Source organism: Falco cherrug, chromosome Z (assembly GCF_023634085.1).
Source record: "Falco cherrug isolate bFalChe1 chromosome Z, bFalChe1.pri, whole genome shotgun sequence".
NCBI classification, from domain to species: Eukaryota; Metazoa; Chordata; class Aves; order Falconiformes; family Falconidae; genus Falco; species Falco cherrug.
In genome coordinates, this window is record NC_073720.1 from 19,564,109 (window position 1) to 19,852,466 (window position 288,358).

The 288,358-nt window shown below is 41.1% G+C and overlaps 7 protein-coding genes and 1 long non-coding RNA gene across 20 annotated transcripts; 3 read left to right on the forward strand and 5 right to left on the reverse strand.

Annotated features, from left to right (window-relative positions):
* Positions 1–11,482: 11,482 nt before the first annotated feature.
* On the reverse strand, positions 11,483–14,388 carry MCIDAS (multiciliate differentiation and DNA synthesis associated cell cycle protein). The gene is made up of 4 exons (XM_055699317.1): positions 14,187–14,388; positions 12,742–12,968; positions 12,496–12,606; positions 11,483–11,965 (listed from the first exon to the last, which is right to left on the reverse strand). Exons 1-4 carry the CDS (start codon positions 14,386–14,388, stop codon positions 11,483–11,485), a joined length of 1,023 nt encoding a protein of 340 aa, XP_055555292.1.
* A 1,493-nt stretch (positions 14,389–15,881) lies between these two features.
* On the reverse strand, positions 15,882–17,383 carry CCNO (cyclin O). Its single transcript, XM_055699319.1, has 4 exons — positions 17,152–17,383; positions 16,830–16,969; positions 16,569–16,754; positions 15,882–16,397 (listed from the first exon to the last, which is right to left on the reverse strand). The coding sequence occupies exons 1-4, from the start codon at positions 17,381–17,383 to the stop codon at positions 15,912–15,914; spliced, it is 1,044 nt and encodes a 347-aa protein (XP_055555294.1). The 3' UTR covers positions 15,882–15,911.
* Positions 17,384–17,981: 598 nt separating this feature from the next.
* On the reverse strand, positions 17,982–47,637 carry DHX29 (DExH-box helicase 29). Of its 4 annotated transcripts, none has more exons than XM_055699664.1 (27): positions 47,406–47,637; positions 46,153–46,226; positions 45,223–45,336; positions 44,081–44,210; positions 43,555–43,697; positions 42,796–42,921; positions 42,226–42,352; positions 41,778–41,939; positions 41,034–41,199; positions 39,836–39,959; positions 38,814–39,410; positions 37,992–38,135; positions 37,723–37,899; positions 36,976–37,116; positions 35,322–35,466; positions 34,982–35,102; positions 33,998–34,082; positions 33,293–33,381; positions 32,578–32,706; positions 31,670–31,745; positions 30,791–31,015; positions 29,769–29,905; positions 29,047–29,140; positions 28,043–28,345; positions 26,574–26,705; positions 20,962–21,058; positions 17,982–20,213 (listed from the first exon to the last, which is right to left on the reverse strand). In XM_055699664.1, exons 1-27 carry the CDS (start codon positions 47,593–47,595, stop codon positions 20,158–20,160), a joined length of 4,104 nt encoding a protein of 1,367 aa, XP_055555639.1. In that variant the 5' UTR covers positions 47,596–47,637; the 3' UTR covers positions 17,982–20,157. The 4 variants fall into 4 exon arrangements, 3 of the variants coding, with proteins under 3 accessions (XP_055555639.1, XP_055555640.1, XP_027660377.1); XR_008730344.1 differs by having other exon boundaries at positions 20,173–20,213; positions 26,574–26,626; XM_055699665.1 differs by lacking the exon at positions 30,791–31,015.
* A 162-nt stretch (positions 47,638–47,799) lies between these two features.
* Positions 47,800–97,208, forward strand: MTREX (Mtr4 exosome RNA helicase). Its single transcript, XM_005438675.4, has 27 exons — positions 47,800–48,162; positions 48,546–48,677; positions 50,283–50,349; positions 53,104–53,166; positions 53,706–53,818; positions 54,642–54,816; positions 55,786–55,876; positions 56,230–56,354; positions 57,244–57,342; positions 58,104–58,206; positions 58,328–58,459; positions 59,632–59,711; positions 61,116–61,226; positions 62,271–62,372; positions 63,821–63,946; positions 79,365–79,515; positions 81,526–81,698; positions 81,970–82,038; positions 86,139–86,267; positions 87,362–87,472; positions 87,801–87,989; positions 89,123–89,286; positions 90,553–90,658; positions 91,853–91,909; positions 92,306–92,468; positions 96,513–96,617; positions 96,957–97,208. The coding sequence occupies exons 1-27, from the start codon at positions 48,044–48,046 to the stop codon at positions 97,007–97,009; spliced, it is 3,108 nt and encodes a 1,035-aa protein (XP_005438732.1). The 5' UTR covers positions 47,800–48,043; the 3' UTR covers positions 97,010–97,208.
* PLPP1 (phospholipid phosphatase 1) lies at positions 97,079–165,014 on the reverse strand. Of its 2 annotated transcripts, none has more exons than XM_055699666.1 (6): positions 164,722–165,014; positions 146,593–146,747; positions 130,422–130,702; positions 112,452–112,509; positions 99,761–99,937; positions 97,079–97,536 (listed from the first exon to the last, which is right to left on the reverse strand). In XM_055699666.1, the coding sequence occupies exons 1-6, from the start codon at positions 164,777–164,779 to the stop codon at positions 97,411–97,413; spliced, it is 855 nt and encodes a 284-aa protein (XP_055555641.1). In that variant the 5' UTR covers positions 164,780–165,014; the 3' UTR covers positions 97,079–97,410. The 2 variants fall into 2 exon arrangements, with proteins under 2 accessions (XP_055555641.1, XP_055555642.1); XM_055699667.1 differs by lacking the exon at positions 146,593–146,747 and adding an exon at positions 134,025–134,176 and having other exon boundaries at positions 164,722–165,012.
* A 22,007-nt stretch (positions 165,015–187,021) lies between these two features.
* SLC38A9 (solute carrier family 38 member 9) lies at positions 187,022–241,088 on the reverse strand. Of its 9 annotated transcripts, XM_055699153.1 has the most exons (18): positions 241,038–241,088; positions 240,802–240,934; positions 236,047–236,097; positions 231,538–231,688; positions 223,535–223,667; positions 222,830–222,951; positions 222,619–222,682; positions 222,417–222,510; positions 221,293–221,463; positions 218,616–218,675; positions 217,222–217,338; positions 216,191–216,388; positions 213,192–213,299; positions 207,310–207,416; positions 199,015–199,128; positions 197,571–197,719; positions 189,615–189,704; positions 187,022–187,894 (listed from the first exon to the last, which is right to left on the reverse strand). In XM_055699153.1, exons 4-18 carry the CDS (start codon positions 231,639–231,641, stop codon positions 187,729–187,731), a joined length of 1,797 nt encoding a protein of 598 aa, XP_055555128.1. In that variant the 5' UTR covers positions 231,642–231,688; positions 236,047–236,097; positions 240,802–240,934; positions 241,038–241,088; the 3' UTR covers positions 187,022–187,728. The 9 variants fall into 9 exon arrangements, with proteins under 9 accessions (XP_055555128.1, XP_055555127.1, XP_055555125.1 ...); XM_055699152.1 differs by having other exon boundaries at positions 240,802–241,074; XM_055699150.1 differs by lacking the exons at positions 240,802–240,934; positions 241,038–241,088 and adding an exon at positions 240,113–240,297.
* A 4,768-nt stretch (positions 241,089–245,856) lies between these two features.
* LOC129734719 (uncharacterized) lies at positions 245,857–247,647 on the forward strand. The gene is made up of 3 exons (XR_008730237.1): positions 245,857–245,951; positions 246,061–246,134; positions 247,573–247,647. It is a non-coding gene; the product is annotated as an uncharacterized LOC129734719 (long non-coding RNA).
* A 3,707-nt stretch (positions 247,648–251,354) lies between these two features.
* On the forward strand, positions 251,355–279,459 carry DDX4 (DEAD-box helicase 4). The gene is made up of 12 exons (XM_055699159.1): positions 251,355–251,927; positions 254,155–254,238; positions 262,208–262,350; positions 263,387–263,539; positions 264,727–264,881; positions 266,929–267,058; positions 268,100–268,266; positions 271,352–271,497; positions 272,204–272,303; positions 274,105–274,375; positions 274,530–274,616; positions 276,676–279,459. Exons 1-12 carry the CDS (start codon positions 251,822–251,824, stop codon positions 276,754–276,756), a joined length of 1,623 nt encoding a protein of 540 aa, XP_055555134.1. The 5' UTR covers positions 251,355–251,821; the 3' UTR covers positions 276,757–279,459.
* The last annotated feature ends 8,899 nt before the right edge of the window (positions 279,460–288,358 follow it).

Sequence of the window (288,358 nt, forward strand, 5' to 3'; positions counted from 1 at the left end):
ATTTTTTTAGTGATAGCGTAAAGTCACCTGTCTGGTATTTTTCCTTCAGAAAATTATTCTTTTAAAAATGTGGTTTATTATTCACAGTGCTATGAACCCAAAGGTCACTGCTAACAAATCTGGAGTATAGCACAACAGAAATCTAAAAAAAGAAAAAAACTGCAAGGGATTCCTTAAAAATACCTTTATTTTTTTACTAGAGAACTGAACATAACTATGAACATAAATGCATTTTTCTGGAAGAGTTCAGTGATTTGAATTAAGTTTTTGATGTGCAGATCCTGACCAACTTCTAAAGCCTTTTCAACAAGAAATTTGCTACAAAACCTACAGTTTGTCTTGCAGCATGCTTCCTTTCCTGCTTTTCTCCCATATATGCCTGTCCTTACTCCTAGCTCCAGTATCAGCTAGTTACAGTCCTCCCAGGGGCAGCATGAGTGCAGGGCACAGAGAAGAGACAATACATGGTTATGAAGAACAGCCTGGGCAGGTCACAAGAGATCGGGATGCTGTCTCTTATTTTGTCACAGACATATATAGTGGCCTATGCCAAATCACATTACATTTCTGTGCCCTAGCTTCCCAACAATACCCAGAGTATAAGGTGCTCCCTTTTATGTCACACTTACCTTTCTGGAATGAAGGAGCCTTCAGGCTACCTTATACGATGTGCACGTGCAGGGCACCATGGTCCCTGTGTGCTATTGTGGCACAGCTTGAAAGAATGGCGATTCCACTAGGTTAGAGAGGAAAAGTGTGTCTAGCAGGTCTCTGGCTATATGCCTCAGCACTATCACAAATGGGAGCTCACCTGATGTCTGGGACAATTCAGCTGACGCAAATCCCCAAGCAGTAACTATTAATCATTCACATTGCAAAGTGATGAAAAAAGGGCTGCGTTTTAAGGCACAAAACCAGCTGTAAACATCACTAAAGGAAGGCTTAAAACAGAGGACATTTCTACTATTCAAGGATACAGAAGAGAGAGTAATAATTAACAATTATTTGCATTAAATACCTGTAAATGTGGTCAACCAGAGTTGAGATTTCACAGCAATTCCTCCAAGGTATAGAGGCTCTCTGCTGAGTCAATGCGCCATCGGTGTCCGGGTCTGAAAACCAAAGCAGTCCACCCAGATGGATTAAGGGGGATCCTTGTTACAAGGACTAAAGCTGTTTGAAACTGTAAAGCATCAGCTGAGGTGAGCTTTGAGCAAATAGAAATATGAGATTCAATACAGGAGTCACTGCCTGAAATCCTGAGACCTATGCCGCAGAAGGGTCAGAGCATAAAATGTAGCCATCTTCTGTGTGCTGGGTGTCTGTCAGACTGTGACAAAGAGACTCACATGGAGGATGTCTGGGACATACCCTCACAGCCCATTGCAACAACAATTTACTGGGGAAAAAAAAAAAGGATAAGCAGCAAAATTCCCAGCTGCCCTATTTTAACAAGTGAGTTCCAATTTTAACTGCATTACCTGTACAATAAATCTGGAGACTACCAAATGGGAATGACCTTGAAGACACTAATTGTTTTTTTCTTAGCATTTTGTCGAAGAATATAAAGTAAATATTGAACATAAATAATCACTCGCTATCAGAGTTTGAACGGGTGCAAGGTGCGAGGCAGACTTTAAGATTGCTACTGATACACCTATGAAATAGTTGTGCCAAAGCAAACTACAGCCCCTTTTGACCTCATTAGCTTTATTTGTTCATTAAGACCATGTAATGCAAAATGTAAATAATGGCTGCTGAAAAGAAGTAAGTTAACATTTAGAGAAGATGAAGAGTGCTGCTGCTGTCTTACAAAGCTGACTGCAAAAAACTTGTCTTGTCCCTGAAGTTAGACATAGGGGTGATTTTCTTCAGAAGAACATTCAGGAAAGCAAGGGGAGAAAATGCAGCAAAATTCCATTGCTCTGCAATCACTGAACAGAAGAGCCAGAACCAACAGGAGTAGTTTAGTGTGCTGCTACAGCAGCATAGCCACGTTACGGTCTGGTCTCTACATGATTACCAAGCACCCAAGCCACCTCAGTCTCTGCCTGCCACCACCAGCTGCATCTAGCTTTGTGTGAATGGGAGCTATAGGAACCATGGGCTCCAAATATGGTAGTCAGGCCAATTAAAAAATACCGAATGTGTGCCTGTGTTTATGTACAAGTTGATTTGAATACTAAAGCAAGAGTATCTCTATCACAAACACTTGGAGAGTAGCTCAGATTCATTCTTTCTTTACGACCCATTGAAGAACCTCGGCAACGCCCACAAGAAAATGCCATGCTGACAGTCAGCCTTGGGTATTGCCTCTAGACCAGGGAACAAGCAATACTGCTGAACAGAAAAGGCTTTTGCAAGTTATAATTATACCAGAAGTCCTATGCCATTTCTAAATACCTCCATCCAGGTCCCTTTTGCCCTTGCCATTCTGAGATAGCCTAAAATTACTGATTTAATATGCAACTATTTCCTAAAAGGTAGTTCCTCTTTCTAGTTGTTTTTTTTTTTAATCGACCTGTACCTTGAGGTCTGCTGTCAGGTTTTTAACTAACATCTAAAGATTTTATCCAATGAAAAACCCATGTTCCCGGAATGAGGTTTATGTGGAACTGAGGTGCTTATATTCAAAACATGATCACTAAACCCTTCCGCTAACACCTCCCCTAAATAAAAGGTATTTTTCTGCTTCACCTCAAAGTGTCCCAGTTGTCTGCAGCTCTGCACTGCCACGTGTCCACAGCCACCCACCCCATGGCTCGGCACCAGGAGGGCAGGGAAAGGCAGAGGAAGCTTACTTATGAGCAAGAACAAGGCTCATGAACTGTCATTGCATCTGCTTTATTTCTGCTGGGGCTTGGCCAGGTCCCTTCACCCACTGCGTGGACCACACACCACCAGGCAGAGAAAATTACAGTGAACGCAAACCACAGACCAACATGTTCTTTGATCCATCACACCTGCACATGCCGGGGCCCTCCCCTGTGGTCTGTGGCACAGAACCTGCCCCAGGCACTGAGCATAAAGCCAGATCTGTTTGGACATGAGGTTTCCTAGTTGGTGGACTTCCAGCTTCTCCAGGGATCAGCTTCTGATGGAACAACCATGAAGCATAAGCATGCATCAAGGGGCCAGGCTTCATCCCCTGTGATCCCACCCAAGCCTGCCTGACAGAGGGGCAAAAGGCACTGGGAGCTGTTTCAAGTTACTGTTGCTGAAAGCAGTCATTGGGCAGCTTTAATCCGTGCAAGAGACTTGTGCAGGTTTCTATGAAGTTCTGGTATGAAAGTGGATGGATAAGTGTGAATTTAAAATACACATTTGCAGTTTAAAAGATACTTTTAAAGCACACCACTGTAGCTGTATGTTTATAGCATAACACTATGAACATACCATGCTGCATACCAAACACCTGTTCCTTTTACCAGTTATGTGTCTGTATGTCTGATGATGCTCCTGTAAGTCTCAGTAAGAAACATCCTGTTTGATAATCAGTTTTCAGCCTTTCCAATTAACAGGGATGAAAATTAAATAAACTTTTAAAAAGACATCTATGATAATTTTCTATTACTTTTAGAACACAACTCAAAATTAATCAAGGATACTTTTGGCACAGAAACACATAAGTAAAAACTCATCAGTGGAAGCTCTATAGGAGGTCAACTGCAAAGATGAGTAGATAAGCATGTTGTCTAAAACTCCCGAATTCTTGAACTCCGATTTGGTGATTAACTGTATGTGCACAGAGTTTAGGTCAAGCTGACCCTCCAGAGTTGTCGAGAATGATGAATGAAGGGATTCCTAATCAAGGCAGTCAGCCTTGGGAGAGATAAAACAAAGAACATCCTACCCTCCTGATGGAAGCCATGCACGCTCAGAGTATCTTGCTCACGTTAAACCCTGATTACTCAGCTCCTATGGTCTCTAGCCTTGCCCTGGAATCTACCGTCCCCATTATAATACTAAAAATCACACCCCCTAAGGGAAAGACCCAGGCCCACTAAAATCTCTTCCTCAGAGAGCATGGGTGGTAGTAAAGTAAGTTGGGTAATGGCTATGCAAATGTGTAGCCAATCATCTGTATCCACCTGCCCTCTGGGCAGGGAAAGCCTGGTAAGATTTTGTATATAAAGTTTGTAACTTTGTACTGCAGTATGCTAGCTGTGTTTGCTGGCACCCAGACTTGTGCAGCTCTGAAATAAAACAGTCTCCTCTCAGGGTGTGTAGACTGGCTTGTTGCACACCCGGAATGGACTCACGTTTCAGAGGCAACAGATGTGGCAACCCAAATGGGACTTGACTAAGAGCTTTGCCTACTTCGACTTGCTGCAGACAGTGGGGAGGCGGAACAGTTGGGCTCCAGGGCACACCGATCGGGGGTCTCCATCAATTCCTCTCCCTTGCTGGGCGATAAGCAACTTAAATGTGCAATGCTAAAATGGAAATATTGTATTGAATAAACTTGGTTTTGTACTGTATTGGATAAGTTGTTTGTTTGAATGTGCTTGTTTGGATTTGCTTGTTTGCATTTGATCTCTACATAAGGGGCTCCACCAGGATTGCAGTAGGTTATTGCCTAGTACACACGGACACAGTGAGCTGACAAACTCCAGCTGAGTGTATGCAGGCTTGGATAAAGAGATTTTTGTTACAAAACAATTATAAAATGGAAACTGGTTTCTCTACTGAAATATCAACCTGTACCCCTTTAAGGATGCGTCCTTGCACATTGGAGTAAGTTTGAACGACACCCCATGACAGAAGAAAAATTGAAACAAAGTTGTAGTCAGTGGTGGCCAACGTGTCAGTTGGAGGATGAGCAAAACAGGCCTGAAAAGAGAACTTTAAATTACAATACTACATTGCAATTAATGTTGTTCTGCAGGAGATTCAAAAAATGGGATAAAGTACCATATATTGCTTTGGTTTTCTCTCTGCATAATGACCACGAGATAAGAAAGAAATGTAAGCTACTGAATGCTGTTCCAAATTGAATGTATGTGCTAGCAGAAAATGGGAAAAGAAGTTGAAATGTTGTGTAGCAAATAAATAGGGGAAGGCTGTGTGAGGCTTCAAGAAAATTGACAGATTTGGATCCAGAGACTCCAAACATAGAATAATGTTTAATATGCTTTTTATTGGACAATCAACCCCTTATAAGAAATCACAGAAAGTAGATGGGGCTGAGGGGATGGCCATTTCTCAGTTGATTGAAGCTGCATCTAAAGTATATAATAGCAGAGGTGAAATAGAAAAGGAGAGGCAAAAAGAAAAATATAGCGACCAAGTTCACCAAGCTAACTTGCTGGCAGCTGTTATCGTGCAAGGAAACAGAGGTAAAGAAGGAAATTTTAGAAGCAGGGGTTGACAATGCGGTTCCACACTAGTTCCTATGGGAGACCCCACAGGGGCAAACCAATGTGCCTTATTGTAAGGAGGGACAGCGGGAAGCTCACTGTCCATTACTGAAAGGGCAGGCACAGACATCAACAAAAGGGGGGCCTTCCCCTGCAGCAGAATTCTTACAGCTAGAAAATTATGATACAGAATGAAGGGGGCTGGGGATGAGCTTAGGGGCATCCCCAGCAGATCCCCTGGTGCCAATAAAACTGGGGAATGAAACCACAGATTTCTTGGTAGACAGAGGAGCAACTTATTCTGTGGTAACTAGTTGTAAGGGGCTTCTCAGTAAATTTAACGTGCCTGCTGTCAGGGCTACTGGGGAGAGAAGAATAAGGCCATTTTTTAAACCAATGGAATGTCAAATTGGAGGTAAATCTTTAATACATGAGTTTTTATATATGCCAGAATGTTCTATACCCTTCTTAGGCCAGGATTGACTTAGCGAACTACAGGTCCAAATAACGCTTTTTGGATAATTCCATTCAGTTGCATATCCCACGGGAAAACATTTGGATGGTGCAAATATATCTGTGGAAGGGGAACAATGAGGTGAACTAGAAATCTCCTAAGAATTCCTGAATTATGTATTTCCATTGGTATGGGTGACTAAAGTACCAGGGAAAGCTAACACCATGCCAATGAAGGTAGAACTAAAACAAGTTTGGGTTCTACCCCAAACCAGTAAGAAAAATGAAAATGGAAGCAAAAATTGGATTAGAGACTTTGATTTGTACAATATGCTGTGGCTTCAGTGCTGGAACAACAAGGGCATAACTGGTTATCACCTCGTGGAATGATCCAGCACCGAGCAGTATTATAGAAACTGGATCATGTAGGTTTAAAGGTAACAACCTCTTTGAATCCTGCTACTTTGTTGCTGGCTTCTGATGATAGAAACTTAGAGCATGATTTTATATTAACTATTGAACAAGTCTTTTCCAGCAAGGCCAGATCTGAAGGATGTTCCACTGGACAATCCAGAGTGGAGTCTCCAGTCCCACCCTCAATGGAGAATGGCGATCCCAATACACAGTGGTACCTTTGGAGGATGTGATTGAATCACAGCCCTTGCCCATCAAATACTTCAGCACAAAAAGCTGAACTAATTGCCTTGACTAGAGCTTTGGAATTGTCACAGGATAAGAAAGCTAGTTTATATACTGACTCTAAATATGCCTTTGGAGGGTTACATGTTCATGGGGCAATACAGAAAGAAAGAGGACTTTTAACCTCACAAGGGTCAGCTATCAAGCATGGGTCAGAAATAGTGAAATTATTAGAAGCAGTACAGGAAGCTAAGGAGGTGGATATAATTCATTGTAAGGCTTACCCACCTGGACATGCTGAAGTCATATGAGGGAATTATAAGGCTGATGAAATAGCAAAGAGGGCGGCCAACAAAGCAATCATGGGACCCTTGGATTCCTCAAAACATAATGAGAACTGAAGTGCCCAAATACAATGAAAAGGAGAATGAAGTAGTCAAGATGCTAAAATCTGTGCGGACCTCAGACAGATGGTGGGTGACCTCTACTGGACAAGGTTTAGTAACAGCTCCCATGATGCAGACGTTGCTACAGCAGACACGCGAAGGAACTCACGGCAGCAGGTGCTATAACCACAAGCGTTAGAAGATATGCAACAGGGCCAGAGGTGCAAAGCTATGCTGACCAAATAGTAAAACAATATGTGATATGTCGTAAAAATAATTCTAAAGTGGAATTTAGACCTCCACCTGGAGATGTGAAGGAAGGGAATATTCCAGGAGAATATTAGCAGATTTGATTTTTTCTGAATTACCAAAATGCAGTAATTATAAATATCTTTTGGTATTGGTAGATACCTTTTCAGGATGGCCTGAAGTTTTTCTGTGCTGGACCAACTGAGCTAGAGAGGTAATCAAAAAAATTATTAAATGAGATTATACCAAGAGTTGAAGTTCCAAGTGAGATTTCATCAAACAGAGGCCCACATTTTATAGCAGAAGTAATACAGTTTCTGCCCTTTTAGGAATAAAATGAGATTTACATACAGCTTGGAGACCCCAGTCTAGTGGGAAAGTAGAAAGGATGAATAGATCTTTAAAGAAACAATTGGCTAAATCGTGTCAAGAAGCCCATTTAAAATAGATAGATATTTTACCTATCACTTTAATGAGCATCAAAATCACCCCAAAAGTTAGGGAAAAGGTGAGCCTGTCTGAAGTATTATATGCAAGACTTTACGCCACAAATTTTACAGGAAAGGAAGACCAAATGCATATTTCTGGTGATTGGGTGTTAACTGAATACATACTGCCTTTGGGAAAGACTCTTTCCTCATCGTACAGGTGTATTCAACAGGGAGCATCTGTACCATTGGACGTGCCAGTGCATCCTTTCTGACCTGGTGATGAAGTGTATCTCCAGACTTGGAAGGACGAGTCTTTGAAGGAATGGTGGAAAGGACCATATTTAGTATTACTGATAACTAATACTGCAGTAAAACTTAACAGAATTGATCCATGGATCCATTACACCAGGATTAAGAGGAGTCCTGAAGTAAAGTGGAAATCAGAGTAAGTGGCTCCTCTGAAAATAAAAATCAGGACATTTAATGAACTGTTCTTGGACTGAAATAAAGAACCTATATAGAATTGGATTGTATACTGGGTTTGTTTAATACTATGATTAATGCACTGTTTCTTTGTAGATACTTTTTTAAGTACATTTTACAGATGTATAGGATTTTGACTGTTAGGTGGTATCATAAATTCTCAAATTCGATGGTACTAGAGGAACCCATAGACTGAAAACAGACTCTTTATGATGATCCAGAAAACCATATAGATAGCCGGTAAGACCAGTTGTTGGGTACATACACGCTTCCTAGAACACTCAGATAAGGGGATTCCTATACTGGGAATACCCCTTTCCTGTTAACATATCCTGGAACCATTTTTGGGAAAATACTTCATATGAAAGAGATCCAAAGACAGACCTGTAAGAATCGAATGTGAATATTCCCAGAGTTGATCTGGGACCGTAGTGTATCCAACAGTGTAACCGTCCAAAAGGATTAGGAAAGGTTGATTGTATGAATGAAATCATCTTTGTAGGAAATCAGTCATGTACAAAAATTATAGCTGTAGGAACTGCATCAGGTCTTGATTATGTGGAGACAAAGCTCGAAAATCCCTGCCCTCTAACTGGAGAGGGACTTGTACTTCAGGTGCACTAGTCCCAAATATAAAGATTATTGAGAAATTAGAATTTCTGGATGCAGTCTTATGTGAAGGTGCATGAAAAAAGTATTGATTTGTTCCTTGTGGAACAAAATACTCGTTTCCACTCATTTGTCAGATGGTTTAATCCTACCATGGGTAGGAATCAGTGAATTAGAAAAAATCAATAGTAAACATATCAGCAGTATTAGAAGTAATTGAAAATTGGACTGTTAATGTTACATTAGCTTTACAAGAAGTTTCAGAAGCAGCCTTACAAAACTGCATGGCCTTCACAAGGTGAAGTTTGCACCATAATTAATACTAGTTGTTGCGTTTATGTGGATCAGTCTGGGAGCATTACTACTGATTTAGAAGAGATTTGGAAACATACTAAAATCTTGCATAAGATCCAGAAAGATGACACTTCTTACGGATTTCAGGAAGTTTGGAATTGGCTGACAACCTGGTTTCCTGATTTACATGTATGGATTAAGAAGTTAGATGTAATTATTGCACTCGTGATTGTTATATTTGCATGCTTGTACGTTACAGTGTATGCTGACGTGTTGTATCGCTACAAGTGAGAGGAGTTCAGAAAGAGTGGGACTTATTTGATATATGTGTATATATAAGTAAGTCCCAAAGGGGAGAATTGTTGTCTAAAACTCCCGAATTCTTGAACTCCGATTTGGTGATTAACTGTATGTGCACAGAGTTTAGGTCAAGCTGACCCTCCAGAGTTGTCGAGAATGATGAATGAAGGGATTCCTAATCAAGGCAGTCAGCCTTGGGAGAGATAAAACAAAGAACATCCTACCCTCCTGATGGAAGCCATGCACGCTCAGAGTATCTCGCTCACGTTAAACCCTGATTACTCAGCTCCTATGGTCTCTAGCCTTGCCCTGGAATCTACCGTCCCCATTATAATACTAAAAATCACACCCCCTAAGGGAAAGACCCAGGCCCACTAAAATCTCTTCCTCAGAGAGCATGGGTGGTAGTAAAGTAAGTTGGGTAATGGCTATGCAAATGTGTAGCCAATCATCTGTACCCACCTGCCCTCTGGGCAGGGAAAGCCTGGTAAGATTTTGTATATAATGTTTGTAACTTACTTTGCTGGCACCCAGATTTGTGCAACTCTAATAAAACAAGTTCTCCTCTCAGGGTGTAAGGTTGGCTTGTTGCACACCCGGAATGGACTCACATTTGAGAGGCAACACCTGTATCTGTAATTCTGAAAAGACTTGAAGTACCAGCAAGAACACCACTAGTGACAATCCAACAGGGTGATTATTATTGCATCCTAAGAGAAGTTTACAGTTTAAATGTGTCACTTTATTTCTGAGGAATTAATATGCTTATGAGCATTATAAAATTGTACACACTGTATGTTTTGTGTTTAACGCTAGGGAAGAACTATACAAACAGCCATTTGTTATCAGTTAATTCCCTGCTCAATTCAGTGCAGATCGTCAGGTTTTGTCTCTCCTGTCTGCTGCCAGACCAGAGCTTTCATACAGCATTTTGGTGAAGGTGGCAATGATCTTCTCACAAAGTATGAACATGTCTGGAGTCATCCCAAGGTTGAGCCCTTGGCATCCCAGACAGGGCTTCAGCACGCCCCCTGGCAGAAACCGTCCGCATTGGAGGCACAACGGACCACTGATACTGGAAGACCACTTTTGATGTCTCTGAGGAGCCACATAACTACACATCATGCTGGCAACAAGAACCGTTCTCCTTCCTAATGCAGTCTCAGCTTGCCAATAGAACAACACTATATGCGGGGTTGTGGCTCCCCAAAGAAATCTACTGAGATGACGACATGGTGCTGTCACTTTAACCGTCACACAAGCCTGTTATAGTTGGATTGTTGTTAATGTGCATGGACCTGTGCAAGAATTCTGGAAATTCTGAGTACTGAAAAGCAGAAAAACTGGTAACTTCACAGAGAGAAAACCTCTGTCCTGGGTGGAGCACAGTGCCTTCATTCACTCAGGTGCCACAGGAAAATAAATTTCAGGTACCATTTCACGTGTGCTGTCGGTGGTTCAGCTTTCGAAGCAGTGGGCACATCTGAAATTTATCCATTCAGAACAATTTAACGTTATTTACACTTCTCTTTACTTGAGATAATATCACTGAATGCTAACAGCAGCATGTTTTATCTTCAAAACCTATGCTTGAGCACATCAGGCAAAGTAAACTTTGTGTAGATGCTTGGCTTTCTGTTATCTTTGCTCTAGTGAAAGCAAAGATGCATACCTGATGCAAAAGACTGTGTTTATATTAAATGAGTACAAATAAATGGCAACTTTAAGCACTATTTAATCATCACACCGGGTGCAAATACACACCTACTGCACACATGATCGACACAAGTGCACTTTGTAAACATCGTGGATGCAAAACTCCGTGGTGGGGAAGGTGTACCGTGTTTAAACTGCTTGGGATGGCTGGGCTGCCCCTTTCCACACCAGCCCACCGCAGCCACTATCCCCCAAGTCACATTTTTCCCGCTCAGCTGAGTAAAATGTCCTGGTAAAACGGCATAAAAATCTCTAGATTCATTATATTCATTAGCAGACTACTGAGAGCGAGTTGCCGACTCGGAAACCACAGCAGCTCGATGCGGTGGCCGGGCCCGCGGCGTGCTGCCCCCGCTGCCCTCGATGCGGCGCGGCCGCCTCCGCCGCGCCCGCCCCTCCCCGCTCCGGCCTCCCGCGACGGGGGGGCGCAAACACCCGTTCTCACAGGGGGAAGGGGGATCGTGCGGCCGGGCCGGGGGCCCCGCCAGCCCCACGCCGCGGCGCGCCCCGCTCCGCCTCGCCCGGGACACGCGTGGCCGGGGCCGCGGCGGGCGCGGCCGCCTCAGCGCGGCACCCAGCGGAAGCGGTACCCGCCGGCGGCGGTGCGGAGGGTGAAGGCGTTGCCCTGCGGGAAGGCCAGGGTGCGGATGCCGCCCCCCTCCCCCAGCGCCGCCCGCAGGCTGCCGCCCCCCTCCAGCCCCCCGGGGCCCGCCGGTGGGGCGGCGCCGCCGGTGCGCAGCCCGCGGAAGGCGCCGTGCAAGCGCGGGGCCGGCCGCGGGCGCTTGGCCGTGGGGCTGGTCCCCGGGCTGCACCCACGGCCGTCCCCCGGGCTGGTCCCCAGGCTCCGCAGGGCAGCGCGGCACTGCTCCGACACCTGCCGCAGCATGGCGTCCACGCCCGCCGCCTCCTCCCACGGCTCCGGCCGCCCGCGCCCGCCCCACATCCTGGCGGCGGCGGGACCAGGAGGCGGAGGATGAAGAGGAGGTGGAGGATGAAGAGCAGGAGGAAGGGCCGCCCCGTCGGCGCGCTGCGGGAGCACCAGCGTCTGCCGGCGGGAGAGAGCACGACTTCCGCGGGCTGCACCACATCGCGCATCCCCGCATCGCCCTGCCCCGCACCGCCCAGCCCCGCACCGCACCAGCCCCACACCGCATCGCCCAGCTCCGCACTGCACCGCCCAGCCCTGCACCAGCCCCACACCGCACCAGCCCCAACCGCACCGCCCAGCCCCGCACTGCACCACCACTGTCCCGCGCTGCTCCTTCCCACACCTCACTCCCTGCCCCACACAGGCCTGCTGCGCAACACCCCGCCCCGCACTGTGACACACTGTCCCCCACTACCCTGCTCCATCCCGCGCTGCACACCCAGATCCACACTGCCCTGGCCCACACCATCCCACCCCACACCACCCCACCCTGTCCTGCACCCCCGCTCCCCCTGTGTCCCTGTCCCACCTCACGCTGCTCAGCCTCAACTCGCACCCTGCCCCCCACTGCACCCCCACACCACACTGTCCCCCAGGGACCAGCTGGGCTGTGGGGCAGCCAGGCCAGATGGGGTGGCAGCATTCACCTCAAGGATGGCAGCCAGCTGCCTGGCCTGGCTCGCCAGCTCCTTCAGCTGCACGTTGCTCTCCTGCAGCGTTGCCAGCTCCTCCTGCCTCTGTGTGAGGGTCTCCCGCAGCTGTGAAGGACAAGAAGGGATGAGGTGGTTGGGACAGAGCCACCATCCAGGGGCTGTGGGATGCCTCACACCACGGCCATGCAGCTGCCTCAACAGGAGAGAAATCCACCACAGGCCCCTGGGATGGGTCCCTACCTGGCTATTTGCCTCCAGGGCATCTCCCAGTGATTTCTGGTGCTGGCCTGCCAGGCCCCTCCAGCATGCCTTGGGGGAAGCCTTGGGGGAAAGCAGACGCTGTGGGGGCATCTGTGCCAGCATGCTGCTCTCCAGCTGTGGGGTGCAGGAGCCAAAGGCCACCTCCTCACCAAGTGAGAAATCAAAGTCAGTGCAGTCCAGTGGCAGTGGCAATAAGGTGGATGTGTCTGCAGGGAATAGCAACAGGTGTTAAGATAGAGGGAGGCTTTCATATCCTCCCTTCCCGCCCCCCCCTCCGCCCCCAACCCCAGCACACCATCCCAGTTCTGAGCATCCCCCCCCTGGTATGTCCTGACATGCTTTTTCTTCACTGTGGCAGCTGTGCACCCTGAATCTGTTTGGATTTAATTTCTGTCTCCCACGGGGGAAAGCTCAGTGCCAGCCCAGGTCCCTCTAAATGGGTGCACAGGGGACACACTGCCTTACAGACTGTCCCAGGACAGGGTGAGTGTGCATTGAGTGGGTATTCAAAAACAAACAAAAAAAAACCCCAAAGCAAAAAAAGAGGAGACCAAACACAGCATGACTGCTGATGTACACGCATAAGGGTGTTTAGCTTAAGTAAGGAAAAAATATCTACTTGCCAGATGCAAATTCATCAACAGCATCTCTGAACTCCTGGAAATCAAACTCCGGTCCACTCTGGAAGCAGGGACCCTGGGAGGGGTGAAGGAAATGTGCCAGCGAGCAGAGCCCAAGGCTCAGACCTGCCCGTGTGGCCCACTGTTGCCCACACCGCCCCAACACCTGTGCTCAGCACCCTTGCACAGCCCCAACACCCAGGGCATCTGTTCCCTGCCCTGCCCTTGCCACGAACCCATCTAACACGTGGGACAAGGTGATGTCCTCCACTATGCCCATTTCACAGATGGGAAGCCGGAGGCCAGGGGGGCTGCCAGCACCCAGCGGCTTGAGTGGGCCACCCCTGTGGGTACCTGTACCAGGGGTGGCCAAGCCTGCTCCAGCTGGGGCATTACCTGCTGCAGGGTCACAGGGTCGGCTGGGGTGGTGGGAAGGATGGGGACACAGGCTGCCAAATCCTGCCAGTCGATGGTGGTGAGCGCTGGGGACAGTGAGAGACCGCGGTGAGGTGCCCAGGCAGGGATGTGCATAGCCGGGGTAGGGAACGGGACTCGACAGCAAAATGGGAAGCACGGGGGTATGTGGGGCTGGGAATCAGGGTGGGGAGCGCCGGCGGGGACACAGCAGGGGGCATGGAGAGGGCGGCATGGCCGAGGGGACACGGTAAAGGGCACGGTGGCGGTGTCACGGCCGGGGGACGCAGGGCTGGGGAGCACGGTGTGGGGCACCAGGGGGGCGCGGTGGGAGACACGGGGAGGGGGACACGGCCCGGGGTCAGGGCTCTCCGCCGCCGACAGACTCACCGAGGGCGGGTGCGGCGGGGGCCGGCGGGGCGCCGCTACGGCGCGGGCGGGGCGGGGGCGCCCGGGGGCTCAGGGCGGCCGGAGGGGTCCCCGCCGTGCCCCCGCCAGGCCGGGCCGGCTTCTTGGCGAGGCTGGCGGGCGGACCCCGGACCCTGTTGGGGCAGATGCTGCCGAAGGCCCGGCGGCGCCCGCCCTGCTCCATTGCTGCCACGGTGCCACCGCCGCGGCCCCGGCCCCGGCCCCGGCCCCGGCCTCGGCGGGCGCCCTCCGCCCCGCGCCCAGCTCGGCGCCGCCCCGCGGGCAGGGGCGCGGGGGGCCGGGCCGGGCCGTGCCGTGCCGGGGGCTGCCCGCCCGCCTTCCCTCCGCCGCGCCGCGGCAGCCTCCCGCCGCCTCCCCGGGCCGCGCCGGCGGCTCCCGCGCCCGCCGAGCCCTTCCCCGCGCCCGCGGGGCCGGGGCGGGCCCAGGGGCTGCCCCGCCGGGAAACCCGAGCAGAGCCCGTCCCGTCCCGCCCCGCCCGCTGCCCGCCAGCCCGGCCGTGCCCGCCCGCCGGTCCCTGCCCGGCCGCGGGTGGCCTCAGCCTGCGGGCGGGGCTGCTGTTTGTGGGGGTGTTTGTTAGACGTGAGGGCTGGGGGCTTTGCAAATACAAGGCGGGGCAAGGGAGACACCAGCCCGCGGCATCCTGGCTTGCTGAGCCCCGCACCGGGAGAGGGTCCCCAGCGCTGCCGCGCCCAGCCCTGCCGAGCCCGGCGGCGGGGCCGGCGGAGGATGAACCGCCCCTCACCCACCCCCCGCCGCGGGTGCGTGGGGACCCCCCGCCGCAGCGGCCGGGCGGGTTCCGCTCGTTCCGCCCGCACACCTGAGCCGGGGCGCGCTCGGGGCGCAGCGCGGCGTGCGGGGTCCCCCCTCCCTGCTGCCCTGAAGGGCGAGCACCCCCGAGGGCACCCTCAGGTGTGCACATGCCCTCTTAACATCAGTTCGGTGCGCAGGCACGGAGGCAGTAACGTGAAGAAAATGGAATATTTTACACCATTACGACTGTTTTCCTCCCTTGAATGCTTCGTGTGGTACTACAGTGCCAGTTTAGGAGTATGCACCTGGATTATAGACCTGCTGGAAATACAGTGACTTCCTGTTTTATTAGTTAATGTTTTGTTTTCCTATACCCAAGTCACTGCATACAATACCCCCCCCCCCCCCCCCCCTAACCACGACCAAGCCAGCGCGTGTCAGTTTGAAAAGGGCGATCACATCGGGCATCATTATTTTGTCGCAGCTGGAGCTGACTGCTCGGGAACTCGCCCTGTGCCAATGTGTTTCCTCTCCCCGCTGGCTGCACACACCGCCAGCAAACAAACGAGTACAGGTAACAAGCAGAAACGAGTTTATTGAACGTCCACGTGGTCCTCCCACTGTTACCTTTATGGACCATCCTCCGAATAAATAATACAGTGCTTGCGATTCAGTATATTATTTACATGCTGGATTTAAAAAAACACAGCAGCAACGGGACACCGCAACTGACGTACAGCAACACCATGTGCAAAACGTGATCCCACGCTCTGAACTCCACCGGCGGTACCGCTTGGCGGGCGGGCTCCGCACCGGGGCCGCGGAGCGCGGCGGGCGGGCGCCAGGGAGCCGGAGGGCGCTCGGCGCCGGGGCAGACACGGCGGCGGCCAGAGGGGCAAGCGATCGGCGGTGTCGCCGTCGCCACCCCGCAGTGAGTCAGCGGCCGCTCCGCAGCCAGGGACACTTCTGGGCCACCTCCGGGGGCAGGAGGAGCGGCAGGGACTGCCCGTTCAGAGAGACCAGGAGCTGCAGCTCGTCCATGCAGTGCCGCAGGAGCTCCTCCGAGTAGCCGCTGACCCGCAGGTCCAGGGGGCTGCGGTGCCGCAGGAGCCGGTCGGCCAGCCCCAGGCTGCCGGCGGCCAGCAGGGACGGGGCGTACCTGGTGAAGGCGTAGTCGGCCAGGCTGAGCTCCGCCACCCCCCCCGCCAGACTCCTGGCGTCCGCCGCCTCCCCAGCGTCGGCGCCCCGCGCCTCCAGCCGCACCTGGCTGAAGTGCTCCAGGAAGAAGCTGACGGTGGGCGCCGCCAGGTCGAAGCCGAGGCGGTGCAGGACGATGCACTCCAGGTTGCGGAGCTGCTGGCGGGTGAAGGCGCCACAGCAGAGGGCGAGGAGCTCCTTCACGCTGGGAGGGTGCACCTCCACCTGCGAGGGGGGACGGGGGGCGGGCACGCTGCAGCCGGGGGGGCAGCGCGGGGGAGAGGGTGCGGAGCCCGGCCCGGCGGGGACTAAGCGGGCGCCGGAGCCGCCGCAGGTGGCCGAGGCGGAGCGCAGGGACGCCGGCGGCGGGGCAGCCGGGCTGCGGGGCCGCCCTACCTGCTTGCAGGCGATGAGCAGCGCCGTCACCCCCAGGAGCTGGAAGCAGTCGGCGGCCACGGGCGTGGTGGCAAGAAAGCGATCGAGGGTGTTGACGGCCAGGCAGAGGGCCTCGAACGAGAGGCCGAAGTGCCGGTGCACGGGGATGAGCCAGCTGACCAGTTTGCAGCGCGCCTCCGCCGTCACCTGCGGCACCGGGAACGGAGGTCAGGCGGGGCTGGCACCGGGCTGCCCTCGCCCGGCCCCCGCCGCCTCCCCCACCTGCGGCTGCCGGGCGAGCGGCTCCCGCGGCTGGAAGCGGCTCTCCAGCCCCTTGCGGGAGCGGTACCAGCTCTCCCCGTAGTCGCGGAAAGCCTGCAGCTCCTGCGGGCTCTCCCTCGCCGCCGCCGCCGCCGCCACCGCCGCCGGTTGCCGCCGCCGCCGCCGCCGAGGGCAGCGCCCCGGGGAGCCGGCGGGGCCCCGCCGCTGCGGAGTGCCGCCGCACAGCCCGCTGGCCGTCATCGCCGTGCCGGGGCGGCCGTGCCGGCGGGTATTTGAGCGGCGGGGCGGCCCCGGGGCATCACCGCCCGCCCCCCGGGCACACCGACCCCGCCCGCCGCCGCGGGGGGCTGGCCGGGCGCTGCCGGGAGCGCCGTCTCCAAAACAGACCCCGCAGCCCGGCCCCGAAGCCGCCCGAACGCCCGGCACTTCGCCAGCGCCGTCCGCCGGGGCAGCCGCAGGGCCGTGCCCGCTCGCTGGAAGGGCGGCCGCAAAGCCGGCCGCGACCGAGCCCCCCTCTCGCCGCTACTAAAATAAATCTCTCCCGCTCCGAGCATTTTAACTCCGAACTCGGTGAGATAAACAGCTACCGACTGCTCCACCTGGGTAATGCTTTAGTTTGAGGTCACCGGGAAACATACTGGGAATGCTGGAGCTCTCTGGGCAGCTGGAGTCTGGGTTCCACTTCCATCCACAGACTACCTACCAGAGCACTATTTCAAATCGCTGAAGGGAGGGAAATCAAGACCTTCCTGCACTGCGACCACAGGGTGACAGAAGTGGAGCTGAGGTCAGACATGACTGTTGTTAGCTGGTATGATTTAGCTGTATGATCCATTGATCAAGTCCGCTATAGATGTGGAAAGACTTGTAGAAGGAAAAAAGAAATCCTCTCCTGGGTCGGGCAATGGGGAGGATGCCATGGGAGAAAGAAAGCTCCAAGCAATTTACGACCCCAGCACTAAAAGACAGGAGGTGGGAATGCTGCAGCTTGAACGGCAGGAGCAAGAAATCCTGTGCAAGGAGAGGATAGAGACACCAGTATGACACACTGCCCTTAAAAAATACACCCTAAAGAGCCCTGTTGTGACTACAATGGGAAAGTTCCATGGATACCGGTCTGGAGTCTGACAAACGCTTTGAGAAAACACAACAGAGTTAACAGAAGTATTTATTAACTGGAACAAAAGAGAAAGTCCATCCACCTAAAAGAGCACAGGCACAAAAGCAGCTCACGCACGCTGCAGAAGCAGAAAGTCACTGTAGTCACCATTTTCTGTTTGTTTTAAATTTAAGATAACTGTACAGCAGTCTGATCAGTTTTAAAGAAAACTGTTGCTCACTCAAAAGAGTGTGCAGCTCCCCAGTTATTACAATAAATCCCCTTAATAACAACTGAAATAAGCTATCTCTTTAAAAGATTACAAAGCAGGACATGCTAGAGGAACGCAAAGAACGCCTCTGAATTTCGACATTACCAAACATAAATGGAACAAAACCCTCTCTGTTCACCATGGGTAAATAATGGAAAAGAATTCAAGGACAATTAACACTTTCACTAAGATTTAGCTATTCAAAACCAACAACTGTTAGATGTTGTTAGATGTTGAATTACTGACATGTGTTTCTAATTCATGTTTCCAAAGGATACGAATATAAGACCTCAACTAGAAAAAAAACCTAGGAAGTTGTCAAATGTGCATTCAAGCTTCATCTTCAAGGAACGTAGTCAGCAGGTTTTTATTTCTCTGCCTTCAACATGAAAGAATGTTTCTGGGAAGACAGAGTGCAAAACAGGTCTTGAGATCAGAATTTAACTGTTTAAATGCTTCCTTGCACATATGTTGTGTACTTTGGAGTTAAAAAAAAGAAGGAAAAAAAAGCACTTCCTGGCTCTTCTAGGAAATTAGGACTACCACTAGTTTATCACAATTCATAGAAGGGTAACTGATGTGATCAGTTTTCCTTCAGAGTTCTTCGCCGGTTAGGAGAACTTGCCTCTTCCAGAATTGAATGTAGGGTAACATGCACAACCTGGTTTACTTTCAGCTTATATTTCTCTCTTGGCAGAGCAGTACTAGTTCCACTATAATAATAAAACTGGATGGCTTTATGTATTTTGCATTTTCATGCCTTTTCCTCAGTGCCCTTTCTGTACACTATTAACCTCTATTAACTTCTGCTATAGGAAATCTTTTATTTTTCACATTAAACCAAAATTATCTTCCACACTATGCCCCTGTCTGTACGTTAGTGTTCCTATTTGACTGCAATTGTTTAAATAACAGACTCTCCCCCCACAAAAAATATTCCTCATTCTTGAAAGCTGAGTGATAATCTAAAATTTCACTTCATAATTGTCAATGGTGTGGGCACAGGTGGAATGTTAGAGCATCCCCTTCATTAAGTTATCTGGTTAAGGAATATTCAGTATAAAAGAAATAAGAAACAAAAGCAACACACAGACACACAAACATTGGTGAGCAAATGATAAGAGAGAATGCTGAAAACCAGAAGGCTTCAGCCACTGAAGAAGCTACTCTGGTTCAGCTCTGAAGAGGATCAACCTGAACTTTGATCAATAAAGGGGGAAAAACCATGATCACCATGATCATCATTTGAGGGGGCTCACAGGACTATGCAAAACTTAACGTATGAAAGGGACAGCAAAACTTATGACAACGCAGGGAGAGACAAGGGTCAGGGTGAACAGGTAGGAACAAGTCTAAGACGCAGAGGAGCTGCTGGGCAGCTGAGCACCTGTTCATGGCAGTCCATATGATCTTCTTAATGTAAACATACCAAAAAATGAAGACATCTATAAGATGCATTGCTTTAATACTATAAATTCATAGAAAAAAAATACCGTGTAGGAAGCCCACATAAGAAAACACTTGTCTTCTGTTTGCACACATCTAATGGAAGTCTTCTGTTTGCACACATCTAATGGAATTCTACTCAGCTGAGATTCAGCACCCAACCTTTAACCATTACTTACAGTCTGTACCACCCGTAATGGTATTATTAGTACATTAAGCAAAAAAAAAAAAAAAGGAATTGGCCACAGTCATTTTTACACTGAAAAGAAACTGCTTCCGCCCATCATTCCTACAATCAAATGGCACCAAGTGTATTGTAAAGGCTTAAACATAGTCAATGTTCACCCTTAAAATTGATACAGAGAAAGGTAAATTCTATGCAAAAATCATGCAGTCTTTCAACATCATGGCTGGTATCAACCATGCCAAGCATTTAAAAACTTTCAGTTAATGCTGGAGTGCGTATTTCCCCTGCCATTACTGAAGCTCTGGTCTGTTACCGATTTCTGGTTTCAGTTACCATTCTCTGTTTTTATCAGTTCTTTGATGATGTGTAAGACCTTGTCATCTAGGAAAGAAAACACACAGTGAGTGGAAGACAGCGAGCTTGAAAATTGATTCCCAAAACCCAAGAAAATCAGAAGACAAATCTAGCTGTCCACAACTTAAAATCTTAATGTTTTAGGCTATGCCAGACTCAGAGCAAGACAAGTGATTCCCTCTTGCAAAGCAAAAGGGCAAAAAGTATGTCCACAGTACATCATTGGAAACTTTACAGAATTACTCAATGAGCTGGTTGCAGCCATTTCAGTATGCCACAAAAAAGACTGAGAAAATGATGAGTTAACTACAGATAAATTAGCATATAGGAACTCCCTTTTTTCCTCCCCACCTACAACATTCTTCTGAACATCCAGTGCTCCTCTATCTCTCCTTTAGGGGCCAACAAGCAGTTTCCCATCATTAACCTAAACTGACAGACAACTGGCATAACACTTAAAAACTTCATCCGTGCCTGAGGTTCCTCACACACTTACTTCTGTTTTGAGATGCATACCTCACCATTATTACTACTACCTTAAACATTGTTATCAGGGATATCCTTGTAACAGCAGTTGTGCAGATCTTCGTACATCTGGGGTAAGCCACATAACGTGGGTAGGATTAGTAATGACTTTTTAGATGTGTCTCAAAATAACAGAATGATATTCAAGCCACACTAACCATACTGAGTGAGGATGCAGTGTACTAATGCTTCCTCAGATTTGCCACAAGGTCCACTTAAATAGTAACATCAGCAAGGCAGTAATAGTTACCTTCAAGTGACATTTTAGGATTTTCAAGCTTCTTCTTTAAAACAGACTCAATCAGAGCTCTTAGCTGCTTGAAAATTACTGCTATCTTTACAGGAGCCTATAAAGAACAGAGAAGACAAGCACTTGCATTACTTGGACATCTTGTAGCAAAACATAAGTTAAAAGATTACTTTACATATAAACAGAAGTTTATAACAAGATTCCTGCAAACTTTTGAGCATATGGATAGTGTACTCATGAAGTGACTGGGCTTACATTATGCCCTCTCATCTTTAGGCACCTGTTAATAGTATCAGTCTCTAAAGGACAGCACCTCAGAAGGTTAACTCAAGAATATGCTCCCACGCATCATGAACCACCAGCATATAGTGGAAGTATTAATTTACTAATATCCTACTTACTCAAATTGTTTTTTTCCAAGGTACAAAGTACCAATTAACTTGTATCTGAAATAAAGTAATCTACACATTTCCCTCTCAGGAGGTCTGCCTGGCCTTGAGAAAGCAACCACAAACCTCTCCTGTATCTCACCAGGAATTTGGTTATCTAAAGCTGAACCCTCTTGCCTTCCAGAAATCATTCATTTTATCCCTCCTTCCCTATTCCAGTCTATTTCATTTATATACTGCCCATAGCACAGTAAGCATAAAATGCAACATATTCTACTTAGCATCTCAGTAGAAAAAAAATAATTCTGAAATACACTACAAGATGTAATCGGCCTAGCAACTGCATGACCTATAGCCACCCAGGGACCATAAAAAAATTCTCCAACAAACCAACAAGGGAGCCGCTTTTTAAAATGGCATTATTTATGGTAACTAGTGAATTTAATTCAATGCTTGCTTGCTTGCATGAGTGAAATGCAAAAACCTAAAATGTTTTGTGGCTTATAGTCTTCCTTGAGAGTAACACAGGGCCTGCAGGAGCATTGTGACCAAGTAGCTGGCAGGCTAGCAAAAGCCCATGTTTGCCATTTAGCAGAATTTACAGAGGATTTTGGTATGTTACCAATTCCATCTGCAAGAATAGGTTAAATATAAATACTCAGTCTTCCCATTCCCACATAAAACCTTTTCACCTGGAACAAAAAAAACCCCAAAAAAACACCCAACATCAACCAAACAGATATTTTCCATTTGGATTTTTTTCTTTCCCAAACAGTTCTGTCTGTGCTATAAAGAAAATAAATACTATTTTAAAGATAAATATGTACTTACGTACATGACTAAGACTGTGGGAAAGGGTAATATAAAATAGCATGCTCATCTACTTTCAGTACCAGTTTTATAAAGCAAGGTTTGGTCTATACCCATTTCCAATACCTTTTCTGAAGAACACTGACATTTTTTCATGAAGAGAGAAGGTACTTACTTGTTAGAAGCTGCATATTACAAGCCTGTTCTTTTGAGCATGATTTGCTAAGTTTCCACTACATGTATATTAAATTACCCATAATTTCCTTTAATTCTCTCCTTCCTTTTTCTCTCATCTTCATCCCATGTATATAGTGTTCTGAATTAAGCTTGTACATCAGGTGTGTAATACAAAAGCCCATGGAACCACAAAAGGTAGTTATCACTCTGTCCTGTTTGGAATGGGATAGAGCTACTTTCCTTCTCAGTAGCTGGTACAACACTGTGTTTTGGATTTGACATGAGAATAATTGTTGGGGAATGGCTGGATGAGAAGGGTCACAGATCATTAGAGCATTTGTACGAGCAGAGCCGAATCTAACTGGTGTGCTATCAAGACTAGGCCTCAGCTGAGGTTGCCAGGTGTGCTGATAACTGCGGAGTTGCAGGGACACCGCGGCCTTAACAGGCTTCACAAACAATTCTAAGGAGGTATGTGCAGTAGAGATAAAGAAGTCACGTAAGCTAGCTCACTGCAAGTAGGAGGACCATGTAAATGACTAGGTAGTGATTCTAGCCAATCATAGACTGCTGAGTATGCATAATTAGATACACTGTATAAACAGGAGCTATTCGGGCTAATAAAGTGAATCATGCTTTATCACTCATATTGAGTTGGCTGCGTTCTATTCCCTGCCACTCGCAAGTGGCGCCCGAACAGGGACCTGATACAACTTTGCTTGGAGCGGCGGACACAGAGAAGCACCGGTAGCAGCGACCGGGGGGGCAAAGATCGACCGAACACTGATTGGCTTGGTGTGTCGACCAGAGAAGCCTGGACCATCCAAAAGGGGGTTCGCTGTCTGTGAGGGCTACTATAAAGGCTGCAACGTAAAAGGACTAATTAAACTGCCTTAATGAAGGAGCACAACAAAGGTGCCTTAATCAAGGAGCACCACGACGATGAGAGTGCCTTAATCAAGGAGCACCACCACAACGAGAGTGCCTTAATCATGGAGCAGAAAGGTATCAGCGACATGGATTTCAAGGTAGCCCTAGATCTTTTAAAATGCTTTTTAGAAAAGCAGGGTGTTGATTGCGTTAAGCAATTACCGGGTTTAATTGCATTAGGAAGGGGAAAGGGGTGCTTTCAGGACCACAACTCACTTTCTGATGTGGTAGAGTGGCAAAAATTAGGTGATAATTTACGGGATTTGATTATAGATGATGATAAGTCTGCAAAAAGTTAATGAGGCCATGGTGTGAGATAGTAAATAACATTAAAAGGTATCAATTAGAAAAGAACTTAGCCGCAGCAGCTGTGGAGCGGCTGGGGGGCACTGAACCTACAGCAGGTCTCTTAACTTTTGGGGAAAATCACATTCCTGTGCCTGCTACGGGTGCCCTATTCCAGTACACCCTAAGATAAAGGAAATAAATATAGAACCCCCTCCCATTCCCCCCCCGGCCCGATCTGACCACCTTAACGCAGACCCCCCCCCCCGGCTCCGGCCCTGCCCGCGCAGGATGGAAATGCCGAAAACCCAGATTCGGGTCCTGCTACGACAACGTTATCACTCACAGGCAATGAAGAAGGTGGAGGTGGTAAAAATCTAGGTTTCAGTGGTACAGTAATGACGCGCGACCCTCGCCGATTTTGGCAGGCTATAAGAGATGGGGCGTTAAGAGACTGGAACTGGGGTTTAGCAAAATTGATAGGCGGACCGCTCCTTATCTTCCTACACCTTCCAGCGATGCACTGCACGCATATCCTATTGTACTGGGAGATGCGGCTGCTGGTAATCCTCACGTTCATACACCATTTGCTTGGAAAGTAGTACAGGACTTGCAAAAAACTGCTCTGCAGTACAGGGTGACTGTGTTCTGTCACGCACAAAAGCTGTCTATACTCTACTGTATTATAGTGGTTGAAATGTATTTTGCTGTTAAAAAAATAAAAATATAATAAAAATAAAAATAAGGGAACTGTAGACTTAGGGAATTGTAGAATTGTACGGAACAACGGAACAGAGACAGTGGGTGGTTTTGACATTGATAATGTGCAGTTTTGGCCTTGCTTTGATGATGTGCAGCTGAGATCCTGCAGCAAAGGGTTAAATGACTTTAAGGGAGTATGAGAAGGAACTAGGATGAGACAGAAGCAAAGGAGGAATGTGATCTCACCTCTAGAAGATAAGGAAACAGCATGAACAGTAGAGAGTAGCCTATAGTGAACAGCGCTAAGGAAAGCATATGAATTTGCCTGATCACTCAAACTGTATTCATAAGAAACTTGCAGAGTTAGGAAAAAATGTACAGGCTATAAAGATTGAGAACGGGTTAACGGACTGGCTACAGAGTTTTGGAATTACTGGATGGTTAAAAGATTTGTTTCTGCACGGGTTAACAGTACTAATTGCCATTGTAATCTTTTTAATTATATTGATCTGTGTGTGGAATTGCTTTATGAGAATTATGAACAGAATAATAAGAGGGGTCTGGATTGCTCAAAAACAAAAAGGGGGATTTGTGGAATGGCTGGAAGACAACGGACATATTATGAGCAATCCAGACCAAGTAACTTTGTTGTAATAGCAGGCCGAGCAGGCCAAAGGTGTAACAAGCTGCAGCTGTTATGAAAGATATATGCAAGGCCAAGAGAGACAAAGAAACTGTATTCACAGAGAGATAAGAGAGTTGGACAGAAAGACGAGGAAAAAAACCACAAGAAAGCAGCATGCCTGCACAAGGGGGGAGCAGCGCGTGGGCACCACACCGGGACCAATCATAGGAGAGATCACAGGAGTGTGAACGCGTAGTTTTAACCTATCACCTTTTCAATAACAAAGCCTGCGTAGCGTGTGTATTTTTAGCTGGGGGTACAAATTGGTGTGAGTCTATTAATAAAGTGGCACTAACTCATTAGAAAAAAAAAACCAAAAAAAAGGGGAATTGAGGGAATGACCCCAGAGGCACGATTAGAGAAAGCATGTTACGTTTTGAACTTTCTGAAAATCTCTGCCGACCATGCGGTGCCTCCCACTGTGCGACATTTTGTGTCAACTGGTGACAAGCAACAAAAGCATGAAGGTGTCTTAGTACGCATGAAAGACCCTCGTACGGGGCATTGGTCGGGAACGCATGAATTGCTAACTTGGGGGAGAGGTTATGCTTGTGTTTCTACAGATGAAGGCCCGCGATGGATACCTGCTCGCTGTGCACGGCCTGAGCTTAGTGTGCCGGATCGTGGGAGCGCTGCTGCCACCAGTCAACCCAGCAACTAATGTGTGTCTCCCTACTGAACCAGTCCTTGTTTGGAGTGCCCTTCCTTGAAACTGACTTGCAGACCTTGTTGCAAAAGAGTGAATGTATGTGGGGAATGAAGAATCTTACTGAAAGTCTTGGTATTTGGCATAATTGATTACCTCTGTATAATGTTAACCCAAAAGAAGTTGATATTGTTTGCACTTTGAATGCTGATAGTTGTCTTTATGTAGACGCTAATGTAGTGAAAAGCTATGATGGGACCATGACACCCACATAAGTCAACACATGAACATGCTGATAAGCATAATGCATTTAAATGCAATGTAGCTTTGGATGAAGCATGTAATTATGTAGTTAGTTTACGGAACTGATGAGACCGTATTGCAGCGGTTCTTCTCTTATCCAGAGTAACAGCAGGGAAAGCATTAAAGAATTAAATCACCTTGTTTGTTAGGCAGTTAAGAGTGTGAGTCAAATTTGCCACCATTATATACAAAACAGATAATATATATACACAAATAATGTTGATAGCAACAACTGAAACATCAGTGTGTTAAGTAGTGTTTAACCTAAATCAAGGACTTTTCAAGTTTCCCGTGCTCTGTCAGTAAGGAGGTGCACAAGAAGCTGGGAGGGAGCAGAGCCAGGAGAGCAGACTTAAACTAGTTAGTCCAAGGTATATTCCATACCAAACAACATCATATAAACTGGGGGAAGAAGGAAGGAGAGGATGTTCAGAGGGATGGCATTTGTCTTCCCAAGTAACCATTACATGTGATGGAGCCCTGCTTTCCTGGGGATGGCTGAACACCTGCCTGCCGATGGGAAGTGGTGAGTGAATTCCTTGCTTTGCTAACCTTGTGGACCTTTTGCTTTACTCATTAAACTCTCCCGGTTCTCTGCCCCATCCCACTGGGGCAGGGGGTGAGCAAGCAGCTGGTGTGGTGCTTAGCTGCCAGCAACAGTTAAAACTACGACACATTAACACACCTGAAAATGGATCCAGCCATCAACTGTCAGGAGACGCTCCCGATGCTGCACTTCTATATCCCCACCAAAAAGTAAAATGGGAAAGGGGGATATTAAAGTAGTCTCTCTCAAATACACCTTAGCATACCTCACCTGCATGTAAATAAACACAAGCATTAAAAACACCACAAAAAAAACCCAAGCCACATAAACCCGAGAACACCAAATCTGATTGCCACTTTCAGAAGCAAAAAACACTCTTTTTTTCCTTTTAAGATCAATCAACAGAAGTCTTGTACACAGACTGACCAACAGCAATCTGCCTGCCCTAGACCACATAAAATACATCACCTCTAAGTGACAGGCTTATGTGCTATCAAGAACATAAAAGAACATAGAGCTAAAGCCATGATTTTCTTGTTAAAATTCAAACAGAAAGATAATGTTAGCCTAGTGCTGTTCAGAGAAGAAACAAAAAAACTAATAAAGCTACTGAAGTATAAGGTAGGTGAAACTCTTCTATTACACGTTTTTCTTAGCAGCAGCTGGTTTGTCAATTTATATCCACATATGCACATGCATACATGTGTAAGTGTGGGGACATGTGCAGACACAGAGTACACTATGGGCCTCAGCATATGCTACTTCTGGCTTTCAGGCCTCTCACAGATAAGAGATGGAATGGGATGGGAAGGGGCTGTCAGTGGGAAGAAATAAACAAAAACAGTGCATCTTCATACAGAAGTACAGGCTTTATTTTTTCCACTGTTCACAGAATAACTTACCTACTTTAGATGCTGTCCTGCCATTACACTACAAGGTTCTTGGGGGCAGGAAATATTTTCAAGTCCCCAAAAATTACTATTACTTCATTTGCATTAAGCCTAATGTAATTTCCTACTTCTTTACAATAAAGCTGGTCATTGAGCAACTGCTGTCAAGGTTTTGTTGTACCAGAAGTGTAACTTCATATAAACACCTGAATTTAGCAAATAGCTGATAAAATATTCAGTTGTGAGGAGGAAGAAAGTGGCAGGAGAAAAAAAAAGATGCAATTCACACAGGAAGTTCAGCAGTCAGTTACAGAATTGACTGTTACATTTTAAGTTACTACGGGGGATATGTGAGGCCTGTACCAAGTTTCAAAGCATTAGAGTCTGCTTAGAACAGTAAACCAAAGCACACTTTGAAGTGTTAATACACATATTACTGCTTAAAGTGATCATATTTAAATCAACAACACTGTACTGATAAATAGAATTAAACTCTCAGTTTCACCATGAAGAGATCTGTTCATCATGTTCAGCCTTAACTTTTTTCTTCAGCACTCAGTTGATTCATTTTTATGGACTTTAGGATCATTAGATACTAACAACTCTTAAGATGAACAAGAAGTTCAGATATATTTTACACTAACATATGTTATTTAATATTAGATGCGTAACTCTACCTTTACACAAACTATCAGCTAGATTCACTATTTCACTTACCTTCTCCTGGTATAGGAGCCATCCATATGTCTGTAAGTCTCGATTTACAGAGGAGGGATGCACCTGCGCTTTACCCTGAGCAGTTTCCACCATGCAAGCCAGCTTCTCCGTAACATCCACAGACTTTGTGTATATTATTTTTCCTACGTTGTCATACAGCCCTGCAGTCAACACAGCTTTAAGAAGAGCTATTTCATGGAGAGAAAGGGGTTGTGTGGCTCCACTTCCATCCCATCCACATTGTGTTGTAGGTGCTGTGAACCCTGCTGCTCTGACTACCCGTATGAGTTCTTGCTTCACATCCTGAAATTAGTAAGGTATTAGTAAAACTCTGAATTTAAGAAGGTACATACTCTACTCCGTCAGCAGACAATTCTCCTTTCCAAAGGAGAGCCTCTTATTATAAAACACACTTACTTTCTGCAAGGACTCTGGAATCCTGGCTGTTTCTATTAGAACAGTATTATCTGGAATGTAGGATTAGATATATGGTACTATATATGCACTGCAAATACTCTCACACCTGTCGTTAAAATAAAGACAGATTTGCACCAAAGATCCACTTTTGTGTAGAAGAGCTCAGGCACCCAAACTCAAATAGGAAGGACCAATTAAAAAATTTTCTCACCAAAAACACATGGCCGTTTACACACGTTTGTGGCTCATCTTTCAAACTAACTGTTAACCTCTCTGTTCTTCGACATAAAGAATAACACAAGTGAAGTACTCTAATTCATAAGTTTTGATTCTCTGGTGGAAGTAACAACCAGTTTCTTCAATGGCACTGACTGCAAAGATGTGTACTAACAAACTGTGCATATCAAAACTCAAATGCAGACAGAGCTACTTTGATTAAGGGTGTGCATTTTATCAGTCCCTAGCACTCCATTTGTTTTTGTCTAAACAGTAACTGTGATACATCACCTCTTTAAAAGGGCATGACATTTTCAGAAGGAAATTTTAACAAATAACTTTTGAGTGCAGAGCATAATTATTTGGTTTACCTCTACAGTTAACAGTGAAGTCCTATTAAGGAAATTTCTTCTGCAGTAAGTCATTTCAGCACGATACCCTCCTTCTTGTCGAGCCCTTTTCCACCTAAGGAAAAAGCCCTGTCTTACTACAGCAAAAAGAATCACATCAAGAGTATAAAAATGTAAGAGTGGTAGCAAGTTAAAAGGCAATACTGTCTTTTGATCAGCATTCTCCACTCAAAACTAGAAATCAGTGGTATTAATGAAGATGAATGTTGCTGGTGTAAGAGCACCCTGGAAAACATGCCTGTAACAAAGCTGATAGATACTAACAAAATATATGGTAATTTTCTCTCAAACATTACATGTCTGTCTGAACAGCTGAAAAAATTCAGGTGTTGTTTTTGAGATTTAGTGGCAATATTCTAAAAAGCGTATGTAATTTTATAATATATAGAATTGTATTTCCTCAAATACAAAATGCTCAGGTCAGCATATCACAAACACCAAAAAAATACTAGGATAAACAGACACAGTACACCTCTGTACACATACAAGCATGATTAAAAGGAGTTACAGAGTAAGTAAGCAAGCTACCTTTTTGTGTTAACAGTATTTGGCACTTAATATTCTGAAGAGAAAAACTTCCAAGTGCAAACGATTCAAGAGGAGATATTTATTAAAAATTCTTTACAGAACGGCATTACTTAAGTGTTACCTGCATCTAGCTATAAGCACAGGAGAATTATTACCCCAGATAAGCATTGTAGATTGTTATATGGTCTGAAACTGCCACTGCTAGAGATGATTTTGCAAGATCTGCTTCATCTTTTCGACCAATTGGTGTAGTAAATGGGGATTTTTCTGTCATAACAGCAGCCAGAGTTGCCTGCAATTAGTAAAGTACACATCACTTAGTGTTTTATTATAAGCTTACAGGTTTATCATACAAATGGCTTTATATTTTCTTTTCAGTAATATTTAATGATGCTTTATCTTCTACTAAGTCAAGGACAACTGTAAGAATTTCCTTACACATATTAAAGATATTGCTTATATAGTGCCTAAAAATTAAATCTAATACGGGTTGTTTTTTTTAATCTCAAAACTCACATGAAATGGTTTGCCAAATGAGAGAGCAACACCCAATATGATACAGTGAAGGTCAGATTAAACAACTACTTTAGATTATAACAGGAGATACTAAGAGAACTTGAAATTTAAAATTATTTGTTTTCAGCAACTACCATACCCATGCTTCCTCCTAATTTGCAGTAAATTAAATGGATTAAGTTAAAAGTGGAAAGTGTGCCACAGTCTTCATATAATAAGTTATAACATCGATTATTTGCAGTAACTTTACGTCAGCATGTTCTTGGCCCATGAACTGTGGGGTAATCCATACTGGTGTAACGCACATTAACAGGGCTTTTTCTGTAAGTGTCATACTCCTTAGGATCATAACAGACAAAACTGGGCACCACGTCTGACTATCTTGTGAACAGTACTTAAGAGTTCCAACCTAAAATGACGCTGTGATTCTAAAAAGACCTTTAATATTGAGTTCAACTGTAAAGAACACTTAAGATTGCTCCCCTCCATGATGTCCACATGCCTTCACCTTAAAATTAACATTTTAACTTCTTGCATTTTCCTTTCAAAATACCACATCGCAGAAGTCAGATTAATTGTAAAGAGTTAACCATTTCTGTGTTTTTAAATTTATACAGAGGTTTTTGTTGGTTTGTTTTTTTGTTTGGTTTTTTTTACTCACCACAGGATCCAAGCAGCCAAATATAGCACCAAATATGAGCATTTTGCCAATCTTTACATTGACAGGAAGGGCTGCGAGGTGCTGGCCCAATGGAGTCAGCTTGGGCTCATTTAACAGACAAGCCCCAATCTTCCTCAACAGGTTCATTGCATTACCAATTACTTGCTGCTGTGGTGGGTCTAATGCTTTGGAAAGAAAATCTTCAGGAGAGCCAAGATTGCATTTCTGTGGAGTAAATGGGCATATCATTCAATATAAAAATATATTGTAACAAATTCTATAGTAGCTACAAAGGAAATTGGAAAACTTCTTGCAATCAAAAGCCCACATTCCATCCCCTGTAAACCAGCCTCTTGGTTCCCAGAATGCAGATGCATTCCCACATTAGGTTAGCAGAACTTCATTGTTTGCAAGGGCTTCATATGGCACAACCACTGATCAGTGAAGCACGTTACCAATGGTCACAGATGAGCAGGAGACTCTCAAATCTGTTGAGATCAACTCAACCTGTCATATTTCCATGCATATCCTGCTCACTCAGGGTGGGGAGAGAGGGAATGGAATTGCTTCCTTAAGCAGAAATCGGTTTGAAGGCTATTTAACTAAGTTTGAATTGTTACTCTGAGGTAAACTGGAGTAAGCATAGTATGCTACTCCTACTCAGCAGTATGCTCTGGATTTTCCAACACACAGGTTCTGGGTTACCTGGTGGGAGAAGCCCCACTGACTACACTGGATCAGGGCTGTCCCAGCAAACTTTTTTAGCTAACAAGGTCAGTACTTTCAAAACCACACAATACTATGAAAATGTAATTCCTCCAAAGGCACGTGTAATATCTTTAGCTAACAAGGTCAGTAATTCTAAAACCAAACCCATACCATAATATGAAGGCATAATTCTTCCAAAGGCACACGCAGTATTTCTGGAACAGAATATTCCATGAAACTTTCAAACCTGCAAATCATAAAAAGGATAGAAACACAGATATTCAATTTAATCTTTGAATTCAACTTATAAACTCAGGTTTCACATGCTTGTTCTTCACAGATGTTCTTTTGAGGGGCAAGACAGGGAAGTGGCATGTGTTTTAATGCACGAGTAAACTGCTCATCCTTTGATTTAAGGTGTGTGGTGGTAGCTTGGAAAGCAAGGTTTTAGTGAAAGAGAGGGACAGGGCAGTAAGACCATGATTTTCAAAACAAATTAAAATGCAAAGCTCTTAAACTGAGGGTCTTGCATGTGGTTAAAATGCACACCCCATTCATTACTTCAAAATACTTTCACCTTAACTGTTTCTCAGCTGAAAGCTGCTTAAGACAAGCAGGAAAAAGTATGCAACTAATGCTGCAGCACTGCATAATTTGCTATTTCCTCCCATCTATTATCCAGAGATACCACATCAGAAACCTACAGATTTGTCTGATAAAATCTTCAAAGTTCAGGAGGTAAGGTCTCTGTATATTTGACGCAGCGGCAGATGCTGTTAGAAACCAATCTATAATTCCTTGGTGCTGCACTTCCCCTTTAATTATGAAATTTTTTTTTCAAAATATTATAGAGTTACTAAGAATAAAATTAACTTTAAGGTCGTGAAACAAGAGTATTATAACACTTTAGTCATATGATATTAAAACTTTGGGTGGTTAGTTGTTTTTTTGGTTTGGTTTTTTTTTTCTTTCCAGTTTGGAATTGTTAAAGTGAATTTCAACATGACTTCCTGTTTTTATGCAGAAAAAAAGATATAAGATGTTAATGTGACTTACAGATCTTGCCGAGTTTACAATACCTGTCTCTTGTGTACATTCGGAAGCAGAATCCATCCCTAACACGCCCAGCTCTTCCTTGTCGTTGCAGAGCACTAGCTTTACTAACAAAGGTCTCCTCCAGGGAACTCATCTGACTACTTTCGTGATACCTAAAAAATGGTAAAGCAATTTCCTTCAGATTTCAGAATTAAAGTTTTGATGTAAACTTAAAATACCAGCATATTGATAAAATATCTAAATAGTATTTATCTGAAAATATTAAAAATTAAGTATGTTTTGAAAACTAAGCATACCTGGGGGAAACTGTACATCATAGAACCTTGGATACAACTCAGTAATTAAAGTGTAAGAATTAGAAAATCAAAGATCTATTGTATTATTTCACCTCCCTGGCAATTCAGAGTTGTTCTTTCTAACACATCCTACAGGGCTTTCCACATTTAAGATGGACAAAAAGTAACTTCTAAAAACTGAGAGGATCTACTTTTTTTTTTAACCAGTACTTAATCATAATTCTCTGTATCTGTGAACAATTCCCCTTGTTCTTCACATCATTTGGCAATCCAAAGACTCATCCCAAACTTGAACCTAAACTGAAAGCTGTTCAATGAGCTCAGCACATTTTTTTCATCCAGAACTGTAGTTTGAGGACACTACAACGTTCTTGCAGTACTAACCGCCGAGTATTTACAGTAATCACAGGGCAACTGATTAAAAAATAAGATTTAAACTCACCTATTTTCTTTTGTTCTCCCAGTATCAATTACAAACACCACATCTGGTATTGTAATACCCGTCTCTGCTATATTGGTTGCCAAAACGATCTGAAAAGTAGTAACATAATATAAATAAAAGAATTTTGGAAAGTCTAACAGTTTTCATCCTTTTAATCAATATTGTAGACTAACTCTGGTTCAAGTTTTTACCCAGAAACGTTTCCTTAAATAATCTGACAAAGTATGACAAGCTACATGACTTGGAAAATAGTTTGGTCTTCCCCAACTACCGAGCACACAAAAGTTAAGTGAGAATTTCACATTCACTTTGTTCTATAATCCATCAAAGTTAGTAGCTAGTACCTGCCAAAATTTGTCAAGTTTTTGATTAGTTTGGCAGTAAGTTAAATACTGTTTTCCCAGGTAAGAGCTATAGTTACTGGTTAATAATAATTAAAATACAAGAAAGCCAATAGTTAAAGAAGCTCTTGGAAAAATACTATCTTTAAAAATTTGTCTGATTACTGTCAAAGTTTCCACAGCATGCTAGCTTCTATCTGTTACAGAGCACCAGAATAGAAGAATTGTTTCTCTGCAATGAGAAAATTCCAGGAATAACTGGTTCATGTGTAATTCTGTATGATTTAATTTTAAAACAATTCAGAGTCACATGCACAGAAAGTTTCTTCTTTTAATGAACTCTGCCTTTCTAAATACATCATACCTTTCTAATACCAATAGGAGGTATTGTGAATGCAGCTGCTTGGTCTTGAGTTGAAAGAACAGAATGCAAAGCTATCAACCTGTGCCTAGAACAAGAAGCGACACTAATCAATATACACTTATCAAAATAAGGATACTGTAAAAGCAATGAGACCAAAACAATGATAACAGTTTGGAGAAAGCAACCAGAATGTACACTGGAAAGAGTGAAAACTTTGTACGATTAGGCACAAAAAGTCTGCTTTGGTGTTTTATTACAATATCAAGAAAAGATAACATCATTAGTTTATAGGGCTGTTCCTCTATTTGGTAATAATGCAGGAAAAATACTGCTACTGCACAACTCTAGGTTAATTTACATTAATAGCATAGCAAAAAAGGGAACCAAGTGTCCATGAATCCGACTTCTTTTCATTGTGCTTTTAAGACAAAGACCATTACTGAAACTGCACAGAACCATAAACACATGCAACTCTCAGCCCAACTAAGAGGCCTTCAGAGATGAGACAGCCACAGAGATTTTACTTCCCTTCTCTTCTAGGCCTTGACATCTTAGTCCACCTATGAATCTTTAGAATTTGACTGCAAATGTTGTTCTTAGGCCATCATGTTGCTAATTGTCACTACAACACTATGCCATTTTTCTTGGTAGATTACTGTCTCTGGATCTCTCAGGAAGTAGTCACTTCCATGTAAACAGTAAGGCACAGAAAGCTGTATCCCAGATATAGCAGCTTCCATACTTTAAGAAGTAGACAAGAAGTGCTTTGTCATTAAATTTGTTGATAAATAAAACCAAAAGAAGAAAAAAAAGTTATTACTGTACCATTCCCAAGCACCTGTTGTTCTCGCTTGTATCCTTTTTAAATAGAACTACATGAGCACAAAGCTCAGAGGTATAACTCAATTTCCCTTTTCAAGAATAGCAGACCTTTAAACCCAACATACACGTTCATTAAACTATCACAGAAGGTATCTGCACTACCTGTCACGCAAGTTAAATCTTCTATCAGTTGAAATGAGATCATACAGCTGTTGGATATGGGCAAGGCCTGGTAAAAAGATCAGCACAGCACCCTCAACGTTCTTGAACTGAGGACTTCTATCTGGAAAGTTACAGTACAGGCACATATTAAGACATACGCATTTGCAAACAGCTTCACTTGACAACAGGAACTAATTCTGGCCCCTGCAGCAAGTGCTTTGTAGGGTGTTTCACATAAGAATGAAATCAAGTACTCCAGTAGAAGCACTGGAAAGTAAGTCCAAAGGACAGCTCCAAGTATATAAACAAGTATATAAAGTACTTGAGAAGTAGACTGTACCTAAGTATGCAAGCAACTCCAAAATAAGTTCAAGGTTGATCTTGTAAGGGTTCATGTAGACAATAGCCTGCTGCGTACGACTGCTATAGTTTCCATAGTAAGGAGCCAAATTCTTACTAGATCCAGACTGGATTGGGACATATTCCTAAACAAACGAAAAAAAAGCGCCAACACAAAAAGAGTAGGGAAAAAATTAAATAATTCTCAGTGTTTTAAAAGAAGTTAACTCAGCAAAAAGTCAATTTGTCATTCACTTCATATAGGCTTCTTAAAACAGAGTTTGAGATAGGAGACATTTAATTAACTTCCCACCAAAATCACTGTGAGATCAAATGACAGCTACCTACATAACCTGTGTATAGGCGCCTGTTACTATTAAACAAAATCTAAGACTGAAAAGGAAAGAATAAAAATTAGAAGTCTGTGCAAACAGTACCATACAGTCTGTTTTACAAATGAAAACAGTTCCCAGGTCCACATCGGACACCCAACTAGCATCAATTCAAAATGGGGTAAAAGGGTGGCTACTCTTCTTTCAAAACTATGTTGGGGTATAAGAAACCAGTCTCCACTTTCTCCTCTCCCTCACCTCAACCTTCTAGAATGATGACTGCAATGAAAGTTGAGTGAATTAGGTGGCAACTTCTGCAGTGTTTCGGAATGGGAAGAAAGAAGGAGGAAGGGACAGTTAGCAGAACATACAGACACGTAAATTGTTTATAAATACCCTACAGGTAAATACTTAGCATAAGGCTTCTATGTTAAGCAGCACTACTGTAAATTATTTCATTGTTAATCAATGCACTACAAAGAAGCTTGCCACCACATATCCTTCTGTACTGAAGGCTCAACAGAAACAAACCACAAAGATGGAGGAGCACTCAGGAGAGAGCTTAGGCTTCAACTAAAGGATGCTGTTGTGATGTATGGGGTAACTACCACTCTAGGGTTAAAAAAAAAATATAACGAAATCAGCAGAGCACATGACATCATATTGTTAAAAATATGCATCAGCATTTGGTCACACAAAAGCTAAATGGTCCTTCAAGATACTTTGAGAGAACAAGTCAGAGGGGACAGGTATCTCCAAAACATATACAGTTTAGATGAACAGTCCGAGTTGGCTAAAACCAGTTGGCATTCACGTACTGTTCTCTTCAAGAATTCTGATCCAGAAGCACATACAGCTGTCACTGCAGAGTACCTACAGGATTAACCACAGCTGTTAAACTAAAAAGCTCTACATAATCTCATGTCAATCATCTCATTTGGCAAGGCAAGTTGGAGGATCTTCAGAGTTTTTTAGCTAAGAAGGGTATGACCTTGCCTCTTCTGCTGTTAGGTTCACTACCTAGGAGAATTCTTTCCCTTGCTGCTGCTCAAAGATCTAGAGCTAGAAATCTGTACAAGACAACTCAACAACAAATACAGCAAAATCCAGACAGCTATAAAAGAGTTGCAGAGAAAGGTATGGGTGCAGTGTTAATAACTATTTGTTTTCCACTGTTGGAGGCCATCGTGCCTGTCCTACCATCTGACAGACTACTGGATACTATATAATCCAATCACATTTAATAAAAGGAACTAAAGTGGTAATTTAAAAAGAAAAATAAAATAAAGATTTCCAAGACAAAACTAGAAATGCCTATTTTACCTGATACTTCATAGTGCCTCCTCCTTTGCTAGTAACATTTACTGTTACTTCCTCCTCCTCCTCCAAGAACTTTTGACAATATTCTGAGTCTTTCTCCAGAACGTAGCCAGTTGCTTCAATTACATCTTCAACATGGAAAATCTTTAGTGAAAATTTACAGAAGAAATACAGGCATGTCAAAATTTCATCAGCACCTTTCTTGTTTTTTAAAGCTTTCACACAAAGCTGGACAGTGCATGCCCTTCTCTTTTAATGCTGTAATAGATCTTGCAAATTTCAACTTAGTCTTTCTTACAATTTCTTAAAACCTACACCTAGAGCTGCTATGAGTTTGTTAATGGGCCTCTCTCTCCACTTGATCACTAACATTATCTTTACCATAGCCTACACTAACATGCATGAGAAACACATATAAAAGTGTAATGGCAAAGTTGCAGCAGGGGTGGAGGGGACTTAAATGCTTTCCTTTCTACTAGGTTGAATATAGAAAAATGAAACTATCACTGACAGATTGATAACCAAATATATATCCATCAAAAAAACCAGCATGACGCTGTACTTCAAAGCACTGAAGCTATTTTATATTTTCAAAAAAGAGAAGGGTTACAAGTCCTTGAAATGCATTTAAGATATGTATTTTTGATAAGAAAAGAGTGATAAGAGGTGTATTTCCTAGAGACACTAACCAGGCAAACAGTGTATATATGCATATAAGTGTTTTGCATAATCAAAGGAACATTTGCCTACCTCAACAGGGTAACTCCTCCCCGAGATCCTTAAAATGGGACAGTGAGAGAAATAGCTGGAAAACTTCTCACTGTCTACAGTAGCACTCATTAAAATCAGATGCAAGTCTGAACGCTTATGCAAGATCTCCTTCAGAATAACTAGCAAGAAATCAGATTGGACACTTCTCTCATGTACCTAGAAATAAAAAAAAATCTATAGTAAGGCTTTAGTACAAGTCAAGGCCCAGAAAAAACTGTAATTTCTGCAAAATAGTCAGAGCTGATAACCTCATCTACAATAACATGAGATATACTTGAAAGATGACCATCTTCCTGAAGTTTCCGAAGCAGGACACCTGTTGTACAGTAGAGCAGTCTGGTGGCTTCTCCTGTTCTTGATTCCATACGAATTTGATATCCACATAGAGAATTCTTTAAAAGAGATATTAAAAATATAGGAATAACATAAAATAGTATATAAGCTAGAGATATTAAAAACTAAGCAAAATTTAATCACTGTTGGATTCGGTCACTGCACAAGTCCCTAATTAAATAGTATGGTGAATGACTACCACACTTTTTTCAGACGTGTACTTTCCTTTGTTAAGAAAGGAAAAATACACCAAAATCTACAAAGCTTCTCTAGAACTCTATTCTTCACAGTCCTCAAACAAAAGTATTTTTGCACAGACTGACGACCATAAAACATACAGGACCTTGGTTTTCTTCAAATAAAGTAACATGTTGGAAGGGGCCTCTCAAAGCAGGGTCTCACTCAGTATCAGACCAGGTTGCCTTATATCAGATGAGTTTTCTCCATCCCTAATGACAGAGATTCCAGAGTGTCTGGCCAGTCTGCTCCAATATTTGACCACCCCCATTATGAAACTCTTGCTCTTAACCACTCTGAAGATTTTAGACATTGTACATAGATATGCAGAGGTTCACTGGTGAAAATTAAGAAACAGCTAGCATAGCAAGTAGCCTTTTTCAAGGGAAAGTAACATCTAAATATTTGGTTGTGTAAGAAATGATGCTTTCACTTTGTACCAACAATCCAGCCCCCTGTATCTGATCAAGACTAGAAGAAGGAATTCAGACACATCTTACTTTTCCTCCTGGTCCGGATTCACAGCCTAGCTCTTCACAAACCCTGGTTGCCAGACTCACTGCCGAGATTCTTCGGGGTTGTGTACAAACAATGTTACATTTATTTGATCCTTCATTTAGCAACAAGTCTTCTAACAGGAAATGGGGCACCTGGGTACTCTTCCCACTGCCTGTTTCACCAGCCACAACAACTACTCTATGTTTTTTAAGAGTTTCTACAATTGAGTATCTGTGCTTAAACACAGGTAACTCCTGTCTCTCTTTCAGAAGCCTCTGGTATCTGGAGGAACTTTGCAGCTTTTTGAACAAAACCCTTGAAGGTTCCAAATTATCTGTGCCTGAGGTCTCAAGGGAGAGACTGCTGAAGTCCTCATCAGAAACTAAGTCTTCCCAGGAATCCTCAGGACCCTCAGATACTTTTGGCTGGTTTTCAGACTGCAGTTGCTGTTGTTGTTTGAGTTTGTTTAATAATCTAGCAATAAAGTTATCACGAGGTTTGTTCGTTTCTATCTTGTTTTCTTCTTCCTTTTTCTTTTCAATATCCCTCCATTCTAGCCAGACATCTCTGTAGGTAGGAGGCAGTAACTGATGAACTGACTTCAGGCAGAAAAAGCAGAAAAAAAAAATTACTTTATGTACTACTTAGTAGTATCACTGATTTTATTCATAAATGAATCTGAGTGGGAAGAAATGTAACAAAACATGAAATAGGGAGCTACTTCTACATACAGAAACTATGAAGACAGTAATACGTCAAAAATACATTGTCTTTATATACACTGTCAAAAAAGGATGTCTTGCATTCTTTACAACACTGCAATTTTACTATCAGAAAGTTTCCTCCCAGTGTGCTGCAACACATAGGCATAATTACAGATAAAAGCAAATGAACATATAATAGAAGCTAACAATTTAATGGGAAACAAATTCTAAACACAGTTTAATGAAGTAACTACAGATACAATGAACAAGTGCAGAAACACATTCCAAGCTAAGAACAGTAATGTTGGTGAAAATCTTACTTGTCCTTTGGTTAAATGGTAGAGTGCCAAAGTAGCAGCTAGATGTTGTGCTTGCATACTATCTTCTGTTACAATTGTAGGACACATTGCCATTACATCATCTGATGACTTCATAATCCTGACCCTTAAAGAGAAATTCATATAGGCATTTCTCGTAATTTTTGTTACCTATATAACACCACACCTGTTATGGTTTTTGTTTAAAACTTAAACAGTGAAACTCCAATAGAGAAAATAAGCTAAATAAACTTATAGCATTTTGTAAACAGAAACAGCAAACAAATTTTGACTGAATAGCAGAAAATCTCTAGCAGCAGATTCCAAAAGTGAGTTTGTGGGTGGTTGTTTCTTCTTCCCAGTCTTGAGCATTATCATTTTCTTCAAAGCAGAAGTAATTATACATATATAGATCACCATTAAGGTTAGTTGCTTTGGAAGAAGGACTAAATACTTGTTTGTGTGTGTCTAACTACCTAGCATAGATTGAGGTAACAGTTAATGACCTACTGAGATGGAAACAGATGTTTAACAGATTATGTCAGTCAGACCAGCAGCCAAGTTTCTCATATTCTTAGGGGGACAGTATATTACTAGCTTTTAATTCACAAGACAACAGCTTCTTTTAATTGGCTCTTTCAATAAGCATAACTCATTTGTAATGCCATGTCTACTTTATTTATATTTAATACTCTAATTCATACCACTATCTTACAGAGTCATTTTCTAGAATAAATTTAAAAGTCACAGATACTGCACTGTTTTGGTTACAAACTTACAGTAACTTTCATACAAATTTCTAACTTCCACTGTCTTTTAAACAATCCACAAAGGGTTTTCGGTATTCATATGCTTACAACCTGTGATTTAATATATTACTTTGAATGCAATTACCCTAAGTTAATTGTCCAAATTTATCTCACAAGCTTGCTTCAGAACCTTTCTTTCAGCAGTACAGAATCAAAAATCAATCATTCACTAGAACCTTATTTTTGTGTCCAGTCTAAGCATTACTTTTCAGAGCTACACAGAATGAAATACGTCCCTACTGGAATAAAAAAAAAACCAAAAACAAAACCCAAAACTGTTAAATGCATTATAGTCATAAAAATCTGGATCAACATGACAAGACAGAAGTAGTCAGCATTTTTATTTTTAAATGAACTAAAAGGAAAATAAAAAGTTTATAGGAAATACCTACCTACATTTCCAATATTTTCCAACTGGAACTTTTTCAAAAGAAGGATTTGGGCTTTTGGGAAAATTCTTCCTGCACCAGTCAATCAAAAATTGTTTTGGAGATTTACCAGTCCAGCTTCGAGCACTGTAATCAAAATTTCTTACATCTAGTGGTTCTTTCTTTTTCACTACAAGAGCAGAAAGACATTTTAAGTCTCCCCATATTTATTTTACATTCCTTGGATAGCAGAGAATGTTATTACCTTTCCTTCACAATGTATTTTTACTAAAGCACAGTATTTTCTGAAATGTTTTGCAGAAATACTTGTACTGATACATGACAGAATTTCCTGCTTTTCCCATAAACATACCTAGCAGGAAATTACAGTATTTTGTTTGCTGTCTTTGATAACCCAATGATTCAAGAACTTCCACTGGTTTGGTTATTAGTAACTGTTTGAAGGTTTACAATGAAAATAGTTTAAAGAGATGAGAGGGTGACAATGGAAACAGTAACTAGTCCTACAATTAAAAATAATAAAAATTTTAGACATGACAGTATGGCAAAAATAGTTTTCAACGTCACCTGCTAAAACAAATACAGATCCTTTAGAGACAACTTGGTTAGTGAAGTAGTCCCCCTGCCTCTCCCACAATCAGAGCTTGATGACTCAGCACTGCAGTGCAAGATAACCTAGAAAAACAAGAACTAATACTGGAAATTTGCGGTACACTTCAAGCTTGTACTGTATTATTTCCAACGCACCTTTCCCTTCCTTTGCAGCACCATCAGGTTTTTCAAGCAAGCTCAAATTCAAAGTGCTTTCTTGAGGCTGAGATGAAGGAGGTTTTTTCTTTTCTTTTTGTTGTTGGTTTGATACCTTTACAGCAGGATTAAATACTGGATGTTCTTCAAGTATTGCCATTTCTGTCACAGAGACAATACCATTTACACTTATCAACTGCTGAGCATTTATTCTTTAAAAAAAAGATCAATCATATTAACTCACACTGAGCACCCAAAACCAGAAACAGTGAAATGTTACTGACTTATTAGAATTTGATCCACATGTAAAGGGTAGATTCAGGAAAGCATGCAATTCACACAGTGGTGGAAAAATTTATTAAATCATTTCAATTTAACTCAGAGAGTTACTTGCCTAACAAATATGCAGGCCATGAAATAAAAACACAGATAATTTGCATAACTCTACCTTGCTGAATTCTTCTTATTTTCTCCTGCGCTACCTTCTGGCCTTGCTTGTCCTTGTCTTGCTTGGAGATGCTTGCTTGGTCTTTTGTTTCTGAAAGCTTGGCAGCCAGATGTACATACCTCTCATTCTATTTCAAACAGAATTATTAATTATGAGTGGAATATTGTATGCTTGTCAGTTGTAATGAAATTCATAATAAAGAAGTGGGTATTTTTTGTCCTCTACAACAAGCTTAAAAACTAGTTGTTCCTACTTTGTGTATGTAATTAATAGTCAAAACCTCTAGAATTTGACAGTCACTTTCTAATCTGAAATGCATTTCAAGAATTTTTGTTCCAGCACAATGCATTCAGTATATTGAACGCAATACAAAAAAAAAAAGTGAGAGAAAAAACAACTTTGGAAATGAGAACTTTTACTGTATTACAACTTCAGTAGCCTACAAATGTAAAATTAAAGTAACATAAAAGTAGTATTCAACCCCCAATTTTTAAGAAAAGAGATCCATCACTTGCAGATGTACCAGACTTAGTTTTTGAAATACTTCCATGAAACATTATTTTGTCTTACTGGGTCAAACTTTTCTTCATCTGTCTCTTTTACAGATTCATTCTTCTCTTCATCACTCTGTTGCTCAGCATATCGCAAAATCCATTCCTTCACACTAGTTTCTTTCTCCTTCTCCACATCACTCTCCTAGGAAGAGCAATGAAAATTAAAAGTAATTATAACAGTAAGTGAAAACAGCAATGCCTTTCTCTGTCAGCATTGAGGAACCGTTGCTTAAGATTATATATACATACATAAAACCTCCTAAGTTATATGACTTAAATAACACAAGAAACCATGGAGCAAACTTCTCCAACTGGCGTAAACATCTCATGATACACTTACATAGATCTTAACACCTGAACAATTCTAACTGCTGTAAGAAAAAAAAAACCCAAATACAATTTGCGAGAAATCTGTCCAGTTTCTAGGTTTAAGATTCAATAACCACAGAAATCAAACCACTGTAAGTACACAGGCAAACTTAAATCCATCCAAGTACGTAAGAAATGCCATTTGTAAATAAACAGAACAAACCCCTTCCAGCAGAAAATTAAGCTATGCTTTAACACAAAAATGAATTATCAAGAGCCTTCTAGACTCCATGTGAAAAAAAAGTTACCTCCAAATGACCATTCTACTGAGGTTAAAATAACATGGGTGACAGTTATTAAGCACAGCATATTTTCAGAAGTTTTTCATATCAGTGTTGTAAGTCAATGCAAACTCTGTATTTTTCTCTCTCCCCCCCAGTAAATACAAATTAATTTCTCAGATCACCTTAGTTGCAGAGACATTTTCTTTCCTTTTGTTATCTGCTAAGCGAGGTGGAGGTTCACGTTGTGACACAGGAGAACAAAATTTTGCTCTAGGTTTCTGTTGCTGTTCTTCAAACTGCTGGCTAAAACCTTCAGGCAAAGCATCTTCAAAATAAAAACCCCATGTCACAGAATAGGTCAATAATAATTACTGAAAATCTTTTTCAGTGTGTTGAGAGCCAACCAGAGGAACATATAAAGACAACATGCTTGAAATAAAATTAGGCTTCAGCATTTAGATAAGCCAGTATTTGCTTGGGACTTCCATAACACTCTATAAGTAGGAACAAGAGGTCTACAAAACTTTATACACTAAAAAAATACCCAAGAACCAGCCAGCAGCGCATCTAGGAGAGGAACACCATGATGACAACCAATCTTACTGAAACAATATATTTAATTACTCCTACAAAGCATTTCCATGCCAGAGTATGTCCTATTACTCTTTGGCAAAAAACAGTAAGTCAATTTTTCGCCACCATACTCACTGTCAGGAAGGTTTAAACAAAGCCAATCAAGTGCAGAGTGAAGATCACCACCATATAAAAGTGTATTTTTCATTGCTTCTTCAATGTGCTCAGTCTTAAAAGAAAATCTTTGTAAAGCCATGTATACATCCTATAAATAAAAAAAGTCAGAAAATACTAGGATTCAATCTAGCAAGGTAACATAGGCTTGTAAACTACTACTTCCCACATACCAGGTAACTGACATTAAATGGAGGTAAACAGCATATATTAACAGATCAGAAGGCTGAGTAGGAACTCCTGTTTTGCATACAGATCTTACAGTGTTTTTATTGTAAATATGTATGCATATGTATAAACAAATTACATCCCAGCCTTTATACAGAACATATTTATTTTCTAGTTAGAAAGATAAACCCAAAATTTTCTGGCTTTATGGAACTAAAAACGTAATACATTGTCCTGGTTTCAGCTGGGATAGAGTTAATTTTCTTCTTAGTAGCTAGTAGAGTGCTGTGTTTTGGCTGTGATGTGAGAACAACAGAATGTTCTCGCATCATAGCCAAAAATGTGTGTTCTCAAATGTGAGACACAGCCAGGACAGGTGACCCAAGCTAGGCAAAGAGGTATTCCATGCCATATGACGTCATGCTGAGTATATAAACTGGGGGAAGAAGGAGGAAAGGGGGGACATTTGGCATTATGGTGTTTTTCTTCCCAAGTAACCGTTACATGTGATGGATCCCAGCTTTCCTGGGAACAGCCAAACACCTGCCTGCCCACGGAAATTCCTTGCTTTGCTTTGCTTGCATGGGTGGCTTCTGCTTTACCCATTAAATTGAGTTTTACACTCCTTTCTGACCCTCTTTCCCATCCCTCTGGGTAAGGGGGCGTGAGCAATTGGCCGTGTGGGGCCTGGATGCTGGCTGGGGTTAAAACACAACATACATTCATATTAAGTTCTATTCCTCTATCCTGTCTGAAGACTCCAACTTTAGTTACTGAATGCATAAAGATGCATCTTTCATAATAAGTATACTTGTAAATTCCACTGGATTAGTCATTAATGCAACGGCTGGAAAGCATACTACACTGGTTTGTACTGCACAGACTAAATTTGTTCTAAATAAACAATGGTCAGAGAACAACACTTTAAACTCTACCTGTAGTTTTTTAGCAGTAAGTCTTCTGGAAATCATTCCTTTGTCATCATTTTGGGCTTTATGGTCATTGATTACATCGATAATCCTTTTCTCCAAATTACCATTTATCATTACCTGCACAGAGAAAATTAGTTGATACTAAGCAAAACATTACAAATTTTTGTGATATATCAATGCTTTTCATGGCTAAGGAAATAAGAATGCAGAAATATCTCTGCCATTCAAACCTCAGATTTTCCAGCTTTCTCTAAGTGCAGTAAACATTTCTTACAACAGGGACACTTTCTTCCTACTTCTGCAAGCTATATGTCTTTACTTGAAATGGAAGAATTCATTCCTTATTACAGAGAAGGCCCCTTTACATCCTGAAGGAAATTTACTATGTCAGGAGAAATACTGCAAGGAAATAATAAAAAAAACCCTACTAGAAAGAACAAGGCCTTTCTCCTCTGCTTACAAGAGCTGGTATAGAATGATCTGATCATCAAGATACAATCTGTCATACTCTGTCCTCCCTATCCAGCTTAAAAAAAATCATTTTAGTAAACTAGTAATTCTAGTATTTTCAACACTTCTAAAACACGAACCAAACTTTGGTAGTTACTGAGTTTGTAAAAAAAAAAACCCGGAATTCTTCTTCTGACAGGAAGAAGAATCCATATGCACAGCAGAAGCCCAAACTTAACTCTTAGTAGCCCTGCATGCAATACATCATTTAAAAAAATACAGACAACCTTCTACCCTGTTAGGTTACAGCTATTTCTCAGAGTTCACTCAAAACTCAAAACATAACCAGTTCAAGACACTCCACATCTAACACACAAACGTAGTTTACCCACAACATAATACTAAAGAAGAGCTATAAGAAATATTTACTATTAAATTATTACTAGGAAAACCAAAGTTGTTTTACCTAAAGAAGATACTCACCTTAAGAACAGATTTATCTAGATTTGCAGCAGCACTGGAATCTGTTGTTGAACTAAAACTGTAAGTTTTTGGACCTGCAAATTGCAAATAACCATCAATTACATAAGCAGAACACCAAGAACATTTTTTACAGTAGCTAAAGCAGACATAACATAGCCCAGGCTAGTGCAAACAAATACTAATTTGCCAGAAATATGCAGGTACCTAACAACAATAAGAATAATCAACCGTACAGACAGGCCCTTCCTGATCAAGGAACAGTGAAGAAGTATGTGATTCTTAGCAGACAAACTAAAAATCCCAAGTAGCACAGTAAGAGGAAATGGGATTGACGGCTCAGTTTCTCTTAACACTGAACAAGGAGTGTCAAACAGGGAACTTAATGGCAGGTTCAAAACAAGGAAAACTGTTGAGGTTTATTACTAATGCATAGCTACATAATGGAACTGTCTGCACTAAAGCTGTGGATATTGGACGCTTACTGAAGTCCAAGGGCAGAGATCACAGCTGTTTGTGTAGTCTGTGTTTGGGAGGGCATTTAAAAAACACTGCATTTGGCTCAGGAAGACCCTAAGCTACAGCTGGTGTTCCTTACAACAGTACATCTGGCAAAGCTGGTTCACTGAAACCAGACACCTCACGGTGCTGCAGAATACCAGTTCTACAGGCTGCACAGAACAGTCAACCCTCAGCTCATTCAACACTGCTGAAGTGCCTCCAGCCCTGGAACTGCTCTGGACTTCTTTCACGACACATGCAAAAAAACATTAACCCAAGTCTACCTTACGTTGGTTTTAAGCACATATGGAAGGAACACCAGCAGAAGCAGCTTACTTCTGGGAAAGTGCCACACCAACATTTTGTCCACAAGAACTGTCAGTACTCTAATGACAGGTTTTTTTAACTGATTCGACACTCCAATGCCAAGGCGGCTCGTCTGCTCAGAGACACCCGTGAAGGCCAGGCAGGCTACACCCAGGCCTGACCCAGGCCATGCCGGCGGGGTATGAGGGTCCCTTCCCGGCGGTCAGCAGCGCCCAGCCTTTCGCAGGCCTCTTCCCGCAGCGCCCGGCGCCCGGCCCCCGGCAGAGGCAGGCCGCACCCTCGGCGGCTCCCCAACGAAACTGCCCCTCCGTACGCTCCGGGCCAGCTGGGCACCGCTCTGCCGCCTGCGCCCCGCGCCTCTCCTCCCCGCGGCACGGCCGCCCCCCGGGCGCCCTGGCCGGGCCGCCTCACGCCGCGAGGCCCGGTACCTTGCTTGACACGCGGCTCCTTGGAAGCGGGCGGCGGCCGCGGCGCCACTCGGCTGCTCGCCTCCGCGGCGACGGCGGCTGCAGCGCCAGCCTCAGCAGCGGCTCGGGCTCGCGCCCGGGCAGCGGCGGTGGCGGCAGAGGCGGTGTGGGCCGCGCTGCCCGCCCGCTGCTTCTTGTTGCGGCCGCCCATGGCTACCCCGGTCCCAGCCTCGAAATCCGGGCACCACGGTTGGCACCGCCCGCCGCTCGCCATTGGCAGGTGCCATCCGCTTGGCACCGCCCTCCGTCTCCCATTGGTCAACGCATGAGGGAGACCGTCTCGCCGCCGCCGGGCCTCCTAGGCTTCGCGGAAAGCGGGTTCCGGGGCAAGGGCCACCGCCGGCCGCGGGGGGTTGTGGGAAGGCCTTGCGCGGGGCGGGCGTAGGCTGGCGGGAAGCACACGGTGCCTCAGCGCTGGTGCGGTGTGACCGGGAACGGGATCGGGCCCGGGCCCAGGCCGTGCGTGGGACTCCTGGTGCTCGGAGGTGGTGGGGAGCTGTGTTTCTCTTCGGCGTGCAGCGCCGGCGTAGGGGCGGAAAGGATCCGGCGGGGCAAGGGGAGGCTGTCCCGCGCCGGGCATTGTGGGACCGGTGGGGAAGATGGCGGACGCATTTGGAGATGAGCTCTTCAGCGTGTTTGAGGATGACTCGACCGCCGCCGCTGCCTCTGGGGCCAAGAAGAGCAAAACGGGCGCCACCGAGGGCGCCAGGAAACCGGGGTGAGGGCGCGGTGGCTGGCCGGGGGAGCAGGGCGGCGGGTCGCTCTGGCGTCTGAGGCTCGGGCCGCACTGATGGGTCCGGCTTCTGCCAGCTTGTTTGAGCTACTGAATCCTCTCGGGACCGGGGAGTCGGTGTAGCCTAAAGGGGCGCCCTGCCCTGGGATCCCGGGTCCGGGCGCTGTGGTCGATTGGGAAGCGTGGGGACCTTGAGGCATGCTCACCCGGGAAGTGGTTTGAAAACCCACAACGTTTTTCGTGGCTGAAGTTCTGTGGGTTATGCCCTGTATGTAGTGGGATCACTGTTGCCCGTATAACACCTGATTTTTTTTTCCCTGCAAATATATACGTAAAAGAGGCAATTTGTTGTGTACTTAACGTTGCAGAAAACGACTGGAGGAAAAATCTTCGGTAGCTGCGACAGGGAAGCCCAAAGGGGAGGCTGAGGTCTGTAGTACCGAAGATGTTGTTTTGGCAAAGAAGATAAAATTGGAGGATGTTGTATCAGAAGATGCTAAGTAAGTGCCTAGCTTAATATGTAAGGAAATAATTTCAAGACATTCTGGATAGCATTATGCCAGTTGTGAATAGAGTAGATGTAAGTAGGTTTGCAGTGTTTTCATCTAAAGATGAATTCACATATGAAATTGATTTTCCATTATTTATATAAGTGAGGATATACTGGTGGTACAGGTTCAGCAATAACAAACACTGGGTATGTTTAAAATATTATGGAAAGATAGGCAGCTGCGGTATGAAATGTTAATGTGTTTGTGGTTGCTGCATATGGATTGGTGGTCCTTGGTCAAAGCTATCATGTTGCTTTCAGGCATATAGCAAGGCATAAGCAGTAAGGCACATGGGAGGACGCAGGCTGGCTGTGTACCACGCCACTGAAAGACATAATTGGCTTGCAATACAGGAAGAAGAATTTGGCCAAGGAGACAGAAACAAGGCTTTTGGGGCATGTAAGGTTATAACTGCAGCATATTTGGATTCTTAAGTACAGACAGGGGGGTATGCTTGTGTATGTTGACACCTGAGGAGATAAGGCAGCTGAAGGGAAGCCAGAATGTCTGTGCTTTGGGACCTGCGTGTCTCTTGCTCTTTTCTTTTCAGAATTTCATGACAGGTATTATGAGGGGTTTTGGAAACAGATTGAAGGGACAATGCAGGCACTTTTTCAGATGAGTGTATCTTAAACTTCCAAGTTCCCAAGAATCTCTTATGTTGGTTCAGAAAATCATTAGGAATGTTCATGGAATGAAAGTTCATCCAGAGCTGCCAAATGCAGATGTGTACCTCCTAGCTCAAGATGTGGAAAACTTTAATACAAAAATATAAATTATGTTCTTGCTATGTTCTGACACTTTCTGTGGGTGATGTGTAATTGACTTCGGCCAGAATTCTGGTCTGGATTGTCATTTGGTCTTACATGGTAATTTTTCTTGAAGTTCATGGTAAGATTTTCTATGAGAATGTCATGAGACAACTTCTCAGAATACTGTAAACACAGGCTACCTGTATAGAAGTGAAACAGAGCCAGAGTCAACATTTTAAGTCTGTTTCTGTGTTAGTGGTCTCAGTAGAACATATACTTGCCCCCAGTACCTTACTAAGAATGTTAAAATTGTCAGAAAAATCCACTATTTTATGCAGTGAAAGGCTAGCCTCTTCTTGTTGCCATGAGAGAAGGGACTAGTAAGGAAAAGTGGGGGGTCCTGTCTTTAGGCAGCTGGTCAGGATGCTTCAGGCTGATGTTATTGGGTGGCCTGACTAGTAACAAGAATATGGGTCTCGAATTTTGCTTTGGTGTGTGTTGAGAAAAAGTCCACACTTAATCAGAAAACTTCAAATGCAATATAAGTGATGTTTTATGGTGCAAGTTTTAAGATGTTACAAATCCCAAAACAGGAGCTAACTCAAATTTACGTAGTAGCAAAATTTTAACTCTTACAAGTACTAGTCCTGGTATTAGCCTCTGTAAGCTGTTCATTTCATGTTTGTGCATCTTTTTTTTAACATTGCAGTTAAAGTAGAGGTGAAGTTCAACATTTTCACATTTTTAAAGAAAACAGGCTTTTTAAATACCTTTTTGGCAATCCTAACTCATGTGTTTTCAGTCTGGCAGACCTGATGCCTCAAGTAAAGGTGCAAGCTGTGGAAACTGTTGAAGGCTGTACACATGAGGTGAGTGCAGTGAAAATGCACATGAAAAGTATAGGTTTGCTTCTCAGAATCACAGAATGGCTGGTGTTGGAAGTGACCTCTGGAGACCATCTAGTCCAATCCCCTGCTAAAGCAGGGTCACCTAGAGCAGCTTGCATAGAATTGCAGCCAGGTGGGTTTTGAATATCTCCAAAGAAGGAGATACCGCAGCCTGTTCCAGCTCTGTCACCCTCAAAGAAAAGCAGTTTTTTCTTATGTTCAGATGGAACTTCTTGTGTTTCAATTTGTGCCCATTGACCCTTGTGTCGTTGGGCGCCACTGAAAAGAGGCTGGCCCCATCCTCTTGACACTCACCCTTAAGATTTTGTAGATGTTGATGAGATCCCCTCTCAGTCTTCTCCAGGCTAAACAGCCTTTCCTCATAGAATTCGTAGAATTATATGTTATTTCCAGCCTTTCCTCATAGAATGTGTAGAATCATATGTATTACTGGCAGTTGTTCATTGTGCTTGTACTTAGTCTATCATAGAATCGTTTAGGGTGGAAAAGACCTTTAAGATCATAGAGTCCAGCAGTAAACCTGACACTGTCAAGTCTCCCTAAACAGTGCCTCTAAGTGCCACATCTACACTGTGCCACATCCAGGGATGGTGACTCAGCCACCTCCCTGGGCAGCCTGTTCCAATGCTTGACAACCCTTTCAGTGAAGAAGTTTTTCCTAATATCCAGTGTAAACCTACCCTAGTGCAACTTGAAGCTGTTTCCTCTTGTCCTAGATTGTTACTTGGGAGAGGAGACTGACACCCACCTCACCACAAGCTCCTCTGAGGTAGTTGTGAGGAGTGATAAGGTCCCCTCTGAGCCTCCTTTTCTCCAGGCTAAACACCCCCAGTTCCCTCAGCTGCTCCTCATCAGACTTGTGCTCCAGACCCTTCACCAGCTTCACTGCCCGTCTCTGGACACGCTCCAGCACCTCTACATCCGTTTTGCAGTGAGGGGCCCAAAACTGAACACAGGATTCAAGGGGTGGCCTCACCGGTGCCCAGTGCAGGGGGACGATCATGTCACTTGTCCTGCTGGCCACACTGTCTCTGATACAAGCCAGGATGCTCTTGGCCTTCTTGGCCACCTGGTCACACTGCTGGCTTTTGCCCAGCGGGCTGTCGACCAGCCCCCCCAGGCCCTTTCCCCCCAGCTGCTCTGCCCCAAGCTCGTAGCATTGCATGGGGTTGTTGTGACTCAGGTACAAGACTTGACACTGGGCCTTGCTGAACCTCCTACAATTGCCTTTGGCCCATTGGTGCAGCCTGTCTAGATCCCTCTGTAGAGCCTTTCTACATGCTGATACGTTACTTCATATTGTATTTAAGATGGAACAGACTTGTGAAGAGTTTGAGATCTGTACCTGGCAGTAAGCATGCACAAAATGCACCTGAAAAATTAACAGTATCTCTTATCAGAAGTAGTTTGAATACTTGCAATAAAATGAGTCATTGTGAAAGACTCGATGATGTTGATAGGTTTCAATATTTGAAAGGTACCAAGCACATTGTGAGTACTGTTGTTGAGGAAAACCTACTGGCTATTAAAATAGGTCTGTGTTCATAGTGCGATCTAAGTGTGAAGTAGTGTGTTGAGATATTTAGCTATTCTGGTTCAAGAATGAAAGGCTTTCATGTAAGACCGACCACTGCTTAAAATTACGTTTTGGTAACAAGGGAAAAAAGATCTTTTATGTAAAAGCAAAATAATGAAAACTTCATTTTCAAATTGTGTTACTAGACATTAAATACAATTTTAAATATGAGAAATCAGAAATATTAGTGCTGTTTTTTTTAAAATCATCTTTCATCCAAAGATTATTATCAGAAGACATTTCTATGAGAATTAGATATGTAAATTTTAACTTCTTTGTACTTGTATGCTTGTTTTCTTTTCTGTGCTGTCTTCCAGAACTAGCTCAAGTTAATTAGGGTCGCATTCAAGGACCCTGTAGGATTAGAGCCAGGGGTCCTCAAACTTCTAACAGGGGCCGGCGCGCAGATGAAGTGGCAGGCAGTCATCTGCAGCTGCTTGGTTCCCCCCCCAACCCCCGGCGAGGGGGGGGCGGGGGGGTGTCTTGTAAATACCGGGGGCAGATTGAGGACCCTGGGGGACCGTATCGGGCCCGCGGGCCGTAGTTTGAGGACCCCTGGATTAGACCTTTGTAGTGAAGGAAATTCATTACTCTTGATGGTACAGGTTCTAAAGCCATGCATCTGTAGAATTGTTGTAATCTTGAGATGTCTGGTAGACATTTGCCATCACTTACTAACTGAAGAGAGCTTAAATACTTAGTATGATTGAATGTTAAATAATGGCCAGGAACAGGAACTTTACCTGTATAAATATGTTGTCTTTGGAAAGGGAGTGTTACCAATGTGAGCTGAGTAATTGCTTTTAATGTCCGTCGGCCAGAAGCCATGACTGTGTCTCGGCCTGAAGAGCTAGTGTTCCAAGGTAGGTGAAGTAGAAATATTTCACACAAGTCAGTAGGGAGTATCAGAGAAGGGAGAGAAGGAGCATTGTTGGGGCAGGAGAATAGGGATGTTGGCTGAAAAACTGAGAGGAAGGAAGGAAGCCTTGACACATGAGCTCACAGAAACAGGGTAATAGAAATTCAGATTAGTTTTCATGCACTTCCCATCTCTTGGCCCAGCTCTTCATAGCATGCCTTGACACTGGAGTGGACACTATGAATGCTACAACTGTTTTTATTTAAAATGTATTTTATAGGTTGCACTTCCAGCAGATGAAGACTTCACAGGTTTGAAGCCAAGAACTGGAAAAGCTGCAAAAGTATGATAGATTGCATTTCTTTTTCTTTTTGCATATGCTTTAGGCAGTAGATGATGGTAGAGGGGAAAATTATATACTTTATCAGTACATAAAGTATCTTGGAAAAGATTGTCATGAAAAGATGGCCTGTTGTAAGATAGTTGTTTCTGTATTGTAAATTTAGTAGAGTGAAATGGTGCAGTTGAATGGAGTGGATAGGCTGTTGTGATTTCAGTTCTATTCTACAGGGGTGGTGGCTTCAATTGTACCTTGTAGTTTCTCTTCCTAAATTAGTAAATCGGAGAAAATTCAGTCATCAGAGCAAGATTTTAATTTGATGTGGCAAGACATAAGCAAAGATCTTAGGAGTGGTATCAGATAAAATGATTTGAATGCAAAGTCATTGTAAAATACTGAGTTAAGATCAGCTGAAGTTAGAAATATCTATAGTATTTTATTTCTGCCTGTAATTTGAACACTACATCAGTCACAGAATTAATTAGATGTAGGTTACTGTTTGTGCTAAAATTATGTAATGCTTTTTCTTGCTTTCTTTTTAGGAGTATCCGTTTATTCTTGACGCCTTTCAGAGAGAAGCTATTCTTTGTGTTGATAATAACCAGTCTGTGTTAGTGTCGGCTCATACGTCAGCTGGTAAAACTGTTTGTGCAGAGTAAGTAGTTTTCTGACAAGCTCTCACAAGAGAATGGTGTGGTTTGTTGTGTCATTTTGTTGAACCATCAGTTGTTGTTGTGTCTCAGTTTCTTGATACAAAGTTTGGACCATTAGTATGTTAGAATGGAATTGACTACTCTTGAATATAAAAATTACTTCTTTCATATTCAGTGGATAGTGAAAGGCTTAATTCATGTTTAAGCTTACCTTTAGGCTTAAACAATCTTGTTTTATTAAGATATTCTATAGATTGAAAGTTAAGTTTTTGCAATACCATTTTGCGTTAATTCAGAAAAAATACCTTTGTTTTCTAGCTTCTGGCCTTAACTAATAAGGAGTTTCTTGTGTGTTTGCTTTGTCAGAAGTGCTGATTTGATTTAATTTGCAAATTTGTGTTTACTGGGCAGGAAATGTTTAAAAGATAGTATATGGTTTTTGTCAGGGTTTGATCTGACAGTGGAATGGCTTTGCTGACCTGAGGTGAGAAGTGAAATGTACTTGCAGGTTTATTAGAGCTTGTGTTCAGATAATAATAATTTGTCATAAGACAGTGATAATTTGATTTTTAGATTAAACTAGATGCGCTCTGATGTCCAAAAACTTCAGTTAACTTGTTGTCAATGATATGTCAATCTCCAAAGAGGCATACGTAGTTCAGGTGGCACTGAACTTAATAATCTAGATATGAGATGCTTCATATCGTTCCACTGGTGTTCTAAATTGCATATTTTATTTTATGTTTTTAAGCAGAGGATTAGAGGAAAGTAATATGCTCTGAATGTCTTCCTGACAACTTTAATATGTACAATGTTTCAATACAGGTATGCAATTGCCCTGGCTTTGAGGGAGAAACAGCGTGTGATATTTACAAGTCCAATTAAAGCTTTGAGTAATCAGAAGTACCGTGAGATGTATGAAGAATTTCAGGATGTTGGTTTGATGACTGGAGATGTCACTATTAATCCTACAGCTTCTTGTCTGGTAATGACAACAGAGGTAAGATCAGACGTTAATTCTTAATCTGTCTGTGTTTTCTTCTATTCTTTTTTGACTGAGAAGGTCTGATACTAAAAGATAAAAGTTACTGTTAGCCCAATTAGTATAGAAGATGTTACAGAGTTCATTATGCCTCTCTTTAATGTTTTAACTTTGGGTTATTGGAAAAAATATGTCAATCTCTGTAAATTCATGCTTTGGACTGTCAGTCAAGAACTTTCATTCTTACATGGAGAAAGGCATAACTTAATTTCCTGAATGCTCAAGACACTGAGTTTTCTTTGGTTAGATGTGAAGTACTGAAAGTCAGTCAGATTTACTGAATTTGTTCTAGGGAAACAAAATGAGGAGAGGGAAATCATTGAGTGGTAGTTGAATGGTTCATGCTAGACGCTAGTACTCCAGGAATATATAGCATTTACCTTAGGTAACAAAGTACCGTTGGCACGTTTTTGTCATATTTCTGTTGCAGATATCTGTCCAGCCATGATTTGGAATTTTTCTGTCTTGACCTCACAGGAGTATAGTCTTAAGGAGAAAACTGTGGTAGGGGAAGATTGGGTGGAGAGACAGGATGACTTGATTTCTGACAAAAGATTTCCTATTAATCACAGAGAGGTTATCTCTTAGGGTGAGGGAAGAAGGTGGCTTGGCAGAAGTAGATCTGTAGACCTGTAACAAATACGCTGCCACATGGAGGCTGGGAAGAAAACAGTGGTCTTTTTGTGCATATTCCTTCACTGTACTTGCAGGGAAACCAGTTCATCTCATATCATGAGATATGTTAGATTGGAATCAACTTGGAAAGCATCTCACAGCTGGTCTTTACATGCTTTTAAGTTTTTTTGCAAAATAAGCTTTCATATTGCATGTAAATGTGAACCAAAAATTCTGGCAGTTTCTTACATTTCGGTAACATATGACTTGTTATTTCATGTGATGGATCTTAGTCTTTCTTTCCTTTTCCAGATTTTGAGAAGTATGCTCTACAGAGGTTCTGAGGTTATGCGAGAGGTTGCGTGGGTTATTTTTGATGAAATTCACTATATGAGAGATCCAGGTATCCTAAATGTGTGATTTTTTTTTTTAAGAAATCTTTTTTTTCCTAAGAATATTTTTTTTTCTTATGAAGAATTAAGTCTTTATCCTTTCTGTTAAAATCAATCGTCTTTGTGCATAAATCATTCAGGATTTGTTTTCTACTGAATGTATATATGAGAGTTATTGTATATCACAGTCTGCATTTTGTTTGCCAAGGCAAAAGCCACTTTGAAGGCATTTGATATATCCCATTTGTGTAGGGGAGGATTTTTTTAGGTTCTGTTTTGTCTTTAAGCATGCTGTTCTTTGGCTTCAGAGCTGAAAAATAGGCTTTAATCATGTAAATTTCTTATGTGACTTTTCCATTTTCAGAACGCGGTGTGGTTTGGGAAGAGACAATTATTTTGCTCCCTGACAATGTTCATTATGTGTTCCTTTCTGCAACTATTCCAAATGCCCGTCAGTTTGCTGAATGGATCTGCCATCTTCACAAACAGGTAATGTTTGTGATGTGCTGTACCTCTATCCTTGTTGTCATGTGGCATAATACTGTCTCTTTGGTTTTGAGAATTGAGCTTCTGAGCATTTAGTCATCATCTTATTGCTTATAAATGATGGTATAGATCACTCCTGGTTTCTCCAGCTGTACTCCTTACTTTTGCATCTGTACTGGCTGTCAGTTCTAAATAGCAAGATTAAAGCTATTTCTTTAAAGTTTATTTTCCGCACTTACTCAGACACGAGCTTGATTTTAACAAACATGCTGAATGCTGAAACACAATGAATGTACGGTGATTTTTCAGAGGGCTGATAAGAGGTTATTTAGAGAATTTGTCTGAAGAGCTCTAAAAAGGCCATGTGGATAATATTTAATGATTTAAAGGAAGTGTTTGGTTTCTTTTTTTTTCTAAACAAGCTTTCTCCATGCATTAAAAACTTAAATGATTTCAAAAGTCGACTGTTTGCCTTTTTTAGGTGGTGTAAGAAATACTGCAGGCTTTTTTACAGAATAGAAATTAGCAGGTTTTCCTCTGGTTTTAGAAGATGCTATGATTTTGAGTCTGTGTAATAATATAGAAGGACATACTAACTATCCTTCCATTTTGTGATCACAAGAAATACTTTTTGTAGCCAACCTGTGTTCCTTTAAAGGATTTGCAAACTTTCATTTTCTTAAGCAGTGTCATTAGGACAAAATCAGTGTTCGTGAAAGAAACTTTTTTACCTTAGTTTCTGTGAGTTCTTACTTTCTGGCTTTTAGAAAGATCTATTTTAATAATAATGTATTGGATTTTCCATCAAGCATTTTTACAATACAATTAGAAACAATTTACAATACAATGAGAAACATTAACTATTTATGTGTATGCTGTTCTTCCTTTATAGCCTTGCCATGTGATTTACACTGACTATCGACCCACTCCACTGCAGCATTATATATTCCCAGCAGGAGGAGATGGACTCCATCTGGTTGTTGATGAAAATGTAAGGAATATTCAGGTTTTTGGAAAGATCATTTTCCTTGCATATCAGTCACGCATTTGATCTCTAGCCAGATTTGGATTGGCTGTACAAAGGATGTTTGTGTTCAAATGAGGTACAAATGGGCAACAGTGATCTCTAAATTGCTGTTAGATTTTTGGAGTCTTATAGAAGAGATTGGTTTTACTGTCTAATGTGGTGTAGTCAGCTGAGTAGTATTTTGCTGAGATACCTTAAGTGCCCTCATCCTTGCCTTGTTTTCCAAAGTCCGTGCTGCTTTTTGTAAATCTATGAAGTAGCCAATGTTTCTTTAACTGTTTCTCACTCAAAAGAAAATGTAGTAGTGTTTAAATTTTACTTCAGGTGAGGGGGCAAAATATTTTTGTAGTTTTAGGTGAAGTAAGATCTTGTTTAAAATTCATACTGGCTTGCACAGTAGCAGTAGCTAATGCCATAAACAGTACTGCACTTGAAGCTAGGTCTTTATTGGGCAGTGTAGTTTCCTGTAGACATTCCTAAAAGTTAGTTTTGCTATTGTGTCAGTTAGCAGGTCTACCATGGTTGATTATTTGGTGGTTAGAACAAAGAGCAGTAGCTTCAGAGCCACCAATGTAATTCTGAGCTGTGACATTGACCTAGTAAACTCAGCTGCTAGCTTCTGCCTGTAAATATAGGGTAATGGTACTGGCTATGCAAAGCACTAAGCATTTTTAAGTGAACTGTGTAAGAAGTAATTGCTTACAAAAGTTGTGTTTTGTATCTAGGGAGATTTCAGAGAAGATAATTTTAATACAGCAATGCAAGTACTTAGAGATGCAGGAGACCTAGCAAAAGGGGACCAGAGAGGCAGGAAAGGAGGAACAAAAGGTGAGTTTGAATCACATTCTAAAGTAATGTATAATACAACAAAGTTGTGCTTGTGTCTCAGTTATTCCATAAGATACTTTTTTCCTAAATTGACATTTAAATTAACATAATTTCTCTGCAGGTCCTTCAAATGTTTTTAAAATTGTGAAGATGATCATGGAAAGGAATTTCCAACCTGTCATTATTTTCAGCTTCAGTAAGAAAGACTGTGAAGCCTATGCACTTCAGATGACAAAGTTAGATTTCAATACAGGTACAGATAAATAAAAATACAGGTTTATTCACAATTGTGGTTTGATGTGAAATGTTATTCTGGTTAGTTACTTCTGTTTCTTTTGGGACTTTTTGTGTAAAAACAAATGAAAAATGTGCATTACATCATGCTAGTTTCAGTAGGAGAGTGTTGGTGCACAAAAAGTACTTGACCATCAAAATGTTGAATTGTTCCTCTATTTTAAACTTTATTTCTTTCTCAAAAATCCTCTTTCACTGTAATAATAGCCCAAGAGTTCCTGGAAAATTCTATCTGTAATGGGAGAAGACTGATCATAACAAATGTATTTCCCAGAATGTTCATGTTATGTCCATTAGAAAAAAGACTATTTTCTGGAAGTCAAAACAACTGTATAACAAACCACTAGACTGTTCTTTCTCAACTATCCAATCCAGTTTTCTTTGTTCCCTTCCTCCACCTTGTCCTCAAAAACCCAAAAGGTAAACAAAGAAGACTTTTTCATTTTGCATTAAGGCCAAGCTTGTAAAATAGATTTAATACATTGCTTCTCAGAAATGTTAAGAATTGTAACAAAAATAAGGGATTTGTTGTAAAGCAACTTAACATTTCATGTTTGTGAACTGTTCAGGGTTCTTGCTTCCTTACTTGCTCTGGTATTTGCACATTCTGGTTCAGTGTTGCAAAATAATGCAGCTGTTTCTGTCAGAAAATGTAAAGATTGGCAGAAGTGCAGAAATGCATTTTTATATTTTCTTCAATCATACCTTTGAATACATATTCTTCATACTTGTATTACTTAAGTAGAAAGAGTGTAAACTTCGGGAATCAACAGGGAGAAGGAGAAACCTCAGTATCTGTGCAGACAGGGAATAGTATGTAGAAGAGAAACAGGGAAGTTTACGAAATAAAAGTACATAAAACTCAGAAATCCCAAGCTTGGAAATAGCTGAAGTTTGGATTATTCTGCAAGGTTTGTTCTGTTTTCCCTGAGCATCTACTGCTGGTTACTGTTAGGCTCCTTCAGGCTTGCATTCAAGTCTTGATTCAATGTGGGTGGTTTTGTGCTGACTTCACTCTTCCACACTATTTTTATTGTAAACTTCTTGTAAATATTAGAATGTGGTAACACTTTATTTACATATGGTATTAGCCTTCTAGATTTTGTAATAACTTACAAATTGCCTTCTTAGATGAAGAAAAAAAGATGGTTGAAGAAGTGTTCAATAATGCAATTGATTGTCTCTCAGATGAAGATAAAAAGCTTCCTCAGGTGAGTGAGATTGAGTAGGTGTAGCTGCTGCTGTCCTGTTCTCTGCAACTTTTGAGCCTGTGGGTCTTTAATAGTGCGTACAGAAATCATAAACTGGATGTTCTTATTCATCTCCTTGGGTTTTAATATCTCTTTCATTGTTCCTTGGCATTGTGAATTAGGACTCAGTGATTACAATTCCTATCTGTGTGATTCCAGTGAATGACACATGCCAAAATTAACCATGGAGTTCCTACCTGTGTTTTATGTTCTTTCTAATAAAGTTTTTAAGTAAACATAAGGGCTTATAAAGAGGTATCTCTGGGTTAAAACTGTCTGGAAATAGTTCAAACGAGAGTGCAGTATGCAGTTTAGAAGTATTGACTGCTGAGCCTTTCAAATTGTTGAATTGATGTATCTGCATTCTAATTTATTGTATAATGACCACGCGCAGTGACTATCTTTACAGTGGGAAAATACAAGTTTCCAAATGGACAGGATATTATAGGATTCAGTAGTTTTGTAACAAATACTACAACTATTAACTTCTTCCCACTTTTTATTTATTTGTGTCCATAATTGCTTAGTGTAGTGATCTTTGTTGTGAGCATGGCAATTTGTCCATGAAAAAAACCCCAACCATTTAATTTTTGGCCTTGCCTACTCACTTCAGATTTCACATACTTGTTTTGTTTGTGAACTTGAAAAAAATCAATATATAAGGTGTTATGTGCTGTCTTTTTACAGTAAGTTTGTAACAGTGGCACTGTATCAAAGTAATCTGTTTTGGACTCTGTGGACCATGATAACTCAAAAGTGTATTCTCAGAAATAGGTTTGGGGTGGTAACGAAGTGTTAATAGATTGTTAGCGAGAATCTTTGTTTTGAAAGAAAAAAGCAGAGACAAAGCTAAATTTATATAGTTATTTGTTTGAAGTATTATGTTTTTAGAATTTAAGAGATAAATTCAGTCATTTACAGCCTGAATTGCATTGTATGGCATAGGTGCTGAATTACTGTCCTACAGCACATAGGAATAAATGAAATCAGTACAACTAAAATTGAAACAAAGTATCTCATTCATACCAGGATCACTATTTCCAAAACTGATTCTAAATGAGGCATTTTTTTTTAATAGAGACAGATTTAAATACTAACTGCATGTGTAAATTTGGGCATAGCTTCACAGTTGGCCTAAGCAAATTTAAGACTAGTCTGCTGAAAAGATTGGTCTCTGATTTACCCTTCATATCATTCCTAGTTCTAACTGGAAAATAATATTGGAGGAGTATTTATTGTATTTAAAATCGGGACGTAATGAATTATGTCAGCACTAAGGGCAGTGTTGAGGTTTTCTATAGAGATTTTAATTTTTAGTAACGAATATTAAAATTTGTTTACCGGTCTTTGTATGTTTATTCCCAGGTTGAGCACGTACTTCCTCTTCTGAAGCGAGGAATTGGTATCCATCATGGCGGTCTGCTTCCTATCTTAAAAGAAACCATAGAAATTCTTTTCTCTGAGGGCTTAATAAAGGTATGTATTTTATGTCCACATTTAGGTTTTTCTCTGTGTGAATCCACAGTCAGTAATCCTGAAAAACTGAGAAGTATGTCTTAGCTCAGAACGTACACTAGTATTATACTGGAGATCTTGACGACTCCTTGACTGAAAAAGGTGAAAGAGTCAGTACACATGGCAAACTGAAAAACGCTTTGTGTCTTGAATGCAGGAAGCATAAAGCTTAGTACTTATAAAAAAAATTGTTTTAACATTGTGTGGACCAGTAAGTAGGCAATTTCAAGAAGAGCTACAGATACATGAAGGGAAGTCCCCATTTTGTGGATCTGCGTACCTGGTTCTGCAAATGCACACAGCACCTCTGGAAGCATGTGGCTGTTCCAATGGCACAGATTTAATTCATGTAATTGATTTCAGCTCCCTTCCCTTGAAAAATGCAAATACTTGCATAAATGCCTCCACCTTTATCTGAAAAAACCCTAAAAAACAATTCTTGAACCTCATGTGGGGTTTTGTCTCCTCTATAAGGAGAAAGATGTGTTAGTGCACAATTACAGCTTTAGTTTTAAGTGTTCCAGGTTTTATTCTAAAGTATTAATATTTGCAGTATCTAACTTTTAATATTTTCTTCCACAATTTTATGATGTATTTTGCTCCTATAAACGACTGTAGACATTAACCAAGCTGCTTGTTGGTTGCCCTAATACACATACATTCAGAAAAATCTGACTTTAGATGAAAGTTCTGGGGGTTTGGGGGGAAATTTTTTGGAAATTAACAATTATTTTTCATTAATATAATTTGCACCCCTTGTGTTTTTCCTTTGAGTCTTTTACATGGTCCCATATAACTAGTTTTTACATTTTCCCAGAGGAAATAAGGGCAGGGGGAAAGAATGTTTCTGGTCCAGTTTTTAGCTATTGAATGCACGTATGTTCCCATGTTCACTGTATATAAGTAGTAAAATCTGGAGAGGTTTTGTGTAGCGATTTCTGACTATTTGCACATTTGCTTAAGAGCCTTTGGTTTTGCTTGCTTAACTTTAGTTTGTTTGTTTAGGCCTTATTTGCAACAGAGACTTTTGCTATGGGAATTAATATGCCAGCCAGGACTGTGCTATTTACGAGTGCCAGCAAATTTGACGGAAAAGATTTCCGATGGGTAAGTGAAAAACAGGTTCTGTTGAATAAATGAATTGCATTATTTAAACCTTACTAGCCTTAAATTTACTCTTGACTTACCCACTTCAATGTAGTAAATACATTTTTTTCTTTCAGAAATCTTTGTTCACTAATTCATTCATAATTAGCGTACAAATTCTTGAAGAGTATTCAGATTATGCATGAAATTATTTATTTTAATATATACAGCAAAAGGGTGTCAAACAGGTTAGCAGTAAACATTGGATTAGACTAAGACTTCTTTACAACTTGTCCAAAACTGTGAGACCCAGTTGTTTTCTTCTGTGTCAGAGGAGTGTGGGGAATAATTGGGCTCAGTATCATATCATAATGATGACTAAATTTTAGGTTTTGGCAGACTCAAGAAAAGAGATCATTTACCTCTGGAGAGTATTGATCTGTTACAGCAGACTATTTTGGGTAGCGCACAGAAAGACAGAAATGGGTGAAGGAGAGAGAGGTTGTTTGCTGGAAAGCAAATAGTTTTAAAGTTTTAAATGTTAAAACCAGCTATGTGAATCACATGTAAATGGTAATAAGGGTGTACAAGTCATCACAGCAAAACTTCATAGATGAGTGTCATGGTTCATCTTTCAGAGCCAGGAAAATTGAGATAAGCAGGATGAGTGACTTGACTTGTACATTGTGAGGTAAACATCTCTTCAGTCTTAGTTTAGGCTGTTCAGTTTCATGATTCATTCAGTCTGATTGCATGCCCTTAAGATGTATGTGAGAATGAGGTACCTTTGAGCTATCAGATATGTGGAACTCCTGCTTTAAAAATGATACAGCATGGTTGACTTAAGTAGTTTTTGAGATTTGACTTAAAGTGAAACTCAGGAAGTTGTGGGGAATGCAGGTTCCACAGATGACATGACCCCCTCTTTTATAACCTATGGAGACAAAGGGAGCCGGTTACAGCTGGCTTTTGTCCATGTCCCAGTTCTTTATAACCTCTTCAGTTTCATGGTTAGTAGGCATAAGAATACGGCAGCTCTTGCTAGGTATCAGTGTTTTAATGATACATTTGAATCGATCAAATGAAGTGATAGTATTATTTGAAGATGGTGAAGGTGCCTTGTGAGTATCTTGAAGATGTATAATCTCCACCATGCCCAGCAACCTTCCATCACATAAGACATTAGTAAAATGTGTTTTATGTTTATTAAAATGACGCACTGTGCTATGGAAATTATTGTAGCTATGGGAGCATTAGATAACTTCAGCTGCTGACATACATTTTTCATAGTCATGGATTTTTCCTAGTAGTTTAATAATCGGCTTATGAGTAATGAATTCAACATGTCAAAAGTTCATGTCTTAGTACACATCACGGTCATTTACTGTATAATTGTAAATAGCACTTTATATGTTCTTGCAATTTTTCTAATATTTGTTAATTTTTTTCTTTTTCTCATGTTATCCTAGATATCCTCAGGTGAATACATTCAAATGTCAGGTCGTGCAGGACGCCGAGGTATGGATGACAGAGGAATAGTAATTCTTATGGTGGATGAAAAAATGAGTCCAACAATTGGCAAGCAGCTTTTGAAGGTAGGAAAGAAGATGATTTTTTTTTTTATCCTCTCCACTAAGGTTATGCTTATTCGAGTAATGCAAAATTACCTATCTAGAAAAAAAAAAGTAGTTAGATCATGCAGGTGGGAGATGACAGCTCCTAAAACGAGTATGGGCTTTCACTGAATTCTCATTAAAGCAGGAGTTTCTGTTGTGAAACAAAATTAGAAGACTGTTATCATCCTTCTCTGTATAAAAGGGTTCTCAGGCAGGAGAGGTAGAATTATATCCTGTTTCCTAGTGATATCACTACCACTGCAGAGTTCTGTTTGTTTCTTGCTGACAGCAGTCAGTTCAGGGATATTGCTGAACTTGAAAAGGTTTGCTGAGCATTCACAAGAATTATTAAAGGCTTAGTTCTGTGGTGAAGTAAAACTTGGTTAATGTACTTTTCAGTGTAATAGACAAACTGGACAATGTTATGCAAAAAATAAGATAAATATGGTAAATAAGAAGAGTGAGATGGCTGTCAGTGAGCTAAAATTAACTATGGAGAAAATAATAGTGCTTATAGGAAACTTTGAGGTTTGGAAATAAAGAGGCTAAAAAAAAACACTCTTGCGGTTGAGATGGGCATTAGATAATAAGGCTTCCCCAAACTGTAATGGAAGGTGTTACAGATTATTACAGTAATACCCTCTTGCTTTAGAACTGGAATGTGAAGCATTGCACTCACTACACTTCTGTTTAAATTCCATGGCAAAAATAACCATAAGGAAGCATATATTCTGGTGTGCGTGTTGCCTAGCTTAGGTTGCTTATGTTAGTTGTGCACACACGTTAAAATTGAAAACTTGGAGGTGTTCTCTGCATGCTATTCAGGAGCTTGTAGCCTTGGTACAAGTAGCAGGTCATTTGTGTTAAAATGGCACTTATGGTACTGTTAAAGTTTGTTTAAATTGTGGGAATCGCCTGTTTTGCTGGTTGACTGGACACCAAGCGAAAAGGAAACAGCACAATGTGATAAAAGAGCAGTAGGAGCAAAGCATGAAATCATTACTGCAAAGCATTACAGAGTGAAGAAAAGGATACATCACCAGCTACCACCTTAACATCATCCAGGCCCACTTTGGCTGGGAAGCTCCGTTGCAGCCAGCGCCAGGAGTAACTGGGAAAATTCCTGTGCTGTGTGTCCACCTGTAGGTGAGGCTTCTGGCCCAGTCCTGGAGCTTGCCCACCTTTAAACTCAGTAAAAAAACCCTAATTGTTTACACACCTAGCTGTCGCAACACTCTCCAAACTAGCGGGCTGCAACAAGGTCTTTTACCATCTCATACCAACATACTCCTCATGCCAGTCCCTCTGCTGCCTTCTCCTAGTCTCTCCTCATCCAGGGTACGCTCTGTCTCTTCTCTCTGCTTCTTCCTCCTCTCCCTTCCTCAGCAGCTCTCTTCCTTGGCTGCCCAACCCCTTAACAGAACCAGCTACAGCTGTACCTGGTCTACATCAGCCAACCCACCGCTCCTGAAGCCAGCCCACAGCTGTGTATTATCAATGTTAATTAACCCAGCTTCATTCCTCTACAATTCCCGCCCCCCCTTTTTTTTGTCTTCTTAACATTTCATGCCTTATGTTTTTAACAATCATCACAACCTTTTTACAAATAAACTTTTCATACAGTCCAGGCAGCTTGTCCCTGAACTCTTTTTTTTCTTCTTAGCATTTCATGCCTTCTGTATTTAACAATCATCACAAGTTTTTCACAAATAAACTTCTCATGCAGTCCAGACAATTTGTCCCTGAACTTATACACATATCCCTTCTTCAATTTTATCTTGGGCTTTTCAGCTTCTGGGGGCTGATCATCTTTCTTCTCATCTTCTTTCTTGAAATCTGGGATTTTGTTTTCTTCAGAGTGGGATTCTGATGAACTTACTGCCTCGTCTTTTCACCTCTTGGGTCACACCGGACAGTAACCTGAATGAGCTTTCAACAGCAGATTTAGAATACAGCACTAATACATTACTCCATGTTCCAACAAGCTTCTCCGCATCTTGTGGTCACTCATTTTTTTTACAACTGGAGACACCTTCAATGAGCACGTAAACACCGGCAAGAATACCACCAGGCTCAGCAGCAATGGCGGGAGCTGCCCGCAGCACCGTGCTGCTCCCACGCCTTCCCCCGGCACAGCCATCATCGCTGTGTGGCCAGACCCGCTCAGGACCCACCACTGCTGTGGGCTGCTGCCATGTCTGGCCATGTACTCCACTGCTATTGCCCGTTACCCTCAGTCTCTTAACTCCACGGCAGTCAGGCTTCCTTCTCTTTGACCCCAACGGCTCATCTTTACTGGCATCTGATCCAGATCCCCAGGCTTTTCCTGCCTATGTCAACGTGATCTGGATCGCAGGCTATCCCCACCTGTCTCCGCTATGTTGGGCACCACCATCGCTGTTCAGAAGTTCAGACATCCCCCAGCACAGCCATCACTCAGTACACTCAGTCTCATAATCTGAAGGGCCTCACACGGGGCATCAGTTGTCACAGCACTCTCTAAACTAGCGGGCTGCAACAAGGCCTTTTACCATCTCATACCAACATACTCCTCATGCCAGTCCCTCTGCTGCCTTCTCCTAGTCTCTCCTCATCCTGGGCATGTGTTCTCTCTCTTCTCTCTGCTTCTGCCTTGTCTCTTCCTTGGCTGCCCAACCCCTTAACAGAACCAGCCACAGCTGCACCTGGTCTACATCAGCCGACCCACCGCCCCTGAAGCCAGCCCACAGCTGTATGTTATCGATGTTAATTAACCCAGCTTCATTCCTCTACAGCTAGCATATGTAAACTTTTAACTTTAGGCTAAGTGCAGGTGTGCACTATCTCATGATTTGTAAGGTTCACACATGACAGGGACATTGGCCAGACATCCGAGTATGGTGGAGTTACCGCCATGACACAGCTGCACACAGTATTTATTGTCTGGATGGTCCTGCTCATATCTTGCTGGTTCAGGGGGCTCAAGGCAAATACCACCTGCTCATTGAAGTTGTCCTTGAGCTGCCTGAGCTCCCTGTCCAAGTTAAGCGATCCCTAATTAAAGCCACAGACTTTTTCATAAGAAGTAGTCAATTTAATAAATTTTTACCACATTGCCTTAAGTCACAATCAGGGTATGTTAATAAAAAGTGTATTCGTTACCAAAAAAAATTGGATGCCAGTATTTCTCTATTTTGGGATGAAGAACGAAGGGAAACATATATATGCCTGCTGTTAGTTACACAGATGTGGATTTTTTCATGTGTGTCTTGCTCCGTCAGTGCTACCTGTTAATTCATAATAAATGTATACATTAAATTGCTGTTATACACAAGGAATGTTCACCTTATCAAAGTCAGAATTTTTGTGAATGCTGCATTATGGCTAACTAACCAGAAATCAGTAAAATAAGCAATTTCAAAAATACTGAAACTATTCATGTATGGGAGCATTAGGTTTTGAAATTATTTCTTAGTCTTGATTCAATTTCTGTTTTCTTAGTGGAGTGGACATTTATTTGTTTACATAAACAATGCATGGGTACATCTCTTGCGATGTATGAGTACTAAGTATTTTAACTGGATTTTTGTGAATTTTTAAGATTATGTAAAATGAGTTGTAATTTTGTGGCATAGTTCTTGAAATACTTTATACATTTGTACTTTCACAGCTGAAAAATTAAACATCAGGAGATATAAAATGAGAGAACACTCCTTATGTGTTTTTGGTTTTTTGTAACATTGTAACATGTAACAAGTAAACATTGATTTTGTTTACTTGTAATCTATAGTTTATAAAGAATATCCCCCAAAAGTTAATTTGTCTGAAATAATTGTAAATAGCTTAATAACAATTATGTTTCAATTATTTATGTTCAGACTTTTGACATTACTCTGTCAGCTCAACTGTTCAGAAATTGTTTTAAGTTCAGTAGTTTGAGAACTATAGAACTCAATCTGCCTGAATTAAGACAAAAAAAGAAATAGTAGATCACTTTTTTGATACTGTCTCTGGCCTTTTTAATCGATTTTAAGGAAATTGTAAAGAGTATTTCCTTTATTGAAACTACAAGCCCTTTGATTATTTTTTCCTCCTTTTGAATTATAGGAAACAAAAGGGGAAAATAATGGCAGCTTTTTTGCTCCCTGTATTATGTCTTGATTCTTCTCCACTGATCTAAATAATTTTATTCCATTAATTTTTCATGCTTTTATAATCTTTTAGAAGGTGAGCAGTACAACATGAAAAGTACTTCTTAATTTCCTTTTTAAATACAAAACACTTATAAGAAATTTCATGATGAAGCAGGCCAAGGATGTATACAGACTAACATTTCTTGAATATTCATATTTTGTATTCATTATTAAGTGTGTCTGACGGTTAGTAGTAAGATCGTGATCATGTCTTGTGGTAGTAGTTTGCTGCCACATGAAGTATTGTGGCTTAGCTGCAGGGTAAGCTAAAGATTTATAGGGAGTACTTCAGAAGAAATAAATTAGCCATATTGAGAATGATAGGACATTTACACAGGACATTTTTATCATAGCTCTTCAACCCCAATGATGTCTGATCCAAACCAGTTACTGAATACTAGAGCAAAACGTCTAGGAATAATGTTACCAGCTGCCTACCGCTGCGATTAGCGAACTAAGAGCTTTGAGTATGTTTCAGTATCAGCAGTATTGCTGCAGCTGTGCTGTTTGGCTATCAAACTGTGTCATTGCACCATTGTGTACAGTACTTCAACTGAAGTTCCAAGTTCAGGTCTTAGATGGAGTTCTTAAGAGGCATATTTGTAAATATTTCTTAAACTCAGTAACATGCATTTGTCTTCTGCAGCGTAACTAGGTTTTTTTTTTTTTATCCTTAGCACTTACTTATTTGACCACTGGATAGTTAGTAAACTGGTGACTTGCACAGATCTTTAAAGCTAAATGCTTACAACACTGTTGGATAGTGTTCTGATGACAGTAAATTACACTTTTACATTTGCATAATACTAAGAGGTATGTGATACGAAATTGTTATTTGTTTCCTTAATTAAAATCTTCAGCTATGGTAGGTTAGTTTAGATAGGAAGCAGAAAACTTCCCTTTGATGCTAAGTGGATGGCCTTTGAAACTGAGCAGCATTCCCTCTAGCTGGAATTTGACCATGTTACAAGCATGTATTCCTACAGAGTTATTGAACAGTGTTTCTCTGAAAGGCAAAAATCTTAAGCTAATTATGTTATGGAAGTGAATGTTGGTATAAGTAGAGAAAATATGCTAATGTAAGTGGGCTTTTGAGTGTATCAGTTCTTTGCGTCTACTTACTCCCTCACAGAAGTTAGATGGACTGAAAAAATAAAAGAAAATATTAATCTAGCCAGATAAAATACACAGTATTATGCTTTTCTTGTCATTTGCATATGGAAAATAAAGTGCACTGATGCCAAGCTGTAGGAGATACTCCACTAGCTACATCTGGCTTCTTGGCAGGGCCTTCACTTACGGAGTTGGCAGTATGGTGCTTATTTGCCCTGTATGCTGCTATTAGACGTCCATCTGGTCTTTTTGTATTTTATTTTGACTCTTAGGTTGTTTTATTGTACTAAATAATAAACAGGATAGCAATTCAGACAGTTTAATACTTATCTTCCTGCCTGCTTGCACGGCTCTCTCATATGACCACTGTGCAGTTTTTGGAAAGTTTCTTGATTTTGAAAGGGCAAATCATGGTTCCCTTATAATTGAGGCAGCATCATTAGTTAGGTTGTGCTTTAATCATCTGCTGTGTATCACATACGGCTGTTCCTTTCAGGCTCCGAGGTATAATGAAAATTCTAGTTACCGTGAAAAGCAGTATTTACATAAAAATAAATAAATTTATGCTGATCAGGAATAAATGTAAGATTATAAATGCTGAGGCAGTGATGAGAAGCTCCAATGCTACAAGAGGAAGCTTCTGGAACAGTAGCTATCTGATAAAATTGCTGGAATTTAGTACTTTTGCATAAGCATGGCTACCTGTCTCCAAGGGGAATTAATAATAAGCCTTGGGCGCCAGTGTAATTTTGTGTGGATTTCTAACACAGAAAGTGTAACAAGCAACTACAGCTCTTGCCTGGGTCATGAGAAATGCCTTAGTCACATAATACTATAAAAAACTGTGATAAATCAGAATTCAGGAAGACCGTTGGTTAATGTTTTATGCAGAAGTAGCTCACTTAATCTTTGACTGTGAGAATGCTTGTTCCTTTTTTTGGCTTGTCTAGTGTTGACTAGTAGGCCATGGGTCTGCTCCTATATTGGTCTTTCTGTGTTCTAAGGTAAATACAGGTGTCTATGCTCTTGAATTGGGTTGAAAAATAGTAAAACTTTAAAAATCACGTAATGTAAAAGTGTAGGTTCTATTTTAGTGCTTGGGGTTTGGGGCACTTTTTTTTGTTGTTGTTGTTAGGTAAATTTATGACAGTCCAAAACTGTTTAGTCTGTTACTCTTTAAAATACCCATATGCATTAACATCATATTCTTAAAATTATTTGTGTGGTTTTGTTCAAATGATCTCCTTTGACTAGTACATAGAAAACCTTTCCAGTGAATGGGCTTTTTTTTTTCAGATGGTAAGATTGATTCTGTTACATTGAGTTGTCATTTTGCTCTTACAAACTGTACTGAATTTTTACTGTATGATCATGCAAGGTTATTAGCTATGCGTCATGGAAGGCAAGAACAGGGAGCTGCTGACAATCTCTGTAACGAAGCTCAAGGTACAGTCAGATGCAGGCTAGACCATAGCAGTTGTTTAGTTCAGTGTTTGGCAGAATTGGAGCACAGGCTTTTGCAAGAGGATGTCCTGACACAGTAACTATGAGTAATGTTTTCTTGAGCAAAATGTGGTGGCCTGTATTGAAATTGGTATGGAATGATGATGCTTACTACTTCACTTCTATGATAAAGACTGCAAAATCTTTAGTACTGCTGGTTGTCCAGGTTGTACCCCTTTTAAAACTGCACTGTATGCAGATTTTACATTTACTTTTCCCCAAATGCTTTAAAGATGTTTCTAGAGAAGCAAACTGGTCTTTCAGTTTATTTCCGATTAACTTGTGAGCAAGTACTGACAGCTTTCCATTTAATCTTGTTGGGGACTACACACAAGACAGCAGGCAAGGTCTTCTAATGAGACTGTCTTTGGTGAGCCTTCAGCCCCTCTGCAAACATCAGCTTAACACACAAGTATGATTATAATATTGTACTTTGATTTCACTTAAAGCTTACTCATATGGAGAATAAAAAAATGCTTCAGGATTTGAGAAATTTGCTTAGTTAGTGAGAGAAATAGACTTCAGCTGGAGGTTGGCACTAACGGTTGTTGGAAAAGCCATTGGAAAATCTAAAGAAGTAGATTGTCACTAATGGTTTTGAGGATACTATAATGTTCTTTCTCATCTAAAGTTGTAACTTTAGCTGGTTCAGTGGGATTCTCATCTTCTTGGATACTTTTATTAAAATTCACATAAAAATAATTTTATATGTGAAATCTTTATTTTTATTGTAAACTGCCGAACTTTTCTTGTTCTTATGAAGCTGCAGAACTTTTCCAGGCTTCATTTTAGGAAATTACTTCACTTCTATCTTTAAAGTTAACAAGATTTTAACATGAAATTATGGAGACAATTCAGCTGGTCTAAGGGAAACAGATACTCAAATGCCGTCATGAACAGGGCCACAGTTTTCTGGATAATGATGCAAACCAACAGATGGAAGAGAACAGCAAATAGTTCTCGTGATGTTTGCAACCAAAATGTGGTAGGATGGGGTGCCATATGGCATGTAAAATAGTTAGTCACTCTTGAGCTTCACCTCAGGCTTTTCCAGAGCCAGTAGGACTGAGCCAACTGGTATTATTCATTATTTGTGGTTGTTGCTTGTTAATATCACAGGTTACTTGAAGTTTTATTAGGTCAGTCTGTGGAAAGCAATTTCCCTCCGACTGAGCGATTTTTCTGAAATTTTCTTCTGCTTTGCTAAACTCATCACTACAAATGTAAATGTATTTTAACTGATTAAGCTATATTTTTTGCTTTGCCTTCCTGTTCTTAAACCAAAAAAGGTAAGTGTGAGATGAACAGAAGACAAAGTTCTTTTTTGAATTTATTTTTATGTTCACTTTTTGTAGAGGTATATAGTCTTTGCTAGGGCACACATTTCCTTTAAGTTAAAATGTACCGCATATTTACTGAAATTATAAATTGTCACATCACTGACCTGATACCTGTAGTCACAAATCTGAAGCCAATGAGAGCTGCAGATCTCGGCTAGCTTCTGAGTACATATACAGATACCTTTTTTTTTTTTTCCATTTCAGCTTTCTTTGAATTTATACAACTTAAAAGGAGCAAAATTATTCTCTCAAATGTATTCTGCAAATGCAGTTATAGTGTTACCAGGCCAGCTCAGATCCAAAAGAATGATTGTACAGCACGGTGTTGAATGCATGTTAAATTACCTTTCCCCCCACTGTCCATTTGTGTTCTGTGCAGAGCAAGTCGTGTAGCAGTGCTATGGTCCCAGTTTGGGGAGGCCCAATTTTAAAATTTTTAAGTTAAAGTGTGACATTTGTGTTGTATAAAATATTTGTAGTTTAAAATACTTGCTTGAGAGTTTAAATACTGCTTTGTTAATTTGGGATGCCTTGGTACAGGTGTGTAGGATTTTTTGTATATTTTTCTGTGTTCAGTTCAGAAGGAAGACAGAGGCTTAGGAGAAGAACAGAACTTGGAGTTAGCAGCCTGAAGTAGAACTAAGGATAGTTACAATGGTAGGAGCTACTGTATTAGAGAGGGTAGATGACTGAAAAGTTCTGTCATTCAGAACTAACTTCAGCCAGTGGTAGTTGCGTGCAAGAGAAATCAAGATACATTTTTTTCCTTTTAAGTCTATTACTACAACTGGAGCCTTTGTGCAACCCAATCCTGAGGTATTTTCATTGGTAAAGCCTGCTAAAGCAGTCTTTGGTTACCCACAGTGGCTTCTGTTTGTGTTGGTGCAACTGTTTTTGGGGCAAAGCAGTGAGCCAGATTGGTAATAAATTTCTGCTTAAAATAGCTGCTTACTATAGTCTATTAAAAATAACCTTGCAGAAGGTGTTTTTACTGGTTTTGCAGTCAGGGTAATGCAGCTCAGGATAATCCTGTTATCATTGTAACTACTCAGTCTTTTTTGGTATTTCTGATAGAGACCTGATTATTCATGTGGTAACTGTATCATTGATATATGGAAAAAATTGTGCTGTTAATTAATATTTCACTGGAGGTATTCCTATGTCTTAAAGATGTATCAAGCAGCCACTTGCATTTTTATTTAATGAGGCGTTTCATGTAAATTTGTGATGGCAGCTGTCACAGACAGCTAAGTGTACATATTTCCCTCTAATGAGGAAAAAGGTGAGATACCTTTTGAGTATCATCAATGTATTCTGTTCTTTGCTGTTATCATAAAGCACTTCATTGTTTTCTCTTTTGGAAACTCATTCATTCAGCTTATTTCTGGAAACACTGATAAGCAAATGAAACTGTCAGTGAACCAAATGGCTTAAATATGTCCTGTAGTGTATCTGATTTGTGGCATTATGAAAGATACTTTATTGTTGCTTTGCAGGTTGTGTCTTTCTTTTTTGTTAGCCCATAAGGTCCCTGTTCAGTTTCAGACAGTATTTGCCATCTTGTGTTCCCTGTGAAAACTTTGTACATGTTTTCCATGACAGGCTGGAGAGCAGGAAAGTTATGTGCAAAATCTGTTCCCTCACTGCATGGGAACAGTTTTAAAAATGTAAATATTTTTCTCCCGCTGTAAGAGAAAACAGGGAGAGTAACCCTTACCAAATGTATGTCTTGCTCAACACAACATGCCATAATGCAGCAATGACAGCTCTCACATCTCTGGTTAGACAAGGCTTCCAAGTATTTATAGTAATAAAAAAAAGTGAAAAAACCCTGTGAATATCCATTCCAGGCACTGATCTTTGTCCTTCCCAATCTTTATATCTTTCTAGTTTATGTGGGCCAGAAATGGTAGGACTGGGAAATGCTGAATGCCCTGTTGGGTGATTTGCTTGTGATAAGGAGATACTCTATTCTGAAGTTCTTGGCAGTTAAACAGGGTACAATGTATAGCGGCTATAATTTTCACATAGTTCTTGACTAAATTATTTCTGTAGTGAATTGTTCATGATTATGTTCTTGATTTTTAACATTATCAGCTTAAACCAGTCATTCTTTTGCAATCCAAATCTTGGAAGACTTGAAAGGGCACTACTGGTAAATTTTCTTAAAATTTCTCCAGAAGTAATGTGGTTGCAAGTGCACTAAGTAGGCTATTAATTTCAGTTGATACATCAAAGCTGTTCTCATGTATCCAGGCACTTCTTATCCAGGGGGATAGAAAAGCTTGCAAAATCATCCTGTTTTTCTAAAAATACTCAGAAAAAAATACGTTGCTACTGTCTGTTGAAGATTCGGGGTGGCAGGACCACCCTCTTTGAAGGGGTGTGAAGGAGGATTACTGGCAGAAAGGAGGCCAGAGAGCTGGGATGGTACTTCTCCAACAGCAATAAAGCTGTGGGCACAACGTGTGTTTGAAAGTGACTTACTGATGTCTGTTCAAGGCAGCCTTTCTCATCAACTTTTGTTGCAGCTCAGATCAGTTAAGCTTTTGCCCCATTTTCTGCGTGAGTGGTTGGTAGTTCTTCCTCTCTCTAATATGGAGGTTTTCCTCTGGAGGCGAGGGAGAGGCTTCCCCAGAGACTGAGAACTTGGGACAGATGATTGCGTACCCTGGCTTGTTGAAGAAAAGATTAATGAATTATGAAGGGAGGATCTATGGTAGAGGGTGGGCTAAATGTCCCATACATGCTTCAGAATATTTTTAAGAAAGTAAGAATGAAAAAACAAGTCGATCTGGGAGCTGGTGGCACAGGGCATGAGTAGAGAAGGGGATTGCAAGAGGAGCAAACCATCATGGAAAAAATGTAAGTTAAACTGATTTGCCTATTACTATGTCTTAGCAGCAAGCAAAATCGAGGATAGTTGAGCACTTTATAGTGTGTAGGCTCTTTGAGAGGAAGTTAGGAAAGGAAGGCCCACCTTTTCCATTTTCTTCTCAGTAATGTAGCCCATGTTCTCTTCCCTCCTGTTTTCCCTTCCTTCAGCTGTATGTATCTGGCAGTTGTCTTTAGGTAACCATTAATTCCCTTTTCAATAATTATTGCAATCTTTATAATTTGCCAGAAGAGGCTGATTGTCTACTCATGTTTTCTGTATACACAGTATAGCAAAAATACATTGTTCTAATGTATTTTGCTACGAGGTTTCGTAATGCAGCAGCAAAATCCATACTTTGCTACTAGGTAAATGAAGCAAGGGCATCCAGGTGATTGCTGCCTGTTACATGCAAGTCTGTTGATAGCTTGGGATGGTTGGTAGAGACTAATGCATGCTGCAGAATTCACTGGCAGTGCTGAGGGTGTAGTACAGTAAAGCTACTGTAGTTATGCTTAATTTGGAGAAGTAACAGTTCCAGTTTTCAGAAAAAATAAGCTGCTTAGAACTTTTGATTTTGAATGTAGCCTTGCCTAGAGAACACTGAGAAAACAGAAATTTCCAAAACTTGGAGAAGCATGTGTTTATGAGATGAAGGAACAGGAAGAATTCACAATTTTTGCCAAAAAAATCATGTTTTAACTGCTTTGTCTTAATAGAATGATCTTACTTTCAAATTGTAAAATGCTGATCATGTGTTTAAAATAAAAATTGCCACATCAGCAACTGGCTGAAATGCTGCCTTTCAAATAATATCCTTTAAATAGCTAGAGGTTTTTTAGTTTGTTTTTAAATCACTAGTTCACAGTTGAGCTATACTGATTTTAAAAAAGCCTTTAAAGTGAATCTGCAGAAATTGTTTGGTCCTTCTTGGCATGTTCCGTGGATATATTATAGTAGTATAAAGTTCTTTCTTTTTTTTCTCCCTTTATGATAGCATTTAAGTGAGAATATGACACAATTTTGTTCTTTCAAATAGTTGATAATCTTGGAAGCATATAGCTGAGTGATGCCTTAAGGCTATGTAACCGTGTCAGGTATGGAAAGGGGTTCATAGTGGGATCAGAGCAGTCACAGCAGCATTTTGCCGTATCTCCCTCTGCTGGTCTGTAGATAGGCTGCTGGGTGTATTCCAGCTGCTTTATTTGATACCTGGCTATTGCAGTGGACGTTGCTGTAGGAAAGAGTCTGACCCACCATTAGCTGACACGGCCGTAATTGCTGTGCTCTTTGTCAGTAAATGCCATTTTTTGAATGGCATTCTCTGTTGTAGAGAAGGCAGCTTTTTAGGGAGTAGTAATTTCTGTTCCCTGTTTATTTAGAAAAATAGACAAGAGCTTGGGTATGTAATCCTTTTATCAGCTCTAAGGAAAAAAGCGGTGTTAAATGTTGGTTAGCGTCAGCAACTGAAGTTCTCTCATCTTTGCTGTATCAGACCAGAGACGTCTGTAGAAACTTGAGCTTTCCTCTGCACACTGCAGTTCAGCTGTTGGGTGTCATACTTGCTGACACATTTGTGTTAGTAGAAACCCATTTGTGGTAATTTCAGAACTGACGGTGTTACTTTAAATACACATGTCATTATCTTATTTAAAAGGTATTTCTGTTATGCGGTACATCACTTGAGGTGAAAACCTACATTTGTATTTATGATCTGCTCATAGATGTGAACTAGAATGACTGAATGAGTCTCTGGCTATGGAAAGCAAAACATGCTTTATCATGTATGATTTATCTTAAGCTTGTTTTACGTGTATTCATATTGATACTTTCTTGGTATAAGCATAAGATGAAGTCTTCTCTGTAAGAGTTGGGTTTTTTCTTGATATGAAATAATCATGCAGTGAATAGGTTCCTGGGATTTGTAAGGTAATCTCATAAGACTGTTTCTTATATAAAGCAAATTGGATTACATTCTTAAATCTGCTACATGTGAAGGCATCTTAGATTCAAATTGTCTCTTACTAAATCTGATGTCGGTGCATCTATGGATGTAGTATCAAAATCTGTGACAGCGCATTTAAAATTGAAGGGAAAAGGTATATATTATGGTAATGTAGCTTAGAATCCATTACACTTAGCTTGATCTAGGAGAGCACTTGAACTGAATTTCAGCATTTTGCGTATATAAACTAATAATCAGTTGTTTTTCTAGTGGCCTATGCTTTTTTTATATTATGCGTGATGAGGGAATATCTCAGCTACATATATTACTGTATAGCAAAAGGCAAAGAAATCAGTTGTAAGAGGATACAGAATAATTGTTAGTAAAGCAAATGTTGAGCTTAAAAGAAAGTGCAGAGAGCATGTTTCCCAGTGTCAGCCCTCTCTGAGCTGCTAAAATGTCTGATAGAATATGTTGAAATTTCAGCAGTCATATGGTTGCATGAAAAGTATGTCTTGAAACATGCTAATTTTCTTGTTATCTGTTTTAGTTGTTATTACTTTAAAATGTTTAACCATAACAATTTACTTCTAGGCCTTGTTGAAATGACACCACTTGTTCGCTAAATTTTATTTTAGGTATAGGTCACTTTAATCAGCAGCAAATACTAAACTGTTCCAAACCGCTGCACTTCATCTTCTTAAAATACGCTTTCAGATTAAATTTCATTTGTCATTTTACTCATCATCATGCAACTCTGCAGACTGCTGATCTTCAGTGTCTTCAGTGATCTAGTAATATTTTTAGCAGGCCTTGCTATTTTTCTATCCATGCCTTCTCTAGATTTCTATTAAGTCTAGACCTCTTTGAGTCTCCACTGGGAAACTTTATTTTGAAAAAAATACATTTTCTGCTTAGTAATTCACAAGATGTCAGTTTTAAAAAAATCCTTCAAAGACTTAATTACATTAGCTTGGTGGGGGTAGGGAGTGTGTTGTCATAAGCATTTCAGGAATCAAGGAGGTACAATAATCCGCATACTTGTTAACACTTTCAAAGAGCTCTGAAAGATTCGTGTGATCTACCTTGTTTTTTAAAAAAGTCTATTTATGCTGCTGTTCTGCTGTATTCTATCCACCTATCTGTTGCTTCTGGTTTCCACTGCTTTTGTGGCACAGAATTTGTAATTTTCTGCTTCATAACTCCTGGATTTCCCTTTGAATCCTTTCCGAAGAACTCTCAAACACCTGTTCCTTTTGTACCAGTGCTACTTTAGATGAAAGCTTATGCACTGCAGTTGGGCATTTTCATACTTCAGAAGTTTTGGGTCTCTGTCATCTGGCTGCAGCAACTTTTTATTTGGTTTATGAGGATGGCTGCCTGTGCTGACACTGAAGTTAGAGACAGTTACTCAAGTTTGCTCAGAGAGGCTGTAGTGTTGAGGTGTTCTGGATCTTCCCTAGACAGTTTTAACTGTTCTGTGTGTTCTTGGAATAGCTCCTTGTTTTAATGTGTATCAGTTAAACGTTTGCTTTTCTTATGGTAATGAGGTCTTCCTCTTGGGTAAGAACATAGTATCAGCCATGGTGTGTCAGGCCAAAGGTGCATCTACCTAGGCCAGTACCCTTTCTTTACAGAGGACAGTACTAGATGTTAGAAAATAAGAATGGGGAAAGAAGTTAGTGGTATGGTATTGCCCTACAGTGCTTTGCCAGCATCCTTTCTTCTTTGGTTTTTCAAAATACCTGTAAATACCAGCTTGTACAAAAACGGGAACTTCACAGAATCCCAGAATGGTTGAGGTTGTAAGGAACCTCTGGAGGTCATCTTGTCCAAGCTACCTGCTCAAGCAGGGTCATCTAGAGTAGGCTGCTGAGGACAGTGTCCAGATGGCTTTTGTGTATCTTAACAAGTGGAGAGTCCACAACCTCTCTTGGGCAAGAAATAAATTAATTCTATAATGAGGCTTTACATAAATTAAAGGAGTTGCAGACCACCTATTTTTGAACAGGCTTCCCAAGACACTGGTGTGATCAGTAAGTATTAAGAGAAAAAGGTGTGCAAATAAGTTCTTTCAGAGTGTTAAAATAATGGATTGCTTTAAATAGTTAAATAGCTTATTATTTTAAACTTCAGATAATGGAATCCAAATTATAATAGACTATAAGAAACATCCAAGTTTTTAATCTGAACTTTTCACTCCATATCAGATCTAATTTATAATATTGTAGTATAACTATAGATACAGTGAGACATAAATACTGTTACATGTTCAGCATAATAAAATTCCTTAGGATTTGATGAGACATGTACTATTAAATTCAAGACAAGTGGTACTACCCAGCAAAGCAGCTCCTCATATAAAACACTGCATCGTGGTTTATTTGATATGTTCTTATATGTTGCACTTAATATTTTTAACTGGATAGTGTTCTTGGATCTTTTTCAGGGTTCAGCTGATCCTTTAAACAGTGCATTCCACCTGACGTACAACATGGTATTGAACTTGCTTCGAGTAGAGGAAATTAATCCTGAATACATGTTAGAAAAATCCTTCTATCAGTTCCAACATTACAGAACTATTCCAGAAATAGTAGAAAGTGAGTATTACTGTGTTGTACTCATGAGAGTCAGTATGAAAGATGTTGCATTTGAGATTGGGTAGTTAAACTTCATTATGCTGGTAAGAGTTTTTATCTATGCAGTTCTTCTCTTCCCTGCCAACAGTTGCCACTGCACCTTTTGCTGTTAGGTTATAGTTTCAGTAAGAGTAGTTTCCTCCTGTTCTAGGACCTATATTGATATGCAGTGTCATTCTGTGAAGAGAACTTTCTTCTCTGAATCAGACAAGAATGGTTGTCACATTGCTAAACTGTAGGACAGGGGTCCTCAAACTATGGCCCGCGGGCCTGATACGGCCCCCCAGGGTCCTCAGTCCGGCCCCCGGTATTTACAGACCCCCCCCACTCCCCCCCCCTGCACCGGGGCTTGGGGGAGGAAACCAAGCAGCCGCAGATGACTGCCTGCCACTTCATCCACGCGCCGGCCCCCTGGTTAAAAAGTTTGAGGACCCCTGCTGTAGGACAAGAAGAAGGAAAAACAATTCTAAAAGGTGCAGGGAAAAGTTACTCCTTTTTGATATGCAGAACTTGGCTAAAAGAAATGTAACTTTAATATTGCATTGCCATCTCTAAAAAGAACTCATGCACACTTCATTCAAAGTAGTATAGGAAAAAATGCTTAATTAAAACACAAAGCATAATTCAGAGAGGACCGAGACATCATGTGCTCTTCACTGAGTAACTAAATGTTAAACCATGATCTTTAAATACTGTGTTTTCCTGAGCCAAAGTCAGTTTCCAAAGATCTCAGCCAGTGTTTGAGAGTGAGGCCTCTTTCAAAACTTAACCCAGAAGAATCTTAAGAACATGAGAGGCAACTACTTCCTTTGCCATTGATGAATGAGCAGTTCACCTGTTTGTTTGTTAAATGAATAGTAAGAGAGACACGGTGTGTGTGTGTCTGTGTAGCTTTGATAAATGTGCAGAGTATGTGTGTGATTCCCTTTGTAGAGTTTCTGTTAGTTGGCAGATGCAGTATTAAGATGGTAGTAGTCAAATATAGTAGGTATTTCCTGAAAACCAACCTGTTCCATTGCGCATGCCTAGCTCTTCAGTCTAGAATTCCAGCATTGCCATTTAAATAGAGAAATGGAGCAGGAGAACATTTTTCTTATTTCTTGGACATTTTTTATTTAGGCACCATACTGGGTGTTACAATTTTTTAATTGCTTCAACTGCAATTAAAAACACAAAGGAGAGAAACGGTTGTTTAGATCAAGGAGGAAATTATGCTGTGAGTATGGATTACTGTTTTTTTCTTCAAAAAGTTGACATCTAAAAATAGGGAGAAATTCCCTGAGCTGTCTCGCAAGTTCCAGTGAAGTGGGGTTTCTGAGTCACCCATATGCATTCAAATAGTATACAAGACAGTGAGTTGCTAGAGAGGAAAAAGAGATCTTTATAATGTGTCCTTTGTTTATGGTATTACTAGTGTTGAATGAATGAAGCATTTTGCTTATAATAAAAACTGATTTGCCTAAATAAGGTGTAAAAATGAAGGAAGAAAATACTGATTTCCAACTGATTAAATCAGAGCCTAAAACAGGTTAGGAAGAGCATCTTCCACCAACTTCTCTCTTATTGGAAGACGTCTTGTTAGAAGATGTCTTTGAGTAATCTCATTTTCATAGGAGGAGGCAGAAGAGTACTGGTAGGCAGTGAACACTCTCCTAAAAATAATTGCAAGTTTTTGTGGGACTTCTCTGCAACCCTAAATCAGAAATTCCTGGATTGGGGATCTAGCCTTCTCTGTTTTCTCAAGCTTGTTTATTATTAAAAAAAAAAAAAAAAAAAGCATTAATATTTATTTTCCTAGAAATAAAATGCACATTTATAGATTTCTAGCTTTCCAGAGAATGGATTATTGTCAATAGGAAATTAATGTGAAAAATGGTGACAAAACACTAGTTATATAGATCTGGAAGTGAAACATTGATTTCTAAATCTATGAAGTTATTAATTTCCATGACATTATACTTTGTATTATAGAAGTGAATAATTTGGAAGGACAGTACAACAAAATAGCAATTCCCAATGAGGAAAATGTGGTCATATACTACAAAATCCGACAGCAGCTTGCAAAACTGGGTAAAGAGATTGAAGAATATGTTCACAAACCAAAGTATTGCTTGCCCTTCCTACAGCCAGGAAGACTGGTAAAGGTAATTTGATTTTTCTTTTGTTTTGTTTTTATTTCACATCTCTACCTATCCTTGCAATCTGCAGGATTCATTTGTGTCTGCCACTTACCATCTTGAAAAATTACGTTGCATCACTCTAAGCAATACTTTTTAAATTTTGTTATGTTTCTGTGTTAAACATTCAAAAATTAATTAAAAGAAATGTGTTTGTTTTGAATATTAGTCCATTACTATGATCTGCTTGCTAGAATGTGATTATACATGGGTTATAATATCTTTGTAATATTTTTAGGTGAAGAATGAAGGTGATGACTTTGGATGGGGAGTGGTTGTTAATTTCTCTAAGAAATCGAATGTTAAGGTAAAATATACATTCTTTCTGTTAGAAAAATATATACCTTACCGCTTTTTTTGAAAATAAGATAGAATTTTCTTTGTAGTTTTCAAAGGCAAAAAAATTCCCTTTCACCCCAAATTTACAAAAAGCTCAAGCCTTCCTGAAATGAAAGTATAAAGGAAAAAACTGGAAGGTGGGACAAACCCTAAGTGTTGTGTTAATTTCTTAGCTTTTAGCGTATTTACAAAGATAATGCTTGCTTGTGTCTGGGATAAAAAAAAAGTGCACATGGCACTACAGTAATTTCCGAATACTTGGTCTGCCTGTGAGAAATCCCCAACAGTGCTACACTAAGCCATTCATGGGAAAGATACGTTTTCTACTCTCAGAAAATCTGTAGAAACTTAAGGGTTGACAGCATAGAAAGGCTGACATTTGGCACTATATAGACTATTATCTTAAACTGGGGAATTGTGTCTTGAGTCCTAAGCTTGTGCATGAGGCATGGGATTCCTTGTCCTCTGGGGTGTTGCTGTAGAGTTTAGGGTTGGAAACTTAAAATGCAAAGAGAGCAAAACAATAGCAATGGGTTCAGGGAAATGTGGAAAAAAATACAGAGGACAGTGATGCAATAGAAGCCAGATTTGGGTTTCCTTCCAAAAATCCATTTTTATAGTTGGTTTCCGCATAACCCCAGGGATGATGTTTTGGTCTCCATTTCAGAAATGTTTTGACAAGCAACTCAGCTGGCTAAACTAAAACCTAAGTTTAAAGTGTATTCTTCTGTGGTAGCATTTTTGCTGTAATTTTGGCAGGAGAGCATTAGCATTAATTACTAGGCCTAAATGAGAAGTTGTCTTCGTCAAGTTCTGGTGGCGCCTGTGCACTGTGGCACCTTTTGGTGCTTCTCTAATATATATTCATTAAAGAGGAAATGAGAAAAATGTGTGCATACAGAACTTATTAAAAAAGATTTTGTTCTGGTTTTCCATCTTCCTTTTGAAAGTCACATTTCTTCCTTTTTCAAGTTGGAAGACTGGATTGTGACTGCTATTGCTTAAACTTTTGCTTATAAATTGCTTTTTTCATAGGGCCACATGAGCATTAAAACAGATTTCCCCGTCACCCAAACTTTCTATGTAAAATTGCCAACTTCTTTGTCACTGGAGGCATTTCTTCTGTCTGTGTCATATTTTATCCGCATACCTATTTGCCTTCCCTATCTGGCTTGTCTCACTGTTGTATAAAGCCCTTAGGTTTAAACATTAGCTTTGAAATTACAGTCTGTTCTGCAGGAGATGGCTCTGGCTCCATGGCTCCAGCAGCACTTTTTTCATTAAGTCATTCTAGCAGCTGGGTTGAATTTTTCCTTCTGAGTTCTATGGAAAGAATGACAATAGGTGCTGAAAATTATGGAACAGACTTAAAGCTATGTAACTTAAAATCGGTATGGGAAGACTAGTTTCTATGAGCAGAGGCAAAACAAATGAAGAAGCTGTTATTTACCCATTTTAATGTGTCTATTCAATGTATTTTTGTCCTGGGATACAGATGCATTTCCCCATTAGTTTAATGTAGTAGTATACTTACTTAGTATTGGAAGTATATCGTTATTATGCCACATCTTTAAATCTTCATCCACTTCTAAGCTGTGACAGTTCTTTGGATTTGCTCTTAGAAATTATGTTGAATTCAGTCTATATTACTAGTTTCTCTTTAGTTGTAAATTCTTCACTGTGTCATAGTTTCTAATGAAGTCCTTTTTCTAGTACGGAAGATATGTAATGAAGATTGACATTCAGAGTTAAAGTATGTCTGTATTTCACTGAGTAATTCTCTTTATTAATTGCAATTGAAAGCAAAAGCATGAGTCATTGCCAGTTACGTTCATTGTTTATTTAGATGTTTTTCCAGCATAATTTCACACTGCAGTGTTCCACAAAATTGTGAATGCAAACAGTATTTTATCCTGAATTACAGTAGAGAGAATTTATTTCAAGTGGTACTGCTTGCTATATATTGTACATTATAATAGGCAGCAAAGTAACTGTTTGCTTTGGAATTCATTTTTGAGTAAGAAATTTTATTTCCACTAGATTGTGCCAGCAGTGTGCTAGTTTTATTGTGCTGTTTATAGTCCATATTGTCATCTGATCCTTGATTCTAGACATCAGATTTTTGTCTGTTAATGGTTGCTGGTATTAGAATTTCAGCTGCTGCAATTTGGCCTTTCCTATTTAGATTGCTATAATCCTTGTATGTTAAACTTAAATTCTCCTGCTTCTCTGTTCATGTTTGTTTATATTGTTTACTGCGTAAACATAAATTTTAGTGCTGTGTCATGGTCATTGAATTTTCCATGAGTCAGATGTTATTAATCTGGGAATCTGAATTTGTGATCTGTGCCATATTGCTTGATTTGCAGATATGATCAACTGTCTTACCTTGTTTTGTTTCCAGGCACATGAAGTAATAGATGTTTTGGGGCAAATCTAAAATCCTTGAAATATAACTAATCATGCAATATGATATGACAGAGATGTCTGTGACTAAATTTTTTACAGGGTGTTCTAGTCTTATTTTACTCTAGCATATAAAAACATGTGTTCCTGTTCAAGGGTTTAGTACCTAAAAGGTAGAAAACCCACTGAAGGAAACAGTACACATTCAAAAAGCAGTTCTAGATTAAGTCAGGTCTCAGCAATGTCTAAAAGCCATTGGTGTATGTAAATTTAAAGAGAGTAATATTAACAGCGAATGTTAATTGCATCTATACACCTGCTGTATTAATGGGTTTACAATACTGTTGCTTATAGAAATATTTTTTGTTCTCATTTTCTAGACATCTCCAGCTCTATTATCATCTGTAGCATATATGTGCAGCTGTGAGTTTAGTCTCTTCTTTGTTCAAGTCAGCATTATGCTTTCTGTGGCTTTGGCTGGGTACTGATTTGATGTATGTGGATATTACTTTAAAATTCTAATTCAGTGGTATGAGTCTTGCACATTGCTGTGAGTGCTTTCTGCAAATGTTGGATAGAATTCAGAGGAACAGTTCCTTCCCCAGCAAGTAATTGCATTTCTTGAATAATTATGTATACTGTAGAACAGGATAACCTTGTTTTTCTGTCTAGTTTATTGTGGCAATTTCTCATAGTGCTTCTGAGAATCTCTTGGAAATGCTAGCTGGTTCCACCCTGCTTTGCATGCAGTAAAAGAAAATAGTATGTTTTAGGTTTGTAATGAAAAATATTGCCCAGTAAAACTGAACTGGGTTAACACAGGATTTTGAAAAGACTGTTTTGTCTTTCTCATATTTGGAAGCAGAGAAGCTTGCACATACTGTTTTAAAAGTCTTGCCTGCAGTGTTAGGCCTATAACTTAGTTCTGTGCCAAGTTATAAAAAGATTTGCTTATAGTGGGAGTGTATTTGAGCAACCTTAGTGCCTATTGATCCAGTCAAGTAACTAATGTCAGGTTTTTTTAAAGCAGTGTATATTAAAGGTTATGGCTTTGTGAACAATAGTCTTTAACCACCATATCTGCATGTTTGTGTTCTTTAAATGAATGTCAGATGTTATGTTTGGGGTTTATAAAGATGTGGCCTGCAAGATGCAGCTTCCTGTTTGCTGGAGATACAAGCTGTTACGTTTGAAAGATTTTTCTATGGTTTTGTGAGGAAAAACTTGAACTTGCAAAACTGCAAATGAAAGAGATCCCCCAAATTTGGGGTTTTTTTGAAAAGCAGACAAAGTTCAGTACTGCTAGCATGATGCAAATATTTTGCATTACAGTAACAAAAGAGGTTGGCTTACTTTGAAAGAGCTACAGCTAGAAGAAAAGGCAGAAGCACCTGAAGCCACAAGTAGACTTCAGGCTACACTGTCAAGGGAGGATGGGGAAAGGGTAGTTTTTTTCAAGTGTTCTGTGTGAGGGATCTTTCAATCAATACTGATTCAGTAGTTTTTAGAATGTATTGCATCACTGAGCTCATGTTCTGTGAAGAGCAGTAGCTCGTTTCATACTTTTAGTATTGAATAAATCATGCTTTTTCCTTCCATTCTTGCTGGTATTTTAAAATAACTCTTATGGACCTGGACCTGTTTCTTCTGTGCCCCTAACAGCCAAATTCTGGTGAATTGGACCCATTATATATTGTTGAAGTGCTACTACACTGCAGCAAAGAGAGTTTGAAAAATTCTGCTACTGAGGCTGCAAAGCCAGCCAGACCTGATGAGAAAGGAGAGATGCAGGTTTGTTACACACGTTTATTATCAATAGTTTCTGATAAATGTTCTCAAAAATTCTATTTCCAAAGCATTTGCAGACTGTGGTAAAAGGGGTTAATGCATTAAGGAAGAGAAAGGAGCTGTACACCTAATTGTGCTTTCTTAAAACAGTTGCTGACTTCACCAAAGAGGAAATTTTCAAGTGTGAACAAAATACTTGAGTGAATTAATTACTGTAGAAGTACTTTGAAACTTACTGTTGTGTTATATTTTTCAAATCAGTAGATTAAAGACAATACCAGTCTTTTTTTAGAACTACAAAGTTGTAAAATTACTTACATATGTGATAAAATCCGTGGATAAACAAGTGTCTATACTTTTTTTTCTTGCTTGTACAAGAAATCCTCAAGTAATAAGCTTTAGCAAATGCTCTTTGAAGATACTTAGCAGTATCTTCTGTCTCTGGAAATGGAATTTTTTAAAATTTCTTTCTCTTTTTCAGACCCTTTCAGCTTTGTGAGGCTATCTCATTCTAAACTTAAGTTGAAATTTTTTGTGAGACCATTTGCATATTATTTAAATTTTTCAATTTGAAACCCTATATCAAGACAAACAATTGCAGTCTGCACATCGGAGACAGTTTTTAATTTGTCCACTTCTTCCCCCCCCAAGTCCATTTAAAGCTTGGGTTAGAGTATTGATTCTTCATGGTATCTTCATGGTTTTGAAACCTATGAATATGTATTTCTGATTTGATATTGTTTATTGTTAGCATTCCTAGTTAAGTATATGGCAATAATTTGGTTCGGATGGTAAGAGGTAGGTATTACAGCAGATAAATGGCAAAGTAATAGAAAAAATGAATATTTTTTTCCCCACATGTAGCTTTTCTCAAGATTTAACTGAATACAAAATTTTTCCATTTGGACAAACCTTGTTTTCTTCCTTATTAATACTTTTATCTCTTTACCCACATTTTCCTGCTTCCTGATACTCCTTTACCACTGCTATGTCTTTGTGCACTCAGTTGTCCTTTTCCTTTGTAAAGTTTTGCTATGAAACAGTAATAATAAATACATTTTTCACTGATTCATCAGTTACTGCACTCTCTTTGATAGGTTGTTCCTGTTTTGGTACATCTTCTCTCAGCTATCAGCAGTGTCCGACTCTACATACCGAAAGACCTGAGGCCCATTGACAACAGGCAAAGTGTGTTAAAATCTATACAAGTAAGTTCCACTAGGCTGTGTAAGCTCTCTGCTCTGGTAGTGAGGTACTCTTGAACCCAAGACAACTTGTTCTAAAGAGATTTGTCTAAAGTTTGTGTCACATCTTCAGCTTTATTCTTAAATGGGGCGGGAAGCCACAATATATGTCAGTTTGCTTCTCCTTGTCATTTTAAACTTGATTTTGAAAACTGCTGAAACATCACATAACAAACTTACACTACTGCCTTCTGTGTCTCTATAGTTGTGCCAGCTTACTTGTAAAAGTATAGTTTATTTTACTGCTACTGATCTTACAAAAAGAATATTTAATTTCTTTTTCTGCTTTTAGGAAGTACAGAAACGATTTCCTGATGGAGTACCATTACTAGACCCTATTGATGACATGGGCATCAAAGATCAAGGACTGAAAAAAGTAATCCAAAAAGTAGAGGCATTTGAGCATAGGATGTATTCACATCCTCTTCACAATGATCCCAACTTGGAAACTGTATACACACTTTGTGAAAAAAAAGCACAGGTAAAAAAACTAAAACAAAACACTGTACCTATATCTAGCTGAAGTGAGAGACAGTAGTAGTTCCTTTTAACTTGCTTTTCTTTTTATTTGCAAAGCCCAAATAATACTTCTTAAACTAATAAGCCCAGTTAATACTTTTTAAATACAGTAAAATTATTGAATCTCACTACAGACTGGCTGAGGTGGTGTTGTACCCTTTATATTGATAGATATATGAAGTATATCTGAAAATAAAACTCTTTTAAAGTAGTCATCAGGGATTGGAAGGTTACAGAGGTGCCACTAGAGTCTTTTTCACTAAATAGGCATAGCACAGTAATACAGTATAGGTGAAGTCTTCATAGATAATTGAAATTGATCATTTTTTAATAAGCTTGTGCAAAGCTCAGTTGAATTGATGGGGCTTATTGGCTTGGGCAGTGTACCAGACAAATCCTGGGGCTGCTGCTTTCTGAGCTGACGTCCAGCCTGGAAGCAATACACTTGTTTTATGTAATCATACCCTGCTAGACTGAAACTGGTTGTGCAGAGAACTAGCTCTCATGTTTCTGTGCTGCTCCAGAAAACAGGTTCTACAGGAGTCTCATCACAGAAGTGAGGTAGTTTTGGTATGGGCAGCACAAAGTTGCATGTGGACCCGATGGACCAAGCAGAATTCTGCAAGGGTGTCTGCACTATGCACCCTGCTGTCAGGATGTTGACAGTGACTGTGATAAACTCCAAGACAGTGCAGAAGCTCTAATAGCAGAAAGTAATGCCTTTGGGTTACATTTCAGTGAATAGTTGGTTAGCTGAGACTTGGTAAAGGTCTCAGAAGATGAGTGCTTATTTCTCAACCAAAGATTTCTTTTGTGGTTTTTTAATGTGGGCTGGTTGGAGTTATTTCCCCACTCTAGGTAAACTCCTTAACTTCCCAAACTTGCCAGAGTTTTCTATGGGTAACTGGAGCTGATTTTTTTTTTTTTAAAGAAATTTGTTTTAAACCTCCCTTTTAGTAGAGTTAGCTGAGTCAGTGTCAACCAGTATGTCCATATGCTGTCATTCTGAGGCCTTTATGTAAATTAAACATTATCTTGAAAACAGTTGCATCTGTTAAACCAGCAAAATGTAATTTCTCTCCTCTGACCCCTCAGATTGCTATGGATATTAAAGCAGCAAAGCGAGAACTGAAAAAAGCCAGAACTGTCTTACAAATGGATGAACTGAAATGCCGTAAGCGTGTTTTGAGAAGGCTGGGGTTTGCTACATCTTCAGATGTCATTGAGATGAAAGGACGGGTTGCTTGTGAAATCAGCAGGTAATTGGTTTCTGTGCAAAGCTATTATTGTCTTGAATACACACTTGATCGTCCTGGCTCAAATTAGTAGATCATATTTAAAGTTCTGAGACAGTTAGAAGAAAGGTTCTTCAGAGACTCTGTGATCAGTGTCATGAGGGAATATACTGATTGAAGCGGGAAAGACAGCAACTTAAGGACAGAATACAATATATTTTAAAACTAAAGCATGGACATGAAAATGGCTGTTTTCTTACCCAGTTTAGGCAATAGCGTATGTTTTCATTTAATACTGTACAGTACCTGAGAGGATGGTCTCAGTTTCTGTGGTTCCACTTCCCAGGACTCTGAGTACAGTTTCTCACAGGTGTGGGTGTAACAGTGACTGTCAGCAGTTACCGAGTCACTGACAAGTTTGCAATACTGCTTGATTGCTTCCATAGGTCTGTTGGAACAAATCTATGGAAGTGATGCATTTTACTGTAATACATTTAGCAGGTACATGTATATTAAAACATGCTGTAAAGATTCCGTGGAAACTCATGAATTGGACTTTAATACTTCTAGAGTGTAACTCAGATTTTCATAGAATTACGTATTTTTGAAAGTTACAGTGACTGCTGTACTCCTTGCCTTACAGATAGTTTGACAGATGCTACCTGTATTTGTTGTATATCTAGTTACTTTTTTCTCACTGCAAAATTTTATAGCAAATAGGGAAGCTCAGGATTTTATCAACTTTGTGACTTTCAGGAACTGTTTGCTGAGGAGTTACACTTTTCTTTGTAAAAAGATGGACTTTTTTTCCCACATTGTATGCATTTGCCTGATATGTCTTTATTTTACAAGCAAATTGAAGCAAGTTTGCTACGCTTTTCAGTATCTTGGAAATAATCCAGTTCAATCTTTTTTGAGCAGCAGCAATACTGATTTTAGTCCCTTTTCATAAGTTGCCTAACTCTAGTCCTTTTCAATCTACTGATGTCCTGTCTGATAAAACCTGACCAAAGCGACCATTAATACTAACTTTTATGAACTATCAGGAGAGATTCTTTGTAGTCCTGTAAGAGCTTTTAGTTTGTTTAAAATACTGTCTCACTCTGTTACGATTATCATCCCTCTTAAAAAGCTAATATATTAGAATTTGGTGTTCCCGTAAGAAAAATTAAGACGTTATTGTTTCTTACCTATATTGAGTTGCTTCACAAAATAGATTAATAGTACATAATTTTAAAATTACATTTCAGTAAGCTTCCCTAAGCTTCCTTCTCTTTCTCTTTATTTTAGTGCTGATGAACTACTCCTGACAGAAATGATGTTCAATGGTCTCTTCAATGACTTATCTGCAGAACAGGCAACTGCACTATTAAGCTGTTTTGTATTTCAAGAGAATGTAAGTTATTTCTTCAGTTCATGAATTCCAGATCTTCCTGTCTACAACAGTATTATTTATAACTCAGTTCCAGAAATCGGTCATAGCAGTACAAGCTATTACACACTTTTTATCTTTCCAAAGGTGTTTGACATGAATTCCCATTGAATTTGCCAAAAGCATTGCAGCTTCAGTGCTAAAATGTCTTTCCTCATGAATGACATACCAAAAGTTGTATGAAATTGCAGTCCTTGTACTGAATCTACCACTGTTTCCTCCTCATGCAATGAAGCAATATTAATAGATTCTCAGCATACATTCTTGTCTTTATGTATGTATACACACACACACACATCTGTATAATTTAAAATCTAGAATGATTATTTCAAAAAAGAGGCTTAACAGTCTCTGTTCCTGCACTCCAGGGTGAGGGTATCTTAAATTCTGAGACATGCCTGCCTGTGTTATGTTATTTGGACAGTACCCTTAACCTATTGATGGAAGTGGCAGTACCACATGGATATGATATCAAAAGCAGACCATATGTTATTAAAAGCAAAACCATGGACATTTAATATCAGATGCTGTCGTTTTTCCACCTACAACCTTTATAGAAGTTTAGCCTTGTCAGGAAAATACAGTAAAAATGAACTTCCATATGAAATACTACTGCAGACAGCTAGCAAGATGCATGACTTGGGTTGATTCTAAATGTGGAAAGCACATTAGCAGCAGATGCTAAGGAGTTTCTTTTGTTAGTAGACGGAATGCCAAGGTAAGCCTTTGCTAGTTAGAATATTGTGGTTCACTGAACAATAGCACATATAAACCACTTATGTTTAAGTTATTAAAAACACTTGCTTTTTATATTCTTCAAGAAAAGCTTCTAACAGTTAAAGCAATAAATGATCAGCATTTTGGCAGTTCAAAAGTATGGAAAACTAAATAGAGGGAATTTTGGAAGTATTCAGAAAGCAGGTGCTTTTTTTTCATACCATTGGCGTACTGTACAGAAAGATTTAATTTTCTGATTTAGTTTTTGGAGCAAGCACTTGGGGGAGTTCAGTAAATTTTAGTGTTTGGTAACAAGTTTGAGGAGTTTGGAATAACTTACAACAGCACTACCACACGCTGAATTTCTATTTTTGTATTTAATTTGGTGTAGAGCAAACGTGTGGGAGCGCATGAGATTATTTAAGATTATTTCTTTTTCAGTCCAGTGAAATGCCAAAACTGACAGAGCAGCTGGCAGGACCGCTTCGGCAAATGCAGGTAATCTGTGCATTAGAAATCTTTCTGAACTCAAGGTTAATATTAATGTGCGTACAGTGTGTAAGTGTAATAAGCGCACAGTGAAGACTTAATTTTGGATCATCAGTGAATTTGGCCTGGCACTGCATGTGGTTTTGCAGTGTGTAGTAATGGGTTATCTTGTTCGCAAGGAATCTTTGCCCTAATTCAGAACATGCATTTAAAAGCTTTCATAAGCTTGCTTGCTACAATGTAAGTAGTTAGCACAGGCTGCTACAATGTAAACAGTAGTTTAGTTTCTGATCTTGAATAATTTCACACTAAAAAGGAAACCTCATCCTAATAATATGGAAGTCTTTCTATTGGTTAAACAATCTGTTTAAGCATATTGTAAACTTAAAATATTTTATTTTAAAGGAGTGTGCAAGAAGAATTGCCAAGGTGTCAGCAGAAGCCAAACTGGAAATTGATGAAGAAAATTACTTAAATTCTTTCAGACCCAATCTAATGGATGTTGTGTATACATGGGCAAATGGAGCTAACTTTGCTCACATCTGCAAAATGACTGATGTCTTTGAAGGTATGTTAATCAGTTCTTCTTAAGGAGGTGTGAGACAGTAATTCTGTAACATGGAATGGTAATTCTGAATAGCCTTATAATAGATCACAAAATTCATTAACTCAAATGTATTCAAGTATCTGCATGGCTGAAGCTAAGCAGGGGACAAAATTGTTTACTGTGTAAAAAATTCATAGTTACACTGTTGATAATTTAGAATCTGTAGCAGACTTAAAGGGTATCTCTACATTTTAAGAACTTCCTATAAAACTCAGAAATCCGAAGTATTGCAACAGGAGGTAATGCTTACTTTTGCAGGTTAAAGGGGGAAACACCCTGTTGCAAATGCTTGCCATTTAGAAGTACAGCTCATGTGCTTGTCTTCATTACGGTTAAATGTTTTATTTACTTGGCAAATGGAAGGTTCCTCCTGCTATGTTAATGATGACAGAAGTGAGAGGTAACTAAGTCTGTTTCAGATGGTTCATCACAGCAGTGCAGTGCAGATATTTGGAAAGCCAAGATGTAACCTGTCATCTGCATTAATTTAGTTCCTAAAACTGGAGTATTAGAAACTGTCCCTTGAGGAAGAATACTTAGTTTTCATTATTTTAAAATTAGGATGACTTAAAGCCCAGATACTTCACAAAAAGACAAACCATTCACCTGAAGGTCAAACCAGAATGAAGAACCTAATTTCATCTTTTACTGGCTGTGTTAAAGTTGTGAAGAACAGCAGACTAGGTGCACCAGTCTTATGAGGCTGTGTGTAATGAGTGATTCTTGAAAATCCTTTTTCAGGTTGCTACTGTCACCATTGTTTTACCTCTCCAAATGCCGTTTTCTTGTCTGTATGTGCACAGTTGCAAATGGCACCCCTTAGAACCAAGGAATTCATGCATTTCTGTAATCCAATGCACAGACCCAGGAATTTTGTAAAGCAGGTTGCCTGCGAGCAACAGAAATCCTGGCAGTCTTTGATTCTGCATTCAGCAGATTCTTACTGTTGCAACGAATGTCTGAGCCTTTCATCTGATCTAGAGGTACCCTGAATAAGGGGAACACAAAAGGAGAAGCAATAGGTGGCCTATATTTTTATGTTGGCACATCTGACGATGTTGAGAATACATCAGGCAGCAATGTTTTCCATTTACCATATTTGGCCTTAGGCTAGTTGGTCAGCTTTGCCCTAGTCAACAGTGCTAGCTCCCTCAAAATTAGATCTTAGGGGCTATTTTGAGAAGTTCAGCTGTTGTGGCAGGGGTTGACGCATGACTTTTCCCTTAACTTTTAATAGGCTGGTTTTCTGTGCATTGTCCAAGAGGAAGGAAAGTACTTCAAACATCCACTGTCAGTTACGCTTACCTTAAATGCAGTGTGGTGTTGCTAAATCCCAGGGGAGTTTGCCCTGGTTAGCCAAGACATTATAGTGATTTCAAAGAAACTAAAAAACAATACACAAAAAAAACACCAACCACCCCCCCCGAAAACATCAAACACAAACAACGAAACACAGACCCAAACCCACAGCATCCTTATTTTGATCTTAAGTACAATTTTTCATTTTGGGTGGTGGTGCTGCCTGTTTTAGTTTTGGTAGAGGTTGTTACCATGAGGTATAGCATGATGGCTTATTAACGCTCTAAAAGGAGGTGTATTTTCCTCTTTGCCTTTTGGGCAATGTCAAATTAGCAGTCGTGAGTTGCAGCTGTTACATGGAGTCCCCCCTTCACTGTTTTGCACCAATTTTAGTAAGAACGCAGGAAATGGGCCAGCCATTAAGAGTGCATTGGAAGCCACCACTTTTTTTAAACTGGTTTTTCATCACTCCCCTCCCCACAACTTACTACAAGGGTGTTCTGAAAGACTGCTTTTCATGAGTGAGAGACTAATGTTTGGGTTTGTGCTGCTATCCAGGCTAACAGGCACTAGCAGAACTTTCCTAGACAGAAATCTTGTGTGTTGATGGCATGCTTCCACTCTCACAAGCTTTCAGATAGATGGTCTTCTGCTGTTTAATTGGTACGGATGGTCAAGTGTCTGAAACCCCTTTTGCTGCAGTTGTGAGTAGTGTGAAAGCTCATGGTCATGGTATGTAAATGGCTGCCTTTTCAGGTTGCGCAGCGAAAGCAAGTGTGCTTGCTACAGGTGGAGCAGTGTTGATTGGCTAATGAAATTGAGTTGTCATTAAGCTGAAATGTGTGTTGGGAAAACAGAGAAGCTTTATAAAGTTGTAGGGAAGAATGGTAAACTGAGCTAAGTATCCTACTAATCAACTCCGGATTGTTTTGTTTTGTGGAAGTAAGCATAGACAATAGCCATTTATTCCAAAAATGCAGGTTTTTTCATGCACAAAAGAAATATGTCTGCACCAGCCCCTGCTACGCTGCCTGTAAATGAGTACTCCCTGGAACAGTTGTCAGGGTTGGCCTTGAGCTGGGGCGTGCCACCACACGGTGTGGCCGTGCTCGGGGGAGCTGCTGGCAGTTCACTTGCTTTGGCTTTGCACTTTGTGTCCAAGAGACTGTGTATGGGGGTCTTATGTCATTGCAATAGGTTTTACAGACTGCTGTGTTTACACAAACTTCTTACTGTAGAAGGTGACATAGCCTACTGGTACCATATGAATGTTTTTATTTATTTTTAAGAGAGGTGTTATTTTACTTCTCACTTTCCCAACACCTTCGTAGAGTACACCTTCGTAGAGTATTTCCATTTGGACAGTTTTTACTACAGGTGGTATTATGCCTTGTCTAGAGCTAGTATTTCACTGAATCATAGAAAGGTCTAGTCCAAACTCCCCCTGTAGTGAGCGGGGACATGTTCAACTTGATCAGGTTGCTCAGAGCTCGGTCCAGCTGGACCTTGAGTGTGTCAAGGGATGGGACATCTACCACCTCTCTGGGCAACCTCTTTCTTCCTTACACTCCTGTTGCAACAGGGCCTGCTCAAGTTTGTCCGTCTTTCTTGTAAGCCCCCTATTAAGTGCTGAAAGTGCTGAAAGGCTGAGATAAGGTCTCCCTAGAGCCTTCTCTTCTTCAGGCTGAACCACCCCAGGTTGTCTCAGCCTGCCCTCATAGGCGAGATGCTCCAGCCCTCTGATTGTTTTCATGGCATTCCTCTGGATCCAAACAGGTCCATGTCTTCCCTGTGCTGAGGGCCCCTAGAGCTGGATGCAGTGCTCCAGGTGGGGTCTCACCAGAGCAGAACAGAGGGACAGAACCACCTCCCTCAAGCTGCTGGCCATGCTTCTTTTGATGTAGCCCAGGTTGCCTTCCTGGGCTGTGAGCCCATGCTGCCAGCTCATACCCAGTTTTTCATCTACCAGTACCCCCAAGTCCTTCTTAGCAGGACAGCTTTTAATCCCTTCATTCCATATTTATTGTATGGCAGTCATTTTGCACATAGTAGTTTTACACTGTAGGCATGAGATGATGCTGGAGAAAATGACCAGGCAGCATACTGTTTGCATGCTGCTAGAAAAGTGTAAGCATTAGGATCATTTTGTGTTACTTGTTACAGTGACTTGGGCTAAGCGGAGAAGTTGGGAGGTGAACACATAACAAACTACAATGGTTATTAGTTTGCAGGGTAGGAGCCATGTCAATACTGAGCTTGTATGCATTACTGCAAGTGTGCAACCAAGTGGTCCGTAGCAATAATGTAGATCACTTACTGCACTATCAAAACCAAAACAAAACACAAACTGTGTGTGGTGGTTCTTGAAGCAGCAACCCTGTAAATCCCTCAAACGTGTATGGTTTTTGAGGGAAGTCTCAAGGAATTACTAAACAGCTGAGAAGGTCTTAGAGGCTGTGAAGATAGAAGGAAAACAAGAACAGGAGAAGCATTTGGAGACAGTTTCAAGTAAGTACCTAATGGGAGAAATTTACTGTTAACAGAAACCAAGTGTGAGACATACAAGTATTCCTCACCATTGGATTCTAGATAAATTGAACAGGGTTGGAGAAGGAACTGTTGGCTTGCTGCCAAGTGGGCTCAAGCAACTGAATTGTTCAGTGACGTGGTGGGGCAGGAGATAAAGTTTTCTCTCTTTTTGTACAGGTAGCATAATTCGTTGCATGAGAAGGCTAGAAGAATTGCTCCGTCAGATGTGTCAGGCTGCAAAAGCCATTGGAAACACAGAGTTGGAAAATAAGTTTGCAGAGGGTATGTATTTTAGTTCTACAGTATGAGAATTAATTCTAGAAAACCTATGAAAGGAAGGTGAGGGGTAGGGATGGGGCAGGGCATGAGTCAATTATTTGGTAATACAGCATCACTGCTCTCTTTCCAGGCAAGATCTGTTATAAAGTTTGACTGAAGAAGTATCATTCTGGTGACAGTTTAACCCAAGTTTATAACTGAAAATGGATGTAAAATTACTTCTGTTTAAGACTTGTAACACTGTCTCTACTGCAGAGCATTACCTGCCTGTAACTACACTTAAAATAATGATTGTGTCAGCTACAACTGCTGGATATTAATACACTTTTCCTTTTTTAATAGGAATTACAAAAATCAAGAGAGATATTGTGTTTGCTGCAAGCCTTTACCTGTAACAGAAGGTATTTTCCAAGAACAGTACTAGATGCACATTATGGAATAAGTTGATCAGCTTCACATGCTACTTCCGTGTCAAGTGATTTCTTTTAATAGTGTGTATTTAAAACCACAGTTGCTTCAACAAGGCATGTACAAACAGCAGTGTATGTAATATAACTGTTACCACATTTCCAATAAAAATTTACAGTTTGGGTAGCTTTTTTTGTTTAAGCAAGAGCTTGAACCAACAGAAACTTAAAGTTTAGATATACAATAAATGTGGTAGATGTTACTATATACAGGTAAAGTGAGCATTCAAGAGTAGCAGCAGTCCCTTAAAGGCATTTACTTATATTACATAGACTTGTGAAATTGTTTTCCTTTCAGAGGGCAAGACAGGTGAGGTGGGGGTCATTCTTCATGGTTGATGATTGCTGCCAAAGTGATTTCCATTTGTTGGAGTCTCATGTAGGGTTGTATGGGAATCTTCTTTTGGTTGAAATGTACATCCTCTTACTTTGAAGAAGTCAGACACGTATACAACCTAAGTGAAGAGATCAGTGGTAAGCCTCTGCACTTGTAAGTCTTTGAAACAGTGGGTAAATGCTTTTGCAGAAGGTAAATTCCATGATCAAAACTAATAAAGAAGTTCAAGTACATTAAAAATAAGAAAATTGCTAGGAAGTCTCGTATAAAATTCAGTGTTCCCTGTTCTTTCAGCAGCTTTTTCTCCAGCTGTTACCCCCCTCCCATTGACCACTTCATCACTGTTACTGTGTTAACTGCTCTAACTGCCTTCTCAGGCACTGCTTCATTACAAAAGCCACGGTTTGTACCACTGTAAATGAAGGAGCAAGATATGCTGGCTGAGAGCCCACACTGCATGTATGGTTATATTTATTCTGTTACTTATTTAGGACAGGAGACCTTGTGCTTTAGCTGAGGAACTGTTCTCTGGAGTATCACTCTCACTTCCATTTCTTTAAAAGCTGGTAAAACCAAGCTTGGATTTCTCTCCTTGGCAAGATTCAGAGCAGCTCCCTTCCCAATACATGCATCTCACCTACATCTCCAGCATCTGTAAGGCCAATTCTACCTACATTATCCTTTCCTGAATTCCTTTGAACATACCAACGCAATTGCTTCACAGCTACCAACTAGGAGACAAATGAGACAAGTGCTTCGATCCAATTCTGCAGCTTGCTGTCATCGCACTGCCCACTTCGGTCATACTAGTAGACATGCTAGGTACAATGCTGCCTGAAGTACAATAAATGAGAAGCCTTTTCTCATGATCCCTTCCTACATCACCTTTTCCCCTCCCACAGCAAACCTCAGACCTGCAGAACAGTTTAGGGCAGCAGAAGAAACCACCTTTCATGCCAAGGGCTAGCTGATGACCTGACATGCTGCCTTAGCTACATACTAGATTGAGTTTTTCAATTTAGTGCTCCTTTTGCAGTTACTGCCCCAGCGTGCTCTTACCTCCACTTTGTTTCTGGAGGGGGACTCTTCAGTTCCTTCAGATTAAGGGTTTTGTTTAGTGGGTTTTATTTTCAAAAATTATTTCCTCACCTTTCAACTCTGTTCACTGTAATGTCACCTTCTACTCCTTACATTGCAAAGCACCTCTAAGATATCCTCTCAGTCATCCAGCATCCTTCACTAAACTTGTTTCCCCAAAAGTGCCCTCAGCTCTCCAGTCCCTGATGTTTCTCATACCTGGCAGTCCTCTTAGAAAATGAGATTTTAAAAAAACAAGGGGTAGTACTATGTTTTAATCAACATGCAGCCATTTAGTTAACAGCTAACGCAGCATTTAGGCTTTCCCAGAGTTGCTCCAGGATTTGTTCTGATTATTGATCGCAACAAATAAACAAAGCTTTGTCTTGAAAATGAACTGTACCCTTCTGACTTTCAGCAGAGAAAGTGTTTTTCTTGGAGGTGGCTCTTCCCAGTGAGCCTCAGTTCTTGGTAACTGATTTCTTCAGTAGGACCTAAATTAGCTCATGTCTCTAAAGTCAGTCTCTCTGGTCAGTCCCTTCCCAGGGCTGAATCATCTGTGGCACCCTAATGACAGCCAGCACAACACTGTGTCAACAAGGCTGGCAGCTTTCAGTTTAGCTGATTCTCTGCTCCTTGGGATAGCTTTTCACTCATCAGTGCAGCTAAGCTTCACATGCTAGTTGTTGTGAACAGCTTTTTAGCACTCAAAATGCACACGAGAAATAATGAACAGTTTTAGTTTCCCATCAGACTGAAAAAACAGGCTGTAGAAGCTGGCAGACACTTTCATGCTGTCCTTATCCTTAAAGGCCTTTTGGGGTTTTTGTTTTGCCCTGCTTACCTCATACAGTTTGTTCTCCTTTGCTGCTGTACTTGAGATGTAGAATTTGGCTGGAAGCAAAAGGTATGGCTATATAAAGGCCCACATAGTTTTGCAGTTGACTATTTCCATCTCAGTAGTTTTACAAGCTTTTGAGCAGGAACAATTTCATACTACTTCACAGCTAAAACAGCCCTTTATCTCATCGTTGGCCAGAGTCTGCCTCACTCCACAAAGTACTATTGCTACACTCGGTTCAAGGAGTTGTTTCCCCTCTCCAGGAATTTTTGAAGCATTAGAGACAAGTCTGCTTTCCTCTGAAGAAATCCTGCAATTCTAAGGTGCTGTTTATAAAAAAGCAGCGATCCCAGACACACACACAGACTCACAGGCACAGACACATACCCCTCCACCCCCCAGGGGTAAGGAAGCAATTACTTACAATGAGCACAGCTACCACTGCTCCCTGAATGAGTCCTGTTAAAACATCACTCCAGTGATGCTTGTAATCAGAAACACGTGACAGACCCACATAGATAGATGCAGCAATAAGACCAAATTGTATAGTAGGACGTACAAGTCTTGCCCAGTCTCCTTTCATTCTAGCCTGAAGGTAAAGCTAAAACAAAAAGAAAATTTTATAAAATGCAATAAATAAAGTTGAAATTCATGTGAAAACACGATAACATCCACAAATGTTCCCAGTGCTATCTCTCACAAGTATACTATGATGGAGTTTGATAGTCAAGTGTTGGGTCTTTATCTTCTTATATAAAACTACATATCATCATATAGACACTTTGTTGTGACAAATGAGAATTTTTATTATAAAGGTACTGGTAATGAGAGCCACTCAGGGATTCAAAAGAATCTAGTGGAAGTCTAACTAGTATTGCGCTCTTGTATTAACTATAGGTAAGACTTGTATTTAAAAAAGCTGACGACCATCCAAATTTATAGTCTTCCAAATGCAGGGAGCTCCACCCTTGCTCTGAGCGGGAAGACCATTAACATTTTTAGTAAAGTTTATATATACTATCTCAATTCCAGTCACCTTTAGTATTATCAGCTTTTAGCATAATATTCCATCTGTAGCGAAGTGTCAGAATGAACCTGATATGATCAATAACGTCTAGGGTCACATTCCTCAGTTGTCGCTGCTGTATTTCACTGAGCTCCATCTGTTCCTAGTCCTTTTGAGCTGCACGTTAACCATGTTACTGCTCTGGTAAGCAAATGGGTATGGGATTTGCACTTCACGTACTTTTTCTCTCCCCTCAGCTCTATTTATGTTGTGTGTATCTATGCTTTTGTCATTCTCTCAAATTCACAGTATTTAACTCTGTTACTTTCCCTCTAATCTGAGACCCTCCTTTTGTCTCCTCTGGTCTGTCTAGGACAGAGACCTCTTATTTCAGCTCTAAGAGGAGCTTCTCCAAATCCACCGTGTAAACATCATTGAACTTATTCTGGAACTTGATCCTGTCACCAAAAAAGGCACCATAGTTACCGTGTTTATGGAGAACAACAATACAGTTGAAATGTTAAATTTAACTTCCAAGCGTGTCTTTTCAGTACCATCTAGGAACTTCAGCTTGAGTACAGAATCTTAATTGTGAGTCTTGTGGAACAGTAGAAGCTAACTAAAACACAGGCTTCAGGCACTAAGACAGCACACAACTTCTGGTAAATCCCTCCACTGCAGACTTCAAAAGCCATGGCTACCTTTTAGAAGCATTACATTTACAATGTAAATACAGGCATAGAGCATGCACTGTATGTGCAAAGGTGCTACTTCCCAAAGTTAAACATTTGGGGAATGGTTTGTTGGTTTCTCTTTGAGAACTTGCATCATAATTTTGGCATGCTGACTTCTCAGCTATAAATGGAGCATCAAAAAGATCAACCCTATCCATAACCGGTTTTCTTTAATAGCGAGGTCAGGGTGAAACCAGATTCTGAAGAAGCTACAGCTAAGCCTGAAGTGGAAAATAATTTCCCCCCTCAAGTGGTGGGCACTGCATACTTCTGGGGACCTTAATTTCACCAGTAGTGAAAATACTGCTTAGCCACTTAAAACAACTTTTGTTAAAAGAACTGTGTAACAGGTAATTTTTTAACAGTCTTATGTACTACTTCTGGATTTACCAACAGCAGACCCGAACGCTACCAGAGTGCCAAATGGAGCAGAGGTGGGTCCAAGGAGCACACGCTGGCAGCCTAAGAGCTGTGTAACAATTCCATGCTGACTGTTCTCACCTCTTTCTGTATTCCCACTAAACTCTTAAGGCAGCTAAAAACACCTTGTTGTATTTTTTTTCCTGTGTAAGCATTTCTGGTCATTGGCAAAAAAGTGTATTAAGTGGGAAACCAGGTTTACTTCTGAACAGAGGAAGAAAGTGAGGCAAGACACACAAAAAGCAAGCTTGGAAAGGTACAACCCACAACACTAAATGACCAGTAAAACAGTCTTTGAATCTGCCTTACACAGCATGTATTCAGATTTTCTTTCTGCTTGACAAAGCAACAAACAAGAAACTTGGATTTAGCATCTATGTGAAGACTTCATTTCTATACTAAGAGTAATTGCCAGTCTTAAAAAAAGATCTGAAGCTGCTTTATCACCTGCAGAACACATGCAGTTGGCTACAGGCTTCAATTACAGCTGCTTCTTCATACCACCACCTACTCCAGTAGCTGCGCAGGAAATACCCAAAGCCCTTCTTGCACCTTCTACCAGAAGGATTTGTATTATTGTAGAACTACGTGTGAGAAGGGTAAGAAATCATACCACAAGTAAGCATTAGTGTGACTGATCACTGCTGTATTTAATTTCAGAAGTAGCAGCTGTTCTGGTTACAATTGTTTTTTTCAGGGTTTGATGATGTTCCACTGACAGTAATTGCTTATTAACCAGCTGCTGCAATAGCAAATTCTATGTTATTTTTAAGCAGGGAACTTCAAAATGACACTGCTTTTCATAGGCTCAGGCAGTCAGGCTCCCCTGCAAAGACTCCTATGACTACCCATGACTCACTCTTAGACAACAGCAACATGTTTGGCTGAAACAGGCCAGTGGGACCCCACAGAGCAGCCAAAGAGAATAAGGAGCTTTTGCCATATAATTCCACTGAATATAAACCCAACGTTGATACTAGAAGTATGGCCAATAGTGTGAGTCCTTATATAGCATGATATGCACATTATAGAAATGTCCTGGCATTACACTGCATTAACACTTAGTACTGTTCTGACCCTGTTGACTAACACAAGACTACTTCAGACTATTTAGAGAGCACCCCTCCCAGTATGCACAGCATGCCTCATGCCTCGGGCCCTGGGTAGGGAGTCGGGCAGGGATTTGTTTCATTTACAGCTGACTTCAAAGCAAAGAAAGGAATATGCTTTACAAGTATAACTTGAAGTCTACAGAAGCAGCAGGAACTTCAGGAAACATCATCTGGTTAATACTGGTGTCATGCCCCTTACCAGCATTTCACTTGTTGCTAGGAAATACATTTATGAGCCGATGAGCAGAGTAGGAGCAGCTGGAGCTGTTCTGGTAGCAATGCACTCCCCTAGGAGTGACAGCTATTTGACCATGCTAGCTTCCCTGCTATCCTGTTTCTGAGCATCTGTCTGATGCATCATCAGTAATATCATTCAGCTACGATGTATTTCTTTTCACTCCTCCATCCTGCTGTTTCTCATGTTTATGTTCTTTCTTTTTAAAGTGCACAGATGAGTTTCTATGAAGCTTTATTGTAATGGGATTAAATAATCTCTCAGCTTTTTTCCCTTCCTAGCTAATGTCTGTAATGAAAATATGTTCTCTACACCACACACATCCTGAACAAAAATTTCTTCTTAATCTATGGTCTAGTACTTTATTTCTAAAAATAAACACAGGAATGAAGAGAAACTCACAGCCATTTTGTGGCTTCTTGCAAGAAGCCACAGACATGAATGGAAGGGTCTCTGCAACTGGAAAATTATTTCCTGCTCATAATGTTTCTAGCATAGCTTTCAAGTATTTGCTCTTCCACAAAAGCAGTATTAGTATACACACACATACGCCTGCCTACCTAATTTTAAAGTACAGCGACATTATTTCCTAGATGGACTTTTGGAGGTGTAACCATGCAACTTCACAAGAAAATTTCCTTTCTTGCGAACATCTCACATCCCCACCTTAAGGGCACAAAGTTTACCAAAACCTGCTGACTCCACAAACCAAGGCCATATTTCAGATACTTAGTTTCAATACTTAAAACTCCTCTGGCATATTTTCTTCAATATCTTCCTGGATTTCCTCCAAAAATCACAAAATGTTTTACCTGTTGAAGTATGGGAAATCCTCCTGCACTTTTAGTCCTCCTTCAAGAATGGAAGTCAAAAAGAAGATAGTTCTGGTATAAGTTTTACTTGCACCAATTGATTTGTTCTGTCAGTTTGAAAATTTATTTTCTTCAATAGAATTTTGTGTTTCCCGATACCAAAAGGCCCTAGTAAGTGCATTTCCTACAGGTGTCCTGTTCTGTCCCAAGGAACAGAAGCACACTTTTTCTTTTGGAAATGTACCTATTTTCCCTCTTGTTTTTGTCTTCTCAATCCTAATACACCCACAGCATCGCACAGGTTTTCGTGGAGAGTGCTCCCCCATGACACGGGGAACTGCAAACGCTTCTCAGTTTGTCTAAGTAGTAAGAGTCTGGAGGAGAAACAAAAGGTGCAGAAATTCTGTTTTCTTACAAAATCAGCTCTACCTTAGGAGACCACAGCAGTCTATACAAGTTTTGAGAGAGAGCGCAAGTAAATGGCATTTTACTTAACATTTACCATCAGTCATGTCTAACTTGGGTTTCATGGCATCTGCCCGAGCATTAAGAAAATCCCTATGGCATTACTGTCTTGCTCGTAAGAGGCACAAGATCCTACTAAAGTTATAATTAGTATTTGGATCCAGTATTGACTACAGTTAGAAAAGCTCATACTTCGACACAAGTCCGCTGGCCCAAAAAGACCCCCAGGAGCCACAAACAGTAATGAGCTCTGTGGAAATCCACCATAAGGATTCATCCCAAACCAAGAACCTCTGAAACAGGAATGTATCAGCCACCTCAAGTGTGTGTACACATGTACGTGGTTGGCTTTGGGATTTCTGTGGTGGAGGGAGGGGATGTGGAGGTACTGTGTTTTGGTGGTTTTGTTAATGAGGCAGGGGTGGAAGGAAGCAGAGAAACACAGGAAGCACCAGTGCTTGAAAGTATTCAGAAAAAGCAGCCTCAGAGTAACTAGTATGATAGAAGATGAGGCAAAATTCTCCAGGAGACCTAGCGTTAGGGACAAAGGCTGAGAATCCAGCCACATTTGTAGAAATGGAATTTTCCTATCCTATGGGTATTCCAAGGTCATCCTTACCAGACACAATCCCCCGCAATCCTAAGATTGTGAAGTCTTCCATGAGGAAGATGAATAGATGCACACAGCACCGACGTAACTATCCACCCTCCATCAGTAAATGAGTATCATTGTCTTTCGGTGAGGAGAGGGGACCTCCAGTAACCACAGTGCTACACACTGCTACAAGACACAGTGTGCACCTGAGTATCTTTGATATGAGCAGTTATTCAAACAATACCCTCCAAGATAATCAAAGAGTAGAGACACCCTGAATTCTTGCACAGTATTATGATACAACAGAAAATGAATTTTAGACAGATGGGATGATCTGCCATCTCCCCGTTCCAGTCCTGCTCAACAATCCAGCAGTACAGAACAAGACACCTCTGCCCTGCTCAGACTAGGCAACAGGAGAAAAAAGTCCTTCAGAGATCTTCCAAGATTTCTACTTCTTCTGGGAGGGTTTGCAGAATAGCTCTTCCCTTTCTGCATGTTCTAGGAAGCCTTAGAGATTCCTTTGTATAAAAGCTAGTTTGAACAAAAGTTGTTAAACATGTATCAGCTAGCACAAGCTCTGGAATTCAAGGTAAATGTAAGAAATCCAGGAAGGAGTTTTTTTTTTTAAAAAAAAAAAAAACCACAACAAAATCGCACTGCTGAGCACAAAACAATGGCCAAGAACCACAAGATGTGCTGAGAAATAACCAGTCATATACAATCTTGCGTTTATGCAAATATTACATAGAAATGCAACAGCTTGTTCCATATCTGTAAGCACTGTATCTATGAATAAGCACAGAACTCTTACACATCAACCAACAAGACACTGCCTGCAAACTAGAAATCAACATGCAGTTTGTTTCACATGGAGTTTGATGTTAATATGGATAATGTCTTGCCCATGCGATTTTAAACACAACAGGCTCACTTCCAAGCAGAAAACTATTACAAGAGCACTCCAGAGATGTAGCAAAATTCAGTAGTCACTCATGAGCTTTGGTTCTTAGAAGAACCCAAAATATCAAAAGCTTATTCTGCCTTTTTAATGAAATCTTTTCCTAACAAAACCTTTCTTGGTATATCTGCAATGTTATCTATTTGTCAGTTGCATTTTGATTGGGCAGAAAACAAAGGAAAATAACATTTCAGAATTAATTTTTCCCCTTATGGCTGAAGGTTTGCAGTTACTTCAGGATGGAGGTATATCCAGGCTGCTGTTCAGAGGAATGGTCTATCCCTTATACTGTTAACCAATTATTCCTGCTGACTCCCCTGTGCCAGCTCCAATGCAAGCTGTATTAAGTGGAAAAAAATGACCAGACTCGGGAGAAAAGGCAGAATATGTATAGTCTGGCCTCTTAGATAGCTGCATGCTGCTGCCACAAGGCAATTGATGTGCAAAAGCTGCCTCCTGTGCATTGGGGAAAAGTCCTGTTGGTTAGAAGGAACAGCTCAACTCTCAATTCAATATCAGAAGTACAATCAATCTACTCTGTACAGACATTTCCCACTGGGCAAGTAATGCTTTCGGGTTTTTTAATTCTCCAGCTTCAACTTAGCTGTATATTGCAGAAATAATTGTTTATTGACATCATTTTGGCATACAGCAGGACAAACAGTAACATGTTACTCCACTGCAAATGCTAACACTTGGCTCTTTTCTGATGAGAAGAGATCTAAATGCATTGCTGCTACTTTAAATATATTTCTGTTGTCTATCCAGCTATAGAAACCTTAGCTACAAGAATGTAAGCACTGCAAGGTATTGCTCTCAGCTCAGTCCTACACAAGCCAATTCACAATAATCTCATCACTACTGACAGCTGTAACCCCCAAGCAAACTATGAGAAATCTTTTTGCTTTGCTCACTTACTATTGCAAAGTCTAAACACCAGTATTAAGAATACTAGGAGCATATAAAAGTAAAAGCACAAGCATCTCCATGCCTGAGCCTCACAGCATGACCAGTTACCCTTTATTTTTTCATCTCTGCTTCAAGTGAGATGCTTGGTACTACTCAGAGCTACAGCCAAATGAAACATTGATCTGTAACAAACATCTTTTCATTAGGTTTTGAAGACTAGGTAGTCCTCAGCTTTCCTTAGAGTGTTCTGCCCACCTAACCATTCCTAAATGATACTGACTAGAGCTACAGAAAATAAATACTGCCATGCAAACAGACACACCTAAAATACTGTGTTAATGGCTCCCAGGCTCTTACTTGGGTAGTTTCACTCAACCTCCAATCCCAACATAAACAACTAAAGAGACTTCAAGAGCGAAGTACAAAAAGCAGCTTAAAACCCACTTTCACTTGTGTCTGACCTATGATCTCTGCAAAAGAAGGTTGTCAGCCCAGGTCACCAAAATATCAGTCACCCTCACATTGTCACATAATTCCCTACGTCCTTGAACACACAAGGTGTTATTACCTCATGAACTTTGGGAAAGCTGGAGAGCTACTCAAGTTACATTGTGCAAGGATGCATCACCCCATTTCATCCCAAGTCTAAGCAACACAAACACGTTGCCACCCCCAGAATAGCACGGCAGCTTGGCTGGGTCTCTGCAGCCCTGTTCTTCATCCCGGGTTGGGTGCAGGCAGGGAGGTGCCTGGGCCAGCTACAGCCAAGATTTACTCCATGACAGCAACCCAATCCTCAGGGCCACGCTCATTTCTGCCTGCTGCAACAGCTGCAGTGGGGTCAGTCTTGCCACTGAATACAGCATGCATTTAGCATTTTAATTTACAATAGCTTTCAGACATTAATTTTTTTTAAAAAAAAAGCTGAAACAAACCCTTATGATTAAGTGCAGCACCCCCCTCTAGGGGAAGGGCACTAGTTTGGTCGCACAGACATTGCTAGCAAAGGTAGCTACGCCTGCCCTCCCATTCTCCAAGCCAAGATAAAACGGCTGTGTTGACACATGAGAGATTGTGCCAGCTCTTTAACTATGAAAGGAAAGGAGCAGCAGAGGGAAGGAATTGACAGAGACAATTTGGGATCCAGCACGTGTTATTAGGTCACTGGGTTCCCATGTAGTGCTGCAGCTCAAACTCCCTCTCATTTCCACATGAAGTTGTTGGCAAAAGCATCCCAGAGATAACAGCTCTGTCTGGACCCAAACCAACCCACCTAGCTCTGCCAAATGAATCTCAAAATACATTCTCCACCACAATGTCCTGGCCTGACAGTCTGCAAGCAGACTTTTTTCTTTTTCACTCCCTTTGTTTAAATAACTTTTAAAAGCTTGACTGCCACACACATGGAAAGTGAACACTGCTCCTGCAGGAAACTTAAGAAAGACAGTATTAACTGTAAATGCTGAGGAACACAGGCTATTCGTATCCCCCTAGAAAGACATGAGCCCAAATTACATACCAGCTATTTCCTTTCCTGAAGTTAAAAAGTCCTGCTCTCCAATGCTGTTGCACAAACCAAAAGGCAAACTAGGGAGAAATGCTTCAAATTCCCAGATATGTGCTTGCTTAGACTATTCATTTTGAACAGTTCACATGGCATCATATTCTTTCATGTTTCTTCAGCTCTTTTAAATTCAAGTTACACAATTTCCATTTGTAACTTTAAGCTTTTCAACTTCTATCCTTCCTTCAGAAATATGTATATAGCTCCTGAAGCAAGAAAATGGAAATACAAAATCCCTGCTTCCACAGTAATGAAGCCTCCAAAATACGAAGGCATTAAAGCCACAACATCCTGAAGAGCTGAACTTTTGAAAAAAAAGCCCACCCATACAGCCACACCCATAAGTTTTTGTCAACTACTTTACACATTAAACATAAAGCCTCAGCTGTCAGGTGTTTCCATGTACCACCCTCACTATAAGCTGGGACACGCAGCACAGGATTAACTTCAAAATTAGTCTTCTTCTGCCAATACCTGTGAAGTCATGCAGCAAGGACTGATACACAGTTCCCACTCAGACTTAAGGAATTCCTCAAGTCAAAGTTTTAAAGCAACTAAAAAATTTGAAGATGCCGATGAACCACTTCACATTAATTTTTAATCCATCATGTGCAAAAGCACAGAACAGAAGAAAGCTGCAATTTAACTTGCCTATAATTCAGAAATTCTCCTTTGAGGAGCTGAAGCTGCAGAAAATTTCACTACTTTGCCTTGTATTTTGCAAGGAGGCTTTATTTAAGCTATACTCTTGCATCTCCCATTTCCCAGTTGCAGTGTTTGCGCCATCTGTGGCAGAGGTCATTTACCCTTCGACTCCCCCAAAGTATTTCCACATTTTTTTAAATGTATAAGCTTTACAGAATTGGAGACTCAATCATAAATTATTTAGGTTGCAAAAGACCCTTAACAGAGTCCAACTATTAACCTAACACTGCCAAGTCCAACAGTAAACCATGCCCCTAAGTACCACATCTACACTGTCTTTAAAAAATCTCCAGGGATGGTGACTCCACCACCTCTCTGGGCAGCCTGTCCCAGTGCTTGACCACCCTTTCATTGAAAGGAATGTTTCCTAATGCCCAGTCTAACACTCCCCTGGTGCAACTTGAGGCTTGAAACTTGAGGTTTCATCCTGTCCTGTCACTGGTTACTTGGGAGAAGAGTCCAACACCCACCTCGCTACAGCCTCCTGTCAGGTAGCTGTAGAGAGCAGTAAGGTCCTCCCTGAGCCTCCTCCAGGCTAAACAATCCTAGTTCCCTCAGTTGCTCCTCCTAAGACTTGTGCTCTACAGAATCATGGCTTCTCCTGGCAGTACATGTTTTCAGCAAATAACATTTAAGACTGTGCTTTCTGCAGTATGTATGCATGGCAGAGTCCTCCAGTTCCTCCAGAAGCCAGCACACTAGTACCTGGTTATAATTAATACTGCTTATGAGTTAATACCACACATTAACAATTCTGTCTGTTTTATGACTCAGTCCACAGCTGGAGTAAGTCTGCAAAGAGCAGATAAAGTCAGCACCAGAGTTCAGTTAAACAGCTTATCAAGTGCTGCAGGTTTGGTTTAGCCAGTGGCAGCACTCTGCCTTGCCATGTGGGCAAGGGGGAGGGTTAGAAAGCAGTTTTTCCTCACTTTCCTGCAGCAGTCTGTTTTGGTTTTAGTGCTTTTTGGTTTTGGTTTGTTTGTTTCTTTTCAATAAAAGGACCACTTTCATTGCGAAGGTTGGTATGCAGCAATGCTGTGTTAACCAGCAAGGCAAAAACATCCTGCACAGGAGCCATTAACCTTCTTCAGGTGTCCCTGTGAAGGTCTCCCAGCAGTTTCTGGATGAATAATCTTATTACAGGGCAGAAGAAAGTAGAAGTCTAATCTCCACAAAGCCTCTTACTTGTTTGTACTGGGCAACAGCTCAGCCAGAGACGAGACAAGAAATTAGGGTGCAGGAATAGATGAAGAAAGCCGCCTCCTCCAGTAAGGGTTCTAAGCTGCTCCTTGACAAGTTTACTGAATAACAAACTGATCTCCAATAAAACACTTGGTGTTAAACATTAGAATTTGTTAAAGACATTCATACCCTCTGGTTTAAGTGAGCAAAGTGAAGCCATGTTGTCTCAGTTTCTACAGGAATCCGTGTCAATATGACACAAATATGAGACAAGAACATGTGTCTCAAGCAGCCTGCTGAGCCACAGCAAATTTTACTTCATTGCTGAACCAGGACTGACACAAGCTCTGGATTTACAGCATTTCAAAGCGGCACACAGAAGATGGATTTGGCTTCCACTGTCCCAGTTCTCCTACAAGCACAAGCTGCTAAGGGTGAAGCTCACATACACAAAGCCCCAGGAGAGGTAAGGTTCATAGCTGCCTGTCCAAGAACTCTCCACACAAGCTCCTTTGCATAGACTAAATAAATTAATAAAAATAAAAGAAGCCACAGGCAACTAAAGAAAGTAGCTTCATGTGGGTTGAATAATGCTGTCTTCAAGACAGAATTCTTGACTTTCTTGCCAAAGGCTGCATTTTTTCCTAGTAGGTTAAACAAGGTCTGAAATCCAAACTGTTCAGCACATCTATTATATTGTATTCTGCTAAAGGTGGTCTCAGTATCACAGCAAGCAGGGGTGGGGGTTGGGGGGAGGACAGGACAGGCAGCCAGGGCACACACAGGTTTTAATTAACAGATGCAAGGTTTGAAAATAGCAACTCCCTTCTCCCAGTCTGTACCAGCTGGCAAGTTCCCCTGACCACCACCATTTCCCCAGGCAGCATCAAGCAGAGCTCTCCATACACGTATACATGACAGAGGTAAAAGTTCAGACAGATTCAGAGCCCTGCCAAATGACTGTAATCCAGTCAGTATAGATTATAAACCATACACATTGCTACACACCTAGAGATATAAAGAAATCTGGCTAAGTCGGTGCTTCCAAGAGATGGCAGTTAAAACATTCTCACATAGCTCAACAAAACCATGCTCAGAGAAGGTTTGGCTGAACCCAAAGGAACAAATCAGTATTAGGTTGCTATACAGCAGTATTTGCTCCACTGTACTATGGAAATGGTGGTTTCATTTTTGAAATCACATGAAAAGTGGATCTATGTATTTTGGAGACTGCCAGTCACAGTGAGCAAGTAAAGACACTATTTAAGAAAAAAAAAGGCTGAAGTTGGCACTATATTCTAGTCAAAACCAGGACATAATATTAGTATTTACATCAGAGAGACAGATAAGAGAGGGAGGAGGAACTAAAGAGGTTTAGCCATAAACAAACTGCAATAATGGATCCAAACTTAACACCAGGCTTCAGAAAAAGCTTTATTTTGAAATGAGACACACGATACTGAAAAGCCACTCCATTCTGTATGTGGTTGGAGGGTTTTTCAGTTTAGTTTGTATAATCCGTCTGCTCACTGTGGATGCTATACTATTGCCAAGAGACAGAGCAAAATAAATTAGAAATGCAATCAAAATGAGAACGCAAGTTGAATCTGAGCTCTGTGAAGATCCTGGTACGTATGTATTATGTTAGCAATTTATATCCAGGATTAGAGCTTAGTTTTACAACTACATTAACAAATGTACAGAGTTGTTTAATACCTTCTATGTTACAAACTGGCAGAGGGAGAACAACCAGATCAATGTTTCAGTGTTACAAAGGTTATTGTAGGAATGAAGAAAATTTGCCCGAGCTGTCTTGGAACAATTTGAACTGAAATATATTATGCTCCAATTGAAACATTAGTTGATTGATCTTATAATTAGTATTTACTTCCACAGACAGACGTCTCCTTGCTTCCCTCAATCTGCTTCCTTGCCCCAACAAGTTAGGAAGAAATTAAAAGACTTGAAATTCAAGTTGATCTGCTGTTTTGTGCTTATGGGCCCACCTACTTTTGATCAGAGTTTAATTTTTTTGGGTTTAAGTAGGCTTTACATGTTTCATTGTCAGACATCTTATTATATATATTTTTATATGGCTTACAGTACTTCCAATATAACCAAATATAAGTAGCAGCATGTTATTCCAAACCCACGGTTCACCAGAGTCATTTTAGACATGACACACAAGTCAGCTACCATATTAAGTGTTTTTAAGCATACTGAACAGTTCTACTTCTTGTCCCAGTATCAGTGTTGCTCCCTATTAACTCCTACTTAGAGATCTTCATTTATCTCAGAGAAGCATCCTACAAAAATAGTATTCGTTATACAAAGTGGCCAAGGAAATATGTCAAATTTTGTACTAGTTAACTAACAGACTTTTTGTTGCCATTTAGATGGGAAGAGCATACTTACTGCTAGGAAGAGCATGCAGTACATTGAGAACGAAGAATGGCCAGAGTAAAATGATAGTCTGGAAGAGAAGAGAGCAGAATACCCATTACTTTTCTTTTGCAGCACTCAGTGTACAGTGATGCTGATTTATCTCACACAAGGAAACTGGTAAAATGCAAACATCTCCATTCTTTTTCTTCAAGGAGGCTATCTAGGCACAACAGTCATCACAAATATCCAGCAATAGGTTTTGACAAACAGCACAGGCTTCACTTCTCAGCAGCTATCCTATTCCAGCATTATGCTGATCTCCACATCAGGTAGTAACTACTAGCCCTTTGGCTCAAGTTTGAACAGCAAGTGAACACATCCTCAAAGCTAGATTCAAGTATCCTTTAAAGCAGTGCATTTGTTTCACCTTCTTGATAAAAAACCAGAATACTGAACATCAGTTTTAAAAATCGCTTATCTGATAGTCACAGTATGTGCATGGGAACAAATGACACATTAATCACCCCAAATCAGTTGCACTTGGTCACCATCAAGAGGCAGAGTTACAAACCCGTATCTAGATGTTTATACCATGTATACCTGTATACCTCTGTTAAATGTACTGATAGTCACACGGACCACTATCTTTGAGGGGCAGGGGGAACAGCAGGAAGGCAGCTCGCTAACCAGCCAACTGGAGAAGATTACACCTCATCTAACATTCACAGAAATAGGTTCCTACTTGGCACTCTCATTTAGAGGGTATCAACACTGCCTTCAACTCTTAAAGGCTTCTTCTACATAGCAGGTCCAGAGCGAAGGGACTCAACAGCTGATGCTGTGCTGACAGCCCAGGGTGCCTTTAGCAAGGTCCTCCCCTGCACAGCGGTTTCTGTGAGGAGCAGAGTATCACAGCTGTAAAAAAAAAAGCCCACTCACCTCTTGGTCAAAAGAAAGCAAAATGGGAAGACATTTCTAATTCAGTCTTAGGCAAAGAAGAAAAAAAACCTGTACTTAAAACTGTAAGTTCCATAGCTCCCCAGACTGCACTCCATACCTAGCAGGTCCCTATTTTGGTGCCTCAGCCAGGTAGAGAACCCGAGGCCTTGGTTTATAAAGTACATTCAAAGTACTGCCAACAGCTTTCAGTTTCAGAGACAGAAATAAGGAATCGGGGGGGGGGGGGGGGCTGAAGAAAGAGGAAGAAAGAAAAAAAAAAGAGTAAGATGACTTTTGTATGTGTGTGAATATATATACATGCATATACATTCACACACATCCCACAGATTTTTCAATTCCGTTCTTCTATAGAAAATCTGTATTGACAATGTGTTATCTTCAGATGTTCAAACTTCAAGCACCTTAATTAAGACTACATTTCAACCAGACATCCCTTCTTCACTTCAGTACTTAATTCCTCATCAGTTGAGGTCTCTGGGTAGGAGTCTGCTATGAAAGTCAATAGAAAAAACATTTTGAAGAGCTCTGTCTTTCAGACAAGTCATCTCAGCCAAGAAAGCAAAGCATGCTGTTCTACAGAAGATACAGAACACTGAAATCCTGGCTCCTGTGCTTTTATCCACTGACTTCAGGGCAATTCCTGTTGTCCATAAGAAAACTCCTACAATTCCTGAAGGCAACCTGTTGCCAACTGGAAGACTTCAGAATGCTAATGTAAGAGAAGGAATCAATACAATTCTAAGTTTATTTTGGAATTCCTATACCATTTTAAAGGTGGTGCTGACTACTGGTATTCTTGGACTTAGGAATCTATTAGCCGAATGCAACATTAAGAATGCCTTGTTCCAAGTGGAAGATTACAAAATTCAAATGCATTCTTACCAAGCATAGATAAGTATGCTGTATACGACTGGAAATGCTGTGTTTTGCACAGGAATTATTGCCAGAAATACAACTGGGACAAAGTATTGATCCAACTTGCACATTGTGCAATCCCAGTGAAGTTTCTTTGGCAATACTGCTGTCTCTAGACGTCTTTAAGAACAGAAATTTAAAAATAAAGAAAATAAAATTATCTTGAAGCCCTTTTGAACACGAAGTTTGACAATGGAAAAAGTTTCCCAACAATTCCTCAGCACACAAACAATGTCTTCCCAAAGGCAGGAGAACGTCCTGTCTATCCAACCAGCCAAGTGCTGCACAGCTCAGGCTTCTTTGTGATCGTACTGGTCATCAGCCAGCATTTGAGAACTAAGTATCTTTTTAATTAAAAACCCAACCAGTATTTACCAGTTTCAAGAAAGCATAAGTATTAGAAGAAAATACATTTATAAGTAAAATGATACAGACAACTCAAAACCCTTACCTTTCAGTAATGAAGGAAAAACTAAATTATGCCATTAGGAGTTCACACATTAGATCTCGGGACACTTTTTCAAATGAGTATTAGAACAGTATCCAGTGGAACTGCAGAGCCATGAAATAGAGTTGGTGAGTGTAAAGTCTTTTTTTTTTTTATTCTTTCCAAAATGCCACAGTGACATGAAAACAGCTTTGCAGAGGTCCATGCCTTTTACTCCATCAATACCTACCTCACTGATCACTTCTCATGTGAGGAACAAGGCTTCATTTTAACAGGAAAGAGCATAAGCTTTAATTATTTCCACCTGGGCTATATGTTACTATCAAGTTAGAAGAATGCCTTAAGTAGCAATAAAACTAGTTTCAGGTCTCAGTTGAGGTCTAAAGTATACTGTCAGTTTCTAATGTGTGCGGTACTGCTGGACATCAAGAAGGTCTTATAACAAGGTAATTTAAAGTGTGCTTATCTTTCCTAAAATTAAGTTTTGGCACAGATTTCATATAGTTTATGATAAAGACAAAGAGGCTAGCTACACTTTCTTAAAGAAGTTGCCATAAGACTGATTACAATTAATCACTACAGTTTGTTACTGTAAATCTACATTTTTACAGATTACCTGGAAAAATAATTCAAGTACAAACAATACCTACAAGAAATAATTAAACTGAACTACTCAGTACTTTTAGCCAGGATTTCTAATCCCAGATAAGCAAGTCTAAGAGATTGCTTTGCAGGACTAGGCACTGACAACCGTTTCATTCTGTTCTGTTCCTTTCCATGCACAAAGGCACCTCAGCCTATGAAGCAGAGCCCAACTGAGAGAAGGTATATCGTATCGGTTTCTTCAGTTAGTATAAATATGGAACATAACACACCAAGCAAATAAAAGGACCACTTGTCTTATAGCATCACTTACAAAAGCAGGAAGTTCTGCTTGGCGGTATTTTGTAAAGTACATTGTTTCATAAGTGAATTGCTGCACACTGGAGCTCAGTAAACAAGCTTAGTATCTTGTGTTCATAAAATGTATTTGTAAGGACACCCAAATGTGCAGAAACATTTAAGCCAAGTGCAGGAGGCTGACAAGGAAACAAATAACCCTAGTGAAAGGCAACGCTAGGAAATAGCTAAATACACATATGGCACAATGGAGCATTAAATTAAAGTGTTAGAAATGATGGTAAAGGACAAACCAGAAGATAGTACATTTTCTGGTGCCACAATAAACCTGGCAGAGGCTGAATGATAAGGGAATCTTCCCCACAATGATAAGGGAATAATTCCCCACTACGGAATTATAAAATGATTGCTCAGAGAAAAACAGGAGGCCCAGCAAAACACAATGCACACTCCCACATCAAAGCCCAAAAACCACCCACTGGATTAGCCAGCAAGTCCTTTCTATCCTCATGTTCTCCAGATTCTCCAAGTCTGACTCAAAGCTCCCACTAACATTTGTTACCCATTCCATTGATCTGGAGGGGAACAAGTGCCAGACAGAGCTGCAGCTCAGGACATCTGTGTTAAGAGATACACATGCTTGTCACGGAAATATTCCTAGAATTTCAGTGCCATGAGGGCACAGTTTAATGAAGTGCTAGTCCTATGCTTAAACTGAAGCACTATATTCTTTAAAGTCAATTTTCTCTGCATTTAGCACTCAACATGCTTTCACAGCACCCAAATCTCTTCAAGTGCTAGACAAATGTCAAGGATCAGTGGGGGCTAGAAGGTTTAAGAACCCTGCAACACTCACAGAAGTGCTTAATTTCAAAGAAATGTTTAACTAAGTGCACAAAAGTTGCTCTAACAATAACAGCAATTACTCAAAATAATTTTCAAAAAGGCAGCATTCCAAATTTCTCCCTTCTCTGCCAGTTGTTAAACCCACACTTAAGTACAAAGCCTTACGCTTACAGAAAGGAAAAAGCCGCAGAGCCTTTTGCAATTCAGTAATCCTCATCTGGACAGTTTTATTGGCAGGTGCATTGACATGAGACTAATAGTAAGTGTCTGGCACAATTCTCTGATCATGTTTGGGGTGAGGGGTAGATCCGCTCCGCTCTACTTTTAAGTAGTGGCAGAGAGTGAGAAAAAGTTGCCAACGCTGACACTATGCACAAGACCATGCCCGTTCTGCAGACACTTACACATTTTTCCCATTATAGGCTATCTTACCTCATGCTTGTTTTACACAAATGAAAGCTCCCTGCTTGTCCTACAGACATAACACAGATCTAGCAGGTTCTAGGAAGAAATAAGCAGTCTTTTTCTGTTACCCAATCACCTTCCCCCACCACCACTCCTCTGAAACAAGCCCTGCAGACAGTGCAAGAAACAGGTATATAGTAACCTTTTTTCCTGAGCTCAGGATCCATACGAAGTGGTTTTACTCAGGCTTAGTTAGGTTGACCGCATTTTGAATATTGTTAAAAACTGCTGGCATAATTTGTTGGTTGGGTTCATTTCCCCCCCACCCTTCCCCCAATACATCCAAGATTGTTTAAATGAAATTTACATGCTATCTACACAGTTATTACACACCAATGGAATAATCTAATTTGGGCACCGACTAATTAGCTAGATATTCTGCATCTATCAGCAGAAGTTTGTACCAGCAGCTACTAGAGGAATAAACTCCTCTGTAAGATAACCAGTAAGGAAAAAACTCATCCCCCTATACTCTCTTTCATTTTCAAATGAGCAGCTGTCAACCTCCATCTTGAACTTTGAAATATTCCAGTAGGGAGCAAGCAGTTACCAGCTCCTGTCATTCATACCACACACAAACATGTATGTTCTGAGCTCTGGATATTATGAAGTCCAACCAACTGGCAAGCTGCAATGGCATTCCACATGCACACTGCAAAACACTACAGAGCAAATTGAGTGAAAAAGTCAAGAACTGGCAAAAGAGAACTTAACTCAGCACACAAAAGGGAAGTTTAACTTTCCACTACATTTCTAGTTGGCCTTCTCCAATAGGGGAAAAAAACCAACCAACCTCAGGACTTCGCTTACCTCTTTCCTAGCAATCCCCTTTCAGGAAAAGAGTAAAAATGAGGACAGCAGCAAAGGGGGCTCAAACAAACATTTCTAGACTAACAGTTTGCTCTCACATGCATCAGATTACACGCTTCTGTTCCATTACCCATGTTTGCCCAAGCTATCTACATAATACTGTTATGACTCACAGGAGTGTTATCATTTTACAAAAAGGGAATGAGGAAAAAATAATCTCTTAAATCAGGGATTTGATTGTTGTTCCCTCTTTAGGAAATCGCTTTGGGCATGAAGCACTTACCAAGTGTGCAGAACCCTTCCCCCAACAGATTTTTGTAATCATTGAAAGGGAAAAGGGAAGGGAGGCAGCAGGAGAACCATGAGCATTAAAGGGATTTCAGTTCCTATGGAACTCTTCAAGCAATACAGTTACACACGTGTCCAAAGTGTCTATCTTAAGAGACTTCTCCCTCCTATTAACTTGGACATAAGATTTGCAAATCAGTGAAATTCAGCCAAGAATGAGAAGATATTTATCTGCTTGATTATCCATAGCTAGCTTCCAAGTAATTTTCAGGGTGTGCCAAACAAGTTACAAATTTTGATTTCTAATGAACTTATGCATGATAAGCTATTGCAACACCAAACAGACTGCAAGCACAGCTTTTTCTGAAAACCATTAAAGGGGGTGAAGAGTTTTATTTTCAGTTACTAAAACGAATGCTATGCATCACCACTGAGAAGGGCCAATTCACATTAGGGCAAAGGAGATTTAAGGTCAGAGACATGGTGCAGACTGCAGAACTGCATCTCAATTGGTTAGGGCATGCTCACCTTTCAGATTTGATTCTCCCTACTGCCAGTTAATTTCTGTGCAAAGGCAGCTCTTTTTGCTTCTAGATCAAGTATAGCCCTGTCACTGTCTGTTGTAGCTCACAAGCTTCTAAAGTTTAAATATTTAAAGACTCTTACATAATTTCATTAGGACTGGAAGTGTTCCCAAGTCAGCCATGTTACATCTTCAATAACTAATGACAGACAGAAGCAGTGTTTAAGGAAAAAGCTGCACCATCTGAATAACAGTACACATGTGACCTTCTATTCATCCTTCTAAACTGCTTTGGAATCCAAGCTCAAGATTATTTTGCAAAAACCTTTTCAGAAGTGGTAACTGCTATATAAGCCTCTGATGAAAACTCCTGAGCATATAAATTTCAGTACTACAGAGCACTTCACAGGTTAAAAGCTCTGTAACAGAAATAATCAGAATGCTATAAGCAACATGCCATTATGTCCATAGAAAACATGTTAGTAAGTCTGCAGCAGGTTATGGAGACATTTCTGATTCATGGTGCTGTTAGAAACTGCCAGAAGTAATCCATTTAGTTATGCCTGAATGACTAAGTGCAGTTTGATTTTTGACAAAGCTTCAAGATATTTCAAAACAAAATACTGAAACATTTCATACAAGCTAAGTTATTTTAATGCAAAATAATACATCATATAAGTAATGGGGGGGAGGTGCGCAGGCAGGAGAGAGAGCAGAAGAGGGAAAGACAAGAACAATTACATTTGTTGCATACAGATGAGTTAACTTGAAGCAAACGTCCAGTATCTAATGAAACAGGGGAAAAGGAAGTATTTGTTAAAATGGAGGTAATGTATGAAGTTTGGTTGTGTTGGGTTTTGTTCTTGAACAGTTAGTTTTGAAGGTGAACATAGAACAGACAGTGTAAGAGCTTCAAAAGTTTGGCTGAACTTCAAAACAAAGTAATGCAGGTTAGCCCCATATCAGTGGTCTGGAACGGGTGCTGAGCTACTGGGAACTACTCCGAGTGATTTAACTGCACTTACCGGCATGCATGAATGAGTACAACCAGCAAAAGAGCTCTAAACAAAGCTGAAATAGAATTCCTAGCAAATGATTGGTAAAGGGAACCACCTTGGCAATCGCGCTGAAATAAATTATCAAGGTCAAAAAAGTCAGGCCCAATTTCCTAAAGACTTTGAAGATTACCTTTTGAGTTTGCCATGGCAGGCTACACACAGCTTGTTTTGAGTGCAGTCAGCATGGGAGCAATACATCAACTGAAGTAGGGAACTGTTTTTTGCTTTAGACATCAGAGTTGTAATATGATGTTAGTAATGCAATTATAATGACGAACCTTAACAGCTATGTTATCTGTTACTACAAACAAAACAAGGTGACAAGACTGGAATTAGGTAACTTCAACGACCCAAAGTTAAACTCTACTTCAGAGGAAGTGTTTCACATGCATAACACATCACTGCTAGCTCCACAAACCTGCTTTGGAGCTTTACAGACTTCAGACAGCACAGAGTGCCTCCAAAGTAGCTAGACCTGTACATCATGGCTTAGTATTTACCACTTCAAGTTCAAAGGTTTCACTTTTGTATATGTACTTAGTGAGCTGATGAATAAACCAGGGAGGGCAGCTTCTTGGATCTCCCTAATCACAACGTTTTCAGTGTTCCTCCAAACCCAGAACTGAGCTTTCAGGTCCACCCCAACATCCACACTCATTAAAAAAAACTTAAAAAATGGGGTGCCTAACAAAATCTTGTCAGTGATTGCATTACCATGACAAACCTACACTGCTCAGCTAGAACACAATAAATGCTGCATCCAACAAAAATCTGTAGTAAACTCAGCAAACCTGGAGCAAGTAGAGAGCCTTTCAACACACTCCCAGGACTAACAAGAAAATAAAATATTTACACTGTACAAGAATGTGTGCTGATGGAGATTAGCTTAACTAGTGTAAAAGCAATAGAATAAATAACCAAACTGTGCTGCATACTGTAACCAAATTCAGCATGACTACATGAGGAGGGCATTAGCAGCCCAGCTGCTGGCATTAAGTTCATCCTCTGAATACCCAAACCACTACTCTGTTCCTCCTTTATATTCAACTGTCCTATTAAGGAAGAACATGGATTTTGAGAACAATTACTAAAAAATTGTTTTGTTCTAATTTGATTTAAAAGCTCTGAAAAATAAAAGCATGCCATCTGCAGAACTGATTTACAATATGATTCAAGCTTCAGCTACAGGAAGTTTTAACAGCAATTATTCCTTATGAACTACAGAAGAGAACTGCAGCAACCACTTCAAGTGCATCCACTGTCAGTACTCATTTACAGATTACCTGCACCACCTTCTATCTGCTCAGAAATTGAGGCTATGCAAGACATAGTATGTATGCACATGCATAACACATACACACTCTTAATGGTTAGTTAGAAACCTGTATCATAGCTGAAATGGTTGCTTAAAGGGCTAATCTGTCAAAAGACTGTTTAGACTTACAGTGCCACATCCTCCTCTGGAAAATACCTGAACCCCAACTTTCTACTCACACCTTTGCAGTGTGCTAATCAAGGAAGAACATGTTATGCTTATGCCTTCTCATTTGTAACTGTTCCATGTCTCAAGGCAGTAGCGTGATAACCAAGAACTTTACATCCCTAGAATAAAAAAGTTGCTTTGTTTACCTGAAGATTATAGAACACCACTACATGTGTGCAATACCTTTATTTTCTCCATTTTAAGTATGAAAAAACCTGAGGATGAGATGTTTGCTATGTGCATTTTTTAACTTTAATGAATACTATTTGCTCCACTTTCAGGAGCCCAAACCTGAACTGTTTCCTTGTAAAACACTGAATTGGAACTAGTAGCAGTATTTCACCTTCAAAAATATGAAAAAAGTTTTGAATTGCATTCATGAAGACTTAATTTTTTTAATTTAAAAAAGAAACCAAACAAAAAAAAAAGCAAGAGCTGGACCTAGCAATTACCCAGATCTGAAATTCAATCCAGGTTTTTCTGCTGCAATGCAAAAGGACAATAAAATTCCATCACAAAGGGACACATCTGGCATTTATGAAATCCAGTTTGGCACAGATCTTATACATGAACAAGACAAAAGCTCTCATATCTATGCCTCAATAGAAAAACAGAAACAAGCCAACAATACCTCAATGATAGATGTTTTTAAGAGACAGGAAGACTGAAATGCCTCCAAATCTGTACCTTAAATGCCAGCCCAATAAATAAACTCCAGAGTAAAAGTTAGTGAACTGACGGGTTCAAGGAATTAAACCATATGCTGACCCTTTTCCTTTTAACTCACCATACGGTACAGCTGGAGACACATAAAAAGGAAATGCAAAGTCATTAGAGAAGCTCAGCAAGAAGGAAGCTAACTTAGATGTTTGGATGCCAGGGTTCAAATCTTGCCCAAAGCTGCAGAATTGCCAAGTCCTCCTTTCATGCTTAGTAAGTAATGGTTGTACACGAAAGGGAGGGCAGGGGAGGTGGGGAACACAACCCCAAGATACCCAGTCTTATTAGTGGGTTCTGATGTATCTCGAACACTGACACACACAGATTGAAATTTCTAAAGACTGGAGTCATAGGAACTCTGACATCTCATATCTAGAAAGGCTTCTCCTAGAGAAATTCAGTGGCCTTAAAATCTGCCAGAAGGGCAACGCGGCAGGGTGCACACCATTCAACAGCTTTCTTTGATGCTACTGTTGGGCAGGCACAACAGATAACTGCTCTCCGCTCATTTGTTACTCAGGAGCAAAGATGAACTAATTTGACATGTCATCAACAGCCATGGTTGTGGCAACCACGAGATAGCGGGGTTTCAGAGACAACCTCCTCAGAGCACAGACTTTTCATCCCCTTGTAGGAAAAAAAAAAGCAGAAGGAACAAGAGGCCACCTTCATTCAGTGAGCAAGGTCTGATTGAGTTTAGATACAAAATATCATGAGGCAGAAGTGGACTGCCTACCAAGGACAGGCACTGAAGTATCACCCAAGCATGCAGAGAAGGAATTAAGGTGGCCAAGGCCAAAGCTAGTGTGGGATACAAAGGGTAATGTGAAGGTGTTCCACTGGTAGGTCAGCAGCAAGACAAGGATAACACAGGCCCACCGCTGAACAGAGTAAGGTACTCGATACCTTCTCTAAGATCTGTTAAGCCTCCCTGATATTCATGCCTAGCAGTAAAGCTTAGACGAGTGAGGTGGTATCTAGTCAAGTCAGATCTAACCATGATTAAAGGTGCACTTGCAAGTCCGTGAGACCGGATGGCTTGCATACAGTCTTGCTTAAGAAGGTAGGCGATGCCATGATGAGGCTGTTCAGGTATCTTTAAGAAGCAATGCTAATGAGGCAGGGGGTCAAATGAGGCAAAGACTGAAGGAATAGATTTTCCCAAGAGGCTATGAGATCTACCTCCAGAGATCCTGAATGAACCAGAATGCACAGGGCTCTGTCAAAGCTTGATTCCCTCTGTTTTAAACTGAAGACTGGACCAGATTACCTCCAGCAGCTCCCGCCTGTGTATAGACAAAGGCTTTCCAAGCATCCAGACAGACACCGTAAATATTTAAGCCATCTTGCCAGACACTCTAACAAGGTCTCCAGTCTTCAAGATGCGGACATTAACAGTACTGGGTGGGTGGAAAGAAGTCAGTTCAACAGCAAGAAAAAATCCAGTCAAAATTTCAGAGGCAAAAGATTAAGAATTTTCTCTCTAAGGTATATTCAAAAGTGTAGAAGACATTAGCTTTTAAAAGAAGCCAGCGTGTTCATTTTCTGAAATGTTTTAACACTGTTCCTGGTAACATTTTAGAAAGGTTTTTTTAAAAAAAAAAGTTGTCAACATCATCTGCAGGTAACAATTCTCCTAAAATACAGTATTAAAAATACAGATTTATGTTAATTCAAGGCAAGGATATCTAACTTCATAACCGAGCATTCAGGTATCTGAATTGATTCTTAACCTTTTATCCACTGAACTGATTGGTCCCAATTAGTTTCAGAGACTTACATGACCGTTACACACAACAAGCAAATCAGGTACACTAAACATGTCAGGAAGAGCAACACATTCATTAAAAGCCTTTTGCTTTCAAAGGTTGTAAGGTCAACAAAGCATTAGCAGCAGTTATGTTTCACACTCCTTGTTGAGTACAGATACTACAAACCTACTTTTTTCCTACTGTTACTCCAGGAAGCAATTATAAACCCAGAAAATTTAAGGAAGTATGCTTTAAAGTTTTGAAGTTCTAGGGAGGCATCATTTGCACCAAAAGTAACTACAACCATTTATTTCCACCTCAGTATATTATTGTCCCTGAAATTATTCAGAGGACACTGAGTAATAATACTGCACACTTCATGCTACAATGTTTATTCTTAACATTTTGTGGATAAAGTGTTTAAATAGTGTCAGATTCAATATACCTGACCTTTACACAAGGCTTTAATGTGCTATTTGTGCTGCCAAGTTTATAACATGATTTTATACATATATAAAATCAAAGTGACAGCACAATCCTAAATTAAGTTCTAAAAATACTGTAAGCTGTCTATAGTACCTGCTACATTGTTTGATAATTAAGAGACTCAAGTGTTCTTGCAGTTACGCACAACTCTTCAACACCAGAAGCTTGGTTTGTTGAAGGTTCTTTATTCTTACTTTGGGAAAGGTTTTGTTCTAGCTTGGGTTTTTTCTGTTGAAGGGCTTGGGGGTTCTGTTTTGATTTCTGGTAGGTTTTACCAGCTTGTAGAAAGGATTTTATAAAACTGGAGAGAAAAGCCTACTGTGCCATGACTAAGTTCCCATGCTCCTCAAAAAAACCCAGACAGAACATTTACCTAAGCCACATTTACTGTCTTGGAGATTGGATTTTACAAACACTAAGAAATACTCATTCTTTGCTTAAGATGATACTCCAAGTTTACAGACACAGTTAAGACTGACCTTTTCCAGGTTCAGGCTGGCCTGGTCAAACCTGGAATTCTGGATTCCAGATCCTGCTACCTAGGGATTACCAATGCTTGTCTGCACAAAAGTGATCCAGGTAGAATTAGCAACTCCTGACTGCTCAGTATTAGTTGGGAACAATCAGTTAACATTGCCACACAATACATTAGTACAGTCTAACAATACAGTTAGAAGGCACCCCATCACCATCTTGGAAGTCATGAAGCCTAATACACTTAAGTGTAACTATGCAAAGAGCTTTTAAGTTGCCTTCCTCCCCACTTCCAGAAGCCTAAAAAATTTTTTCCAGACAAATCAAGTGTTTCTGAGTGTTTAAGACTTACTTCACAATTCCCGTACTAGAGAAAAAGAGACACTTTTAAAGTTCTACTTTGTTACTCTAAAGACAGTCAAGCTTCACTGTTTATAAACTCATTTTAGACAGATAAACAAGTACAGCAAAGGATACTCACCAGAGGAACAGTAAAATATTAATTCACAGCTCCTGTTGTTGAACACAGTTGTTTCAATCAAGTCTTTCATATGCAAGAATGCTAACAAATGGAATGCACGGAACACTGTGCCATGGACTGGCTGGAACAGACAGGTTTGCCCTTTAGTTACCAATAAGGAAGTCATCATCTGTCCTCTGGCATCCTCTCTGCCTACCCCTCTTTGAGGGATTTGGGTGTCTTGGCAAGCCACTCAAAGCCAGGCCAAGGTAAGCAGTAGCAAGCCAAAAAAGAAGGATGAATTGAAAAAAGTATGGGAGCTACAAAAGCCAGAGATCAGAGAATAGCAGGGAGCGCTCACTCACACCCCTGCCTGGTCAGGGTTATAGCCTGCCAGCACACCCACCTATTTTACTGAGCCCTACTTTGCTATTTGGAAAAAGAAACAGCCATTTGGCAAATCATTACCTTTATAGGTGCTAAATAAAGTACCTTAGAGACAATCCATAATGGCATACTAACAGTGGCATGCTAATTGCTAGCACCAGATCACATGAAGACCTATTGGCTTTGATTTCATTCATAAGACACTAAAATTTGTGCTTGTTTATCAAACTTTTCTAAAACACTAAATGAAACATGCCACTGTCCCCCAGCAGAGAAACAGCATGACAAGTCCTGTACCCTTCTGCCCAGTGCAATGAAATTTTAAAAAATATGTGTCTTACTCAACTGTGTTACGTGCTTCAAGGAGAACTTTACCATCTTGATACTCAAAACAATAAAATCACCTTCACAGCCCAAGCACCTTTACTGAGTTACTACTCTTCGTATTTATGCAAGCGGAATGTTGCAAAGCTCTACACATAACTAGTTGACATCAAACCTAGCAACACCTTCATAGATGCTTGAGAATGCAGTTCATGTACATCATTCACCCTCAGCAAACTGTCGTGAAGCACCTTGTACCAAGCTTCTGCATCTAGTTTGATTTCAATGCCAAAGACTGCCTGAAGAAAGGGCTGTCTTACAGAGACACACAGAAGTAGTTTCTAATGCTAATACTTAACTAGCAATTTAATATAACTAGTTACTTCCATGCCTATTTTAGAGATCTGCAAGAGCTACATATTTTCAAGTAATATATGCCAGGTCTTATGTGCATCTTTCAACAAATATGAATGAGATTTACTAAGCACACAACTGTGTGTGTGATCCTCAGTTTAGCCACCAGTAGTGCTGAAAGTGCAAACACTATAGAAGTTGTCAAGGAGAACCTAAGCTATTTAAAACTGAAGAGGACTCTGTTTTCAGCATGGTACAGAGTAAACAAGATACTTAAGTCAGCAAGACTAAGCTTATCAAGCTCAGGTGTAGAAAATAAAATCTTACTGAAACTAACCAAAACCAACAGGCACTTTATTAACGTAGACGGCCAAACATAAGAGTCCATTGGTTTGTATTAATGATAAACCATGTATGTATTTTATCATGTACTTTAATACTACTTTAACTGATCAACAATAAAAATAAGGCTAATGATTATCTTTCCCCCAATGCCTGGATGCTGTAACATAGCAGATCTATGCAAAGAGTTACAAGTTATCAGATTTGCATAAAACAGTACTGGGACAAAATATGCAATGATGCTTACCCAAAACACTCTCAACCTCCAACTATAACTTAGGCTTCCAGAAACATTGGTTGTTTTCTTGGTTTTACTTTTCTAGAAGTTTGTTTGGGTTTTTTTGTTTGTGGTTTTGGTTTTTTTGTAGTTGTTTGTTTTGTTGGGTTGGTTGGGGTTTTGTGTGTTTTTTCTTTTGGAACCTACATATACACTTACACATCCTAGCACAGCAAAGAGTTCCACAGTTTACTTTATCTTCATGTGGGGAAAAATAAAAATAAGAAACTACTTCAGATGTTTCACCTTCCAGTTGTACTAGTAGGGTGAAATGGGAACAACTGTTGATTACTTAACTTCTTCTGTACCACTTCCAAAGCACTCTTTAGAGACTTCAACCTCACACCAATCTCTTCAAAACACATCCACTTACTCTAGTTCAGAGCAAGAGCTCTGATCTACTCAGGAATGCTGTGTAGCAAAACTATTTTATACTTTTGATAAGTAAGATATTATGAAAAGGGAGGAAAGAACAAAACAGAAGAGTACAATACGCATAGTGTAAGCACAGTGGCTTTTTACACTGGAAGCATTGTTTTCCTGCTGTGAGTTAAGAAGTAGTAAACAAAGATTTGTCTTTTTGACTGTATAACTGAGCATAAATCTCTAAAAATATTCAAAAAAAAATCTTAAGCTCTACTACTACACAGGAATAACAGGTTCAGTTCAGAACGTGATTTTATATGCAACACTGGTTGTCCTGTCTTTGTTCTTTCTTGGAATTTCTACCTGCATATTTATTGTATGCAAATAAGCATAAATGGTGTTAAGTTTGCCACTAATAATTCTGTCCAGCTGATCCAGAAATTCACCTCTGGGCTACCACTTCAGAGCCTACTGACCTCTTCCAACTTGCTGTAAAACTCACTGCAATCAAATTTCCACTTCTTGGTGGCTTATTAACTGTTAAGGTATGTAGTCACATGACCCAAGATCATTGAAACTACCCTTTCTCATTAGGGACCAGTTTCCATAGGGAACCCAGAATGATTTACTGGATGGGTCACTGCATCCATGACACCCACCTCTACAGGAGGATGGCCCAACTTTGATCCACCCTTCTCTGACCACTCAATTTACAGCTTCCTGGGCATGGAAAAGCCCCAGCTGAGCACAAAAGCACCACAGGTGAGCTCACACTGAAGTCATCACTTCAAGGCAAGATTTGACCAAAAAGGAGAACCCCTCTTGCATCACTTTTGAGAAGCAACAGGGACAACAGAAAGAGGGAACAGAAGAGTAGCTGAGAATAAAAACCTAACAGCTCACCAGTTAAGAGTTGACAGACAAATCTTGCTTCCAATGTGGAAGTCAGATTTCACTGCACTAGTTGCACAGAGACAAACAAAAGCTAAGCAGATCACTATGTTGTTGCTCCTCCCTGTTATTCTCATACAAAAAAAATCTGCTTCCTTGTTTGAGGATAAGAACTCTTTTTCAGCATTCCTAAACAACAGCTTTATTTCAGGACCATTTTAGTCATTACAATGAACTCAAATGCCCTCCTTTTCCCTCTTCGCATTTGAGAAGTATTTTTAGATCGATGCAGAAGTTCACCTGAAGAGTCAGAGATATGCCAAAATCGAATTTTGACCCCACCGTTTCATGTTGAAAGCCATACAATCTGGTTTCAAAGGACCTGAAGATGTGCAACTTTTAGAGACTCATTCCATTTGAAACATAGACAAGTATCTTTTCACGTAGAATAAAAATAAATACCACTTCTAGCAAGTTGAAGCAAAAAAGTCTGAACATTTTACCTCCACCACAATGTAATAAACAAAATCTGTATTTCCCTCCTACCTTGTGTTACAGGTTGCCATTTTTAAACTCTAAAGAGTTAGGGTTTGGCACTTCTGCTAACTCACCACACTAAAATTTGTAAAGCTGACATTACACCAAGACAATTTCTTATCTTGGGGGAGGCTGCATCTCCTTTATTTCAATTAAGGTTCTTCTGCTGAAGTCAAATCTTTGAGAAATCAGTAACATTTAAAAGTCTGGCACACATGCTGTTTAGAAAGTCTTTGTTTTCTATAGTTCATGAAAATCCTCCTTTGTTTATCCTGCCTCTTTCCAGAAACTGAAGTTGACAGCAATATGGAAAGTGACCATTAAATGTCTTCACAAGTACATCAATTTTCCTGGAACAGATTGAAGTTACACCTTGATGAGTGGATATTCTCACTCTACAGGGCTTCACACAGGCAAGGCAAGTCCATCATTGTCTAGAATATCTTCAAGAAAGTACAATATCTTCAACTAAGCATGATTATGGGCATTAGTAATACAAAAAAGCTGCATGTGAAGCACACTCTTCTATGTCAATCTCTCAAAAAAATCCTTCAATTTGTCTGTGTCCTGGTTTCAGCTGGGATAGAGTTAATTGTCTTCTCAGTAGCTGGCACAGTGGTGTGTTTTGGATTTGGTATGAGGATAATGTTGAGAAACTGATCTTTCAGTTGTTGCTAAGTAGTGCTTACTCTAAATCAAGGCATTTTCTGCCAGTGAGCAGGTACACAAGCAGCTGTGAGGAAGCAGAGCCAGGACAGCTGACCAAAGGGATACTCCATACCATAGAACGTCATGCTCACCATATAGAGCTAGGGGAAGAAGAAAGGGGGGGGTATGTTTGGAGTGATGGCATTTGTCTTTCCAAGTAACCATAATGCACAATGGAGCCCTGCTTTCCTGGAGAGGCTGAACACCTGCCTGCTGGTAAGTAGTGGTGAATGAATTCCTTGTTTTGCTTTGCTTCTGTGCGCAGCTTTTGCTTTCCCTGTTAAACTGTCTTATCTCAACCCAAGAGTTTTCTCACTTCTACTCTTCTGATTCTCTCCCCAGTCCCACTGGGGGTGGGGGGAGTGAGCAAGCAGCTGTGTAGGGCTTAGTTGGCAGCCAGGGTTAAACCACAACAGTCTATTTAGTACCTGCATGAAGTTATTCATTTTAGGATTATCTCCTATACTACCTATCTGTACAATTGCTCTTCTGCTACCAACAGCCATACAAAACACAGACTGATCCTGGCACTGCTGGACAGCTGCTGTGTGTGACTCGGAGCTGGACCTGGTCACCCACCAAATTAATATGCAGCATTCCCCTGTGGCTGCTGAGGAATACCATGCATGCTACTGGAAGTTCCATAGGGGACACGTACTAGAACATCATATGAGCACAGAGGACAATGAGCAAAACCTATACACACGTAGTTAAAACCACGGACACAGAGAAAAAAAATCTAACAGGGTATCTAGGTCTTCTGGAAAAAGAATGGCAAGGAGTTTCTCTAAAGCTAAGCTTCCAAAAAAGCTTAAGCAACTCTAAACAGAAATTATTCTGAACATACTTTAACATTGCCAATAGAACTCACTGTTCTTTGTAGGTGACAAAACTCTGATGTGTTTCAGGTGCTTCATTTTGTCTCCCCACTATCTTGCTGCAATTGAACTGGTACATAAGTATTTACCTTAATGAAATGCCTAATAATGAGAAAATGGGGCAGAGATTCTTTTTAACAGTCCTCCATATTTTATATGCATACATCCAGGTTTGTTGGCTTTCATTCTCAACCTGAGCCACTTCCCTTGCTACTCCACATCCAATTTTGAAGGCAGATTTCAAACTCTTCATCAGGATGCACAGACATTTCAGAAACAGAAAGTCAAAACTGAACATGACCCACATATTGTAAAAAAAAAAAAAAACCAACAGAAATTAGTTACTCACCTTCCCTCATTGATTTTTGCTTTGTCTCCTTGACAAGAGAGGTTCTCAATGTAACCTAGAGTGCAGTTGATTCGGGTCCAGTCGGGCTGGCACACGGCAAGGAAGTGAGGGCGCAGTCTACCTATGGAATACTTGGCAATGTCTGTCAATGACTGGCTAGCTGCTGCTCCAAAAATGAAGGTCCCAATGGCTTTGTAAATAGTGGCTATGTAGTTATTTCTGACAAATGAATTGGAGTGCAAATGATTGTAAAAGACAGAAAGAGTCTCTCCTAGGATTATCTGAAAAAGAAATAAGGACAACAGTTAAAGATAATCACTTAAAAAGAAGGATACTACTCATTGTTGCTAGTACTCAGACAGGTAGACTCACAGGTTAATAATCTTTACAAACATTTAACTGGAAATTTAAATTTTCCAAGAGTCAGCAGTAACCATGCCCAAACCTTAAACATTCTAGGTAGAAAAAAACCCCTTGTACCTTACCCTGCTGCATGTTGAACTTGTCTTTGTTTTAAGTATTCTGAAAATCAAAAACTTCTCAGAGTAACATTTATCTGTATTACTTGGCATGGCTCTAGTTCGCAATGTCTTCTCCATTATTATATCTTATTCAGCTAAACTTTTCTATTCTTTTTCTATTTCATTATAAAGTTACTGGGGTTTTTTTTGTGAAGCAAGAGACTGTATTGAAGGGTCTAGACTCCATTTTCCAGTTATTTAAACAAAGAAAAATCCTATTCCTCAGGAAAATTGAGGTCTTTCCAAGGATTTTTTCACCCTGAATCCCCAGAGTACATGTATCAAGTGTTGACAAGAAAGCAAGATTTAATTTTGTTTTCCTGAAACTTTATCTTTTGCAGAAAGTAAGTTTTTCCTTAAGCCAACTTCACCCCAGACTGGTTGGATGTTGAACCAGACAGTCCCATTTTGAACAGAAAGGCTTGACTCATACAGGTTATCAGATGGGTGGGGAGCTATATGCATGTATGTGAAGTGATCTTCAAAAATTCTGTAAAGGTTAAGTGATGGCTCCATCTGTCACTTGAGAGTGACAAGTGCAGAATCCCAGCAAACCAGACCTTTGGTGAATGAAGCCGTTATTAGACACACTGACACGTGGGCAGACAAAATAGCTGTCAGCAGCTTTGCACATCAAAGCAAACAGACAATCCCATCAGATGTGTGAACACTGAAGTTTTACAGCCCGCACCATATTGAAACATGGACTGAAGCACACAATCACCAGAGCATGGACTAAAGCTGAGAAAGTTTTCAGTGAAGTAGATGTTGGTAAGCTTTTATACAGAATCTACCTATCCCAGAGACATGGGGATATAAACTTAAAGATAGCTGATCAGAAATATCACAGCCACAACTGGTAAATAATGAATCCCTTTTAAAGGGACACTGCTGTAAAACGTGCCAGAAGGTCACTTCTCTCAGTTGTGGTGACAAAAAAAATCCGGTGATGTCAATGTTGTCTGCATCCAGATATCCAGTACCTGCAAAATGTATTCATCTTCAATAATCTAAGCATTGAGCAAAGGACATCAACACTTGCTTTCACCATCTGACTTCAAAGCAATCTTGACAGAAAAGCCTGATTTCATAAAAAAGATGATCCCTGGTGTTACGATGTTAACTTTATTAGCTAAATGTTCATACAGGTTCATATGGAAACTGAATAATTTCAAAGGAAATACATCCATTAAAAATTACTGTATTCATTGAAGCCCTTTCTGATTTGAAAGTCCCTGAGCTGCAAATGACTGGTAGCAAAGTACAGAGGGCAAAACATCAACCTTTGCTTGCTGTATTCTTCAGTTCTTCCTCACCCATCTGTTTCAGCCACTACTAGAAAAGAGGTAACAAGCCATATGGACTTCAGTTGTGACTGCTACTCTTAGCTGATACAGTAGTAACATACCATGTTACTATATAACAGTGTGAAAAGAAGTCCTATCTTAAAAGATTGGATTCTTTTAGCATAAACCACTTGCCAGTTAACAGAACACTCAAAAACCAAGTTTTATCTGCTCCATAAGTATTTCTGTAAGTTTTTGAAGCAGTTTTTCCAAGAACAGGAAAACTAGGTAAGTCACAGTTTTGATTCCTAGTCACACATTTCTACAGTTATGCAAAAAAATTCCACCCAAGAACAAACATAAGCTACAAGCTGACCTAGTTGGAACCTAGATAAAAGTCTATGCAGTCCTTACGCAAGAAGCAGCGGAGACTGCCATAATACCCCTCCTGATTTTAACCTGTTTGCCCAGGGAAACAGCTGGCCAATACTGAGGTTTACATTTAGCTGCTCCTTTTCCAGCTTTGATTCCCAAAACACACTTGGATAAATATTTATACACTTAACGATCTTATTTGGCATAGAAAGTTGTAACTCTGCCTAAAGTGTAGCTGTGATGAGCTGGAATGTCACCCAGCACCATGAGTGGTGTCTGATGCTTTTTAGTACTTCTGGACAGACATCTTGAGGCCCCTGTTGAAGGCCCATTGCTGTAACTGAAGTGCAGTCCCATGAGACTTAGGACATTAAATGGTTAACTGATGAGGTTCAGCTCTCCCCTCTGCCCATGCCCCCACCACTTTTTGTACCAGCACTGGTACTCATCTGGTATTCTTCCAGGAGTCTTTCCACTCAACCTAGCTCAAAGATGCTGTTTTCTGCCAGGTTAAGGAGTTTCACTAGTTTATAGTGGTTCAGACAAGCCACCAGAAGAAGAAAAAGACGGGATTAATAGTGGGATCTCACCTTTTGTCCATAGTAAGCTATTAGGTTAGCTCAGCTGACAGCATGTAATTAAATCTTAAGGACACAGAATCACTATACATTTGAGCCAGCTCAGCTGAGCTAGGAGCTGTGGTCAAAGAGGGAGATCTCTTAACTGGAGCTGCAGAGGCAATCTATGCAGATCACTGATCTGAAGAGGAGGGAAGGAGAACATTACCCAGTCTTCAAGCCCGTTAGGTGCAATATGAAAGTGAGCCCTAGCAGTAACTCTAACACAATGGGCTGTTTTATCCTGACTTTCGGGAAAATACCCATTCTTGTTCTTTTTATTCTAGGTATGCTTTTGTTAAGTTCTGATTGGAAGTCATAACATTTTTCTATTTAAAAAATGTTATCTGTTGTTACATTTCCACACAGATAAGTACTTCTGATAACTCTGCAGCAGATAAAACATACTGACTTAACAGGTCATGCAAACTCATATTCTGCAGGTAGTACCTCCCAAAATAGAAAATCTTGACAGTGATTCAAATACATTAGTGTTACTCTTCACTGATACAGTAAAGGAGGAAGGTTTTTATCTTTCAGACCATACAATTAAGCCACCATGGTTCTAAGGTATTCTTTTTCTGTTACATAATTCTAGTTGTTTGACCTCAATTATAGAAAATCTTTTCATTATTCTTGCCAGAACACCATTTCTACTGCTTTAGCACCTGGTCTAATGACATTATTTTGAAGTTGAGAAATCTTACAGAACACAGTTTTTAAAGTCTGTATTAACAGACTGCCCCTCCTCCCTCTCCCCCACCCCCACTGAAATCAAATGCAATGAAGAAAAGTTTAACTTACAACAATTATACTGAAAGGAATAATTATTCCTGCTAACAATTTATAAGAAATGGTGTCCTCTTTGTATGGATATCGGATGGATTCATCACTACAGAAAACTCCTCTCTGGAAGGGGACACGTCTTGAACCGAGAATTGCAAAAGGCAAGCCAGCTAGCAAAAAGGAATAAAAAATACATTACAAATGCAACAAACTCTGGTGATGATTATACCCCCACATGTGCAAAGAGAAGTGCATAAAGAGGAACGGGCATGCAGCAAATTAGGAGGTTATGCACTTCCTTTGGCCAATGAGTACTGCCTTGTCTTCACAGCTCCCAGGAAGGACTGTTGAATGATGGAGAGCAGGACAGGATTCCTCTCACCTTTGCATTTGTAGCACATCAGGTATGGAAGCATGCCAAAACCATGATTCAGTAAACAGTTCAATTGACAACCACCAAGTTGTTCAATCTACTGCTACTGCCACAGTTATGTGGTACCATTCCTTTATATTCCAGTGAGCAATAGTTGCCCCTTTATACCTTCTCTGGACAGCTTTACAAGTCAGAAGAGCATAAACTTCATTTCATGAAAGCAGAAAAGGGGTGCTTCTCAAGGAGTGCAAGTGCAGAAGGAGTTTGGAAAAAAGGAGGAGTTATACATGCATGCAAACCCCTCACTTCCACACACACTGCATAGTTCCCCGGAACAATGTGGTCACTGCACAAGCCATACAACCTCAGGGCATGGAGATTTTATTCCCCTATCTTCAATAGAAAGAGTAAGCCTTTGGCTCACCCTAAATTCAACAGGACGCAAGATTAAGGCACACAACACTTTGTGCTACTGCACTTCAAGAGACCTGCACACTAACCAAAACTAGCCACTTGAACAACAAATTAGAAAAAACCAAACACATTCAGAATGCAATACAAATTACTACAGATTAATAGAATCCCATTTTTAAACCCTGATGCTCCATACCCGACACACACAGTTCTGCACAATCTGTTTGCATACAGGTATGAATGCCCTCAAAAAGAAATAGGTTGCATGGTAAAAATAGTAGAGGGCTACCAAGAATGTTTAACAAAACAATAAATAGTCGTCTTTAACTTAGATATGTACAACACTGTGGCACTGAAGTGCTTAAAAGCCCTTGATTTTGTGCTCTAAAATTCAGTAGTACTGCACATAAAATGCATACCAATCTATAGATTTGGACAACAAAAATTATCTGAGGGGAAATGCTCCTAATCTAGTAAGGGATTGGAAGGATGAGAAACAACCTCCTTCCTTCCTGCCAGAGAAAGATGTTGCTGTAGTCTCAGTTCTCTGGACTTCTGTGTCAAGGCATAGCCCACCTCTTACTTTCCATATATGCAGCTAGCCCCAAGTAAGTGTATACAAAAAAAAAGCAAAAGCAGAAAGAACAGGAGAAAAAGAAAGGATAAAAGAGTTACCAACCAAGCAGTAAAAGAACTCTTAGGGAAGGTAAAAGAAACACCAAGTTACACAGTCAATACTTGCAAGAGGTAAGGTAAAAAAAAAAAAAAAAGACAGACTGACCTAGGGTCCTTTTCAACCCTCCTTCTCCCTTCAATCTCTACCCATGAAGTTCTCCAAACTAAGCCTGACTCCCAGGCCCATCACAAATGATGCAATCAATGATTTGCTATTGATTTTGTTCTTCACACCATAAAGTGACTGCTTAAAGTAATGCTTAAGTTTGAGAACAGACACAGCAGAACAAATAACAAATGAATGGCTCATAAGGTGAAAATTTCCTTGAAGTGACCTCTGGTGAATGACACAGCTTTGTTCCACAACAAAGTAGTTATGGGCCGATCACAACACCCATGTATTCCAGCTAAGCCCATCGCAAAAGAATCAAGTATCTCTGTACTGTTAGTCATAAAAATCAAACCTCCCCTCTGAAAGTGACAGAAGAAAACCACTGCCATTGTGAAGAGGGGTTGTTGCCAGTGCCAGACCAGTGGGACTGCAAGTGACCTAGCTCTGGAAGCTGTCCAAGCACACCAACAAAGCAGAAGGACAACAGCATGGGCTAAGAGCCAAGCCAGAGCCTTGCCAAAACACTGGCCCATTCAGACAGCAGCCAGCACAGAGCCCTGGAGCTGGACTCTGCAGTACAGTGAAAAAACATACCCTTTCCTACCAGGGGAGGGAAAAAAAAAAATTTCCTTCTTCCTTTTTCCTAGTACTAAGGAAGAGTAGCAGGGTTTTGAAAACACTACAGCCCAGACCTCATTTCTGCCCTCCCCTTGTGTTGATATTGTGACAGCATGTCACAATATACCATCAGTTGTTTAATATTTAGCTGACTTGTGCAAGGGAGGAGACAGGAGCAGCATGCACTCATGGTGAGGGACAATCACTTGTCAACATAACGCCATCGTGTGTTTCCAACACCATTTGCCCTATAAAATATGTATGGAAAAAGGTTTCATCCTCTGTCCTGCACACATACTATCAAGACTATTTTTGGAAAGCATTTTACTAGATCTCCAGAATCAGAGAATGACAGGTATACTTCTTCAGAGTAGGTAGTTTTAATCATCATGGTAAGCAACTGCTCACAAAATTTAAGTTCAGCCTAGAAAAACTTATCACAGCTTCACCACACTGCCAAACACTTGTGGTTCACAGATGGTGTCACTGACATCATGTCACCAGCTCTGCACTGTCCTTCTCAAAGATCTGCTCTATGAATAATGGTGCCATGGTGGCTTAGTCCTCATTTTCTCTTCCCCACACCTGAATGTTTCAGCTTCTCAAGGTGGGAGATTTGAAAATTTTCAAGAGTGCTGGGGTGTTTATGGGGGTCTTTTTAAAAATGTAACTGCCTGCTGCTAAATCAGATATGAAAAGCAATGGTATGTGGATCATGGGAATGATGAAGTCCTTCATGCAATGACAACGCATGCTTTTCCATGCAAACAGAAGCTGCTTGAAACATGTGCTTATTCTTCAGCAATATTGAGATTATGATGCAATTAGTCTGTAATTGCTTGCAGCACCTTCCTGTATCATGATCATGCAAACAAAACAAACTGGTTCTGTTTTGCTTTTTAAGTAAGAACCAGTTAAAACAAGTGTCTTCTCTTTCATAATTTGTTTCGCCTCTTTTACTTTGTCTGCAACCAATGCCACTTTGCTAATTAAGAAGCCTTTACATTGTTTCCTGAAGTCATAACCTGCAAAATTTAGGTAAGACAGTATGAGTTGTAAAGTTTAGGTATCTACCCATAACAATTAATTGGAAGAGTTATGCACTGAAATACAATACAGCTAAAAAAAGCTTATGCAGTGAACTTCATGAAGTGTTTCTTCAGTTTCCCCTCAACTGTGTGACAGATCTAAGTAGTAATTCCATTTGTCTTATTGCTGTTCTCAGTATATTTCAGTGCTTAAAGGAGGCTTGCTCCATGAAAGCTTGAGGTAAATTTTAATTTCTACTAACCAGATTACAGTAAAATTGATCAGACTCACTTAACACTGTTAAGCTGAAAAGTCACAAAACTGTAACATTTGTAGTTTACCTTTGGCTCAATCCAAGGCAGTTATTAGCCTGAAAAGATGTGCCCATACTGGATTTTGATTTCTTTTTGGTTAAAGTACTTTCTAATGTCAGCATCTACTCCCTCAGAACACAGCCCATACAGCAGGTTTAATTTACTTTTCAGACACACACAGGCTGGCTTCACTATTAGGAAGGGGGAGAAAAGCAGAAGTCAAACCAGAGGGGCAGTAACTCTTACTGATTCTGGCAGATGATGCCATTAAGAAAAACTCCTCACAATACTTAGGGGGTTTGTTCTATTTTAAATGAACCAGCAAAGTCAAGTTTTGTGGGATTTTAAGGGTTTGGTTTTCTTTTTAGAAACACAAACTTATTTTCCAAAATCAAAGTTATTTCAAATATACAGCTTAAGTACTTTCCGCAGTGCAAGTCTCTTTCCCTTGAAGACAATGCAGAGACTGGGGAAAATACTATGGCTTTTTCATTAGGACAGGTAGGACAAACAAGCAGAAGAACTGGCATAAGTAACAAAAGAGGCACAGACTCTTACTTAGCAAGTACAACAGTAAGGTTTCCCTATAGTTGTGATAGACATGTTACTTTTGCACCCCGAGATACACCATAATTCCAGAAGACATGAATACATTTTTGCATCATGACTGCAATTTCCCAAGTATGAAACCTCCTGGCACAGGTCTGGATGTGACTGAAGATACCAAACGATAAATTTGTCTTCATAATGGTACAGGGTCTTAACTTCCCAGATACAACTGAAGAACAGATTTTAGTAGTAAAGGAAGCTGTGCACATCCTTGCCAGATTTATCCACATACAAGTCTAAAGTAATTTAACAAAAGAAGAAAAGACTCAATGGTGGATCACTAGGAAAAGAAATCCTGCTCATCTGCCACAGCAATGTGCTGCCACAGTAAGTTAAAAGGCATGATCTTCCTACAAATATACAACTATCCATTTTTGCCCTAAACAAGCTACAATTTCTAAGGGCAAAGTCTGGCACATTAAAAAGATCAGTAAAAATTAACTGGGCTCAGTTTTACCTGAGTTAGAAATTGGGGGGTTTAAGTACTTCTTTTAAGTAAGGAGTGGATGTGGCAGAGGGTCATTAAAGGCTCCCTCTACCGAATACTTCCCATGTGACAGTACCAGAAAGCATCCCCCAATGTTTTCCAAGTCAATTGTAACACTGAAGAAACTGCATGAAGGGAAGATGACAACAGTATGTTAAGAGGAATTAAAATGTTGGGAAGAGGTTACCAGTAGGGTAATCACAGGGATAAAGCCAACAAGCTGGTGTTATGCAGTGCATAAGCCAGCATCATTAATGATTAACTAGGAGATGTACTGCTGACAGAGCTGGCGATTCTTTGATACAGTGGAAGATCAAGGTCTGCCAGTTCTGCCTGCAAAACAACTCTAAGACTGAAGCAAGGGAACAGATGGAGATATGTGCAGTAACGAGCTCAGTCACTGGAGGTTCAACAACTCTGATAAACTGGCAACTTGTCAGTTCAAAATACAAGGGAAAAATAATGTCTGCTTCCTGTGGTTGTACTTCAATATAATAGTGTGACCATTAGACAATTCTTTTCCAAAGACATTAACAGTTCAAGCCACCCAACAAGAACTTCTTCTGAAACAGCATTCAATCGGATTTTACAAACACGTTCGGTTTCAATTCATCAGTCTTAAATGCAGACAAGAGAAGGACAGCTGAAGTACATTCCTCATCTCAAAAACTAAGAAAGGTGAGGTTTGCACAGTTCAGCAGAACATAAAGGCTGTAGATCAGCAAATTGCATAGGCAGTCGGTATCAGAATATCAGAGCACAACTGACCCAACAACCACCAAGAAATACGGAGCTACAAATACAGCTGGCAATAAAGATATTCAGTGAGGGAGATACATACAAGCCTCTGAAAACAGTTTTTCAGTCAAAATACAGGAGGTAGAAACACAAGCAGCTTGACTGATAAGACTAAATATTTTAAACCATTGTAGTACACCTGTCCAAGAGTGACTCATACAGTATAATGGATTTAATTTCCTCACAAGTTGAAGTGATTTCTGACTAATAATGCTGGTAGTTTTTTCCATAAATACCCCATATAACACAGATGTATTTCATTCCAAGCTTCTAATCTTTATTAGGTTTCTTCACTGTTACTGGGCACAAAGCTGATCTCTCCACAGAACTTAAAAGCTCATCATTACCACTCTGAAGAGATCACCACTTTATATGCTGCCCTTAGTTGTCCTCTCCAGCCTCCTCATGAAGGACATCCCGTGACACTTCCCCACACTGTATTTCACCAGCCATATTACTACCACCTTTGTATTTACTGCTCCAAGTACCCCGCTTTGCTGCCTCACTGCACATGCCGCCCCCCCCCCCCCCGCCCCGGGCATTTATGACTGCACTGAATAGGGCAGACTCCGGGGAGATGTACTGGTACTTTCCTCCCTTGTGAAAGCCAGGGAGCACTTGCTCCTACAGTCTGCTTCTCACCTTTCAATTACTTATTTCTACATCTAATCCCATGACTAGTTTCTTAAGATTCTGGTGAAGTAATCATTTGAATGCGCAGGTGTAAATAATGAGGGGGGTTTGGTTTGTTTGTTTTTTTTAACACTGCCTTTAGCCTGAGTATTCTGTCCTCCTGATATATTAAGAGAGATTAGGAAGCAAATAGATGTGACTGGCACCAGGAAACATTGGATGCACTTCCAACAAAGCAGCTTTTAACATCTCTGTATAAGCAGTAGGTAGCAGTAGTCTTTCTCCACAGCTTAGAAACAAAACAATTTTAAAAGATTTTTCTCCCAGCACTTCAAGAAGAGCCACCACCACTTTTGTGCTATTATCTAATATGAACTTCATTAGTATAGCTTTACACCAGAAGTGACACCTAGATGTCGGACTAGGAAAAAAGCTTAAGTAGTACGTTGAGGTTTAAGTCTCCTTACACACAAAAATTACCATAGAAAGCACAAGTTAACACTTCTGAGTATGCGATAAATAATTACTAATTTCATCAGCAAAACCATCCATAGTATTCATTTATACACCACTAGAAATCCTGCCTGAAAAAATGTGTTTTGTGAATGCTTGGTTAGAACTTTTGAGGATTACTGTGTGTAACTGCCTACAGTCGGAAGGGAGGGTTGGCTGTGGTATCTCATAGCTCTTTGCAGATGAATTTAAGACTTTGGCTTTTCCTCAGTACCAGAACAACATTACCTTCCATTTCTTAAAAGAAGTTTTACTGTTCAGGAGGGCACCTTGAAAGATATATGCTTATTTCTTAAAAGATGCTTTAATGTTCATGAGGGCACCTAGGAAGAAATACACTTAGACCATCACTCCACAGTTCACCAAGATCAACCCCTGCATTTTGTCATTCAGCTCTCTCCAGAAAAGATGGGCAAACACCGTCTCTCTGCGTGAGCATTTACTGCTCTAGACAGAAGTACAATGGGGTGAGTCAGAGAAAGGGAAATGGATGAAGCAGCACAAAAAGGGACTTTCTCCCTCTTTCACTTACTTTCCCCTTTTCTCACCCCTTGTTTCTTTCTGGTGCAGTCCCTTCCCTTTTTCACCACCTGCTTGAGTCTCTGGTCCAAGTCCTGGATGTCAACAGGAAGTTACTAATAACTAGGTATGAGACTTCAGACAAGGAAACAATGTCAGAGACCTTTTTTGTTTTGTTTAAGTAACAAGACTTCAGATATTTACGTTACAACTCCCTTTCCCTACATTTTTCCCCATCTCAAATCCATTTCACCCTCTTGTATACTCTGCTAAAGAATACCTTCAGAACCAACTCTGAACCATTGTGGCTGCTTGGCCGCCTCATAGTTATGACCAAGCTTCACTTTAGCAGTAAAGGCTCTTGTCTGGGGCTCCTTCCATTGTCAGGCTGCCAACTCTTTTACCCAGTTTCATACACACTGCATGCATTCTCCACCACTGTATCAACAAATGTACCTGAAGGATTGAGAGAAGTACCATATCAAGTCCACAGACCTAACAAGCAGTCGCTGCACTTTGTTCAAGATGAACTGCACCTGGTTAGTGTGATTTGTACAAGTACCAGATAGGAAGTGGTGCTTCTCAGATCTTTCCTCACCTGATTGCAGGCTGAGCCCACCCGAATACCCTTACCATGGTCTGGACAGAAATGGGGCCAAAGCTGGATGCAGCAGCTGCCATTTCTCAGCCTCTGTCCGTCCCCCGCCAGCCAGATCAACCCAGAGTTGATCTCACCCAGCAATTACTTATCAATTCCACCACAGTGCATCACCCTGCACGTTAACCCTTCACATAGTATAAACGTGGGTTGTTATGTTTGCTTTAAACAGACTTTGAACAAACACAGATCAGCAGTTTACTCCTCAGAATAAGCTTGGCTTCAGAGATGATACTGATCTGTAGTAGTACAAGATTAGCAGTCAGTATCAAGTAGAACTCATGCCCGATGACGTTCAGTGCTGCCCAAAAGTATTTCCAGTGTCACGAATATACCCAAAAAATGAAGATAAAATATCAATCTCCTTTTCAAGAGGTTTACCAGATAAGAAGCAAAGTCTTGTTCAGAGCACAATAAAATTATTAGCTTATCAGGTTACATACTAGAAGTCCAACCTAGTGTCAAAACAGCAGGTTTTACTTCAATTAATTGCAAAACTAAGTGGGACAAAGCTTTTGAGACTGCTGCAAAAAAAAATGAACTGCCTATCTACCAATCTAACAGTCTTCAATAGGCTTCATTACAGCCCCCTTATTTATGAGTCTTTACCACAACAGTAGCTATATTTGTCCTTCAAGAAACATGATTAGCCCAGTAAGTGCTTATGTTCTTAAATAGGTCCTTTCAATAAAAGTTCACCTGAAAAATACACCCCTTTCACAAACAAGAGCATAAAAGAAAGTTAGTTTATTTTGCCATAAGAGGAAGCAGTAAATTGCCTCCAAAGCATGACTGAATTAAACTGTAGGAAGGAAAAGTTACAATCAGAACACTGATACATGTGGTATAAGGCCAAGTTTCTGAGAACATTAAGCCTAACACCCAATAGGTTAACGCAGGCTGGCACAGGAGCAGAGCTATGGAGGTCCCTTTAAAGGAAGGCATCATGACATTAGCCTTTGCCAAACCAAACTAAGAATGTTTTGGTTTTATTTTTTGAAGTAGAAGACAATGTGGTCTGACCACCTAAGTATCTTTTGGCTGTGCTGAAGTGGAGAAAGTAAGCCCTACAGGCCTGTAACATTCCCTTCTCTTGAAGTTGACTCAAATAGCAAAGCTCATCCCAGAAGCGACCTACTCAAAACTTTACTACTAAACACTTCCCCTGTACGGAACATCAGTATTTGCAGTAACTGTTTCAGAAGCAACAATTGTGGCAAACTACTTTTGTTTCCCAGAAATTCAGTGCAGCCACGTTTGAAGAACTGAACTCTTAATCCTCTCACACACCGGTCCATCATATAGAAACTTGCCAGTGGGTTGTGTCCCTTCGGCTCCTGAGCAGAGCAGCCAGGCAAAGCTCTGGCAGAGAGCTATAGAAGCCCTGCTCAGAACCTAGCACAGGGAGCAGAGGAAACCCAGCAAATCTTTGAGTTGCTCTGCTCTTCTGCTCCATTGGTGGGAGGATGCTTCAGAGACCTCCTTTGCTCTGTGCTTCTCCTTCCCCCAGTCACACCTACCCTTAGATCTAAAAGAAGCTGTGTGATGAGTGTCACTGAAGGCAGTGGTTGTAAGAACCAAGATGACTGGAGGAAAAGAAAATGGATTTGGAGGTGAAGTTACAGAACCTGAACAGGACACATGAAAATGGGCATGGTTGGACATTGCTGCAAGAGAAAGATGCTGACATTAATTTGTCATTTATAGTTGGAAGAGCTAATCTAATGCAGACAGCTGAAGACAAAAGATACCAGATCAAGTACATCTTTGAGATTAACTTCAAAACATTCCTGGAGTTGTAATCCATAGACACTACACCCTAGTCATGGCTTTTAGGCTATTCAGAATTACTTCCTGAACATCTCTAAAAGGACTTGGGAACACAAAACTATCAGAAGAACAGTCTGGGGTTCTTGGAATGTCAGTCATTATGGATATGCACTGCTCGAGACACTGGCCTAGATGTCTAAGGTGTTCAATTTTTCTAGAGCCCTACCAAGGCTTGTTTAATACCAAGTCTCCAAAAATTCCAATACAAAAATTGTGCTTCCCATCCAGACACAGAAAACGATTTAGAAAATGAAGAAGTATCACACTATGAAATGACACTTGAAAACCATGAGTTTTCCCCAGACATTTTTTCTCCTGATAAAACATGGCAACAGGAATTCGGAGCTGTAAAGTGGAATTAACTATAGAGCATTTTTTAATTTTTAAAGTTTTTTAAAAGAAGATCCCTAAGACCTTCTAACATGTCTTGTAAAACTTCATGAACACTCCTGAAGGTAAATCAATGTTTGGGCAGCCTAGGGTTTTTTTCACAAAGACTTCTTCACAATGAAATATCTATGCTTACTCACTACTGCAGATTTGTCTTATTTTTTCCCTTTTATATTCCACTATGGGCCTACCTCAACAGCTGAACCAGACAAAACCTTTTATTTAATTCTCACATTGCAGGTATGATTCCTTTTGCTTCCCTTAGCCTCCTACCACAAGTTCTTCTTTCTATTTTGTGATGCTACAAAACTGAGGTACAAGTCCTATTTGGGACCAAGTATCCTGTTTGAGCTAGTCTTTGATTAGGGAAGTTTGCACAAAAGTGCATTTATCAACTCTTACTTGCAGTGTTAGACAATTTTTTTTGCCATCAGTTCCTTCACTGAGAAGCCTATTCCTTTCAGGATGTTCTCCTGTCAGCATAATGTTTTTCACTAGATGTGGGATCATTGGTATTACTGCCCAACAAGCTTTCACGAGCCAGCCATGTCCCCTGCTGAGGATATTGACTCTGAAACATACTACTTCCAAAAACTTAAGCTGCCTTGGAGGGAGTCTCAAGCCTCCTCTGAGTCAGTCCAAAACAAAAACCAGTCTGAATGTCAAGACTCTCCTGTTCCCAGACCGATAAGCTTTCCCCATCCATTTTTAATAAACGGCCACCTTGAAGCTAGAAAGCATTCAACTGGAACCCACTTTCAACTCAGAAATGGTAATAACCCAGATCTCATACTCCCTAGCTCTAATCTTTCAGTAGCCATAAAATGATTGTTCACCTCTTGCATGAGGCTAAAGAATTCCCTAAATCTAAAGTTGAGACCAAGAAAGACAGTCAGTCAGGTTAACATGTCAACTACACAGAACAGTAATACGTACACTACAGTGATCACTTTCTCACTAGATTTCAGAAAACCTGTGTTGCTTTAAGGTTTGTAAAATGTTCAGACTGAAGAGGACTGCTCTGGATAGCCTGTGTTGTTGTTACAAAACTACAAGTACTTCACAGTTATTTAAAAAAAATAATCTATCATCATGGATGCCAGAAGTGATTGTTCCAATTATGCACTCTAGTCCCTTGCACAGACACAGGCAATAAAAATTCACTATGTGAATCCTACAGAAGTAGGAGAGACTGGAATCACTGACAAGTCTAATTCTTAAGTTACAGTTTTTAGATACCTTGGCTGTTAAAAGTTACAATAGCTGTCCATACCACTCCTTAGATGTTTATACTTTTAAGTGAATTAGCTGCAAGTCAGATGTTTCTCCACTGCTTTAGAGACAGAAAAAAATGCACTCTTAATTGACTTATTATTACAGGAACAACTTCTTCAAATCAAAAAATGACAAATTAAAACAAATTGAGCAATTCAGATTATCTACTTGCAACTGTATAAGTCCAAAATTGCACAGAGCTGCAACTGCTAGTTCACCTGTGCACATATTAAGGTACACACAAACCCTACCAGAAAAGCAGTTTCCTGAAGTTATGCTGAAGATATGTCAGTACATGTCAAAATGACAAACTTCAGACTATCTTCCTCAAAAGTGAAACTATGCTAGCGGGAACAACCATTCTATTTATTGCATAGGACAAATGCAAGCTTTAATAAATAAGCATTTAAGGGAAAACTACAGTAATACATGTAGAGTTCCACAGATTCCCGATTACCCTTTTTAAATTACTGGTTCCACCCTTAAACCAAGAATACATACTTCTTACTGGTTAATTTAGCATATACATGCATCAGAAGACCAAAGATCACGACGATCTCTAATATGGTTTGGTCAACCACTGCAGGCAGAAACAAGATATGTAGTTTGAGGTTCAAGACTATTCTGAATAGTTAAATCTTGGTACTCTAAACCAGCTCACGCCTTACTGGACTTGCATACAATCAGGCATAAGATATTGTTAGAAAAACCTACTGAAGAGTTAAATTGTTCTTTGTAAAAATCATGTGGCCTTGAAAACACTGAGCTTCTTTTCTACAAGAAACTAGGTTTTCAGCCTTTGTATCCCATGTTGAAGGGTTTAAAAAGCCATCACTTCAAAAATAAAAACCTACGAAAGCCCAGAGTCCAAATTAAGACTTACTGCTGTAGAAAGTATATGGAAGCAATAGTCACTAGCTCTAGGTTTGAGCATTCCACTACAATGGAAGTTTTTTAACATCACAAGTGTTTAAGTTATCATACTAATCCATTCTGAACAAGATGTGTATATATTCCATAGCATTTTTGGAAGCCTGTAGTAATCTTCTCCCCCATGAAAAAAAAAAAAGCCTGGACTAGCTAATACAGTTTACATCCTTTCTCCATTTTTTTCTGCTTCTAAAGCAAATGAGATTAGCAATACTAGCAGTCAGAGATTAGTTCCAGATTTTCTGTGCAAACAAAAAGTAGCAACAGCACCATTCGCATGCATATAACTATACATACATGGGATTTTGCCTTATAAAGACTATCTTCAACTCACAGTCACAGTGCTGAACTCTTGGAAGGCATACATTTTACTCCCATCACCAAAGCTACCTATATATTAGCTACTTACAGAGAAAATTGGCAGGGTGAACCCCACTGTGTAGAGGACAGTGGATGTGATGGTACTGTCATGGAACGGATACTTGATGCTGTCATCATTACAGAAAAAGCCTCTCTGATACGGTTTTATTTTGGCCAAGTTTAGAACACCAAGGGGTAAGCCAGCTGTTGGGGGAAGGAAAACAAAACAAAAACAAAAACAAAAAATACATGTAGTTAAATCAAAAAAAAAAATCATTTTTAAACATGCATGGAGGAAGCTACCAAACATGCAAAACTCAAATTTCCTAAGTATCATGCAATGCACACACTTACCAAATGCTGTTTATAGACATCTATCTCTTTCAGAAGTCTACTTCAGAAGGACTCTGAGGTTACCCACCAGGTACAAAAGTTAAGAAATTACAGAGTTCAGAGTCCTTTCATCAGCAAGGTGTGTTGCCACACACTGAATCAAGATTACATCCAAGGAAAGCACTTGCCACTCACAGACTGAGTAGCTGAGGGCAGGCTGCCTTCTGTGCCCTCTCCTTCACCAGCACCCCATGACATTAGCTTGATTCTGAATTTCCAGCCTTGTCTATACACTATAATCTGATCAATGTTTAAAGAGAACAAGACAAAAATACATACAGGTTTTGTCATAGTTAGGGAGTTAAAGATTTCATGCAAGTAGTTTTCATGCAGATAAGGGGACCAAGAGAACTGCAGACACTAATGGGAAACAAGTGTTCTACTTTAAGAGCTGCGTTTACAGTGTTTGTACAGTTTGGAATATTTCTGCATGAAAATTAACATATTATGTACAATTATATAATATAATAATTATAAAAGTTATTTACTGAGACTTAGGTACTCTGACCTTGCATTGTGTGACATTACCTATTCCCTCTCTTACTAGTTGACTTCCACGCTACTGGCAGTCATGCCAAAGAGGCCATCAAAATCTCTGACACTTACATTCAGATCTAACTTATTTCTGACAAGAATCAGCTAGGGAATAGAATTTGCAGGAGTAGTGACCTCAGGAAACTCAGGTTTGTCATTTTACTCTACTTTCTCATCCCCCCCTCTTTAGTTTGATCCCCTGAATAAGTAATAGATTGACAATAGATAAATTGGGCAATGCTGTAGGAATTGCAAAATTCCTTAAACAAAACACAAAAAGTAGGTTTTGGTTTAAAACAAGGTGAAGGGGAAACTAAACTTTGTATTTTTCCCCCAACATCCATGTAATATGCAATTCTGCATACAGTCATGGTATACCTGATTAGATGCTAAGTGCAATTATTGAAGTAGAAAACTACTCATGATGTAAACTGCTGTATTGAGACCAAAAAACATTTCAGAGATGCTCATGTGATGAGATTGCTTTGATTTCTGGTGACACCTGTTAAAATTACTATCGAACAAATCATTTAAAGTGGTTTTAAATAAGCTTATTCCCACATGCTTCATTAGAAGAAAAGACATCAAGAGTGAAACACTAGCAACAGTGATAAATTCTGGCTCCTTCTTTGGGCTCCTGACTTGCAGTGCAAAAGCTCATGGAGTGCATACCGAAACTGCGTGTGTGCTTGGTAGCACCCCAGCTCCTCTAGAGAAAATTGCTATGGTCACAGAAGGCAGTTTGGCAGGAATTTAAAGCCTTGTATGGAACAGAGGAATTTTTTCCATAAAACATCAGAAATCCAAAAGGACCATCCACACTTTAACAATTGATGCAGATGGGGATGCTGATGCAGCAAAGCACTTTAGCAGATGCTTATAATCCCATATAGCAGATCTGAACAGAAATGCAAATGGTGCTGTGCTGTTTAAGCACAAAGTTTTTCATTAAGTAGGATGGTATACCTTTGAATCAACGGCATCTCAAAGGTCTCTCTGCTCTTAAGAGCTAGACCTTGCAGAATACAGATGGCAGAAGTAGCTGAAACAGAATTGCAGCCCTGCAAATCTGAAGGGGGCCACACTGGAAGAACTAAGAAAGTTCACTTGGATCAAAGGACACTGCTGTATGTTCACATGTCTGGAGCCAATTTTCAGCTCCACTCAAGGCCATGGCAAGATTCCACTAACTTAAGTCAGAGCCCATGTTTCCTGTCTTTTTCCTCTGCTATTGCATACTCAGCATCAGGATGATGGAGTGGCAAATGCATTACCTATTTGATACAATCCTACCTTCTCAAACAGGTCACCAGATTTTCACATGCAGAAATACCACATCCTCATGGTTAATTTAAGCAGCAGCCAATGTTTTGCAAAAGCTGGCTAGTTCAGACAAATACCCATTTTCCAAGAAAAGCTACTACAACTCAATACCAAGAATTTTTCTGTTTTGTTCAATTACATTTTCAACCTTACAGCTCAACCTTTTTTAGACAATACTGCTTGGTTTTTACAGTAATATTTTGAGGTGGTTTGCTTTGGGTTTGTTTCTGGGTTTAACTTCATTAGGATGGGCCATTTCATTTTTACCAGCTGCTGAAATATGTTCTCCAGGTGCTCCAGTTTCAGAAACTAGGAAACAGTCCAGCAGTTCACTTGAAAACCTGACAGAGTTCTTAGTTCAAAAATTCCAGAAGTTTCTTGCCACCAGATTACAGAGGTTTACAGTCATGGGTCATGCATTTTTTTTCAAGGGGAGACCTCTTTAGAAACTGGAAGAGCACTGTTACATGAGTGTACATGAAAAAAGAGAAAGCAACCAGTTTGACAAGCAATGTTTTAAGGCTACCAGCAAAACAATGTTTTTATATGAAGGGCTTTTTTTATTATTATTATTTGTCTAACTGCAGCAGAGGGAATTACTTATTCTGGAACCTAGTTAAGACAGAAGCTTGAGAAATTAGGGAGAATTCCTTGACAGTGTTATGCACTTCAGTTTGCATTAAACAAAGAGGAAAGGAACTCAAGATTTAATTTAAGTTTTGCTTTCTTCTCATTAAAGTCTTCTTTATGCTAAATTTGTTTATAAAAAATAGTTTGTGAGAACTCAAATAACCTGCAGTTATCCAAATTTTTCTGGTGCTATACATTTAAATACTTCATTTTTGTTCCTTTCTGTATCTGTTTCATTGAAAGAAAAGGATGCACCTTTAAATGAGACTGAACTGACCGACTGCATTATGCAGTAGTTAAAGTACCTTAAAACTGTGTGATCTGGAGTTGGAATTAAGAAACATGTTTTTATTTTCAGCTAAGTAATTCTGGGAAGGGGAGGGGGAAGAGGAAAAACAGCAAATAAGGGTCAGACAAGGAGAGTTTCACAAAAGTAACTGCAAAATTAATTTGTATAGCCCGTAGTAAAGAATACAAGAAACTGGAAGTTGGCTACATTTTACACTAAATGCCCACTTCCATTTTTTACATTTCTGTTAGAATTCCTACTGCAATCTAAATGATGCACTGCTTGCCAGCAGCGGAATAGACAACTTGGTGAAGTGGCATTTAGTTGAATGTTAACCCGCCCCAAAACCAAGTAGTAACATTTTCACCATTGCTCATTGTGGAGGGAGTCAATACTTAGTACATGTAAGCAACAGTCCTGAAATTTTCACTATAGAAGAAAGAGCAGGGAAAAAACCACACACCAACAGAAAACACTAAGGTACATAAGCCTGTATCCCCACCACAGGTGCCCAAGCACCCCCACGACCTTCTCAAGCATGTGAACTTCTGAGGAATGCTATCTGTTCAGCTTCATTAGCCTCTACAAACTGGAGGACAGAGCAAGAAAGATCTATGGGAAAGATTACAAGGCTAAAAGGCAATCTCGTAGATCAGCTCTCTTGCTTTGTCCTCTTCACAATGTGCCTCCTCTTCCTTTGTAACCTTGCCAGTAAGTAGCAGCAGTAGGCTCTGAGGGTGCTCTTCTATCTAGGCAATTTTATACCTGAAGGGATCATAAGGGCTCAGCTGTTATTCATATCCTTCTAAAGAATTACCTCCAGTGGTAAAAGACTGTTCCTGCCATGCTTCAGATTCAGAATTGGGGGTTGTTTTCTGTTAAATTAGTCTAACTGATCTTGTCGAGGACTGGCGGCCAACAGGTTCTGGGCTGTTTTACTACATAGTAGCAAGAACCAGGTCTGGTTTCTTTCCCCTTTATACAGGGAAAACAACGTGATCACTTAAGCGCTCTGGAACTGGCCCACCCAAGACTTCATAAAACGCTGGGAGGCACTTCTACAATGCTCACGCAGACAGACTCTGGCTAACCCTGAGAGCTACAGCAACAAAGTTGAACAGGAAGAGAGACTGCAGAGATTTGAAGCCTTTGCCTATGAAGGTAAGGTGAAAAAGCTTCATACACACGCATAAGAATAAAAAGCACACAGGACAGAGGGAAAGGAGAGAGGCGAGACTAGTATTTGAATTACTGAGCAGGGAATAAACAGCTTTAAGTTTTTGGCTAGAACTCGTAAGAAGAGAATGACCCATGGAAGCTAAACTAGCTGAAACCATTACATAGGGCTATGAGTTCACAACAAGTTTCCAACCTCTAATCTGTAGGTTCAAGCCAGTTGTAGCACAGTTTTCATTGAAAACCTATGGATAATTCACAGTAGTATCAATAGTCTTCAGGGAACTTTTATTTAATCACATCTGGCTGGGCAGCACAGCATGACACAAAAACCTGTAAGGAAGGAAGGGAAGTCCAGGCTGGGAGAGAAGGGAGGAAGCCACTGTGAGAATGGGTCTCCACCCACAGAAAGGGAATGCCAAGAAAAAACAATACCCAAAGGAAGGGGGAGGTGAAGTCTTCCTTTGGCAAAAGGAAGGGGAAAAAAAAGGGTGGAGGTAAGGATAAAGACTTAAAAGACAATATAGTTCAATTTTATATATTTAATTATTTTTTTAATATTAAAAATCATTTAAGTTCCACAGCTTACCCTACAAATGGACATGCTGGGTAACAAACCATGTTGTTCTACAAAATGTAGGCACTGCACTGTTCCGATTTGTGCCATTTATCACACCTGGAACTGAAGTTTAGAGACATAAGGAGTTGGATTCTGATATGCAGGTGTCCATTTGGCTTTAACAGCAAGCTGCATGACTTTCCTCCTGTTCAGGAGCAGTATCAGTATTTATAGTTGAATTAGCCCCTTTTACAGCTGGTAGTTACTATACTTAAGACCAGCAGAGAATATTGTTCAGCAGGAGGTAGCTTCCAGAACTGAAAATACTGTCTACGTCCTAGTTAAAATTTGGGAATGTTTTCCTAATTAAGTCTATGGACACAGTTTGTCCTGTCCTACCCTCCTCCCACCTGTGGCCAGCCATGGCTACCCCCCTTCCCTGCCACAGCACTAGCCTTTCATACCACCTGTCCAAAAACAACAAGAGCCCATGCCCACACAACACAGGTTTTTAGGGAGCACTTGCTCACCTAGCCAAATGCGTGTGTGACTGTTAGAGCTGGCTTAAAGGACAGAATAGGAACATGTATCCAAGGGTGTGGAAGAAGGGAAAACAAAGACAGACTAGACTGTCCATAGTCTCAGAACAGCTTAAGCACCTCATAAAATCATTTCCTGGGCAGTGGTGCTTTCTCCTGCACAGTTAAAGGTAGTTCAAAGGAATGCACTGTTGTTGGATAGGTTTGTTTTTTTAAAAACATCCTTTAGTTAAACAAATAGGCCTTCTTATCTGTGGAAGCACGGAATCTTCATTTGAGGCCCTGTGCCATCTTAAAAACTTGTGCTGAACTGGTTTTCCCAAGTTCTCCAAGACACACAAGACTCCTACCTGGTCCTCAATCAGGAAGTTCTCATTTAAACAAGTTAATATCTAGAAACTGGGAGAAAGGCTGTTACCCTTAAGGGCAAATATGGCAAATGAGAATATTCTAGCTTCATCATTAACCAAAACTTCTTCCTCATGCTGTACTGAACTCACAAGTGCTAATTAGGAGAAACTGTACTAGACTAACAAGGGACTGAAAAGAATTTTTCTGTTTCTCCACAGTTATCCTGAAAAATAGGATGAGTATGTTCTGCACTTGCTGTACTGACAGAAAGTAATCTTTGGCTTTTGTGAGGAAATACACAATCTACAGTTAAGCTAGGGGGTGCTGAACAGGAATTGTGGGCTGTATCTGAGAAATAATCTCCATAAAACACAGCAAATCACAGCCTGAAAACAGATCAGTTCTTCAGCTAAAGGCTCCTCATTTAAGGAAAAGGTTCTTTTGATAGTTTACATTCTTATTAGAGAGATGATGCTGTTACATAACCCCACAGACAAGTAAAAGCCATCATTGTGGGCTGAGCCTATACAGCTGGTAGTTACTACTGATGACAAAGGAAAATTGGAATATTTACGTTTTCCCACTCATACACACATATTCGCTTTTACTTTCAGCCAGGACAACCACATTTGCTTTGCTGCTCATTTTGCAGCGTACAATCTGGGGTAAGGAATTACGCGAAAGATTTCAAGAAACTGGAACAGGTCAACCTCATGCTGTTGGAGAGAGTTTGGTAACATCTGTAGAAGAGACCATTCTTTGCAGAACAGCAGATGTGCTTGAAGTTTTTTTCCATGAGCAGTCAAGAGAAACAATCAACACCTCTTAGACAAGAGGTTCTGGGAATACAGAAGACTACCAAGAGGAAGAAGAGATTAAAAAGAAAAAAGCAAGCATGTAGTCTTGGCACCTAGAGGTGAGGTATGTACAAGAGAAAAATCAATACTCTTATTTATTTTCAGTAGCTGAATGAATGGGTAGTCCACAACTCACCTCCTAGCCACTTTGGAAGGACTTCACCTTACTTTCCCCTACCCCAAGGAATACAACATATCCTAATACCAGCACACCGATTGTTCTGATAATGCCAGAAGCTGTTGTTGGCTTCAGTAAACAGGATATATGCGTTTAAAAGCATAAACTGCATTCTAAACTCTGCCACTATTCTACTTGCAACTATACACTACTTGTTTTCAAGTCCCTGATCTGGCTAGCAGAGAAGCCAGCAGAAGCTGGCTCAGCAACCTGGGCCAGCTGACAACAGTATCCCTAAACTGCCCCCCCTCACCACACCTCACACTTCTGGTGGAGCCCAGGGCAAGGGTAGTGGAGGCAAGATGCAAGGAAACAGTCCTTCGAGCTGGACCAGCCTCAACACAGAGGAGTGCATTTCCTACCCTAGTCATTTACTAACAGAACTACATCATACTCTAGTTCCTCTGCTGTCAACAATTTAGTACTACATGGGAGTGCTAGTTCAGTCATCTACATTACCAATCCATTACAACAGGTCACAACTCTTGTTTAAAAACAGAAGTGTATTCTCCCTTATACCTGTACTTCAATCAAAAAAAATGGGCTTTTAGAAGCACTAAGTACCTATTAGTCTAAAAACCATGCAGTTCTTTCCTGTGAACATTTACAGAACTACAAATATAAAATAAAAAACTGCAGCAGAGACAAGACAGTAATAGATCCCAGCCTGCTCTAATACTTGCACTGAAAAACACGCAGCTCAGGCAAGCTGGTTGCAGGTCACAAAGGCTGTGCCCTCAGCTCTGCTCCATTCAGGGGGCAGAGAAAGTTGAAGTTCAACAGCAGATCAGCTGCCTGGCAGTCATTAGCAGCTCACCCAGTGGCACAGAGGCCAGTTGCCCTGATTACTGACAGGAGGATTTTAAGACCCTCAGACTAATAGCTGAAAGACGGGGCCCGGGGGGTTGCAGGTAGGGGAGCACTGAGAGGGAGAGGTCAGTCAGCAGCTCCTGGTGTGCAGTGCTGCTCATAGGGTGGGGGAAGAACCCGGCTGGCTGGTGCCACAGTAAGAGCAAGCTCCCCCACTAGAACCCTCCCTGTTTAGGGGAAATTAAATATTTAATCACTGCTTGCACTCTGTGCTCTGTATTCTGCTCACTGTTAAAGGCTTTGGCTGTGTTGTCCAGAGAATTAAAAAAGCCCACAGATACAAAACCATGTACACGCCCCCAAAGATCAAGATCTTCTACAAACAATCCATCTAAAGCACTGGGCTTACAGACAGGGAAAACAATACAGCAAAAGAAATTGAACTATCAAGGTCAGCTGTTGGGAAGGCAGGGAGGGATTGTTTTGTTTTGTTTTTTTTACCACAGGTGACACCAACTCTGAATGTTGTTTAAGACCCCTGCTTTTTTAAACTCCAGAAGTTGTAAATAGTTTTTCCATTTTAATCTTTGTTTTGTGGGAATGCACAACAAGAGGCTTTCAGAGTATTTCATACATAGCTATACACCCTAACCATATACCATATAGTTATATAACATATACCTAACCTACACCATTCAGTCTTTAGAAATATAATTGGCAATTAGTTGTCAGGAGTGTATGTAAATGCTCTTTTCCCAATGTCTTAGAAGCGTAACAATATTTTTGTTAAAGACTGTTTAAACAAGTCAGGGCTTACAATGGCAGTGCTACAGGAGGGATTCAGTAAGCTTGCCTACTTTGTCATCCACTAGAAAGTCTTTTCATACTGTACACACTGCTGCATGCTATCATGTTTAAGAGTATTTTTAGTTATCAGAATCACTATTTTCATGGCACACTCACGTTTACACTGTAGTGCCCAACAGCACATTTTGGGAACATAAGCTCTGTATTAAGCAGAATTTTAAAAGGAAAAATGAGAATAGCCTGCGTATTTTAGAGCTATTAGAGCAATTGTTTTATACTGATTCAGAATACTCCTGAGTCTTCTTACCAGAATTTGAAAAGAAGTTTATACATGGCTTTTGGTACTCTAGTATAATGAATAATACCACAGCCTAGAAAGTCTTCCAGTACTTGTGTAACAGAACAGGTGTCACTTCCCATTTCAGAAGAAGTTACAAGCATCAGATTTGTGATCTTAGTTTCTATATGTTAACGACTAGAGATTTAATTTTCTAGTGTTGACGACTGGAGTCTTAAGATTCAAGAAGAGTGAATGACAAACAACCAAGCCTGCAAGCTGCAACAGTGACCTTACTTCCATTTGCAGGATCTCCATTAGCATTAAACCCAGCCACCATACTGTCCTGGACTATTTTAACTAAGTACTAGTACTGCAAGTATGGGCTCACTCAAGTAATTTCCCCGAGTCAGCAAAGAGTTACTGACCTCACTCAAGACATACCAAAGGGGGGCACTGGCCAAGATGATGACCTTCGGAATGTAATGGGGAACAGTTCCTGACTGGAGCATTTGTAGGGCTTGATCTCCCTGCCTCCCTTCTGTATCAGCATTAAATGCCCTCTTGACCCCTTAGGGCCATATATGCTCCCCAGTAGCTTGCCTCACATCAGAAGATTCCCTGGTTACAATTTTCTCTCAGGTTTTCCCACCACTAGCTTCCAAACTAGGCCCTTCAGCTTAAGGTAAACATAGCCAATTGCCCTTCAGATGCTTTAAAATAAGGTAGGTAAACTTCAATACATACATGTTTATTATCATCCCAGTACTGCAGTTTCAGTTAATACCACACCTACTGTTACATTTCAGTGAGTCAACCATCCAAGACTCAGAACAGGCTTACAGTGATCTGCAACAACAGAACAAAGTTACAGGAATGAAAATGCACTAAGAATAATCTGAAGAAAAAAATTCCACCTTATTCTAAGAGACTGAAGCTACTAGAGATGCTGAAATTTGATACATAATCCCTTCTACACTTAAAGCAAAAAGTGAGCAAAACCCCCATTTGGTACAGCTTCCTCCTTCCCTAGGAAAAGGATCATGTAACAAAAAACCTATGATCCTTCTTTTATTGCCAGTGATGCCTAGCTAAGATCTCGAAGCTACCTTATGAGATCAAGCAAACCCCATTTGGCCCCTCTGAAAGCTGCACAATTAGCGACCGCAGCTAAAGTACTTTTAGTACTTAAAATGTTAAATCTGCTTAAAATCAAGGCAAATTCTAGCAAGATCCACTGTTTCAGTAGCATCATCATAGGAATAAGGCTGTCTTGATATGGCCTCTGCATACCTTTGGTTTCATTTAGTAGAATCAGGGTTTACAGCCATTCCAAGACAGGTGCCTGGACCCAACATACTTGGGCTTTTTAAATTTAAAATAAAAAGCTTTATTTTCCTATTGGCAGCTATCAAGATGCCACATGAACAGGAGATGCCAAAACTGCGTTGCCGTACGCTACAAATAAATCTGAAGTATCTTAACATGCTTCTGAGTCAAGACTGCTTCTTGGTTACAGAACCTGCAAGTTATTTGAGAGCAAGACCAGTCTACCTACTAATGCTTCTTGCATAGGTTGTTTCAAATCCTGTATGTAACTGAACATGTTAAACAGAAAGAGCGTTTAACTGAATGTGTTAAATACAAAGAAAGTGCACCAGACAGTTTCAACATTACTTTTCTGTATTACATTCTGCTAAAGAAGCTTAGTTGAGTCTATTCTTAGCTTCTGTACAAACAAGCAGTCTTGACTTTAAAAGCTGGACCTGACTGTGCTAGAAGGATTCACGTGCCCAAAAACCCAGCAAAAGCAGTTTGAAAGACACAGTGCACATTTATCAACGGAGTTTTTAGTTCTGTGCCTCTGACATCAGTCTCATAACTTTGAAAGGAAAAATTCTTCCCAGAAAGTGGGTCAACTGATAAGCAGCCCATTGTTAAAACAAGAGATGAGCAGAAGATCCTTGATATAAGTAGCACAGTTTTCTTCCAATTTCTAAAATGCAGGACACCATCACTGGCTGGAAAATTGCATGTGGGTCTACTCACAGGTGGGACTGAGGTCTATTGCTGCAGCAGAACCAGTTAGTATTTCCTGATGTAGTAGCAACTATGTTATTCCAGCAATCAAAGAAAGTACCTTGAGGAAATATTGCTTCTTCAGCATAGCTTTAAATTATTTTAATTCTTGCCACAAAACTGGGCTAGAACTAGTGAGTTGCTAGTCTGACTTTCCAGCATTTGTGGCTTTTTTCAGTTGCCTTCAGTCAACTATTCTACCCGATTCTACCTCCTCCAAGAAGGAGGAGCTTCTCTTGCAGGATAAGGAGAAGAACCAATCTTCAGCCCCACCACCACCACACTGAGTGGATACAGCAATAATCAAACCAACACCAGTGAACCCAAGTTTTTTTTAAAGCCATACTTCTGTGGGTGGTATTATCTTGCCAATAAGGTTCTATGCAGTTCTATTTGGCACTTTCTTTTTTTCCTCCGCATCATCCAAGACGATTCTAAGTCTCCTGGACTAATTCTGGAAAGAGCATTATCAGTTGTTGGGGATAAATCAAAGTCACTTGGGAAGGCTCCAAAGCTCAAGTCATCACTCGTCATCAGGTACCTTCCAGAGTCAGGTCACCTCTTCATGCTACCTGCCTCCAGCACAGTCATGGACAGAGGATTATCACAGCTTTATCCTGTCATCAGCATCTGGTCAATGCTCCTACACAAAACTATGCAGGCAACCAGTAGTCAACTCTTAACTTCCCCTCCCACATGGCAGTGACTGTGTGGGTTTCAAACCAAGCTGCTTTTAGTCAGTACGAGTTCATGTTATCCAACTCTTTAAAACCAGGTCAGCACAGGCTCAACAAGCACCCAAGCAGCTATAAAGTTGAGGCAGGATCTCTTCAACTACAGGAGATGAGCTATTCTATAACTTAGCTGTCGTGTGGTACTTCGTTTTCTACAGAAAACACATCAGAAGCCACTTCCCTCCCATTCCCTTAAGCAAAGGTCACCACTCTCACACATGCTGCAAGCACTCTCCTATCTGTTTAAGGTTAAAAATTCACCAGGACCCAAGCAACTGGTAAGGAACCTCACTGCTGGAAAGCATCTTTCTCTATTATTCCAAAAGAAAAGAATATAGTGCCAAGTTCCAAGATTTGGCTCTTGGGAAGGCACTGGAAGGTGAATTAGGATTCACTCAGTGCTGTAAAAAACAAGGTGCAAGAACTTTTATTTTTGAGACAGGGGTTAGCCAGAGTACAGGATACACTTTAGCAGCAGTACCTAGCAAAGCAAGAACCAGATTACTCATGCTGAACAGCGTTCATTAACTAGTTGTGTTCGAACCTGTAGGTGTCCTTGCAAGACTGAGAGTCTCTGTGTAGAGCACCTTTCTTTATGGTGCAGAGGGTGGGGGGAGCGACTTGCCAAGAACAGTAACAAGGGACAAAGTCACAACTAGAGTATTCCGTCTGATGTATTTGAGAAATCATGGTAGGAGAGGGAAGATTTTCCTTGGTTTAGGTGACAGCCACGTTTCCAATGAACTGAGAGTCAATGGGTATCATCTTGTGGTACCTGGTGGACAGTGCCATTTGAAGACAAGATACTCTTTTCACATGAACCTGTTACAGCTTCACAATGCATTCATACACTAGAAAAAAGATCTATCATCCACATGGTGTGGAAAATAAGGATGGTGACACAGATGTCAGTGTGTCACAAGTAATAGGGGAGGAGGTTTTATTTGAACTAGGGCAATCAAAGTGCTAGCCCACATAGGAGGCCTGCCTCGACCGAACAGCAATACCTTAGTCATCACAGAGACAGCTGCCTTCAGTGACAGAAGCAGTAAACACTCCCAAAAGGGAAGAACAGCACCTAAAGCAACAACCTTGCACAGGCTGTACACAGTGGTCCAGCCATCTCACTCTCCCAGGTCACATACTGCACCAGCGAACTCACCTGTCCTATACACATACATCTGCTGTTCAGCGTATTGCCCTGTATCACACAACATTCCAGCAGGCTGAGTAGTAAGCTTAAAAAAAGTGATGTAAGCATTTAGTATTTCTGTGTTCAGAGTTCACATGTTCTTGTGTTTGAAAGACTAGAAGAACTTCTCCTTCCCCTACACACAAAACTAGTTTCATGACCAAAAAAAGAAAAAAAAAAAGATACCAGCAGCCACCTACCAGCCTCCGTTTTTGCACAACTACTGCTTGCAGGTCAGGGTGCCTCAACACCCAAGCAGCAGACAGCTCCACTGGTAGAGAACAGCTTGGCAGCAGGGAAATTTTTCTTCTTGAACCAGCACAGGGTAGGACATAGTGAGGGGAGGAACCCCTACACATACACAAACTAGCTTCTACAGCAGTTTTAAATCTAACCAAGTAATTATTTACTACTTCCAACACACTGCAGAATAGCAGATCAAATCAACTAATTCTTTACTACTTCCAACACATTGCAGAAGAGCAGTTCAAAACAATGACAGGCCGGCCAACTTCTTTAGAAGACATCCATTCTTCTAATCTTAGGTTGTACATATTCTTGCATTACAACAGCAATCACACATTGACAAGTACACTCCCTAATTACTTAAAATAGCTTGTAGGTGACTGGATAGTCAGGCAAGGGACTAAAAGAAATTCGTTGTACTCCGTCCTTGCACTCAAGTTAGACATGAGCCACAACAAGCATGGCCCAAATATGAGTTGTCCTAGGACAAGTCTAGCATCACAGAGAATGTTTTCCTTATTGCTCCAGTCACCTCCACAGAACTTATTTAACCTGACTTAGTCTTAGTAGGAGCTTCATCTAAAGGTAAATGTATTCAGTAGTTCTTCCACTGATTACAGGAGTATCATCGTGGGTTTCCCAACTTTGTTCTTTAAGTGTTGTTTATCTGCCTTAATGAAGAAGGAGCCTGATCTGCAGTAAACAAAGACCTGTCAGAGTAGCACTGAGTATGTATATATATGATGTCTAATGAAGGCATCAGTCACAAGCTAATTAAGTATAAAATAAACTGTTATTATTCATATGACAAATTGAAAGTGTAATAAACCACAAGAATCAAGTCAGTATCTGTGAAAAATGGTTTTACTATTGTCTAGAAGTGTCACCCCATTTACACATCAGTGCCATCCTACATGAAATGTTTCTCCATCAGAAAAACAATGCAGATCAACTAACAAAGGTATGGTGGAGAAGGAAATCCTGCAGTCCAGGCCATTCTGCTTTCCAGTGATAGAAGAAGCCAACCACTGTCTGCTGGACTGCAGAGTTAAGGGAGCTTTGCCTGCAGCACTGCACAACACACACACCCCCCACCACTGCAGCAGGGCACACACTCAGAGCATGCAAATACACCTCCTCACACTATTTAAGGACAGACACTGCAGGAATCTGCAGCTTCTGCAGCTTCTCCTTTTTTTAAATTACAGATTATTAAATTAGTTTAAAGCAGAAACACTAGTAACATTTAGAGGAATTATCATCCTGATAAGGCTGAGTGGTTTTTTTTCTCAGGGCACCAAAGACTGCTTTCCCAGAACTCTCCATCCCTTACTGGGTAGACAGGTGATTAAAGGAGGGAGCTTCCTTAAGGCTCCTTAGGAGCAACCTTAGACTCAAGTTTCAGGCAACCAAACTGAACTAATAGCTTACTGCTGCATAAAAGGGGGGAGGGATCTTTGCTGCCTGCTCTTTCTTGATCTCTTTCTTAGTCCGTTACCTCTGCTCCATCTTGGGCACTTGTCAGACCTTTCAATAAACCCATTTAAACCACTAAAAATCACAGTAAAGCTCTTTTCCTCTTCCTTCCCTTTTGGAAACTTGTGTTGCAAGAGTTGAACCCGCACAAAGAATAGTTTGACTAAATTGCTTCTGTTTAAATCAGACATACACCATCAGAGTCAGCCACTTCCACTGCAGTGAGCTTACAGATAAGTCAAAGTCAGACCACTGTAACTTGAAGAGGCATCCTTAAAAGTTTTTTTTCTGTCCAACATTGCTGAGACAGTGAAATAAAATTTTCCTCCCCATCTTCACTTGCTATGGGGAAGGTGCAGGCAGGAAAGGTAGGAGAAGAAAAAAAGGCAAGCTCATTATCAAGTGACAGTTAAGAGATACCTTGGGGACTGCTACCAGTAGCCCTTTTGTGGTAGAACAGGCTACCACACCAAGATCAGAGTTCAGTGCTCAAATGAAGCTGGCGTATACAGTTTTAAACTTTCAGTATGACACAGTTAGATGAGTTTTCTCTTTGAGGGTTCATGGTCTCTTTAGGGGAGATACTAGGTTATCAGGTTATCAATACCTGCAAGTCATTTTATCTGGGCAGTCACCTCAGTCATTTGAGCAGGTATCAAAGTGCACATGAGGGGGGAAGGGCAGGGGAAAGTGAGAGTTCAAATAAAAGTCCACAATCAACACAAACTATTCTTGCAGCTAAAAAATTAAAAGATTCCCCCTTTAGACACACAGGCTTAAGACCTATTTTATTCTAAGGGCTGGTCTCAGTCACATGGGAGCAAGGGAGAAAAAGATGAGAATTTGGTCTGATATCCCATACCTTCCCCATTCCTACACTTTGGTATTTATGCCACAGCTAGAGTTTCACTGTGTTGGGTTTGCTTGGCAGTGCTTTGGTAGCAGGGAGGGCTGTAGGGGTGGCTTCTGTGAGATGCTGCTAGAAGCTTCCTCTACATCAAACAGAGCCCACTCTGAGACAGAGCTGCCACTGGCCAAGGCCAAGCCCATCAGCGACTGTGGTAGAGCCTCTGGGGATATGGGGTAACATATTTAAGAAGCAGAAAAAGAAAACGCACACAACAAATTGCAGCGGAAGAGAGAAGTGGAATACAGGAGAGCAACATCTCTGCAGGAACCAAGGTCAGTGCAGGAGGAACAGATTTCTGTGCAGCCTGTGGTGAAGACCATGGTGAGGCAGGCTGTCCCCCTGCAGCCCACGGAGGTTCAAAGGGGAGCAGATATCCACCTGCAGCCCGTGGAGGACCCCACACCAGAGCAGGTGGATGCCCAAAGGAGGCTGTGACCCATGGGAAGCCCATGCTGGAGCAGGCTCCTGGCAGGACCCTTAGAGAGAGAAGCCAACACTGGAGCAGGTTTGCTGGCAGGACTTGCGACCCCACTGGGGACCCACACTGGAGCAGCCTGTTCCTGAAGGACTGCAGCCCGTGGGAGGGACCCACGCTGGGGGGGTTCATGGAGAACCATCTCCCATGAGAGGGACCCCATGCTAAGGCCAGGGAAGAGTGCAAGGAGGATGCAGCAGAGACTTGTGCAAACTGACTGCAAACCCCATTCCCCATCCCCCTGCAGTGCTCAGGGGAGGAGGCAGAGAAACAAGGAGTAAGGCTGAACCCGGGAAGAAGAGAGGGGAGGGGGGAAGGTGTTTTTAAGATGTGGGTTTAGTTCTCATTATTCTACTCCGATTTGATTAGTAATAAATTAAACTCATTTCCCCAAGTAAAGTCTGTTTTGTGCATGATGGCAGTTGGTGAATGATCTCAACCCATGAGCCTTTCACAGTATTTTCTCCCCCCATCCAGCTGAAGAAGGGAGTGACACGAGCAGCTTGGTGGGCACCTGGCCTACAGCCAGGGCCAAACCACCACAAACCTGTAACTCAATGTGTTTAAAGTTGCAGGTGTCAAGCAACTTCATTGCCTGCATTTTTCCCTCTACTAGTAGGAGGTAAACAAGCCCAAGGGTAAATAAAGTCAGTCAACCCTCCAGCACACTGAAGCATCAGATCAGGGCACCAGTGAACCAAATGCTGCACGGGAACAGGGGGAAGGTGTGTAAATTTATATTATACTGGATGGAGGGTAAGGTCAAGAATACCTCTCAGGTAGTAACCCGGGGCAGGAGCATGGAGAAACCCTCATTCTTTTAGCTGGACAAACTCCAAGTCATATGCCTCCTGTAGTCTTAATTTTAATACATTTTGGTTTTCCTTCATTACTCAAGAATACGCCCATAGGCTTCAAACAGACCAAAGTACATGCATAGTGCAAAACTTCTGCCTGATTATATACATTTTTAGCGACAGTGATCAGGACAGACAAAATTGCTTCACTGGCCATAAAGACAGCATGGAAGTTTAAGCCTTGCTACAGCACAGCTTTGTAAAACTTCTGAATAGAAATTGCTCCTACTACATGGATCCGCTATCATTCCCCAAAAGCTCTCCCATACAACATTCATTCAGAGCAATGCATCGGTCACCACAATTTTGTTCTTTAATGCCATTTAGCTAGAGGTACCAATGCCATCTGAGGCATCTAGCAAGGTAACACGTGGCCCATTAGAGAACACGGTCATGCTGATGCTGTGCTGGATACATCTTCAGCCAAGAGGGACTTCACGAGCCAGACCCGTTTGACTGACCACCACCCACTCAACGTGACAAGAAAATTCCTTAAATTTAGTACTGCTCTCACTCGACCAAGAAGCACAACTAACGCTTCCCGAGACTGACCCAGTAAGTACATCTTCAGATCGATCCCGAAGACACTTGCCAGGGTCTCAACACCCAGAAGCCACAGCTCTTTGCAGAGCGAAGCTTCCCCTCCACTGGTGGGTAACTAACACTGTGGGTAACACACACCGGTGTGAAGGTGAAGGTCCTTACGTGACGGGACATATTTACAGCAAGCCGGCAGGCCACCATGCAGCTTCAAGAGAGCCAGAGAGTGAAAGGGCAGGAAGAAGCGCTGGGGAGGTGCCACGGCGCGGGCGGCCCGGGCGAGGGGCGTGCAGCGCTGCGGCCACCGCGCCGGCCCCACGCGTGTCCCTCGCTGCCGCGCCCCCAGCCTCAACCCACGGCACGGGTCCCGTGTCACCGAGACCCCGCACGACCCAAACCGCATCTGTCCGCCAGCGCACAGTGGGACCAGGCCAGCCTCCCTCCTTCCAGGGCAGCCAGCGAAGGCAACCAACGCGCCCCAGGCCGCGGGCACCTGCCCTCCCCTCCCAGCGCAGGCTCCCGCCGCAGCCGGCAGAAGAGGTTGTGGAAGGCACAGCCGGGGCGTCGGGGAGCAAAGGAAGCTCCACACGCCGGCAGGCCAGCGGCAGCAGCTCCCTCCCTCCCCGCCAGACCCTTCCCCTCCCGGCCCGCGGCCCCGGAGAGCGGGCGGGGGCCGGCAGTGACCAGATTCCTCCGGGCGAGGGGCGGGAGCGCGGTGGCGAAGAGAAGGGGGGAGGCGGGAGGGGAGGGGGCGAGGGGCGGCAGGCAGCGGTGGAAGCGGCAGGCAGGCGCAGCCAAGAGCGGGCTGGAGAACGACCCGCGCCGGGGCGATGCCCGGCGCCGCAGGGAGGGCGGCCCAGCATGCGTTGAGCCCGGTGCCGTGCGGGGAGGTGAGCGCGGCGCCTCGGGGACGGCCCCTCGCCCCCTCCCCAGCCCGCCGACCTACCCAGCACCACGCAGACCACGTCCAGCGCCACGAAGGGCAGCCGCGTCCTGTCAAACATGCTGGCAGCGCCGGGCGCCCGGCGTCAGGCGTGGCGGCGCCTCCTGGCGCGGCGCGGTGACAGCCCCGGCCCGAGGAGCGGGAGCGGAGCGGGGGCGGCAGGGAGGGGCTCAGCCGCGGCACAGCCAGGCGCTCCGAGGAGACGGCGCCCGCGAACCCGGCACCGCTGCTGCAGCCCGCCCCGCTGCAACCCGCACTGCGCTACTGCCGCTGCCGCGGCGCCCACCGGGGCTTTAAGGCGCGCGGGGGGCGGGAGCGCAGGGGCGGGGCGGGCCCACGGCGGGGCCTCCACCCGCCCCTCCCGCCACCGCGACGCCCCACCGGCGGCCGCCCTCCGACGCCACGCACGGACCGCCCAACGGCAGCGCGGCCCCGCCCCCAAGGCTGCCCGCCCCGCCCCCACGGTTGCCCGCCCCGCCCCCGGCGAGAGCGGCGCCGCGCCGCGAGCCGACCGTCGGCCCTACAGGGCGCGCCCCGCCCCTCACCCGCCCGCCTGAGGCGGGGGCGGCCTGCGGCGCAGGTGCCCCAGCCCCCCGTGGTCGCGGCGGGGCCAGCGCCGCCTGAGGCAGTGCCTTAGCCCCGGCTCTGCCGCCACCTGCCTGCCCGGCCCCGTCCTGAGGCGCTGCGGACCGCGGAGGTGGCCTGCGCGGCCCCCCGGGGGGCTGCCGCGGTGACGAACACCCGAGAGGGGCGGTGGCGGCCCACCCCGGCGGACACGGAAACCCCAGCCGCCGCAGCGCCCCGGGCTGCCCGCGGCAGAGCTGGGGGCGTCCTCTGCTGCGAACAAGGAGCCCTGTTGATTTTTTTTTTTTTTTTTTTTTTTTCTTAAGCAAAGACCTGTTTCCACCTCTGGAAAGCGCGCTGGGAAACTGCGGGAGAGCTGAGAAGCTGAGCTTCAGCCCGACCCGCCACAATCTGTTTTCTGGCTTGTTAAAGCTCTTATTTGGAAAGGAAATGGTGACTAGCACGCACACGCGCGCACACACACACACAAGATGTTTTACGCATAACCCCGTTTTCGCGTTAACGGCCCCCACCGGGCAGACAGCGCCCCCGGGCACGAACGCATTGCTCGCGCCGCCGCGCGGCCCTGCTGCGGTCTCTCGTGCACCCCGCGCACAGCCCCGCGCACAGCCCCGCGCACAGCCCCGCGCACAGCCCCGCGCACAGCCCCGCGCACAGCCCCGCGCACAGCCCCGCGCACAGCCCCGCGCACAGCCCCGCGCACAGCCCCGCCGAGCACGGCGGCCTGAAGGCCGAGCGACGGGTCTTTGCAGATCGACGGGGAAACAAGTTCCCGAGGTGGCGATGCCCCGCTAAACGCGCGCTGCCTTCAGTTCCGCCGCGCCGCGGGCACGCAGGGGGCCTGCAGCAGTCCCGCCGGTAACCTGCCAACAGCCCTGCACAGCAGCCTAGACGGGGGCTCACGATTTCATCTCAACGCCTAAGCAGCGTCCCAGCTACAAGTCAAAATGGGCAGTTCTAGGGATTAAAACTACCCTTGAACGAGGAAAGTGCAGTGTAATTTACAAGGCGCATTTTCCCGTGCAAGTATTCTGGGATGGTCTTACGGAGGTGGAAACTCCAGCGTTGTCTGAAAATGCAGAAAGTAATGGAACAAGCTGGCGAGGAAGAAAACCGGGCTTATCTTTATGAGAGCTGCTGCTGAAAGAAGTGTGCAATCTGATCTGCTCTTCACAAAGCGGGGGATTGTTCACAAGGTCTTACATCAGGGGTAGATAACATCCCCAAAATTGCAAGATAGTTAGAAAAAAAACCCAGAAGACAAACAATGCAGACATTCCATGCACAATTGCCGTAATTGCTTTCTTCAACCCGAAAGCATCACGTTCATCTTGTTCAGGCTAAGCAGCAAACAGCTCTCCTGATCCACACCCTTACGCAGTAAATTAGAGACCAAAGAGATTGCAGTAATTTAAATTGATCTCTTCCCAGAAGAATGCAAGCAAGATAGTGATTGCACTTAAAAACACCTGGAAATGGGTCTGCAGCAGCACAGCATTCACCAAGGAGAGAAATTAATCACGCTTTATTGTCTTGCAGTTTCTACATCTCTGTTTCACCCTTGAGACATAGCCTGCCTGAGGGCAAGAGGCATCTGCAATCTTCTGCCAGAATTCAGGAAAGCAAGCAATCACCCGGTTGTCTCCAGACCTGTCATTGCACAAGGGACATGAGCCTCCCTGTTGCAACCCTGTTCCCACCACTGGGCTTGCTATGTCTTGGAAACCCCCAGCTGAGCACAGTTTGAGGGATTAAGTTGGCGCTGCTTTGTTCTAAGCTCTCAGAAGGCTTTCCTGGGCCTTCATATGCAGACAAGCGTTAACCACGGAAGCATGCCAACCCAAGCACTTTCAACCTGAAATACTACTCAGATTAGCAAAGCCCTAGGTACTCGAGGGTTGTGTTAGCACAAGTACTACATCTTCAGATACGTTGTTTTGCACAAAAGGATGTTTTGGTGCAAAACTGAAGGGGGGGGGGGGGGGGCGGGAAACCCAACCCTGCATGCTGAAGCACCTTTAACAAATAATTAAGTATCTGTGGCAGCAACAACTTCCAGGGTAGCCTAAATAGCAAACTGATGGTGCTTGACGAGAGAGCCTCTGGAGCTGTACATTCCAAAGGGGATGGAAGGTGTTTGCTTATAAACACAAAGAGAAATCACGTTCAGCATCAGCTAGGGGTTTGGGATTGGTTTTAAGTGTACAACACATATATCAGAGCCTCTGAATTTAATTTTCTCCTTGTACTGTAAGAGTTTTGTAGTATCATCTCACTCTGTGGCATTTTTCCTGTCTAGGTTTTGCTTGGTGTATCTGTCCCTCACAGCAAGGTGCTTAGATGTCCACCATTCTTAACCACCATAGTGATCCAGTGATGTCAAGTCAGATCCACTCGTATGCTTAGCAGGGTCTATGCTAAAGAAATCTTTAAACTGGAACCTGACTACCATAAAGGCAATATAAGCTCCTAGGTTATACTTTAACCCTTCATTAAATTTAAGTTTTTAAATAGTCTAATATTACTCTCTGGAGTTTTGAGGCTCCTAAATATCTTCCCCTCTCACCTACTCTCTCATTTGGTATGGTTATTTGCTTTCTTTTTTTTATTTTATCTGTTTGTTTAATTGAGAGCAGTGAGCAGCAGAGAACACCAACAGGAAGTTAAGGCCTTGTTTGTGTCTTTGTTTTCTTCTGGTTCTTCTAGAAATCGGTTGATCTTCACTGTTTTGCCCATCCTCCTCAGAAGTTTTGTGTGTACTAGGATTAAACTCTCAGGAAGTTCCTCATCAGTGTAAGTGGTAACTTGTACAGTAATTAATTATTACTGACCCAACAGGACTCTTAACTGCAATTAACATTCATATACATCAGCAGCTTCAGTGAATGATGGGAGTTTCCTAGTCTTGTTCCTCTGTAGCTTGACCTGGGCTGGGAGTCGATGGTTCTGAATGAGCCTTTACCGTTCAGGAAAGGGATGAAAGGGTCACAGTGGATAGCTCTGGGAAGCCATCCTCGGGGTGCTCAGTGGAGGGGTCGTCATGCCGACCAGAGCGCTGGGAATGCTATTAGGAAAGACAGGGAGAGTGAGAACGATCCATGATCCATCAATGTCATTACAACACGTTCCTGAACGCTGGCAATCCCTCATCAAAATGGGTAAGTACAAGCAGAGAAACCTCAAAGGCAGGCAAAAACGATTTCAGAACTTGCGTACAACAGCTTCAGTGCAAGAGAAACAGAAGCAGAACAGGATTTTCCAACACGGATAGAAAATCTTGGGAGAGGAAAAGGCACAGTACAGATCTATAAAATCATGAAATGTGTGAAGGTTAAATGTGTAACAAGTATTTACTACTTGTATCAGATAAGAACTAGGGAGAACCTATATAAGGTGTCAGACAACAGGACTCCTTTACATGAGAATATTGTGGAATTTATTGCCTCAGGGTGCTGCTGCAGGGTGGGTGCAAAATTTCAAAGAAGCCAAAAGGCACTAGGTAAATTCATAGAGGATAGGGCCACTTCAACAGTTTTTAACAGTTTTAAATAAATAGCTCAGATAATAGCTCAGCCTCATATCTCTTCTTTTGTTTGGTCTGGCCCTTTAGTTGTTTTCTCTCCTATATCTCATGTTTGTTTTATTTTTAATAAGGGAGCAGTAAGCACTAAGGAATATTTATATTTCTAATAAAAAAAGCATGAGGAGTTTCCTGTCTTCTGTCCTTTAATTCTTTTCCCTTCAAATACAGTTGATACCTGTTTGGGTATTTCACCCCCACATCTCTACTGAACTGTGTTGTCCATTCACCAAAAGCTCTCAGGCTGATTTGAGATTGTCATCTATGATGCTCCACTCCTTCACTCCTGGACAAATTCAGATCCATGAAGGGTTCTGCTCCTCCAGTTTTAGGTCAAAGTTACAAAAGCATTTCCTCAAGTGCAATGAGACCTGTTCCAGTAAAAAAGACAGGCTATTTCTGAAGATTAGCCACAGAAATAAAGGATCAAGCAAACATCACCAGACAACATAGTAACATAAATTTAATATTCATGCTCATGTAATGAACAAAAATGCATTAAAACCCAAGTATATAGCTTTGTTTACATGTATTTAATAGCATGTATCATACAGCCTCAGAAGATTATATGCTATATTATAGAAAAAACACTTAAGGCTATGTCTACACAAGTTAGTTAAAGTGGGGCCAGCACACACGAAACAGGTACTGGCACATGATTGTCCATACTATTTATGTGTTAGCTCATAAATGGTGCTGTTCAGAACTGACTAGCGCAGGCCAGGGAGCATTCCCCATGGCAATTTTGCATGCAGCCATGCTATTTTGACAGGAAGCAAATGCAGCTGTGTGGCCATCAGCTGTGCTCTACCAGTTGGCCTTAAGGCTAAGAAACTGTCCCTGCTTGTTCTTTATTGGATTTTATGATTTGTTTCAATTACAGATATTGCTCTGAAGCAATAATAGATTCTGAAAGAAAGAATGTCTCAAGGGCACTCACAAAATGTTCATGGCTGAGTAAAACCTTTATTAAAAAAAGTCTTATGATTATTGCAAGTTGGAGTGATTTAGAGGTGTCCAGGGGGCTGCAGGATTTGTGTCCTCTGGCTTTGGATTTCCCCTCTTTCTGATTTCTTCCCTTCTTGGTCATGCCTTCCAGTCAAACCAGCTGGGAAAACAGAGGTAACTGGCAGCAGGAGCAATCTCCAGAGATGAACTTCAACAGAGTAAACCAGCTGCACAATGAACAATTTGCCAATGATGTATCGAAGGTACCCAGTTTTGCTCCATCACACACCTAATGCAGTAACTCAGCCTCCTGTGCCTGGTTCCGTGTATGTTTGGAGATCCACATATCCACTTGAACAGATAGAAGATAAGATTGAAGGCAAATCTGTGTTATTGCACTCCTTCCACGTACATCTCCATGTGCCTCACTGGCTGATCAAAGCTGTGCATCCAGAGTGCAGCAGCTAAGGTGTCTACTCCTGCTGCTTGTCCCTGCCTGGCCACAACAGTCCCATCCCTGACACTGCTTCAAACAGGCAGAAATCCAAAGTGAAACCACGGCAAGGCAGCAGCTGCCAGTCAGTCCTGTACCGCTTCAGGATGGCTTGGATACCAGAAGTACCACTAGAAGTACAGCACGGGAGCAGACAGAAGCAGAGAGACCTGGCAAGAAGTAGATCTGAGGTTTTTTTCCCGGCCCAATTCTTATGCTCCTCCTAGGTGGGTGAACCACCTGACTGCTGCCCCTTCCGTTCCACATGTCCTGCTCATTTATGATGAAAACTCTTCAGAAAAGCAATAGTCCCTTACTATGTACATTTCCTAACATGGTGAGTTGAGCTTCCAGATGTTACTGTAATATTCATAAAGTCATATTAATCCAAAAGTACACTCTGAAGCTAAGGCCAAGCTAATATGACTATGGAAATATGTCTGTAGCAGCTTTTTTGCAACATTTTTAGAAATGGTATTATGCTGTTAAAATTGTCAGTGTTTCTTTTCTTTGAGCTCCACAAATTTGTGATTATTCTTTTCCAGTGCCACAGATCCAAAGGAATTTATTCACAAGATTATAGCAGTCATTTGTTGTTTTCGTAAAACATAAATATATTGGATAAAATTCAGTCTTGGACACATCTCCCGGCACTGATATAATGCAGTTAAAATAGCCTAGCAGATAAATAATTGCAACTGCAAAAACAAATTATGAGGGGGCTCTGAAAGTGAGTGTCACCAAACCCTCAAGCTGGCAGAATCAAGTAAGGCAAAAAGAAATCCACTTCAGTATTGATTGCGGAGCACATTTATTTCTTGCATCTCTGAATTATTCTTTGCAGAGCATGATCAGGGTCACTTCCTGCTCAAAACAAAATTAAGGGTACAGGAGAATAAATCAATAGATAATTGCAACATTAATTATTTTGATTTCCTTTCCAAATAATTATGTGATGACTGGGGTCTTAATACAATCATTATCTAATGAAAGCTTTTGCCTCTCTGTCTTCTATAAAATAGTATTTGACTCCTTGATCAGAAGAACCATAGCTGGAGCTGCTCTAATATACAGAATGTTCAGCTACTGAAATCACTTCCTCTGAGTTTGCACCCTACATGCTGAGCAGGAAACATGGGATTTCACTTTGCTGTCTTGTCCCTTTACATGGATTCACCCTGGTGCCAACAGCAGATTCAGTGCCTTGAGACACAAGTCAGTGGCTCCTGTCATCTACTGCCAGAGCACAGAATGTCCAGATTATAATTACACCCTGACCGCTTGGTATTTACTTTTATTACACTAATACTGAAAGGCCCCAGTAAGACTGGAGCCAACTGTGCTATATGCTGTACACACTCACAGCCATTGCTTCAAAGACCTCACAGAGCCGGGCGAAAGAAAAAAATATTTTCCATAGCAGCAAAGAGAACCTTAATTTTGATGCTGTTCTCCTTGAGGCATTAATGCTGATAGAGATGAGGAATAAACCTGTCCCATATGAGTCAACTGTGCAGATGAAAGCATAAAAATATCTTCTTATCTCCTGTTTTATCTTTCCCTTCCACGTTACTGCTTCTTTCCCAACTAGAAAAATAACAATAAAAATAAGAGTGAAGTCAGCACTGGGCAGGGATGTTGTAGTGTCTGGAGCACCATAAGCAGTGAAAGCAGGCAGGAGTCTCGCTTGATGTGCTCTGGCTCCTGTAGTCAGAGCGAGCACTTGGCAAAGGAGAGGAGAAGGATTATATCTGTCAGAGTAACTTTTATGGGACCCAACTCTTCCAGGGATTGTTTAAAATCCACATAATGCTTCTGAGTGTTAATGCTTGCATTGGGATGTTTGCATTAGCAGATAAACGTGCAAAAACACATTTCCAGACATCTGCCTAGTGACTGCATATCTGAGCAGTTTGCTGAAACTTGGTCCAAGGTCCATGAGGTCCTTGGGCTCCTGAAATGACTTCCAAGGTTTGTAATAAATTGTGCTGCTGAAGTGTACCGCAGTTAGGCAATTCTCACATGATAGAAACAATGTGTGGTGCACTGCACTAAAACCACTCCATGTTATTTTAATGTTCCAGCCTTTGAAAGCATTCAGAAGCGAACACAAACATACTGAAGAAATTAATACCTACATATGTTGTGAAAAAAAGAGTAAAATTTGGGATGATGCCTCCAAATTATCACCCTCCCAGCAGAAGACTAGTGGATAACATAATGCTGATCTTTGCTGTGCTTTGTATTAGCCAGAAGTGAGGAAGAAGAACATAGAGGCTATGGTATGAACACTCACTGCCCCAGATTTCCAGGAAGCCCTGGCTGAATTGCTTATGTCCCTCCAGCTAGGTCCATACTTTTTTTAGCCATGTCGGATAGGTGAGGACTTGAATGTGCAATGTCCTAAGGCTAACTGGTGGTGTCTGGGAGGGAGGGGGCTGTTTTCAGGCACAGAAGGCATTGCAGTGTTGTTGAGTTCCCTTCCTGGTGCACACACCGGCTTGTAGGCTTGCGTCACAGTGTGAGCTAACAAACAGGTGGCGTGGGCTTTCAGGAAGCTCGGGCTTGCACGGGAACACACACTGTGTGCCCCGTTCATTCCCTTCTGCCAGGTGGGGAAGATAGCACTGCTGTGCTCCAGGTAGATACTGTGAAGATAAATGTCACAGAAATGACAAGGAACTCAGATACTGCTGTCATGGGTATAGATTCAGGGCACTGATTTAGTTTGTTCCTTTTTCTAATGTTATTACTATTATTATTGCAAAATTGACAAGTAACAATCATTATCAAGCTTAGACAGAGTTCTTGTTTAGCCATACTTGGAATGAGCACAGCTGCTAGCTTTCAGATGCAAACCTGCATTATTTCAGATAAGATCCAGTGAGGTACCAGTTCATCAACATCTGCAATAAAAAGCTGGGATGGTTCCTCCTACAAACAGTGTCTTACAGAACACGCACAAATGATGCAGATCCATGCAAGTATAAAAAGCCAGCATGACAGCTACCTTGTGTACTGTTGGTTTGCAGGAAACAAATACAAGAGCAGAGCACCGTAATCATAGAATCCTTGCACAAATCAATAGGGCAAAATCCGGCCAATGTACTTTGTATGACTGAAGCAATTAAGAGGCATAAAAAGGCCATGTGGTTGCTACAAATAGGCAAATGGGGAGTTTCCCACCCCAGACTAAGCAGTTGGCAGAGGATACGTGCTGCAGCCATTTATCATGAACCTGATCTTTATTTTGCTTAAGAGCCTATGAAGCATGTGATAAATTAACTTATATTACAGCAGCCATAGCAGGCTGGCAGAGGTACCCAGGACTGAACATGTTTTTTGTGGCTAAGTTACCTGCAGTCTTAAAAAAAGTTGTAACTGTGAATCAGTACAGTTAACACATACATTCAGACTGGTGTTTCACCACCATGTTTCTCTGCTTCCAGAATAAAAGCTAAGAGGAAAGCTATAAGCAGAGGTGGGAGGGGACATAGTAGAGGCAGATAAAGGCAGGTCTATAAAACATGTCAGACCCTGTTAAAAAATGACATGTGCATGATGCAATGCAATTTTAATATTTTATCTTGCTATGTTCACAGTATGGTTTGTTTTCTATCAAGTAATTTGTACTACCCTTGTTTAAAACAAATTAAGTACTTTTATAAAATGAAAAAAACCCCAAACCAACCAAAACCCCAAACCAGACCTGTTTAAAAATCAGGCATCAACTCTATATAGTAAAGAATCCACTTTATCACATTTAAAGACAACAGAGAGAAATGGTTTTGTAAGGCTGGTGATGAGGAAGGCCTCTGAGAGAGACTAGCTTTTGCTTTAAGTCTGCTCTGTGTGTGTTAGGCAAAAAAAGGGGGAACTCAGCTTCCCAAATCTCCCATCTCCCAGCTGACTGCTTTTACTGCTGGACAGTACATACGGCAGGACATAACCCGTCTGCTTCCTGACTGTGTTTCAAGGGACAGTTAGGTGTGCTCTGGCTATTCTTGCTCGACCAGGATCAGCAGGTGACAAAGACAGTGGAAACCCGTTTTTTTGCATCCCCCTTACTCTTGCCTGTGAGGAAGGCTCTGAGCACTCCTGACTCCAAGGATGACTGTACATGCCTGCAGGGTTGGGTCACAAGCATTGTGAGTACTTCTAAGCACTGATATCTAAAACGCCTGTTAGGCATCAAAGACTTCGTTAATCAGACTCAGGATGGACACTGTCACAGAGCCATCAGTTTTCAGCCCCAGCCTTTCCTAAGTGCGTTTCTTTAATCTTACTCATTTTTGCTGAGACTTGTTTGCTAAAATGCTCAATCCAACACATCTAATTGTTTGCAGGATGGGAAGTTTCCCTTTCCTCTGCAGCCTGCTTCTAGCACAACAATGCTGTTGATTTTTCTTGCACTTTGATATTACAGACTACACCTGTATTTAAATGCGTCATAAAAAAGTGTGTGTGCATACTTGTATTTATCAGATTAAATAAAACTATTTTAATTGTAATTCAGTTCAGCGCTAGATTTTAGTGTAAGAAGTAGAAGAAAAGCCAAGGTGTTGTAGACAAACCATAACATTTGTTCGAGGGAGGGAGGTTCTGCCATCAGTGCTGCTCAGAGCAGTACCTGGATCCTAGGCCTGCAGAGACAAGGTGCAGCGCTGGAGACAGAGACAACTGTCAGCAGGAGGAGAATGGAAGCAAAGGAAATGCAGAGGCATCCCCTGGCATGTTTAGTTACTGCAGAGTGCAGGTGTGATTTTATCAGCATTAGTCATTTTGAAATAGAATGGGGAAGGAATACCGTGTGCAGGTGGTGTGAAAGAGTAAGAAGCAGGGGAGCCTCATCTAAAACATCAGAGAAGTCAGTGCGGGCAACAGCTGGGGTGAAAGACTGAGTGGCTTTAACAAAGGAGGAAATTGGTGTCAGTTACAAAAGTGTTTAAATAATATTTCACAATGGAATAAAAGTGGATTGCATTCTGGGTTTTTTGGAAGCAGGATGAAAGATGACAGAGATGGATTACAGTATTCCAATATGAAGATCCTGGATAAACTAACTCAGCATTGGTCCTTCAGGCTTTCTCAAACAACGTGACAGGCATAAAAACATGCTGAGAAATGTTCAAATTCCAGAAACACAGTGACTCATGAATTTCCAAAACAGTGTTATAACAAGTTGCTGTCCAAATTTCCTGCTGTACTGTATGTAATGCATATTCAGTGGTGCTGCTGGCACACTTCCCTCTGACTCAGTATAGAACCACTGCCCCAATTCAGAGTTAGGTGACCACTGTGCTGCTGGAGCTTCTGTTGTTACAAACAGATGTAAAACAAATGTCCCAGTTCCTTAGTCATCAGTATCCTCTTACAGATGGCAGAATCTAATTCATCTCTGACCTGATGACCATGTATAAAGATGGGCAACTACCTTCTACAGTTCTGTGCCCTTCCAGTTACAAACAATTTTCAGCTGGATTAACATTTAGCTCTGGGGAGCTGGCCTCCCCAGCTAAAGGGAGAGAACAGGAGGCTGGAAGAAAGCATTACTCTATACATGTTTTCTCTTTCTTTCAGTGCCTAATGCAATGATAGTACATCTTAATGCTACATGACCCTTCCTGTGGATCCTCCTTGCACTGTGTGTTTGATGACCTCTTAGAGGCACGGGAAACCAGGGGGGGAGGTGAGGAGGAAGGTAAAGTGGAGAGAATTACAAGTACCAGCCTTAGCTATACAGACATGAAGGGATTCACTGATGCCAGGGAGCAAGATAACTTGCCTACTCCACCAGCCCTGGAGTAATGCTCCAGGGGGATTTCTCTCAGTTCTCCTCTTTTTCCTGTCCAGGGTCTAACTGCTAAAGAGAGGCATTTCAGCCTTCAGGAAATCTTGACCTGCCTATGTACATGTTCACTGCAGCTTGTAAATAAACCAGATTAAAGGGTAATAATAAAGAATTAGCATCATTGAGCATAGACTGAAATGATCACATCCAAATCCGCTGAAATTGCAAAAAGTAAGAAATCAGATTGCAATAAAAAATTTGGGGCCTTCTCTACTCATTAGATGCCTCACAAATATAAAGAAAGAATAGCAAAGCCTCTTTTCTTTCTGTTTGTTTGGTGGGTTTTTTTTCCTTTCCTTTTAGTACTCTGGTGGTTTCCTTGAACAAAAGACATCACATGGCTTTACATGCCTTCCTAGTAAAACTTCTGCCCTCGGTACATATGACTGTTTCATACCATGTGGAAATCTGGAAATAAGAAATCGTATCCTAAAGGCAATTTAATTGAATTGATAGTCTGGCTTGAAGGAGTCAAGCTCGAATTTTTCCCAGAGCACATTACTTGTCTGCTGAACTAGAATGAATTTTTCAAAGGTTAGGTGTTGCCTAATGTGTGCTGGAAAACCACCTTTGTAGGTTTGCAGTGGGGCAAGATGGTATTTGAATCTGCTGGAATGCTTTACATATTCATATCGCCTGAAGGTTGGAAACTCTTTATCACCAGCAGAGTAGCACAGATGACAGTAAAGATACAGTTCAGGCAAAGGAAAATGAGATGAAAGCAGTTCTTGAGACTCACATTTTCTTCAAAACACTGTTTTTGAATGCCAAGTCCAGATGTCTTTTGTGGAGATGTACTAATTTGCAGAGTATGTTGTACTGGATCGCAGGGACAGCTCAGTTAAGTACAGCTTGATCCCTGAATGGACTTTAGCAGTAAATATGGAAAACACAACAGCTTTTCTTGGCTATAATGAGAGGAGTGACATGCCATGTCCCTGCAGCTCAGACTGAGGTGAATTTACTCCCTACAGCATTTCATTCTCTACAGCACTCTTGCTGGCTAGATTGCAATTAATTTTTTAGCAGTTATAGTTTCTACAAATTTTACTCTTGGGGCTATAATTCGCCCTCCAAGAACCTATCCTGAATGGCAGGGTAGCAAAAATTAGACACAGTAAAGGAGAGCAACCTAAAGCTGGTATCTTTTTTTAACTCACTGCTAAGAAGTCCAGGTGAACCGTATTATAACATGTTTTACTCCCATCTCAAATAATCCACACAGACCTCTTGTAATTGTCTGGTTTTTGCAATGACCTTTCTACCACACCACTCTTAAAATTTTGTTGCAAAATTGGACAAGGCTAAGTCAAGAACAGAGGTACCCAAAGATGACAGAAGGACATGGGTGGATTTTATACTAATCCTGAATTTCTGGTTCTGCAGCTGACGGGATTCATAAACTTTACTGATGTCCGGAGATCTCCAAGTGTGTGCAGCCACATACCTGAAAACACAATAGCTAGAAAAATTGTTGTTACATCCTTGGAAAACATGGCTTTTCTTCACCATTACAATTAATTTCTGTAACTGCAAGATGCAAGCCTAAGATTGCAGTTGGCAACACAGCAAATAATTAGGGATGCTCTACCTTGTGGGGTATATTAATGAGTCATATTAAATAAGAATATTCGTGTACTCCATTACATATTAAAAAAACCCCAAACAACCAAACAGCAAAACAGAGAACAATGCAACATGCACACACCTGGGGAAGGAAGAGAAAGAAAACCTGTTGAATAACTAATGCTATGAAAAGCAGTAAAACCTTTGCCAGAGACCTTGTAGATTTTCACACAGGTTTACAATTGTGTTTGATCCTCCTTCTTCAGCTTCTCATGGGACCATTGTCTAGCTTTGTCATTCTTTATTATGAGACTGACATCAGTCAGCTGGTTTGTAGCCAGCTGCACTAATAACAAACTGGCAGGGAGATCAGAAATTACTGGAACTATTTGGTCATCGTGAAACTGAAAAAGGAGGGCTACTCCAAAACTCTTGAAGGCAGAAAGACACACTCTTAAACACCATTTCCATGATAGTTGTTTCAAAGCAGAAAAAGTCTACAAAGTTCAGATTGTTTCAGTTTATTTGATGCTATGTTGGCATTAAGAGATGTGAGGAGGGCCAGGCCAGAAATCTATCTCCTCCAAGAGGGATTAATTTAATATTAGAAAACAAAAATGTATATTGTCAAGGACCCAAACCTTTAAAAGCAAAGAAGTAATTTATTAAGGAGAATGACTTACTCTATCGCATTGCCTACAGCTTTGTAAGTAACATGCTCAATTTGTTTCTAATACAGAATATTACAAGACTGCATAGGCTTTTGCATCAGCTACACAAGCACAGTGTGCAATGGATTTGCATGTTTGGCTGTCCCACTTGCACAGTTTTTTTAGAGAAATTCAGCTCTCCTGTGCCAAGGTCACACAGCTTTATAGTTCTCACCTGGCTCCACAGGAGTGTATAGTGACTGGCTGACTGCTTTTGAATATCTGGCTGAAGTGAGAGCTTGACAAAGCTTGGGATTATCCATCCTATTAATACCCTTGTGAGTGGTAAGAAGATGGAAACAATGACACAGTGCTTTCCTCTGTGCACCTCTAGGTTTCTGGGTGGAACTGCACATGTCCTAAGGTAGCTTTTGCCATTGCCTGCCATTTTTCTGTTAATTTCCTATTATTTCTTCTACAGCTTTGGTGTGATCAGTAAGGCATAATTTTACCCCCTTTAAAAGTTCCTGAAGTAAGAACAGCACAGCAGTCCGCAGAGGTACACCGAGTTTAGCAACCATGGTGTATTTGCCAGCTGGAGGGCACCCCTCTCAGGTGTGAATGGCTGGAAGCTGGGTATAGCCTGGAGCAGCTGTGGCTATGTGTACCTGTGTCATACCAGCGCATCTGCCACTCACTGCTCCCTCACCTTTACAGCCAGCGGGAAGTACACCTCTTGAATTCACTTGGGCCTTCATGGCCAACATGTGACATGAGATCAGAATCCTTAGAGCTAGAACCGTTACGTTTTATTGATCACTGAGAGCCAGGCTGTCAAGCTGAGTGCCATCACACACTCATCCTCTTGGTGGACTGGATATCAAGGTGGCTGCTCTGCTCACAACCCAGCATGGGCAAACTTAATGACAAAGGGTTGTAATGCGTATTTCAGGGGTTCAAGCAATGACCGATAGATGCACATTATTTGTGTGTCAGGCATACCCACTGGTGCCTTCTCTAAACAGGTCAGCAACAGAATGTGAGTGCTTAGGCCTCTACATGCCCAAAAGAGATTCCTTCTACTTGAGTTGCACAGGTCAATGGCTCCTTTGAAGGGATAGCTGATGGGCCACACAACTATTTATTTAACTGCTGAAGAAGAAATGCCATTAGGAGTGGCAGAACAGGGACAGTTGGTAGTTCGGTTAAGCAAAACTGGGTTAGTTGCTCTAAAAAGCAGTGCAATACAACCTACGAGTGGTGGGGACGATGGAGAAGCACATGGCAGAAAACTGGAGCTCTGAGGCTTCCGTGACTTTATATATACCCTGGCGTAACATTTTAAAATCAATGTGGTCAAAAAAGTTCACAGCTCCTCTCCAGCTGTCTGCTGGCTTGAGGTTTGTGGCTGTAGTGAGTAAGGAGGGCAGTGAACTGCATGGAAATTCATACAGCACTTAGAAATACTCCACAGAGAAATGCTGCTGACAAATAACAGGCAAAGAACAAGTACACAGGGGACCAACAATGCAACTACACACAAATCCCAGAGTGCTTGGAAATTTTTGCCCAAGGAGTCAAAAGAAAGCAAGATCCACCCTGGGATGAAACAGCCAGCTAAGGGTACTTCAAAGGTATTCGGTTTTTTCCTGTGTGAGTTATCACTGCACATACACACACACACACACAAAAAAAAAGATTGTGCTTCCTAGCTATAGTCTGTGTTTTACTTTGGTACTCACCATTTCAGTGAGTTTTTTTAAAGGTAAATCTGTAATATCACACTCAGCAATATAGCATGCAAACTGTGATGCAGATCTGACCGACGCATCTGAGTAACAGCTGCTGAAGTATACCCAGTTTCTTGCGTGGAAAGCTGAGTCCCACTGTTTCTGATGGAATCTTCCCCAACTGCCAAAGTCTTTTCACAAGTAATCTCTCCAAGACCTGAATCAGTGCCCACTGAAAGCAAAGGGAAAGATTCCTTATTGATGGCAACTGTCCCAAGTAAGCCAGAGGTCTAGGCTACCCTTGCCAGAAAATTTTGTTTATGTGCATTTTCATGACTTTTAAAGCTTCTCTTTTTGTAGTTGTCTTTCTTATAGATCGTACTTTTCGGTGAACTTTTTCCCAGACACTTCACATACTGGATAAAGCAGGGTTGATGTGTTTCTGTCCCTGATTCAACATAGAAGATCATGTTATCAGATTAAGAGACCTGCTTTAGGCAGGGTGCACTGGGAAGCATATGCAATGCTAAAACATTCTGCTGTCCGATGGCCCGATTTTCCCTGTATAAACACATGGGATGAAGATAAAGGACTCAGTCATGTGCTAAAGAAAACGGTGTGGTGCTCTCACAATAAAACCATAGAAGCCAAGTTTTTAACAAGTTTACCCAATGGTTGAAGTTTATGTGCAGTTTGGCCTCCGAGGTACGTATAGACATTCCAGTGCAGATGGGAATTGAGGGCAGATTTCACTGTGGAAATAACTGGGACAGTCTTGCAAGCTCTCAGGGAAAGCATGGGAGCCTGTGATCACATACATACTCCTCTGATGCCACTAAATGGAAATTTATTACCAAGGTGTAAATCAGGTGAACAAACCTGTCCGAAAGGGGCTCACTGGGGACTCAGCTATCTATGAAAACAGGGAAGGAAAGAAAAAACATGCGCCTTTAGGTAAGAGTATATTTCTGGAGGAGCTCTAGCCCATCACTTATTGCACTTGTTATGACGGGGTAGCTGTCTGCCTGCAGAAAGTAAGTGCTGTCTGTGGTATAAACAAGTGCACTCAGAGTGCAAAGGCTGTCATATTTTGTTTAACTAAACTTGTTTTCTGCTGTTGGAGTAGGAACAGGAACTGTGTATGCAGTTGCAACTCACTGTTTTCACAGACTAATATTGTTTTAGGCCAGACTTCAGTTAGTTTAAAAAAATCCATCCCTACCCCTACCCAGCATTAAGAACAGCAAATTTTGTTACGCTTTCAATACCCCAACTAATTATTCACAGAACAAATCACAGCTAGCTGGGCTTTGGCTGTCAGAGGTTAACCCTAACTTCTGACTCCTTTGACATACACAAACATATCAAGAGGAGAGACAAGGTGACACTTGAACTTGAACTGCCGCTACAAAAACTGCTAGGGAGTTGGTGGCACCATAAAGAAATGTGATTTCAAGGGCTTAATAAATCTAGTCTCAGGAAGAAGGCAGCAGTTTCCCAGGCAAGAGTAAACTGCTCACAGTAACTTTCACAGAGGCAGGATATAATCTTTTGTGCATTGTCAGCCTGGCTGCGTCCTAAACAGCAGCTGTATTTCCATAACAAAGGACTTTAGTTATGCAAATCATCCCTTTCAAGCCAAAGGACTGCAGACAGGATAGGTGAGATCTAGCCTTCCCTTAGTAAAGAGCGTTGCACTTCTACAGAAGAAAAGATGCCAAGTGAACGTGACCACCTCCAAATCCCAAACCCACAGAGCCAGCACAAAGTATCGGTGGGAATCATCTCCGCTGCCTCTACCACCCTGTACCAGCCCAGATCCCTTGAACTCCTACACTGGAAAGTGAAGGGATGTCCCCGAGTTTGCTTGCAGTAACTCAGTATCCCGACCTGGGCTCTTATTACACACCCGGATGCAAAAAAATCGGTATTTACTGAGGAGATAAGTAAAAAAAAAAGCAGCTTCGATGCAAAACAGCCTCCCCTCTCCTCCCACAACTGGCCTGTAATTTGAAAGCCCCGCGGTAACTTTGGAATTCAATCTCCTTTTGCTCTAAGAGATTAAGCCAGCTGGGCAGTGGGGACAATGTCTCTGTTCGGTGTGGCATTTAATATCTAGCCTGGAACTCAATGTGTAGGCATTTCTCCTCCCCACATACTGCAGCTGAATGACTTTGCTGTGTTGATTTGAAATGACCTGACTAATCTCAACTTCCTCTAGCAGTTTAATGAAATGTCAGAAGTTAACAAGGTCCACAGAACTGAAGAAAGACCATTCAAACAATGATGAAAAGAAACACATGGACAGCAGTTTTTAAACAGTCTGTGGGCTATTGGAGATAATTCAATGAGCTTTAGCCAAGCCGCAACATAAACATACTCAGAAAGGACCAAAAAATGTTTAACATAAAGCCGCGGTTTTTACCTGGGATGTTTAATCTACTTCAGGATTACAAAAAGAAGGTATACAGGAAAAGCCAAAATGAGGTAAAATGGGGGGTGGAGGTGGTGTGGGTGGAAAGAAACCCTTTCTGCCCCACTCAGATCAGTTGGTGTTTGGAAATGCAAAGTTCAGTAGCACCGGTTCCACCATCTGAAATTACAAGAGAGAGAGGTAGAGAGGGTCTGGCAAATTGAGTCCTGTTCCTTTCCAAGAAAAGTTCAATGGTGTTCTAGCTGCGGAATAAAATAAATATGCTGATCGTGACTTCAACCTCACAGAACACCAACTCAGAGGGAAAAGCTTACACTGTACTCCCCCATCAAGCATGGTACAATGAGCTAAAACAAACATATCAGTGCTTTCCATATTATTAATATTTTACTTCCTAATAGGGAGTTACTGAGAGCTCTGCTACAATAGCATTTTCATTACTGAAGACAGCCCCCAGATTTCATGAGCTGCCCATGGAAATGAATTTCTGCTTCCCGTCAAAGACAAGAGGGACACTTTTGCTGGTACAGCCTCTCCCAGCTATTACCAAACACTAATCCTTTTCACATTATTTTTTTTCCTCAGGTGCCTTCATATCCATTATAATCATGTCAGATGTTTAAGTGCAGTTGTCCTCTGGAGTAAAACATCTTGAAAGGCAAAAATACGCCTTCTGGAGGCTACCATATCTCTCACCTTCCTTATCACTGTTTTGCTGCAGAGCACAGCCATTGCAGCATCAGCCTGGAGGCATGTATGCAGGAGTCTCTGGGACTTCCCAGAACGCAGACTATCTAGCAAAGATGCAAGAGTCTCAGTTACTCTGGGAAGTCTCTCCTTCCCACAGCAGCTCCAGCATTCAGTTACACTGTTGCGTTGCTGCCTCTCAGCTTTCCATTGCACCACGCTGGAAAGACATCCACCCTCAACGTGGGGGCACAACGGAGTTTTAAGCAACATTAGGGCTGACTGCACATTCTTGCATGCTAATTTTGCCCTAAGGTCAGCGCCCAAAGGTACGAGATGCCAGCTCGGAGCAATGATAGGGAACCAACTGCTTCTTGCCACCTTCACACCCTCAAGATCCCTAAGGAAAAGAAGTTGCATGATCATGTAATCAAAGGCCAAGGGTTGTGTAGAAACCTGGTGGAAAAGGGGGCAGTTTGGAGGCTGAGCAGGCAAACTGTCAATCTAACACCCATTCAGACATTTTTTGTACATGGAGCTTGAAAGGATGAACTTTTAAGAAAAAAGTAAATGTTACATAAAATGTCCTCCCTGAGCCTGTTGGTTTTTAATGCAGCATTTGAATCCTGAATGCTCATTTTTGCTGTGCAGATAATCTGAGCTGCAGGATTTAATACATTATGTTATTAATCCAGACAGAACAAGAAAAATGTATTTGTAGGAACAAATGCAGCTGTGAGTGACTGGAAGAGCAAGGGGAAACAGAGCTAATACGCACAGGACAGATTATGAAGACAGCTAGAACCTGAAAGGAAGAATCTAGGTCATGATAATATTAAGAAACTGGAACAGATGAGGCTAGGCCATTACACAGAAGGCAATGAGGTTAGTACAAGCATGGATATGGAGATCATTCTTTCTCTTGTCACGGCTGAAGGCAGACATAAAAGCCCCTTCATCCGTCCTTGCCCTTAGAAACTACAACTACTTCTGTTCATCACAAAGCCTCCACTGAAAAAACTACTGCATTGGTCTCCCTGCTCAGACTGTCTGTGATCACCCACAGACATGTCCACAGCTTCACCACACAGGCATCTCCACAACTGCTCATGGAGCTTCCTGGGAATTTCCTTGGCTACTGATTGCTTTGGCAATTTTTAAAGGTCATGCTGGGTTAATGCCTTATAGATCTTGAGATCTGGATTTTGGCTTGATGGTATTAGCAGATATGATTACAGCTGCTTGAGCCTCATGCAATGAAAACTTCAGCTTGCATCACTGAGTTACTTCATAATATGGAGGGCTGGATTTTCAGAGTGCAATGAGGTAGGGATGGTGCCAAACAAAGCCTGGTACTATTATGAAGAAAACCTTAGATTCCTACTCAATGCCCAGAGCTAACAGTATTTCACCTCACAGCTTACTTCAGAAAAGCTCAAATGTCAGAATTCAGTATTTCCAGCAGAAATTACTTTTCTTCTATGAGAAGGTAATAAATTACATTTCAAAATACACCATTGGGTCCATATATTACTTTTTCTGCTCCACTAAATCACATGATGATTTGCTGGAACAGAGGACATAAGGAATTGGAATTAGCTGGCCATCACTGCAGGGTCACATGAGCAAGTAAGATGAAGTGTGCATTTGTGGAGAACTGCATTATGTGCTTGCATGAAAAGAGACACTGCAATCTACTTCTGGTCTTTTAGCCCACTTAAGTTGCCATTAAATTTTAAAACATTACTTAACTTAGGATGTTGACAAAGAAAAGAAACCCTAAAAATGCCATTCTACTTACACAGTCCTAACTTGCTTCTAACACTTGCGAATATCTCAACTGCATATAGTAAAATAAAATAAATACTTTCTCATAAGAAAATGTACTCCAGGTGATGAGTATAATGAAATATTTGTTATCACTTTAATGCTACTTATCAATTTGTAATTCAAATCAAAGTTGTTAAAGGCCTGTATAAATAAACAGTGCAGCAAGAACCTATCTCTGCAACCTGGAGCTAAAACAGGCTTTTAGAAAGGTACTGAATAATTTCCTTCTAAATATTGTCAAATCATTGTACACTGCACAACTGGAAAACAGACAAGCGGACAGAAGATGCAATTAACTTCACCATTAACTCTGTCTTACTTGGGAATTGCTGCTGAATTACTAGATCCTAACAGGATTTAATTCTGCTGAAATCAATGGGCCTTCTACTATCTGCTTCAATGGCAAAGATTTAACTTATGAAGTCACTCAGATGGAACATGGAGGGACATAACCAAATTGAAGTACCTGTGCTCATCAGGGTTTGGACCTAAATTAAGCACTGAAATTATAGCAAATAAGCACAAGAGCTTAACGTGAATTAGCCAATGATGCTTGAAATCCTGCATCTTTCATTCTTCCTTTTTGGTGTTTAAGCACTTCTCATCTGTACCAAATAACTGTGGAGAGTTTAGCAACATGCTACAGCTGTGGAACTGTAAATATGTAAATTTGTTGGAAAGATGAGGAAGTTTGTTGGAAAGTAAAAAAAACCCAACCTCTTTTAAGTGGTGACATGCACTGCTGAGAATGTTGAGGGAATGCTGCCATGAAGTTACATGCAGTGATGACTACCTAGACATGCAAGGAAGTATTTTATGGGAGAGGTCAGACCCAGTCCCTAAAAAGCAGATGCGTTGGCCACTGCTAATGTCAGCACCACAAGACAGGCTCACTGTCAGGCAGTGGAAAGGGTGGGCAGATACACCCTAGGGAGTAAGGAAACCAAGCAGTGGAAGACAAGAGCATACACAGGGAAAATGACCAGGATGGGGAAAACACTTCTCTCTAATACAGAACAGATGATGGATGTATTCTCCAATTATGATTTAAAGGCACAAAAAGTTTCACAAGAAAAAAGATATATCTGAAATAATTGTCCTATTCTGCAGATAATATTGCAAATCCATATGATCTTGTAATTCATACAAATCAAAGGACATTTATGCAGTTTAAGAAGCCTAACTCAAACAAACAGATCTACACCATTACTACAAAAAAATCACATAATTTCCCAGAGAAGCATGGTAACAATCTAGGTTATGTTTTTCATTGCCTTTCTGATGACAAAATGAACTCTTACCCTGCAATGTAATTATCTTTCCCACTCAACTCCTACTTCACAAATATTGCATCACTCCAACTATTTTCCTCTTTTACTGTGGAATTCAGCATTGCTCAGAATCCTCTTTCTATTATTCTACAGATGTTGATTATGTTAATACACTGAAATTCTGTACGAAGAGGAGTTTTTACTCTCTCCAACCACAAAAGATGACATTCCACTAGTGTCTGGCAACTTAATTATTGCATGTTTTGGGTTAAGGCTCAGACTCAGAGATGGTAGGTCAAGGAAGGTGTCTGTGTGCTTACACATGTACACCCTCTTAGCTAGTAAACAAGAAGTTAAAAAAACCAAACCAAAACAAAACCACAACTCAACCCTTCCCAGATTTTTCCAGCTTCTGTTAGGAATTACTTAAATTATTTGATTTAGTCAACAATTCTGAAGAGTGCTAGCTTTGTCTCTCTGCTCACAGCCAAAATGGCTAGAGTAATATAGTGGAAAAGCACACTGAGAGACCACTAGAGTAAGACCCTAACAGGGAGGGAGCAAGCCTGTGATGAACATTGTGTTCAACGTGAATCTATAAAACCACATGCAACCCCTGACAAGACAACTTCATAGCACATAATAGCTCAGTTAACAGAGTTGAAGTGAGGTCAAGCCTGGATTTTCAATGTTAATTGTCTTGCTCTAATTTTTTTTATCCTTCTGACGTTTTTCATTGTAAGATCACAACTTGTGTACATATTGGTTCTCAATAGAACACTGCAATATGAGTTTATTGTTTCTTTTAGTTGGGATTTTGTAGAGGAAAACCACTGCCAAAACAATTTCATAGTATATTCAAAATTAAAAATGCATTTTACCCCAAATGACTATAAATTAACCTAAACAGCAAAAAAAGACAATAATTTCTTAATTTTCCAAACAAAACAGAAAAATAACTGCAACAAAGTCAAACAAACTGAACAATTCTGTGAAAGCATATTTGTTAATAAAGGTAAGGACAGTTCCTTTGGAGGAAAGAGGAGTTCTACGGCCTGAGGCTGAAAGTTGTGTGTTTTGAGAAGTGTGCTGTAAAAAATGAGAATACGTGAGTTTCATTAATTTTTGATATACATTCAACAAAACCAGGAGAACTACCTCACTCAAATCTGAACCATTTCACTTTGCATAATCTTTTTTTTAGAGGAGCAAGACAGGTTTTCTGTCAAGCACCTGAAAGATGTGTTTTAAATTTGTTTCAAAGGTGCATCTTTTCTCAAGATCACATGTAGGACTGTTCATTCTCATGCATGACGGTGTTGCTCAAGGCTGTGGCCAAATGTCACAGTACCATTTGTCACAGCCACAGGGAGAAGGGGGAGTTTTCACAATAGAAATTGTGCAATCAGATTCGCCAGTCCAAGGAGGATTATAAAGATGTGAATGATCAATGCTGGCCACGTCAGCCGCCCAGCACGATGCAGGGAGATCATGTAGATGAGGGACGGATACACGAATACAAAGGCCAGACCACATGTTGCTCCAGAGTATCTGAGGAAAGGCAGGGAGAGGGGAAGAAGAAAAGAAAAAAACAGAATGCTTTGCATTAACTCTTATTTCTGGTTATCATTTCCCCCCCTCAAACCAATGAACTGTCAGTCTGGCTGAACAATGTCTATCTGCAGTCACTAAACATCAGTTTCTGTTCCTTGCTGTCCTTTACCTCCTTCAATGGCATTTAGCTATCTCCACTCTGTGCTGCTCAGCCCCCTGCTCCCCTGCACCTGCCCTCTGACATGCCTCTGAAGTTTCAGCCCCATCCCCACATGCTTCTGGGACTAACTGCCTATCTTTGACTTGATGTTTGTACTTTCTTTGGGGAAATTTGTCAACACGCAACAGAAAGTGACTGGACAGTGCATCCTTTATTAGGCATCCTTTACTGTCAGAACTACAAACCTCACTGCACACCAGCCATCTGAGGACACCTGTTAAAACGTGAGCACAGAAACACTCCTGAATGTTCAACTTTTGTTTTAATTTATTTAATGAGCTTCTAGCAAATCATTCTCCAGACCTGGAAAGACCAACATGACCTCCTGGAACATGATCAACCACAGCAAATGAAACATTTAACTGTCCTTTTTGTAACCACCCCCTTGCTTATCAAAACCTCTTTATTTTCCCCTATTGTGAGTTTCCACCAACTAAGTTATACTGCAGCCAAATATGCATTATTAACTAACAACAACTTATTTTATTTCAAATATATGAACATCCCTTTTAGACAGATGAAACATCATAATACAGAGTAACCATGTGCAACACAAAATGAGCGAATACCTAAGTTAAGATCGTACATGGACAATTTATCACCTGGAAATTCACTATTCAAAATATCTGCTTACAGTATGAACATATCAGCAGAGACCAGGATCAGTTTGCAAACAGAGAAATGTGTTGCATGATATTTATTTGGAATTAATAACCAGACCACCTCTATTACTGGAATACAAACATTTTCACTAAAAGGACAAGTAAAAAAAAAATGAAACGAAAAAACCCTCAAGAATCAGCTACTGAGCAAAAGTAAGTTATTTTCCTACTCTGGTCAGACTCAAGCCTGTCATTCTGGTTTTACAATTGCAGATTCCTATATTTTTAAACACCTCCCTCTCCTGGTTGCTGTAGGAAAGATGCAAACTAGGCAAGAATGGTGGTGTTATTACAAATATGTAGAAAATAAACCTCATTAGATTGCTTCCTCTAATCTTTCTCAATTATAGAAATCCTAGGTGTTTCGTAACATGGTAAATTTAAGATATCACGTAGAAGTATAATTTTTATGTCACTCTTCCCTTTGAAGTTACTTGTTTTCTTGGATTTTAATTACAGACTTTCAAAATAGCTTCAAATGGTCTTAACACAAAATAAAAACTTGAGAGAGGCCACACAAAAAACAAGCAGCTTTTCTATGGACACCATATTCTTTCAAGGGTATAGTTACAAGGTCCTCAAATACAGATCCAATGAAATCTTGGGAATCATCCAAATCACCTCAGATACAGAGGCACAATTACAGATAGGTGCTTCTCAGAACTTCAAGAGAGATGATTGTCTATGCTGCTATATCATTATTTACAACTTAAAAGGTATAAGCCTCACAAAATACAATGACACAATTACCTGCACTCATACTATTCCTTTTCAGCATCAAGAGACAAACATGGAGCAACAACACAGGTAAGTTCATTGTGCAAGCAACACTCACCTTATGATACCTCCTATATTTGGGTAAAATCTTGCCATTGCTACTCCAGCTCCTACGATTGCTACATTCAGGATGAGCACATGGAAAATGCTACATGGAAGTGAAGAAACAGTGTTAAAATCTGTGCTTCATTTATTACAAAATACCACCATTATCCTTCATTTACATTAACATTTAACTGGAACATGGATGGTGTTTCCATTTGCACGACTCACTCTATTAAAGCTAATTAATTTCACAGCAAACATAACATCTACTGAATATTCAAGAGTGCCAAGCTAAATATCTAGTGTTTTGACTCAACATATTCTTAAGGAGTAAGTATGTGTAATTTGGCAGTTCTTCTGAAAAACACCATACGTGGTACTTAGCACTCAAATATTTCAGATGGATGTACAAATACCAAAGAAACAATACGGTATAACTTAATTCCCCCACGAAAGAAATAGCTTGTTCAGAGAATGATCTGTATTGTTCAAAGTGAAGTAATAGAAACCAGAAGAAAGGAAAAGATGTACCAAGTAGAAAACATCACACAGAATACTAGGAGGGCAATGACACCTTAAAATTTGACCTCTAATGCATTTTGATAGAGGACAAACATTTAGAATGTTGGATGTCATTTAATATATGACCTGTGTATTATTTATGTTGGAATTTTTCTGTTGAATTAAATTTTACAGATGTTTTACTTTTGCTTTCCTTTTTGCATTAAGGATGAAAACAATGGATATTTTCTGTTCTGCAAAACTTAGGGTAGTTACGAACAGAGCTGAGACTCAGGAAACTATCAATTTTCTCTAGAGAATATGAAATGTTGGTATATTGTAACATAAGGTAAAGTCAGGAAACATAGTAAAAAACTGTGATATTTTGGTCACACAGCTGTCTCTATGAAGGGAAAAAAGAACTGACACAGAGGAAACATACATACACTTACAGGTTTTGTTTATTCTTCTGGAGGATTTGATTTCTTAAAATAAACAAAAACTGTAAGCCAATGCTAATTTTTTCTTAACTGCAGAAAGTATCTGTATCATGGAGGATGTCACTAACAAGCTTTTTTAAAAGTGACAACTTCTATGGCTGAAAGACTGGTTGCCAGTTGCCAAGTTAGGAAGAAAGATTAGAGCCACAGTCTCATTAAGGTTTAGGAGAGTGGAGGTAATTTAAACACAAAGGAATAATTTAAGTTATGGACAATTTCTAACGTTTGCTCTTGAAAATTGATTTAATAAAGACAGAAATAGTATCTTTTTGTACACGACATTTTAACAATGGTACAAGAGGTGTACCTCCAAGACTGAAGATAGTAGCGGGAATACAGCAGCTCAAACTTTAACAAAAACATAATTGGATATAAACCTGGTAAAACCCCAAGAATAAAAAATAAAATCCCCAGAATCAGACTTGTTAGGTGAAAAAGGACCAAATGTTTACTGCTTCTCTAATACTGCTATGGAAAGCCAATTAACTACATTGCTCACAAAAAAGCATTTGCCATTAAAAATTACTTCCTCTCTCCCCACACACACAGCAGATTGCAAATCTTACTGTCAGCACAACTGAAGCCAAAAGTTTATGAACACAGAAAATGATGGCACTCCTTCCATTCTTTTTTCCCCTGAGATTTATTTTTTAGCAAGAGGGATTAAAAAGAGTACAGGCTTAGTAATTAGAAAATGTTTTTGCAAATCTGGGTCAGTTCAGAATATTTTAGCAGAAAACATGAAAAAAGTCTGAAGCATTTCATTCTGGCATGCTTTAAAACAGAAGATGTGATTTCATAGTTCAAAGTTGTTGCTTTTAAAAAAATTAATTCTAGTGTCCTGTAACTTGAAAAGCAAAGTGGTACATGCGTATGTCTGGTGTGAAATGAAACATTTTTCAGCTTCTTGATCTGGGAAAAAATAATTGGGGTGGAGGGAAATGTGTTTTGGCTCAACTGGAAACAATTGCCTCAAAGTGCTGGACTCCAAAACAATTCAGTATTTGCAGAGTACCGCTTTGCAGTTTTATTTGTAACAATTAAGCAGCATCCTCAAGAACAGTAACAAAATCAGAAAGTCTGAAAAGGATTTAAATCTGTCTGTTTCAGGGCAAAAAGGTTACACTGTATTTCTCCTCTGGAATATCCTTGCTCCTTTTGAAACAGCCCAAGCTATAACCACGTTATGGGACAACAAGTGTTGAACCTGCAACCCCCTTCTTTTACCTAGGCATAGACATTCACAGTTCATCTCAGGTTCAAGACAGGAGAAAGACTCATTCTTAATGCAGAAAAGGGCATTATCATTTAGGAAAAAAATATCCTTCTGAATAAAGAAGAATCTGATAATCTAGGTTACTAGTAACACTAGGTTACTAGTAGCTGTATCATTTGACATAGTATTATGCAAAGGACTAAGTTTCATGCAGGTGTACTACAGAAGGGACAAGCACTTCTCATAGCCTGTGACATTTTAACAAGTTCTATATTGCTCAGTTTTAGCCTGACAATGGTTTATGGTACAATTAATGTCCACCACACATTGCAAAAGGGCAGTCAAAACACCAGTATTTTGTGGGGGGCATAACCATACCACCTCTGCTTATTATGACTATACGAAGAAAAGTATTTAGGTGATGTTAGAGATCAGAAAAGATGTGGCCCCTCTTTACCTAACCACCCTGCTGGCACACAGCTGTTTTCTAAGCAGCATAACCTTCTTCATCACGATCAATGGCAACAGGATGGGCTCACCCATGTCAGGGTGGACAATCTGCCTGGGCAGCCTGATTAGGGCTGCTGCTCTGAGGCACATGCTGGAAGGCCACAAGGAGGTGGTAATTCACAAAAGAGGCACATCCATGGCAATCCAAGAGCAGCATGTGGTGCTTCATCTTTTATATTCTGTCCTCAGTCTCAATATCCTCAGTTGAGCAGACGAAGACTCTAGCTCTTTTGTATAAAGAGAATCACTGCTTACATGCAAAAATCCTGCAATCCCACAAAAAATAATATTAAAGAGGCAGAAAAAAATAAAATCAAGCTTTCCCCTTAGTCTTGCTTTTTTCCCCCCATTGCAAGGTTAACCTCTCAGGCTGACAGAGTCGAGAAACAACCTGGTATGCCACAAGATCATTAGAGGGCTTGCTCTATCAAGTTCTGTCCTGCAGAAGGGGTGGTTACACTTAAACCACTGAACAACAGTGACCACATATATCTAATTAACTTCAGCACCCGCAAAGTAAGAATCATACTGAAAACTGAAACCAAACCCTAGGGCAGGGGACATTTTTAAATCCCCTGAGGTCAGATGCAAAGACATGAGAAGAGCTGGACTCAGACTGGAGTCACAGGGTGAACATGCATATTAAGGGAAACAGGAAAGCAAGGAAAAAAGCAAAACAGGATCATTTAAATAAGAATTTGGGGAAGATTACTGCATCTAAAAATGTTTTTTCTTCCTGGAAATCTCACTCAAGTGACATCAATCAAAAGACTATGAATCTACAGAACAGCAGTTACAAGCAAGACAGAGGCTAGGTGAAAGGCAGATAACACACATGCAAACAGCAGAAATTAATTCACTGCATTAGAAGACACATCTGTGGGAGAACTGGCAGGTCTGCTGGGATACCATGGAGTAAGGGGAGGACAATCTTTAAGGAAAGCCAAGTGATTTCTTTCCATCAGCTTATTTAATCTCTCAGAACAGGGAAGATGTTAGGTTTTAAAAACTGATCAGATGACTGTACACAGCATTTCAAGTGCAGCATATAATTAATCAAGAGAATCTCTGTCACCAGTATCACTGTAGCCAAGAGCCAATAACAATAATAAAAAAGTGAGCTTTCTGTACATGTAAGAAGATCCAGAGTCACGTAAGAAACAGCATATAAACCACATGCCTCTAGCCCTAAGTCACCCTAAATGATGCCATTGCAAACATACCTCACTAGGAAAGAAATAATTTCCCAGTACATGACATCTTGGACTTGCTTTACCCCACCAGGGAGGGAAGAAGAGAATGAACAGTTCCTTGGTTTTTATCCCAGTACATGACTTTCTGTGTTGTAGCCTGTACACTAGCATACATTTTGCAAAATGAAAGAAGGAATTAGGACTCCTTTGCTTGTGCCTAAACCTTTTGTAGGAAGCACAGAAAGGCTGAATGCTTTGTGATGACACTTTTGGGCGACTGGGCCCAGCATGCCTACACACTTGCTTGTTTTTAAAATAGACAGAGACATGGGTGACTGATACTGGTATTGTAAGAGGAAGGAGAATTGTCTTTATGCTCTCCTCCTGATCGCTGCAGGATGGAGGATGCTACTCATTTCCTGTATGCTTCACACAAGTAAGCTGTCACTGTTCAGATTATCCATGAAGTGAAACCAGGGAGAAGAAACAGTTAGTATCATCTGCTTAAACTTTTAAACTTGGAAAGGGTGAGCTAACCTAGAGGTTAGTAGGATACACTATGGATAAGCACAGCAAAGCACTTAGTAGAAAACAGCACTGCAAAGTATCTAACAAGTGTGGGACAAAGGACATGGGGATCAGTCTTCAGACAAGAAAAGCTCTCCTGAAGTTGAGGAAAGGATTCCTCGTTATAATCCAGTTATAATCCCTGGCCCACCAGCAAAAGCCAGGATGTGGAACAAGATGATGCTTGATGATGCTTTTGGTAGAAACTGCATTGGATTAGACTAATTGTCAAGACTAAGAACTATAAAACAGCAAATACCTTGGTGCTTCATCATATCCAGTGACAGAGAAACAGTAACGAAAAAGGAGTTAAAGCAAAGAATCAAATTGATCTAGCAATACAGTAACTGCTAGGAAATAAGAATTATCTGGAGCCCTGTAGGCATGTATGTAATTAAGCTATTCAGTCATCAGCCAGCTTTAACATGCAACCAGGACTCCAAGTGCACCAGCTAATAACTTAATGGTTATCCATTAACTCCATCAATAGCAGCAGCAGCAGGTATCCACATGGATACCTGGAGAGGGACTTTTTACAAGGGCAAGCAGTGATAGGACACAGGGTAATGGCTTTAAACTGAAGGAGAACAGAATTACATTACACAGCAGGAGGAAATTCCTTACTGTGAGGATGGTGAGACACTGGCACAGGTTGCCCAGAGCAGCTGTGGACACCCCTTCCCTGGAAGTGTCCAAGGCCAGGCTGGATGGGGCTTTGAGCAACCTGGTCTAGCGGAAGGTGTCCCTGCCCATGGCAGGGGGTTGGAACTAGGTGATCTTTAAGTTCCCTTCCAACCCAAACCATTCTATAACTCACACCTGCAAACAACTGTTCATATGAAGAAGCTTGGCTTTTAGTATCAGGAAGCTTCCAGTTCATGCAAAACCTGCAGCACCTCCATACGGAACAACCCAGGGCTTAAAAAAGATTTACAATGGGGACCTGGACCAAAGGAGGTATTTTTTTAAAAAAATATATAATTGGACATTTGTAACATTCTCTCAGCTGCAAAGGAAACTTAATATAGGAAGGATGCCCCTATGGAAATACATGTGATTTAGCACATTGTATAACAGGGTTAAACAAGGCTAGGTTGCCAACAGAGACCATCAAACGCACAATCAATATGAATTCAGCATACTATACTACCCAATGTGCTGCATAAATGGATGGATATACCATCAGTGCACACCCCTAAACCTCACTTCCACAACCTGAAAATAAAAATGGGAAAAGGTAGAAAAATAATGTAATCATACAAATCAATCACAAAAATATAAGACTTGAAACTGCTGGGTTTTTTTTCCAAAATTCTTCTAGAAGAACTGCACAGAACTCCACTTTCTGTTCTGCTCTTTTTCTCCTACTTTATCCTTTTGGTTCATTACTTACATAGACATTTTCTCCAGTCAAGTGACTGGGAATATCCCCCTCCATATATACACCTTATGCACAAATCTGAGAGCTAAAGCTTGAGTCTCTGCAGGTCAGTCTTACTGCCTGAGAATTGTTAGCCCCAGACATTGAAGATTTCAATAAAAGAATTCAAGTATAAACAACTACTAGTAGAGTGCTCATTTTCCTACGCAAAGGCCATGGTATTTCCAGGTAGGTTCTTTGGAATGGATCAACAGGCTCTCCAGTGAGACATCAGTTTATGTCAGTAAGAACTACTTCTTTGTACTTGCAAAATGCTTCCCCACAAAAGCAGCTCTGGGAAAAACTCAGAATACTGAAATTTTTCCTAGGAAGGGGATATAGCTCCAGTGCTACTGAAGGACCTTCATCAGTGAGAACTAGTCACCAAAAGACAGATTTCACAATCAGGTAGTACATCTTTACTATCCACCCAGAGACAGATCCTGTGCTTGCTAACAGTCTTCAGTTAGTCCCCACTGCATAAAAAAAATTAAGGGCTGAGCTTAGTTATAATATGGTTAATGCACAGAAGCCACAGCCTGGAGGTTAACTGAGCGATTTTTGTGAGGTATTTGAGATACCTGGGGGTACTACAGAGGGAGGAGACACAGCCAGCCAGAACGTGCTACCTTATCACTATAGGTTGGAGCAATTTAAGACGCTTCCTAGAAACCATTTTTGACTTCTCAGAAACTTTAAATACCTCTCTATAAGGAGAAATAAATAAAAAAAAAAAATGAGTGAAGCTACCCACAGGACATCCTGGAGACAAGAACCAAGCAAGTACTTGCATCATCACATTTGTCATACCACAAAGGCTTAAAACAGCAAGCTGGAATTAACCTGAGAAGAGACTGGTATGAAGCTGTAGGTTCTAGGAGAGGGCATGAGGGAAATGAAAACCATTCTGGTCAGGGAGTAACTGGAGGGAGGAGATAGGAAGAGGCACATCCACATAATATAAAGGACATGGCTGTTTCCCAGTGACTGTGAAATCCATGTTTAGCACTTAAATCAATGGCCTTGCTTCCAACAGCAAGTTGCAGCAGTTCCTAAAAATCTCCTCAGAGCTGAACTGCATACAATTTAGCATTAAAAAAAGCAGGCGCTTATTTCACTGCCTAATTTTAGGCATCCAATTTCTAGACCTCCTCATAGCTATTTTAGGACCCAGAAGAAACCTGAAACTTGCAAAAATGTCTTCCCAGACCTGTACGCTACTGCTGATGCCACAGAGGAAATACACATTTCTTCTGGGGATATTTTTTTCCTTTCCTCCATCAACAGTAATTCACAACATAAAATAAGAAACTCGGACATCAATGCCAACTTCTCAGCTGTGACAAATTCAGACAATACTCTAAAAATAAATGTCCTAGGTTTTATGTAAAAAAAACCCAACACCTAAAATGGAAATCTAGATTAGCTCTTCCCTGGAGTACAGAGAGTGTACAAATGCAGGGGTGTGGCTCATCTCTGAAATTAGCATGTGAAAAACTATTTTTGTAAGCATAGCAGCAGCCTAGATAACACAGCTAACAACTCACTTAGCTATCAGCTCTGTTTAAAAACAGATGGATGATTACTAATTATGCACGAACAAAACACATATGGCACCCTGGAAGACTAATATCCAGAGTGGGTGTCCTTTACAGCTTAAAGAGTACTTGATGAAATGCTGCTGAACAAAATTTTTTTCCTGTACAACTTATTTCCCCCCCCATATAAATGCGTAACACAAAAAGAACTGTGTTGACAAAATTCCTGTTTATTGACAAAATGAAGAGCTAAACCAAAAGACTACCCTGATTCTGCTCTGCCAAGCTGTAGCAGTCCTCATCTGCAGGCAAGTTTATTTTGCATGCCTATTCACTCCCTGACTTCACAAACATCATGAAATTAGCTTTTGAAATGTACCGCAACGGTAATTAAAAATAAAAAAAATAATAAAAACAAAAGAAATGCAGCAAAGGAAATCCCCAAAAGCTCAGCCAGATTTCTGACAATGGAAGGCCACTTAAGCAAGGTCCACCAAGCTCTTGTCAAGGAGTAGCCTTCTTACCTTGGGTAAGCATTTCCAAAAAATTGTCTTAACAGCTGAACTCGTGCCAGATAGCCTAACAGTGGGTATACAGTCATCATCTGGAACAGCAGGAATATTCTTGCAACGAATGACATGATGTCATCACTGGGAAAGTTATCTAGAAAATTCTAAACACAGGAATAACATTACACTTAGCAATGGTGGCTTGATTACATGTATCTGCTGATTTTTAATAGCTGTGTGGAAGACAGGGATAAATACCAAGCACCTGCAAATGCTAATTGAACTCCATAACAAGAAATACCCTCTCTCTTTTACAATTGCCTTCCTATAAAATACCAACTGATTTTTTAATACGACAGGGCTGATGTCAGCTTTCATGTTAGCATTAAAGATGAAGTTATTTTCTAATCTTCTGAACATCCTCAAATAATAAAGGCTGTGGAAGCACCACTTGATTTTCTAGGCAGATGGATACATATGCTCCCATTATCTGTCATATCACATTTAGATATTAAAACCAATTATTTAATCAGTAAAACTGGATCATATATAAATGAGGAAGGGATCATATAATACAAGTGGGAACATCTGAAAAAGAAGTATAAGAATTAAGTATCATGGAAATACACAAATGACTCTGTAAGTACCTAGGATACCCACAGAAAATAAATGGGAAAAAAATCACTTGTCACCTACTCTTAAACTGTGGCTTTCATCCCATGAGGTTATTTCAAATGGTTAAAAAAATCATTTAATGGTTCAACAGTGGTACTCATTTTAACTAACATACAGTCAGAGTTAGTCTTTAAATGCTGATTTGTTGCTAAATATTATGCAAGAGACACGGACCATCTGGTGTAAAATGGATCACTAGTTGATAACTCCTATCTTTGAAGTAATTTAGAATGTGGGAATCGGCCTTGCCTATAAGCAAACAGTTTAATAGCCTTCACAGGGTGTTTCATGTGGTGTTATTATCTGAAGAACTCTGCTGGCAAGGCTCACCATACAGTTAGCCTCCAAGCCTACCCATAGCGAGGACTCCTATCTAAACAAGCTTGCATTTGCATGGTATTTCTTTTTCTGAAGAACCTGAAACCATTCCAATGAGTAGCGTTGGTCACTGCACACACAACTAAACAAACTTTTCAGGATTAAAGAAGCTAAAGACATTAAAACCTCAACTGTTCACTTGTTCATTTTGGTCCCTTCATCACTTTCACAGAGTATTTATTAACTGTTTTTTACAGAACTGCTGGCAACCAGACATGACTATAAGTAAGATAACACAAGCATTACTCATCTGCTTGTGGTAGTGCCCATGAGGCTTTAGCCACCTGACCAGAGTCAAGGACAGATGTGTCTCCCAGGGTGAGTCATGAAGCAAAGAATCAGTAGCAGTTCTTTTTTTAATACATATTTAATAAAGGATTAAATTTACTGCAGTAAAATATCTCACCTGTTCAATGCATTCTTTGGATAGTGGTGGAGAAGGAAAAGATGCAAAAATTATCATTCCCACATACAGATACGTTAACCCCACCAGGAAGTACGCAATAGAGAGGTCTCTCACCTGAGGAAAAATAAAATCTTATTTTGGCCAACACTGACACACCAGAACAGGCAAAAAGCAAAACCTCATGAGAATTCTATTCCATTTATTACTGATACTTTTATATTTATTAATATTAATTTTATACTTATTACAATAATTGAGTCGGGACTGGTCCTGGATCAGATCAGAAAGCTGCAAGAACATACCCCAAAGTGGAGCTAAACAAGTGTTATATATCTTCCCTACATACAGAAAAGGCACAAAGAAACAGATATGCCAATAGATGTAGCATGTTATTGCTGTATGCACAAACCTACATTAGCTTCTAAAACTAACAAACAAGCAAATCCCTCTACTTTCCTACATTCACAAATCCTGCTAAGAGCCTTGGGACACGGAGACAGCTGTTAAAAGACATAAAGCCCATCAATCCCATATTTCTTGTCAGGACTAAAAGCATACAATTACAGACATCAGCCTACTCAACTGCAGATATAATGCAAAGGACATTTTTAAAGATGCTGCTTTGAAACCTAAGAGGATGATCCACACAAACTGGCTCCAAACCAGAAACTAGCATGTCAGGCTTTTATATGGATGGCATGATAATGGAAGACATAGCCAATAGACCACTACATCAAACAAAAAATAAAAATAAAACTCAAACAAAACACAAAGGCAGAGGTATATATGTCGTTTAGCTTTAGCATTGTATTTTATAATAACTCTTTCATTTAAAATTGCCTATCTGCTTTATGACTGAATTTCTAAAACCACCTCAGGCAGATGCACTAAATAATAGTCACAGATTTCCAGGAGAAAATGCTAAAGCTAGGGTCATAAATCCATATTTAACTATATTACATATACCTAAATATGGATTTAAATCTTAACTTCAGAGTTCACTTCTGAAATTTTTTACTAAATTTATAAAGTAACTAATATATAAAGAGATTTTCAACTACATAAAAATAATTAAAAGCTTTTAGCAATATTTATATTGGGAAATAAGCAGCAAATTTACTCAAGTACTTTATGAAACTGTGGAACCCACATATACATCAGAGTAACCTCATAGCAATAAACTTAGTGGGTTGTTCTTTTACATTAATTCTTTTTTATTTTTAATAAAGTGGGAAACCATTTGTTTCTTGTTATTAACTAACTATATTCTGTAAAAGCTTATGTTACTCTACAAAACACTCATTACCTTACAGCAAACCATTTGTTCAGCTGTTGCTAATAATCAGGCTTCTTAAAGGATTACTAGTAAAGCTTCAATACATGACGCTATTTTTGTATGACTGAGAAGTGAGTTTTATTAGCTCAGGCACAGCACCAAATTATTAGGACCATATGGCTTCCAGACCAGTATCATAATTATGGCCTTGAGCTAGCTCACTGCGTGGGCAAAACTTGCTCACATCTGTGTATGGAAATATTTCCCTATCTCCTTGACAAAAGAAGCACATCCTATACATTTCTGGGGTCTTCCGAGAGCAAGGCGGTCCCTGAAGAAAGTGTATAATGCTAGATTACCATTTTCAAGCAAAGTTCAGAAGGCAGACAGTTTTTAGTGAAGGAACTGGAATCTCCTGTTCATGTTGCTAGTGCTTTTGGGGTAGAAGATTGATGCCTTTTCCCCATCAGCCTGCAAAAGGCCAATGATACATCTCATCAGACAACAATGCACTGTTGAAGCTTAACCCAGTGTGGCCCTCGTGCCCCTAGACAGCTGCACGCTTCCAGCTGCAAACTTCCTCCTGCTGTCCAGTTACATGCAGCTGGAAGATGCTTCTCTGGTCCTCACCCCCCTTGCACTGGTCACTGAGTAAGGACTATCAACTTCTGTAAGATGTTGAGCAATAGCGTTTTCTTTAAATGATGCCCAGAATCTCTCCTCAGTGACATGAGAAGCTGTACAGGTTTTTATATAACAGCTACATCTTCAAATTTTTCAAAATGCACACAAGACCCTCTTGAGGCACATCATCTGTAAAAACCTGTTTTCACTTGCTTGAAATTTGGTATTTTAGGTGTATTCCTCATGCATAAATCCCAGTTGTTATTTACACTCAGCCCTCACATAAGCTCTAGAAGCAACTGTAAAACTATTTTTGCTGTGACAAGTTCTTGCAGTTGTGAGGACAAGCAATTGGAAACAAAATTCTTACTGTTTCCTTTGGACTAGACTTAATTAAGGATAGATAACTGTTGTGCTATTACCTCCGACTATACTAACCTGTCCATGTTCCGACAATTCCTGAGGGTGCACACTTTAATCTGTACTGAAACTAAGTGCTGAGATAATTCTGATAATGTATTTTCATAGAACATAACACAATAGACCTTTTTCTTCAGGTGCTCTCACCATACAAAGAACACCCAGATTTTGATTTCCATAAGCAACAAGACATAAAGACAACCTGAAAACCTGAATTTATTTTCTGAAACATGTCATCTCCCTTGCAAACATCTGCTTCTGTATATAAGATGGTTATCTTTGTACAAGAGTGTATGTTTGTGTATGTAACAGGAACATCTTTTGATTAATGTTCATTACTCTTCAGGAGACCTGGGTTCACTCCCTAAAGACCTTGACTATAAATGCTGCTTAGACAACACAATACCAGATAAAACCAAAGAACACATGGAGAGAGATAAAAGGATTAATGTTAATAATCGCATTTGTCTATTTTAATTTTTATATTAAGAAGTTTCTACTCAAATTGGACATGACTGTGGTGGAAACTGCCTAAGCATAAAGAATGGGGCAGTCCTCCCACCGAGAGTTTATAATCTAAGAATCAAATGTAGAAAAAAATGGTTGAAAGAAGGAAGTATTTAGGGGATCAGAATGCAAGGGAAGCATCAAAGATAACACGCAGGTCACAGTCTGTAAGGACCAAAGCTTGCCACCTGCCAAGCCCTTGTCAAGTACACCTGAAACAACTGGCAGATTTTGGGATGGAACTTGGAGAACAAGTGTTAGCTGCAGTTATTGCTGACCAGGGGCTTTTCTGGTCAGATGCACACAACAAAGTGTTAAAAGTGCCTCTGGAAGAAGAATATCGGCTGACTGAGGCTGCCAGCAGCAGCAGCAGAATGAAAGGAGAAATCTGCCTCCTAGCAAAAGAATGAGTCTGGTAAATTGGATGAAGCTAACAACAAAAACTCTGAAAGTGCAAGATGCTATATCGCATCTATAGTTTACTATCCAGATGCTGGCTGGACCTGTGGCACAGAACTGGATGCAGCACAGTGAAGTGTCTGTGCTCTACAGATACTTCCAATGTAATGCTGAAAAGAACAGGCAACTTCCAGGTCATGTTTTCACTTTTGCATGCCATAGGGAAAATAGTTCTTTTTTAACTCAGTATCACAGTGAAAGCTAGTTTGTAGAGTTGTTTCTTGGATGGATAAGCCTGTATCAGTGCTTAGTAATTATTACCACATTAGAAATAGTACCTTTTGATCATCCCATTTCAGATTGGTCACTTCTCAAAAGAGAGATGCTGCCTCTACAATATGTAACAGGACTCTGATCCCTATCATAAACAGACTTCACCTGTTCAAGTTGTGTGCATTAAGGGCAAGTGATAACATTCAACTGGGTGACAAAAAAGTACTTCACCAAGATGCGTGACACTGTACATAATTTTGGCTGGAAAAAGAAACCAGTGGCAGGGCAGCATCAACAGAAACTGTTTCAGTATTGCAGAAAATAAGAACCATCCACAGCTCTATGCCTTCTGCAGTTACCACCTGGGCAAAAACCATCTCTCCACTCTCAGCCTTTCCTCCAGGTAGGTCCACAAACGATTGTTAGGAGACAGCACTACCATATTCATGCCTGTAGATCATGCTCTGGGCTTGTGTAGCATCCGTACAGCTGCTCAGGGAACCAGATCACAGATGTGAATCACAAAAAAAGAAACCCAAACAAAAACTCCAACTAATCACATTTTGTGGCCAGGTCAGTTTTCTGTGCAATCCGTTTCCAAACCAGTTGATTGTGCAGTACACAAAACCACTGATAAAATACCAGGGCGCAGCAGTGGGAGATGGGAACAGGGAGCTCAAGTTTTAACACTGCTCTTAGGGCTTGGCTGTGCTGCTGACATTTGGTGTACTCTAGTGCACTGCTCTTCTCACATCATCCACCCCATACTGGAATATCAGCCAGAGGAATCCTCCCCCCATGTGTGTTTTAACTTTGGGCAGTGATACACGCCTGTGACCAGAATGGAAACTGCTATGGGTTTGGATTTCTGACTCCATAAAAGGAATGTTACTGTTTCTCTTTCTTTTTTACACCTCCCCAAAGAGTTGTTCTTGTGACCACTAGTTTCAGCAAGTTTTGTTCATAACTAAAATAGTACTTTTCCAGCTTGCCAAGTTCTGTAGGCTTTTCACAGAACTCTGATTGAAGTGACATGTTAACAGGTTGATCCATGAAATACTGATGTAAGAAAGCATCTTCTTGATATAAATACATAGGAAAAAATACTCTTAACACCCTGACTTAAGACAGAGACCTATATACATATGTAAACCTCCCACTTAGTCCAGCAGCTTAGTGAATTAATCACAAAACTGTTAGCTCTTCAAGAGCATCAGTGCTTCATTAACATTTGCAAAGCACTTTGAGACTTAGGTGAAAGGCTGCTGTACAGCTACAAACAGGGAAGGAAATCTCTAGCCAAACAAAACTCCTAGAAGAAGAACTATGCACAGATTTGGTTTCCCATTACAAACTTTTCCATGCAATCTGAACACCCTTCTGGAATGTGACAGTCTTGCCCAGGGCTTGGGATCCACACTAGGGTTGACTTGGAAATTCAACATAAGCTCCAGGGAGGACATTCAGAAAAGCTGATTCAAATGCAGGCAGTGGTTTCTGCCTCCTTAACACAAGAAAATCAAGCCGAGAAGATTTCAGGTGCTACTGATGGCTTGCTCTCATGTAAATGAAGCGGGGAAAGCCACAGGAAATATCTTAAAGGTGGCATGGAAGTATTAGGCCTCCCATGCATACAGAGCTGATTGTGGAGTGATCCTGCCTTTAGAATTTGAAAGCCACAGCTAAAGAGAAAGAAAAATCTTGCCCTTTTCCATATCATAAAATTTTCTTAAGAAAACTGAGAAGAAACTTTGTTTTCTTTCTCCAGAGATTTACTAACACTCTCTTTAGTTTTTAAACTATTTTCAGAGATGACCATAAACCCCAAGAATCTTTCCTGGAGGAGGATTAATGACTCCTTTGCAGAGGTGGTCACTCACAAGCTGGCCTGGGTTCACAGGGACAAAAAACTAACTGTGCAGATTACTAAAGTAAAAGGTCATTTCACTGCATTGGTGCATGACCACCTCTGAATAATCAAATATATTCTACCTGATGTGTTGTGTAGGTAACTGGGTGGAGCCAGCTGGACAAGATGACAGCTGAGGTCCCTTCCAACCTCAACCATTCTTGGATTCTGTGATTCTGTATCATTTTTTCATACAGCTATTATTGTAAAATCTTTGTATGTTATTGTAGTTACCTTTATAGCTAAGATTATTTACAGATAAAGGCCATGATCTCATTGCAATTACAGAGACACGGTGGGATAGCTCACATGACTGAGAAGCCACCATGGATGGCTATGTACTTTTTAGGAAAGACAGGGCAGCACGGAGAGGTTGTGGAGTTGCTCTTTCTGTGAGGAGCAACCACAATGTATCGAGCTGTCCCCAGGGGCGGATGCAGAATGAGTCCAGAGCTTACCAGTAGAAACTAAGGGGCAGGGCAACATGGGTGACACTGTTGTGGGTGTTTGCTACAGGCCACCTGATCAGGAAGAGGAAGTCAATGAGGCCTTCTACAGACAATTGGAGACAGCCTCACAATCACAGTCCCTGGTTCTCATGGGGGACTTCCACCTCCCTGATATCTGCTGAAAAGACAACACAGCTAGGCTCACACAGTCCAGGAGGCTCCTGCAGAGCATTAGCGGTAACTTTTTGACACAGGTGACAGAGGAGCCAACAAGCAAGATAAGCTCCTGGACCTTGTATTCACAAAAGAGGATTGGTTGAGGATACGAAGGCTGGGGGCAGCCTTCGCTGCAGGGACCATGAGACAGTGGCGTTCAGGATCCTGTGTGAAGGAAGCAGGGCGATAAGTAGGACTACAATCCTGGACTTCAGGAGAGCTAACTTTGGCCTCTTCAAGGACCTGCTTAGAGGATTCCCATGGGTTAGGGCCCTAGAAGGTAGGGGTGTACAAGAGCACTGGCTAATATTCAAGCATCACTTCCTCCAAACCCAAGATCAGTGCATCCCTATGAATAAGAAATCATGCAAAGGGGCAGGAGGCCTGCATGGATGAGCAAGGAGCTTCTGGCAAAACTCAGACAGAAGAAGGAAGTTTATGGGATGTGGAAAAGGGACAGGCCACTTGGGAGGAATATAGGGATATGGTGAGAACATACAGGGAGGTGACAAGGAAGGATAAGGTCCACTTGGAATTAAATCTGGTGAGGGAGGTCAAGGACAACAAGAAGGGCTTCTTCACGTACATCAGCAGGAAAAGCATGACTGGGGAAAATGTTGGCCTGCTGCTGAATGAGGTGGGAGCACCGGTGATGAAGGACACAGAGAAGGTGGAGTTACTGAATGCCTTCTTTGCTTCAGTCTCCACTGCCAAGGCCAGCCCTCAGGAATCCCAGACCCTGGCGGCAAGAGAGGAAATCTGGGAAAAGGAAGACATTCCCTTAGTCAAGAAGGATCATGTTAGAGATCACTTAAGAAAATTTAACACCCACAAATCCATGGGCCCCGATGGGATTCACTCTGGAGTGCTGAGGGAGCTGGCAGATGTTATTGCTAAGCCACTCTCCATCACCTTTGAAAGGTCATGGAGGACAGGAGACATGTCTGAGGACTAGAGGAAAGCCAATGTCACTCCAGCCTTCAAGAAGGTCAATGAGAAGAACCCAGGAAACTACAGGCCAGTCAGCCTCACCTCCATCCCTGGAAAGCTGATCGAATAGCTCATCCTGGAGGTCATATCAAAGCATGTGGAGGAAAAGGTCATCAGGAACAGCCAGCATGGATTCACCAAGGGCAAATCATGCCTGACCAACCTGACAGCCATCTATGATGGAATGACTGGCTGGGTAGAGAAGGGGAGAGCAGCAAATGTTGTCTACCTTGACTTCAGCAAGGCTTTTGGCACTGTGTACCATAACATCCTCATAGGTAAGCTCAGAAAGTGTGGCCCGGATGAGTGGACAGAAGGGATCTTACCAATGCACACAAATATCGTAAGGATGGGTGTCAAGAGGATGGAGCCAGGCTCTTCTCAGTAGTGCCCAGCAACACGACAAGGGGCAATGGGCACAAACTGCAAGACAAGAAGTTCCAACAACTTTACTTTGAGGGTGACCAAGCACTGGAACAGGCTGCCCAGATAGGTTGTGGAGTCTCGCTCTCTGGAGACATTCAAAACCCACTCGGATGCAATTCTGTCATTTTAATGAAGTGGGACAAGAATCCTGGAAAGTGGGGAGGCAAAAGTTAAATAATCAAAATAATTACAGTAAAAATGTACTCTAGGGCTCTAACTCTGTATTATGTTCACTCCATTTTGTATTTTATAATGGGAAGATATTAAGAAAGAATGCAGTTCTATCTGGATGAGCAGCGCATAATTTTTTCAAGGGCAAAGGACCAGTCCAAGGGCTACATATCACAAAGGTTCCAGATCCAGGCTTCAACTCTTGAGGATTCTCTAAATAGGGTCAGGTTTCTCTATGAACCTTGGCTTGGATTGTGACACAAAACTACTGAAGCAACTGAGAAAAAGTATTATCTAGACCCCAGCACTATTTTTCAGAACTCTGCTAAAATCAGTCCTATGCCCAATATTTTCCAGCATTTTTCATTCTAAAATTGGTCAGGTTTTCTAGTCATACAACACTGCCAAGCCTTCTGCCTCTTGTGTGTAATTTGGCCATTTAATACCAGCCTGACCACAAATAAGCTTTCATTTGAATAAATTTGAAATGCATCTGTTATAAGTATGTGTAACTGGTTTCTTATCAGATCACAAGAGCAAGTTACATTTTCTGAAGCTACTACAGTCCCTGGATTGACTTCAAAAGAAGCAAGCAATCTAGATAAAAATCAGCACAGTTTTGTGAAATTACTTACATTATTTTCCTGATTCTTGTTATTTTGAAGAAGTGTGATGACACAATTGTGGATGAAGAAGGCAAGTGTCAGAACTCCTGTAAGCTGAGGGAACAGAATTCTAAACTCTAAGGGAGGAAAAAAAGTGTTAATAACTTCTTTGAAACAAACAGTGCCAAAAGGCAGAGGGCATACAGTACTGTGGAGTCAACTGCAGAAACACGAACCTCCACGTCGAAATGGGACAATCTGTTTTATCTTTGACCATAGGCAATGCAGATATTTAATCACAAAGTACAAAATGCAAGATGACAGTGATTACTATACAACACATGCCCAGCAAAATTTCTTGAGAGACCCCAACCATCAAAGATTATTAGGTTAATTTAGGATCTACACATACAAGCTTTTCTGCTTCTTAACAGTTTAGCTGGAAAGCATTTTTAAGGCAGTAATTGATTGTCCCTGAACAGGGAGATGGGGGGAAGGAATCATTTGCTTTATCAGAATCTTTCGTTGTTAAAATGTTACTCATGCTACCAGAGGAAAAATGACATCTGTAGATGTTTAAAAGATTCTGCTTATAAACCAGGGCATAAAGAAAGGCAGAGCAACTTCTTGTGTTATCATACACATTACTGCATCTATGAAAAAGGGGGTTTTATTGTCTCCATGGGAATAGCATTGCTCTGCTTCTTCTACTTTTAATACCCGAATTCACCAATGTGTAACATCATTACAGCACCATCTTTGTTGGTATCATACAATGATGTATGTACTCTTCAGCATGCTAACAGCAATTAGAGATCCCTGAGCTAGCTCAGCTTCTGGAAAGCATCCAGCCATATAGCAAAACACTCATCAGAGGCTCACAAACACTTACAGATCAAACCACAGAGAGCTTCATGCAAACATATTTAAACCAGACTTTTTTAAAGTGCTATAAAGTCAGCAAGGTGAACACACCCCAGGCAATCAATGAAAGGTTCATCCAGGCTGAGAGAATACGCCACCCCTAGGGCTGACTTCATTGCATCTTCAATACCTAATTAGCGTGATGCACTACTGATAAGAATTGGGAGTGCAAGAGACTTTTGGGCTTGTTTTCCATCTACTACTTCAATCTCACTAATAAAGCAAACCAACAGATTCAGAATCTCTTTCCGAACTGTCTCCCTCATCACTGCAACTATCAGTAGTAGCTGAATTTGTATGCATTAGCTGCAAGCTTTGCCTATCTCCTAGCAGAACCAGTGACACTGCCAAAATAATCAGACTACCAGGTGCTCCACTTAGTGACCTGTGGCACACGTGTCAAGCTATAATTCATTTTACACAAGGACTGCTTAATAGATCTTGGACTTGAACTTCAAGGTGTTTAAAACCTGATTTTGTAGACATAGGCTGGTTTCCACTTTATGTGGGTTTGTTAGTGAACCGTAGTTTGGGCAAATTTCGTCCTGCATTCTCAGGAAGACAGCGCAGATATGAGGCCATGTGAGCGCAGATATGAGGCCATGTGAACATTAAAGACTGTCTTCTGGGGCAATTCAGGTTAAAACCATGTTTCCATGCTTGCAACAGAGCAAGACCAAACATTGTGGTCTATCTACTGACTGAGCAGCACATGCTTGAGTATCACTTGTACTTACAGACAGCATTAAGCATAATGCTGTACAAAATAAATTAGGTCATTAATGCAGCTGCTAATCATCCAGTGCTTTGAAATCCAAATTTTTACACTGGAGACAAAAGCAGTTTGTTAGTCAAAAAAATGTGCCTAAAAGTAAATGCAATGATGGAGGAAAATAAATAGTATGGATAGCACTGTTTCAGAACTACTTACATCTATCTTTAAGTTTGTACTTACGCTGCAGTAGTCAGGATTGTTAGGGAATTACAGAGATAATCCAGTTCATTCTCAAAGCATCTGCTTTGGTCTTGCACGCAGTCATACTCAGCAAAAACTGCCTGGATTTGAAGACTCAGCCAGAAAGGACAAATACTTTTTCTTGGTGACACTACCAAGCTGCAGAAACTGTTTTATACAGCCTTTCACTTGTTTCTTGGCATTCAGATCTTGAAATAGGGTTCTGAATGCGTGACTGAGATTAGGAAGGAATGACCTTCAGCAGTTATGGGAAAATGAACGAACAGATTTGATGATTAGCTATGGGCTTGGGGGTGGAGAAGGGGAATACTGGATTTTGAGCATACCTCTGCCAAACATACACAGAATACACTAGCCTAGCTGTTTATTCTGCTTATTATTGTGTGAGATTAATTTCAGTTCAGCTAGACAGCTGAATCAACTCAAAGGCAGTGGTAGAAGATGACAAAGAATAAGTAACTGTGAGACCACTGCAATCGTGATGTGAACACACAAATCAGTTGAATTTCACATCAGTAACTTTACTCAACTAATCTGTAGTTTACTAACTGAGTTGTTACTCTTGTTGCCGCAATGCATTACCATGATGCCACAAACTGTATCAGGTTCTATTAGAAACACGGAACAACTCTAGTGTTCCTTTTTAAAAAATCTCTATTCAAAAACCCGTCCTAGTGTTTTAAGGTATCCTTGTTTCCTTCTCCAATTCTACATTTTTGGACCTAACAACAGTCTGCAGCCCATGTGTAAAACTGTTAGTGCAGTGCTTATTGTAAATAGGAAACTAAAAATGCACAAACCTGCTAAAGAAACCCTAAGAAGGTATGTATCTCCGAGTGGCCTTAACTAAAGAAGTAAACTCTACAGAATCATAGAATCACAGAATCATAGAATAGTTTAGGTTGGAAGGGACCTTAAAGGTCAACCTAGTTCCAGTCCCCTTGCCAGGGGCAGGGACACCTTCCCACCAGACCAGGTTGCTCAAAGCCCCATCCAGCCTGGCCTTGAACACTCCCAGGGACGGGGCAACCACAGCTTCTCTGGCCAGCCTGTTCAAGTGCCCCACTATCTTCACAGTGAAGAATTTATTCCTAATATCTAATTTAAATCAATCGTCCTTCAGTTTAAAGCCTTTGTCCATCACTACATGTCCTTGTAAAAATGTCCCTCTCCAGCTTTCTTGCAGGCCCCCTTTAGGTACTGGAAGGCTGCTATAAGGTCACCACAGAGCCTTCTCTTCTCCAAGCTGAACAAACCCAACTCTCTCAGCCTACTCCAGCCCTCTGATCATCTTTGTCCCCCTCCTCTGGACTCACTCCATGTCCTTCTTACGTTGAGGGCCCCAGAGCTGAATGCAGTACTCCAGGTGGAGTCTCACAAAATCAGAGTAGAGGGGGAGAATCACCTCCCTTGACCTGCTGGTCACACTTCTTTTGATGCAGACCAGGATTTGGCTGGCTTTCTGGGCTGCAAGTTGTTCCTGGGCCATGCTGAGCTTCCTGTGCACCAGCACCCCTGAGCCCTTCTCCTCAGGGCTGCTCTCAATCCATTCTCCACCCAGCCTGTGTATCGTGTACCCTGACCCAGGTGCACGACCTTGCACTTGGCCTTCCTGAACTTCATGAAGTTCACACAGGCCCACCTCTCCAGCCTGCCAAGGTCCCTCTGGATGGCATCCCTTCCTTCCAGCATGTCAACGGCACCACACAGCTTGGTGTCATCAGTGAATTGCTGAGGGTGCACTCAGTCCTGCTGGCCATGTTGCCAACAAATGTGTTGATGAGCACCGGTATCAATACTGATCTCTGAGGAGTGCCAGTCCTCACTGGTCTCCACTTGGACGTTGAGCCATTGACTGCAACTCAATTTTGAGTGTGATCATCCAGCCAATTCCTTTTCCATCGAGTGGTCCATCCGTCAAATCCATGTCTCCAGTTTACAGACAAGAATGTTGTACAGGACAGTGTCAGATGCTTTGCATAAGTCCAGGCAGATGACATCAGTTGCTCTTCCCTCACCCACCAATGCTGTAACCCCATCACAGAAGGCCACCAAATCTGTCAGGCATGATTCGTCCTTAGTGAAGCCATGCTGACTGTCAACAATCACCTCCTTATTTTCCATGTGCCTTAGCACAGTTGCCAGGAGGATCCACTGCATGATCTTGCCAGGCACAGGGGTGAGACTGATGACTGTAGTTCCCCAGGTTCTCCTTATTTCCCCTTTTAAAAATGGGGTTTATGTTTCCCCTTTTCCAGTCCATGGGAAACTCACCAGACTGCCACGACTTCTCAAACATGATGGACAGTGGCTTAGCCACCTCATCTGCCCATTCCCTCAGGACCTACGGATGCACCTCATCAGGTCCCATGGACTTGTGCGCCTCCAGGTTCCTTAGGTGGTCTCGAACCAGATCTTCTCCTACAATGGGTGGTTCTTCATTCTCCTAGTCTCTGCCTTTGCCTTCTGTGACTTAGGCAGTATGGCTAGACCACTTGCTGGCAAAGACTGAGGAAAAAAAGTCATTGAGTACCTCAGCCTTCTCCATGTCCTGGGTAACCAGGTCTCTCATTTCCTTCTGGAGAGGCCTCACATCTTCCCTCACCTTCCTTTTATCACCGAGATACTTATAGAAGCTTTTCTTGTTGCCCTTAGATATATATATTTTTTTTGGTTTGGTTTGGTTTTTGTTTATGTATGTATTTTTATATATATATAAAGCACCTAACACCATATTGATAAACATACTTTGGAACCACTCTTGATGGCAGAGGCAAGAACAGGAGTCAGTCTGTTAGTACCTCAGCACTTCTGTTTCCAAGCAATTAAAAAAAAAAAAAAAAAAGCCCCAAGACTGCTGCCAGACTGCTTGGCTGGTGTTTAATTCTATCAGGGCTTTAGCTTTTCTAACGTGGTTTCTGGCTGCTCAGTTTCTCTGTATTCCTCACAGGCTACCTGTCCTTGTTTCCACCCCCTATAGGCTTCCTTTTTGTGTTTGACTAGTCCAGGAGCTCCTTGTTCATCCATGCAGGCCTCCTGGCATTTTTGCCCAATTTCCTCTTTGTTGATATGCGCAGCACCTGAGCTTGGAGGAGGTGATCCTTGAATATTAACCAGCTTTTCTTGGGCTGGAGAATCTAAGGCTGCTCCTATCTTTCTATAGAGGGTCTCATCTGCTCAGTCTTCCTGGTTGGGTGGCCTGTAGCAGACCCTCACTATAATGTCATTTGTCCCTGTCCTCCCTTTAATCATGACCCATAGCTCTTGGTTGGCTCCTCTTCCATCCCTAGGCAGAGATCCACGCCTCTCCTTGTCTCCCCTGCCTGTCCTTCCCAAAAGGCCTGTATCCTTCCATTCCAACATTCCAGTCACAGCAGCCATCCCAATATGTCTCTGTGATGCCAATAAGATCATAAGATCATCAAGAAGGACAAAATACTCTTTGTTTCTAAGAACAGAAGGAGTGATACAATTCAATAGCACAGAACACAGCTCCTTGGAGCTAAATGATTATATGAATCCTGGCTGTTGTAAAGCATGGGGAAAAAACTCGTTACACGCCTCCTAAAATAAGAAACTGATCTCTTTAAATTATCTATTCATGCAATACCAGTTTATGACTGTGACATCTCACAAAGTAATCTGTAACAGTAATTTGGAAAGAACAGCCACCAAAACAACATTCAAGAAAAGAAACATACTGGAGGGCTAATGGGTGTTTAAAGAAGAGCTATAATTATGGACTAAAACCTGAGATAGATTGGGGAAGCACAGGAAAATCGGTAGTTGTAAATTATGGTGAATGAGCCATTTAATTTAAGCCTGACATCCTTGTCACTTTGTCACAAGGTACCCTTCCTGAGCCTCTACATGCAACATCAGGCAGCATTTTCTCGTTTTATTTATGTCACAGAGATGTTAAAAGGTGAGAAAGTCATTCATTAATTGATTAAAAAAAAATAATCTTAAACCCATCGGTATAGGCTTCATTACTGCATTTTAATTACCTTACCTGGTACAAAAAAATCATTCTCTGCAAACCAGTTGTATTCTAAATGGATTCCCAGATAAGCAGCCTTTACAGTAACCAGAAAAACTAAGTAGATAACGGAAATTGTACCTGGAAAAGACAAGAGACAAACAAACACCATGAGGTAGTAGAAAGTATTTGTGCTGTGTTTTATTCCTGCTCCATCCAACTAGTTACCAGCAGCCCAAATACTTCGGGTTGGTATTCCTTCTTAAAAACACAAGCTAGGTCTAAATTTTCCTTTTCTTTATGTTATAGGTCAGACAGAAAGAATAATGTACTTGCACCCAGTGCAAGCTTTCGGCATATTTAATGTTCTCCAGATGCTGCAGTAGTGACAGTGGAAGAATTACGCTGTAAATCCTGCTGCTGTACAGGAAAGGATGTCTCTCAGCAGTAACAGATGAGTTCAAGCTTTAGCTGTCAAGATTTTGATCTAAACATGAGACAAGCACTGCATGAACTGCAGTACTGCAGCTATTACAACATCCATGCAGTCACTGACTTTTTGAACCAAATGGCCCAATGAGATATGAATGTTTACTGCAATTGTGAACTTCAAACTGGGAGCTGGAAGCTGATAATGACATTTGATCACTACTGATTTAAACCTTGTATAGATGATAACCTTGGATAACCTTGATCAAATAACACTGGATTTGCATTCCATCTCAATGATTCAGAGGTATCCAGCAATACTCTACACAGCTAGAGGACTACAGGTAAGATCACAGATGGGTATAAATGCCTTGCTGTGTCTGCACATGGGATGGACAGTGTATGATCTTGGCTCCTGTCATTTCAAACAGACAAGGCCAGAACAGTAACTACCTAAAAATTGAAGGAAACTGTGCAACAGTAATTAAGGCTACTATATGCAACCTTCCAGCCAACAATGCTGCTTGTCACCAGAGAACAGGCTGTAAGCAAAGACAAAGAAACAGCATTTTTGCAGTTTAGAATACAGATTCAGATAAGACATCATTTAATTGTAGCAGTATCTCCAAGATTAAAAAATTAACTGCAGAAATTACCATTTGATTATACAGAGCGTAGTCAAAGGCTTAGGAAGATGAAAGGTTCCGTGCTTAAGGATCAGCTTAACAGCTAAAATATTCTGTAGTCTCCTAATGATTTAGGTTTCTGTAGGTGTAAAGGTAGGTACAAGTTCTCTATTAAGATTTATTTCAGCACCTCAAAAATTGCCTTCCATTTTTTCTTGTCCTATTAACTTCAAGGTTTAAAAAAAATTAAACCAACTTTGCACAGCTTCTGAGTTACATTATAATCTGCTAAGTTATGAGAAATTTTGTATTTTAATATTCACGTTCTCTAAAAAAAAGTTGTCTACAATAATGTGCTTATTTCAAAAACACATACAGTTGTGGCTAGATCTCACTTGATGAAATATTTTCATATACCTAATTTATATGTAGGCTACATAAAAACTTTCCTTTTTACACAGGAGCACCATCACATGTGCTGTATTTTCATTTACTGGTTCCAGAAACAGCAGATCCAAGCCCTAATTAAGCATCACACTGGAACAAACAGGACAAACTACACCCTCAATTTCCTGTCCTCTACCTCCTTTACAATATTTCTCCATCTTTTTCAACCCATTCTGTGATCCCATCTCCTTTTTCCTTTCTCTCCATCATATGCTTCAATGCTATGCCCTCAGATACCCTTTGTGAATAACCCCACCCATCATCCATGTGCTTTATCCCCTTCACCAATCCCACCTGTATTGGTTTTCCATCTCAAGACATGGAAGCAAGGAGAAGTCACAACTTTTGTCTTTGTAGCACAGAATAGGCAAGGGTATTGGGAGCTGCGCAAAGCACAGCAGCAGATTACACTGACTGACTGATGCTGTAATTAATTAATCAATTGATTGGTAACAAATTACTTCAGGTCAGAAGCAACTAATTTTTGGAAGTAACTGCCTGTGTTGAAATGTCTACCAGATGAGGAAGGGTATGACTGACTGCTTGTGCCAAAGTACTATGCATCAAATACTGCACCATCTGGGAAAACCCGTTGTAAATATAGTGGAACTTGTTTTACAGGATTATCAAGGGAGAGAAGGAAAAAAAATAATTATCAGCCTGTTATCTGAAAGACTCGAGCAAAGCAGAGTAGAAAGCCTGTGGTGGTTAACAAACCAACCAACAAACCATTCCAAGGCACAATATGGGCTGCCAGCAAACTACTGAAGAGTGGCTGGAAGGCTGTCCCCCAGAAAAAGACGTGGGGGTGCTGGTTGACATCCAGCAGTGTGCCCATGAAGGCCAACAGCATCCTGGCTTGTATGGGAAACAGTGTGGCCAGCAGGACCAGGGCAGTGACCGTCCCCCTGCACTGGGCACTGGTGAGGCCACACCTCGAATCCTGTGTTCAGTGTTGGGCCCCTCACTTCAGCAGGGGCATCGAGGTGCTGGAGTGTGCACAGAGAAGGAAAATGAAGCTGGTGGAGGGTCTGCAGCACAGGTGTTATGAGAAGCAGCTGAGGGAACGGCTTGTTTAGCCTGCAGAAAGGGAAGCTGAGGAGAGACCTTATCACTCTGTACAATTACTGGAAAGGAGGTTTTAGCAAGGTGAGTGTTGCTCTCTTCTCCCATGTAACAAGCAACAGGACAAGAGGAAATGGCCTCAAGTTGCATCAGGGGAGGTTTAGATTTGGTATTAGGAATCCTAAGTTTCTTCACTGAAAGGGTGGTCAAGCATTGGAACAGGCTGCCCAGGGAAGTGGTTGAGTCCCCATCCCTGGAAGTACTTAAAAGACACGTAGATGTGGCACCTGGGGACATGGCTTAGTGGTGGACTTGACAGTCCTGGGTTAACAGTTGGGCTTGATGATCTTAAAGTTCTTTTCCAACTTAAATGATTCTACAATTCTACTCACTGAAGTAGCTTTCGCTGTTTTCTGTACATTTTAGCCACAATGAACCAATGCTTCAATAGTATTTCTTACCTACCTAGGACATTAAACTTTGCAAAGAAGGATGGAGACTTCAGATTTAGCAGAGGCAGAAGAACAGCAATCAGGTAAAATGGTACTGTTTGTGATTTGTTCCACCACTCCTCGAAGAGTTCAAAACCTGTATCATTGCCAGAAGAGAACATCACACTCCTGTTCTGTGGTGTGTGACCACTAGTAGCACTTGGACAAATGACTGGAAGAAAGGAAAAGAAAAATATCCCCAGATGAAAAGTGTTTTACTCGCACAGAATCTTCACAGCCAAGATCGTATAATTTCTGGAGAGTGTTTTACCTATGGGGAACAGGACCACTCAACAGCATTGTCTGACAACTCATTTCCTAACTCCTGTTTGTTTATTTATCAGGAGTTCAGTGTGGTTTTTTATCAGGAGTTCAGTGCTAAGATTTCACTGCTAGGCACCTTACAATCTAAGCTGACAAGCACTATGGCTCTTTCAGAAGAGCACAGCAAAGATGCCAATTCATCTGAAGCCTGAGCTGTGGCACAGGATCAGCCTTCAAGGTCACATACCTATAACTGTGTTCAGTGCCTAAATGCACCTGCTGGAATCAAGTCATAGCAATGCATCCCTGCATCTGGCTGAGTATTTAGCATTGTAATCTGTCTCTGTGCACTTCAGTAAGATCATATGAATCGAGATGTAATCTGTGTACAGAAGAGCCTGCATTACTGTACATTGTTAAGGGAACACACAAACTAAGATTACAAGAAAGCTGCTATAACAACTGGCAGGTCTAAAACCCATGCACCGAATAAAAAACCCTGCCATCTTGGTGCCACGCCAGGTGCAAGTACATCACTGCTATATAACTCAACAGAAGCAATTTAAGATATACACCCATAACATTGCCAAAAGGGAACATCGCACTCCTGTTAAATGGTGGCTGATCAATGGCAGCACCTGAACAAGTGACTGGAACAAAATTAACTGAACAAAAAGATCCCTTGACAAAAACATGTTTATTTTATTTTTGTTAATATCAACATTCCTTTCTCACACATACCTAAAAAGTTACGTGTTGAAATATAAACCATCTTACTGTTCTCATAACATCTTGTTTTAAATTTTGGCATCCCAAGATACTTGATAGCCTCCCTCCCACACTGGCTGCATGCCTGTTCTGTACAAAGATGTAAAAAGTGTCTGTCAAATGTCTTGAGGGACCATTATGTTACTTCCAGTTTTCTCATTTGCTTTCTCTCCATTGCTTATAACAGGATTGTTTCACAGACCCTGAAAAATGTTTTTGTTCTTACTGATCTCCTTGGTAGCCCTGAATGCTCTGCCAAGAGTCATCTGACCATGTGGCATCCCTTAATTTTGTGAAGCAGATGCTTTAAATCTTCCAGTTGTTGGAGGATACCGTGGAATACTGTTGTCTGCTTTGTTTCCAAGTTACACCCCCTGCTGCATAACTATGGGACAGAACAGCAGAAGCAGGAGAGAGCACATGAGAAAGAGCACTGCAGCAGCTACTGGTCCTTTCTGGTAAGGACTGTAGAAGAAACAGGATTCAACACTAGCTCAAATGCAAATCAACTGGTTTTCAGAATTATTTCTCAACTCCTTCACCTGACTCCCAACAGCTGCTCTCCAGAAACACGGCTGCAGTGAGTGTGACACACAGCTATCCAGCTGGTACTGAAATGTTTCCCCATTCCCATAAGGACCCAGGATAAGAGAAAATTTTCCGCTTCATAACAAAGCACTACATGTTCATTTACTGTATATAGGCAGAAAGATCAGAGGCTGAATGCCTAGCTCCTGCCTTAATTCTACATTATTCTGCCTACTCAACTCCCAACAGACCTACCTTCATACTTGAGTGCAGTTACTTCACTTAGTTGTGCAAATGCCAGACTCTCCACAAAGCCCAACCCGATGCTCATGTAGCCTGACACATTTCTTTTTGCACTTAGCATCATTAAAGCTGTTCTTACAGGATTTTTTTAAAATAAGAATGTTGCTGCAGAGTGGTGAGGAGCAAAAATGCCCCAGCCAAGATTTTAAACAGTAAACAGATCTGATGTGCCTCAATTTCAAGGTGCAAAAGTTAGAATTCCTTAAGCCAGTTCCCCATTGTCCAAAAGCCATTAAGAAGTCTACCATTCATGGTTTCACGGGGACTGTATCTGGGTATACAGAAACCTGAAATTTGCCTTTAAATCCTTATCTTCACCCCCACTTTCTTTCTTTTTCCAATTATTAAGCTTTCCAAGTGTGTGGTTATTTGTGGAAGTACAAATCCCAGACAGATGACAGTTTTTTAAAAACAGGTAGTTAGAATTTACAAGACACACTTTATAACTGCAATGTGGTTTGGCATGGAAACATGATGATTTTCCTTTAAATCCCCACCCCCACCCAGGAAACACAATACTAGTAAGTGCTTCTTACCTCTGTTACTTCCATTGGTGCCAGGAACAATATCTGTTACGTTAATGTCATGAATGAAGTCTAAAAAGAAGAAAACCTTACTATCAATGTCCCAAACCTGCTACTAGGCTTTTATCTGCTGACTTGATAAATATTAATTACAGAAATATTTTGGAAAATTACATCAGAGGGGTAATACAGCAGCTTGCACTCCCCCCAACTCGAAGTATTTTAAAACTTTATTTTAGAAGTGTCTTAAAGTAGCCCCCCACAGCACTGCTTTCTTCCCAGCAGTCTTGTCCATTTATCAAGTTCCCAAGCCAGCCCCCTCCCAGCTGCTCGTCCCTGTTCCCCCAGAACATCTTTGCTTGTCCCAGCTTCTCAGTCTGCCATGCCATACAGGAGGTTAATGAAGAGATGCTTCTTAAAACCAGCTTCTCTTGGGACAGAAAAAAGAGTGCATGCAACCATATCCTCAGTCCAGATGGTACTATATGGAAAAAGCTTCCCCTACTCATTTTTCTAATCTTTCTTTCAAAGGAGGCTCTAGGGGGATGCTTTTTCCATGTTTATTTTAAAGAAGGGAATCTCCAGAGAAAGGTTTAAGTCTCACTGTCTACTGTCAACTCTAGAAGTGTTTTGTTTCAATACACTCCTGTGCTACTTTACTGCTGTGCCACACCAGGTATTCTCAAGTTCCTGCAGCTTCACCAGCATGAGTGTACTGGATAGCAATTTCCATATATTTACATGTATATATACACACACACAGAGAGAAAATGCCCATCAGCTTGGAGATTTCATTAGCGTGTCTGGTTAAAATTTGCTTCTGCTGCATGTGGGTGTATTATGCACACAGAAAATGAACTGGGACAGCAGCCCTCAGATTTTTTACATGCAGTTAACAGCAGCTTGTTTCTCATAAAGAAAGCAAAAAGTCTTGTGGGAAGCCAACTATTTTTTGTTTCTTCACTTTGATTTATAATGCCCTGAATCAAAACTGGGTTTCTCATATTGGTATCAGTGTATACAACAACCAAAAGATTTAAATAAAATCACTCATCACCTCCCCTCTTCATCACTGTTTTGTGTTGCTTGCTACTTAAAAAGAAGTACCTACTGTGAAGCCATCAAAAGAACTGATAGCTTTTACAGAATTAGAGCATTTTAAAATTAGTTATAGGTGGATAGACAATTTATGCTTGCTCTGTACTTAAAAAGTGGTTTAGAACTAGCAATTGCATTTGTGGATTTATGTCTGTTTCATAGAACAAAAACAGAACGAAAGCATGGGACACGATCTTACCAAAAAAACCCCAAAAAACCCCACAGGATATCATACTTGGATTACAATTCTTGCCTTCTTTTCATATTGATTTCTAGACCATCCTCCTTTAGGAAATCAGTTTGTTGCCACTTAAATTCTGTGTGCAGATTTTTTAAAAAGTCATCTGAGTGTACTGGCATTAAATGTAGTAGCCTGCTTAGAATAACTTAGAAATGCATGGCTGGAAAATGGCAGTGTGTCAAACCAACATCCTATCACCCATTTCACAACCTAGCAAGTAAGTGACCACAATGAAAGTTAGGACAAGAATCCAATGACTAAAGTTATCAAAGAGCAAACAAGTAAGGACCCCAAACAAATATAGGTTAGTGATAAAATAACATGCCAATCTCAGGGAAAAGCAACTTTTTTTCCTAGAAAAGGAACGGTTTTGACCATTCTGAAGTTTACTTACTAAAATTGGAGTTCCTTGGTTTAGAATAATATAGGATTAAAGGGTTAACCTTATTAAAAAACAACAGAGTCTAAAGTAAAATGGCTTTAATAACATATGAATTAGGTCAAGTGTAAAATATACCAGTCATTAACCAATAAAGTAAAGTAGGTCCTTCAGGGATGGTGGGAATTCTAATTAAATATTGTTTAAGAGGTGTAAGTGTCTATAATGCTATTTGCCTCAGAGATTTTTTAATTACCTTCAAAACAGAAACTCTTAAATCTGTCATGCTATTCAATGCTATGAGTCAGATTTTCAAAGCTCTCAATTCCATCGTTTATTCCCACAACTCTACATACTTAAGTGATTGTATCCACAAAAGTCTGTGTGCCTGTGCATGTACAAGGCTGTAAGTAACCAATATGTTTTATTCTGTAGCAATGCCAGACTAAGAATCGTTCTTTCACTGTGCTACAGGTCATCGTTCCTTCAAGGACACTTGCAAAAACTTTCTACATGGCAGCACTCTTAAGTGTGTGTGTTGAAAACTAGAATGAAACTAGATTTTTTTCATTAACCTGGATCATTTCAACAGCCTAGCCTGTTACATGGCTGTTCAAATAGTTACACCACTGCAAAGGAGGTGGGAGTGAAAATATAAAGTGGAAGCAAGCAAGAGGTTTGGGTTGTTTAAGCTACACCAAGAAGGCTCATTACTGACATGCAAATCAGATAATTGGTACTATGTCTTTCATTAAAACCACAGTTTAAGAGACAGACTGAGAAACCGGCTTTGAAAACATACATGACTGTGCACAGAACTCCACACAGTTACTTATTCTCAACTGACTTTTCATACAAAGCAACAGAAAAACCAAGATTAAGTAAAACGAACAATTCTTTTTTCAGTATAAAGCAACATCTTAATCTTTCCACAAGATAGCTGTAAAAGTTAACCGAAAATGTATACTTACTGTATATAAACTTCCCTGTGTTGAACAGAAAGTTGGACATAAGCACCCAATAAACAACCATGGCTCCAACAAGCGATACCATCGAAAATAAAAGACTTGACCATTGACCAAAGGATCCAAAGTAATACTTGCAAACATCTGGGAATTCCCAGTTTGAGGTATCTACTAAAGCTGAAGAAGATACAAAAGTAAGAAACATATCTAAACAAAATGTTAGGTCAGTAGAACTCTTCATGACAGGATGTGTTCTTGTTTCAGAATATTCTGACACAAAATCACAGTGCTTCCAAGGGCTAAGAAGATTTCTGTTAACTTTAAAGTATAACACTCACTAGGCATTTGACTGAAGGAGCCTGAAGAAGTAGAGGCTTTTATTGTGGCCATACTACCACTCAGAATACTTCCAGAAGCACTGGAATAAGGCATGGGTGCAAAAATGCAGCCATGCATTTGCAGCTAAAGCCTTTTGCAAGAGTTATGGCAAAGCAGGCCAGACCATGAACTAGTCCTCAACAATGCCCTGAGATGAGCTGTCACAAACTGGAGGTCTTAAGTGCCTTTATTTGAGCAAGTGGGGGGTTAGTTTATGCATACAAGCACCAATTACAAGAGCTGCAAGATTAATTCTGAACAATAAAAGTACACTGTAAGTAAAACCACTGTCCACAGATTGCTTCCAACACAGAATATATAAAAAAGTTAGGTTAGTACCGGCATACTACACAAGTGGAGGCAGCTACTGCCCATACTGTTCCACTGCGCAACATGATCAGAAATACATGTAGGGAACTGGACAGTGCTTATGGAGAAGAAGGGAACCCTCTAACTCTGTAAGCCCCCAAACGCTTGGTAAGTGAACATCTGTGAAACCTTGCTTGCTAAGAGTTTGGGGTTTGCTATAATACTTAGGCCCCAAGGACCCGAAGCATAATCTAATAGTGAAGACAGAAATTTAGCTTACAGATCCAGACTACAAAAATAGGGAGACTTTCAAAGAAATAGCTTTTATTTGCAGGTCAGGTCTAACATAGTAAAGATACAGACAAACTAAGAATCTATTAGGTCTCTCTGTTTCACACACAAATAATAGAAATATTTGCATTATGAAGCTTTGCGTTTCTTACGTATCATTTTCCGTGACTCTACAACTCTGTAGCAGCAATAAAGAGTCAAAATGCCCATCAGTAAAATGAGAATGATTCCAGAAGTAAAGCCTGCCTGTTAAGAGGGAGAAATACAGTTTATTTATCAGTAACTACAGAAAAATGAAGAGTAAGCCATGTTGCAAAAAACATTTTCCTACACATACATTTTTCATAGTTTTACCTGTTTTATTCCCCATGGGATACTTAATATAGATGTACCCATCATTGTATTCCATATCATAAATCTAGGATGAAAAGAAAAAGCCAGTAAGCAATTTGAGGAGCATTCTTAATTCACACTATCCTCTTAGCTACAATAGTTATGCATACAATATAGAACATTTAATAATAATGCATTTTCTGGTTAATATATGGCAAGGTGCTTAACATACATTGTCACTATACTGGAGTTTTTACCATAGCCATCTGTGCAACTGTCAACTTTAAAAGCAGTTCCCAATGGACTGTATACGTAGATTTCATCAGGAGCTGGAAGTACATGATCAGGAGCAATCTAACAAATGGATAAAAACCAAGATTTGTTAGTAACACCAAAGTTAACTATTGTCCCAAATACAGGAAGTCAGCTGTTGTAAATCACAAAATCTTCCCATGAAAAGTGCATTTAGGAAAAAAACCAAAAAGGTTGGACTACATTAATTTTCTCCCCATGAAAAAACCCCATTGCCCAGAATTTTAGCTAGATAGCACAAAACCAGGCTTTTCTTCTACAAAATGCCTGTAACGTATACTACGCACAGATCATGCTAGTTTAACCACCGCAGTTGACCACTGCTTAAATCCTCTTAAGATGGTAGAAATGTGTACACACATCCAGGCAGCCTTTACCACTGTTAACAAAATTCAAGCTGTTTGTATGTTTTCTTTGGATGGTGAAGGCATTGAACAAGAAGTCAATCACAGCTTGTGATAACACAAGACCTTGTTAAGGTACTCAGCTACTAAATATTTACTTCAAAGCAAGCTGCAGAGCAATTCTCCCCCTGCCTTTACTTGTGTGTCTTTTATGAACCTAGGCTGTGGAAGACCTAACATACCAGAGACCACTCAGTTAATCTGGCCTATCTTTGCCTTACCAGCGCCCTGTCTGCAGGAGATGTGAGCCTGCTGTAGTAGTGAATCCGCTTATTCATTGCTGAAGCTTCATCAGTGACTCTTTGCATATCATCGTTCACGCTGACTATGTTTGTAGGCTCCACATGAAATGGTCTAAAGCAGGAGGGGGGGAAGAAAAAAAACACACACCCTTAAAACCCTTAAAAAAAAAAAGGTATCATAAAACTTAGAGAACAGCTCAGCATCACTTAGGATGCGTCTGACATTCACTGACAAAAAGCAAATGCAAAAAAGATCACTGCCATGACAGAAGCTGCCGTCCATGAAAGAACCATGTGTTTCTATCACCCATATTAAAACAGTCTCTTGCCCAGATTCTGCAGAGCAGCCTAATAGTAAAATTCAGACCTAGTATGCAGTCTGTTAGTTCTCAACAATGAGTCACACCAGAACTACATGTTAATATGCTTGGCCAAGCTTATTAGTGCTTATAACTGGTGTTGCCAGAACTAGTGATGAGGAGCAGAGGTAGAAACAGAAAGCGTGAGAATGCAGAAACAAAAAGACAAAAAGAGAGGAATAAGTGGTGGTAATGAGGACCACCTATGAAAAGGCTAGGAACTACTAATCTAGCCAAAAACACTGTAGGAAATGGTGCTTAATGGGGAGGGAACCAAGCCCAAATAAGTCCATGTGGTCATACTATTTTTAAGACAACACAACTGGGAATGGAATTTCTCACAGGACATGGAACAGATGTCCATCTGCAGTTCTGAAGTACTTCACCACTTCCCTTGAGATTTAATCAGGGTAATCACAGAGAACAGGACTATCAGCAACAGAAAAGTCCTACATCTCTCATACACAGGTGGACAGCATGCAGGTGGTCTCCCCTCCCTCCTCCCCAGATGAGTTAGGCTGCAGGCATGGTCACAGTCACTCAAGGAGAAAGCAGCCACACCAAACGCTGCTTGTATTCACTGTACACACCTAGGTACAGAGCAAGCAGAGTGAAAGCCGCTCCAAAAGTTACAACACAACATAAATCCAGCTTCATGCAAGGGGCGCTACCAGAGATATGTGACCTAATTAACATATTGCAGAGGTGTTTTTTTCTAATCAAGTATAATTTACTTCCATACAGTCATACTGTGCTTTTGCCTAAATACAACATTCACTCCTAACACTGATGGGCTACAAACAAGAGAGGAGATATTGGTGACCTGTAAGCCTTGATAAAGGGTTTTGGGTTTTTTTCTCTTTCACTAGTGCTTTTAATTTCTACAGCAATCTCAACAGCTTTCTGATCTTCTTCTTCCAAGTTGAGGTTTAAATCTCTCAGAAACAAGAAGCACCCCAAAACCAGAACCCACAGAAGTACAGATCACAAGTTTCAGGCTACCAAGAGCAGAAATCAGGTCAGCAATAAATCCATGCCATTTTTCCGGTAATATGAGTAAAGTCTATTTGAACTGTTTTCCAATACCCATTCCTGGCTCAGACTACAAAAGGACTTGGTCAACCCTTCCTGCCCCAGCTCTCAATACCATGACAAAGGTCCTATTCTCTTTCCCAGTGAATCATTAAGCATTTGCACCATGGCATCACCTTTTATCTGGAAGGAAGAAAAGGAATACAGCTCTGAAGCTGGTTGTTACATCTTTGGAAGGGATGAAGGTAGGTCCTTATTCCTGTGTGCTTAAGGGGACACAGGAGCTGAGTATTTGTGGGACTAATGAAAACTGAATTACAAAAACAGAGAAAAATAAACAACTTATCCACAAATTATTTCTTTCCTTCATCCTAGACATTACTAATTCTTACATCTTCCTTCATAATGGAAAATTGGCTTAGATTTGCTTATATTTCCCACTTACTGCAATAAAATCGAACACAGTTTCAATTTTTAAAAGATTCTTAATTGAATTGTTTTTTTTTTTTCCATGTCTGTGAAGTGAAAGGGGAAATCCCCATTTTGTATATGGACTTCTGTGGCATTTGTATAAACAATTAGGGAAGATATTGCAACTGAACAGGAATAAATTTTAAGCAATAGCTTTATTACTCAAGTCAGAGGTACACAGGACTAACCAATTCCATAGGTATGTAACACAAAAATGGACTGTCAGCCCTAAAGAACTTCCCTTGTTTTAGCTTAAAATTTATTGGGCTGATCCAATCACTGGACACTGCTAAAAATATTTCATTAGAAGATTGGTAAAATAAAGACTGTAGTTATGAAAACTGGAAATGTAATATGTTTAAATGCCTCCCTACCCCACTCAACTCTCTGTTCTTTTATTTTTGGATCACTGACACGTATTTAGAACACCTAAAGTGTGTATTTTGCTAATTATGTGGCAGCTGCATATTGAGAAGAGCTTCATGAAGACTGCCCCCTCACCAACTCCAGTTATTATTCTTAGTACCTCCCCATAAACTTCCATTGCTACTGTGGAAAAATAACACTGAGACGAAGTCTACATTTTGCTTCATAGTGAGTAGCAGATCTGTGGCAAAGACTTCCTTCAAATGATGTTTAACAACTGCTGAAATGGATCTCAAAGAAAATTCTTCCAGACTGAAACAAAGCAGATTATTTTTTAAAGCAATTCCAGCTAAAGCCATGGATGATTTTAAAATTAAAATAACAGAAGACATAAATACAACATCCTATTTTATGGGGAAAGCAGAGTTGTACGTCAACAGCCAATCTATAAGAAAGAAATTCTTCAGAGAAAGATATTTCATTTTCTTCAGTATTATGAACAGAGTCTGGATTGAACAAACAATTTATAGTGTAGCACAAAACAGAAGGGTATGATCCAGAATCTATCTATGGGTGAGGAAAAAAAAATCATAAACAGCCCCAAAGAAATTCCATAGATCTACTGCTGCTGCTTCCTGCCTGTAAGAGTGCACATGTTTAATGCTGCCAGTACTTGGGCTAGTTCCCCTCTTGATCCCTTCTGGTGCACCTGTTGAGAATGCAAATGATCTGAAACAGTACTTAATTTTCTCTTTCTCAAGGTACCACTGCACCTCTACTTTTACTGAGCAAGCAACTTTGCTAAAATACACTCTCGACCCATCAGTTTAAAGGTTGTTAGAGAGCTCTTTGAAAACATCAGTCTGATTTGCATGCTATGCAGAAGCTACGCAGGCATGCTGGGATGCAATCTTCCTCTGTGATCTCCACTAGCAGAGGGTAGCATTCTGTCCAGGATCAAGGTGATTTCCCAGACCCCAGACACAACCAGATCAAAGACTAGTTGTAAGGCATACTCAGGCAGAAGTCTGAGAAGCTCTCAGAGACTCAAATTCTCAAAGGCTGAGATTTTCAAAGCAGATAGAATATAATCTGGGATGTATTTTGGAAAACTCTAAAACTTTCTGATTTATACAGGCAATCACATTGATCTCTCATGTGGCAAAATGATTATGAAAAGTATGTGGGATAACGTGATTCTGGGGGAAGGAGAGAGGTTGCACGACTGGAGGGTGTGACTATTAATGCAAAACAGTGCAGGCAATTTCCATGCATTGAGATAGAGTATAGTATCCAATGGATTATTATATCCATACTAAAAAACACAATTACTGATTGTATTTCAATAACTAGCCTGAAAAACAATGCTCTTTTTATCACAGGGCATACACACCAATAAAACACAGCTGTTTTCCAGAGCATAATGAGCATGGACAAGACACAGGGTCTCATGCAGGAGGTCCACACCTCGTATACACTACACCCTGTATATGTATTTCAGAAACCATTCCCAGAAAACCTGCAGACACTCATCAGCTAGTTATCTCTCACACAAAGGGACAGTTAAGAATTCTAGTCCTGATCTAGGAAAGCAAGAAGAGAGTTTCTGTCCAAACTGTGGCAGCAATTTTTGCATACAAAAAAACCCAAAGAGAGATGCTTGTGATTAAAGTTGTTTCCAAATATTGTTCTAGGCAAAGTTCAAGTGTTAGATTTGGAGGGTTAGAGGGAACAGCACAATAGGAAAATGTCTGGCAAACTACACAAAAACTTGCAACTGAGGGTGCTACATCTTTTCTCTGAATATTTTCAGCAATGTACTACACCTTACAGAGCAATGAGGCAGTATGACAAATACCTACTTCAAGAAGCTTTGAACTAAATAACACTGTTTTCTAAGTCTCTTTGCTGAAACTTTTAAACAGCGAACAACTGGTTCTGGACATCTGATCAAAAAGCAGTGCTCTCAGCATCGAGCTGTTACAATATAATACAATTTTTTTGTGTCAGTGTGTCTTTTGGCTTTACATGATGGCATTAGTGACTTTACATTATACAAGCCTTTAATATTTAGATAAAAATGAAAAAAAACTTCTTTACAGTGCTCAGTAATTTTATTCCTCTCTTCCAAAATGACCACAAGGAGCCACTTTAGCTTACTGCACAGATGTCTTTGACTTCCCACATCAACTTTTCAGGGATGCCATAGGATTATTACACAGAAATAAAGCTAGTAAATTCCTAGGGCTGTTTTACTGAGTCATCAAACTATTATAGGAATGCTGTATATGGCACAGGAGAAACTAAGGAGTAAAATTGCTTCCCTATCACGGAAATTAAAGTAAGGAGAAAAAGCAGTAAGAGGACAACTCATAGGTTGCTATTTCTTAATCAGGAACTGCCTGTCTGCATAGGAACATTACAGATTTCAGTGTGTTTCTTTTAATGAAAACTGTTCTGAAGAGTTCCACGACTGACTCTGCTTTTTTACTGTCTAAGCTGTCTGAATTTACTTAAGCATTGTAAACAGTATACTTACAGTTTATCCTGTAAGATCTTTATTCTCTTCACAATACAATTTACTTAATTTTTTTCCCCACAACCCTAACACTATTGTCATTACAATTACTGCATGACCACTCAAGTATCTTAAAATGCTGGATGCAGAAGCAAAATAACCTTTCAGAGCACACTACTACATCACATCCGTTGCTCCCAGGACACACATTTCAACAAAGTGAAGCTCTACCACACCATACTTCAAGCACTGTTCCCTTTTTTGTGTCAAAGGCAAAGCTATTCCACTCTTCTCTTACAAAGAAAAACCCAAAGGTTCTTAATTAAGGAGGTTCTAAGTCTCCCCAGTTAGGGAGTAGTAATATTAGAAATCAGTAAACATGTTAGCAACACAGAAAACTGAAAAGCAGGCAACTGAATAAGAAGACCACATGGGTGTGGAGCAGTAAATGCACAATGAATGCAGAGATAGTAGTTTTGCACAGGTTAGTTCTGACCATTGTCTATCTTTCTGTGAGTTAAAAGAACTTTGAAAATAAAAGGGAACAAACCACTTTTGCATGAAAAAGGTTTCTCTGACTGCCATCTACAGAGACTGTTTAATTTATAACTGTTAAAGCTCACCTACTGATCTCTCCTACATTTTGTGAGCACACTACATGACTCCAAAAAGAATAAAGAAAGGGTCGATCTCCCTTTAGAAGGGGGCATTGTCAAGTTTCTTCATATGCAAAACAACCAACACAAAACATCATTTGTTTTTCTTTGAAGGTTCAAGTATTCCTGAAGAAAACTGCAGTATCTGTTGACAATAAATTGATTTAAAGAGTAGTCAGAAGTAAAAAAGAAACCCTCTCTTGCATACAATAATCACCAATAAGCCATTGCAGCAATGACATTCTAGTTTTTAAAGGCACCTACAAAATGGGCAAAACACACCTAATACTGTGTGAGTAATTCGGGTCACTGTGAAGAACAATAACATCCTTTTTAAAAGGATTAAAAGTGGTTTTATATTTCCCCTAAACTAGCAAAAGAACACTAGACAAAATAATTTACAACTCTGGAAAAACAATTAACTTATTGTTCTTATGTAAACACTGAAAAGCATGCCTTTGAAATATCCTAAATCCACCAAGCTGTTAAGAAAACCAAGTAACTATGTAAATGCTGTCCAATCTCAAACAATCCAAACAAAAGAACAGCACTAAGACAGACAAACAGTGATTATAAGCAAAACACACAAAACACTTCAAGAACTATCTCAATGAAAGCAAAATGACCACCCACCAACATCTGATCGGGTTTCTGAATAGCAAGTTAAAAAAAGAGGAGCAAGCTAAACAGAGCAAATCACATACTGTTTGATACCTTTATGCATGATAAACCCGTCTCCCTGGAGCTGCTACTCCCTAAAGCTCTAATGAAGAAGCCCTTCAAACCACCCACTGCTCTCACCACAACTGACATAGACCCTGATGGCCTGTTCTTCCTTGTTTCTTCTTCTGAAGATGGAGTTCGACCTTGTTTGGCACCACTATGACTTCCAGGCCTTCCTGATATCCAGGGCTCCTGCCTTTAATCCTTCTGCCTCTGCATGCTTGGAAGGCAAAAGATTAGGCTGCAGAAAATGAGAGAATGAACTCAAGGGAAGAGCAGTAAGGACAAACTGGACAGATGTGCAGAACTGGAGGTTGTGGATGCAGGCAGACAACCAAGTACACACTTCTGCTTTTGGGGAGGGAACCAATGCCACATACTATGACCTTTTATGAAGCTAAGCATCCAAACTTAAGAAATCACAAGAAAAAAAAACACACAATGAGGAAACAATACCTAACCTCACTTTTGAAAAGCAGATCTTGGCATTTTGATGTATCAGAGAGGCGTAAACTTCTCTTGTTGCTACTGCATCACCACACTACCTGAAACCCACTGCTACTCAGACAGAACACATACTTCCTCCAACACAAGGAGCTCCCAAAAGCCATATAAATTAGCACTCTTCTTATGCTACGAGGGCAACGAGGGGCTCAGACACTCCTCAAAAAGAAGATGAAGCCAGAATTAATTTTGCACATTTCTTTTCTCCACTTGAAAGTACTCTACTACTTCCTAGTCTTCACATCCACAGTTCTGCATGCTACTACACCTGTGCTCTGTTCCCCTAGGCTCACTCAGACCCTTACCCTCCTTCCTTTGCTTGTAGAGAAAAGAGAGATTGTTTAGCCCCTGGCTAACGTGTAAGTAGGCTCATCACGGCATTCCAAAGCTGCAGGCTGAGACAGCAGCAAAACACTGTAACCAAGAACTTTTTTTTTTGCTGAAGTGGGCCCCAGCAAGACGATTTTGTATACAACAGTGCCATCTTCAGCTCCTTCAGAAAAACTGCTCTACTGAAATACAATGCTGGATGCAAAGGCCGGGGGCGGGGGGGAAGCCATAAACAGGGTCCAAGAGGTATTACACAGTTATTCCTCCGTCTAAAAAAGCAGAGCTGGTGCCTCCAGCTAGTATCAGAAGGGCAGTTCCCACTCCAATATAATTTTTGGTTCCAGGACCAACTCACAGAAATCTTAACTGTAACAGCAGAGAAAGTCTCCCACTCAGATCCTCCTTTGGGGAACAATGCTGTTGAACTCTAGGAAAACATGTAAAATAAACATATATGTATATGTATATATAATTTTTGCAGACATGGCAAAAAGGCCGAATTTTTCATATTTGCTGAAACTAAAAAAGTACATTTTTTGGTAAAGGTCATTCAGTTCCTTCAGTACCAGCAAATAATCTATTTTTCCAGCATCACCTGCAGAATGCATACAGAGCCATTTATTTACACATACTGACATCCATTTATCTACACCATCTGGCCAGGTTTCTTGCATAGCCTCAACATTTCCATTTGTTGTGCTAAATAAAATCCATCATGCTTCAGTATACACACATGATACTCAGTGTTTGAGGAGCACTTTAAAAGCCAGATGCCAAGTTCTTACTGAAGCACTCTCTCTGAAATCATGTCAACAGAAAAGTCTTATAAACAAAACACAATATGAACATCTGTTCATCTGGTGCTTGGAAATAATACCATATAGAGAAAAGCAGGAATGGTTTGTACTGAGATCCTGATTTCTAAATGTTAGTCTTCTGTCTTTGTAGGATTCTATTGCTAAAAGCAAAGATTAAACAACTCATTGCTATACAATCATTCTGTAAGTTCAGCATTCCTTATACCTTTTGCACTTGAAGTCTTCTGGATTAAACTGTATATTCATGATTCCATAATTACTTTCGTCACCTCCCACAGGAACCAAGAGAGGTTTGGTATCCTCTTCCATATTTGTGAATATGCCACCTTCTTCTAGGTCCTGTCAGTTATTCTGCCCTAAAAAAAAATAAAAGTCAACTACAGTTAAGCAGAACTGTGTCCCTGCTACTTAACATTGGCAGAGTCCCATAGCTTCAGAAGCTCCTGGGGAGAATTGCACCAGAAAATCCCCCCAGCTTGGCACTTAAGAATTCTCACTCCACAATGCAAACGTCACCAGGCAAGTACAGTGGGGGATGGTATTTTTTATAACACATTATACATTTATGTAAAGTGGTCAACGTACAATTACACTCTGAATCTCTTTTAGCAGCACAAGAGGCAATATAAAGGAATATGATGGATGCCGTTGCTTATATCGGGACTCAAACAGGTTTGCAAAAAACGAGGCTGGGAATCTGAATCTTCTTTGACCTACCACAGCTAAGATTCAAGTCCACTGCATGCAAGTTAACATCAAATATATTCATACGCAGGTTTTATCTTCCTGCTTTCAAAGCATGGGACTCCTTTTCTTATGGCTCCATCGTAAGACCAGCGTCATTTTTAAAGGAGCTGTATTTCCAATTTGTATCAGTACAGCTCAGAACAATGTATCAGTTATTAGAGACTATTGTTTCACTAAATTACTTCAAACTTTGCAGCAGACACATATGCCATTTTCCAGTGTACTTCCCAGAATAAAGATCACATTATTGCAGTCTAGGCTCTTTGAATTAAAGGCAATAAATGTTTTAATAATGCATTGATAATAACATATTATATGCATTCAGAGCACTCCTGGCCAAACAATAGGAAGCAGATAGCTTTTAAGCTAATGGAATTCTACTTATACTGAATTACAGTCCTCACATGGCACTTCCTGTGGTCTCATGTGCAGCTGAACAAACATAATGGCTTTAACAGCTGTCATCCCTGCTACCTCCTGAAAATTCCTCCTCCAGGACTCCTCCAAACAAATATGGTAGAAGTATCTGCTTTTTCAGTGGGACAGTTTTAGAATGTTAGACAGGTTGACGGAAAGATAGATGAGAACCAGAGCTGGCACAAGGTAAGTAAAGATGGCACTGGATTTTTGAAACCTGGGGTGGTGATGGAAGAAGATAAAATAGAAAGATCAAGGTATTTATTATCCTTCTGCATCCTCATGGAAATACACTGTAAAGGCCCAATACCAGAAACTACATCAAGTTAAGTTAAGCACTGACATGATTCTATCCCTTCCTAGCTGCATGTTGTCAATCCTCTTGCATTAGCTCATCCTGCTAACGCCTCCTGCAAAAAAACCCAAAAAATGTGAAGGAGGGGATGAAAAAGGAAGGAAAGTTAGAAAGTTTTCAACCACATTCAACCTACTTTCTATGGCTCAAACAATTGCTAGAGGAGGAGTGGAAAAAAACTGAATGAAGTTGCAGTGAGGACTGCAGAAGCACTGATTTAAGACTGGCTCAACTTGCTGAGGAAGTGCATTTTAGAAGACAGGCACCTGCTCCCCCTCTCCCTCCCTGCCCCCAGTGTGCTGAGCACAGGTAAGGGCTCTCAGATCTCAAGAGGAGGGGACCACTAGAGGCACCAGTTCATGCAAATTATACTGGAAACACTAGTCCTGCCCTTGACAGCTCATAGGCATTTGTGATCTCACACTAAACTCGACTTGGAAGACTGATCCAGATGAAAATTAAACATTCTTTCACTTGCTTTAAATTCAAATCAGTGTTGAGCTTGGGGCTTGCTGTCTGGCTGCACACACTTGCATGCTTGTGCAAAAGAGGGGATAGTGCATAGGTGAAGCCATTTCATCTGGCAGTGCTGCCAGTTTCCTCCTAGTTTCAGCATCCATACCAAAATATTTGAACAAAGTTACTAAGTTTAAAGGGATGATTTTCTCTTGTTGATTTTAGCTCTTTTGAGAGGACAAAGTTAAGTGATCAGTGATAACAATCCAGGCAATCTTAAGAGCCCTATATGTACTCCCTAGCATCCTCTTTCTCTTGCACTTAATTTTTGCTTTTTTTCTCTCTAAAGCTTTTTTTCCTCCTTCCAGAACCTCTCCAAGATGGAGCTTCTGCCTAACAACCCTCTTCTCCCACTCCAGCCCTTCTATAAACCATCAGTTCAGATTTTTTATCTTAAAGTCCTTCTCCTACACATCATTGCTGCTGGTTCTTTGGCCTCAACTGAACATCTTACATTCTCTCATCCTTCTTAGCTCTTCTGTGATGCTCAGCTTATGAATTCCTGCTCATTTCCCCTCTATATTCTCTCTCCTACACACTGTCAAAATTGCTTTCCAAACCTGCCTTTACTAAGCACTGCTTATAAAGAGATTTCTTAGTTCACAGCAATATTCTGATTTCATTCCACGTGGCACTCTGTTCCTTTTGAAACCCTGTTCACAGCTCCCCTCTCATTCATTTTTTTCCTATTGATTTCCCTTATTGTTCTATAGCTCTAGGTCACCTCCTTCCCACCTATTGACTCCCCACACCGCCCCACCATTAAATTTACCACAGTGCACATCAACTTCTGCAACAAAACCATGGGCCCCTAAGATTTCACACACTGCTGCAGCTATCAACCTACTCCCCTGCCATTCCCATTATGAAGAACTTTTTGCATCCCTCCAACCACACCTGAAGACAGCAGCCTTCATAGATTTTCTACAGCCTCTTTCTTTCTAAAACCTCACCAGTGGTCTCAGGTAGAAGACTGGTAATGTGGTATTATCTTCTTTTATTCCATTTCTTCCTCTTTTTCACCTTAACATCCTGCATGCTTTTTCTGAACAGGATACACCTAGGTCTCTAAAACAAATTCCTCACATTCTGCATTATGCAACTTTATCAGCATTTAAATCACACTTTGAATTTAGCCATGAAAATGCAGATGAAAATTTACATTCCTAATGGCTAAAAAATGACATTTGAAATAAATTGAAATCACAAATACTCCAAAGTGGTTTCAGCCACAATTTCCAGAAGACTGTATATATATCCCTTTGTTCCACAGGCCCTGGTTTATGGTGCAGATTAAGCAGACACTGATGCTATTTTAAGATACTGCTTTAAACACATCCCTTCCTTAAAACCCTGTTTTAAATAACATTATTTGTGTTTTACAGTTCAATCTGATGAATGCAGACAACATTGATCACCAGCTTGATTTCCTCTGCACTATGGCTACAAATAAAGAACTCAGAAGATTTTATAGCATTGCATAAAGAAAATAATCCTTCCAAAACACAGCATACACTGATTAGCTTGATGGCATGATTTGGGGCTTACGGAGTTGTTGCTTACTGACTTCTCTAGGGTCTACTTAGAAGTGGGATTGGTGCAGACAGTTTATTTCTTAAGTGCTTATTGTTGAGAACACATAGGTGAAGCTTATGAGGAGCAATTTGATTACTTTACAAATAGATGCAGCTATCACATACATAAAGACTGCACCTGGAGCCAGTACAGCTTAAAGACAACTGTAAGCAGAAGAGCAAAATGAGGAAGAATGAGCCTGATTAACCTCTCTCTTATCTAATTTCTACCCCATCTGGCTGGACTTCACTCTCAATATTAACATTTTTAATACATAGGATGGAGCCAGTCGTGCTACCTGAACTTATTGCCCAACAGTTTCCATTACAATAACCTCTTCTCAACTGCTTACTTGCCTAGTGTCCTAGTTGTACGACAATTTTTTTATACTGGGTATCTGATCAACGTTCACCTCATAAAATTAAAGTTTCTTTTAAAAACCTGTGATATGACATGCAGTATTCTCTCTTTGGTCTTAAAAGCCTACAATCAGGACTAGGATGTAAAACACAAAGAATTCATGTCAATAATCAAAGTTGCTGGACCAACATAATTCTGTTTGTGTATTTTACGACACAGTTCCCATGAGGCCACTGTTGCATTTGGAGAATTAGTACAGATCTCTGGGAATTAACATACGGCTTCTTGGAAAAAAAGGCAGCTGTTCTAAGGAAACCTAACTCATTTGTTGTCAAACTGGACTTTCCTGCAAATTGGAAAGAGTTTACTGCTAGCTATAGCGTACCTAGAGTTGGTGATACAAATTCATGGTACTTTGTCTTCAGCAATGCTATGAATTAAAAAAAAGCACTGCTGTTCCCAACTGCTCATTCTTACAGTCTTATCTCCTATTTGTGATGGCACAGCTATTTGTTTTCTTTCTTCTCTTGGTGGAATGAACAGGACTGAAGAATAGATCTGGCTAAAAATATAATATCTGAACAGGAAGAGAATTGTTTAGGGTCTTGTTTGGGGTTTGTCTGGCTTGTAGTGCTACAGAACCAGCAGTTTCACTGTCCAGTTGAAGAGACATTGGTATGGTTTGTGGTAGAAGGCAATATTGCTAGAAGTGTAACTAAAAGCACAGTCTGAGGGACAACCTACCTGACAGTATGTTCCCTCTTTTTTCCCTTCTGCTTAGAACCTTGTGTAATGCTGCAAAACAGAAGAGCACTTGTGTTACACGCCGCTGAATGATGTTGAATATTTTGAACACAACCAAGCAACTTTCAAACTCAGCATTCAAAATTAGTGTATTTTTCCCTGCGCTTTATTCCCTATCCTTAGAATAAGGATAAAGCCAACACTTGCCTTATCTCATAGACATGCTGTGAGGAGAAACTAACTTTCACATAAAACTTAGCTGTGATTTATATTACTCCCTGCAAAAAACATCCAAGAGGAACAGTTACGGTTTGTTGAGCAGCAAATAAGGCAGATCAGGTCTCAGGCAAAAGTGAACTGAATACTATCACTTTGTTCTCTAACAACAAGTCCTCTATTCTGAGAACTGTTCAGCTTGAGAAAAATAATGATCCAATATAGAAATGTTCCCAATCTATATCATACGTACCAAGATGACTAAGATTGCCTAGGCAATTTTAATTTTCATGAAACTTAGCTAAGTTTAATACTCCAACCTTTGAATACTTCAGCTTTGCAAATTCTGCCCTTTTAAACACAGGTTTGTATGTTTAATTACCCTTGCACAGATCCTGGCTTTGCTTTGTAACATATTTCCTAACAAATGAGAAATGGGGATTCTCTCAACATACTGCACCCTATATTCTTCTCTAAAAATCTTTCTCTCCTGGTCCTCTTGCCATTTGCTTTTCACCATTCTACTCTTCTGCAAGTTCCCTTTTTTCACCTGCACAGACCTGCTTTCCGTCCTCTGCCACAGGCACCATGTGTCTCCTCTCTTCACTTCTAGTGACAGCAGAGATGAAGGATCAGACAGAGTGCTAACTGCAGTCTCCCACAACCAAAATCTTATTGATGATAGAAACAAAGGAAGAAATCGTATGTTTTCCCCTGCAGCATGCTGTATTGATGCTGGAGGGAACAGGCTATGAGAATGTTTTCTCTGCACTCGTATTTCTTTTACTTTCCAGCTCAGTTTTCACGAGGAAAGTGTTTAGTTCTGCTTGTGAAACTCCTACCCTATCATGTAGCAGATATCTGCTACTTAGCCCTCCAACATTTGACTCCAGAAGGAAATACTCTGGCTTTGCTACTCCCCCCAGAGTTAAGTGCTGTTGAAAATGCCTCCCTAAACTTTCATGGCTGTATCTAGCACGGTTAAGATAAAATGTAGATCTTCCACAACAAGTATTATAAAAGAAATACATTCTTGACATAGCTTTGTAGTACCAAAACCCTCACAAATTTGGAGCAACGTTGACACTAGCTTCTTCTAAGAACTGCTGTACAGTGCCTGAAACCATGCTCAGCTGTCCTCTATTCACTTAGAAAGGAATGGCTATATCTAGAAGGAAAATTTGAAATACTCTTGCAGATATATACCAATCTGTCCAAACTGTCAGCAGGCTAAAACAAGTTTGGGATTCACTTCTGGTTAAAGACTTAAAGCAGCAATTACTTTTTTCCAATCATAAGCTATCAACACAGTCCTAACTATCGTTAATATCTAATCACTGGTATTCAGACACCATTAACGGCAGGGTATCCTTCAACGGTCAAAAGTCTGCATAGACTTTGAATTCTGTCATCCAAAAAGGATGATCTTTTCAGGAGATAATTTCACTGTTGTGAAGCTTAGTATGCCTTCTTGTCTTATTTACAATTCTCCTGCAAACATTTGAAGCACTATCTCTGAAGGGCAGCCAAAGGGAGTAAGTGGATGAGTATTTAATAATGCAGCTTTTCTGCTGCTGGTCATAAATTGTGAAGCAACACCCAGGGATATGCACGGTACAATCCCAGTCCCACTCCACATCACTTTCAGATGGTAATCTAAACAGAGTTAGACCTTCATTAATCCTCACTGGCTTGCCCCCGTGACTTTTTGCTTTCACTGCCTTCAGGTTCTCTGTCTCTCTCCCCTAGTTACAAAGTCTGAATAGCTTCAAGGAGTAAACACAAGAACCCAGCAAATTTAGACACTTCATTCTAGCCTGGTGGCTGTGCTGTAATGGTCTTTGCACTGGATGATAAAACCGTATTACAGCTTGCTCATTCTGTCAGTCTCACAGTTGTAGTTATGGCTTGGCTATAGGTGTGTGTGCCTGTGCTTTAAGATGAGACACCCATGTTGACAGATCATTCACTGCTACAGCTCAGACTATGCAAGAAGGTTACCAAACCAGTTCACCTGACAGCAGGAACAAAACTGTATTAAGTCAGTCAGTCAGTCATCCTAGTCACCTCATGAGCACAATCTGTGCTTAGCTGGTTTGCAGGACTGCTGTTTATCAGAGAACCTTCCATAGAGGGCAGGAGGAGGAAGGCAGAGAAGGGCACTACCACCACAGCCTCCACCATGCCATCATAGCTACCAGTGCAGTTGGACAAGGTGGCGGAAAAAACAGCAGCTGGAGCTGTGAGAGCTATTTATGCTCCATGTTACTAAAGCTAAATGTGCTACACAGATGTTAGCAGTGGTTCTGTAAAAACTGTCCGGTATAGGAGACCCCGTGGACCAGCCATCACGGACAAAGCCAGAACTCTTTAATTTGGAAGTCATACACCTTAAAATTAATGATCACAAAATCTAATTACCTGTAACTTGTTACTTTTCAATATGGTTAGTGACGACTGTGGCCTTAAATTATTTTGGTAGGAATTCTGCCACCAAAAACTGTTCTTGTGCTTGCGTGCAGCAGAAGTTTTCTTTATTTCGACATTCCTAGTGCTTCTTAAAAAGGATAGCTCCCAGTCAATTAACACAAAATTGTGACAATTTCAACTACACACACATTTTGTTTCATTTCTTCTTTAAAGTCACGAGTCCTAAAGCCCCACTTCATACTCATGGTTTAAACACAAGGATCCACTAATGAAAGTATGTAGTTCAAATAAGGATTTTTTTTTAAAGGCATACTTGGTGTGACCCAATCTTCTTTTAAATTTTGAGCAGGTGAATGGATGAATAAAGCTCAAGGCATAAATCTCAAGTAAACTGCAGGCAGTGCTTGTATAAATTGTGAAAAATAAGCACAGCCTACACTGAAAGACATGAACTTCAAAGCAGGGCAGCAGAGTTCTTCAGTTCCTCTTTTGGGACAGTGAATCACCCATCAGAAGGGACTGAAAAACACTATACTGGTCCTAAGAGCAGGAGCGTACATTCAGAGCTCCTCAGGAGTGGGACAGCTTGCTGCCAGTTAGCTTGTTCATGCTCTCCTACAACCTGTTGGTCGAAGACAATTAAAACTGTATAAGCAATGTAAGCTAGTAACCTTTGGGGAAAAAAACTCTTGACTACAATAAGCTGAAACACCACTGGGCTTCTGCGTAGCTCAGACTGACCCAATGGGTATGTGATTACTACCTGATGGCAAACCTAAGAAAAATTAAGAAGAAATTAAGTATTAGTTTTATTTGTCTTTAACAGATAAAAGCATCTATTATTTGTATACAGGGTGGGGTTTTTTGTGGAGCCTGTAAAAAAATACTTCTAAGAACATGAAATTATGACCTTGGGGATTAACTTACATTTTTAACATCATTTTGGTTTTATGTCACAGGGCCCCCAGGCCTGTTAAAGCCGATGTAAGCTTCTCCCAGATTCATGGATCGCCCGAGAAAGGTTTAATACCGTTTCTACGCATCAGACAACGCTCTGGCGTTTCCTTCGTGTTCGGCGTTAACACACCACACCCGCGCCCGGCACGGTCCCGCCGGGCTGCCCGTGCGGCCCTGCCCGGCGCCCTCCCTCAGGCCCGGCGCGCCGGCGGCAGGCAGGGCGCCCCGCAGCCCCACAGCGCGGCGCGGCGCAGGCCCCGGCTCGGCCCGGCCCGGCCGTCCCGCCGTCCCCCTCAGGGGGCCGAGCGAGCCGGGCCGCGAGCGGCGCTCCGGGCAGCGCGGGGCAGGCAGCGGCAGCCACCGCACCGCACCGCGCCGCGCCCGCCGAGCCCTCCCGCCCCGAGGGCCCCTCCCGCCCCGACCGGCCCCAGAGCTCTGCCAGCTGGCGCCGCACGGACTCTACCTGCGGCGGCGGCGGCAGCACCGCCTCGCTCTGCTCCGGCAGCCCCGCGGTCCCGCGGCAGCGACAGGAAGCAGCGCGGGCCGGGGGCGGGTGCTGGGCGGGCCCCGCGGTGGCGTGGCGGGACGCGTAGTCCCCGAGCACGGCCCCGCTGAGGGAGTCGCCCGGGCGCCGCCGCGCGTCGGACTACGCGTCCCAGGCAGCCGCGGCGGGGCGGGGAGCGGCGGGGCGGGGCCGGCGGGGCCGGGCGGGAGCTGCGGGGCGGGGCCGGCGGGGCGCGGGGGGGGGAGGGGTACCGGCGGGGGGCGAGCCGGCGCGGTAGCGGCAGCTGTGCGGAGGCTGCCGGTGCGGTTCGGGCCGGCGGTGCTGCGGTTGTTGGCGGGGGAGCACGCGCTTCCCGCTTGCTTCTTGGCAAACGGCACCTCCGGCGGGGCAGCGGAGCGCATCGCTCTGCGGGGGCGGCAGCAAGGCGTGCGCGGTGCCTGCGCGAGTTCCCGGGTCGTTACGGTACGGGCAAGCACGCACCGAGGAGCCCGCGAAGGAAAGACTTGCATTTGCCAGTGATGGTTGACGAGGTGCCTCTATTAAAAAAACAAACAAACAACACACACCCCAAAAACAAGGAAACAACCAACACCCACCCACCCCCCTAAAAAAACCCAAACCAAAACCAGCAAAACCCAACAGCTCACCCATCTGCTTCCGGGCTTTAGCAGCCGGCATGCTGACAAGTGTGGGCATAATCCCTGCTACAACTAACGATGCTGGCCTTCCCAGACTGGGTGGCTGCCTCCGTGGGGGATGATGTACTGCGGGTCTCCTGACCTGCTCAGGGAGGTACAGAACACTTGCTGAGCAAAGGATCCATAGGCAGGCTAGTCAATCAGCCAGTCAATGCATCTTAAAAAGTCACCAATTTTAACCGTACGCTTTGGGTTTTTTTGGTCCTAGTTAAATGATCTTGGGAACATGTCCTTTTCGTAGCTGAAACACTGGTTAAAGTCAAATTCTAGGGGTATTTATAGCTCATGCCTGAGGAAAACTGCTGAATTGCACCAAAGGAAGGCAGAAGAGACCACTTCCCCATGTGAAAAAACAAGCTAGACATAAATCCCAGTCTGTACTTTCTGTTCAAGTGCAGCCCAAATCAGATTGTGTGGCTAGTGGTGGGACTGTTCCAGCAATAAAACTGCTGTGTAAGTGAACTTCAGACTGGGAGTGGAAATGAGGCAGCAGAGACCAACAACACCCATCACCCTGAAATTCAGCTGCGCACAAGCTCAGCTGGACCAAAACTCTGTGCAGGCCCGAAAATTCACTATCATCTGTTGCCTCTGAGCCACCCTTGGACTCCAAGACTATGCAGTTGCTTTTTGGACATGGGAAGATATTTGTCGATGAGTCAGGAAGTCTGTCCACCTGCTACCATATGCATTTGAAATGCAATGCTAACACCACATGCTGGTGCTGTGAAAGTGAATGAAACGAAAACCTGCCAAAGTAGTGATGTGTGAATAACTGGGGTTTTTCAGCATGCAAGCATCTGTCTTGCCCTTGTAAGCCTGTCTTCTTGTGTCCTGTGCTATGAAAGACTTACATAGTTACTGCTATAGCAGATAGGTGACCTACATTTTGTTGTGTTCTTGGTCACTAACTAGAGTCCTTGAGTGACACTTAGGAAAAATGTTTTCTGGTAAGGACTGTAAGCAAGCCAAAGAAGTGGAGATTTCTCCTGCTCCCTCATGAAAACTGCTGCCCACAGCTGACTCCTCAAAAGGGTATTCAGTTCACTGTTCTGCAGTGTTTTCTGTTGTGGCTTTCTGTTCTGATGACGCATTACCTTCTGGGCAAAGAGTGTCTCTTCCTACATGCCTGGGCAGTGCCTCGAAAAATGGGAGCCTAAATTTATTTTGGACCTCTTGGTAAATCTGTAAGACAAAGACAGCATTAAATCCAGGTCTTTAATAAATTTCCACCTGATGTGTTGAATGTTCCTCTGATTTAGCCTTAAGTCATACTTTGCTCTCTACTTCAGGTATAAGATAATTGTAATATGCACAAATTCATACATTATATAAAACATTATAGTGGAAGAATAAATAACTTGCCCCATCATTGCAAACAGAGGTATGGTCGCATGGCTAACAAACTTAGTGTGTTTTGCATTTTGGCAGAGATTACTCCAGATTTCTTTCTGAAAAATACTGATAATATATGAGGATATAATTTAAGATGTAGAAACTGTGTTACACCCAAAATCTTGTTTGTGGGAAAAGATAAAGCACACCTTATATAAAAGTAAAGCCAAGAAGAAATTAATAGTAATTGAAATCCTAAGTTTGATCATCATTAGTCCAGCTCTAATTGTTAGGCAAAATGAAAGAGGAAATTTTTTTGTGGACGCTGTTACTTTCTACCCCTTTTCCTTGTGTTATGTTCACTGTTCTGCTGCTGCTCCGGGTCCTGAGGCTTATGGTTTCATTCCTGGGTGGCACTGAGAAGAAGGGACATTATGGCAAGCTGTCAGCATCTGCAGTCCTTCTCTGGGAGGCGTATGATGTAGACATTGCTGGTTTCTTCTTCCTCACTCTAGTGGGTTACAGTCACACTTGGGGTTATTTTTATAAGGTTTTGTAATATACTTTTATATGTGTTTCCGGTGATTTGGAGCTCCATGTTACATTTGAACATACTGTATAAGATAATGCTTATGTATGTTGGATACTACTTTGTTCTCTTTTGGCTTTAGGTGACTCTGCTGGAGCAGGACTGGTGGGAGAAAACAACCTCAAGGGTAGTCAGCAAACATCTTGTGCAGCTTGTGCCCAGCCATCATGGTTTGCATCAAATTGTTAGCAGCCTTTGGAAAAAGAAACAAAAAACAGAAGTTGTAGCTCCCTGAAGAATCTTCTGAGCTGAACAAAATGGTTACATTTACCATGTAATTTCTTGGCATTCACAACATTTCATCATTTGGCTACTCCTTCTGAAGTACTGGGGAGTAATTTGGAGGCAGTAGAGAGTGTCCTGCAATGAGCAGAATTAAGGGAACAGGGGAAGAAAATAAGAACTCTCCATCTACTGGTTAGAGACTGTGACATCTCACTGTATCTAAAATAAACTAAGATCACTCACCAGTGACTACAGAGCCACCACGTGACTGCATTTGTAGTTGCTCCCTATGTCTACCATCGAAAGTGTTAACCAAACCGCGTGTCTCCTTGAGTGAGTTAGGGAGTGCTAAATATGAAGTTACGCTGGCAAAGCCAAGAGAATGAGCACCTGTTGATGGAAAGGAAGATGAACAATTTGCAAGTTCTTGGTTTGGCTTACATGTACCAGAGTAGCACATCTGCCATCAAACATAAGTTTCTCAGGAGAACAGACATACTGCTCTTTCTTCTTTATGGACATCCAAAACGGAGCTCCAGTGCAATGAAACCAGAAGCCATTTTGGCTCATGAACCTACTCTGTTTTCTTGTTTAGGCAGAAAGTAAAATGGTGTGTTATGGAGTTAGCACAGTGGGTAAAATTTAGCTTCCTGCTATTTCCGCATGCTGCTTCAGGAACCTGTATGTAGCCTTACACACTTCCTGTGGAAATGCTCCCTCTGTGAGCTCTTAATCCTTGGACATTGTGTAACTTACTGATTACCTACTGAAAGCTAGTAACTCCAAGCAGCCATCTTTGCTACCTGCACTAAGCACAGCCTCATATATACCACCTAAGGGTGCAATTTTAAGCTCAGTATGAGACAGAGAAGCTAGTTCTTGAGTTTCTTAGCTGCTTTGCATTCTAAGTTGAGTACAACCTGTGTCCTGTCCTGAGGTTCCTGAAAAATTAGCAGCTATAGAGGGGAGGGCTTAACTGACAATGTGTAAGGTGAAAATAACCAGAGCATGAGTTCAGAAACCACTCTCTGATAACTGCCACCTGCTGCACAGGTTTGCTTTATCCTCTCCCAAAGCCCCTATTACACATTCAGATGTTCACTGCAAAACTACAGATCTGGTGTCGCTTCTCTGCAACCTAAGACACCAAAGTTCTCAAACAGACACACAGGTTTTCAAATAGTTTTTCCAGTGAAGAAAATCTGTTGGACATGGTAGAGCAGGTTAATGAGTACTTATGACATGTATGGAATGATACATACTTCCTTTACGATTTTCAGAGTAAACATTGCTGTATTATTTCAAACAAATTAAATATTTTGCATGAAAAGGGGTAGAAAGAAGACATACACCGTGCCAGCTGCTCAGAAACATGTGCCAAAGCATTGGAGTACTTGCCACAATTTTTAATAGATGTGTTGAACTGATTGATTTAAAGAACAAAGTCAACATTTCTTAGTGACTAAGTATCCTTTATTGGCAGCGCTGGGTGCATGGGGGATCCTTCCGCCTAACGTGCATGCTTAAAGTAACTAATTATCTTATATTTATACAATAAAACAATGAATATTCAATTAACGCCTATACATATTCATTACCTAATCCCGCCTACCCTCGCTTCGTATGTTAATTAGCTTATCAGTCCTTTGCTCTTGTGCATATTCCTCCAAGAATTGTGGGCAGGGGTCTTCAGGATGTGGGCAGGGGTCTTTGGGAGGAAGGCCATAGGTCTTCCTCATGGTGTACTTTTCACCTTTTGCCTGGTATGTGATGATCTTGCCAGTTTGCAATGTTCTTATAAGTCTGAGCTAATTTATGTCCTTGTCGACCATCTGTTTCTTCTGCTTGTTTCTTTTAATTGCTTCCTCTAGATAACTTATAAGCAGGCCCCTTGTTAGAGAAAGCTAAAGAGAAACAGACTCCTTCTTTGGTCAGTTATTTCATTAATTATTTCTTTCGGGCTATGGTTACATGACCTAATTACTATACCTACATTCTTTGAGTAAATGTAAGTTCTTTGCCTTGGTACAGGGTTGTACAGAGGATTTCATAGCAGCTTTTGTTGTGCAACTATTAATTTCATCAGAATATATTTCTTATATTCATTATACTTTAACTACAAGGCTTATTCTATCCTAAAGTGGATTCATTCAATATGTCTTCCTGCACTTCAACACAAATACAAGTCCCAAGCCAGAAATGAAGCCTTCTCTTCTCTACCAAGTCTAGTATAACAAAAAACTGTGGGAAGGGGATATTGTTCATGTGCATTCTTGTTTTTCTAATATATATATATAGCCTGTTTAACCTAATTGATTTTTTTTTTTTTTTTTACTTTCAGCAAAAGTGCATATTCTGTTAGCAGTTCTGCTAATGCTTGACAACGCTGCGTGCAGCAGAACACTTGGTCGCGGTTCTGCCCCACAGTGGGTTTCACGTTTGTCAGGCATCTGTCAGACGGGACACACTCTGGCGCCCCGCACAAAGTCAAAGGGATCACGTCGCGCGCGGCGGGCCCCCGCCGGGCACGTGACGCCGCCCGCCCCGCGCTCCCCAGGCAAGTGACCCCGCCCGCCCCGCGCTTCCCGCGCATTTCACGTGCACCTCCGCCGCCCCGGCCGCAGAGCCCCGGCGCCCCCGCCCCGCCCCGCCCCTGAGAGCCTCCCGCCCCCCCTGCCCCCCGCCCCCCACCCCCCCCCGCGGGCACCTGCACTCGCGCGCTGCGGGAAAGTCGCGCTCCTATTGGCTGGCGGGAGAGGCACGTGACGGCCCAGCGGCTGCACGTGGCGGTGGCGCTATAAAGGCCTCAGTGAGGGGCGCCATTTTATTTTAACAGGAGAGCTTAGGTAGTGGGAGGGAGGGTTACATGTGGGTTATTACCTCATGGACTCGAGAGGTTTGTACCCCAGGAGGACCCTCAGCCAGCTGAGAGGGAGTGGCAGCAAAGACAGTGAGTACTGGGATAGGCAGGCTTAATGGTGTCCTCTGTGCAGGCACCACAGGACTTGATGGGGATAGGCAGGGGGCTGCTGCTGATGTGTTTTGTCTCCTGCAAGCAGATCACAGCATGATCCAAGAGGACTGGAGTAGAAAGGACAACAAGTTATGCCAAATCTTCCCACCCACTGAGCAGGTACAGGATGGCTACTGTTGGGCTGTTGTGTGTTTTTATCTCTTCCTCCTACTGTTATCCCAAGTCTGGGTTCTTTAGCTGGTGTGCAAGAGCTGATGCACACACAGAATTGAGATACACATTTATTGCATGTCTGTGCAGAGATGGGTGCTAGGCAGGACAACAGCTACAGTTAGGTCAGGATGTAGTGGTACATTTAAATTGTTAAGCTGCAGACAGTTTAATGGTCTAGAGTTTGGCAGCAGATGAGAAGAATTCTTAAAAATACAGTTCTGGAATTTATAGCTGAACTTGAGTGATGTGAGGTATCTACTGTCAGGCCTAGTTCTGAGCTAAACCTTGTGTAGAAGTTGCTCCTATTTGAGTTTTGCTATTTTTTTTACATAGCAGTAAAATGCTTTGGTGTGAAATGAAGGATAAGATACAGGAGTGTAATGAGAGATAGCCAAAGAGTAATGTTTTGCTGCTTTTGATGTTGACTTAATATTGCTATCACAAGAAACTGCAGGAAGCTTGAGAATTTATAATGATTCTTTGTTGGCATTGGTCTTGATGGGCATTTAAATTCAGCCTTGAGGAACAAGGAGGAAGAGGAGATGCAAATGGCTTGTGCAGGTGGATAAGGGTAAAAGTGAGGTTGCAAAAAGAAGAAATTACAGCATATACTTGCAGAATAGTAGTTTTAAGAGTTGGGGCTTAATTTCCTGTAGTGTTGCTACCACATGGAGAAGTGTAAAAGCTGTAGTAGTAATTAAAAAAGCACAGTCTTGAAGTAAAAGGTTTGGTAGTCCTCTGATGCTCCTCAGTCATCTGCTGTTCTGGTGTACTAGCACACAGCAGGCTTGCATTAAACAGGAGAAAGCTAAACATGGCATTTGCTGGAAATAAAGCTAACTGTAAAATGTGCAAATCAGGTGCTGTTCTGACTTGTTTCAAATGAAGTATCTGAATTCTTGAACAAATGAACATGTACTGACATATTCTGGGTATTTCGTCTTAAGATGATCTGTAAGCATCCTTTAGTCAAACCCTAGAAATGCAGTTACGAAGCTGATGAAAACAGGCTTTTGTTCACTATACAGTCTGAAAGATTGGAAAAGAGAAATAATTCAAAAGACTGGTATAGTTTTGAATGGTTAATGTTTCTTGTATTCAGGGCTTAAAATGTTTGTTGGCTAGGTGACAAAGCTGATGCATCTCTAAATCAGTGACAGCATGCAAGATAAACTTACACAGTTGACGCGTGGAGTTAAGTATAATGTGGTTTCAGTGATGTTCAGATGCGAATGGTATGCCATTTGGTATGCTGAAGCATCTGAAAGACTGCCTTTCAGGAGGTGGAGAAGGCAATTTCTTCGAAGTGCAAGATTTAACAATGACATTTGTATTTTGCTCAGCCTGGGATTAACATGATGTTGTGCCTTTTTTGTTTTTGTAGGATTGGTTCTGTGAAAAGCCAGATGGCCCTTTGTCTGACTTCAGTCTAAGGATAAGCTCATTTGGTATGTGAAAAGCACTTTTGATTTTACTGACATTTGGGGGAGTTGATCTCTTGAACAGGTTAGTAGATTTAAGAAAACTGTAGTATTATCACTATGATGTTTTCATGTATCCCCTGTGGAGTAAGCAATATCAAATTATAAGGGTGACATGATGAGTAGACTTACCTTTTGACCCTCAGTGTTTCATTTACGGCAGTTAGGTATTCATACAACTTCTGATGAGTCAGTAGGTATTACCTCATAAGCATTTCTAAAACAGGCTGTGCTAAACATGAACAGCATTGAAAATAAATGTTATACGTGATATTGAGAGGTTTTAGCAAGGTCCTGTCTGACAGTTGTGTTGAAAATAAAAAAAGGTCATATGAACAGAAACTTCAATCCATTTAAAAATAAACAAAGAAAAAACAAGACAAAACATTGATATTTGGTATCATGTTACTGTAAGGCTCTCTTGGTTTAATGAAGATGATGCCTTTATAGACTGGAACAGAAATTTTTAGATACAGAACTTTCAAGCAGTTTAGATATAGAAGTTTTACATATGCCAAGTCAGGGTTGCTGCTGAAGGCAGTTTGCCCCAGGCTTTGCTTTGTGTGACTCTGCAATAGTCAGATCAGGAAACAGATTTTTCTGAGTACTGACTGTGGCATGAGGCAGTCAGGTGTTCTCAGTAGTCTCTGAAATCAGGAATGGTCTTTAAGACTGCTTGAGGATATTGTAACTTTAAGTTCAGTGTGAGGTAGAAATTTTGAGCTTGTGTCATTTAGTTGATCAGACTGTGGAAGAACAACGTGAACTTTATTTTAACATATTGTGGTTAGTTCAAATTGTTGCTGTCATATAATCCTAGAACAGCCTGGTCTGGAAGGGGGCTTGAAAGATCATCTGGCCCAACCTTTTGTAGTAAAGGAGTCCTAGATGAGATTATCTAGCACCTGCTCCAGTGCCATCTTGAAAATCTCCAGTGATGGCAACTCCACCATATTCCTGGGGAGGCTGTTACAGTGAATGATTGTACTCGCTGTGAAAAAATTGTCCTTCTATTGAGATGAAACCTCTGCCAAGTGCAACTTGTACCTGCTGCCCTTTGTCTTCTCCATGTGGTTCTGTGAAAAGAGAGGGTGTGTCCTCTTTGTAGCTACCTTTCAAGTACTGGACTACTGTGATGAGGTCATCCCTGAGTCTTCACTTCTCAGGAGAAAAGACCTAACTCCCTCCACCTTTCCTTATAGGGCAGATTCTCTGTACATTTGTAACTGCTTGCGTGTTTATGAGTGATTAGAATATGGCAGTATGTTAATTGCTGGTGTATCTCTCAGCTGCCTTTTAATGTACAGCTGAAAGGCAGACTTCTCCAATTTCTTGTCCCCAAGATGCTGGGAAATTAGTAAGGGTGAAAACGAGACACCACTTGTGCCGCTTGAATTCAGCAGAATTTGGACAGTTAAAGAAAGTAGAGCGTTCAGAGATTAGGCTTTACATTTGTGTTGGAAGAGCAGAAATGTTTTATGAGGTCTCCAGGTTGCTAAGTTCAGTAATGGTTTGACACAGAACAAAGAGGAAGAGCAGCGCTTGTGAAGAGAGCTTGAATTGCAAGTCAGGTGGAAGTGAGTCTTGGTACTTCATGTGTTGTTTGTGCCAGCTCTTTCTGAATAGGTGTCAGCTTTGGTTGCTAACTTTTCTGTTACATATTGCAAGTAAAGGAAATAGTCCTCACCCCTGTAAAGTCCATCTGTTGTGGCAAACAGTAAAAATAGTACTTTAAATAGTTGGTAAGGTGTTTGTATTTGCTGCTTGTTACGTTGAACATAAATATCAGTATATTTTATACTGACTTCAGTCTTCCAGGTGAGCAGGAGCTCTGGGCATTGTTCAGACTATGAAAGCAGCAGTTTAACATTTTTGTTTAGCATTGAATGAGCAAAGTTTCCTAACTGACTTGCTGATATACCTAATGTTGTCTGTCATTTCCCCCCCCCCCCCCCCTCTTTGAGAAGCTCTTGTGTACAGATGAGCTCTTTAACTAATGTGTTTGTCTTGTTGTGGAATGCGCTGGTCCCTGGTGTTTGGTTTTTTAGGGGATAGCCATGCCATTAGGTTAAGCAGCTTTAACTTGGAAGGAAGGCACTTGAAAGTCAGTTTCTGTGATGTACCATATACTTGAATGTCCTGAAATTTTGTGGGTCTCATGTTTTTTTTCAGTTTTTGTATCTTTATGATGGTTCCTGATGTATTGTGATCTTGACACTGATACTGCAGAGTAGGGAGTTTTGGTTTTGTATAATCACTCGGGTAGGAAGACAGCTCTGAAGATTGGCTGGTCCAAATCCTTGCTAGAGTAGGGTTAACTATAACATGCTGCTCAGGACCTTGTCCAGCTGAGTTTCTAATTTCTCCAGGGTTGGAGACTATACAAGCTCTCTGGGCCACTTGCCTGTTATTTAACCACCCTCAGAATAAGATTTTCCTTATGGCAGAACAGGATTTCCTGTATTTCAATTTGTACCCATTGCCTCTTGTCCTCTTGTTGTATATCAGTGGAAAGAATCTGACTCTGTTGCCTTTGGTCACTTCTGTTAAGAGGTAAGATCCTTTTTGTAGGGGGACAAAGACAGTGAGTTGTTTCACATTGATAATGTGCAGCTGTGGCCTTTGATGTGCAGCTGTGGTCCTGCAGCAAAGTAGTTAAATAGCTTTGAGGAAGTGTGGGGGAAAATCTAGATAAAGCAGAGACAAGGATGAGGAGAGGCTGGCTGGAAGAAGAGCACCGGATGAAGAGAGAACCCAGATGCAGCAGAGTAGCCTGTGGTGGGCAGCAGCTGGTTGCATGGACAGTAGAGTTTGACCAATGGTAAAGCTTTTGACAGTGTGTGTACAGAGTGTAAACTTACGGAAGCTGTGGCTAGCTAATAGTAAAGGTCCTTGCTTCACCGTCCTTGCAAAGTAGTGCTATTGTACGCCACACCTTTTAACTTTCTTGTCTCCAGGCACAGCAGTTCCAGCTCTCAGCCTCTTTATGTATGACAGATGTGCCAGTCTTTTCATTATCTTTATAGTCCTTGGCTGAATTCACTCCAGTATGTCAGTGTCTGTTTTGTACTGGACAGCCTAGAACTGGATGGAGCACTCTAGATAGGGTGTTATTGGTGGGGAAGGACCACTTGCCCCCAGCTGCTGGCAACAGTCTTCCTAAGGTACCCTAGAAGGCTGTTGGCTTTTACTGCAAGGTCACATGGCTGGCTTACGTTCAGTTTGCTGTCTACCACAGACTTTGGGTTTTTCTTTGCAAAGATGCTTTCCACCTAGTTTGCCCCAGTGTGTACTGGGGCCTGGGGCTACTTCTCTGCAGGTACAGGGTTTTTGCATTTCTCTTTGTTGAACTTAAAGGTTGTTGCCCACCTGTGTCTTTAGCATGTTCTGAGTTCTCAGAGTGAAACAGCCCTGTGTTATGTCCTGTTTTTGTATGTCTGCAAGCTTGCTGAAGGTGCGTTCTGTCCCATCATCTGGATCATGAAGGAAGGTGATAAACTGTGTTGGACCCAGTATTGATCAGTGGGGTACTCTACAAGTGATCAGTCTCCAGCTGGAGTTTGTGTTGCTGCTGCTGACCCTTGGAGCCCAGTGGTTCAGCCTACTTTAAGTCCTCCTTCCTGAACAGTTATGTAGGCTGTACTTTATTGGTTTCTATGTGAAGATGTTACTTTTCCAGGTACTGTTGGAAGAGCTAACAGAGGTCAGCGTATGCAGGATCATCTTGAACAGTATTCTAGGAGTAGAGGTAGGATTGCATGGCTAAACCTTCTAGGTTTTGGGGTGGCTAAGCCTTCCTTTTGAACAAAACATTTAGAGTTTCTTGCAGCTGGTGTCCTGGTAGATTCTGGAAACTAATTTTACTATGTTGGTAGTAGTACTGTTGCAGAGTGGTGCTGTTGCTTACGGAAAACATTTGTTAGACCTGTCTTAAGCTTTATAATTCTAATTAATTTTCTTTGTCTTAGAAAAGGGACACTTTCGTCATGTGGTATTTTTTCATTGGGTGGGAAGTAGGCTACAGACCAGAGGTCCATTTCAGCCTGAATTAATCTGTAATTTTACTGATGAGTTAAAAAAAATAAATCCAAACTGAAACAACAGGAAAATTCCAAACTGGAGAACCTACTCTGAAGTCAAAGATAGCTTTGAATGTTAGGTTTATTCTTTTTTCTAGTTACAGATCCTGGTGAATGGCTGAACCGACAGTGTCAACCAGTGAGTAGACCTGGTAGCAGAAGGAATTTTGCAGACAGAGGTAACTTTCTGGAATGTCTCTAATTCTAGTGGCTAGTTGTATTTGATAAATTTTCCCTGTTCAGGTACTAAATTTTGTTGTGTCAGAGCCAAATGAGTGTTTGACTTGGAAGGTAATACTTGTCCTTATTGCTGCATGAGGTAGGCACTCAGTATCACCCCTTGGTTTTTACTGCACAGCATAACGTACCCCACCATATTTGCCAGAAAGCAGGACTCTACACTTAAAAATCAATGTTTTGTTTACCTCTTGCTTTGATTCCATTCTCCCTGGAAAGGGGTATTTTTTCTGGTAATTTTTTTGAGTCATAATGTAGTATAAAAGGCAGCTGAACATTAGTATTCACATACATACCATGTGAGGGAGTATACTAGTGCTCTTCTGTGGAAGCCCTGAAAGCTTTTTTTAGTGTCTGTAAAGCAATACTTAATTCCTGTCCTCTTACTGCTTACAATGGCAAGTGCCGCTTCTGTATGCAGTGCACATTGAAGAGGTTAGTAGTTGGCAGTTTGGCAGTACTGCAGTATATTCTTCCACCAAGTGCTATTGGAAGCACATCGGGCAATGGAAGCTACTATCATGTAGCATCTAAGATAATTTTGTGGCTGTAAGTGGGGCAGGTTATGAAGCGAGGAAGATGGTAACTCTAGTCACTGGGGCGGATTTAGAAACAGCTCTGACCTGCAGAACAGCTTGGAGCCACTTGAAGTTGGTAAAGTCAACACTATTTCTGCATCTCTTGGATTAAATCCCATTATGGTAGGGGAAAGCTAGACTTGTTTGACTAAGCAGACAGCAACACTTTTTGTGGTGCTGTGGAATGATGATGAACAGGTCTGCTGGAGACTTTCCAGCAATTGCAAAGTAATTCACAAGCTGTATTTAAGGTCTGTAGTATATATAGTTGTTTATATCTAGACTGTCTCTTACATGTGAGCCTTTAAGATGGGATTTTTATTTATTTTTTTTAATTTGGAAAATCTCAAATGACATACCAATTGGTATCCATCAAGTATGGGTGGAGAAGGAGCTACAGATGCTGTGATAGGAGAACTCCTTGGTCTCATTTAGCAGAAGATGTTCTTTGTCATTAAAAGACGACAGAACAGCTGCTCAGTTGAAGAATAAAGACTGATGAGTAAATGACAATATAAGTTGACTGCTTGCATCTTAGGCAATACCTTAAACTGTCCAATCTAAAATTAGAAGTACCTTGTTTATGTATGTGGCTGCTTACTTCCTTTCCCTCCGCATCAGGAGTGGCTAGGGAAAGCATTTAGAAATACAAATACACTAAATACTTGCCATGACCTGTCCCAAACAACTGAATAAGCAGTTTTAAGTAACAAAAAACATAGAAACTGGTAGATCTGAAAGGCATGTTTTCAAATCCTAACGCATTGTAGGAGGCATGATAGCAATACTACCTTAGCCCACAGTATTGGTTATGAAAACTGAGAAGGTACAAATACTGAATTTGTCCTGTGACTATAGTAGAGGACTGAACTGATATGCATCGTAACCAGAGAGTTGAAAGTTAGTAGCTTATATGCATGTGAAGTCAAATACTTCAGGACTTAATATTGGATTTGCTTTTTGCAGGAAACGGTGCTACAGGAGGGCATAAATGCTTCTTATATTTTTAGCCAAAAAAATATTTTTTCACTGTTTAAGCAAATTAGTTTTACTGTGCTTTTACCTGAATTCACAAAAAAAGGACCTCATAGAATAATTGCCAAATAAAACACACTTGATCTGCATAAGCAAAGTTGGGCAAACTGAGTTGTTGTGTGCTATGCTGTACTGCAGGTTCTCAAGAATGGAACACCGTAGAAAGTTGCCGTACACAAATCAGAGGTTTTAGAGGATTTCCTCGTGGCATTGGACAGAGTGAGAGTAAGTTTTTGATATTGACTGGTTTGTGAGGGAGCAATATACATTTGGTCATTCTTGCTGGGTTTTCTTGTTCCTCGAGAACTACAGGTATAAAAAGGTGAAAGCCATGAGATAGCCTCTATTCTTCAGCTGTGTTGTGGAATGTGGATGGTGTGGTGTCTTTGGAAAATAGTATCGCTGGCAATAATACAGCACAGGTTGGAATTAGAAAGAATCTGTTGAGGCTTTTGCACTGTAAAGTTTTTGGAATAAACAGTGTTTGTTTTAAGCATACTATTTCATTATGTTTATTTTTTGACACTATATCCACTGCACTGTGTATTACTTACAGGTATTCAAGATGAGCAAAGAGACAGACCTCAGCCTGACTTCCTTGTTGGCTCTAGAGGAAGAGCAGTGTTCAGAGGTTGTGCAGGTGAGAGACTTCAGTACGGTGGTGAACCTTTCAGACTTCTTCATTGTTTATTTCTGGCAGTGCACACCTTATTAGGTTTTCTAAATGCTGTCTCTGTGATTGTTCTCCCTGTCTGAATTAACCTACTGCAAATGTTAGACGGCTTGCTTGCATGGTCACACAAGACATGTTTGTAGCTTGGATAAATTATAGTAATTGGATATGCAAAGCTGTTGTCTTCCATCATGGTTTTTCTTTGTGGCCCTACTGCGTCAGTTAATACACAGTGAAGCAGAGTTGCTGACCTGGAATTCAAAGCAAGACTTCAAGAACTTGTTCAATTTTGAAGTAGTCTCTCTAGACTTTTCCCCACCACCACCCCTTCCCCCCACAAAGGGAAGTATTGTCCTATGTTTGTCCAGGCTGACAGATAAGGTTTGTAGCTCTGAGAGGCCAGCTCTTCCTTCTGATGACTTTATGCTAAGGTGTTTTTTTGGGTTTTTTTCTGTCTTTAAAGGATTTTCCCCTCATGGTGCTATCTTCCTTAGCATCAGTGCCAATTGTGACTTGTAACCCGTGTGTTGTGCTGCCTAGAGCATAGTAATCTATCACTCAAAGCCCCATAATTCAAACTAGAAATAACATTAAGCAGTGTAATGGGTAGGAAATGGCTGACATTCTCAATGTGAGAACACTGTGTGATACCAGTAAAAGAATTTTTCACTGTAGGAAAAGGCAAAACTATTGTACACGTTTTCAAAAGTGGTCCTAGATACCCAAAGAACAATCGATTTGCATCTATTTGACTTGGTGCAAATTCAATTTTTTAGATTTTTTGGTTCAAATTGTTATTTTTAGAAATTTAAAACTTCTTAAAGTTTATTTTTATAAACTTAAAAATGTTTATAGAGGCAACATGCTAATACTCATAGTGGACATAACTGTATCCTTAATGCAGGATAGTCATTCCTTTTTCATGGTGGTTGTAAGAAGTATTAGTATGTAAAGACTGTCACAGATCCTAGTAGGAAGTGGTTGCACTGGTCTGTGTAGAGGTACACATGAAAAGCACCTGGAAAGTTTGCTCTTCATAAGTAAGTGTTGCAAGAAGATGTGCCTGGATCTAGTGAAGGAGCAGAGCAAGTGCTGTTGTACTGCCTCCATCTCTGAATAGCGGTCACATTGCTAATAAGAGTTTGTAGAGGTAATGGAGATAGGGCTGTGCTGACTTTTCTTAAAATAGTTGTACTTCATGCAATTAGAAATTTCGTGTAAGCATATTTTCTGATCGAAAAAGAAGTATTTAAAAGTGATTACACACACTGTATGTTGCAACTTTGCTTGCATTCTCTGTCACCATCTTGACGAAGCTATAGTTTTACGGATTGCTTAAAGAGTATTGCTGCTGAACAGAGCACTCCTGATCCAAGTCACAGTATTGTCTGCCTCTTCAGAACTATGTTGTGATTTAATCCCAGCTGGCAACTAAGCACCATACAGTGGTTTGCTCACTCTTCTGATTGTCCCCCCCATCCCAGTGCAGGGAGAGTAAAAGTGAGAAAACTCATGGGTTGAGATAAAGACAGTTTAAATAAAGCAAAAGCTGTGCACACAAGCAAAGCAAAATGAGGAATTGGTTCACCACTTCCCATTGGCAGGCCAGTGTTTAGCCATTTCCAGGAAAGCAGGGCTCTATCATGTGTCAGGGTTACCTGGGAAGAGAAACGCGATCACTCCCAGTGTATCCCCCCCTTTCCTTCTTTCCCCAAGTTATATACTCGGCGTGATGTTCTGTGGTATGGAATATCCCTATGTTAGTTCAGGTCAGCTGTCCTGGCTGAGTGACAAGTGGCTGCGATGGGGGGTGGCAAAACAGCCCTCCTGTCGAGTCACAAGGTTCAGAAGGGATCCCCTTGCTTTCTAAACCCCTTTTCAGAGAGGAGTCTAGATGCAGCTTCCAGTCCTAGTCCCAGACTTTGTCAGTCATTTTGAGTCTAAAGGATTACATGTACAGCCACTCAGACTCAGTGTTTAAATTGAGCAACGCCCTGCATGGGTGGTATTGGGAGCATTGTTGCCCTGGTTTTTATTATATTCTGCATTTCTTATAACAAGGGTCCTCAAACTTTAAACAGGGGGCTGGCGTGCGGATGAAGTGGCAGGAAGTCATCTGCGGCTGCTTGGTTCCCCCCAGTGTGTGTGGGGTTTCTCTAAATACTGGGGGTGGATTGAGGACCCTGGGGGGCTGTATCTGGTTTGCAGGCTGTAGTTTGCGGACCCCTGTCTCATAAAGTCACTCTGTTTTGTAACTAGATACGGTTGAAGAACTGTAGGTGCTCCTTTAATTGATGGTTTTAATACTGTGAAATCCATAAATCAGTTAACATTCTAATGCAGGGCTGAGGGCATGGGTCTATCAGGAATGTATTTACTTCCTGCCAATTGACCTCTCTCCCTGCTGAATCAGTTCTCTGGCTTAAGCTTAGTGGTGTGGACCTGGTGAACCCATAGTGGGGTGGTAGTGGGTGGTTTGGGCAGTTTTCCAGTGGTTGGAATGACCCAGCCCGTGTGGCACCCGTAATTAGCTATCTCTTGCTCAGACTTGCTCAAGGTGTTTAGGTGCACCTGTTTGTGTTGGAGCTGTGTGGCAGTTGCGGAAGCATTTGTAACACAGCTGTTTTGTATATAGTCCTGAGCATTGGCTGTGTAAGTTTTCAAGCTATCCAGGAAACTGTGAGAAAAGGGAGTTGGTCTTGCTGGATCAACAGCTTGATACGTTTCTCTCATACATAGTTTGTAGGCAGGCTGCCTTTTGCATAGACACAGCCACATCTGAGAACCCTGAGGTTTTGACAGCAAGAGGGTAACCTTACTCTTGTGGGTCTATACCATCAGCCCAATAGGTGGCTTGTGTGGTTAATGAATAGTTGAGGTCACCTGGTGTGACAGTTAAAAATATTCCAGGGCCTCAATAGCCTCCTGTTTCTTCCTTAATAAGATTTGTTGTCCCCCCATTAAGGGAGACTTGCTGCACATACCCTATTCCAGGCGTTGGGAGGAATCCGAAATACTTTTAATGTAGCTTCACCAATTCAGCCAGAGACCACAGGACAGTATGTACAGTGGTACAGACATCCTCATCTCATTTGCAGTTTCAGTTGTGCTCAGTGGTCGTACAGACATAGGTTCTGGGGTAGGATCATAATCAGAACCTTCCAGTGGTTCATGATTTATTTTCATTATCACACCGTATGTCTCCATCCCCCCCATGTCTTGGTATCTGCACTGTGTATTGATTTGCGGATTTGCTTAGCCGAGACTGAGGACAATATTTGATGTCACAGTAGATTTAAGCTTTCCTGCAGTTTTTTTCTTGCTGTTCAGCTAAGGCTAATGGTATTTTAAGTTCCCTAGTTTCAGTTGTGAAGCTTTGGTTTTTACTCATGAGGGTAGGTACTCATGTCCGCTATTTTTGTGCCCATTCTTTTCTTGCTTGGGATGGGGCATGCTTACATTCTTGAAGCAATTTATCTATAGCAATCCTCTTCATGATGCGATTTTTTGTCATGTTGAAGAGTCTTGGTAAGTGGCCAGGGGGTGGGGAGACCACCCTCCTGTTGAGTCACAAGGTTCAGAAGGGATCCCCTTGCTTTCTAAACTTCTCAGAGATGAGTCCAGGTGTGGCTAGATCCAGCCCCAGTCTCAGCCTTCATCAATGGTTTTGAGTCTAAAGGGTTATCTATAGAGCTGTTGTCCTGTAGGTGGGTTTGTTACCTGGTGTGCAGCATCAGTTCACACACCAAGTCAAGGTATGTCTATTCCTTTATTCTACTTTGTGTTAAGTAGGGAGCTAGGTGGTGACCCACAAATGCCTAGCTCGCTGATTGTCAAAACTGCGCACTATTTATACAGTCCAGTAAGCAAAGACATCAGCCTTCATCGGTTACAAGTTAGATAATTCCTTCACTGCTTCATGAAGTAGCTAGTACTCAGTTTCCTATCTGTAAAGGAATTCTCTTGCTTCTCATGGTAGTTAGTTTGCACACTCAGTCTCAACTTTTTTGGGGTCTGGGGGGGTTTCCTGAGTTGGTGATCAGTGAGTCAGTGGTTTTGACCTCCCCCTGCCAGAATTACCTTTCCCATAGTTAGAGAAATTTCCAGTCAGGTCTTTCATGTTGTGGTGGTACTTCATTAATCACCAGCAAGTTCTTTGTTTAAAGGATGAAGTGATTAGCAGGACATAAAAACCCGCTTATCTTTGTCTTAAAGTCAAGCTACTAATGATACATTCAATTTTATTAGTAATTTGGTACCATGGCGACTCAGAGTCAATATTTGCTTGTCAGAGTCCAGCTTAAGGACTTCCACTGAAACAGTTTTGCCAAGTTGAAAAAATAGATGATTTATTAAGGTGACATAGCAGATTCAGAATTGCTATTGGTAAGTATGCTTACTGCAGAAAAAATTGGGCTAGCATTGAAAGTTCAGTGCTTTGTTAGCAATATTATCCCAGATAACATCTGATGGTAGTTGAGGAGGTGCAAATCTTACTGAGGGTTGCCCCTGCTTGGGGAGGTGAGAACTCCAGGCCCATTAACGCATCTGGTAGTTAGTCTTTTGTCCTCAAAAAAAAAAGTAATTTGTACTCAGAGTGCAGTGGGACTAAGTCAGTTATTGTGTGCCACTTGGCCCTTGACAAGGTATCAATTTTGGAAGGTTATTTGGGCCCAATGGTTCAGCATGGAGCAGGAAGGATTCATTACAACCGAATTCACAGTTACAGCCTGGGCTGCACTGAAGCAACACCGGGCTGTTAAAGCCCCTGCCTCAGCCTGGGCATCAGTCAGTTGGTTGGCTTGTTAGACCACATCTGTTACCTGTTTTGTGAGATAGGCATGCTGCTCAAGTCAAACTCCTGAATTTGCTTTGAGCCACAGTCATTTGTTAGATCAGGATGGGGTCCGGGGGGAGTGCCTTACCACAGTGCCATCCTAGTTTCTTGTGCCCCTCCAGCCTTCTTGCTGGCAGGGTCTAAGAAACTGAAAAGTCCTTGATTTTTTTGTGTAAACATTCCTCAGCAAGAACTAAAAACATCAGTATATCAGTATATTATCAGCCTTATTCTCAGACCAAATCCAAAACACAGCACTGCAGCGGTTACTACAAATAAAATTAACTCTTACCTCAGCTGAAACAAGAACAAACTGTTAGTTATGTTTGGAGTTAATAATTCAATGTTGTGGAGAATGAGCAATTGGATTAATATGCTGTCCTAATGCTATTTTGTGCTTGTACTGCTGCAGTGAGGAAGAGTGCTGCAGATGAGGGAGGGCAAAGGAGGCATTGCAGAGTCACTTTTGTGGTACTGGTCTTAAAACTGTCAGTCTTACAGTATGATTTATAAGAATGGCTTGAGCTGTGCATTTGAGTAGAGAACATGTTAACAGCTTTTGTTGTTTTTTCCCCTCTTCACTCAGTGTCCCTTTCCTACATTTTTAGCATTTTTAGCCTTTTTTCTTTTCTGGGGGGCCTTATGTTAAACGATTTTTTTTACCCTTCTTTGAAATCAGTGACACAACATCCTATACAGAGTAGCTAGAAGCTACCAGTTAGGTTTAAGGCTTTTTCTGGTTTGTGTATAGCAAGAGTAAGGACTTTAAAACTGAATCTGGAAATGCTGCTGTTAATAGCTCAGTCTTCATACAGATTTTACTGTAAAAACATGCTGCTTCCTGACTCTTAAGCATAAATGTCTTTGGCTTTCAAGTGGTAATAAATGCAACACACACACAGTATGTGGATGTCAAGGTCAGAATTTTCATGGAATGGGTGTTACAAATGTGTGACTATTCAAGTAACAGGATAGTTTCCTGATGCAAGTTGTCTCCTAACAGTTGAAAAATTATTGTGATGACACTGGAGTTTATGGCTATAGCTCTTTAGTTATTTGGAAGCTGGTTATATAGCATAAAACAAGCATCTTCCTGATTTTGTGGAAAAGTTGAATGGCTCTTAAAACCAGGATGCTTTAACCTAAGCACATGTGAATTTCTTGTTACTTACAGTATTTTTATGTCACCATTTTTAGGGGGAAAAAAAAACAAACCTCAAGAGGTAACAAAACAAGGTTATAAAACACATTTCTGTGACACTTCAGTTTCTTGTTATAGATGCTTTTTATATTCGCTCATGATTAATATCAAGTGAATATAGACAACTGTATCTGCCCTTGCAAAGTATATGCTGGATTTGGGCAGGATGGTTCTTCTTGGTTGTCTTTAAATACAGCTTGTTTTGTTGTCGAGACCTCTTGTGATGGCAGTCTCATAATCTGGGATGATTGCATTTGATTTTGATAAGGGACTTGCTGTAAGTCAAATAAGGAGCAGATGTGGTTTGTGAAGTCCCTCAGTAAGAAGCTGGGTTTAATTCCTTCATGTTGTTACAGAGAGGTCCTGCTAAGTGCATCCTCTCGTTCTGCTCTTAAAAACAGAAATATGGGCCCTTTGTCTTCTGGCTTTCCATAACTAAGCTGTCATTGCTCACCTTTTGTTGCTTATTTCCGCTCATTCTGTGAACTATATCAGGACCCATTGAGTTTTCTGAGTGCCTCTAGGAATTTTTCATGAAGTTTTTCCTTAGGTTTTTTTTAATCAAGAAGCTGTTTCCTAAAAGCAGTTAACTTTGAAAGGCTTTCTTTAACAGTAGCTTTCAAAGAATGCAGTGGAGAAAGAGGTTCTAAAAGAGGTACGAAGCTTCTTCACAAGTACCATGCTGGTTTTAATTTGTTCTAAACTCAAGGAATATTCTGTTATTTAAAGCTGCAGGAAGTGATAGGGTAAAAAAGATGGCGAGATGGGTAAACAAATGACCATCTCAGAACTGTTAATGTAATGTGTGTTGCCAGTATGTTTAAATTTTATTAATCTTTAAATTATTGGGTGGCACATGGTTGTTCTTGCCTAAATAAAGACTTAACTTGTTGGAATGGGGTGCTGAAGAATTCCTCCGTTGCTGGCTGTTTCTTCTCTCTAATAGTAAAGCTTATCTACTTGAGACACAAGTGTTAAAGAACTTAATTGGCAATAATGTAGGCATGTAAGTGATGATTGTAATTAAACCATGAAGGAATGATAGGATCTCTGCTTCAGGTGCTGTAGCATCTGGGATGCTATTTCTGGAGAACAGGCTTGCTGTGTTTTATGGAGTGCAAGTTAGTAAATGAATCTTTATATGCAGGAGATCAGGTTGAAATGTATGATGTATAATGACTTTCTGATGTGTATTGAAAATGTCAGTTGGGACAGTCTACTAGAATGACTACTTAACTACAGTGTTTGTGCAGTAACTTTAGCCTCACTTTGCCTTTCTTACTCTTGAAATGCAAAATAACAAATGGTGAACTGATTTCTGTATGAGTAGTTAGGATTCCTGATCCTTCTCATTTGAGGTCCCTGTGAACTGGCTTCTATTGCTAACCTTTCAGTGAGCATCAGGTAATTAATTTTATACCTCTGAGTTTATTAGCTTGAGAAATACCTTAAGGCATACAAAACTCTAAATGTACTGCCATGAACAGATTAATTTTATCCTTGTGTTTTAATAAATGCATTGTTACTGAATAGGATAATTTCTAGTGTAATAAGTTTTTTGTGGTAAATTGGTTTTTGCATGGTGGTAAAGTACAGCCTAATTTAATTTTTGTGAGTAGCTCTTTAAAGTAAGGTCCTTAAGCAAATGTAAGACAAGAATGCTTTACAAAAAGTCTGATTTAACTAGTAAGTGAGATTTAGGTCTAGTAGTATAAAACAAAGTCCTAATAAAACTCACTTAGGAACTTTCTTGCATTCCTGGAAAGTGGAGAGAAGTCTAAATGATATCCCACTGAACCTAACTTAAAAAGCTCCATACTTTAAATAGCTTTCTTTATATTCTGTTCATATAAGTTTTCTTTATATTGTTTATGAACTTGAGTGGTTGTGTTCCTAAGGTCCAAAGGTGACTTACGTGCCTCCTCCTCCACCTGATGATGAACAAGCCATCTTTGCACATTATCAGACAGGAATTAATTTTGACAAGTATGATGAAAATCTTGTTGAAGTGTCAGGACTTCACCCTCCAGCACCATTACTGGTTAGTGAGCTCCTTTATCTCAGGGTTTGTTGAATGTGATTCTGCAAGGATATATATGGAGTCTGATATTCACTGTTAATGGAAATATTTGAATCTTAGACAGTACTGTGTTGGAAGGAGATGCTGCCCATTTGAAAGGTAAAAATTGGAATTCAAAGTGACATTGAGAAACTACAGAAATGGCCCAGATAAGTAATACTGGATTTAAATTGCAGGAAAATACTGGTTTAGATCTTGAAAGAAAGAGTCTTTGGCAGCAGTTTCTGGGAAGGCTGGTGGAGTCATCTTTTTGAAGTCTGGTATTGGGGTATCTTTAACAATGTAAATGAATACTCGTCAGAGTAATTGTCATCTGGACTGGACATGTGGTTTTGAAGTAATTTGTGTTTTCAGTGGCTTCTTATTGTTTAAAAGTAATATATGTTAACTACCTCGTATGGAGTAGAGGCAAGTGTTTAAAAAAACAAAAGGCCCTTTTTGGGTAAAAAAGTGAGGAAGAGGGGCAGAGGGGGTAGTAGCACCTGTGTTGAAAGAGAAGATGTAGAATGTTTTTTGGCCATCCATCTTCTGAAAGGTTTTCTCACTGAAGTTTTAACTGGTTTTGTCATGTGTGATGCTTTTTGGTCCTGGATGGGATGTTGCTTTAGCTCCCCTTACTACTTTCAATGCAGAGACTAGTTATGTATGTCCTATGTGAAATGAGAAAAAGTTTTAGTTTGTTTTCATAGCATGCCATGGTGTGAGTTTACCTCCTGGAGTTCAGATATATGGCTTCTGAGCAGTTTTCTCTCAAAGCTGGTAAGACCAACTGGAGGCCTTCACTGTCCTACAAACAGCTTTACTTCAATGCCATGTGCTAGTTGAAGAAACCTTTGGGGCTTTTACCTGTAGGAATCTTGGCAATCTAGATGACTGGTGAAACCCCCTCAAAAGTTAATACTTTCTAGCGTTTGGATGTCTGTATCCTATGGTAAGCATCTTGGGTTTTAAACTTTTAGCTTCTGTGGTTGTGTACTGTTAATTTTTTCTCTTACAGACTTTTGAAGAGGCTAACCTCTGTCAGACATTAAACCAGAACATCGCTAAAGCTGGATACTCTAAACTTATGCCAGTACAGAAGTACAGCATTCCTATTATACTGGCAGGACGGGATTTAATGGCATGTGCCCAGACAGGATCGGGAAAAACAGTAAGCATTTTGTGTAGTAGTCATACTCCTGGAAGTGTGTGACCTTGAACTTTTAGGTAGATGCCTCAGTCTTCCATGTGCCAGATGCTTCACAGCTTGCTTGTCTAATTATTTGACTTGCACTGCAGTGGCAGGTGTGGTATTAAGCACAGGTGTGAATGATGGATGGGTTGTTGCATTTTTGGGCTGAATTTCTTTCTGATTGTAGTGAACTAGTGTCTTGATACAGTAGAGCAGTCTTTAGGGCTAAAGATACATATTCACAAGTGTAGGCAGTCATAGAAACTGCTGATGAAAAAAATCTCAGCATTTGAAAGTTGGGGTCTATGTTGTGTGGGGTTTTGGTTTAGGTTTGGTGGCTTTTTTTGGTGAGTTTGTGTTTCTTGTGTCTTTTAGAAAAAAACAACTTAGGCCACATTTTACAGTGCTGTGCTGGTTTGTCATCCTTTGTTTGATCTGCACCGGGCTTAGTTTTAGGGGATTCAGTATTAATCATGGAATGGTTTTGGGAGTAGACAGTTGTCTCAACTTCTTAAACTGTCTAATGTACCCAAATCTAACCACTGACAGCTCAGTATGAGAACATTTAGATATTAAATATAGGTCTTTCCCATTCAGTGTAGTGTTGAATTCTAGCTTTATGTAGCTTACTAGTTATTTGGAATGCTTTTGGTACTGCTATGCAGCTTCTATTTGGGGGTAACTAGTCTTACACGGAAGTAGGGATGCTGGCACAGCTGTATTGCAAACTAATCTACTGTAGTAGCCTGGAGAATGGTGATAGATGGTTATATTACAAATCTACTGATGATAATGTAAAGCTTGTAAGTAAATGCTAAGAAGGATTTTTGATCCTGGGGTACATAATTATCAAAATATGTCAGCATGATGTTTGGAACTACCTGAAGAACCCAGAAGTTACCTAGTACATGACTGTGTTCCTACATTATTAGGAATGTAGGAACCACCAGAGATGGAAGATACACGTTTTCATGCTTCTTAATCAAGGAGAAATAAGCATAACTGTTATACAGTGCATTCAGGTCAATCCTTCTGCAGTCTTGATTTACTTGAAATTGATATTGTGCTCTGTCATTCTAGCTTTAAGATTGATATACAGCTTCTAGTGTGTGTCTCTGATTAAAGCTTTAAAACTAAACAGCATAAATACTGCTGCTTTTTCCTAGGTAGCTTTTCTTCTACCAGTTGTGGCCAACATGATGAAGGATGGTGTAACTGGCAGCAGCTATAAAGAGCAGCAAGAACCGGAATGTATTATTGTTGCCCCTACTAGAGAACTGGTAAATCAGATCTTCATGGAAGCAAGGAAATTTTTGTATGGGTAAGCTTTTGCACTGCTGCCTGGTATTACTACATTTTCTGAAGCAACAGTGCTTTATTTTTTTCATGAATGTTTTCAAAATTTTTTCTGTGCCAGTTGAGTGACTACTAACACTTGAATTTATATGACAATACTGGATAGCAGGTTTCTTACTGTATGGCTAAGGATTTAAACTCCTTTCTTATATTTGGAGTGGTGGGGGGGTGGAGACTGTTCCAGCTTCAAGAGGAGATAAGTACTAAACTTCTGTCACAATATTTGCTGATGAGAAAAATGGAATTTCTTAGATGAAGTAACTTAAATTTAGCTTGCCTTATGTAATTTATACTTGCTTTTATTTTTGTCGTGACAAAAATACAGGTGTGTGTTAGGGTGTTTAGTTAACTTTCATTGATAGTTTCTAGTAAGTGTACTAGTCTTGGACAGAAATTTCACAGCTCAAGCAAGCTTTTTCAGCTCTGCTTCAAACCAGAACAAAAGGTGTAAACTTGTCATTGAGCCCTTGGGTGTTGTGTGAGAGTACATTTGTACTAGTTTGCCAGCAGTTTTTGTGCAGCTGAGTGATTGGTTTCACCAGTGCACAGGAAGAGAATCTATTGTCTCCTAATGGCTTGTTACTGTTAGGAGGTGGAATGGAGAACATAGTACAAAATCTGGTGGGCTAAATTATATTTGCTTTTGCTTGTTCAGTCTTACACTCGGAGGCTGTCTGCCTTTTGCAAGTGTCGTCATGTTAGTCTATCTACTTACTAAGCATGTTACTAGGAACAGCTTCCTAACCTCTAAAACTGTTCTATGTAGCTAGTTCAAAATACATGTAAGTTATTTCACAATAAAATACCTTTTGAATTTAGAAAGTTTCGGCTACAGCTGCCCTGCAGTAAAAGCAAGATAACCTACATTTAGGGGGCAGTTAATATCAGAGTGTGAATCTGTTGCCTCAGACGAATTGCATGTGTATTGCTTAATTCAGATTCATGACATTTTAAAGCTCTTTCACTTGGTTCAGAAATAGGAATATGAATATATAATAATTGATACTGGGTAAATGTTGAAATGTTATGAGTCCAAGCTGTTTCTGTTCTTGACTAAAGCTTTCTGAAAAGTTCCCAGATTTATCCGATTCACTGTTGTTATGAAGCTGAATTAGTCTCTTCAAGAACAGACAGTTTGAGTATGAAAACACTCATTGCATGTGTGTGAAAGCCTTAGCAGGAGGTGATAAAGATAAACTTGAAAACTTGCTCTTCAGCTGTGTAAGATTGTTCTTGCTTATGGATGTGGTTTACTACAGAAGAATATCTGATGTAGCTGTACTGCAGGGGTCCTCAGACTTTTTAACCAGGGGGCTGGCGCGCGGATGAAGTGGCAGGCAGTCATCTGTGGCTGCTTGGTTCCCCCCCCAACCCCCGGTGGGGTGGGGTGGTTCTGTAAATACCGGGGGTGGATTGAGGACCCCGGGGGGCCGTATCCAGCCTGCGGGCCGTAGTTTGAGGACCCCTGCTCTACTGGGTAAATCTAATAATAAACCTTAGTAGGAAGAACTCTAGTTTAGCATTTGAATGGGTTCGAAGTCTAATGCTTGAGTGGCACACTGCATGCCAGTGTGACTGGTTGGTTTAAAAAGATCCACCCGTATGTTTTCAAAATGTGGAAGGATTATTTTCTGAAGCTATAAAGGCATATATTTGGTTCTGCTTTTTCTTCAGTATACTATATAAAAAGGGACAATGTCTAACACCATTTGGTCCTTACTGCCAGTAATGCTCTGTTGAAAGGAGAGAGAAGGATGCAGGTGAAATGAAGTGTTCTTTCTAGGCAAGCTACCTGTGCGGCCTCTATTATGTAGTATGAATGGAAACTTTGAGCTTATTGTGAGTTTCTGGTCTTGGGTCCTGCTTTTGATTATAAGCTGTGCTGTATGGTAAAGGAATTGAACCACTCTAAGCTGGTTTATGGTAGATGTGGTGATTTTTTTACGTATTTTCATGAAACAATATTGTTTGCATACTTACATAATTAACCCAACTTTTCTTCTATATAATAGAACTTGTATAAGGCCTGTTGTGATCTATGGAGGTACACAAACAGACCATTCAATTTATCAAGTAATGCAAGGCTGTAATATACTATGTGCAACTCCAGGAAGGCTTCTAGACATCATTAGAAGAGAAAAGGTAAACTTAATCTGAAAATCTGAATTGCCTAAATGCTTAACTTTTTACATGCCGGTTTTCATTCTTCAGATTTGATAGAAGCAAAGATAGAGCTATGAAAACCAGTCAGTATGCTGCCTTTGTACAGGCACTTAACTTTGAGGTGAGCTTTTCTGGAATATCTAAATACTGTGAGGTTTCGGAAGAACAGTGTGAGTCCAGATACCTTCAGACCCTTTCAGGGTTCACTAGAAAATACCAGTGTAAATCAAACTGGCTGTAGTGTTCTTGACAATTAAGTTTTACGGTTTAAATAAGTGTGACACCTTCTGTTGGTTCTTGTGGAAAAATTTCGTAGTGGATTTTCACTTGATGTCTGCAGACAATAGCTTTTATCTGCCTGGTACTATGCTAATATTAATTCTCTGATTGTTTTAATACTGATTTTTCTTAAAAATATTCAAAAACTCCAGGTGTAATACTGTACTGGAATTTTTATTTTTCCAGCCATTGTAAGTTCAAATTGAAATTGCTACACATTACAGTGGTGGGTCAGTGGTGTTACACTGGACCAGTGAAGTTTGGAAAAACTCTTTTTGGTAATAAACTGGAGATTAGCTTTCTGTGGTTGTCGGACTTTTAGTCAAAATTAGTCTTGGTCAGCAACAGTGAAATTGTAATGTCCTTCATACTTTCTGACATAAATTTTTCAGAACAAGGAGAATATGTGAGGGTTATATGAGAGAACCTTTCTAAAACTCAGATGTGCTAAATAGTAGTTGATCTATAGACTATCTTAGTTTACACTGCTGAATCAAGTTCTGAAGCACTTCAGTATACACATACTGTATACTCTATACACATTATAGTATTAGTGCAGGTTTAAAAGTTAAGTAGATGTTGAGATGGAAATAAAACATAACACACATAGGCTTTTATTTGTGAATAATTGATTTTACTAGTAAGAGATAAGTAAAAGGTGGATTTTGGCAACTAGGACATTCTATAAGTGTATACTGTCAGTGGACCAATACAGTTTTTCTTTCACTGAAATACTTGCAGATTGGCTTGTGTAAAGTGAAGTACTTGGTGCTGGATGAAGCAGACCGCATGCTTGATATGGGTTTTGGGTTAGACATGAGGAAGCTGGTTTCTTACCCAACCATGCCACCAAAAGACAAACGTCAAACACTGATGTTTAGTGCTACTTTCCCTGAAGAAGTTCAGAGGTGAGTAAATTAAAAATGGAAATGTATGTATGGATCTAAATGTCTGAAGAGTTAAGAGCACTCGTTGTATTGAAAAGCTTATAATCTTGCTAGAAGGTACTGAAAAGCTATGATGTTAAGATTCCTTGCTGAAGACTGCCCTTTTCTTAGGTAACAGAATTGGTAACTTGCATAGATTAACTGCTTAATTTAGGTGGGGTGTCTAAAGCAACTTAAGAAATTTGGCTGGAGACTTTTAAATTCCACCACTGCAGAAGTCCTTATACTGCCCCTGTTTGCTTCTTGTCCCTCCTGCATCACATCGGTGTAAACTCAAAAGTGTTAATCTTGCTGTTTCACAAGGAAGCACTGCTAGCAGAGTCTTTGGCACCAGCACTTAATATAACCAGACATCCCAAATACTGCTCAGCTCTAGCCTTCCTGATACACAATTCTTACTTACATGCATAAATGCTATTTGTTTTCAGTAGTTTTAAAGCTTCCACAAGTGGATTTATGATATATCTTACAGCTCTACTACTCACTACCCTTGAAGTTCCACTGCCCAGACTCTTGAGAGAACAGTCTCCCAACAGATGGCAGAGGTATTGCTGAGCCTGGGAGTAACAGAACAGAACACGTCATTCCCTGTAGATGGATGGAAAGTACTCAGTATTTCCACTTTCAAAGAGACAGGCATCTGAATACTCATTCTTAAATCAGAATACTCTGAAGTGCAGTTTGAGCAGTTGATTTAATTTTGGTGGCTTTTGTGGTGGGGATACTGTTGTGACGGTACCACTAAAAAATACCAGTAAGCATAGTACGGTTTGAGAATGTGTAAACTGATCAGACTGTTTCAGTGAAGAATGTTGGTACTTCAGGGAGTCAAATCCTGACAGCTTTCTTCTGGCCTTCAAGAAGCCTGATGGACCTCGACCTCTTTTGAGGTGGGGAGAAAACATCTTCAGTGGTTGTCTGTCCTGAATGAAAGAGGGGCCAGGGTGCTTTATCCCATGCAATCAGTTAATACTGATAGCTGTTGGGGAGATAAATCGCCTTTAAGTAGAATTGAATTGGCTTTAAACTTCATCTTAAGTTGCCTGTTCAGTTCCTCAGTCCAGACGTTTTCATAGTTTTTTGTATTGAAAGAATATCTTGTAGGGAACTGGTAAGAGCCTTGTTTCTGCAGCTGGGAGTTGAGCATTCAGGTTATACATGTCTGTGGTTCATGTTCATTCCATATGTTTACTGTTTGTGTGGGTGTCACTTTGCACTGCTTTCTGGGAAAAGATCAGATCTGTCTCCCTTTAAGATGCACAGTGTGCTCTGATTTGTGCTGGTTTTGGGGTTAGAGGGCTCTTGATCCCTTGATCTCTAGATCTGTTGTCTTTCTTTATCAGTGTGTTTTCGCTAATGCTGTGGTTTTTTGCTGCATGCTGAGGGGCTGAGTACTGGATCAGTATCTGAAAGGAGGAGACTCCTTGAAGTATTCAAGACACTTACTGTACGCTTCCGTTTAATGAAAAGAAAAAAAAATATCCCAGACCTACCTTTCTACTGTCAGTCTTGCAGGATTTAAAAGTGCTGGTAGAAGACTTCAGAAACCTGAGTGTTTGTATCGTGGTAGAAGTGCATAATAACATTCTTACAGCCTTTTGAAACTGGAATGCCTAAAGGTGATGCTGTCATCTTAAGAGTGAGAACTCTTCTTGTCTGGCGTCAACTTCTTCCTGGATTTTACTGCCTTTCTGATTCTGGAGTCAGGAAAGCTAATGTTTTCCCATGCTGTTATCAAAATTACTTTGGACAGTGTACTGTTATGGTAGTATAGGGCAAGGTGCTTGCTTTGGCCCTGCTGGGTTCAGGCTCTCCTGTACTTCTGTTCAGTGAACGTATCAGATGTAGTTTTCGCATAACATTTGGTTTTGTACCTGAATTTGGGTCTCTGCTGTTACATGAACATCTGGTCTGATCATCAAGGCTCTTCCAGTATGTGTGTGTTGAGAGAACGAGGGACCTCCTAGCTGACAGGTGAACTTAGCTTAGTACTGCGATTTTTGTATGTCCCATTAAAAGGTTTTGTCTTTCTTTTTTCTCCCTTCCTTTTTTTAGCTTTCTGTTTTCAGAGTGTTTAAACTTGCCCTTAATTTTTAATTTAGAACTCTGAGATCTTAAACTGGTCAGATCTTAAGACCAAGCATATGTAAATCTCTAACTTTTTTATTTGCTATGGAAAACACCTTTTCAGTGGCAACTACACCTATAAATCAGGTGGGAGATTCAAGTCCTTAACATTTTTAAGCCTTTCCTCTTTTTTAGGCATTTGTTCTAAAGCTTGAGGTTACCTGTTTTCAGCTAAAGGTTGGTATGTTTACCATCCAGATTCTACTGCAGAGGAAGCTGCTTTGCGTACACTGGACATGAAGCACACTTGTATATTGATAAGTTAATACAGTTCAGTAAAACTCTTGAGTCTTATGGGGCATTCCAAGGAATTACTTGTTTGGGTGAGTTTGATCTGTTCGGATGGTCACCTCTGTGAGAGATAACTGAAGAGGAACACTGAACAAGACTTAATTTTTTGCCTATGGCAGCTGGTAAATAAAAATACAGTTGATCACATGGCATTTAAGCAGTGCTTTTTTTGAACAGTCAAAAAGGACGGTAGTGTCTCTTGGAGGCCTGTTTTGAATTCTGGCCTGTGTAGAATTCTCCCTTGTCACTCCAACTAGTGATGTAATAGTGCCCCAAGAACAGTTCTCTAAGCATGTATGTATATAATCCATTTTATTACAAGCACATATGTAGAACTCTTTCAGAGATGGCTAAAAAATGCAGTGTTTGTTTTATGAATAGCTGCAGAGGTGTAACCAGTCTGCACACACTGTTACTGGTCAGGTTTATTTGTACAGCTGTCTAGAAAATAAAGCAGACTCTTAGCTTTTTAAGAAGTGCACATGACTACTTAGATCCTCTGCCTTGTAAGGAATGATACAAGTATTTGTTGTGAGGGTTGCTTAAACATAAGTGAAGTTACATGATCTTAAAGCAAAAATAAGCTACATAATAGACTTCATGTTGCTTAATTTGGTTTCTTTTCAAGGCTGGCCAGTCAATTTTTGAAACCTGATTATTTATTTGTTGTTGTTGGACACGTGGGTGGAGCTTGCAGTGATGTTGAGCAACATATTCTTCAGGTTGCTCGGTGTTCCAAGAGGGATAAACTGATTGAAATTCTGCAGAGCACAGGTAATCTTTCCTTACTGCTAGTTGTCTTCCAAGGAAGACAGAATTTCTTGTTTTTGACCAGGTCATGATTCTAGGCTATTATGTGTATCATGCACTTTACAAGACTATTGATTGAAGCTTGAAGCAGACCTTGGAGTTCTAGCTTTTTAGGCATATTTATGTTACGGGTATTTGTCAAGGCCTCACCTCAGACAGGCTTCCCAGATGGTTAGTTTCTTTATACGGTCAATTACAATACTTTTGCATCTGGGGGAGTTATCTCTAGATTATAGGCGTATTAAACTACTTACGTGAAGGTTTGGGCTTGTATTTTGTTAATGGTGGGTATTTTTTCTATTTTTGCTCTGAATGTACCTTAAGTTTTAGTGCTGAAAACTGGAAGGGAGTTTGGAATTAAAAACCTGCTTGTATACCTTGCCAGCCACATGCTATAGAAAGAGCGCAGGCTTATCACAGGGAAAAACATTAATTCCTTCCTTTTGAGGATAAAAATATGATGCACTTGTCTTCAACTAGGTTTCAGTTGATCTAGAAATTGTTGGATTGAATTGAATTAGTTCAACACAAGTAAGAAATTATCATACCTTAAAGGCTTTATTCAAAATATGTTCTGGTATTAGGTGTTCATCTAAATAACTGCAACTGTGAATAATGAAAATGCATCGGGTCTAAAACTGCAGCGCATCTGAACTCTTGTTTAACACAGGTTGTGAACGAACCCTGGTGTTTGTGGACAAAAAGAGGAAGGCAGACTACATTGCAGCTTTTCTTTGTCAAGAAAAAATACCAGCCACTAGCATCCATGCGTAAGTATCTTTAAAGTGAAAGTCAGGTAATAGTATTAAGTGACTTCTACTTAATAAAAGCTTCTCATAACATAGTATTGAGTTTTCATGTTTGGCCATATCTGTGTGACTTAGCTTGCCCTGTTTCAAATAGCTTTGTAATTGTCAACAGCTTTGGCCAATCAAGAATTTAGTTTTTCTGAAGGCAAGTTCTCACAGCGTTTGCTGCACAAATATCTTTCTGGTTGACCACACTTCAGATGCTGTGTAGGAACTGGGAAATCTTCCACCTATTGCCAAAAAAACCCCCTAGTATATAATAAACTCAGAATCAGCTGTTGTTTATATATAGTTTTTTGTGACCATTTGTGTGACCAAAACCAGATCTGTTGGTGTTACTGGTGAGGTGATACTTAAAAATTCAAGTGACAGTTGTGGACCTTCCACTGTCTTACAGGCTTCCTCAGGTGATGAGGTAAGTAGTTACGTACTGTACAGATTTCTGATGCTGTTGTTTCTGCCTCCTTGATGTGTTCGTGGACACAGCACTTGTATGAAGAACTATCTAAAGAGAAGATGCTCCTAACTCTGTATTTGTAGCCCACTCACTAGTGTTGCATGCTTGAACAGATGCTGAGAAATAAGGTGAAGTGGTTGCTAACTTCAGGTGTAAATGCATCTAAAAAGATGGTCCATAATGAGCTGGAATGTAGTTCTGTGGTGCTTGTTTATATGTCAAAATGTAGGACAACAAACTGAATTTTAAGATTGCCAGTTAACTGTAGGACATGTTGCAAAATCTTTTTTTTTACTTTTGATTCTCTAATGGGAGGAAGGAACTTGAATTCTTGCCAGTAAAATGTTGGTTTGTGCAGTGTTCTGACAGATGCCAGTGTCAAGGTTGCAGATGGTTTAAAATTATCTTAGTACACAGATACAAGACAATTGTGTATATTCTGTGCCCTGTCGGTTTTACAGGTGTTTGAAGGGTCATTTTGAGAAGATCTGGCCTTCTTTTCTTGACTACCTTAAATTGGTGTCCCACAATCTGTCTCGTGTAGGAGGAGGTTCTTAATGCACTTCTGTAGAATAAGTAGTTTCATGGAAGCTGCTAAACTGTCATGAATGATACTGATCTCTGATTAACTTGAGATTTTTGGGTTGAAATTAGGATAGTTGCTCTTCTCTAGAAAGTGTTCATACCAGACTTTACTAAAAAAGAGCACTTTTTTAGCTTTCAAATTTATTCTCTCATTTGGAAACTAAAGAACATGAGTTACTCTGATCTACTGTATTTAAGTACTGGATAATCTGTAAACACTTCTTAAAAGTGCCAACCCCAGAGCAAATCCAGTTTTCTTCTCAAGATGACAAACAAAAGGCAAGTTCTATACCGTTGGCCACACTTTCTAGTATATCTGAAGAATGGCCTATGCAGGAGTCTAGGTAGGCTTCATCTCTCCTGTTGTGGCTCCCTGCCAGGAAGCAGTAGGAAAAACATGTTTAACTATGGTATGATGGAATGAATCAGTTAAAACAAGTGGATTTGTCAGAGAAGCAGTGAGTTTGATACATGACTATTTCTGGTTTTTCAAAAAAACTAGTTTCTCTAGAGACTTCAGTTAAAAAAATTGCTGTGTCTTACTGCTAATATAAAAATTCAGAAAACCTAGACTGGTAATGTGTGTGGTGTTCTTGTGTTGTGTTTTTTTTTCCCTTCCCCCAAGAACTACTTCTGTCCATAATTCATGATCTCTTAACTTCTATCTTAAATAATACTGCAGACTTTGAGGCACCCATTCTAACCATTATTTATTTGTAGAGACAGAGAACAGAGAGAGAGAGAAATAGCTCTTCAGGATTTTCGTTCTGGAAAATGTCCAGTTCTCGTGGCAACCTCAGTGGCAGCAAGAGGTCTGGATATTGAAAAGGTTCAACATGTTGTTAATTTTGATCTTCCTTCCACCATTGAAGAGTATGTACACAGAATTGGACGAACTGGTCGTTGTGGAAACACAGGCAAAGCAGTCTCCTTCTTTGATAGCAATTCAGATGGCCATCTTGTACAATCTCTAGTTAAAGTGTTTTCAGATGTAAGTTGCAAATCTTAGTGCTTAACTTTTTCTGTTATGTAGGATTTCACTTTAATGTACTGGGCAACTGTTGTTTCTTTGATACAGTTGTAGAGCTCTTCATATGAAATGGTAAAGAGTCAAAGTCTGTAAATTCACTTTTCTAATTATATAGGCCCAGCAGGAAGTTCCTGTTTGGTTGGAAGAAATTGCTTTTGGTTTTCGAGGAGATGGAGTCTTAACATCATTTAATACCCAGAAGGTAAGTCTGGAAATGAACCGTAAGTCTTGGCTCTTAGAACTTTGTCTCAATATAAAAGTGTCTTTTGCAGTATATATCCAAAGTAATGCCACTGAAACTTGTTTAAACTATAAATGTGTCCCTTATCTTAGTCATGCATCTTCAAAGTGCTCAGTATTTCTGAAACTGATTTTGGTCTTGCTTGGTTTGGACTCTTACACAGTGTCCTTACGAGCTGTGTTAGTCTTGATCTGTAGTGTCAAGAATTACTCTGAAAGAAAAGATGTGTGTGAATGTACACAAAGGATATAGTTTCAGAAGCTTGTCTACTGCACGTGTAGGGTAGGAGTGAATAGTTCTAGTTAACAAGTCATTGCTTGTTATAAATCAGTTGAATGAGTTAATTGAGTAAAAATTTCAGCTAGTTCCAGTTAGATAAATGCCCAAATCTGGTCCATGTCAAAATTGTTCTTAACGTCTGTGGTGAGGAGGAGCCTTTTGGTCTCTTAGTGTTGCTGATACAAGATGCTATAATACAGATTGAGTAAATGAGACAGCCTTTGTGGCATAGCTCTCAAATGACCGTGTGGTTATAGTTGAGGATTTAAATTCTATGCCTGTTCATAGTTTCAGTGATTGGGCTTTTTTGAAGCTGATGTTTGATGCTTCTTGCTTCTGTCTACTTAGATTTTAATGACTTCATCAAAAGCCTTTCCTTGATCTGTTGCTTCCATAAGAACTTTATCACATTTCAGTTGCATTCCAAATGTTATCTTAGAGACCACAAGAGAAATAAAATAACTATTTTCACTGCTTACAAGATGTCTGAAGCTTGAGTTCAAGCTCAGACCGTACTTTCATTAATTATCTTTTTCCATACCATAATTATTGAAATTTTTTGGGGGTGTTTACCTGCTTTACTAGTTCTCTAATCAGATCTGAATCTTTCTTTTTTGGGTCTTTGTGGGTCACTTCATTAGACACTTAAACTTTAGCTTCCTTCTCATGCTTGTAGCCTCAATGGATCTTTCTTCTATATTCCTGTTCAAGGACCACTTTTAATTTGTATAGATTGCTTTCAAAGGTGGTTCTTACCAAGCTTTGAGTCTGGATTGCTTCTAAATGCACATCTCCAGCTGCTGTGGGGTGTTTCCCAGCACTGAATGAAGTTCATCATTTCTAGGTTCATGTCTATCCTTTATGACCTCTGAGTAACCAAATCTGACTTGCTTTTTGTTCACATACTTGTGAATAGAATAGTTTCAGGGAAAATCTGTGTGTGTTCTTTGAGAATACTGCCCTCTTAACCACATACAGGCAGTGCACCAGCTCTTTGAGTTGGAGATCATCACGTTCTAATTCCTTTCCCATGAGACCTTCTGATGTCAGTGATTCTGACAGAAACCGTGCATTTGTAATCGGCCCTCTTTTTTTCGTTGCTGTTAACTATTAAATCTGGGTTTTGCTGTTGTACTATTATTGAAAGAGAGGTTTGTATCATCTAGTGTTCAATAAGGATCCTGATGCCCTTTCTCCTGGGAAGAAAGGTGACACTTCTGTTTTGACAATAACTTATTTCTTTCAAACGAAATGGATAAAAGGGGCCATTTGATAATAAAATTATGAATTTAAAAGAGAAATCTGTTGGAGGTTCCTATCTGATTATTTCAAACAATCACATAGATGACTGGGCTTCGTCTTGTTTCCGAAGGAAAAGGCTTTTGCTGAGAAAGTAATGCAAACAGTTGTTCTTAAATAAGAAATGGGGAAGGATGTTTTTCCCCAAAGTTATGTGACCTGATTTGTGTTGGGTAAGAGAAGTTGGGATTTGAACTTGGGGAAGGATTATTGACACAGATGACTCAATCTCAGATTTTAAGTGCATTAATTTCACACTGGGGTGTAAAAACCTTATGTATAAAAGTTCAGTGATGGAAGAGCTTCTGTATTTATTTAAAAATAGTGTTCAGGTTACATTGAAACATGGATGCAGAAAGCTAAAATTGTTTTGTAGTGACTTTTACTGTTAAGTGATTGAAAGTATTAGTGATTCTAAACTAGTACCTGTTGTGTTTTCTAGAATTACAGAAGGAGCTGCAACATGAACCAAGAACAAATGAAGATGTCTTATTCTGAAAGGACACTTGAGTCATGGGATTGAAACTACTTTACTACCAAACTAGATTGTATCCTGTTGTGCTTTAGGTGGACTGTTGTATTTCATGTTCTTTAAGCTTGTGGAATGCTTGGTGTTTAAATAGAGAGCTGGTATCATTTACTAAAGCTTTCAACCATGTATACGTACTCTTGTTATGATGAACCTAGTGATGATAATCACTTAATGTAGGAAGTCAAAAACAAATCTTTTAGGAAATACTTCAGGTATTAAGCTTCTAAACTTTCAGTAAATGTTTGATGTTTCATAGCTGGTATGCTGTTCTGAAAAGGTGGAGGTGTTGCAGGTAGAAGAGAGGAGATCGCTCAAACTTATTACTTGGTTATCAGAATTTTTTCATGGGAAGATAGCCTTCACAAGACTAAAGGGCTAATATAAATTTAATGTTTTTTGTAACAGTTCAGTTAAAATTTGAGTCTAGTGTTGTGGTTGCTTTAGGTTAAGACTTTGTTAAACATCTTGTAAACAGTTACTTAATAAAAGCTTGCGTGCATATTGGTGCTTGCTTATACATCAGACACAAAAGCGTACATCATTGCTGTTACATGAATGGTATTATTTTGACATATATGGAACATGCACATCTCCATAGGGAACTAAAGGTCAGTGGCTACATCCACAACTTCATTGAAAACCATGTTTTTCAGAGCCATCTTCAGAGAAGGATGGAGCCCTGTGTTCCTTCTAGTGTGTTTTTGTCTTTGACAGCCATAAGTATTCTTCTGTTACCTCTTGTGGAGAAGTTTGCTTTAGAACAAGCTTGGTGGCTCATGTCCAAAAGAGTTTCCCAGACTTGTAGAAGCTATAGATGGTAGGCAGCCGTTAAAAGTTCGAGGAGATTCCTTAAAATTTTTTCTTGGAATTTTTGTTTTTATTTGCCAGTGCAGCATATTACAAAAATGCATATTGTTGTGTCCCAAAGGAAAATGGCAGAGTAATTAAAATCATAACTTGTAATTTTGCACAACTGAACAAGATTACAAGCTTGTCATGTTCTCTGATATTTAGCATGTAGTGGTGAACACTATTTCTTGTGCAGTTATACAGTCTTCGTACTTAATGCAGGGAAACAGTAATTTTTAGCTCTGCTTGCAAGACCAAAGTTTAATGCCCAGATTTGTGAGAATCAGAACTGACTTGGACAATACTATGGAATCTGTTACTGTGGAAAAGTGGGCTGTTCTTACTTCTTGTATGACTATCTTTTCAAAAGTATTTACTCAAATATCTATTTACAGAAATACTGCTATTCTAGACTGTAGTTCTACTGCTACATAACATGTAAAAAAGTAAAATCAGTCTTAATTTTATACTTAGAAGTGAGCTTAAAGGGACGGTATACCTAAATTACAACTTACAAGCAGTGGATGTATTTAAAGTTGAAGTCTGTGATACAGAGTACAATACTCTGGGCAGCATGACTCCTTTTTCTGGCAAGTGTCTGAGAATTTTTGCATCCATTCTGAATTTTGGGTAAGAAATTGAGAGTGCTTTTGGTTGCTGGCTGCAACAAATGTGAATTAACCATAATTTTTGGAGGAAGCTGTACAGCTGATAAAGCCTTCCATTTGTGTGAGAAGAATCCAAAGAAAATATGGTCATGGGCCACTTGTAACCTAGAATTAACCTATGAAGGGAATGTGGCTAGCCTTGTTTAAAGGACCACTTAAATCAGTGCGTGGTTTTTGGCTTTGCTTCCCATCTTATGCCTTCTGAGTTGTGGGGGCAGCAGAGGGAGTTCTGTAACTGTCTAAAGAGCTGTTCTGACCCTGTTGTGCTTAATCACTTGCACCGAAAGCTAGATAAGAAAGTGGTGCTGTTCCAGCTTAGAGCTACTGTTACCATAGTGCTATGTCACATTTTGCTGCTGGGAACCGCTAAGTGCTGATATTGCTCAACAACTTCCATGAGAAGTGCTGTGTGAAAAACAAAACATGGTGGAATTAAATCTGCTTTAGAGGAGTTGTACATTCAACTTGTCATACCTGGCACAGCCTAAGATGTGGTGGGTGGAAGTTAAAGCTGCAGCAGTCCAAGGCTTGATTTTTTTTGTAGCTGGAAAGTAATTATTAGAATAGGTTTTTTAGTACCTACTACAGTTCATGGGATACAGCATCTCAAATTACTCCCACAAGGGTTAAGAGTGTTTGTGTACAGGATGTTTATCAGGACACATGGGCTTTCCTTAAGTATTTTGAAGGAAGACTATTCATCTCTGTGTGATTGGGAATGGATGGGCACAAAGTTGATGATGGCTCTGGTTTTCTCAGTAAACCTGTATCTTGTTAAAGGGAAAACTGAAAAGTGAGTATGTGTACACACTTGCAGTATCTTTTCCATGCACACGTTTGCTGATTTTACTGTTTCATTACTTCTTTAAAGATACTCACATCTTGTTGTTCTGTGCAGGGACTTGCTTTATTTCCTCTTGTTTCTACATAAAAAAATGTTGGGCAAACTTGAATCTGAACATGCCTGCATGCAGTCTGGAAGCATGGTATCTCTTCGTTTTGGAGATAGTGGCGTTATACACAGAACTACGTATTTTTTCTGCTTCAGCTAAGTGTAGACATGCCTGTTGTAGGTTATAAAATTTATCAAAAATATTAACTAAGATTCATTTAATAAAAAAAAACAACCAGCTGCCATTACCACTGTGATAATTGGTAGTGCATTAAATAGTGCATATGTAAATCTGGAACCTATGGTAAAGTCTCTCTGCAATGTTTGGTGTCACAATGTTTGCAAGTATCTGTGCTTGAAGTTCACTTTTACAACACTTCAGAAATAAACTTCAGACATTAAAACATAGTAATATGGTGTTAGTTGAACAGTACTCTAGTCAAGGCAGACCGTTTTTCATTTCCTTTGTGTGGAAATGCTTATTTCTTACTTGCGCATTCTACAACTTAAAGTCTTTTTCTGTATGTTCAGAAGTGGCCCTTTCCTAAGGGAGTAAACCAGCCATTTCTGAAGGCGGTAGGAATTGCCACAAGTAAGTGTTCATATTGTTGATTTTTCCTTGCTATGTTGTTAAAGAAAAAAAAACAAAAAAAACCCACCAACAAAACCCAGGGAAAAAACCCCCAATGAACAAACCCCATCTCTAGAATGGTAATAAAATTATTTCAAGAGGAAAATGAGTCAGATTCACTACTCTTTATGAGAGGGTGAGAAACTGAAGAACCAAGGCTGATGTCAGATCACTTTGTCTGATCAGAAGTGTAGAATGAAAAGGGAGGTGAGGGAGAATCAGGATCAAGGAAAATGGAAAACTTAACATTTGCAGAAAACCTACAGTTCCTTCTTGAATATTCAGGTTTTGTTTTAAGCCTATTATGACTCTAAGCCCATGTTTAATCTGCAGGGAAATATTTCGGTCTTTGCTGGAGGAAAACACTGTCGGGAAGTTGGGGTGGGAATGAACCGCACTGTCAGCTACCTACTTCTATTGGTTTTATTCCTGCCTTTTTTCCCTTTGTATTTATATGGAGAACGTGTTGAAAGTCTTGCTGGGAAATGCCGTGTTAATACCTTCTTCACTCGGGAGAGTCCAGTTGTCCTTCAGGTGGCATTAAAAGATTTCACTGAATGGATTGGAACTTGAGAACTATGTATCCAAAATTCCTTTCAGATGCTTCTACTGCAGTTACACTAATGTCAGGTCCTTGAATGCTTTTTCCTATATTTACCTCCTATATATATTAATATACCTTATATAAAAAATACTGCTTGCATTGGAGTGTAGTTAAAGCTGGAGGTTCTTGACAAGCTAATGTTGCAAAATGCCATCAACCTTCTTTCCTTCAACAATACTTCAATATCTACAATACTGGCTCTTATTTCTGTCACGTTGCAACAGTAACACACTGAATGCAGTGCCTGAGCTTGTTTCCTCATGCGCAGAGTTTCTCATCACTCTGAGAGGACTGCCTGAGGGTGAAAAAGGGAAGTGTGTAGAGGTGACTTGCGACAGCCGCGTTTTTTGAATGTGGACCCTGGTCAGAACAGCAGTTCTAAGAGTGGCGAAGAGTAAGCGAAGTCAAGGATTTCTTTATGTAGCTGAGAAATTGAAGGAGAAATAGCAGAGAGAACCTTGTACAAGTGCTAGTTCTGGTAGCCTTTTTCTGAAACCAGCTCTGCCTCCATTACTCCCTGTACACGGTAATTTTTTTTTTTTTAAAAAGAAAGCACTTGGAGCTGCTAGGCAGTTGAGACTGGGGAGGTTGGATATTCTGTGAACCAGTCTGTGAGCTCCTGGAATGGAAATGTGCTGGAACAGATAACAGCTGTGATCCTGTAAACCCAGTAAGGATGGTATGTATGGCTGTCCTTTTGTTACTGGTTGGTTTGTGATTATTGGTGTGGTTACATGGTTTTCTGAACATGTGGTAGAATTAATCCAGCACTTGGGTTTTCATTCCTTGTTTCTGAGATGCATGGAATAATCATCCATATTGTTTTGATACATTTGAATGTATATAAAAAAGAAAAAACAACAGCATGAGACAGATGACCCTGTATACCACAGTTGTCCTAGTGCATCCTGTTGCACTGCTACAGTAGGAACACACAAGTTGTTTTCAATATCCTTTATTTTCAGGTACTTACATCAAATGATGAAAATGCAAAAATGGAGAAGAGGCTGGGGGTTCTGGTACATCTCAAAGATTACTTTGAACTGCTAGTTTTAAGCAGCTAGGAAAAAAATATTCTATATCCATTAGGGTCAGGATGAGGTGAGGGAGCACTTGCTTCTCAGACTGGCAGGTAATAAATACCATGCTGGGGTAGACTAGCAGGTGTGCTCAAGAAGAGGGGAGCCATCCAGAGTGACCTGGGCAGGCTGGAGAAACAGGTCCTGTGCAGTTCAGCTTGGACAAATGCTGAGCTCTCATTTAAAAGGAGACCATAGAGCCGGGGTCCTCAAACTACGGCCCGTGGGCTGGATACAGTCCCCCAGGGCCCTCAATCCGCCCCCGGTATTTACAGAACCCCCTTGTCCGTGCCCATCCCCCCGCCGGGGGTTGGGGGGGGAACCAAGCAGCCGCAGATGACTGCCTGCCACTTCATCCCCGTGCTGGCCCCTTGTTTAAAAAGTTTGAGGACCCCTGTCTTAGAGAGTCTGAGTGCCTGTCTTACTGCAAATGTAGTGGGCCCGAACCTCCTGGTACAGAACACCATCCTTGGTAGTTTTCTAGACCAGACAGGATAAAGCCTTGAGCTACATACTCCAGTCTCCTCGCTGATGCTTTGAGCAAGAGGGTTGTTCTGGGGACCTCCTATGACCCTACTATTTCAGGTAGCAATATAAGTGAAGGTGGCAGGGGATGGTCTCTGCTGAATTTAGGGTGTGCTTGTAGTTACCAGTCTTCAAGATGAATTGAAATAGTAGTGTATCCAGCAAATGATTCCTAGGGTATTCGGAGCAATAGAGCTGACAACAGTAGTCCAGAAGAAGTATAGGTGGGATTTTAAGTTAGTGAGATTGTATTTTTATGGGATATATATAAAACATTGTCAACAAGTGTTCTGCTTTTGATACTACTGGGATGCCAGTTTGAGTACAAATGCTGTGCAGTTCTTGTCACTCAAGGAAAATGTAAACTAGTGGTTTACAGCCTTTGATCTGCAGCTGTGCGTAGGTGATACAGGCATCAGCTGAGAAAAGCTAGTGCCCTGACATTACATTTGAATTTGCTGATTGAGGGCTGCATCTCCATTCAGAAATTAAAGGCGTAGGCATTGAAGGACTGTAGAGTTCAGACCAAAGAAAGATAAAATTGTGTGTCCTTAAAACAAATGTCAGATTGATTTAATTCCGTAACAATGTTCTGCCAGATAGGAAGGCAAAGTACAGTGAGGACTTAGAAGTAGTGTGTGTTGTGGTTTAACCCCAGCTGGTAATTAAGCTTAATTAATTACTTAACACAGCTGCTTGCTCCCCCCTCACCTAGAAGGATGGGGAAGGGAGCTGGAAAGGAGTATAAAACTCAAGGGTTGAGATAAGAACAATTTAATAATTGACAAAAAATAAAACAATAACAATAAAAATTCTAATGAAAAGGGGAGAGAAGGGGAGAGGAATGAAATCCAAAGGGAAGGGAGAAAAGGAAACAAGTGATGCACAATACAACTGCTCCCCCCCTGCTGACCGATACCCAGCCAGTCCCTGAGCAGTGATCCCCCTTGGCCAGCTCCCCCCCCAGTTTATATACTCAGCATGATGTCGTATGCTATGTAATACCCCTTTGGGTAGTTCGGGTCCCCTCTTCTGGCTGTGTCCCCTCCCAGTGTCCCGTGCCCCTCCACCCCTCTCCCTGGCCAGGCCTGAGAAACTGAAAAGTCTTTGACTGAGTATAAACATCACCCAGCAATACCTAGAAACATCAGTGTGTTATCAACATTATCCTCACACCAAACACAGCACTGCACCAGCTACTAAGAAGAAAATTATCCCAGCAGTAACCAGGACAGCCTGTTCTGAAAAAGTCTTTTAAATGGTTGATAATATTTGTTGGCATTTGCATTTCTCTGAACATTTACTTAGAAAACACCAGAGAATGGTGTCCTTACTGAGCTCAGTTGGGGCAGTGAGTAGAAAGCAAGCTCTCTGAACGCTGCCAGTGTGTCAGCTGACAATTTCTACGTTCCTCTTGCATTTAAGATGAACTGTAAAACTTTAATGCCAGGTTAAACTGTTTGTTTTTTTTTCTGTTAGACTGTTCAGTAATTTGAGTGTACTGTTTAGCCTTTCCAGGGAATTTCCTGGTGATGCAAGAGGGGAATATTGTGACATCTATTACAACTTTGTCTTCAGCAGCACCATAAATGGATGGGTCATGGTCAGCTGTGGATGTCTGTGCATGGTCCTGTACATTAGGAGTTGTCAAAGATGAGTATACTGTTTAGTTCTGTTGCTGCAGGTTTTCCTTTCTGTGACTAGTATTGTGTGTGTTTAGCTTCGGTCTTTGGCAAGTCTTTGGTTTCTCTTAAGTCCTCTGTTACTTGAGATTTTTATGGTGTGATTGTTCCTATTTCTTAACTGCAGAAGCCAGTAAGCAGCAGTAGAAGAACCATATACTTGCGTGATGTTGACCAAGAACATAATGCACTTAAATGTTAAGTTCTCTATCTTCAGATTTCTTTGATCTTTTTTTTTTTTTCTGATTAAGGAAGACATTGGGAACCAGTTGGGACAGTAAATTAAGCTATAGTTCAGTAGTTCTTGAGGTCTAAATATTAAATGTTTTTCATTTTATGCTCTTTATTTTCTTCAAAATAGCTGTACAATACATGTAGTCTTGGTCACTCTGAGTGTAATGAATTTGGCTTTTATTATGGTGAGGAAGGATACTTAGAGGATCTACTTTGTGTTCAAGGCTAGGGAGTCAGCTCTTCATTCAGAGCTGAATAGGCAAATTATTCAGGACCCAAACACTACTGAAAATACCTGTATTCCTCTTTACGCTTCTAAACAGTTGTAGAAAATCTGACTCATCTGTCAGAGCCTGTTTTCAATATATAAAGAATGCTATTTTCTTTAGAACTTACCCTAATTGTGCCTGTTGCCTGCTGGTATTGTCTGAGAAAACTGTGGACAGTGGCTGTCGTTAACTGATTTTAGTGTACTAGCTTGTCATCACTACTGCAGTGTAATACTATCAAACAGGATTTCCTTGCACTGTTGTCTTCTTCGTGACACAGCTGGTCAGTGAGCCAACAAGGTGAGATGGCCCACTGGACTCGCTGTTTACGAACAGAGAAGGACTGATAGGTGGTCAGAGGCCATCTTGGCCGATTCTCAGAGAAGGAAGGAGGAGGGTTCAGCAAAAAAGCCACCTTGGACTTCCAGAGGGCAGACTTTGGTCTGTTTAGGAGACTGGTTGACAGAGTCCCTTGGGAGGCAGTGCTGAAAGGCCAAGGGGTCCGGGAAGGCTGGGCATCCTTCAAGAAGGAAGGCTTAAGGGGCAGGAGCAGGCCGTCCCCATGTGCTGAAAGATGAGCCAGCAGGGAAGAAGACAGGCCTGGCTGAGCAGAGAGCTTTGGCTGGAACTCGGGGGGGGGAAAGGAGAGTTTACCGCCTTTGGAAGAAGGGGCAGGCAACTCGGAAGGACTGTAAGGATGTTGTGAGGTTATGCAGGGAGATCAAAAGGTGAAAGCCCGGCTGGAGCTCAGGCTGGCCGCTGCTGTAAAAGATAATACAAAATGTTTTTACAAATAAATTAGAAACAAAAGGAGGGCCAAGGAGAATCTCCATCCTTTAGTGGATGCTGGGGGGAACGTTGCCACAACGGGTGAGGAAAAGCCTGGGGTACTTAATGCTTTCTGTGCCTCAGTCTTTAATACTAAGACCAGTTACCTTCAGGGTATGTAGCTCCCTGAGCTGGGAGACAGGGATAAGGAGCAGCATGAAGTCCCCACAGTCCAGAAGGAAACAGTCAGTGACCTGCTGCTCCGCTTGGACACACACAAATCTATGGAGCTGGATGGGATCCATCCAAGGGTCCTGAGGGAGCTGGCAGAAGAGCTCGCCAGGCCACTTTCCATCATTTATCAGCAGTTCTGGCCAACCAGGAGACTAGAGGTCAGCCAGTGTGACGCCCACCTACAAGAAGGGCAGGAAGGAGGATCTGGGGAACTACAGGCCTGTCAGCCTGACCTCGGTGCTGGGGAAGGTCATGGAGCAGATCATCCTGAGTGCCATCACGTGGCATGTGTGGGACAGCCAGGGGATCAGGCCCAGCCAGCACGGGTTTGTGAAAGGCAGGTCCTGCCAAACCAGCCTCATCTCCTTCTATGACAAGGTGACCCACTTGGTAGATGAGGGAAAGGCTGTGAATGTTGTTTACTTGGACCTTAGTAAAGCTTTTGACATTGTTCCCTGCAGCATTCTCCTGGAGAAACGCTGCTCATGGCCTGGATGGGTGTGCTCTGTGCTGGGTGAAAAGAAAGTGGCTGGACGGCTGAGCCCAAAGAGTGGTGGTGAGTGGAGTTAAAACCGATTGGTGACTGGTCACAAGTGGTGTTCCCCAGGGCTCAGTATGGGGCCAGTTCTGTTTCATATCTTCATCAATGATTTGGATGAGCGGTTCGATGAGCCCCCTCAGTAAGTTTGCAGGCGACACCCAGCTGTGGGGGAGCGTTGATCTGCGGGAGGGCAAGAGGCTCTGCAGAGGGGTCTGGGCAGGCTGGAGCGATGGGCCCAGGCCAGTTGTGTGAGGTTCAACCGGGCTCAGTGCCGGGTCCTGCCCGTGGGTCACACCAGCCCCCGCAGCGCTGCGGGCTGGGGGCTGGGGGCTGGGAAGTGCCTGGGGGGAAAGGGCCTGGGGGGGCTGGTCGGCAGCCAGCTGGGCATGAGCCCTCCGTGTGCCCAGGTGGCCAAGGAGGCCAGCAGCATCCTGGCTGGTGCCTGGAACAGCGTGGCCAGCAGGGCCAGGGCAGTGCTGTCCCCCTGCACTGGGCACTGGCGAGGCCGCCCCTCGACTCCTGTGTTCAGCCTCGGGCCCTCACTGCCAGGGGGACACAGAGGGGCTGCAGCGTGTCCAGAGACAGGTAGTGGGGCTGGTGAAGGGTCTGGAGCACAGGTCTTAGGAGGAGTGGCTGAGGGAACTGGGGTTGTTAAGTCTGGAGAGGAAGAAACTCAGTTGGGACCTAATTGCTCTCTACAGCTGCCTGGAAGGAGGTTGTAGACAGGTGAGTAACAAGCAATAGGACAAGAGAAAATGGCCTCAAGTTGCACCAGGGTTGGTTTAGATTGGGTATTAGGAAAAATTTCTTCACTGAAAGGGTGGTCAAGCATCGGAACAGGCTGCCCAGGGAAGCAGTTGAGTCACCATCCCTGGAGATGTTTAAAAGACGTGTAGATGTGGCACTTGGGGACATGGTTTAGTGTTGTACTTGGCAGTCCTGGGTTGATGGTTAGACACTATCTTAAAGGTTTCTTGCAGTCTAAGTGATTCTATGATTCTTTTTTAACCGAGTCAGCTGATATGGCTTTCAATTATCTAATCCTTATTAAATAGCTCTGAACTTTAAAGTATATGATGTTTTGCTTTTTGTCTGCTGTTCAAAGGACATAGTCACAGGAAGTGGGGTGTTTGCTTTCAGAGATTTTCTTTTTCCTGGACGGATGAATGAGGTTGGAACTGAAAGACGTTAACTTTAATTTTGGCCTTTTGGTGCACTTCCCTTTTACCACTAGTAGCAGGTAGGTGAAAACAGGCAAGTGACTTACCAGTAATTCTTTGTCTTGGAAAACTCAAAAAACTCCAACCAGTCAACAATGCAACTCTACTCCTTCCTCTTCGAGGTGCTGGTTTTCTCCCTTTAAGACCACTATTGTGTATCAGTTGAAATTGTGGGACTACCCCTGGCAGTTCTGTTCTGTGGGCTTCTCAGTCCAAACATGCTAGTCTTATAATAAAAGTAAATCATATTAAAGCAAAGATGTGTGTTTTTCCTTAGGGGATTCTGTATTTTAAGGTCATGTGCAGCATACTTAAATGTAGGAAGTGCAAGGTGTTGTTCTTCACCACCAGAATGAAGAAATTGCTGAGCATGCGCTATAAGCTTTTTCTGTAGCAGCTGTTCCGCTCAAATTTGAGATCACTTCTGGAACTGAACATACTTGCTTTATTTACATCTACTGTCTTGACTGGTGAATATGTAACCCGCCCTGACTGAACCACTTTTGGGAATTTTTTTGTGCAGAAAGACTGCAAGTACAATATATACAATTTCAGAGTAGAAAGCAGCGATTAATTGGAAGGTGCAGATAACTGGTAGATCATGGAGCAGATTCTCCGGAAAACTACGCTAAGGCACATGGAAAATAAGGAGGTGATTGTTGACAGTCAGCATGGCTTCACTAAGGGCAAATCATGCCTGACAGATTTGGTGGCCTTCTGTGATGGGGTTACAGCATTGGTGGGTGAGGGAAGAGCAACTGATGTCATCTGCCTGGACTTATGCAAAGCATCTGACACTGTCCTGTACAACATTCTTGTCTGTAAACTGGAGACATGGATTTGACGGATGGACCACTCGATGGAAAAGGAATTGGTCAGATGGTCACACTCAAGAGCTGTGGTCAACAGCTTGATGTCCAAGTGGAGACCAGTGAGGAGCGGTGTTCCTGAAGGGTTTGTACTGGGACTAGCACTGTTTAGCATCTTTGTCAGCAACATGGCCAGCAGGGTTGAGTGTACCCTCAGCAAGTTTGCTGATAACACCAAGCTGTGTGGTGCCGTTGACATGCTGGAGGGAAGGGATGCCATCCACAGGGACCTTGGCAGGCTGGAGAGGTGGACCTGTGTAAGTGCAAGGTCATGCACTTGGGTCAGGGTAATCCCAAGCCCAAATACAGGCTGGGTGGGGAATGGATTTTGAGAGCAGCCCTGAGGAGAAGGGCTTGTGGTGCTGGTGGACAAGTTCAACATGGCCTGGCAATGTGCACTGGCAGCCCAGAAAGCCAGCCAAATCCTGGTCTGCATCAAAAGAAATGTGGCCAACAGATCAAGGGAGGTGATTCTCCCTCTCTGCTCTGCCCTTGTGAGTCTGTACCTAGACTATTGCATTCAGCTCT

What these genes read in the sequence shown, in the direction of transcription:
- DHX29 (XM_055699664.1), bottom strand. Translation starts at nt 47,595, where the DNA reads ATGGGCGGCCGCAACAAGAAGCAGCGGGCGGGCAGCGCGGCCCACACC. An exon ending in GAGGCACTATGAAGTATCAG is followed by an intron (nt 35,467 to 36,975) that starts GTAAAATAGGCA and finishes TCGTTTGTTTAG; the next exon opens with GAATATGTCCCAATCCAGTC. An exon ending in ATGGCTGGATCCATTTTCAG is followed by an intron (nt 21,059 to 26,573) that starts GTGTGTTAATGT and finishes TGTTCTTTATAG; the next exon opens with GCTCCTGTAAAGATAGCAGT.
- CCNO (XM_055699319.1), bottom strand. Translation starts at nt 17,383, where the DNA reads ATGCTCGGAGCGGGAGAGATTTATTTTAGTAGCGGCGAGAGGGGGGCT. An exon ending in CGCTCGCCCGGCAGCCGCAG is followed by an intron (nt 16,755 to 16,829) that starts GTGGGGGAGGCG and finishes CCGGTGCCGCAG; the next exon opens with GTGACGGCGGAGGCGCGCTG. An exon ending in TGCTCATCGCCTGCAAGCAG is followed by an intron (nt 16,398 to 16,568) that starts GTAGGGCGGCCC and finishes CCCCCCTCGCAG; the next exon opens with GTGGAGGTGCACCCTCCCAG.
- SLC38A9 (XM_055699153.1), bottom strand. Translation starts at nt 231,641, where the DNA reads ATGGAAGAGGATACCAAACCTCTCTTGGTTCCTGTGGGAGGTGACGAA. An exon ending in AGAGTCACGGAAAATGATAC is followed by an intron (nt 221,464 to 222,416) that starts GTAAGAAACGCA and finishes TATCTTCTTCAG; the next exon opens with CTTTAGTAGATACCTCAAAC. An exon ending in TTCAACACGTAACTTTTTAG is followed by an intron (nt 216,389 to 217,221) that starts GTATGTGTGAGA and finishes CCTTTCTTCCAG; the next exon opens with TCATTTGTCCAAGTGCTACT.
- DDX4 (XM_055699159.1), top strand. Translation starts at nt 251,822, where the DNA reads ATGTTAGGTTTATTCTTTTTTCTAGTTACAGATCCTGGTGAATGGCTG. An exon ending in AGACAGGATCGGGAAAAACA is followed by an intron (nt 263,540 to 264,726) that starts GTAAGCATTTTG and finishes GCTTTTTCCTAG; the next exon opens with GTAGCTTTTCTTCTACCAGT. An exon ending in TAGTTAAAGTGTTTTCAGAT is followed by an intron (nt 274,376 to 274,529) that starts GTAAGTTGCAAA and finishes CTAATTATATAG; the next exon opens with GCCCAGCAGGAAGTTCCTGT.
- PLPP1 (XM_055699666.1), bottom strand. Translation starts at nt 164,779, where the DNA reads ATGTTTGACAGGACGCGGCTGCCCTTCGTGGCGCTGGACGTGGTCTGC. An exon ending in CGTGGTCTGCGTGGTGCTGG is followed by an intron (nt 146,748 to 164,721) that starts GTAGGTCGGCGG and finishes TTCCCCCAACAG; the next exon opens with CTGGCTTACCCCTTGGTGTT. An exon ending in GCAAAAATCAATGAGGGAAG is followed by an intron (nt 112,510 to 130,421) that starts GTGAGTAACTAA and finishes CTTCTCTTCCAG; the next exon opens with ACTATCATTTTACTCTGGCC.
- MCIDAS (XM_055699317.1), bottom strand. Translation starts at nt 14,388, where the DNA reads ATGGAGCAGGGCGGGCGCCGCCGGGCCTTCGGCAGCATCTGCCCCAAC. An exon ending in CCCTGGAGGCAAATAGCCAG is followed by an intron (nt 12,607 to 12,741) that starts GTAGGGACCCAT and finishes TGTCCTTCACAG; the next exon opens with CTGCGGGAGACCCTCACACA. An exon ending in AGCTGGCTGCCATCCTTGAG is followed by an intron (nt 11,966 to 12,495) that starts GTGAATGCTGCC and finishes TCCCGCCGGCAG; the next exon opens with ACGCTGGTGCTCCCGCAGCG.
- MTREX (XM_005438675.4), top strand. Translation starts at nt 48,044, where the DNA reads ATGGCGGACGCATTTGGAGATGAGCTCTTCAGCGTGTTTGAGGATGAC. An exon ending in GAACTGGAAAAGCTGCAAAA is followed by an intron (nt 53,167 to 53,705) that starts GTATGATAGATT and finishes CTTTCTTTTTAG; the next exon opens with GAGTATCCGTTTATTCTTGA. An exon ending in GACCGCTTCGGCAAATGCAG is followed by an intron (nt 91,910 to 92,305) that starts GTAATCTGTGCA and finishes TTTATTTTAAAG; the next exon opens with GAGTGTGCAAGAAGAATTGC.